The 288,358-nt window shown below is 41.9% G+C and overlaps 2 protein-coding genes, 2 long non-coding RNA genes and 1 other non-coding gene across 13 annotated transcripts; 2 read left to right on the plus strand and 3 right to left on the minus strand.

The window, feature by feature from the left end:
- Positions 1-17,072: 17,072 nt before the first annotated feature.
- On the minus strand, positions 17,073-121,562 carry MFHAS1 (multifunctional ROCO family signaling regulator 1). Of its 6 annotated transcripts, none has more exons than XM_057696734.1 (4): positions 118,024-121,562; positions 40,283-40,409; positions 22,418-22,548; positions 17,073-19,797 (listed from the first exon to the last, which is right to left on the minus strand). In XM_057696734.1, exons 1-4 carry the CDS (start codon positions 121,019-121,021, stop codon positions 19,661-19,663), a joined length of 3,393 nt encoding a protein of 1,130 aa, XP_057552717.1. In that variant the 5' UTR covers positions 121,022-121,562; the 3' UTR covers positions 17,073-19,660. The 6 variants fall into 6 exon arrangements, 4 of the variants coding, with proteins under 4 accessions (XP_057552717.1, XP_057552718.1, XP_057552721.1 ...); XR_009047687.1 differs by lacking the exon at positions 22,418-22,548 and adding an exon at positions 24,055-24,165 and having other exon boundaries at positions 19,671-19,797; XR_009047686.1 differs by lacking the exon at positions 17,073-19,797 and adding an exon at positions 24,055-24,165 and having other exon boundaries at positions 22,412-22,548.
- Positions 111,203-111,337, plus strand: LOC130830661 (small nucleolar RNA SNORA1). Its single transcript, XR_009047833.1, has one exon. It is a non-coding gene; the product is annotated as a small nucleolar RNA SNORA1 (small nucleolar RNA).
- A 9,951-nt stretch (positions 121,563-131,513) lies between the features above and the next one.
- On the minus strand, positions 131,514-164,609 carry LOC130830174 (uncharacterized). Of its 2 annotated transcripts, XR_009047744.1 has the most exons (5): positions 160,419-164,608; positions 160,055-160,111; positions 159,559-159,676; positions 138,600-140,960; positions 131,514-133,769 (listed from the first exon to the last, which is right to left on the minus strand). It is a non-coding gene; the product is annotated as an uncharacterized LOC130830174 (long non-coding RNA). The 2 variants fall into 2 exon arrangements; XR_009047743.1 differs by lacking the exon at positions 131,514-133,769 and having other exon boundaries at positions 135,273-140,960; positions 160,419-164,609.
- A 20,106-nt stretch (positions 164,610-184,715) lies between these two features.
- Positions 184,716-197,470, minus strand: LOC130830175 (uncharacterized). The gene is made up of 3 exons (XR_009047745.1): positions 197,343-197,470; positions 194,943-195,067; positions 184,716-185,076 (listed from the first exon to the last, which is right to left on the minus strand). It is a non-coding gene; the product is annotated as an uncharacterized LOC130830175 (long non-coding RNA).
- Positions 197,471-197,623: 153 nt separating this feature from the next.
- Positions 197,624-217,755, plus strand: ERI1 (exoribonuclease 1). 3 transcript variants are annotated; one of them, XM_057697413.1, is made up of 7 exons: positions 197,624-197,883; positions 201,846-202,024; positions 205,155-205,365; positions 208,891-208,974; positions 210,353-210,462; positions 212,816-212,930; positions 216,978-217,755. In XM_057697413.1, exons 1-7 carry the CDS (start codon positions 197,776-197,778, stop codon positions 217,218-217,220), a joined length of 1,050 nt encoding a protein of 349 aa, XP_057553396.1. In that variant the 5' UTR covers positions 197,624-197,775; the 3' UTR covers positions 217,221-217,755. The 3 variants fall into 3 exon arrangements, with proteins under 3 accessions (XP_057553396.1, XP_057553398.1, XP_057553399.1); XM_057697416.1 differs by lacking the exon at positions 197,624-197,883 and adding an exon at positions 198,696-198,954; XM_057697415.1 differs by lacking the exon at positions 201,846-202,024.
- Positions 217,756-288,358: the final 70,603 nt, after the last annotated feature.

Below are 288,358 nucleotides of genomic sequence, written 5' to 3' on the forward strand. Positions count from 1 at the left end.
AAATGTAAATCTGTGGTGACAGAAAGCACAGCAGTATTTACTTGGGGATGGAGATGGAAAGAGGAATAGATTATAAAGGGACACAGAAATATTTGGGGTCATTTGGTTGCGATGATAGTTTTATGGGTGTATATGTATATCAACATTTTCAAATTGTTCACTTAAAATATATGCAGTTTATGGTATATCCCCAATAAAATTGTAAAACAAAAAAGATATAAGGCCAAGGGGACCAGGAGAAAAAAAGGCAACAGGCACCTTTAAGGCACTTAGTACTTCCTGACAGTTCCCCGCAAAGTCTTATACTTTATATAGTGCGGTTGGCCCTCCGTATCCGTGGATGCAGAGCCTGCAGATACGGGGAGCAGGCTGCCCTGTGCCGTTTCACACAAGGGACTGGAGCGCTGCAGATTTTGATATGGCAGGAGTACTGGAACCAGTTCCTGAGGATGCCAAGGGACAGCTGTGTGTGTCTATCCACTTCAGCACCCTCATTAGCAGGAATTGTGCATCTTTAAAAATCTTTGCTAGTTCGGTGTGCACAGTAAGATTGTTCTAATGTGCATTTTGTAAGTCATGCAGCCCATCCGCTTCACGTGCATACTTGCTATTTGCATTTCTCCTTTTGTGAATTGTCCAGGCCATTTGATCATTTTGCTAAATTAAATTGATTTTTACAGTTTCCTTTTGTAAAAAAGAAATCGTGTGTTGCAAATATTTCTTTTAAATTTGTCTTTCACTTTCTTATTTTGTCTATGGTATTTTTAGATGGACAGAACTTTTAAAAGATATGCATATGTGGTGCTTTCCTTTATGGCTCTTGCTAGAAAAATCCAGCCCTAGACTGAAATCACGTAAATATTCCCTGTTTTCCCTGTGTTTGTTTAATTTTAGTTTTTACGTTTAATCTCCTTATTCTTCTTTGGAATTTATTTAGGTGTGTACTTAAAAAAAAAAAATCTAACTTTTTTTTTTTCTGGCAAGTAGTAACACATATTTCCCAGGACCGTTTTGGTGATATTTCTAAAAAACAAATGCCATTTTAAAACAAAGATTTTGATTTATGTTGTCCTGGTTTTCCTGTCTATAAACTGGGTATAATAATTTCCACCTCATCATTTGCTCACCAAGCTAGTTCTTACACCCAAGGTAAGCACTTTTAAAAGAGGATTGTGAAACTCTGATGCCTGAATTAATGCACCAATAAGAGTTTAAGTTAACTCTGTCTGTAACCTATCTGGAGGGAAAATGAAGCACCTTGGGGAAAATATTCTCACTGGTGGTATTCTCAGTGTTCTAAGTAATGTCCTAAGATGTAGAGGAATAGAAATCAGATTAGCTGCAAGGCAAGGAAAGGGAAAGAAACAACTAACAAGAACAAGTGGGCAGTAATATTCAGTAATAAAAACAGAAATCTACAAGTCATTTCACCTGCATGAATTTGACTCCAGATTTCCCCCTCTATATGCTATTCTCATATTTAGTCCTTAAACACACACATTTGTTCAAGAAAAAAACAATGATGTAATGACATACTAACTCTCTTACAATCAGTTTTGCAAATATAATCCCTGATACCTAATACATAAAACTTCAAATTTATATAAAATACAAATTCTTAAGTATGCTACTGCAAACTTATCTACTCTTGGATCCTTTTAAAGTGTTAGCTGTCCAGTACATTTAAACTCTGCCCCAGTTGACAAAATACAATGTTCGTGGGCACAGAAAATGAAGCTCATGACATTTCTATTTGGCTTTTAGTCTATATATAGCAAAACTTCTACCCAGGGAACACTGTAATCATCTTCTTGATCTTCATCTAGAAAGTGGCCTTACTATTTTAATGCTATAGGAGCCCTTTGTAACGTTTTACGACCACGGACTTGGATAAACCATTGGCTACATTATGCACTTACAAAACAGTCGCTACACAGGGCCACTGCATCCTCAGCAGAGGCTTCACGCAACGTGGTCAGTTTTATCAGCATTTCCAGTGTTGTGGATGGGGGTTCTTCTCTCCCTCCCATGCCCACAGACACAAGCATTTGGAAGAGTCTCTGCAGGCCCTAACTATGCTGATATTATTACCAAAACCACCTTCTTGAAGGGCTTGACTTTTAGTGATCTGTCTCACCAGTGGCGAGTTTATGCTTTCATGTGTCTAATGGCGTGCCTTAGTCTGTTCGGGCTGCTATAGGCTGGGTGGCTTATATAGAATAGAAATTTATTTCTCACAGTTCTGGAGGCTTAGCAGTCCAAGGTCAAGGTGCTGCTAGATTCCATTTCTGATGAGGGCCCACTTCCTGGTTCATAGATGTCATCTTCTCACTGTGTCCTCATGTGGCAGAAGGAGCAAAACTCTTTTATTTATTTATTTATGTATTGGCTGCATTGGGTCTTCGTTGCTGCATGTGGGCTTTCTCTAGTTGTGGTGAGCGGGGGCTATGCTTCGTTGCGGTGTGTGGGTTTATTGCTATGGCTTCTCTTGTTGCAGAGCATGGGCTCTAGGCACACTGGCTTCAGTATTTGTGGCATGTGGGCCCAGTAGTTGTGGTGCATGGGCTTAGTTGCTCCGCGACATGTGGGATCTTCCTCGACCAGGGATCGAACCCGTGTCCCCTACGTTGGCAGGTGGATTCTTAACCGCTGCACCACCAGGGAAGTCCTCTTCATAAGGGCACTAATCCCATTCATAAGGGCTCTGCCCGCATGACCTAATCACTTGCCATTGGCCCCCACCTCGCAATACCATCACATTTGGGGTTAGGTTCAACATGTGAATTTGGAGGGGGACACAAACATTCAGCCTACGTCATGGCTTCAACACAGTTTTAGTGCTTTGGGATCCTTTTTATTCTGAGGCCAGTTTTTAGCCACCTACAGGTGGAAACCTGAGTTTTTTGGAAGAGGTAGAAGGTCTGATTGCTTTGGAGCCTGGAAAACAGTGTGGGGAGAGGTAGGAGAGAAATGGAATTGGGAGAATCCTGTTCCAGAGAGTAGCAGGGAAAGAGTTAATGGCTGTTGTCAGATCCAGAAAAAGGAGGCGTGGTGTCTAGAGATCTACCTAGTTAGGCTTCAAGAATTCTGTGGACTGATCGCAAATCCCACCTTGTGGGCCTATCCTCTCCCGTTCCCCACCTTCAGAGCTTTAATAGGGACACACCATCTGACGGAGATACAACTCAGAGCTCCCAGAGCACCTTATCTACGTACCTCTCTCTTTTTTTTTTCTTCTTTTTTTGTAATGAAGTGGTCCTCCAGGGGTGAAGCCCAGGTCAGCAGCACCAATATCATCTGGGATCAGACTGACTGACTCAGAAAGTCTGAAGGGAGAGCCCAGCAGTCTGTGGTTTAAGAAGCGTGCCCGTATGCTCCCAATGAGTGCGAACGTCTAAGGGCCGCTGCTGTACTGCACGGTTGGCTCTGTTTCCTCCAGGTCTGCAGCCTCAGACTCAACCAGCTGCAGATCCAAACCTGTGGATGCAGAACCCTTGGAAACAGAGCACAAACTGTACTGCACCATTTTATTTATTTATTTATTTATTTATTTATTTATTTATATTATTATGATTATAAATTTTTTGGCTGCACTGCATGGCATGTAGGATCTTAGTTCCCCGACCAGGGATCAATCCCGTGCCCTCTGCAGTGGAAGCACGGAGTTTTAACCACTGGACCGCCAGGGAAGTCTCTGAACCATTTGAGGATGGTCAGGCACTTGAGCATCCTAAGATTTGGGTATGGCATTGGCAGGGGCGGGCGGGGCAGTCCTGGAACCAAGCCCCTGTGGATGTTGAGGGTGGACTGTAAGAGTTGGTTAACTCATCTATATTTTCAGGACAAAGATAAACATAGTTATAAAAAATATTTGTGAATGATTGAATGAAGCAAGTGAACTCTTGCACAGTCCTAACTACTTAGTAAATGCTTAGTAAACAATTTTGACAGCATTGGTCTTGAGGTGGATCTCTTACGAGCCAACAAATCCCTGAGAAAATTCCCACCCTCCCCACCCCCCCACCCCCGTCCCCAACCACACACTGTTTCATCTTAGCTGTGAAAACAAAACATTTCTCCATAATCCATTGAGGACTCATTTAAATAACTGCATTTTTTTCTGATGGAAAAGGGAATGCAATTTCATTGCAAAACAATTAGGAAATGGAAAGAAAGTATAAAAAAGAAAGCAAAGATTTTTCTCTTACTCTACCATCTTCTGAGTCTTTTCTATGGACTTTTATGCATATCCCTCGACTATCATGTCAAAAATTCTTTTCCTTACAAACACAACACATACAAAGATTGGAGAATACAGGACAGCATCACAGGGAAAGTAACATCACCAGTAACTTCATCATTCAGAGATGTTAATACTCTGGGGGATCTTCCTCCACTTTCTGTGTGTCTTTGTACGTATTTTAAAAGCCCTGTGTATGCTCTGTAACCTCCTCCTCCTCTGTGATTCCACCCCCAGCTCCAGCATTTCATATGTGATTTATTCCTGTGCTGTGTGCCTTACAAGCACACTCAGGGTTATCCCACAAGGCAAACTTCCAGGAAAATCTCCTATGTTGGACCTGGCCCAAAGTCCCAAGACTTGAATCTGCTCTCTGGTTTTCCTTAGCACTACCTCGATTTCTTTTATGATGGGTTAATTTAGGGGGCAAAACGCTGCAATCTTCCTGTAGTTCCAGGCTTTCACCAAGTAAAAAGCCTATTCCAAGAAGTGTGAAGTCACCAGGGCCTTCCTGGAGGATGGAGATGTGCTAGGGTGTAGTCCGCTCTCTTCTGGCTCTTGGGTGATGCTTAGGGTTTCAGAGTCAAACAGTGGCCCCTGGTTGCCGGTCTTGCCATGTTTCTTCCCGTTGTCTTCAAAATAATCATTTGAAAATAGATAGGACGTTGCCTCCACCCACTCATCTTGGAAATCTCCGTCAAACTTGTCGATATGGGCTGTGACGTTCGTAATTATCACCAGCAGAAGTAAATTCTGTGGCTTTGATTTTCTTGTTTCCATTGTGTCTGCAGGGAGAAAAGCATAGTGGTGATGAGCAGGGAGACAACGTAGTCACCAGTGTGGGGAGGGGGTGGCCATCTAAGGGATACTCAGCGTTTTGAAATATTATAATTTCAAGGTAAAACTTACTGTGGGTAATTTGGAAAGCAGAGTAAAGTGGAAAGGAGGTGAAAAAACATCACCTGCCCTCCCAAATCTAAAGTAATCTATTAGCAGTTTGTCTCTTATTTTTTTGTCTGTGCATTTGTCCTCACACGTGTTGAAAAATATTATATGTAAAACTTGCAACCTCCGTTTTTCACTTAAAACTGTAGCAGGAATTTTTGTATGTTATTATAAAACATTCCAAAGAAGCATCATTGTAACATTGTAACATCATATATTTCTACTTCACTGAATCATTTTCCCATTGTTGCTTTAAATTTTTGCTAGAAACATTCTTGTACATGGATCTTTAACCATCTCTCTCTGATACTGGGATAGATTGCTGAGAGTGGGTTAAGATTTGGAGATGTTGATGGCTTTTGATAGCTCTTCCGAACTGCTCTCCAGAGTGGTGCAGTTTCCACGGCCATGGCCTCAGCATATGTGCAAAAGAGGCGAATTTGAAAAGCATGCTGTATGGTAATGTTTATAGCGCCAAGTGACTCAAGGTGTCAAAAATAAGGTGTTTACTGATATGACCCCTCGTAGCAACTTGATGAACATCTGTATTTTACAATCCTAATAATGCAACACAAGGCTGTTTTGGATTCTGTCTGGCAAGTTTGGCCTTAGAAACCTCACTTTATAGTCCAGTGAGTCCATGTTTTAAAAACATGGGTTCCAAGAACAGCGTTCTAGAGGGGCCGCGGGGTGTAAACATTTCTGGTGAAGCCAGATTGACTGTTTCCCTTTCGCTGTGTTGAGTGCATGCCTCATTTTCACAAGGGATCACTCCTCCGTCCTCTCCACTTAAGAACTTGGACATGTAGTTCTTTTCACGTAAGTTTAAAAATAACATGGTGATAAAATCCTGGAAGGCCAGTGATCTCCTGCATCGGTTCATTAACTGTCTTTTAGACTCTGTAGCTAAGGAGACGGCAGTTCTAGAGGCCGTTGCCTTAGTACCATGTGTGAGTAAGAGGCAAAGTGCCGTCACCGCAGCCAAACCCCATTGCCTTAGGCCACCGTGTGAAAGATGCAGGGTTAGTCACGCAGAGAACCGGGTCAGAACGTGTGTGTGGATGGTGTGGCTGGTCAGCTCAGTAATTGTGTAGTTGTGGGACGACAGTCTGAGGACCTGGCACAGCTTCAGCTCTAACCCTGGAAGGAACCGTAAGCAGTTGTCGCATATGCAGATGAGCAGTGTGAGGCCTAAAGAAGCCCAGGGACACGCCCCGGATCCCAGGCTGGTTAGTGGCTGTTGAGGTCTTTAACCAGGCCTCCTGATTGCAAGCTCAGGGCTCTGATACTGTGTTCGCTGCGTCTCTGGCCCGTGTCCATGGAGTGTTGGCAAGGTCAGTGGGGCTTGGCAGAACTGGTTGAGAGAGAATCCTGAACACATGAAGAAACATCCTTTATTATTATTGATGCTGCCACCACCTGCACGTCGTGGAATGTGCTGGTGCGGCCCAGACGCGGACAGTCACCCCCTTGCCTTCGTATGTGTCTCTCAGGAGGAAAAACACTTCGCTGAAGGACTCCATTCCCCACCCCCGTATTTATAGCAAGCCCCTGTGCACGAAGGAATAGCTGCAAATCGAAATTCTTTTCCGATGAGATGTAAAGCAATCTGCAGTGAAACGTGTAAGCGGGGGACTGTAGTTTCCTGACCCAGCACCATTAACCCTCAGCCGTGCCATCACATTAGCTTGTTTGCGTGTAATTGTATAAACACAGTTTTACCAGTTCAGAGCACTTGGAAGTATTTCATTATGCCTTCTTCCTGGCTGGGCGATGCTGACCACATGCCAGGGCTGAAAAAATAGCTAGCTTGTCTGTGAGCTGGGGAGGATTTGGATTTGGAGGAAGGCAGCTGGACCAGAGTCTTTAGATACATGTCACCATTTTAACTGTAGGAGACAGGGTGACAGTGAGGGACTTGTGACCATATGTTTGGATGTGGAAGCCGAGAATCAGCAAAGGGTGTGTGTTCTCCTCCCTTTCTCCCTCCTTAGCTGCTTGCAGTTTGAATTCAGTTTGGTTTAACTAATATGCGTTGGAGGGAAGGCTCAGTGACAGAAATCAGGCCCAGTTCCTGTTCTCAGCGGGTTCAAGCTCCTGAAGATGAGAGAGGCGTGTAAATAGCTGTAACTCTGAGGCAGAATGCAGGAGCACCGTGATGGCCATGGAAGTGCTAAGTAGCATAGAAGAGAGGGGAGTTAATTTTACCCGAGGGGACTTCCCTGGTGGCCAGTGCGGGGGACACGGATCCGAGCCCTGGTCCGGGAACATCCCACATGCTTTGGAGCAACTAAGCCCGTGCGCCGCAACTACTGAGCCTGCGCTCTGGAGCCCGCGAGCCGCAACTACTGAGCCCGTGTGCCACAACTACTGAAGCCTGCTCACCTAGAGCCTATGCCCCGCCACAAGAGAAGTCACTGCAATGAGAAGCCCAAGCACTGCAACGAAGACCCAACGCAGCCAATTAAAGTAAATAAATAAAAATAAAAAAACATTTTCGCCCGAGAGATCCTGGGAGACTGCAAGGAGGGGGCGGCATTTAGCAGATGAAGGGATTTCTGTGGAGAGAAACCTTGCTAAACAGTGTGAGCCAAAAGCACGTCTTGGGGTGTGTGGGAGTGCAGGGCACGGGGTGGGGGAGGGTAATGCAGTGTGAGTAGCGAACATGATGGTCTCTGACCACAAGAAAATAGCTCTGTGCAAAGGCTTGGTCTGCCTTATCTGGTGCTGAATCTCCAGTGCCCTAAACAGCACTTAGCACGTAATGAGTGCCCAAGAATTTTACATTTTTAAAATTGAACTGTAGCTGATTTACAGTGTTGTGTTAGTTTCAGGTATACAGCAGAGTGATTCAGTTATATATATATATATATACACATATACACGCACACATATATATGAAAATATTCATATACATAAATTTATATATTATAAATAATATTGTTATATATTATTTATAAGATACATATATTATAGGTATACATTTATATATATAAATTCTTTTTCAGATTCTTTTCCCTTATAGGTTATTACAAAATAGTATAGTGCCCTATGCTATACTGTGGGTCTCAGTTGGTTTTCTAGTGCCCGATAATTGAGTGAAGAAATTCCTAGGAAAGGAGTACTGCTGCAGCTGGGTATTTGGGGTGCATATGCAGGGATCGATTTGAATTACCTCCAGGAATGGGCGTGTGTCACTTTAGGAATATACTTGGACTGGAACAGTGGTGGCAACTCCAGGGACCCCTGATTGTCTCCAGACCCAGTCACAGGGTGTGGTCCCTGGCGTGCTTCTCTGCATCGTTAAGCCGGCTTTCTCCGCTGCAGCCCGGTCTGTGCTCCGTCGTAACCTTGGTCTGGAAGTGTCCATGACTGCCACCCGGACCACGCTCTCCACAGCGCAGCCCTCCCTCTGCTCCTGCTGTTGGTTGGCTCGGTCTTCCCCATCTTCACCAGAACACTGGTTGGCCTGGACCGTTTCTGCATCCTAGATGCCCAGGTGCCATTCAGTCAGCGTTGCCGGCCTGGCAGAGGGGCAGCGGGTGCTGTGAGTACAGGGGTGTCCCTCAGAGCGGGGTGGGGGTTGCACTGGTTGTTTCAAGCACACCTGTAGAGGGAATAGGGTGACTTCAGATTTATGCCAGTCGACAAGGAATTGGAACTGTACTCAGTAGGCACGTGTTGTGGAAGGCTTTTGTCCGGGCACAGGCTGCTGGCTCTATATGCTTTCATGCCCTCGAACTCTACCGTGCCACTGGCCACCTGTCTGACAACCCATTGCCCCCAAATATTTCCCTTTGTTTCAGTTTTGTGTCTCACTTGAAAGGCTCATCGCTCCATTCTCAGTTTGGCCCCATCATGCTCCACCTTTGTTCTCCTGGAAGCCCAGGCCCTCAGCTTTTACACCAGCAGCTTGCCCTCCATGGTGTGGGTGGGCCTCGTCCAATCAGTTGAAGGCCCGAGTAGGACAAAAGGCTGACTCTACCCTAGATAAGAAAGAGTTCTCTTAACAGAAGGCCTTTAAAATGGGACATTGGCTGTACAGATTTTGGACTTGCCAGCTTCCATAATCACGTGACCCTCTTTCTTATAATCAGTCATTCCAGTATATGCTACTGGCTCTGCTTCTCTAGAGAACTGTGACCAGGATACTCCTCCAAAAGAAACCCTGTATCCATTCTCAGTCCTTTCCTATCCCTCCTCCCTCCAGCCCCAAGCAATCACTGCATATTTGCCTACTCTGGATATTTCATATAAATGGAATCATACAGTATGTGGTCTTCTGGGACTGGCTCCTTTTACCCAGCATTAAGGTTCCTCCAAGAGACAGCATGTATCAGTACCTGGTTTCTTTTTATTACCAGATAATATCCCATTGTATGGATATACCACATTTCAGTTTTCCATTCATCAGTAGATGCATATTTGGGTTGTTTCCACTTTCTTGGCTATCATGAATTGTGCTGCTATAAATATTTGTTAACAAGCTTTTGGATGGATGTGTGCTTTAATTTCTCTTAGGTGTAAACTTGGAGTGGAGGAGTGGAATGGTCCAGTCATAGGTAACTCTGTGTTTCACATTTTGAAGAACTGCCAAACTGTTTGCCAAAGTGTCTTTGTCATTTTACCAGCAATGTGTGAGAGTTCCAATTTCTCCACATCCTTGTCAATCCTTGTTATTGTCTATTTTTTTTAAAACCATAACCATCATCGTGGGTGTGAGGTGGTACCTCACTGAGATTTTGATTTGCATTTACCTCATAACCAGTGATGTTGAGTATCTTTTCATGCACTTACTGACTACTTGCATATATGTTCTTTGGAGAAATATCTATTCAAATCCTCTCCCTATTTTAAAAAATATATTTACTTATTGGCTGCATCGGGTCTTCGTTGCTGCATGTGGGCTTTCTCTAGTTGTGGCAAGCAGGGGCTGCTGTCCGTTACAGTGCTTGGGCTTCTTATTGCCGTGGCTTCTGTTGTTGCAGAGCACGGGCTGTAGGTGTGCGGGGCTTCAGGAGTAGCAGCTCGCGAGCTCAGTAGTTGTGGCTCACGGCTCTAGAGTGCAGGCTCAGTAGTTATGGAGCATGGGCTTAGTTGCTCCATGGCCTGTGGGATCTTCCCGGATGAGGGCTCAAACCTGTGTCCCCTGCATTGGCAGGTAGATTCTTAACCACTGCACCACCAGGGAAGTCCCTCTCCCCATTTTTAAATTGGGTTATTTATCTTATTCTTATTGAGTTTTAAGAGTTCTTTGTATATTCTGAATAGAAGTTCCCTAACAGATACATGATTTGCAAATAATTTTCTCCTGTTCTGGTTGTCTTTTCCCTTTATTGATGCTATTGTTTGCAGCACAAGAGTGCTCTTCTATTTTTTGGAAGAATTTGGAAAGGATTAGTATTAGTTCTTTTAAGATTTGGTATACTTCATTAGGGAAGCCATTTGGTCCTAGGCTTTGTGCGAAGGTTTTAAATTACTGATTCAGTCTCTTTTCTTGGATCTAGTCAGATTTCTTATTTTTTCTTGAGTTGGTTTTGATAATTTGTGCCTATAGGAATTTGTCTATTTTGTCTAAATCATAAGCATGCAATTGTTCATAGTGTTCGCTTACAGTCCTTTTTATTTCTGTGAGGTCAGTAATGACGTCTTTTCCTCAGGCTTTAGTAATTTGAGTCGTCTCTCTTATTTGAACTTTTCTTGATCAGTCTTGCCAGAGGTTTGTAAACTTTGTTTACCTTTCCGAAGAATCAACTTTTGGTTTTGATGATTTTTTTCTATTTTTCTTTTCTCTTTTTCTACTCTATTTCTTTCTCCCTTTTGCTTGTTTGGGGTTTAGTTTGCTTATCTTTTTTTTTTTTTTTTCCTAGCTTCTGAAGGTGAAGTTTAAGTTATTCATTTGAGATGTTTCTTCTTTTTAAAACAGACGTTTACAGCTCTAAATCTCTCTATGCATACTGCTTTAGCTACATCCCATAAATTTCCACGTCTTGTGTTTTCATTTTCATTTATCTTAAAGCATTTTCTAATTTCCCTAGTGCTTTCTTCTTTGACCTTTGGTTATTTAGTACTGTGTGGTTTAATCTTTACATTTTTGTGCATGTCAAATTTCCTTTCTTTCCTGATGGATTGACCAGTTTCATAATAAAACGCGCCTCTTTGTCTCTAGTAACATTTTGTTTGTTTTAACGTCCATTTTGTCTGATATTAGTAGCCATTCTAGCTCTATTGTGGTTGTTGTTATTGTTTTGGTGTTTTTGGTTTGTTTTTGGTTTTTGCCTGGCATATCTTTTCCCATCCTATTACTTTCCATTTATTTGTATCTTTAAATTAAAATCTGCCTCTATGTAGAAAGCATGATTTTTAATCCAATCAGACAGTCTTTTAGTTGAGTTGCTTAATCCATTCACATTAGTGTTATTAATGATGTAGTTAGATTTACGTCTGCCGTACTGATTTTTGCTCTCTCTCTGTCTCATACCATTTTTACTCCTCTCTTCGTCCTTTTACAGCCTCCTTTTACAGCCTGCTTTTGCAGTAAGTGGGTATATTCTAGTGTAACATTTTAATTCCTTTAATGGTTTCTTAAATATATTTTTGAATTACTTTCTTAAGGAGTGCTCTAAATCTTACACTAAACATGTCAACTTATCAGAATCTACCTCAGATTAATACTGGCTTAGTTCCATTGAAATATAGAAATTATACTCCTGTGTAACTCCATTCCTTCCACCCTCTCCTGTGCTGTTATTGTTATACATATTACATCTACATGTTATACAATACATTGTTATAATTATCACTTTAACATGCCTTTTAAAGAAGCTGAGAGAAGAAAGAAGAGGAGTGTACACGATAACTTTTGTTAGAATAGTTTTCTTTTTACCTTTTTGGCTCACTTCATTTCTTTCTTTGGATTTCAATTGCCATCTGGTATCATTTCCTTACTTCAGTGCAGCTTAGTTCCACCTGCTTCCTTTGTGCTTTTATTGATACTACTGTTATGGGACCAACAATGCCTGTGATATACTGTTTTGTTCAGTTGTTTTAAACCAGTCAAGGGAAGAAAGGAGAAGATGTATGCAATTATACAGTTTTTATCATTAGTTACATAATTTCCTTTATGGGGGGGGGGATGCTCTTTGATGTCCCAGCTCGAATTTTCCCTCTTATTTTTATCATTTGGCCTAGCTTTAGAGGGGTTGCTCTGATTCTGTATAAGTCACTTGTTGGTTAAAAGTTGTGCTGCAGCCCCTTCCTCAGTTAGATTTTTACCTTTACTGTTGGATGTGTGTCTAGCTTGTAGGCTGCTCTCACACGATAGGGAATTTACATTTTTGGCTCCACATTCAGCCAAGGACTAACAGCTTGCAGCTCCCTCTCTGATCACTCCTGAGAGGGTGCGTCTTGGGCACGCAGTCTTCCACCGGAATCTCCCAGGCATGAGTGTGATTTGAATTACAAGCCTGGCTTCCTAGGAGGAGCCCCCGGGTTGGAGTCGCTTCCTGTTTGGTCGTGCTGGCTCAGAGGTTGTGTTTGAGCCCACTGTGCCAGCGAAGCTTCTGGGCTGTATTGGCGGGTCTGTGTTGGCTTGGGGATGCTTTGAAGTCTGCCCCATGTCCTGCTCTGATTACTCCTGAGGGGTGCCGCCTCAGCACCCCCAGAATTGACTGTGATCCCAGAAGGACACTTCTGGGCTCTCTCTCTGGTTCTGTTAAACTTCCAGGCGCTCTGCTGTTTTACTTGCACCGTGGCGCTAACAGCCGCCTTTAATGCCCGCCACCAGATCGCCATTGCTTTTGACAACACCCTTAGGCATGCAGTTCTCTGGGCTCTGTTCTCTGTTCCAGAGAACGTCAGTTTCCTCAGGCAGAGCTGTGGAGACCTTCATCTTTATGGCCTGCCTTTCCCCTGGACAAAGCCCGGTGCCCTGCCTTGGAACTGAGGGTGGGGACCCTCTTTTTCTGGGAGTGACACCCTTGCTCTACAAGAGGGCACTGAGGGAGGCAGAAGCGGTGGCCCCTGGTCTTCCTGGCGTGCCTGTCCTGCGTGGAACCTCCATCCTACTTGAGAGCTGGAGCAGGAGCGTTCGAGCCCATGGTACCCTTGGCCTGTGCTGCCTGCGGTGGAGCTTTAGGCCCTGCGAGCGGAAGGAGGCCCTAGCCTCTCGGCCACTCTTGCCTGGAATAGAGCTTCTGCAGTAAAGTGCTGGGGAGGATGAGAGATGCGGGCAACCTGTCTGTCCCATAGCCCCAGACAGGGCGTTGAGGGGAGAGAGAATCTCCATCTTCTTGGCCACGTCTGCCCAGAATAGAGGACCCAGGGTAGCACTTCCAGAACATGGAGCTGTGGGCGGGGAGCGGTTAGGGAGGTCATGGCTCAGTGGTCACCGATGCTGGCTGAGCTCACATTTAGTAGATCCTCTTGAATGACTATTTTCCCATTTGCTGTTATATCCTCAGGACAAGTTCCAGAGATTTTAAAATAATTGTTTGTGGTCCTTTTTTTTTTTTTTTTTTTTTTTTACACAATTTCCCCCACTTTGTTTGGCTGGGGAGAATTTCCACTAAGCCCAGCTGCCATCTTGACCTGCTTTTTGGAGCAGGAGAGAGAAGACTGAATGTATCCCTGAGTTGCCAGGCACTGTATCTACCCCTCGACACTCACTGGGCAGGTGGCCTGTTCCCAACTTAATTTCATGCCGTGATTTCTCAAGGACTGAGTAACTATAAAATGAATCCAAGCAATTTGTTCTGTTCGATGTGTACCATACCAGTTAGCGAGATTTTGCTTTAATTCCTGATGAGCACGCCATGTGAGTTCACTTTTTCAGTCTGGCTTCAGTAAAACATTCAGCGAAAAAGTGTTATACATATAAGGGCTTCCGAAAATACATTAATATTTTCACAAATCGAATTTTCCCAAGCTCAAGAGTTGTATTTATGTGAAAAGTTCGGCTGCACTGAAACATTTAAGAATGCAGAACTTACTTGAAATTTCAAATTTAAGGAATATTCATTTTGTAATAATCATGCTTCCATAAGCTTGCAATACAGTTTTCTAGCAGAAATTTTAAAACTGGGGGAAGTATCTTTAAAAGCTTCTGTGGTAGGGGGAGGTCCTTCAGACTTATGGGGAAATTGCCTGGTCTCTGTGTAGGTGGCATTAGATTGGGTCCCAGACTGTTACTCAGAGGCTCACATACCATCTTCATAATTTTTGTCATATAGTCGCCATTTTTTTCTATATCTGTGTACCACCTGCACTTATTCACTTAATATTTTTCTTTCTCATACATTTGAAGTATTTCTTTCTAAATGCATTAATTTTTAAAGCAAATGTTTTATCACTAGTGCGAATAACCAATTAGTAAATATAATGAAAACAAATAATGTTAAAAATTCTAGTTAGATACTGTCAAGGACTCAGAGCTTGAGACCAGCTTTCCTGGTAAAAAAGAATGACATTAGCTGTATTTGATGACCAGTACTAAGCACTGTCCTAAGTCCTTGACACATAGAAGCTCATTTGATATTCATCAGAACTGTATGAGGTAGATGGTTTTCTCCATTTTACACATGGGGACACTGAGGTACAAGGTAACTAGATGGCGTGGCGAGGATTCCAGCAGAAGTCTGGAGGGTTGCTCTTAACCAGCATGCAATCCCGCCTCCTACGAACATAAAAGGCCTCCAAGGAGAAGTGATTCTCTGTTGGCTACGTCTGCCTCACCTACAAGTCCCCTGGGTCTCACTGGCAGTAGACTTCCTGTGCTTTGGAAATATTGGTCTCAGAGAGTATCCACTGACATCCTTTCACACACCAGCACCTGTGGAAATGCATTCTGTGCCCCTTTGGACACTCACAATTTATCTCGGCATCTAAACGGCTCTGAATGCTGCAGCGAAAATTTAAGCTTTATTTAATGCACCTTTCTCAAACTTACTCGTTCTCAGAACCGTTTTACAGAGGACACTTCTTAGTCACTCAGGAAACACGAATGTTTCATGGAGCAGTTTGGGAAATGCTGAGTTATTTCTTGTGTATAAAGGTGAAAACATTTCTTACTTGAGCCTGAATATTCAAATACGGTTTCTGATACCAGGGGAATTTTCTCATGCTGTCAAGCCCAGACTTTAAAGGGCCATATGCTTTCTAAACCTCTTCCGGCACCTCTGCGTCCCTCCCTCCGCCGTGCAGCAGCGCAGGTTCTGCCGGGGGAGGCTCTTCCTCCTTCCCAGGCTGCCAGGTAACAGTCACAGGCAAGTTGTGTGAATCCAGCACTTGTGGGACACTGTATTCAAAGCAAACCAGGAATCTCCCTCGGAGAGCTCACAGTTAAACAGGAGAAGTAGCCTGGGAGGGAAGGAGATGTGCATGGGATGAATAATGCATTTCTAATTGTCACCGGGAAGGTCTGCTTGTGTGTGACCTACTTAGCAAGGTTAAAGAACCCCAAGCTTCCCAGTAAAGAACACGAGGCCCACAGTGCTGATTTATGCTCCTGTGTTCTCTCAGGAGGGTTAGCAGTGGCCTTGAACCGGAGGACTTTGCTTTACCTGCACACAGCGGTAAGAGCCAGCCTGTCCAGGGGGGTACACCTCTTGTTTCCTTACTTTTAAAAAAAAAATTTTTTTATTGGAGTATAGTTGATTTACAGTGTTGTGTTAGTTTCAGGTGTACAGCAAAGTGAATCAGATATATATACACCCACATATATATATATATATATTATATAGGTTATTACAGAATATTGAGTAGAGTTCCCTATACTATACAGTAGGTCCTTATTATCTATTTTATATATAGCAGTGTGTATATGTCAGCCCCAATCTCCTAATTTATCATTTCCCCCCATGTTTCCCCTTTGGTACCCATAAGTTTGATTTTGAGATCTGTGAGTCTGTATCTGTTTTGTGAGTAAGTTCATTTGTATCATTTTTATTAGAGTCCACATATAAGTGATATCATATGATATTTGTTTTTCTCTGTCTCACTCCACTTAGTATGATGATAATCTCTAGGTCCATCCATGTTGCTGCAAATGGCATTATTTCGTTCTTTTTTATGCTAATATCCCATCATATGTATGTACCACATCTTCTTTATCCATCCCTCTGTCGATGGACATGTAGGTTGCTTCCATGTCTTGGCTGTTGTGAATAGTGCTGCTATGAACATGGGGGTGATTCCCTACTCTTAAAAATTCTGGTCAGCGTGTGGTTTCAGCTTTGCCGCTGGTAGAGGGAGACTTGGATTCAGGGCCAGTGGCTCCACCTGCCCTCTCAGGAGTCTCACAGTGAGGCCTGCCTGGTGGAGGGGCCCTTCCTTCCCTGAGTCCCCAGTGCCCCAGCACCGCAGGGCAGGGCTTGTCTGCACCAGGTCCTTCTCCAGAGGCTGTTGCTTCTGCGAGAAGCAGCCACATGCTTTTCCTTACCTTATCCTTATCTCAGCTGTCCTTTAAAGAAACAAAGCAAACAACAGAGGGAATAGAAGTCTTTGACACAGTGCCCAGAGGGTCAGCTCCTTCAGCCAGCAAATACAGACCCGGGGGCAAAAAAGGGCCAGGGAAAGGGAACTTTGCAAACCCATCATAATTTTATAAGCTTCGATAGGAACATAGCAGGTCACTGAAAAAACAGTTCTGATGTAAGAGACAGCCAGTGTTTAAGAGCTGACTATCCAGCCTGAAGATGCAGGCAGAGTATGAAACAGATTCTTTTGTTTCCTACCTGGGAACTCAGTCCCCAACCAGAGCTGCCACCAACCACCTCCCATGGCTCAAAAGTCACTTAAGAACTGAAAATACAAGGTAGTGATTCCCTAAATGATAAAACAGAAACAAAAACAGACAGAAATAACTAAACTCTGGAAATAGAACTGCTTCACCATTTCTTTGTGTTTTTATTAAACTTTTTTTATTTATTTTTTTTTTTTTGATTTCTGCCCGGTTACGACAATTAAATAGGAAACCACAATTACAATCCACAAACTGTGGCATGAAAAAGAACACACACACCCCATCAGGAAGGACAGCAAACCCTTTCCATTTTATTCATTCAGAAGAGTCCGGTGCACGAGTGTGAAGTATGAGCACTGTCGTTTTTCTCTTGGAAGGGGAAACATTTATTCTGGCAGCGCTCTTACAATTCCAGGAAGTGGTTTTGATACCACAAACGCAGGAATAGAAACCATAACAAACTTGGAGGGCGTTTGTTTGCAAGGCAGGGGCAACTTGGTTGGAAAAGATTCCCCTTGTGCTTAGTGAATTGCCTGTCAGCCTCCCGGGCTGCGTCTTCCCAGGTGTTGAAAGAGAAAGTGGAATTTCCAGCATAGATGAAGAAAATTCCTATAGAGCAGACTGTTTTCTGTATCTCCGGCCCTCCCCTCACTGTGAAGCAAGTTCTCAAGCTTTTCTGGAGCTGCTTCTGGTCACATGACCCTCTATCATGATGACCGTTTTGCTAAAATACATGTGACACCAAGATTTCTTCTTACACTGCTTCTCTAGGGTTCAGATGACAGTACAAAACATCATTTGTCCAAAAATAGCAGATATTGAGAACGTGGGCATCTGTGTTCATCATAAGAGCACACACTTTGCAGGGTATGTCACCCAAAGGAGCATTTTTTTTTTTTCCATCTATTATGGTCCCTTGGGGAGTTAGCCTGAAGTCACATCTACGAGTCTTTTTCTGGTCAAAGTCAGTTAATTTGACAGTTTAGGAACTGTCTTGTGCCAATTGAAAAAACTTTTATGCCCAACAATTCAATGGTCCATAAAGCAATTAAATTCAGTTTACACTTACACACACACACATATGCACACGCACACAACTGTGACAGAAGGATTAACAAGGTGAATCTTGTGAAGTTCCAAAAGAAAATGAAATTGCAAATTTGAGGTGTCATATTCAAGTATTAAAATGCAGCAGTAGCCTGATCCCATTTGATTTTATGATTATAAGAAGTCATGCCTGTTTAACTAGAGGTTCTGGAGTTAATAAAGTTAACTCCTGGGGCACAAAATAATCTACCAAAATTGATCCATGATTTTTCCGCAATGTTTGTTATTTCTTTCAAAAATATGTGGCGACTTTGTATACGCTGGCATTCCAAGAGTCAGTACTTTACAGGAGAAGTGAAAGAAGAATACCAGCTGACTCACTTTTCTTGCCTTAGGGCTGAGAAACAGTGTTACACATTTTCAGTCAGTGCCCAGAGGAGGCAGATGTAAAGAGTCATGCACACCCTTAACCCTTCAGAGAATGCGTTGCTATTGCAGCAGATGCTGTTTGGCCCCAGTGAGGAGGAGAAGAGAGAGCAGTTTGGTTGGTTGGCTTTCTAAGTTCTACTGTGTGGTGATTTTAAAACCAGGGTTTTACTAGTTCTTGGCAGTAGACCATCCAGTCAGAGGCTCTGGATTTATACAATAACCTGTTTGGGCTTCTGCGCTCCAATTAGGCAACTCACTATGGTATGGTCTGACACCAGATGTGGAGGGCTTTCAGAGAGCTTTGCTAAATTTCACACTCTGTTCTGGGGGAAGAAAAAGAACTTATTAGCAGAGCTCTTTACATGCTTCAGAACTGACTCCTGATTATCTGAAGCTATTGCAAGACTCTGCTTTTCCTTGGATTTGGGGATCCCTTAATCCCCCTCCCCTGAAGAATCTTAATCCCCCGGCCTCCATCAGACTATCACCCAGTGACCGCTCACAGTCATCACAAAGCCTAGAGCAAGGAAGACTCTGCCCAGCGTTAGTGATGTGTGTGGGCAAAGAAAAGGAATAATCCTCCCACCCTGTCCAGTGGTTTACAGGCAGGGACCTTTTCCTTAAAAGGAGGGGAGGGGACATGGCCTGAAATGCATGTTTAAAGGTCTTGCTGATTATTGTCAACCTCTATGAACCAACACTTAATCCATGGGCAGAGAGATAGGTATCTTTTTTTTTTTTTAAATCTGCGAAGGATTAAAGAATAAAGAATAAACAAAAGGTCCTATGCTAAAATAAGAAATCAGCCCCATCTTGGCACAGTTCTTATCAGAATATTGCACCCAGTGTTAACTAACGCTAGAAGCTTCAAACTGTATAAATTTAAATGTATTTGCATATTATAAAAATAAAGAAACATATACATATTTTACACTAGTTATGAAACAGCAATGAATGGTCAGTCGATCCCTCTTTCACATTGAACAGAACTGAAATCTGAGTGCTCTAAATACTGCCACCTGTACTGGAATTATGGCTTATATGTGCACGGAAAACAAAATCCCTGAGAAGCCATTCAACTTTTTTTTTTTTTTCTTCAAGTAGCGCTCTCCTTGGAGGATCACAGTTCTGAGGTTCAGGTTGTAAAACATTTGCTCCATATTCTCTCTCGTCCTTTCCCCCCTGCCCCTCCCCACCTCGTCTACAGTCTAGGTGTGCTTCCTCCTCTGAAAGCACCCTGAACACACATGCACTCAAATTCAGAGAACACGCCTGGGAGTGTGGAGGGTTTGCCGGGTACAAATGATGGTCCAGGTGCACTCTGATGCTCTTTTCTCCACGGAAATTCCACAGCCATAAAAGTCACTGGTTTCTGTGCTTTTCACCAACGTTTTTCCTATATGAGTAGATGAGAAGAAAGCACAGAAATGAACAAACAAAATAGAAAACGATATTCTCAAATATAAGAACAGCAAGTAATATCTTTTTTGCCACCGATTCTCATGTTTACTTCTAGAGCTCTGTATAAAGTTGTAAATGCAAGCAACTAATGTTTCTACAAAGGAAAGAGGCTTTTTACTAGAAACCTCTAGTAAAAAGCCTTTACTAGAAAGGCTTTTTACAGTCAGACATTTCTGTTTATGACATTAAGATCAGACATAAAGAGAAAACTACACAAGTTAGCTAGAACTACATATTCCACTGTAATTTCGTAGCTCAGCTAGATTTCTGATTAAGAACCCTGAACTCTAAACGCAGCACTGCTTCCTTTCAAGAAACACACATAGACACCCTAAATAACCCTCTACAAGTAGGAATATATATCAGTACTAAGAAGTGAGAATGGGTGTGTATCTGGACTAAAAAGCATGATTTTATTTAAAGGCTGTCAAACGAAAAGCTGGAATTGGATGAATATAAAATGAACTGCTGTACCATTGGCTAATTAAACAAAGTGGCATTCAATTCAGACAAAGTGGTTAGACGAAAACATGCCAGATGCTCCCATCCCTTATTTTAGCTTTCCTATAATGGCACGTGACGTGATGTTTTTAAAAGTATTTTGGCAACATTTATTAAAACACACAAAGACATTAAGGGGTTATGATCCACTTTCCCCCACCCTCCACCCTGCTTCTCTCTTAATGCTGCCTGATATTTTGGAAACTGATAATTTAGTATGTACCCAAGACATCTCTCTAGCCCACACAGGAATCAGCTAAGCATGATATTAATAACATCACCAAAAACAGGCACTTCCATTTACTAAGTACATACTACACACCAGGAATCACACCATTCACCATAGTGCATTATTTGATTAATCCTTAACTCATAGATAGAGCGTTCTCTATCAGGTGAGCTCTGCATTCACCAAGACAGAAGCTAGGTTCCAAGAGGTTAAATAACTTCCCCAAGGGCACACACCAGTGATCAGCAGGGCCAGGCCTTTAAAGATGGTTATTTGACTCTTAAGTATGCTTGATAGCTAAAAGCAAGGCTGGAATATTTGGGGCCCTAGGGGTAGTTTCACATTTCTGTGGCAGTAAACCATGTGGACTTCTGGAAGGCCTATTAATATAGTAAACTTTCCAGCAGAGAAAGTTTTGAAAACTGCCTCAAATTAAAGTGATCATAAATTTAAGCGTAAAGAGGATGGCAGTGTGAAAGCACTCATTCCAACCAAGCAGTTAAGTCTGGTGAAGCGAGTTCTGGCTTCGTGTGGGGGAGGGGCTACGTAATGTTCTTCTCACTGAATCAAACATACCAGTTGTGTCTGGCCTTCTGCTCCCCTGAGCTGCTCGTAAGACTGCGAAACGCAAGGATACGTAATCAAGGGCACCTCTAGGGGAATATTCCAGTGCTCAGGGCGAAAAAGGAAAACCGGCTTGGACATTTTTCCGCGTGGATATCACTTTTCTTGTTTGGGCGCTTAGGGAAGGAGAACAGCCATCGAATCACCAACCCTCCCACCTCTCCCTACTCCTCCACCTCAAACTCGCCCTCATCCGCCAAGATCCACCTCAAATGCTACTTCCTGGGGCTTTTCCTCATTCTCTGGCAGAGTTCTTTCTTCTCTGTGTCCACAGGCCTTTGTCAGTACACCCGTCACTGCAGGTATCACATTTTCACTGGAATTAGACACACGTTTGTCTGTTTGTGTCTTTGGTTCCCATTCTCCCCAAGGAAGCTATTAGATTCTTGAGGGTCTCCGTTATTCCTGTACCCTCAACACCTGGCACAATGCCTAGCAGAGGGCAAATACTCAACAGAGATCCGCTGAATGAATAAGGAATAAGATATGATGAAAAAGTCACAGACAGAAACAGCCAAGCTCCTCTGAGATCATTACTGTAAGGGGATGGATGAGAAGTGTGAAGGAAAGAGAGGCTGAGTACAGTTAGAAGGACGGGGGTTGGCTTCTCAGAGGAGGTGACACATGACGCGGGTCTTGGAGATGATGGTCCTTCATCAGGTAGGAGAGCAGGGGTGGCAGCTAGCCGTGGAGTGAGAGCCGGCCAGGGGTCAGGTGTGGCTGACCCTCCACAGTAAGGGAGTGTCACCCATCAGAAGGGTGGCTGGGGTCTGCTTGGGAAGCCTTGTGGGTCTTGTCCGGGATTTTGAACTTGAACCATAATCACCAGGAAGCCATTGAAGGCTTCTAAACGGAGAAGTGATGGGGTCTGACGGTGAAAAATCAGTGGGTGTCAAGGACAAAAAGACTAGCGAGGAGGAGGCCAGTTGAGACTCAACACAGGGATCTTGGCAGAGACAGGACGACCTACAGGAAAGCATGGGCTGAAGAGAAAGTTCAGTGGCCAAACTCACTCCTTCAAGATCCAGTGCCAAGCTCAGGTAACAGGTCTCAGTGGAGGGCTGACTGCTCGTGGGGCGGGGGAGTGGGAAGGGTTAAGTGGACTGACTCCCAGCCAGGCAGATGGTGCAAAGCGACGCCACGCCGGAGACAGGCGGAGGCACCGACCACGAAGAGCTCCGGGGGAGGAGGACACACGTACTCTGTGGAGCCCCCGGCACGTCCAAGGGAGCTGCCGGGTAGGACAGTGGAAACAGAGGCCCGCAGCTGGAGGGAGGGGTCCGCGTGGGTTGCTCGACCCAGAATCCTCTCAGGTTACGGAGCCGGCTCTTCCTGGGATGCAGTAAACACATTCAGGGTATTTAGAAGCTTCGGCAGACAGTGAAGCCATACCATGTTGTATTAAGTGGGTCTTTTCTGTCCCCTGATGCTTTGACCTCTGGGGCCTTGCCCCCCCCCCCCCCGGAGGGAGTAAATCAAATGCAAGTGTGCTTCTCATACACACCAGCCAATCCAGAGTCCACACCCCAACCACCCCCTTATCAGACCCTCACACTCCAGACCACTCTCCACCTGCCCTAATCACTCCAGGGCCAGGCTCCAGACAACGCGGGTCTTTATGCCCCAGCGCCCGCAGAAACTACCCAAACTGGCCCATCCTACACGTGCTCCCCCGCCTTAACACAGAGCCCTCCCACACTTCCTCCCTTGTCCGTCCTCTGCTCCTGACCCACCAGGTGCTTCCCTGGGCAGCACCTCCCCGCACCCGGGCACAGTGTACCCCTTCCTCTAAGGAACTGTAATAAACTATCTTTTCCCCAGCAGTCGTTTCCTGATCTTTTGGCCTCATTGTATCTCTAGTTTTCCATTCCCACTGTAGGGAGTTGGTCCAGGCACCTGGGCACCAGCCTCTACAACAGGAAAGGGATGACCCCACTCCTCTCCTCTTTATCCCAGGAAGAGGGGGTTAGGACACTGCTGCTCCGGGAGTAGCTGCAGGTGGCCTCATAAAACAGATCTGCGTGTACTTCACCTTGACCCCTTCGTGGCCGGGGCAGGGAAGGTGAGCCAGCCTGCTCTCCTGCCCACTCAGCGCACACATTTACCTGCCTTGTGCAGGCACCTCAGTCAATAAGCTAAACAGTCCTAGGTAAGTCAGTGAGTGGATTTTACTCTAGCATCTGTAGTTGGATTTTGGAAATTGTTTTTTATTATTACCTTTGTGTGTTATCCACGGTGTGCATACCACTATTTCTAGTAGAAATAATAGCAACTGGATTTACTGAGCGCTGCTTACTCTGTGTAAGGAATAATGCCAAATGCTTCCCCTGCAAGGTCTCTCTTAAATGCACGGAACAACCCCATGAGATAGAGCTGCTGTGACGTGCACCTGTCACAGCACTAACACATCGCAGGATTCCAACTCAGGAGGCCTAACTCCAGAGCCTGTCAGACTGCCTTGAGAAAATAAAGACCAACACTGCTTTTAAAGAGCTGTTTGCTATGTTAATCAACTTGAGCTTTTCCTGATGTTATATTCTTGCATGACATTATAATGAGTTTTTTTTTAAATGACTTCTTTTTTTCCAAAAAGGATCTAAGGTTACAGATACATATATTATAGTAAATTAGGCAAAAGATTCGAGCAGTTTTCTTATTCTTAATTCCCCAATACATCTTGATTCTGGATAAGTAAAACATTTATAATCTTAAAAGTTCCTGCTGTATGGAATCTCTTCATCCCAAACCCATCCTCTCCCCGTTTTTCCCCTAAACTCTCCAAGTCCTTAGGAAGCCCGTACCTATTTAAGAAACCCTCTCTGCTTCCCAGAGACTTACCCTTAAAACTTGGTGCTCGTAAAGTCACAGATTGGGTACAGTAAAAATGATGGCATAAGGGAAAGAAGCACTATCTTTTCCACTTAATTGTCCAAGAAAGTATGGAGATACCTAAGCAGAGAGGGAACAAATTCCAGTATCAATGTAGCTGATGGGAGACTAAATAATCAGACACTATTCCTCCCAGCCTGTGAAAGCAACAAGGCAAGGAGCTTACTCCTTACAAAGAACAAAACAAATCAATGCAAATCAATGTGATACACCCCACAGGCAGCCTCCACATTTAAGCCTGCTTTCCTTCTGAAAAACCATCCCATCCCCACCCTTCATGTTTTACACTTCTGAGATCAGTGAAAATTTCTCCATTGTGATTAAGCCAAATTCATCTGTTCCTTAAAAATTTTTTTATAAAATCAAGTCCATACTAACTGATCTGAGTGCAGTTAAACATACTTTGCCTATTTAGTTGGTGAGATAAAAGCCACAGAATCTTGATTCTACTTTTCACGAAAGGCTTATTTGAATTGGTCTTAAATACCCTTATGTGATAACAATGTAACTGCCAAAATTCCTATGCAAAGTAATCCCTATACCTTTGAGAACCTGCAAATCTTAAGTAACTGCAATCTTACTTGAATTGGAACACTACAGTATACATGCAATAATCCAAGTTTGAAATGCAGTGTGAGCCTTGTCTTTTATTATCAGTAGTACTTTCTGGAAAGGAGAAAGCTTTGCCCAGCAATTTTCAAACCGGCCCATTTTTTCTATTTCTGTAACACATGACCTGCCAAAATCAGAATCAGCTTCCTTCTTTAGTTCCACCACTCCTCAGACGGACATGGTAGCACCACAAGAGACATGGCAACCGCCAGCAAATAAAAATGGTACATTTCTGTTTCCTGCATGTTTAAGGATCAGTCCATTAAGAAACCACATGGAAGGATGGAAGTTGCGTTCCAGTATGTCTTTTTAAAAAATTTTTTATTTTATATTGGACTACAGATGATTTACAGTGTTGTGTTTCAGGGGTACAGCAAAGTGATTTAGTTATACATATATCTATTATTTTTCAAATTCTTTCCTCATTTAGGTTATCACAGAATATTGAGTAGAGTTTCCTGTGCTATACAGTAGGTCCTTGCTGGTTATCTATTTTAAATATAGTAGTGTGTATATGTCAATCCCAAACTCCCAATTTATGCCCCCCCCCCAACCTTTCCCCTTTGGTGACCATAAGTTTGTTTTCTAGGTCTGTCAGTCTGTTTCTCTTTTGTAAATAAATTCAGTTGTATCTTTTTTTTTTTTCCTTTTTTTTAGATTCCACCTATAAGTGATATCCTATGATATTTGTTTTTCTCTGACTTACTTCATTTAGTGTGATAATCTCCAGGTCCATCCATGTTGCTCCAAATGGCATTATTTCATTCTTTTTAATGGCTGAGTAATAGTCCATTGTATATATGTACCACATCTTCTTTATGCACTCATCTGTTGATGGACATTTAGTTGCTTCCATGTCTTGACTGTCGTATAATACAGCACTGCAATGAACACTGGGGTGCATGTATCCTTTCAAACCATGGTTTTCTCCAGATATATGCCGAGTGGGATTGCTGGATCATATGATAGCTCTGTTTTTTAAGGAGCCTCCATACTGTTCTCCGTAGTGGCTGCACCAGTTTACATTCCTACCAACAGTGTAGGAGGGTTCCCTTTTCTCCATACCACCTCCAGCATTTATTTGTAGACTTTTTGATGATGGCCATTCTAACTGGTGTGAGGTGATATCTCATTGTAGTTTTGATTTGCATTTCTCTAATAATTAGTGATGTTGAGCATTTTTTCCTGTGCCTCTTGGTCATCTGTATATCTTCTTTGAAGAAATGTTTATTTAGGTCTTCTGCCCATTTTTTTTATGTCACTTTATTCACGTTGTCCTACCATAATTTTTTTTTCTGGCCGCACCTTGTGGCATGTGGCATCTTAGCTCCCCAGCCAAGGATCAAACCTGTGTTCCCTGAAGTGGAAGCACAGAGTCTTAACCACTGGACTGCCAGGGAAATCCCTTCTGCCCACTTTTTGATTAGGTTCTTAGGTTTTCTTTTGTTTTGCTTTCTTGACATTGAGCTGCATGGGCTGATTGTGAATTTTGGAGATCAATCCCTTGTCAGTCGCATCATCTGTAAATATTTTCTCCTATTCTATGGGTTGTCTTTTGTTTTGTTTATGGTTTCCTTTGCTGTGTAAAAGATTTTGAGTTTAACTTGGTCCCATTTGTTTATTTTTGTTTTTCTTTCTATTACTGTAGGAGATGGATCAAAAAAGATAGTGCTGTGACTTATGTCAGAGTGTGTTCTGCCTATGTTTTCCTCTTAAGAGTTTTTTAGTATCTGGCCTTACATTTAGGACTTTAATCCATTTTGAGTTTATTTTTGTGTATGGTATTAGAGAGTGTTCTAATTTCATTCTTTTACATGTAGCTGTCCAGTTCTGCCAGCACCACTTATTGAAGAGACTGTCTTTTCTCCATTGTGTATTCTTGCCTTCTTTGTCATAGATTAGTTGACCATAGATGCATGGGTTTATTTCTGGGCTTTTTGTCCTGTGCTACTGATCTACATTTCTGTTTTTGTGCCATTACCATACTGTATCGATGACTGTAGCTTTGTAATATAATCTGAAGTCAGGGAGCCTGATTCCTCCAGGTCCGCTTTTCTTCCTCAGTATTGCTTTGGCTATTCATGGTCTTTTGTGTTTCCGTACAGATTGTAAAATTTTTTGTTCTAGTTCTGTGAAAAATGTCATTGGCAATTTGATAGGGATTGCATTGAATCTATAGATTGCCTTAGGCAGTATGTCATTTTGACAGTATTGATTCTTCCAATCCAAGAACGTGGTTTTTTGGTTTTGTTTTGTTTTGTTTTTTTGTGTGTGTGGCTGTGCCATACAGCTTGTGGGATCTTAGTTCCCCAACCAGGGACTGAACCTAGACCCTCTCCAGTTAAAGTGTGGAGTCCTAACCACTGGACGGCCAGGGAATTCCCGTTTGTGTCATCTTTGATTTCTTTCATCAGCATCTTATAGTTTTCAGAGTATAGGTCTTCTGCCTACTTAGGGAGGTTTATTCCTAGGTATTTTATTCCTTTTGATGTGATGGTAAATGGGATTGTTTCCTTAATTTTTCTTTCTGACCTTTCATTGTTAGTGTATAGGAATGCAAGAGATTTCTGAGTATTAATTTCATATCCTGCAACCTTACCAAATTCATTGAGGAGTTCTAGTAGTTTTCTGGTAGCATCTTTAGAATTTATGTATTGTATCATGTCATCTGCAAACAGTGACAGTTTTACTTCTATTCCAATTTTGATTTCTTTTATTTCTTTTTCTTCTGAATGCAGGGGCTAGGACTTCCAAAACTATGTTGAATAAAAGTGGTGAGGGTGGACATCCTTGTCTCATTCCTCATCTTAGAGGAAATGCTTTCAGCTTTTCACCATTGAGAATGATGTTAGCCATGGGTTTGTCCTATATGGCCTTTATTATGTTGAAGTAAGTTCCCTCTATGTGCACTTTCTGGAGAGTTTTTATCATAAATGGATGTTGAATTTTGTCAAAAGTTTTTTCTGCATCTATTGAAATGATACGGTTTTTATTCTTCAATTTGTTAATGTGGTTTATCACACTGATTGATTTGTAGATATTGAAAATCCTTGTATCCCTGAGATAAATCCCGCTGATTGTGCTGTGTGTGATCCTTTTAATGCATTGTTGGATTTGGATTGCTAGTATTTTGTTGAGGATTTTTTGTGTCTATGTTCTTCAGTGATATTGGCCTGTAATTTTCTTTTTTGTGTGGTATCTCTGGTTTTGGTATCAGGGTGATGGTGGCCTCAAAGAATGAGTTTGGGAGTGTTCCTTCCTCTGCAATTTTTTGGAAGAGTTTCAGAAGGATAGGTGTTAACTCTTCTCTAAATGTTTGATAGAATTTGCCCATGAAGCCATCTGGTCCTGAAGTTTTGTTTGTTGGGAGTTTTTAAGTCACAGTTTTAATTTCAGTACTTGTGATTGCTCTGTTCATATTTTCTGTTTCTTCCTGGTTCAGTATCTAATAATTTGTCCATTTCTTCTAGGTTGTCCATTTTATTGACATACAGTTGCATGTAGCAGTCTGTTATGATCCTTTGTATTTCTGTGGTGTCAGTGGTAACTTCTTTTTTATTGTTAGTTTTATTGATTTGAGCCCTCTTTCTCTTGATGTGTCTGGCTAAAATAAAGGTTTACCAATTTTCTTTATCTTTTCAAAGAAGCAGCTTTTAGTTTTTTTCTGTTGTTTTCTTCATCTCTATTTCATTTATTTCTGCTCTGATATTAATGATTTCTTGCCCTCTATTAGCTTTGGGTTTTTGTTTGCTCTTCTTTCTCTAGTTGCTTACGTCTAAAGTTAGGTTGTTTGAGATTTTTCTTGTTTCCTGAGGTAAGATTGTATTGCTATAAACTTCCCTCTTAGAATTGCTTTTGCTGTATCTCATAGGTTTTGGATCGGCATGCTTTTGTTGTCATTCGTTTCTAGGTATTTTCTGCTTTCCTCTTTGATTTCTTCAGTGAGCCACTGGTTGTTTAGTAGCATATTGTTTAGTCTCCACGTGTTTTTGTTTTTTACAGTTTTTTCTTTGTAGTTGATTTCTAATCTCATAGCACTTGGTCAGAAAAGATGCTTGATATGATTTCAGTTTTCTTTAAGTTACCGAGGCTTGATTTGTGGCCTATCATGTGATCAATCCTGGAGAATGTTCCATGTGTACTTGAAGAGAATGTGTATTCTGCTGCTTTTGGATGGAATGCTCTATAAATATCAATTAAGTATCTCATCTGTGTCATTTAAGGCCTGTGTTTCCTTATTGATTTTCTATCTGGATGATCTGTCCATAGATGAAAGTAGGGTGTTAAAGTCCATCACTATTATTGTGTTACAGTTGATTTATGGCTGTTAGTGGCACCTCAATATACAAGGCAAATACTACGTTGGGTGCATATATATTTACAATTATTATATCTTCTTGGATCGATCCCTTAATCATTATGGTGTCCTTCTTTCTCTCTTGTAACAGTTTTTATTTTTAAGTCTATTTTTGTCTGATATAAGAATTGCTACTCCAGCTTTTTTTTTTTTTTTTTTGGTGGAGGATTGAGAAAGTGGTTTTAACAAGGTCAGTGCTTCTGTCATAGTTTTTTTTTTTTTTTTTTAGTTTATTTTATTATTATGTTTTTTACAGTAAACTGCGTATATTTAGAGTGTACAATTTGGTATCCCAATCTCCCAATTCATTCCCCCCCAACCCTCCCGGCCTTCCCCACTTGATGTCCATATGTTTGTTCTCTACATTTGGGTCTCTATTTCTGCCTTGCAAACTGGTTGATTTGTACCATTTTTCTATAGTCCACATATATGTGTTAATATACGATATTTGTTTTTCTCTTTCTGACTCACTTCACTCTGTATGACAGTCTCTAGGTCCATCCATGTCTCTACAAATTAGTTTCATTGCTCTTTACAGCTAAGTAATATTCCACTGTATATATGTACCACATCTTTTTTATCCATTTCATCTGTTGATGGACATTTAGGTTGCTTCCATGTCCTGGCTATTGTAAATAGTGCTGCAATGAACATTGGAGTGCATCTGTCTTTTTGAATGATGGTGTTCTCTGGGTATATGCCCAGCAGTGGGATTGCTGGGTCATATGGTAGTTCTGTTTTTAGTTTTGCAAGGAACCTCCATACTGTTCTCCATAATGGCTGTATCAATTTACATTCCCACCAGCAGTGCAAGAGGCTTCCCTTTTCTCCACACCCTCGCCAGCATTTACTGTTTGTAGATGATGATGATGATGATGCCCATTCTAACAACCGGTGTGAGGTGATACCTCATTGTAGTTTTGATTTGCATTTCTCTAATAATGAGTGATGTTGAGCAGCTTTTCATGTGCCTCTTGGCCATCTGTATGTCTTCTTTGGAGAAATGCCTATTTAGGTCTTCTGCCCATTTTTTGATTGGGTTGTTTTTGTGATATTGAGCTGGATGAACTGTTTATATATTTTGGAGATTAATCTTTTGTCTGTTGATTCGTTTGCAAATATTTTCTCCCATTCTGAAGGTTGCCTTTTCGTCTTGCTTATAGTTTCCTTTGCTGTGCAGAAGCTTTGAAGTTTCATTAGGTCCCACTTATTTTTGTTTTTATTTCCATTATTCCAGGGAGTGGATCAAAAAAGATCTTGCTGTTATTTACGTCAAAGAGTGTTCTTCCTATGTTTTCCTCTAGGAGTTTTATAGTGTCTGGCCTTACATTTAGGTCTTTTATCCATTTTGAGTTTATTTTTGTGTATGGTGTTAGGAAGTGTTCTAATTTCATTCTTTTACACGTAGCTGTCCAATTTTCCCAGCACCACTTATTGAAGAGGCTGCCTTTTCCCCACTGTATATCCTTGCCTCCTTTGTCATAGATTAGTTGACCGTAGTTTATCTCTGGGCTTTCTGTCCTGTTCCATTGATCTATATTTCTGTTTTTGTGCCAGTACCATACTGTCTGGATCACTGTAGCCTTGTAGTATAGCCTGAAGTCAGGAAGCCTGATTCCACAAACTCCATCTTTCCTTCTCAAGATTGCTTTGGCTGTTCGGGGTCTTTTGTGTTTCCACACAAATTGTAAAATTTCTTGTTCTAGTTCTGTGAAAAATGCCGTTGGTAATTTGATAGGGATTGCATTGAATCTGTAAATTGCTTTGGGTAGTATAGTCATTTTCACAATTTGATGCTTCCAATCCAAGAACATGGTATGTCCCTCCATCTGTTTGTGTCTTCTTTGATTTCTTTCATGAGTGTCTTAAAGTTTTCTGCATACAGGTCCTTTACCTCCTTGGTTAGGTTTATTTCTAGGTATTTTATTCTTTTTGTTGCAATGGTGAATGGGATTGTTTCCTTAATTTCTCTTCCTGATCTTTCATTGTTAGTGTATAGAAATGCAAGAGATTTCTGTGTGTTAATTTTGTATCCTGCAACTTTACCAAATTCATTGATTAGCTCAAGTAGTTTTCTGGTGGCATTTTAGGATTTTCTATGTATAATATGTCATCTGCAAACAGTGACAGTTTTACTTCTTTTTTTCCCATTTGGATTCCTTTTATTTCTTTTTCTTCTCTGATTGCTGTGGCAGGGACTTCCAAAACTATGTTGAATAGTAGTGGTGAGAGTGGACATCCTTGTCTTGTTCCTGATCTTAGGGGGAATGCTTCCAGTTTTTCACCACTGAGAATGATGTTTGCTGAGGGTTTGTCATATATGGCCTTTATTACGTTGAGGTAGGTTCCCTCTATCCCCACCTTCTGGAGTGTTTTTATCATAAATAGGTGTTGAATTTTGTCAAAAGCTTTTTCTGCATCTATTGAGATGATCATGTGGTTTTTATCCTTCAGTTTGTGAATATGGTGTATCACATTGATTGATTTGTGTATATTGAAGAATCCTTGCATTCCAGGGATAAACCCCAGTTTATCATGGTGTGTGATCCTTTTAATGTGTTGTTGGATTCTGTTGGCTAGTATTTTGTTGAGGATTTTTGCATCTAAATTCATCAGTGATATTGGTCTGTAATTTTCTTTTTTTGTAGTATCTTTGGTTTTGGTATCAGGGTGATTGTGGCCTCATAAAATGAGTTTGGGAGTGTTCCTTCCTCTGCGATGTTTTGGAAGAGTTTTAGAAGGATGGGTGTTAGCTCTTCTCTAAATGTTTGATAAAATTCACCTGTGAATCCATCTGGTCCTGGACTTTTGTTGGGAGATTTTTAATCACAGTTTCAATTTCATTGTGATTGGTCTGTTCATATTTTCTGTGTCTTCCTGATTCAGTCTTGGAAGGTTATACCTTTCTAAGAATCTGTCCATTTCCTCCAGGTTGTCCATTTTATTGGCATATAGTTGCTTGTCGTAATCTCTTATGGTGCTTTTTATTTCTGTGGTGTCTGTTGTAACTTCTCCTGTTTCATTTCTAATTTTATTGATTTGAGTCCTCTCCCTCTTTTTCTTGATGAGTCTTGCTAGAGGTTTATCAATTTTATTTATCTTCTCAAAGAAGCAGCTTTTAGTTTTATTGATTTTTGCTATTGTTTTCTCTGTTTAATTTCATTTATTTCTGCTCTGATCTTTATGATTTCTCTCTGTCTACTAACTTTGGGTTTTGTTTGCTCTTCTTTCTCTAGTTTCTTTAGGTGTAAGGTTAGATTGTTTCTTTGGGATTTTTCTTGTTTCTTGAGGTAGGATTGTATTGCTATAAACTTCCCTCTTAGAACTGCCTTTGCTGCATCCCATAGGTTTTGGATCGTTGTGTTTTTTGTCACTTGTCTCGATATTTTTTTATTTCTCTTTGATTTCTTCAGTGATCTCTTGGTTATTTAGTAGCATATTGTTTAGCCTCCATGTGTTTGTGTTTTTTACAGTGTGTTTCCTGTAATTGATTTCTAATCTCATAGCACTGTGGTCAGAAAAAGATGCTTGATACAATTTCAATTTTCTTGAATTTACTAAGGCTTGATTTATGACCCAAAATGTGATCTATCCTGGAGAATGTTCCATGTGCACTTGAGAAGAATGTGTAATCTGCTGTTTTTGGATGTAATGTCCTATAGATATCTATTAAATCAAGCTGATTTATTGTGTCATTTAAAGCTTGTATTTCCTTATTAATTTTCTGTGTGGATGATCTGTCCATTGGTGTAAGTGGGGTGTTAAAGTCCCCCACTATGATTGTGTTCCTGTCAATTTCCTCTTTCCTAGTTGTTAGCATTTACCTTATGTACTGAGGTGCTCCTATATTGGGTGCATATATATTTGTAATTGTTATCTCTTCTTGGATTGATACCTTGATCTTTATGTGGTGTCCTTTCTTGCCTCTTGTAACATTTTTTATTTTAAAGTCTATTTTATCTGATATGAGTATTGCTACTCCAGCTTTCTTTTGATTTCCATTTGCATGGAATATCTTTTTCTATCCCCTCACTTTCAGTCTGTATGTGTCCCTAGATTTGAAGTGGGTCTCATGTAGACAGCATATATATGGGTCTTGTTTGTGTATCCATTCAGCCAGTCTGTGTTTTTTGGTTGGAGCATTTAATCTGTTCATCTTTTAGGTAATTATCAATATATATGTTCTTACTGCCATTTTATTAATTGTTTTGGATTTGTTTTTGTAGGTGTTTTTTCTTCCCTTCCTCTTTTGTTCTCTTCTCTTGTGATTTGATGACTAACTTTACTGTTGTGTTTGGAGTCCTTATTCTTTTTTGGTTGTGTGTCTATTGCAGATTTTTGGTTTGTGGTTACCATGAGGTTTTGATATAGCAGTCTATATAAAAACAAGATAAAGTTGCTGGTCTTTTAATTTCAAATGAATTTCCAGTGTCCTGCATTTGTACTCTCATCTTTTCACAAGTGCTGGTTTTGATAACATATTTGTGTGTCAATGACTTCCTACCTTTACTATGTTTGCCTTCACCAGTGAACTTTTCATAATTTTCTTTTTTCTAGTTGTGGCCTTTTCTTTTATGCCTAAAGAAGTTCCTTTAGCATCTGTTGCAAAGGTGGCCTGGTGGTGCTGAATTCTTTCAGCTTTTGCTTGTCTGTAAAGCTTTTATTTCCCCATCGAATCTGAATGAGAGCCTTGCTGGGTAGAGTATTCTTGGTTGTAGGTTCTTCCCATTCATCCCTTTCAGTATATCATGCCACTCCCTTCTGGCCTGCAGAACTGCTGCTGAGAAATCAGCTGATAACCTTATGGGAACTCCCTTGTATGTTTTGTTGCTTTTCCATTGTTGCTTTTAATATTTTCTCTGTCTTTAATTTTTGTCAGTTTGAGTACTATGTGTCTCTGTGTGTTCCTCCTTGGGACACACTGCTGCCTGGGACACTGTGCTTCCAGAACTTGGGTGACTGTTTCCTTTCCCATGTAAAGGAAGTTTTCAGCTGTTATCTCTTCAAATATTTTCTCAGGTCCTTTCTCTCTTCTCCTTCTGAGACCCCTAAAACGTGAACATTGGGGTGTTTAATGTTGTCCCAGAGTTCTCTTAGACTCTTATTTCTTTTCTTTCTTCTCTCATTATTCTGTTCCACAGTGATTTCCACCATTCTGTCTTCCAGCTCACTTATCCGTTCTTCTGCCCCATTTATTCTGCTATGGATTCCTTCTGCTGCATTTTTCATTTCAGTTATTATATTGTTTATCTGTTTGTTATTTAGATTTTCTGGCTCTTTGTTAAACATTTCTTGTATCTTCTCAATCTGTGCCTCCATTCTTTTTCTGAGATCTTGGATTATCTTCACTGTCATTACTCTGAACTGTTTTTTGGGTAGATTGTCTATCCCCACTTCACTTCCTTGTTCTTTTGAGGTTTTATCTTGTTCCTTCTTCTGGGCTGTATTCCTCTGTAGCCTCATTTTGTCTAACTTCCCGTGATTGCAGTTTCCATTCCATAGGCTGCAGGGTTGTAGTTCTTCTTGGCTTCTGCTGTGTGCCCCCTGGTGGATGAGGTTGGTCTAAGGGGCTTGTGCAGGCTTCCTGGTGGGAGGGACTAGTTCCTGCCCACTGGTGGGTGGAGCTGGGTCATGTCTCTCTGGTGAGGAGGGTCCTGTGTTTAGAGGGCAGCTGTGGGCTCAGGAAGACTTCAGGCAGCCTGTCTGCTGATGGGTGGGGCTTTGTTCCCACTCTGTTGGTTGTTTGGCCTCCCGGCACTGGAGCCTACAGGCTGGTGGGTGGGTAGGGTCAGGTCTTGGTGAGAAAATGGCGGCCTTTAGGAGGGCACACGCCAACAAGTACTCCCCAGAACTACCAGTACCAGTGTCTTTGTCCCTGCAGGGAGCCAAAGCTGCCCCTCACCTCCACAGGAGACCCTTCAATACCAGGAGGTAGGTTTGGCCCAGCCTCTTGTGAGGCCACTGCTTTTTCCCCTGGGTCCTGGTGCACATGAGACTTTGTGTGCACCCTCCAGGAGTGGCGTTTATGTTTCCCTCAGTCCTGTGGAATCCCTGTAGTCAAACTCCACTGTCCTTCAAAGCCAGATGCTCTGGGGGTTCCTCCTCCAGATGCCAGACCCCCAGGCTGGGGAGCCTGACGTGGGGCTCAGAACTTTCACTTCTGTGGGAGAGAACCTCTACAATATATTTTCCAGTTTGTGTTTCACCCACCTGGCAGATACGAAATTTGATTTTATCGCGATTGCACCCCTCCTTTCCATGTCATTGTGGCTTCTTCTTTGTCTTTGGATGTAGGATATCTGTTTTGGTAGGTTCCAGTGTTTTTTTGTTAATGGTTGTTCATTAGTTGTGATTTTGTTGTTTTCGTGAGAGGAGTGAGCTCTGTCTTCTACTCCGCCATCTTGTTCCCTGTGTGTATCTCCAGTATTTCTTCAGGTAAAACATTTTCATAGCTAACCTGCTGAATCCTGTCTTTTAAAATCAATACATAAGTGGCAGTTTTTCAGAATATATACTTTAATTGCTAAAGGAGGGGAATCTCTTCAGCAATAAGAGAAATAGTCTCTAAGTTATCTAAAAATCAAACAGCAATGCCAAGTTGCCCAAAAAAGTTCACACTTTCCTTTCAAACTGGAATTTTAAGTGCCTCAACTTCTAGAGCAACAGGATGGAGACAGGAATTCACAAATAAAAATTTTAAAAATTATCCTTATTTCTCCTTGCTTTTCCCACTGAAAATATATTTTTGCCCCTCCAATCCCTACTGTCCCAGGCTGAGTATCCCTGTCTGGATTGAAGGTCAGTTAGGCTCCCACGAGAAGTTCTGAAGGATAAACATGTGAGGGCTGGATGTGTGAGTTAAGTAGGTGGTGGGACTCTTTTCACGGTGCACACAGATAGCAAATCACCACCACGTACACTTCAAATATCCTACAGTTTTATCTGTCAGTTATACTCCAGTAAAGCTAAATATATATATCTATATATCAGTGGTTACCAGGTGTTAAGAGGGGCATTAGGGATACAGAGGGGGAAGCACAGAGGATTCTTTAGGGCAGTGAAAATACTGTGTGTGATGCTGTAATGGTGGATGCATGTCATCCTGCATTTGTCTAAACCCATGAAATGTACCACACCAAGAGTGAACCCCAATGTAGAGTATGAACTTTGGGTGATAAGAGGTGTCACTGTAGGTTTATCACCTGTGACAAAAGTTCTACTTTGGTAGAGGATGTTGATGGTGGGGAGGCTGTGTGTGTGGCCAGGGCAGGGGGTATATGGGATCTTTCTGTACCTTCTGCTCACTTTTATTGTGAACCTAAAACTGCTCTTAAAAAAAAAAAAAAAGTCTATGTTTTAAAAAACTGTTACCTATACTTTTTCCTTTAAGAACTTTATTGTATGTCAATTGTATCTCAATAAAACTGCATATATTTACAGTGAAAAAACTGTTACCTACACTTTTGAAAAAAGTTCTGAAGGAGGCCGATTTCCCTCCAAGAAACTCCATTTCCCTTCTGTTGTTCAGTAAGCAGGGGGCTGGCAGTGGGGGGTGTAAGTCAGTTCACTGCTTTTATTTATTTTTTCTTTTATAAATTTATTTTTATTTGTTTATTGGCTGCATTGGGTCTTTGTTGCTGCATGCTGGCTTTCTCTAGTTGTGATGAGCAGGGGCTACTCTTCATTATGGTGCCCGGGTTCCTCACTGCTGCGGCTTCTCTTGTTGCAGAGCATGGGCTCTAGCTGCGTGGGCTTCAGTAGTTGCAGCACACAGGCTCAGTAGTTGTGGCGCACGGGCTTAGTTGCTCTGCGGCATGTGGGATCTTCTTGGACCAGGGCTCAAACCCATGTCCCCTGCATTGGCACACGGATTCTTAACCACTGTGCCACCAGGGAAGTCCCAGTTCACTGCCTTTAGACTGCACTGGGCCAAGGATAACGAGTGTTCATAATGAATTTCTTTAAAACTCACAAATCTACTTAATACCAACACACCAGGGAACAAAACCATTCCTAAAAGTGGCACCAAAAACATTTTTTGCATGGAACTAGGTATTGTGTTAGGCACAGGTGACTGCAGGTGGGCATGAAATTTCTCTTTGGAATGATGAAAATGTTGTAAAATGAGATTGTGGTGACGGTTGCACACCTCTGTGAATATATGAACCATCATTGAATGGGCAAGTTTCATGTTATGAAAGGATACCAACAAAGCTTTAAAAAATGTATCAGAGAGAATCCACATCCTTAAGGAGCTCAGAATTTTTCAAATCATCCCAGCAAAACTGCTACTAGATGGATTTTCATCTCATCTCCAAGGCAAATATCCTTGAAAATCAGCTCAGGATTGCCAGAGTATGGAAATGACTCATATTTCTATCTGCTAATCAGCAAAGGGGCCAGGAAGTCACTCATCTGCTAAGTTTCTCCTTGGGGAGAGAGCTGCAGAAGGACAGGCATTTCATTCAGTTCACGTAACCTCTTCCCAATAGCATGCTGCTAGAGACGTCATCATCAGCCAAGGTGAATTATGAGAGTAAGTCACTTTAAAAAAAAAATATCACTACTTTTTATTCTCTCCCTATAGGGGAATAAGATACTTCGAAATTTTAAAAAATGAGAAATAGAAAAGCTTGGAATTCATAAGGAAGATCCAATCAAGTAACAGTCATCCATGGTTTTTCCTTATAAAGTTCATAGTAGCACCATTATTTTACACACGGTCAAAGGCAGGCCATTAATGACGAGTCTCATTTGACCTATAAAGGAGAGGAGTAAACTGATCAAAGAAGAGCTTGGGATGCCTTTCTAAAAACCACTGTAAGATCTAGGTCAATGACCTAAGAGTAGGGTGATTTTTGTCATTTTCCTGGGACAGTTCTGGTTGATGCCTATTGCCTTGGCATAATTATTAAGAATTCTCCTGAAGATGAGACCCGCTGGCCAAGGAGGCCACCTGGGAGCCATGGAGGGGATCTTAGCGAGCAGAATGTCCAGCACACACGTGACAATCATCTGAGTGGCTCTTGTTTTCTTAAAGACTAGTGCCTGGCCCTGGAAACTCTGATATACGTGCCTGATGAAGAAAGTCTGATCTTGACCATCAACCTGCATTTTAGGGGAGAAGAAAGCAGTAAAAGGTCACTCTTCAGTGACCTGCCTAAGTTAACTGGGGCTGGAGTTGCAAAACCAGGGCAATAACTCCAGTCTACTAATTCCTACTGCCCGCTGAGACCCCAAGTCTAACTCTCAGAAGCTCTCAGCTCAGACCCAAGCTCTGTGGACCTAACGACCACCTCCTGGGACATCTTTCCTCATGGGTCCCCAAATCTCCCACTTGCAACACATTGCCATCCACCTGTAAGTTAGAGCTTCCACTGGGCTGGGCAGGGTCTGGCTATTTGTTTTCATTTTGTTCTCAAGGATATTCCTTTGTTTAGAATTGAGAGTTATTGTCTAAGCCTGCCATCCATTTTATGAGACCTTTTTTTAAAAATCCATTTCAAAATAAAACTGTTCACAGAGCTAGGTCAAAAGCAGTTCAGTCCCTAAAGGTATCCCCTCCAGCATCTAGATGTCTCTAGCCATGTGGCTCTGATTACCCAAGACTTTAAAGCTGCTTGTTCATTTCAGGTATGAAACTGGGAGACAGAGGAGCTGACAGCATTTCTGCAGGCTGGTATAAATGTCCTTCTGTGACAGTACAACAGAAGCCCGTGAGAAGACACTGATAACACTGGCTCAGTGCCACTGTGGTTTCCTTGTGCAAATGGATATTTTACCTCTGACCTATCTCACCTATTAAATGCCACGTGGCTATGGCAAAACAATAGGTTACCATCTCTCCTGGGTCAGGAAAATTTACACCCATGCAAAGCCTACTGAACAATTGTTTCTCTCCGTCCAGACCCTGCTGTTTCTATAATATCCCTTTATCCTTACTTTACGTGTAAGAAAGGAACAATTGAAAGAGCGGTAACATTTCTGTTGTTTGGTATGCTCAGGACAGGGGAATGTTCTGGTTCATATTTAGTTACTATATAATCCTAAGAAGCACTTCAAGGTTTCACAGTGTCATAGGGTCATATATTAGTGATGAGTTATACTATGTGCACTTTACCTTAAAAAGCGTTCTGAATAGGAGAGCATGAGAGAAGAGTTTCCCTTGGGTGTTCGGTGATATTTTCCAGCAAAGATGGATTAGGGATGTTCTGTCTAATGAGTCACCCAGTTTGGAGAAAATGGGCAGCTGCTAATGAATGAGAAAACCCCTGCAGACAGGACACGAAGGGCAGGAAAGCTGACACTTGAAGGGTCCTATCACACAAGCTCTCAGGAATGCAGCTTGATAGCAAGTTTCTCAAGATGCCATGACAGGTCACCATTCTCAAATGTGAACTTTCCAACCTCCCTATATAAACCTTAGATACGGAAAAAAAAATTCTATGTGGTCAACTAGGAAGAAAAATGGACGTTTCCTTCATGAATACTTTGTAGATATCACCCAGAAGCAGACCAGGGACCGCTACTTTTCAAGATTTGCAATAGAAAGGTATTTATTTCATCTTAGTCTACAAGTGGCCTGTTCAGTGCTTAACACTAGGGGGGAAAAACCAAACAGATGAGTTTACCTAAGTTTATCATCTGAGTTTAATGCTAAGCTAACATTGTATCCAAGTGAGTCCACATAGGTACATTCTGTGTCTTTTTCCCCAAATGGATGAAAACCACACAGCCTCTAATTGTCTTGGACTGAGAGAATCAGAGACCCACAGGGAAAGAGGATATACTACAGATTTTCTACAGCTTTTCTTATGTTATGAGCCCTCCCTGTTTCCTGAAGTGAGAGCCACTTAATTCTACAATGACAGAATTATGACTCTTCATGAAAAAAAAAAAAAAAAAACATTGCTTTTTGGTTGCATATATTTAAGTGAGTGAACTGTATAATACGTGAATAATATTTCAAGAAAGCTGTCTTAAAATGTTCTTTTATCAGCAAAAGTTTTAAAAATCACAAATAACAAAAAATGACAGTTGCTAGTTTGCTGTATAAGTCATGGTTTTGCTGTCGCCTAGATAACTAGGTCTGCCCCTGGGGGAGCTCTCCCAGGTTTGATGAAAGGTACTTTAACTTGGCTTTTTGTTCTCACAATGACTGAGGCAGGCTCAGGAGTGAGGGACAGGGGCTACGGATTCAGAACTCACTTGGAACACGGGCTGATCACAGTCGGTGTGGGTGGGTAAACCAAGGCGACATTCACTCGCTCGCTGCCGTTCTTGGGGCAGATGATCTCTGCCACTCCTTCCGGTCTGGGCTGACTCAGCAGCTCCCCTGCAGGAGGAGAGAGAAACAGGCATGAGTGAGACCTGCCTTCAAAAATGGGGCCACCTCAGAGCGGAATCCAGCGCTCAGGGGTGGAGGACGCAGGGAGCAGGGCAGGTGTGAGGACGGGAAGGGTCTGCAGACAGTGGAGTCGGAGGACAAATGTGCTACCAGAGCAGAACTGGCTCTGCTCTCACGGGCTCATCTGCATCACCGTGGAGAACATTCTAATGGTGATGGCGGGAAGGCCACCGTTCCACACAAAGACAGCATCTGCCGCTATCCTCCTCACCCTCCTTTCCCCAGACGGGCTCCAGAGATCTTTATCTAGACATCGCGGCAAATTGAGCCAGGATCCCTAGAGCCCCGGGAAGCAGGGCTGCCAAGGAGGTGTTCATAATCAGGACCAGGCAGATGGGACTCGCAGGCGCCTTGCAACAAAACCCAGCATTAACCGTTTGGAAGTGCCGCCAATTAAAGATGTGTGTATCAAGGTAAACAGCCCAGCCTCATGCTGGCAGGAGAATTTCCTGGGAATGAAAGGACCAACACAATGCTCTCTTATGAGTAATGGGAACTAGTAAAAACAGATACTTCACTTACTGGATTTCCACACGACCCAAAGGAAATCTGCGTACGTTGCCCGCCCAGGATAAAACCTCTCCAACCAGATCCTTACATCCCTAAGAGCAGGGACGCCTTCCGTTTCTTGGTTTCCTCCCCATTGTGCACTTACCCAGTAGCACCCTGCCCTTTCTCTGTTTCTTTCTCTGTTTTCATGGCCAGGATGGTACTCTCACTCAGAGAATTCAAAAAATATCTTTTGGCAGACAATGGTGCATTATTACCTGAATTCCCCTACTTATACCTTAGAAAGTAAATAAGCCAAACCAAGGACACAAAACATATGCCAGCTGGGGAAAGAGGCTACTGAGAATAAAACATCAACTCTATGACAGCCATCACTTGTAGTACTAATTTGAAATTCTAGGGACCCCAAAGTATATGCCAACATGTGAGGTGAAAAAAAATCCTTTGCCTCAAAATACCGTATTTCTAAACGTCTCACCTGCAGCAGAACTCACATTGATAGAGCACGCCCACATGCCAGCACTAAATGGAGAGCTTTAAAAGTACATCTCTTTTCATCTCTACAATGTTACTATAAGGTTTATCCTCATTTTGCAAATGAGGAAGCTAATATTCTGGGAGGTTATGCGATATGCCCAGAGTCAAGGCTAGCAAGGGGCAGACTTGGGATGTAACCTTGGGAACCCATTTCTGGGGCCCCTTACCCTTTGCCACCAGCCTCTGATACCAACCTCCCCCCAAATTGGGGACTGCTTCTTTACTCTAGAACACATCTTTCCTAGAAAACTAATCTAAAAACACTTATTCATGAACTAAGCATTGACGTATTTGTACTTTTATGAAAGACAATTATTTCCTGGTTTGAACATTTTTATATGGCTTTGCACAATATGAACCAAATGTTATTTGAGTTCCTTAACCAAACTAGCAAATGACTGCAAAAGTTAATTTAGCATCATGGGCTTCTATTAATCAGAATTATGCTCCGACACCGGCTAGGAAAAGATCTCAAAATATAAAAAGGCAAATTAAAAACAAACATTAAATGCTCTCGAAGTCATAAAATGAACCAAAGTAAAAGCCTGTTACAGCAGACTGAGACTTGGAAGTCATCCAGTCCAAATACCACTTTACAAATCAGAAGCTCTCTGAATTTAGCAGATTTGCTCCGAGTCCCACAGAGAGCTTTAAACCAACCAACCCACCACGTACCACGGGGCTAGAACTGCACCGAGAGGATGCTGTGAACCACCCTGGCCTGTTAACACCCCGCGTCCTGGACCGCCCTGCCCTGCTTCCTCACCAGATACTTTTAGCTTCTACTTTCTGTCCTAAGATTACCCCCAAACCTTGAACCCAGACTGGGAATCTCTGGCTTCCCTGAGAACTCTCTCTTGGTTGGAATTTCACACATACCTCTGCTCCTTCTGCCTGCAGCAGCCTGAGGGCCCAGAGCAACAAATGTAGATGTCAAGCCCCTGCCCTGTCCCCACATGGCTGGCTTCTTTGCTGGGGATGTTGTAGGTTTCGGTGAGAAGACCACCAGTTTGCCAGGGAATTTGAAATAGTTTGCAGTTGACTGTTAAGCACGGGCTATCCATTTCTAGCCAGCCAAGCGCTTTCGTGCCGCCTGCCCCAGATTCCTGAATCACACTGGTCCAGGTAACTGGTTGTGTTTGGGTCCCACCCCTAGCAGTGCTGCTGGCCACTGAAACAGCATAAAAGTTGAAGACGCAGAGAAACTTCATGCATATGGAAAATTCACTTGATGCTGTAGAAGACTGAGCAAGAAACAGAACACAAGCTCCAGGACATGCATGCACTCCGACAAGCTACTGCATGGGGCCAAGATGCAGAGGATTCAAGAAATGTGCCCAGTTGCTAAATTAAGAAAGTAAGAAAGACAGATTTTACCTCTCAAAACAAACAAAAAAGAGTTATCAATAATACAAAGAGTGGTTCCTAACATGTGTTAGCTATTAAAACAGAAGCTCAAATTTTCGTAACGGAACTTGATTTTCAAGCTAAAGCAGGGCTATTGGTTGAGTACCTAATTTTAGGGAGATCCTACTGTGTGAGGAGCTGCAGGAGACGCAGGGATACAGGAGCCTAAGGCAAGGTTTTGGTATTGGAGAAAGTCAAGTGCACAAAAAAAGAACTATGATACCGTGTGGTGGGTGCCCCCACGGAAGTTATGAGATGCTAGAGCACGAATGAGAAGGACAGACTAATACTGATTTGCAGGACTGGAAAAGACCTCAAAGTGTGGGGAATTTAGATTTACGACACATCTGTCATCTCTAGCGAAAGCTAATAAAAAAGATAAATCCCAAAGTTGGTGGGAGCTGCAAAAAAAACAAACTATATTTACAGAAAGTATGTTACCTATAGAGTAAGGAGAAATGTACATGCGACCTGGTATATTTCCATTTTTAGGAACTTGCTTCAAGGAAGTGGGCCTTTCTGACAAAAATTATACTGTGATTGCTCATAGCAACACTATTTATAAAAGTGAAAACTTGGTAACCCTCTCAAATATTCCACAAAGGGGAAATGACTAAAAACTATGACAATTCAGAAGACAGAATTCTCTGTAGTCATTAAAAATTATGAGACTGATATTTCTATGTAGAAAGTAAATTTGAAAGTATGTTCTCATTAGAAAAGAGACTGATAAGGAACACAAGTAGATGTGGGCTGAGATGGGTCATTCAAGAGTAAATGGTCCTGCAGTTGTTTATTTTTATGCTCGAGTCAATTAAAAAAAAAAAAAAAGACTAAGTATGCGTCCCACTGAAGGGAGATGCTGGCTTTAAATGCTGCTGCCTTCTCTTCTGTTGGCAATTTTCTCTTCATGTGCGTTTTGCACAGTCTTCCTGAAGAAGCAGAAATATGGATGGATGAACAGACCACTGCATTTACTGAGGCTCTATTAGGCCACCTCACAGCCTCCCTGTGCCCATTAAAGTTGTGAAAAGCTATTCTTACTTAATTGCTGTCTCAAGATTTCTGGCATGAAAATGCTAGTAACTCTCATCAGCTGTTTCTCCCCCTGTGGAAGAATAGAACACCAAGTTTTATCATGATTTATTTTTAAACTACAGGAGATAAGTGAGCTCATCTTTTTCTGCTAATCATCAGAATTCACAAATATTGGGCACATTATGCAAAATACTAAAAATGTATCACTCTGACGACCCAAACCACAATATTAAAAGCCCAAAACGTCTTTTTGGTGCAAATAAAATCTACTTCCTGATCCAGGGTCAAGATCTGAGTTGTGAACATCCCTCAAAACAGCGAACGTGGTCTGGAAATTAACGCAAGCAATTATATAGGTCCTAGTAAATAAGGAATCATCTAGATTTCTGTGGGGCCTCTTCTAAAGCAAATATTCTAAAGCGCATTCCTCCACCGCCCGAAGTCCACTGCTGTCTTTATTAAAAGTTTGACTCTGGATGATGCGCAATGATACACAAACGCCTGTTTCCCACACCCCCTCAGGGCAAAGGCAACATCCTCAGAAACCTGATGAGCAGGAAGGTTCCCTCTTTGCAAGCCCAGCGAGTTATCAGAGACAACAAAGATGGGAGAACTCCACGGTCACTTTTATACAGAAGACGAAAGCCACAGACAGATAAAAGGATGTCTTGTCTTAAAACAAAATAAAGACCTGAAAGTATATACACAGGAGAAGTAAACACTGGGAATGTAAGTTAGTGCAGCCACTATGGAAAACAGTATGGAGTTTCCTCAAAAAATTAAAAATGGAACTACCATATGATCCAGCAGTTCCATTTCTGGGTATGTATCCAGGAAAAAATGAAAACACTAATTTGAAAAGATACATGTATCCCAGTGTTCACAGCAGCACTATTTACAATGGCCAAGATATGGTAGCAACCCAAGTGACCATCAACAGACGATTGGATAAAGAAGATGTGGTATAAACAGACAATGGAATATTACTCAGCCATAAAAAAAAAGAATGAAATGTTACCATTTGCAGCAACATGGATGGACCTAGAGAACACTATGCTTAGTGAAACAAGTCAGAGAGAGAAAAGCAAATATTGGATGATACCACTTATACATGGAACTCTAAAAAATAATACAAATATATAGCAATATTTGCAAAACAATATACTGTAAAGCAAAACAGAAACAGACTTACAGATATAGAAAACAAACTAGTGGTTACCAAAGGGGAGGGTGGGGAGAGGGGAGGGAGGGTGACAATTTAGAAGTAGAGGATTAACGGATACAAAGTACTATACCTAAAACAGATAAGCAACAAGGCTATGCTGTATAGCCCAGGGAATTATAGCCATTAGTGCACAATAACATAATGGAGTATAATCTGCAAAAATGAATCACTGTGCTATACACCTGAAACTAACATAATATTGTAACTCAAGTACACTTGAATAAAAAGTAATAAAAATGCGCCATGTGCACACTTTAGAGTGGGAGAAAAAAAAGGGAGAAGAGATCCCTCAGTACTTGTTGGTTCCCACAAAACTAACGTCTGCAGACCTGGCTGCCTCATCCCGTTTCAGGGGAGGGTCCCCATGGCTGAGCCTCATCACAGCACAGCACCTCCCTCAGGATCAGGGCTGGGTGGCTCCGGCTTGGCCACTGCTCCGAGGAAATAAAATAAATAGACTAGGTTGTATTGGTAGTCTTGATTTTGGGGGAAAAAAAATCCATTTTGTGACTATGAATTATGACTTTTTTTTTAGAAGACAAACAGATGTGCAGGAAGTAGCACAGCGAGTCTGTGCCAAGAGCAGAAACGGACCTGGTCCTTGCATCTTCGAGCCCAGGACTGGGCCCATCTCTGGCCGACATCTTTTTCACGGAGGTAAAAATTATGCACAACTATGGAAACATGCTCTTCCCAACTTTTAAAAGTATCTTAAAGTTCCATTTTATAATAGTCAATTGGAATAAATGAAAACAATTTTAAGTAAGTTTAAAAACCAAAGGATATAGGTCATAAAATATTGTTGAATGTGATGTTTTCTATCCTATTGAAATGAAAGGTGACGTTTAAAAGTAAAGTCAAAATAAAAGTAATTTGGCTTTGGAATTGTTTTTGGAAATTTTTACCATAACCTTTAAGTAAACAGGAGATATCAATAACTTGGAGCCAGGAATGACTTTACTGGCAAAAGACATCCTGTTATAAATTAGATGTGAAATGAAAAAGGAAAATCTTATGTCCTAGCACTGGTTCTGCCACTGCGTTCACTCATTCATTCAACAGGTACATCACCACCACCAACTAATGTGAGACAGGCAGCACCACAGACTCTGAGAGACAGCAGGGAATAAAGTACACAGGGATTCCTGATTTCGTGGAACTTAGTCTAGAAGGACGATTAGTTATGCAGTTTGCACCTTACTAATTAAAAACTTGTTACACAGATCATTAAAACAGGCTAATGAGATAGTGACTGGGTTTCCCAGGATTCTTCTCCGAGGAGGTGACATTTAAGTTGAAATCTGAACGTCAAGGAGAAGTAAGCCATGGGCAGAATATTCCAGGCAGAGGAAACTGTTAATGCAAAGTCATGAAACTAGGAAGATACTTGGCTGCCCAGAGAAGAGTCTAGATCACAGCGTGAAGCAGAAATGTGACAAGAGGAGGAAGCAAGGCACTGAGGCCCAGATCATTTTGCAGAGCAGGGGAAAATGCCTGGTTTTGAGTCTAAGTTGTAAGGAGCCGTGTGGAAGGTTTTACATGGAGTAATGATGCCAGAAGATCACTCTGGCTGCTGCATAGGATGGCCAAATGAAGGCAAGGAAACCATGAGGATGCTCACAGAGGAGCCCAGGTGAGAGGTGGTGGAGGCCTGGTCTGGAGAGGCACCCATGGAGCTGGAGAGACTGGTGTATGTTTTGGAGACAGTCAGTAGGACTTGCCAATGAATTGGATGTGGAGGTAAGAGGCAGAGAAGAACCAAGGATAATTCCAAATCTTTGGTTTGGGAAGTCTAGTTGCAAGACTAAGAGAGAAGGTGGTTTGTGGAAAGAGGAGAAATTAGGAGCTCTGTTTTGGCCAAATTAGATTTGACTGTTAGACAAACATGGTGATAGATATTAAGTGTGCAATTACACATTCAATTCTGGATTTGCAGGAAAAGGTTGAGGCTGGAGGTAGAGATCTGGGAGGAATCAGCAAACACATGACCTGCACAGGCATGAAAGTCAGTGACGTCACCCAGGAAAGTGAGTAGATAAAGAAGAAAAAGGAACCAGAGACAGAGCCTGGGGTGCTCCAAGTTTAGAGGCTGAAAAGGAGAGAGGCCAGCCAGGGCCAGGAGGCAGAAGGAGAACAAAAAGAATGTGGCTTCACAAAAGAAACCAAATTCCTTCAAGAAAAGGGAGTGACCAGTGTGCTCAGTTCTGCTGAGTGGACAAGCAAAGTAACAACAGAGACAGGACCACTGGGTTTGGAGGTTGCTGGAGGCTTTGAAAGAAGCAGAAAGGTGGGGACAGATGACTGAAGAGGGATGAGGAAAGAACTGGAGGCAGAAGTGGGGACCACAACTAGAGAGACAACTTTTCAAGAAGCTGTGAATGATGTTGTACCTGCCACTTGTACTCTGAGCTGGTTATCCCACGCCTGAAAAACACAATTAAGGAAATGGCCCTGTTCGACTCTGAATTTTCTCTAGCTCTAAGGCTCTGTGTCTGAATTACTAAAATGAACGGGTGGGTAGACGGAGAAGTGAGTGAAAGGAATGAAAGATCACAAGGCTTAAAAAAGAGAAAGAAGCCCAGTGCAAAAGGCCCTGGAGGCCAATGTGATGAACTGCTCTTTTGAAAAAAGTAAACAGGGGTGTCCAAGTCTTTTCCAGGATGGATTACATGATAAGAAAGCCATCTATGTGGTAGACATTTCTTTTAAAAAATAACAATGGTGAAATAACATGTGCTTGCTTTTGAAAATAGATTTTTATCAAAAATCAGTCTATGCAATCCCTATCAAATTACTAATGGCATTTTTCACAGAACTAGAACAACAAATTTTACAATTTGTATGGAAACACAAAAGATCCTAAATAGCCAAAGCAATCTTGAGAAAGAAAAATGGAGCTGGAAGAATCAGGCTCCCTGACTTCAGACTATACTACAAAGTTACACTCATCAAAATAGTATGGTACTGGCACAAAAACAGAAATATAGATCAATGGAACAGAATGGAAAGCCCAGAAGCAAACCCACATACCTATGGTCAACTAATTTATGAGAAAGGAGGAAGAATATATGATGGAGAAAAGACAGTCTCTTCAATAAGTGGTGCTGGGAAAACTGGACAGCTACATGTGAAAGAATAAAATTATTTTGTATATCTAATACCATATACAAAAATAAACTCAAAATGGATTCAAGACCTAAATGTAAGGCCAGATACTATAAAACTCTTAGAGGAAAACATAGGCAGAACACTCTGACATAAATCACAGCACTTATCTTTTTTGATCTATCTCCTAGAGTAATGAAAATAAAAATAAAAATAAAAATAAACAAATGGGACCTAATTAAACTTAAAAGCTTTTGCACAGCAAAGGAAACCATAAACAAAATGAAACAATCCACAGAATGGGAGAAAATATTTGCAAACCAAGCAACTGACAAGGGATTAATCTCCAAAATATACAAACAGCTCATGCAGCTCAATATCAAGAAAGCAAACCACCCAATCAAAAAATGGCAGGCAGTGGGGGTCTAAATAGACATTTTTCCAAAGAAGACATACAGATGAACAAAAAGCACATGAAGAGATGCTCAACATCACTCATCATTAGAGAAATGCAAATCAAAACTACAATGAGGTATCACCTCACACCAGTCAGAATGGCCACCACCAAAAAGTCTACAAAAAATAAATGGTAGAGAAGGTGTGGAGAAAAGGGAACCCTCCTACACTGTTGGTGGGAATGTAAATTGGTAGAACCATTATGGAGAACAGTATGGAGCTTCCTTAAAAAAACTAAAAATAGAACTACCATATGATCCAGAATCCCACTCCTAGGCATATACCCAGAGAACACCATAATTCAAAAAGATTCATGCACCCCAATGTTCACTGCAGCACTATTTACAGTAGCCAAGATGGAAGCAACCTAAATGTCCATTGACAGAGGAAAGGATAAAGAAGATGTGGTACATATATACAGTGGAATATTATTCAGCCATAAAGAAAAGAATGAAATAATGCCATTTGCAGCACCACAGATGCACCTAGAGATTGTCATACTGAGTGAAGTAAGGCAAAAACAAATATCATATGATATCACTTATATGTGTCATCTAAAAAAATGACACAAATGAACTTATTTACAAAACAGGAATAGAGTCACAGATGTAGAAAACAAACTTATGGTTACCCGGGGGGAAGAAGGGGGAGGAATAAATTCGGAGATTGGGATTGACATGTACACATTATTATATACAAAACAGATAACTAATAAGGACCTACTGTATAGCACAGGGAAATCTACTGTAATGGCCTATATGGGAAAAGAATCTAAAAATAGTGGATATGTGTATATGTATAAGTGATTCACTTTACACCTGAAACAACATTGTACATCAACTGTACTCTGATAAAAATTTTTTTTAAATGAAAAATCAGTCTAAAGCACTTTAATCACAACAGTCTACTCTATGTATATGAAACTGCTGGTCATAGAGAAACAATACAAAGTAGTCTGGTTCTGGAATCAGACAGCCTTAGTTCTAATCTGGATCACTCAGGGTCTACTCAGAAGACAGGACCACAGAGTAGGGTTTAATATAATTATTAACCTATTACAGGGAATTTACTACCAAGAGGAAAGAAAACTCTAAAGGATACACCAAGGCTGAGGGAGAATTGGCCAAGAAGAAGAACCTGGCATGGGGGGAACCCTGGGCAAGGCTGAGATTCAGACCCCTCTCGTTGGATGGGGTGTGGTGCAGCTCCTGAGTGGGGGAGCGGCCTGCTGGGCTGCCCACGCCACACTAGTCCACGGTCAGCTGGCCAAAGCCAGCAGGGAACGGTCCTCTGGGTGCTGACAGAACTCCCCAGGAAGCTCTCTTGGCGCGGAAGGTGGGGAGCACGCTGTTGAACTGAGGCTAGATGGGCGCCAACTAGAGTCTCTGAAAAGCTGCCTCTCGGGTGCTGCGGAATCAACGAGGAAGCCCGCTAGGACACCCTCGAAACTCTCTGGGGAGGTGCCCTGGGGTTTACTGCTGAACTCGCCAGGAAATTGGTTGTGGTACCCCTAGATTCAGCGGGTGTCTTCCTGCTGGGCCAGGGGAAGTGAGCTGGGGCACCCACAGATGCCACCCAGCACTTGGCCACACCATATACTCTTAAGGAGCTCTAGGACACTGAGCGCGGTTCCCCCAGACTGCAGGGATGCTGCATCCTTCCTGTGAGCAGTTTGCTTTTGGCTCAATTTGTTCCTCTTGGAAACATGTCAAACTGATTAGGACCACTTAATAATCAGATACATCCTCAGTTATGAATTCCAAAGGCAGCTGCAAAAACTTGCACCATCAGACGTTGTGAATCTCTTCCAGGACTGTGTTTTCATTTTCACCATATAGCCCTGCAGTTCTTCAAAATGTAGGAATCCACTGAGTTCTAGGCAAGTTAACAGGGTAAAGGCATGTCTGTCTCCAAGATTTGTTGAATATTCAAGTCCAGTTTTGATTCTAAATGCTGGGACTTTGTTTTTAAAAAATCACTCAAAAATGTCCTTCTATGCCTTGAAGCTTTGGGGACAATTTTAAAGTCTTATCATTAGGAGACTACAACCTACAAGCCATACAGAAGCAGGCCAGCTGGGGTTCTTGGAGAGGACCTTGAACTAAGGGTGCAAGTCAGTACCTACCTTCAGCAAGTTGTCACGGCCTGTTATTAGGCTGCTCTGAACAAATGAAATTTCAACACTTCAGCTTCTTTCCGACATCCTCCCAGGTGGTGACGATGGTGACAGGCAGATACAAAAACAAAGGCCACCACACTCTTGATTTCTTCTGTGACTCATACAGTGTTGCTAACCTCTGAAGCCCTCAGACTCTCCTGATGAGTAAGAAATTCAGTGGAAGCCAAGCCTCCTCCCCCACCCCCACCCCCTGACTCCCAGGCACAAATGACAGACACTTTGACTCTTTCCTTTTATGGCAGGTGCTCCATCTGGAGCAGACAAGCCTTGCTTTTCCTCGTTTAACCCAATTCCTGACAGCTGACTGTCCTCACAGTAATGTTTGCTTTCAGTGCCATAAAGCTTTCTGTTTGTTTGTTTGAGCGACAGAGGAGGTGAGTAAACATCTCAGGTATGCTACACTAAGAAGAGTGGCATTTGGTCCAGGGCCCCTCCGGGATGGATCATCACACAGCTCTCCTCTGGATCAAAAGAGCCAGGACCTCAGATCAAGCACTTGGCAAAAGCTCAACCAATGGGGGGGAAACTGCTGACAATACTTCTTTGCAAATCTTCCCTCACATTACAAGCTTACACTTCCTTTTCCTAATGTCTTTGTCTTTTTTGTGTTTTTATTTGCACACGTGCAACTCTGTACCGTTCTTCCCCACCCCTTCCTCATGCTCAGTGCTTTGAAATTCCCTCCCCCCCATCCCCATCACCTGCGGTGGAACAAGGGCCCCATCCTCTCCTCCTCCAGGCTGCTTTTTTGCCTGGACTCTCTCCACCTGCTGAAAGAGTCCCAGGGTCCCCGAGGAGTTTCCTTCCCCCTCACAGCACTGGGATAAGATGCCAGGGAGAAACTCTGGGAAGATTTCCCTTTGAAACGTGAGGCCCCAGCAGACACAAAATAAATATTCCCGGGACAGCAGGTGAACGTGACTGCTGTGGCACTTATTAACATGTAAGAGAATTACTCCAGGGAAGCTGCCAGAATCTGGGGTGCCTACACTGGCTTTGCTTTTGGTTTTGAAAGAGCAAAAAATAGCAAAATAAAAGATTGTTTTATATCAGTGTTCTATACACTGGCTGTCATCAGCATCTTCATCAGTCCCAGACTAGCCCAGATAATATACAAATTGTGATATCACAAAAACAAGAGAGCCTGTCTTCAGATCTGTACAAGATGCCTCCAAAATGTCTGAAGATGAAACATGCTGCATCCTAGCAATGTAGAACCATGAGGCACCACTTGAAGCTTAAACAGGGTGATTTTAGGACAGGAAGGCCTTCGTATCAATGGTAAAAGGCTTCAAGAATTCACCACCCTGAAATAAGTCAGATGGAGAGAGACAAATACTTGTCTGATGTCACTCATATGTGGACTACAAAAAACTAGTAAACGAAAACAAAACGAATGAACAAACCGAACTAAACAAAAACAAACACGTAGATGCAGAGAACAGAACCGTGGCTCCCAGAGGGGACAGGATGGAGTGTAGGGGCAGAGCGATTCCCAGAGGAGAAGGGACGAGGGGAGGCTAAAAAGGAGCAAACGGATGGTGATGAATGGAAACTGAAGTTTTGGCAGTGAGCACACTGTAGGGAGACAGAAGTAGAAACATAACGTTGTACACCTGAAACTTACATAATGTTATAAATAGATGCTACCTTGATAAAAATGTAAAAACTCACTAACCATGAGGAATGGCTTGGGCTAGGCCAAAAATGTGTAGACAAGTTCGTGCAAGTAAATCAATAACGGGACGCACTGTGAGAAGGTCAAGCTTCAGAGGACACCTGAGGCCTTCCACAACCCTGTATCATGAGTGACGGAAGAACTCGAGGGACCTAGTCAGTCACGTACACACAGCTGTCTCACTGGAGTTAACTGATCTGCTGCTGGCTCAGCTCAGGCTGTTATATAAACGGCCTTATGTATAAGCACATCCTTCAGCAAAATGCACGCGAGGACTTCGACCACCCTCTCCTGACCTTCAGTAGGTCGCACCCAAGTCAGGGCTGACCGGGTGCACAGGGACACTCCGTCCAGCCTGTTCCTGCCACTCAGTCATCCCATCCCCCGCCCCTCAGACGCGTGTGCTGGCCACTTGGCCCCATCAGCATTGCTAAGGGTTTATATAAATACAAATCCACCCAAGAAAGGGAAAATATTTCCCCTTTTCCTGCTCTGGGTAAAGTTCTAGCAGACTTGGCTGAGGATTAGACATGCTTCACAGATCAAAGTGCGGTAAGGGGAGGAGGATAGGAGCCCAAACCCAGCTCTGGCCTGCCCTAGCTTCAAGATGCAAGTCAGGATCATAAAAAGCCCCCACGCTGCTGGGCTGGAGTGCTTTCAAAAGGTGAGTCTTTATTTGGATAGCCTGTCACCTACTTCTTACTGGAAACGGTTCCAGGCTCAGAGGAGTGAATGCAGATTGTTTCATAAAAGCCTTCAGACTAAAACTGTCTCCCTCCAACCTGAGTTCTCCTTTCAGCTGGAAAACGGGAGGAACTTTTAGGACCTGAACTGAAATTTGAAACACTTGCCAGGCAGCCTTGTCAAAATTGACCCGGTTTTAAAGGACCAAGGGAGCCACCTGAAGTCCTGAAGGATGATCAGAAACTGTATCTTGGCTTCACGTCTCCGAACAAGGAAGAGGACAAGATTTCCTGCAAATTCATTTTTCTTGGAGGGAGGGAGGGGCAGGAGGAATGAATTTCTTTGGGTCGGGGGGAGCTAAGAACCTCCTACAGGGGCCTGAGAGACCCCCAGACTTAGAGTCACACCCACAGAGCCTTGAGGCTGGAAGGAACCTTGAGATGGTTCAACCTCCTTATTTTGCACAGAAGAATCTCTCTCACTTGCATAAACAAATACTACCGGGCCATGTTCCAGCCAGACCGTCTTCCAGCATCAGCTATTTATCTACTCCTCCCACCCAAGTTTCATTCCCAGAAGATCCAGCCTGGACTTGAGGCCATTTTAAACAAACAGAAAGCACCCCTGGCGTCCTGAAAAGCATTACACTGCACGGCTAATGGCAGCCGAGCCCTCCTCAACCTCTCCGGCCTCTTCAAAGTTTTAACCGTGAACAAGAAAGAATTCTTATTTGTCTATTTTTTCTTATTTTTCAGGTACACCTTCCTGCCAGCAGGTGTAGCTGGCTTTCAAATGAAGCCTCAGCACAAAGAAAAGAACGTAATCATGAAAGTGTTAATGTCCATTAGAAAGCATGGGACCCCCAAACAGGACTGGCTTCACAGGGGAAAGAGTCACTTCTGGGGGTAGCGCAGTCTGCTTCCCTGGCCGTGGTCTCAGGTCACCTCCCATCTTGACTTCCTGCCTGACTATCACACTGAGATCTGACTACCTATTAAGCACTGTCCCTTGGATACCGACGTGGACACCAAAATCAAACTCTTGATTCCCACTGGCTCCAGGCCCCGACCAGGTTACCCCTTTCCCAAGCTTCCCTATGTCTGTGAATGTTCACTTTGTTCTTCAGTTATTTTGGACAAAAAACATGGAGTCATCTTTCCTCCCTTTTTCTCTCACACCACACACTGGATCCATCTGCCCATCCCGTTGCTCTAGCTTCAAACTGCGCAGCATCTGACCACTTCCTCAGCTCCCTGGTCCGTGCCACCATCGACCTGGAAGTGTGGTGGGCTCCTAGCTGAGCTCCGGACCCCACAGTCTATTCCCCACCGAAGCCAGAGGGATTCCCTCCCAGACCGTGTTACTTACTCATCTGCTCAGACCCTCCGCCGCCTCCTCTGTCACTCACACATCTACAGGGTCCAGTGTCATCTGCTCCTTTCTCCTGCCTCTTGCTCCCTCCTCATCCTGCTCTAGCCTCCTTGCAAAGCACACTCCCACCTCAGGACCCCATTTTAACCACTTAGGTCCCCACCCCACCTCCCCATCCCCCATCCACGCTTCTTTCAGGTCTCTGCTCAGATATCACCACCACAAAAAGAGCTTCCTGACCACCCTGTATAAATAGCAGCACGCCCCCCCGCCCCCCACCTCCTGGTCACCCACATCCCATCACCTGCTTTATTTTTCTTACGGTACTTCTGTCCACCTGACATATACTGGTTGATGATGTGTCTCTTCTACTAGAACAGTGCCCGGCCCACAGCAGGCCTGAGATAGATGGTGAATATGTGAATCGACCATCTGATGAGTCTATAAATGCACAGCGTCTACAGGCGGCTTCTCAAGCTCCCTCAGACCTGTGGTTCCAAACCTGACACCAGTATGGCGCACAGTCAGGCCACCGGGGCCACAGTCTACACCCTGCTCTTCCCAAGGGCACATGAAGGCCCAGCTGGGCAGGTGTCCAGACTTCCCGGAGCATCACTGCCTCCTCCACACTCCAGGGCTGACGCAGAACCCAGAAGCACTCCGTGCAGGAACTCACTCTGCTTTTCCATCCTCCCAGGTTCTCTCATCTCTTACAAACTATAAGTCACACCAAAGTCAAGATCCATTTGGGGAAATTCTAATGCCAACATCTTGAAATGTTTTCTAAATTTTGAGAATTACAAGACTCAGAGACTCTTTAGAGAAGCCTGTAAGTGTAGCGAAAACTGCTGTCTTCTGAATTATAGTTGGAAACAGGTTATTTAGAGAGTGGGGGTGGGGAATAGGGAAGCAGAAGTGCCACAAGTTGTTCAGCTCTCTGGGTGTGGGTGGGAGGAGCTGATATAAGATCTAAGCACCTCCCCTTCTCCCCAGTCTCTGCTAGTTTGCCCACACCCATGTGCTGACCAGCACCCCGCTGGGTTCTCCAAGGAACCCTCTGGAGGTCTCTCTCCTTTCCAGTCGTGTGTCCTGCAAACTCTAGTCACCCTGGGCTCTTTAACCTAGGGGGTGTGTCTCAGCTCCCCCTCTTGCCCCGCAGCCTGGATGCTCTCGAGGCACAGGCCGGGGCAATTATGGGACCCCCTCATTCGTTTCCCACATCTCAGCATCATTGTCCTTTGTCACCTGGTGATGCTTAGGGTCCCGAAAAACTTTATATATTTTGCTGGGACTTTTCTCGAGGTACAAGAGTAAATACAGTCTCTGTTACTCTATCTTAGCTGAAAGTGGGAGTGTTTTTATAAGTTTTAAAGTACTTTTGATATTGCGAATAAAATAGTTTCTTTCTAAGTGGCAAGCCCATCAAAGTTAAAAACTTAACGTTCTTCCAAAGACACTGAATGAAAAGACAAGACACAGACGAGGTGGAAAGATCAGCAAAGCAGATAATCTGATAAAAGGGCTTGTATCCAGAATATATAAAGAACTCTCAAAACTCAATAAGAAAATAAACAACCAAATAAAAGGGGGAGGGGCAAAAGTCTGAACAAACATTTCCCCAAACAAGGTGTACCAATGGTAAATAAGCACATGAAAAGATGCTCAACATCATTATCATTAGGGAAATGCAACCAAAACCAGAATGAGGTACCCTTCACATCTATTAGGGTGTCTACACGAAAAAGGCTGACCACACCAAGCATTAGTGAGGATGTGGAGGAACTGGAACTCTCCAACACTGCTGGGGGCACTTCTTGAGAAGTTGAAAGACACACCTACCATGTGATTGTGATCCAGCTGTTCACTCTTAAATTTTTACCCAAGAAAAGAGAACGCATAAATCCAATCAAAGATCTATATATAAATGTTCACAGCAGTTTCATCTGAAGTAGCCAAAAGCCAGGAGCAACCCAACTGTCCATTGAAAGGCGGGCAGATGATAAACTGTGGTATATCCATACGATGGAATACAGATCAGCAATAAGAAGGAATAGACCGTGGATATACGACATAGATGAATCCGAAAATAACTGAGTAGACGAAGCCAGACCAAAAAAGAGTGCATACTGTATGGTTCCATTATATAGAATTCTAGAAAATGCAAACTAAGCTACAGTAACAGAAAGCAGATCAGTGGTTGCCTGGGGGTGGGGGTGGGGGACAGGAAGGGACAGGAGTGAACAAGAGGAAACTCCTGAGGGAGACAGGTTTGTTCATTATCTTGATTGTGGTGATGGTTTCCTGGGTATATACATAGCTCAAAACTTATCAAATTGTACACTTTCAAACTGTGCATTTTACTGTATGCCAGTTGTACCTCAACTATATCCCAATTAAAAACAAACCCTTAGAGTTAACTAAAAACCCACCCTATCACTAAGAAACACCAACTGGTGTTACAGCATGACCACCCTCCCCACCAAAATGAAATGCTTGACAGATTCTGGGAAGGAAGAATTTCATTAACCATATCCCATGACTTTCAAGCTGAAAAATCAGGGAATCTCAGGTCAAACCCGTAGAAGGCAGAAATGTCACATAAGTAAACATCTTTTTTGCTGAGATTCTTTTTTCAGCTTTTATTTATGATTATTTCATGTGTCTCACTGTGATAACTTGTAAAACAAGAATATCCTATTAGATGAAACTCAAACTGAAGCTATACTCAAATCACGTAGAAATTTCTAATAATAATAATAGTAGATACCTATCATTACTATTAATACCTAATAGTAACTGGCAGGTGACACTACCTACCAATGGCTATTAAATTAATAGATCAAAGTAGTTAAACATAATTGATGGTTATAAACTTTCAGAGAATAGCAATAATATGGAAACACACCAACAACTTCTGCCGAAGGACAGACATGTAAGAGCTGACATGTATGGTAGGGTAAGTCCAGGTAAACACACTCCTACCCACCTCTAACCAGCTAGAGATCTGTAAGCCTGGCTTCCTCTTCCATTTCAGAACATTGCTGTCTGCCTATTGCAGACTTAAGAGTATTATCCCTTAGAGGTGAGACGTAAGCTTCAGTTCACCCGACACTATCCCACCGAACTTCCAGGGTGCCGAGACCAGCTCGGCGACTCGAGGTGAGTGACGGGTGCCGCAAGCTTATGAAGAAGACACAGACACAGACTGAAGAGAAAAGTGGGACCGGGGGGCTCAAGACCTCTCGGATCAAGAGCCCCGCTGACTCATCCCAGGCTGCTTTTATTGAGTTCGTGGGCTAACATTCTCAGGTTACACTCATAAACAGTCAAAGGCCTCACATGATTGAGGCAATTATCTTTGTTTACTTCCTGGGTCCGAGTTGAGCAGGTGTGGATTTGAGCTGGGGGTGGAGAGCAAAACAGCCCTGGGGGCAGGAGACCTCTCTCAGATATTAGGGGTCTGTGCCCCACCCGTGTTGGCCCCTCTGCGACTGTGCCTGTCTTAGGTTGTTCCTTCCTTGAGGAATCTTACCCGTCTCTGGCTAACCAGTCATCCTCCAGGGCCAAACACGGTGATATAAGGAAGGTTCTATGCACCACCCCTGTTGGCCCCTCTGCGGCTGTGCCTGTCTTAGGTTGTTCCTCCTCTGAGGAATCTTACCCGTCTTTGGCTAACCAGCCATCCCTCAGGACCAAACAGGGTGATATTAGTCTCCATGCCCTGCACCCTCAGCTCCTCCACTGCTCAAGAATCCCATCGCTCGGCCCACATCAAAAAGGTTCCCGAATGTCTTCCCACATCTCCCCCTTTTTGTTTTCGTAGGAGAAGATAAGCCTGTAGGAGAAGATAAGCCTATTCGAGTTATTTCTTTTTCAGTCAATCCTTGGAGCGTTCTTCCTGTGCACCTGAGAACTTAAACATAGGATAATTAAAAGACAACAAAAAGTATCAAAATGCTTAGGAGACTGCTATTCATGCCTTTTATCCAATCCAATGGATGCAATGCTTTTAATCCATCAGCTATACTTTGTAAAGTAGTAAATTTGGTGTAGAGACTGCAAAAATCATATTGCATGCCAGTTATTTTAGTTTGTAATTGTTGTATGTCCAGTGTGACACCATCCGCTCCATATCCCAGCAGATGTGTCACTGGCATCATGGCCATTCCAGATTTGTAATGTTCTTAAACTTAAGGGAAGTTTCCATATTTCTGTGTGAGCTTTGCCATTCTCTAATTGAGGCCAAGGAAGTATTAATCCAATCCTAAGCCATAAAATGGGATAGGGCGAGTGCATGGCAATATTGGTATATGCCATCACAACCTTTTATAGGGATTGCAGGAGGAGTTTTTTTGGTGTAAACCATTAGAGACTGCATACCCCTTAGGGGACCAGTTTCATACTGTTCCATAGGAACCATTAAGTAGTATCACACCCTCCGTCCCACAGCAAACATCCCAAAGAATCTGATCTTGTCTGTCAGCCCATATCCGTTTTATTTCACACAAAGGTCTATCAGGGATGGCATAATTAGTAAACTTAGTATCCAAAGCTCAAACCTGAAAACAAATGTACAAAGTTCATCTCCGGAGATTCTATATCCCATTCAAGATGGCGTTTCTTTGGAACGCTCATGATATGGCTTAATTCTCCGAGATGGAATCCACACAGGTTCCAGGCCTTGTCCTGGTGACACACAAGCAAACCCTCTTCCCCATGTGATTAACCTTCCTGATGACCAGATATTAGTCAATGGGTCCTGCCACCATATCAGCGGCTGTGCATCATTAAAATGAGTCACATTCTTAGACGAGGCTCGAAAATGCCTCTCAGCTGCTGTCAAAGCACAGATAACTGCATATAATTCTGCTTGCTGAGCTGAAAAGTGAGGGACAGGGATTTGTCGTATTTTAAATCCCGTATATCCCGCTTGGCCCTTACTAGAGCCATCAGTAAAAATTATAGAAGCATCTGGTATAGGATCAGATTTTGTTATTCGAGGTAGAATCCATTGAGTTCTCTTAAGAAACTGCAAAATGGGATTTTTCGGATAGGGATTATCAATTTTTCCAATATAATCAGCAAAGGCAATTTGCCAACTTACACAATTTTGGAAACAAGCCTGAATTTCTTTAGTAGTTAAATTAATAATTATATGTGAAGGGTCAGTTCCAATTAAATGCTTACTTCGAGTTCTTCCCTTCAGAACCAACTGAGTTAATAATTCTAAATAAGGTGACAAGGATTTTACCATAGTATTTGCTAAAAACAACCATTCCACAATTCCTTCATTTTGCATTAATATCCCTGTAGGTGAATGAGGAGAAGGTAATATAATTAATTGCAATGGCTGATTAACAGTTACTCTCTGTAATTGAGAAGAATGAATTTTATTTTCTACAAGTTTTAGTTCCTCTAAAGCAGCTGATGTTAAAGTTCTTGGACTATTTAATTTTGAATCTCCTTTTAACAAAGCAAATAGGTTAGACAATGCATAGGTGGGGATCCCTATGCATGGGCGAAGCCAATTAATATCTCCTAGGAGGTTTTGCAAATCATTAAGAGTTTGGATTTGATCTGACCTCAGTTCCACCTTTTGTGGTCTAATAGTTGTTCTAGCAACTATTGTGCCCAAATATTGATATGGGCTATGCATTTGTACCTTTTCTGGAGCTATTTTAAGTCCTGCTCTATCAAGGCAAAGCTGCATGCTAATATACACAGAAGTAAGCAAATCTTGATTAGGAGCAGCACACAAGATATCATCCATGTAATGGATAAGATAACAATTAGGAAATTCTAGTCGCACTGGTTCAAGGGCTTTAGCAACAAAATTCTGGCAAATAGTAGGGCTATTCAACATGCCTTGAGGTAACACCTTCCATTGAAACCTTTTTCGAGGTTCTTTATTATTTAGTGCAGGCACAGAAAAAGCAAATTTTTCTTTATCTTTGGGATGTAATGGAATGGTGAAAAAGCAGTCTTTCAGATCAATAACTATTAAAGGCCAATTAGCAGGGATCATATTAGGTGATGGGAGGCCTGGTTGTAAGGCCCCCATTAGTTGTATAACTGCATTGACTGCTCTGAGATCTGTTAATAAACGCCATTTACCAGTTTTTTTCTTTATTGGAAATACTGGAGAGTTCCATGGGCTAAAAGATTCTTCAATATGTCCTTTTTCTAACTGTTCAGTCACTAATTCTGTTAGAGCTTCTAACTTTTCTATGGTTAAAGGCCACTGCTCAACCCATACAGGTGCATCAGTTTTCCAGGTCAATGGGATTGGTGCTGGGGGAAGCAGTAAGCTTTTACGAACAGTGGCCACTAGTGAAAAGACTGATATCCAAGACCTTCTCTATTTGCATTACCTTCAGCTGGAATGGGAAATAGTTTCCCTTGATGATATTTACCAAAACCTAACCCTGGCTGATATCCTTGATTTATCAGCATTTCTTGACTTTGCATACTATAAGTATCTAACATTGGGATGTGGATTTCAGCCTTCCATTGTTGCAATAAATCCCTTCCCCATAAATTAATGGGAAGGTCTGCTATATAGGGTTGTAAGTGGGCTGGCTGCCCATCTGGGCCAATACAAGGCAATATTTTAGCACTTTGCTGCAAGCCATGAGCTCTACCTAAACCTACCACTGTAATGTCTGCAGGACAAGTAGGCCAACGAAAAGGCCAATGATTACTGCTTATAATTGAAACATCAGCACCTGTGTCTATTAATCCTCTAAAAGCTTTTCCATTTATAGTTACTGAGCATGTCGGGCGTGTTTCTAAAATTTTTTCAGAGAGGAAAACTCCAGCCTCTCCTGTGCTTCCAAAGCCTTTCGTTCTCCTTACTTTTGTACTATTGCCAATCTTATAATATGGCAGAATAAGCAACTGTGCTATTCTATCACCTGGATGGGCTTTCCATGGAACCGAAGTTGATATCATCACTTTAATTTCTCCAGTATAATCATTATCAATCACTTCAGTATGAATTCTAATTCCTTTTGCTGTTAAACCAGACCTTCCTAGTATTAAGCCAACGGGTTTCTTTTGGCAAAGGTCCAGTAATTCCTGTCCTGACCAATGTTGGAGTTTCTGCAGGCAGTATAATAATAGATTCTGCACAAGGAAGGTCTAAGGCTGCGCTGCCTGCTGTGGCTGGTGATAATTCCATGGCACTGCGGAGTATTGGGCCATTTCTGTCTGTTTCTAGATCTGATAGGCTCCCTTTGGTTGCGGGGCTAGTACTGCACGAGCCCATCGGTCCTCTGATGGACCGGCTTCTTCATCAAAGCTATCATTTGAGCCCTCAGGAGCCCATAGAGGCTCTAATAGAGGCTCTAATACTGACTTAATCAGAGACCACATTTGACCAAACAGAACCTGGTACGGGAGTCCCTTTAGAATGCAATTTTTTAAGTTCGTTCCCAACCTTATCCCTAAGTACATAAACCCAGTGTTAGCCTAAAGAAGGAAACTATATACAATACTCTCAACTATTTACAGAATTTCTAACAATCGACCTTCACTTGCTTTTTACAAGACCTTCACTTGCTTTTTACTCCACCTGCCCTTAGGAGCTGCCGTAACAGGCATACATCTGGTCGATATTAATCTGAACTTTCTTTATTTCCCATATTTTACCCCGAACACAGACTACCCAAGAGATTTACTTACTGGCAGGATTTTTTCAGAGGCCTCTTACTCTCCTCTTGGGGGCTTCACGGCACTTCCCAATTCTTTACTTTTATCAATTTCACTTTCCGTGAACCTTCGTCACTCAAGCCTTTCGAGCCCCACGTTGGGCGCCACTTGCCGAGACCAGCTCGGCGACTCGAGGTGAGTGACGGGTGCCGCAAGCTTATGAAGAAGACACAGACACAGACTGAAGAGAAAAGTGGGACCGGGGGGCTCAAGACCTCTCGGATCAAGAGCCCCGCTGACTCATCCCAGGCTGCTTTTATTGAGTTCGTGGGCTAACATTCTCAGGTTACACTCATAAACAGTCAAAGGCCTCACATGATTGAGGCAATTATCTTTGTTTACTTCCTGGGTCCGAGTTGAGCAGGTGTGGATTTGAGCTGGGGGTGGAGAGCAAAACAGCCCTGGGGGCAGGAGACCTCTCTCAGATATTAGGGGTCTGTGCCCCACCCGTGTTGGCCCCTCTGCGACTGTGCCTGTCTTAGGTTGTTCCTTCCTTGAGGAATCTTACCCGTCTCTGGCTAACCAGTCATCCTCCAGGGCCAAACACGGTGATATAAGGAAGGTTCTATGCACCACCCCTGTTGGCCCCTCTGCGGCTGTGCCTGTCTTAGGTTGTTCCTCCTCTGAGGAATCTTACCCGTCTTTGGCTAACCAGCCATCCCTCAGGACCAAACAGGGTGATATTAGTCTCCATGCCCTGCACCCTCAGCTCCTCCACTGCTCAAGAATCCCATCGCTCGGCCCACATCAAAAAGGTTCCCGAATGTCTTCCCACACCAGGGGAAGACAAGGCTAAGGGCAAGGAGACATAAGGATGCTGGCTCCTTTCAGTCTTGAAGCACAAAGTGGTCTGGTGACTGACAACATTAGCTCAAAAGAGCACCATCTAATCTCCATCAAGTGGAAATTATACCACTTTTGATTAAATGAACAGAAAAATGAGTACGTACCATAATCTCTATCACTTAGGAGAAAATTTACCCTGGCTTTTATAGGAGGAAAAATCTCCTTATTTCTTGAGCTGAGAAACTACACCAAATTATAGCCAAGCTCTTTAACTGAAGCCCATTTGTATCAGAGGTTATTAGTTTCATAAAGCCATTTGAAGCAAAAAATATAGACAGTGGCCAACCTACAAACATTTGACTTTCAAAAATAACAAATGGCCCCTGTCCTCTTAGCAGTGACACTTTTAACAATTCCACCTAAGCAAGCTCTCTGTTGCCCTCTGTTTTGGTGCCAGCCCCCAGCCTCACTGCAGCCATGCCCCGAGCCCCATCCCAGCTCACAGATGTGGGAGCCACTGTCCTATTTTTCTCCTGGCTGTGGCTCTAGCCCTTGTGTATCCATACATCCTCACCTGTGCATTCCGCTATGGACTGCGAGTGTCAAGACGTTACGGCCACCGATACTATTTCAGCACATTGTTAGGTTTACATGGGCTTCACGCCTCGCTCAGAGCATCACTGCCCCAGGCTGTGTCTTCTGCTTCAGAATTAAAGAATTTTTGGAAGACAGCCCTTTGTACATTAAGAACCCATGTAGGGGCTTCCTAGGTGGCGCAGTGGTTAAGAATCCGCCTGCCAATGCAGAGGTCACGGGTTCGATCCCAGCTCCAGGAAGATCCCACATGCCACGGAGCAACTAAGCCCGTGTGCCAAAAAAAAAAAAAAAAAAAAAAAGAACCCATGTAATCCAACAGCAAACTTCCTCTGTATACCCGCAAATCTACTTAAAAGACGTGAGGCACAAGCAATAGCACATATTCATAGTTCAACCCTAGGTGACACCAGTCTTCTATACCTAGTTCACTGCTCACTGCATCCCTACATCTTCTGCAGTGCTATAGCTAGAGATTTCTAATTTTCTAAGAGAGAAGGAGAAAGATCAAAAAGAACAGTTCTCTGACAAAGTTGGAAAACTGGCTCTGCCACTTATTCACTGTGTGACCTCAGGGAAGTTACTTAGTCTCTCTGAGCCTCAGTTTTTTCATCTGTGAACTGTGCATAGTAAATGTCAAATACCTCATAGGAGTGCTACAAGAATTAAATGATACTTGCAGCTGACCTAACCCAGTGTCTGGCACATGATAGCAGCTCACTATATGTTTATTTCTTCTTCACAACCTTATTAATCTGAAACATAAAAACCAAGGTTTGAGCAAAAATAACTTATAGAAAGAGAAGTACTGATACCTTAGAGGAGCAGTTGAAAAGGCCCTGACTATCCTAATGTCTTCCACAAAACCCCTATTACTGCCTTTATATTATACCCACCTCCAAGGCAGCACTGTTCTCTAAAGAATATCTAGCACTTTTACACATTTCTGAAGGAAGTGTCAATTTGTACCTCCCCTCCAGAGAGAAATTTGGCAATCTACTTCAAGATATTTATTCTACGGATATACCCATAAATGTCAAAGGATATAGTCTCAGGTATTTATTCCAGCATTTCTTCCAAAGTAAGAGACTGAAAACAACTCAAATCTTCATTCAACAGAAGGCTAGTTACATAAAACCAGCTTATATAATGGACTATCATACAGCCAATGTAAAAGGAGTCAGACAGCTCTATATGTATCAATATGTCCAGTAAATATTTTTAACTAAAAAAAGACCCAGCAGTGTTTATACGAGGGTGAGTCTAAAATTATCCGCATTCTGGTTATATTAAAATTTCTGTTGGCCCCACTGTCTTATCAGCGCTTTGGGTTCAAGGCTAGTCTCCCCAGTCACTGCTGTGCAGGTGTGAATGTGTGACATCAATTCATTTGTAACTGTGGTGCAAGCAAAAATGGATGCCCCACTTGTAATCTGCATGAATGAAGAGCAGCGTGCAGTGACTTATTTTCTGTGGTCTGAGGGTGTACCTGCTGCCGTTATTGATCAAAGACTTCGTGCGCAGTATGGAGAAAGGGTTTTGTTGCGAAGAAGTGTGTATGAGTGGATAGAGAAGTTGCTCCATTGGCCTTTCACCTGTTTGGTCCCCTGAAAGCAGCCCTACAAGGACAAAGATTCACTTCTGATAAAGAAGTGAAGCCAGTGGTGCATTCGTGGCTCACGGCTCAGCCTAAAACATTTTTTAATGAGGCATTACGAAAGCTTTAATGAGGAATACGAAAGCTTGTTGACAGATGGACAAAGTGTATTGAAAAGCAAGATTATGTCAAAAAATGATGTATTTATCTTTTCTAAAAGTTAATTAAATTCTACAGCCAGAGTGTGGATAATTTTTGATGCACCCTCATATTATGCTACTATTTTCTTTTTTTTTTTGGCGGGGGCTGTGGTCAGGGTGGCTCTCTATTTTTACATGCAAATACATATCTGTAAAAACATAGAGCATCTTGAAAGGATACCTAGGAATCTGGAAAAACTGGCTGCCTCCAGGAGGAGAAATAGATGACTTTCCTTTCCCCATGGAGCCTTATGTACTTTTCAACTTTGTACCATTTACATAGACTACCTTAAGCATAAAATTTAAAATAATCTACCCCCACGTAAATTAATTATTTTCCATTTTCCTCCCTAGAATAGCTTTCTTTTTTTTAAATATTTCTTTAAATTGATTTTTTGTAATTATAAAAGTTACCATGTACTGGTTTTAATAAGCAAATTAGCATAAAATGTGTAAAGAAGAGGCTATAATCCCTTTCCCCACCTTCCAAGTATCCAGGGGTGGACTGGTGTGGACCCTTCCTTCCCTTTCTCCTGGCTCAGACGTGCAGATAAAACATATACACATACCAGGAGAGTTCTGAGTTGATTTCTTGTCCATCAGGCAGAATCAAACCATAAGCGTGAGTGCAGCATTCCACCTTTCATCTGACAGTCGTATAAGAGTGAGAACTATATTTGTTCCTAACTTCTTTATGCATCACATCTTAATGTCTTTCTCTTCCTTGCCCCTCCCCCACTCCCACAAACAATTTTACACAAATGGACTCATGTCACACATTCATTTTTTTAATGGGGTCGTTTTGTTTGGTTGGTTTTGGCTACCATCCCAACCCCCACTTCCTAAACAATCTCACGGCCCCTAGGGTGGGTCTGTGTGCCCACGAGGGACCCTGTGGTCTCCCCAGGTCCACCCCTGGGGCTGGTTCCTCCTCTGAGGGCACCTCCAACTCGGGGGTGCCCTGTGGCACACCTCAGCCTGCTGGCCAGTCAGGGAATCTGGGCCCTGGCCAAGTATCAGGTGTGATTCCAGACTCTGGCCGAGGTGCTGTTTGCATCATGGAATTAAACAATGAAAAAAGAGAAGCGACTGGACGCTTTCACACACCCGGATCACACATGTGATTAAGCAAAAGTGGCACAAGTGACAGAGGAAAGCTCTCCCGCAAGTCAGGGCCTCCCGTTTCAGCATCCTTCCCCAGCTCTCCTCCCTTGAGGAGAGGAGAAAACGCGCTGAGTCGGGACGGCACTGGATGTGGGCATCAGTCACATACGCGTTCATGCTGCCCGCCCACCGGGGCCCGAGGCCGCTGCCTGCCTGGCCTTGGGTGTGAGAGGAAGCAGCTGCCAGATGGAGCCAGGACGCACTGCTGGGGGATTAGCAGCTTCCGTGCAAAGCTTACGGGTTGCCTCCAAGGCCCCCGTGGCAGGAGGTCAAAGAAAAAGGAGGAGGGAGTGGAAATGGAAGGTCACTTACTGCTAAGCCTGTTCCCACCTGGCACCGCCTGGTTCTTAGCTTTCATCACAGCAGAGTTCACGGGATGCAGGGAAGGACTCACTGCCTTTGTTCATCGAGGAGGATCGTGGAGGGACGTTCACCTGGCTCCCAGATAGGCTTACGACTCTCATGTCCACGTGACATCTTTGCTGATGCGAAGAGACCAGTCAGTCGCCACTGATTATTCAAAATGTGATTTACGCCAGAGCGTCACACGTTCTTTAAAAGGGATGGAGGAGCTTTTCAAAATTCTGCAAACCCGCTAGTGATGTTTAAACCTTACTTGGGTGTTTCTACAAGGACTTGGCTGAGATCAAAGAGATCCTCCTGGGCCCCAAGCATGCGAAGCTGTTGGTGGACAAGGGGCGCAAGCGAGGTTTTTATAAAAGCCTGTGCTGATAGCCCGGATGCCTTAATAATAACATCCAAACTCGTGCAAAAGACAGTGAGTGGGTTTACTTAGCATCACAGCATTATTAAGGATCCACTGATTAACTTCAGAAAAGCCCAGCACGAGGAAGAGGAGGGCGCAGGGCTGATTTTGGAGGCTCCCAGCTCGGCCACCTCCCAGCTGTGGGTCCCCGTGCAATGGTTTTACTGGTGCTGGGCCAGAGTTTCCACATCCCTATGAGGGGCGATACATCACAGGGTCGCCATGAGGACTGAATGAATCACATATGCACGAGTGTTTAGCACGAGGCTGGCTCCCTTCCCCGGAGCTCTTGAGGCCCCTGGGACCCAAGCCCCAGAGCTAGACCAGGGCCGGCCACCTGGCCACAGGCAGCCAATTCCTAAGTGTGGCAGCAACACGTCCTGGTGAAAAAAGCTGAAGGAGGCAGATCAGATGGCTCCCTGGGAACTGGAAATTATGGTGAGAGACAGAATTAGTCTGTGGGGGGTGGCTGAAGCAGAGAGAGGCGGGCACAGTCACTTGGATCATGTGTGAGTTGCAGAGCAAGCTGGTGGGAGAGGAGAAGGAAAAGGGGGCCAAGTCTGTAGGGAGAAGCAGAGATGGCACTGAGGCATGACCACACCTGAGACAGAGGGCAGGTGATGGGGGGGGACCCAAGAGAGGAGACGGGGGACTTAGGTGGCGAGAGGGGACCAAGTCAGAGAGGTGGAGGTGGGAGACAGCGTGATGGACAAATAGAGTGACAGGCCGGGTTGAGGGGGGCGGACACCAACAGACTGGGAGGGGGTGGGGGGAGGAGACGGGGGATCTGGGACAAGGGACACAGAGAGAACCTGGGACAGAGGGACTTCCTCTCCTTGGATCCTGGAGGTGGCTCTACTCTTGACAAAATCCTGTTTTCCCTTAAAATAGCTTAAAAGCTCTGACTAGTACGTAATAATTAATAAATGGCTTTTATTAAGAGTATTCATTTTGTGCATTAACTATGGTGCTATTTGCCGTGAATTATGTAGCTCTAATAAATTATTATAAAAACCGCTTCTGAAACCTTAGCTTTGAGATTAATAACATATCCCTCTGCATCCAGGGAAATGCTTTTGCAAAGGCTGGGTGAGCATCCCTGCTGAAAGGGAAGGGGCGAGGAGCATGGCATCGAGCCCAGGGTTCTGACCCCGGCGCTGTGCTAAGTCCCTGCAAGTTCCTGGAAAACCCGACTCCTCTGGGCCTCAGGCCTTCAACTACAAAAGGAAGAAGCTGAGCTGGTTTATCTCCAGGGACTGTTCATCTTAAAATAGTCTGTTCCAGCTTAAAATACTGTGAAAATGTATTTTCTACTGAATTTTCGAGGCTTCTCAAGTTTAACACCTCGCAAATTTAGCATGAAGTAGAACAGTCTCTTAAGGCAAACAAACACGTCCCGGGCTCTCCACAGCCACCCTCCATCACTTCCCTAATGCATCCATCCTCCTGCTTCCACATGAGATACCGAGTCCCACCGGCACCAAGAAGGGTGTTATCTGTCAGCTCAGCCCCACACTTAGCATGGAGCAGAGTCAGCGCTGATGAAAGAAATTATATGGCCAGAAAAACCCTCCATCCAGAGATGCATCTGCCTGCCTGGGTTTCAAAGAGCTCAGCCGTGTCGGGCCTAATGTAAAGCTGAGCGCTTGCATGAAAGGCCTGTTACTCTGTTCTCATCACGGCAAATCTCCGCAGAGTGAGAAAACAATAGTAAATCATATAAAAAGCAGTGAGATTTAATTTTCCATATAAATAAAAGTGCTTTTCATTCCCCGCTTAGCAAAAATCAGTACAGTACCCTCCAGGAGCTCACAGCTACATACCGCTTAGCCGGACCTAAACATTTCCATCTGTGCAGCTCTCTGCTCCAACACCAGTGTGTCTGCAAGGTGGACACGGTGACCGTCCAGGCTGCCCCATCCCACCCCTGCTCTGTGCTTCCCGGAGAAGAAACTGGTAAACAGGCTGGCAAAGACCTCACAGGTGGGGCCTCCTCCGGAGGGGCTCGGCAAGGAGCAGAGTGCCCCGAGGTCAGCCTCTGCTCACCTTCAGTCAACCCAGCAGCTGCTAGAAATGCAGGCCTGGGTCCCTCCCAGGGCACGCCCGGGTGCCCCACAGTCACTGCCCACTCCAGCTCGGGAGGTGGGCCCTCATTTTGCCCCAGCAAAGAGTGAATCTCCCTTAAACTGGAAGATTGCAGGCCATCTCAGAGCCCTTTGGCTCTGGTCAAGGCCAAGATCCAGCTCAGAGTGCTGGGCTAGAGAAGGTGTGAGACCCCAAGGGTGTCTGTCTGTCTGTCTGTCTGTCTGTCTGTCTCACACACACACACTCCTTCCTGCTTCATCAGAAGTGGAATATAATTCCGGTCAATAGATATCATAAGGTAACTCTTATAACACAGGACTCTGCCCTCAAATCTCACCAGCTGCACAGGTGCAGATCTTCGCGAAGAGGCAAAACTATTTGTGGTCAAGATGGACTTTGCAGCCAGAGACCATGCAAAGAATCAAGAGCACAGGAGAGCATCCATCGGTTCTGAAGGTCAAGGACAGAAGATGGATGAGAGAAGAGGTGAGCAAGCTGGAGGCGGGGCTCCAAGGAACCCGGGAGCGAGGTGTGCGTGGCAGTGAGGCCCTGAGGAGAGGCTGGCGCTGACCTCACCACCACAGACACGCGTTCTTCCTGCCAGACACTCGGCTCTGCTCCCAGCCCACGTCCTGTATCGTCAGGTTTCTGGGGGACCAGCTTTCACCAGCGACAGGACTAGATGAAGTAGCCAAGTCTAGTGCAATCTCAGGCTATCCTGGAGATTCTGCAAAATACAAAACTATCCCCACAAAAGTTTAAAGGGATAGAAGACTGTATTTATTTGCCAAGGCTGCCATAACAAAGTACCACAAACTGGGCGACTTAAAGAACAGAAATGACTACCCCACGATGCTGGAGGCTAGAAGCCCGAAATCCAGGTGTCAGCAGGGTTGGTTTCTCCTTTGGCTTTGAGACAGCTGTCTTCTCCCTGTGTCTTCACATGGTCTTCCCTGTGCTGTGTGTGTGTGTATCTCTCCAAATCACCTCTTCTTATAAAGACACAGCCACGCTGGATCAGGGCCCACCCTCCTGACCTCATTTTACCTCATCACCCCTCTCCAAATACAGTCACATTCTGGGGAGCTGTGGGTTAGGACGTCAGCGTATGAGTGTGGGGATGTGGGGCAGGCGGATGCAGTTCAGCCCATAAGAACGTCTAAAGAAGAATCACTTCAAGATGCTAGGTTTCTTTTGTGACTCAAGGAGCTGATTCTTAATCCCCTTCTCCGGTTCCTGGAGACTGTGTAATTAACTGGAAGAGGCTTAGACCCAGGAGTCCAAAGACAGGATCTAATCTAACCTTTCATCTTACAGCTGAGGCTGAAGCCCCCAGGCTCTGAGGAGCTGGTTGGACTGCTGTAACCAAGGAGTTCTGCCAGCTTCCTATCAACTTCCTTCCTCTACAGTTAACACACATTGTTTTTTACCAAAAGAAAAAAAAATCTCAGCAGGAAAGAACAATATAAAGTGAAAAATAAATGTCCCTCTTCCTTCTGACTGCCAGTCTCTTCCGAAGAGGTAACCCCCTGTTACCCATTTCTCAGGCACCTTCCAGAAATACTGTAACACAAATATAAGTGTGTGTGTGTGTGTGTGTGTGTGTGAGAGAGAGAGAGAGAGAGAGAGAGAGAGAGAGAGAGAGAGAGAGAGAGAGAGAGATGTGTGGCATGTGCTTCTGGCTGCCTACCCAGTATTCCCAATCCTCCTCTTTCAGACTACAGGACCCTGGGTGACGTGTCAGGGAAGACTGTGTGCCTAATTCTTGGCTTCCCAGGTCCCCTCGAAGGGCTGGAGAGCCACGGGACAGTTAGTCTAGTCAATGAAATGTAAGCAGACGTCTGCTGAGGATTTCTGGAAATGTTTTGGCTTTCACCATATAGGAACCATCCCTTCTTTCTACTTTTCTCTGAATATCTTTTCCTACCTGGAAATACAGATGGGAAGCCTGATGGAGATCAAGAGAAAAAAGAAACGAGAAAAGTTTGATAAAAGAAATCAAACTTAAAAATACATCTTTCTCCATAACACTACCTGATTTCAAAACTTGTAAATCTACTAGAATCAAGGTATGATGAGTAGACAGAGATTAACGGGACAGAACAGAGTCGAGAAGCAGGCAAGCACATCCATGGTCAACTGATTTTTGACAAAAGGGTCTAGTTAATTCCAAAGGGAAAGATTTTTCTCAACAAATGCTAGTGAAACAACCAGAAATCTGTATGGAAAAAAAACAAATCTCAACCTTCATTTCATGGCATACACAAAAAATAGCTTGATCCTAGACCAAAATGTAAAAGTCAAAATTATAAAACTCCTAAAAGAAAACTTAGGTGAAAATCTTAACCTTGAAATAGCCAAAAAAAAATACAAACTGAAAAAAAAAAAAAAAAAAAAACACTGATAAATTGGAATTTTAAACTACTGTTCTTTAAAACATAATATTAAGAAAATGAAAAGGCGAGCCACCAACTGGGAGAAACTCTTTGTAATATATATACCTGGCAAAGGACTTGTACCCAGAATAGGTAAAAAATAAAAATAAAAATTCTTTCAACTCAGTAATAAAAGGACAAGCAACCCAATTAAATAATGGGCAAAAGATCTGAATAGACACCTCGCGTGCACGCTTGCACACGCACACAAACACATGGCAAATAAGCACACTTGCAAAGATGCTCATCGTTAGTCTTCAGGGAATTGCAAATTGAAACCATGCTAAGATATACAGCATACCCAGCAGAATGGGTAAAATTTTTAAAAACTGATGATACCACGTATTGGCAAGTATTGGAGCAGCTAGAATTTTCATGCATTGTTGGTAGGCGTACAATGGTACGTGACTTGGAAAAGTTTGGCAGTTTCTCATAAAGTTAGACATGCATTTATCATATGGCCCAACAATTCTACTCTTAGAGAAATGACAGTAGGTATCTGCCTACCCAAGGACTCACAGGAATGCTTATATGGTTTCACGCACCATAGCCAAAAAGTAGAAACAACTCAAATGCTTCCAACAAGTGAATGAATATACCGTGGTATTTTCTGAAATGAACTAGTACTCAGCAGTAAAATACGTAAAGGAACAAACTACTAACACATATAACAACATGAATGTATCTGAAAAAGTTACGCTGAGTCAAAGAAACTGGACATGTGGTTCCCAAACTCTGCACTACGTCACCCCAGGGCACCATGGTGAACTCACAGGTACCACGGGGGTATTTTCAATTTTTGAGGGAAACACAGCAACAACTGGACGCCATGCCAAGTACTTCTACTGTGTTCTCTGGACCTGATGGAACTTGTTAGGTATTGCTTTTGACTTGGGACACCATGAAAAAAATACTGATTCTCCAAAGGTCTTGTGAGCCAAGGAAATTTGGCAACCTCTGAGCCAGGCACAAGAGAGGACATATGCTATGATTCCATTTACGTGAATTCTAGAACCAGCAATCCCAGCCTACGGTGACAGAACACAGACAAATGGTTGTCTGGGGTTTGGTGGGGGGAGGCCGGGGCACGTTTTGGGTAGATGGAAACGCCCATATCTTGACTGGGTGGCGGCCGCACGTCAAAGCTCATGGAATTTATCATGTGCTTAACATAGGTGCAGTTTTTTTTAAGCTCTTTATTGGAAGCTTCCCACTAGCTATCTATTTTACATTTGGTAGTGTATATATGTCAATGCTACGTGGGAAATTGCTGCATGACATAGGGAGATCAACTCGATGATGGGTGATGACTTAGAGGGCCAAGATAGGGAGTGTGGGAGGGAGTCGCGGGAGAGAGGGGTTATGGGGATATAAGTGTAAATACAGCTGATTCACTTTGGTGTACAGCAAAAACTGGCACAACAGTGTAAAGCAATTATATTCCAATAAAGAGCTTAAAAAAAGTGCATTTTTCCTATAAGGAAATTATACCTCAAAAAGGTTTATTTAAAAATAAAATACCCCCCAAACTGTACACTTTAAATATATGCAGTTTATTGTATATCAATTATATCTCAATAAAAGTTCTTTAAAAAAGAATAAAACTAAACCCAAGTAAAAAAATAAATAAAATAGATAAATAAAATAAAATACCCCCTAAAAGTTAAAACACATTTTTTAAAATATCCTCTCTCATGGGCCTTGAGCATCTTCCCAAGATGGTAAGTGCCTTGGAGCAGGAAGTGTAGCCATCCCACAGCTGCCCTTAGGGCTCAGAAAAGCATCACAGTTCACACTCAGGAAACATTTGTTCATTAATTCCCTAATTTTCCTCACAATGAAGATGTTTCCTCAAGGAAATGAAAATTGAAAGCAAATTCCACACTCGCTATACAATTATCTTTTCATGAGAACAAAATTTTATCTCAGCAATTTAATTTTTAGCATTTATAAATATTTTAGAAGCTTTTCTCTCTTACTCCCTCAAGATTCTAGTCACTGAATAAGGTTTCAAATTAAAAAGGTAAAAGATTATTTAACTCTCTAAGAATATTTGGGACCCCAATAACACCATGGAGAAGACTCAACATTTGGAGACAGCTCTCATTAACCACGTGTTGAGATTAAACTTTCCGTGGCCCCCTGAGAGTAGTTACAACAGGGATCACCAAAATAGTGCCACTGCCTGCTCTTGTAAATAAAGTTTTATTGGAATGTAAGGATGGCCAGTCTTTTAATGAATATGCATGGTTGAACTCCAAGATGGTGCAACTCTGCTTTTCCACTTTGCTACACCACCAGGGCCGGGTAGTTGCCAGAGACTCAATGACCTACAAAGCTGAAAATAATTACTACCTAGCTCTTTGCAGAAAAAGTTTGCTGAACCTTGACCTAAGATGCACCTGATCTAAAACAACACACACCATACAGGTCAGGGAGAAAGAGGACACGGAGAAAATCAAACACCTAAATGGAGGATTTCTTTTTAAACACAACTGAACGATTCTGTGCAGGCTGTGATGCAGGAGGGAGTTTATTGTTTCAAATGCAAATTTCAGGCTACTCTGTTGTTTCCCACAAAACATGTAGCTTGAGTGGTGCCAGGTTCTGGATTATGTCGCTCAAAGAAATCTACTTCCGTGGTTGTTTCAAGTTGTAATTACCAATGGCTCTAGACGTCTCAGAAAAAAGTACCCAGCTTTCTATTTTAAACACTTCCTGGGTGTAATGATTCATCTCTGCATGAACTTGAAATTTTTATGTGCAAGATTAATTCAGGAGAGAAAAAATAAAGTGGAGCTGGCTTTCTTTGGTCACCCTTTCTCCTCACATGGGTCTGAAAAGTCTGACTGCTTTTCTCCTCTGAATTTTATCATTTTTCGGTAAGTGAACCAATCTTTCTTTGTTTTTTTTTTCCCCCAGAGCAATGGTCATCTCACTGTTTATTTAAACTGGCTCTTTACACGTGTATGAGTTTCATCCTGCCTAATGTAGAGACTAGGCATAGTTCCATGTAAAATTGTTTTAGATATTTTTCTATTGGTTGAACTGGGTTATCAGGAAGAGCAATGCGGGAACAGTGGCCTGTGACTCTGGCAAAACATAACTAAGTTCTGTGTCTATAAATATTCACTTACCATTTTGAAATAGAAACTTGTCAATATGTAATCAGCAAGTAGATATTCATAACACTGCAGTTCTTAAATGATGATTCAAATGCTCGGCTAATTTGGGCAAGCTCTTCACATATTCTTGAAGCAGATGACCAAATAGGTCAGCCTGCTCAGCATTCAGCACAAAACATTGTAAAGAGCAATGAAGCAAATATGTACCTGATTTTCTCCAAATAAGCACATGAAAAGCTGCTCAACATCACCGATCATTAAGGAAATGCAAACAATCAAAACCACAGTGAGATATCATTTCACACCCATGAGGATGGCTACTATCAAAAAAACAGAAAATAGCAAGAATTGGTGGGACTATAAAGTGGTATAGCTGCTGTGGAAAACACTATGGTGGTTCCTTAAGAAATTAAAAATAGAACTGCTGTATGATCCAGCAGTTTCACTTCTGGGTATATACTCACAAGAATGGAAAGCAAGATCTCACAACTATTTCTACACCCATGCTGAGAGCAGCATTACTCACAATAGCCAAAATGTGGAAGCAACCGGGTGTCCACTGACAGATGAACGGATAAGCAAAACGTATACAGACATACAATGGAATATTACTCAGCCTTAAAAAGGGAGGAAATTCTGACACATGCTACAACTTTGAGGATGAACTTTGAGGATATTATGCTGAGTGAAATAAGCCAGAAAAATACTGCATACCTTTCCATGTTATCTCTTAATTACCTCTCTTGTGGTTTGGCAATTTGGATTCACAACTTAGCATGGTTTTAACCAATGTGAAAACAAACAAAAACAGTTTTGCATATAAGAATGGGAGAGAGAAAAAGGGGCGGGGGGGAATCTGTGTGAAAGAATAAGAGTGAAAGACAGACGTGTACAGGGTGGACGGGGCAAGGCAGGGAAGAGGAGAGAGGAGGGAAGGTAGAGACAGGGCAGTGTCTCCCCTGGACATCGCCCTGTGCCCCTTACCCATAAACACTAGCAAACCCACTCATATCTTACAGGCTGAAAATGAGAGACTAGCATTTCTCTTAAATTCAGCTTTTACACTAAGGTTTGATGAAAACGAACCAAAAAATGGAAAAGTAGAAATTGATTTATTTCTCTGTTTTATCATTATCTGGGGCAGAATTATGCATAAAGAGGACAAACTATAAACAGCAGAGACTTATTTTATAAATGATTGTAGGATCACTTTAAAATAATAAGAATCTTCTCTTTGGGACCCTGACTGCACAGACATCTTGCTGAAAGGCATGGAGACAGGTTCTAATCAGCCCCTCCACTAACCAGCAGGGAAACCTGGGGCAGAGCTTGTCCTTTTCAGCTTTGTCATTCAAAGGAATGAGAGAGATGAGACAACATAGTCTCTAAAGGTTCCTCCATTTCAGACCTAAAAATGATCTGATTCTAAGTCATACGATCATTGTCCCAATATTACCACCTCTCTTAAAAATGGGAAAAATAACCCGCAGATGTTCTCACCAGAGACTGGCTTCCAATGTGCTATTTGTTCCCTTTGGAAAACAGTACTGCTTTCTTCAAATACAACTCTGTTCACACTTAACCAGGATTCTTTACAAAAATACACATCAAATATGCATGCGCACATACATCGCTCCTGTCATTGTTTCAAATCAGCAGCACTCTTGCACCAGCTTCTTATCTGAAAAGATCTAAAACTACACAGTTAAGATACTTTACTTCTGCAGAGGCAGGGCTGGTTTCCATCCACCCTCTCTGTCGTAAACCAGGAGGCTGGTGCAAGGTCAGATCTCAGCTTCAGGTGCCTCCTCAGATAATCCCACGCACTGCCCATCACTCTCTATGTCCTGACTTTCCTCACATTCACTCAAAGCTTAACTCGCACATTTGCATTCTGGGTTACTCATCACCTACCCACGCCCCCAACACACACACCGAGCTCGATTTTCAGCTCCTGGACAGCCGGGCTGTTGCCTGTCACTTGCTGCACTCCCAGCCCCTCAAACAGCGCCTGGCGCACAGGGGTGTTCATTAGCGCTGCTAAACAAGCAAATTTAGGTTCTCATCCCGGGCATTTAGGGTGTTGCTTTATTTTCAAAAGAAGGCCCAAGTACTATCAGCATTAACAAAGAAACTCTAGGGTGCAGTTATGAACAACAACAACAATAAAAGATGAAGGAGGAAGGGAAAAAAACGCATTTGACCTGGAATAAGAGGAAGACTACGAGGACATTCAAAATGGAGTAAGCTACAACCTCCCTTGGTATTCTGAATGAACATATGTTGGGTTTTTTTTCCTGTAAAGCTAGAGATTTAAACCGACTTGCTTTGAGCCATATGCAAAGAAAATAAAGTGGCTTAAAAAAAAAATTCTGCTTTGAAACTGCCATTCTTTCTCAGGCACGATCAGAAAAAATAAAGGAGTTTTCTAGGTTAGTTCATGTAAAAGGCAGAAACAGTTCTCTTAAAAAAAAACAAACCAACCACTTTTACAGTGCAAAGCAATATTGGAAAGATGATTAGAATTGATCTATGATGCACAGGAAAATCCATACTCCTCCTGAGTAACATTAACCCCATCACCCGGCAAGTCAGGTAACAAAGTCCAAACCTGGAAACACACCCAGTTAGAGCTAGAGGCACGAACAAAAGATCGTAAAGGGCTTCTGTGAGGCTGTCTGGAGAAAGGTTCTCAGATGCCTACAGTTTAATTAAATTGCCTTTTACAAGAGCCTCCTGCTGGGGCCGCTATGGGGCTCCTGGGGATGCTTCTCCTTACTGGCCTTTTCTGATCTTTACCCGGAATTTTTCCTTCCGTGACTTAAAGTTTCCATATCACGAGCTTCATGTTGCCTTGCGATTTATTAATAAAAGCACGCTTATCCCTGTGCAGAAGCATCGGGGAGACCAAGTGAGACAAAGCTTTGAATAAGTACCTTAGTAAATAACTACACGGGGCCCACCCTCAATTTTTCCCATCCAAATTTCCTCCTCTCTCTGCTTTTCCCAGCTCAATAAGTGGCAATTCCAGCATTCTGGTTGTTCAGGATAAAACCCTTTGTTTTTCTTTACTTCTTTTTCTCATAACCCAGAGCCTATCAACAAACCCTTCAGCTCTATCTTCCCATCAGATCTAGAATTTGACCATTAGTCACCAGCTCCACTGCTAGAATGCACTGCAACCTACCGTCATTTCCTGCCTAGACTACTGCAATAGTCCTGCCTCCTCTCCCTGCTTTCCACCTGGCATATTCACCCACACCCCTTCTGTGGTCCTTTAAAAATATTTAATTAAAAGTTTCCTTAAAATTGTTTTTTTCTCAGCTCAAAAATCCCCATTGGCTTCCCAACTATCATAGAGCTGGTGAGATTACAAGTGATTTTTATTTTCTTCTTCCTACTTTCATGCATTGACAATAACTGTATTTTGTCATCCCTGGAAGGAACAGCCACAGGGTTTTTGTTTCCAATAAACTAGTTACAAATGTCTTGAGAAAGAAAGATTCTCAGTAGTAGACAGGATTCACTTAAACTGTAGAAAGATAATATGGCATAGAATAGGAATTCATGACTGATAAGACTGTTAGTTGTTATATACTAAGAAATAAAAACAACCTATCTTTAAAACTGTCATGAATTAACTGAATGAGGACAGCTCATGGCATAAATTTTCCAATAAATTCCCTGAACATTCTAGCCCTTCCAAAAATGTGTTTTGACTGAAGTTCTTCCTGATCATGAATGGTGAAAGGAATATTTCTATTCCCGACCACTCCAAATAGCAGGCGTCTAAAGTCAAATCATTCTTCAGTCATATCCTGCTTCATATAAGCAATACTCAGGAGAGCCTGTACAGCGGAATAACCTCAATTTCCTACCACATAAATGCTTAAGAAACACATCCACAGACATTGGGGGCAGGGGTGTATGTTTGGTACGGCACACATAGGTAGGATGAAGCAGTACACAAATATCCCTCCCTATTTGGGGATATCTCCCCCCATCCTATGATAAAAGGTGCGAAAAGACAGAACACGATGTAACACTGACATAAGTGCACTGCTTGGAAATTCTCCCGGGGACGAGTGTTTTATCCCCTCGACCAGGGCTTCCACTAGCTGATCCCTTTCTTCTTGGTCTCTTTTAGCTAGACTCAGAGGGTGTCCCACCTGCCACCAAAAGGGCTGAAGCGGCCACTTGTGCCCTGCTGTACTTTTACCTTGAATCATTTCCAGCACATTTATCATAACAGCACCCTTCCTATTCTTCAAAGAACGGACTATGACCCCAGTTTACACACAGTTGAACACGTTTGCCATCTTGAGGGAGGGACTCTACTCCCCATTTTATAAAGAGCCAGTCGGGCTGAAGCATGAAAAAAAGGTCATCTAATTTCATTTCCTTCTCCATCTCAGGCAAAGGAATAAAAATGAAAGCCATTAATATAAAGAGACAGCGTAACAGCAAACAGAACTGCCAGGGAAACTCAGAATCCCCTCAGCGTCTAACGGAAAGCTGAGACACTGGAACGCGTCATGAGCTGATGGGAATCCCTCTGACTGATAACACAGCTGGATACTCATTTTCAACTAATAAGTAAAATATTCAACAGAGAACTGAGAAAGCTTTTTGTCCTAACATGGGGACTTTTAAAAAATGCAGACAACTTGAGTAGGCCACTAGCCTACGGTTTACTGAACACAAAAAAACACAACTGCTTTTCTCAAACACAGTGCAGTAGGTGTCTCCCCACACGAAACTGGTTAGGAAAAAAGTGGGTAAATCAAACAACCCCCTGTCTTTTTGAAAGTGGGAGGGAGACTTACTTCAGATTTAAAAGCACCATTATACTTTCCTCTTAAATTGAAAAGATTGAATTTCTTCCCCAAATATCATAGTAAAGATACACAGCTGAAAGCACAGCATTCTGAAACAACTCTGAAAGTTTACAGTTCACTTTTATTCCTTCATGCACCCATATATGTTCTGTGCATATCTATATATACCTACAGATGCATACATAATTATCTGTCAGTAATACTTATTACTCCAGTGATATAGCAATATAGTAACAGCATATGGTAGTACATATTACTATATCGTGTATGCGTATATATATATAATGTGGGGTTATTATGAAGATATTTACCCAGCCACACATTTTACCTTTATGGTTCCCTCAGAATTCAGCCTGAATCTGGTACCAAAAGAGCCTTCCATGGGCTGAAAAATGCATCTGTGTCTCCTGGACACAAAATGAGTAGCCTAAGTGCTGCTTTATTGTGGTCAAGGGTGCTAGGCTTTTGTATAAATAAACTATTCCTTTTTAAACATTGCAAACAGGTAGGGGTAGATAAGCTTTACTTTCTAGCAAGGGTGAAAGTTCTCTCCTTTCCCTCTCTTCAGAGGGAACCAAACCCTAGGAGATGGTTTATGGCTCAAAGCCCTGATTGCCTGGTGTGACCCAGGAAAAATTCCATTTTGAGAAAATGCACTTTCCTTAAATACTCTGAGACAGAAAGCAGCCAGGTTGCTGAAGAAGCCACTAGACTTTCTCAGGATGGTAGAGACTTTTAGAAAAGCAAAGGAAATTAAATTACTTCAACATAACAGAGTTTTAAATCTTTATCTTGAGCAACACTGAAAAGCCAATACTATATGCCTATTCTTACGAAGATGATTTTATGACTATTTATTTATTGGCTGCGTTGTGTCTTTGTTGCTGCGTGTGGCTTTCTCTATTTGTGGAGTGCAGAGGCTACTCTTTGTTGCAGTGCGCGGGCTTCTCAGTGTGGTGGCTTCTTTTGTTACGGAGCACGGGCTCTAGGTGCAAGGGCTTCAGTAGTTGTGGCACACAGGCTGAAAAGTTGTGGCTCTCGGGCTCTAGAACACAGGCTCTATAGTTGTGGCGCATGGGCTTAGTTGCTCTGCGGCATGTGGGATCTTTCCAGACCAGGGCTTGAACCCATGTCCCCTTCATTGGCAGGTAGATTCTTAACCACTGTGCCACCAGGGAAGCCCCATGAATCATCTATTCTTGGCTAGGTGTGGGGATACCAAAACTAAATATCAGATTGTAAACTTGTAAGTCCTGTGGCAACTACCAGCTAGTAAACTAGTTAACCCTCACAAACTGTTAACTCTGAGCTGCACCCCTTGGTAAAAGTTAATAGTCACTTAAAGTTCTCTTCCATTAAGTGAAATACAAATAGCTAACCCCAGGTGTGATAATATACATTTCCCACTTTATACATTTTAGAAGCATATTAGCAATAGTAATTTTTGCTGATACTCAATCCTAAAATACTTCTCATATTAGAAAAGCAGACATGCGGTGCTGCTATTTTCCTAACACTGTGTTTTCAAGTGAGAGCAGAATTTTTAACCTGGAAGAGACTTTAAAGATCAATTAATCCAGCCCCTCATTTTAAAGACTGGGAGACAGGACCAGAGAGTTGAGATGTCCAAAGTCACAGTTTATTAGTAGAAATAATATCGGAAGACCCTGAATTCCCAGGACCCCACACTACATGTCAGCCTGGCCCTTCACCACTCACATGATCGCAACAAACTCTTCTTCTCTCCTTCCCTGAGTGGCTCCCAACCACCCACTCCCTCCTCCAGCAGGTTACACACTTACACACTTACACACACACACACACACACCCATCAACGGTTTTACCACCCTTGGAACCAATTACCTCCAGCCAATCAGCTTTTCCTCACAGAGTTAGGTATGTGAGTTTCTCTCAAGGGTTTAGAGAAAATTCCAGAGCTAGGTGAATTACAGCTAATTAAAAGTACCAGGTTTGCTTTCCTTTTTCACTAAGCTTTGGTTGTTTTCAGGATGCCCAATTCTGCTGACTCTGCATTTCTCATTTGTGCTAAGATTTTGACTTGGGTGTCTGATTAACAGTAACTAGATTTATTGTCTGATGCCAAATATTGATATGTAATATTCTTCCGGCGCTTAATATCTGCCAAGTGTCTGCCGTTGAAATGAGTAGCGTGTGGCAGGTGAGGACACTGAGTCTCAGGAGACAGAATGGAGCATCAGCAAAGAAACGCCCCACGAATGCATAGGTACAGGTGAACCCTCCTAAAAGTGAGGTCTGGATCCCACTGAAGAGCCCCTGCAAACTCTCTAGGTGGAGCTGCCATCTAAAGTTTAACTGAATTCCTTAAAAAAAAACAGAGTTTTCAGGCAAGTTATGAAACAACCAGGGAATAGAAAGTGGAAAGCACTTAGCTACTGTTGCAGAGCAGAACTGGAAACAAAACTCTATTCTTGAATAGTGTACCCCCTCCCCTTGCCTTATTTTTCTCTTTCCATTCACTTAGTAACACTTTAACGGAAGAATGCCTTTAAAATAAAAACAAATGCAGGAAGTTAATCTGAGTGAAACACTAGCAGGAATGTTAAAACTAAGGTAAACGGAAAATAGGAAGTTTCGATGCCTCCCATAAAACAAACGTTCTTGAGCCTGTGAGACTTCGAAGGATCACCATGTCCTCTATTCCCAGTAAGTCCTTGGTGATGGAGAGAAAATATTTTCTCCGGGGCAAGTGGAAGCTTAAGTGTAAATTCCAGGCCATCAAGATTCCTACTAAGGGCTGAATGTTCTTCAGAAACACCTCTGCAGAGCCCAGTTCTAGAGATGCAGGCAGTGGGGGTGGGAGACCAGCTTCCTATCAAGGAAAGCCAGCTCTGGCAACCACGTGACCCTCCCCACCCCCTCCCCGCCCATATCCCTTCCTCCAGAGAGCTGAGGATGCAGGGGTGCCTGGTATGTTACACATGTCATTAGCATGACTACTTAAAACTTACCACACACAGTTTTCTATCTGGCATCTGCAGGGTTCCATGGCTTCAAAACCAATGGGAGTGTTTTGTTTCCTTGCAAATTCCACATTCTCAGGACACCATCACCCTTCATTAAGGCTGAGATTCCAACTGCCGTGGCCATTTGCCACCGATGCTTTTAATAACCATACACTGATTTGGTTCTCAAGTCTAGAGAAAAAGCTTTCTATTTTTGCTTTCCCTAATAGGATAGAGCCAACATAGCACCCCCCACCATGCAAAGCTCTAATTTGGCTGACAGCAGAACAAAGTCTGTTAAACGGTTTCTTATATTAGGCTATAATTGCTTTTAGCCCTAATGAGTCAAATTTACATTCTGGGAGAAGGGCATGAGCCCTTACTTCCAAATACTTTAGGTCAGAACTGTTTACATTTTCACAAAAACATTTATACCCAGACCTATTTCAGAGTCTTACTTTGTGGATGGGAAGACAGCCTAAAAAAACCCATTTAACCCAAAGGAGGTGGGAGGTCCTATTCTGTTCTCGGCAACAGCAACTGCCTGACAGCCTGTGTGTCTGCTCTCAAGCCCCTGACTTCAACCCTACCTGCTCCACTTTCCCCTGCTACAAAAATGGGGCTTTACTATCCACGCGTGCTTATTTACTTATACCTTGGATACACACTGACCCACACATACACACTCACACATCCCATGAAGTGATGTCCCTCTAGTTCAACAGATGAGAGACTCCTGTCTTGCCTGCCCCTTCCCATCTTCCAGGAAGGAGGGGGGCACTGGAGAGCTCTACTTAGAACAGAAACAGCAGAAAGAGAGCAGGAGGCCAGTAACTCTTAACCACAGTTCCATAAACCCAAACATTTTATTTTGCACAACCTCCCAAAGTGGCTGCTCGTTATTACCATAAAGAACTTGGGTTAGGAGTGCCTGGCTCAGAGAAGGCCAGAAGCTCTAGCAAACCCATTAATTCAGGCCCTAGCTACATTTTTCTATTACCAAGGCTATGCAATTGTAGTAGGCGAAATGGTTCATCTTCGCAAATGCTATTTGTGAAGGAAGGCAATTACTCCTGCTTGCAATTCCCATCCTACAAGCCCAGTGAACACCTTGATTTGCCTAAGTTGGGGTCATATCATAGAATTATACTTATTTGGGCTCAAAAAATAGTTTCTAAGTAAGGGACATTACATAGGGTTGCCTGATTTAGCAAATTTACAGCATGGCCAATTAACTCTGAATATTGCATGGGACATATTTATACTAAAAATTATTTGTTGCTTATCTAAAATTCAAATTTAACAATATATGTGTATATGGGACATACTTAGAATAAAATTCGGTTGTCATTGATCTGAAATTTAAATTTCCCTGAGCATCCTGCTTTTTATCTGGCGACCCTGACATTGCACTAGGGCTTGGAAAAACAAAGATGAAGAAGACACAGCATCTGACCTCAAGTCGCTCACAGCCTGGTAAGAACCAGAGCAATACAGGTTACCATAGAGGATTAGAGGCGCTTACTGAGTGCTTTCAGAAACACAGGGAAAGGGACCATTAAATCCTAATGTAGTACACAAATATTTCCGTTTTTCACAATGAAAGTAAACATTGTGGAATTTTTTATTCTAGAATTCTCTATATTCTACAGGTCTACAATCCTGATACATGAACTTGCTAAGTGTTATAAGTGTTCTTCCCTGACTGGACATCACCCACCATTCCTCCTTCAGGAGTAACATCCACAGGAAGAAGTAAACCCCGAGCTAAGCTGCAGCTTCTGGAACTTCCAGGAGTGAAGAACTTCTCTCCTTAACCCAGAGCTCTGTTGCTAACCTCACAGGAACCCACATAAAAGCACAGAGCAGCGTGACTGGCATGTGGTTGCTCACTAAGGGTCATGTGGATGAGGAAACCAAACGTTACCAAAGCCACACCATCTCCAAGTGGAAGCCCCAAAAGCTGAATGAATGTGAAGATCATTCATTCTGCCTTCCTGCCGTTATTTACACCAGAAGCAAGTCACTGTCGAGGTAATCTGGAGAGAGTTAGAGGATACCGGCCGTAAAACAGATTTGAAAAAACAGGTTGAAGAATAAACTGAGTTGTTTACATTGCCAAAAACTCTTCATCCCCGAGCTTGGGGAGCTCCCCCGTCTGGGAGTCTGTTTCGAATACAGTGTACAGGACAGCCTTCTCCATTTCTGCTGAGAGCAGGGATTCCCCACATACTACTCGTGCGCACAGCTCTGCAAGCAAGATTTGGGGCCCATATTTGGAAAACTAGCTCTCCTTTTATATCTCTCGAGCTCTCTTTGGCGCCAGCAGCCAAAGGAGCTGGGCAAGGCACAGAGTCGACTGGTCAGGTGGGGTCAGGCAAGGACAGTGCCAGGGAGACGTGCCTGGCTCATGTCATTCTCAGAGGGCGCCCGGGAGGTGTGACGTGCACCGCCTGCCACAGAAGTGGCTCTGGCCTAGAAGTCTTCTGCACCCTCTCGGGAAGAGTCACTTCAATTCCCCTTGATTTTGAGATCACAGGAGAGAAGGCAAAAGGCAGGTTGGGAGAAAAGGAAGCTAAGGAAAAGGTGGTGTGTGTGTATGTCCTGATGGAATTGCCTTAGATCACAGAAAAGAGGGCATGATCATTGCCAAGGGTGTTAGGTGAGGCTTTGGGGTCCCCCGGTGGGAAACCAAGGACATATCAATATATCACACCAAAGACAATAATTCAAAGACTTAAAATTGGGTAATTAGCTTTGTATTATTTTACTCACAAGGTCTCAGAGTTCAGTAAGGAGGGGATATGGGGATATATGTATAAATACAGCTGATTCACTTTGTTGTACAGTGGAAACTGGCACAACAGTGTAAAGCAATTATACTGCAATAAAGATCTGAAGAAAAAAAAGTAAAAAATAAAAATACTGACACTTTAAAAAATAAAATTGGCATCTTTGCATCCCTAGCACTGAGCATTGTCATGGCACTTAGTTCACACCCTCTAATGTTGATGAGTTAATGGATGGTGTCCATGAAGCTTGAACCCTGTGAGCCAGATTCCCTACCACGGGCACTCATTCATTTACTACTGCAGGCAGGGAACCCTGCAGCCACACAGTTCTGCTCATTTACCTTCCTAACAGCCAACACGATTCTCTAGATGCTAAAGAGAAACGAGTAGAACTCAAGTTCTCATCTTTCAAGGCCTAACATTAAAACTTACTCCAAACCAGATACGTTTATAAGTCAGAAAAGTAAAAACACTATTTCATACTATATCAAAAAAGAAGTCAACCTGTTTATAATTTTGTTTTGGAGGCAGTGCAGAAGGAAACACTTTGGAAAGCACTGCCAAATTAAAAAAAAAAATTATAAAAAAGCCAAAAGCAAATTCAGCCCATTAAACAAAGTGGAAAAAAACTGTATCAATTCAAAGCAATAGGGGTTGAAACAGAAAGTTCACTAAAGATCAATAAATAAATTCCAGATGTGCCCCCACTGTTTTAATATTAAACAGTCAACCCAACTTTTATTGGTTAACCAACCCAGGATAGGCTTCCTTCTAATTTAATATCCCTTTCAGATCTCTGACTCCATAATGAGATATTGTCCAAGCCAACATATGCCAACATTTTCTGCCTTAAAATAAATATGTGAATTTTCTGGGCTTAGATACTTTCTTCTTCCTCTTATTCAGCCACCAATGGTCTAGTCACCTCAACCACATTTAATAACATACATAAGTAATGTATAATTAAAAGCATAATATACATACACATGAGCAGTGTATATATAACACACGAGGGTGAGTCAAAAAATCCACACTCCAGTTAGAGTAAAACTTCTCTTAAAACTACAGCCAGAGTGTGGATGATTTTTGACTCACCCTTGTAAAGTAACTACAGACAACTGTCAAGTGAGATGAATTAAAATAATGAAATTAATTCTAAGAATAATTTTAATTAAAAATGAGTTCAAAATGAGTTTTCTGTTTTGTGAACTCCATAGATGTGTATGACTTTTAACTATCTTTAACCTAACAAAAAGTGACTGTTACAAACTAATTTTAAAAATGCCTAAAACCAGGGATTCCCTGGCAGCCCAGTGGTTAATACTCGGTGCTTTCACTGCCGTGGGCCCAGGTTCAATCCCTGGTTGGGGAACTGAAATTCCACAAGCCGCACAGTGTAGTCAAAAAAAAAAAGAGCCTAAAACCTAGGCAGGTTTTCCTCTACAGTCAGGAAAGTTCCACCTGCTGATCTGCCCCACTTGTTGACACACACTCATTGCTATCAAGAACCCACCAACACCAAGTTTTGGTAAAACATTTTCTAAACAGATTGAGAAGAACCAAGACGATTCCAATACCTGAGCTGCATCAAACGAAATGCTCTAATACAAGGACCTGGATCATTTCCCGACCCTTAAACCTGACAACCCTTGACCTAAGCTAGAGCAACAGCCATGTGAACTCAGACTAAGAGCAGGCAGGCAGTTAAAGAACCAGGAAGGGAAGGAAGGAAATGGTTTAGTAAGTGCCGACCATGTGCCAGGCGTAATTACGCACTTTTACACTTTTCAGTGTCTTATTTAATCCTGACAGTAGCTCTATGAAATAGATTCAGCTTTTGTGTAGTGAAGGAAACAAACTGATGTGTCACCATGTCATCTAAATATAAATATCTCAAAGTACTCTTTTTTACATATTTTTTATTATGCTTCACTATATAAGAAAAGTCTATTAAAATGGCCCATCCAGTTTTGGAGGCTACGAAGGGTTCCATATTGAGTTATTTACTTTACTGGGACCTAAAGCTACAGACTAGGTCAGTGCCTCTTAAAATGATTATGTGATACTATGATTACAACTGTATTAAAAATGCTCATGCCTTTCAGGGGTGGATACATTCATTATCTTGATGGTGGTGACGGTCTCATGGGAATACACATAGGTCAAAACATCAAATTGTACACTTGAAATACATGCAGTTTATGGTCTGTCAATTGCATTGTCAATTGCACTTCAAAAAAACTGTAAAAAAAAAAGTTTATGCTCCTGGATCAGATCTGAACGGGTATTAGAAAAGTAAAAATATCCATAATTGGTAAAGTACTGAGTCAAAAAAGCAATCGGATGACTGTGAGCAAGATTTTTCTATCAGCATTTGGCAAAGTATTGAATATATTCTATACAACCCCAGCTCTGGGGGATGTACACAAGTGTCTTACACACATACAGATTCTGTGGTAACGTAAGTGTGAAGAATACCTGCTTATACGAGGCTCACCATGTTTCTTAACTGTGGAATTTCATGCTAAGATGCTTGGTGTTTTTCAAAAACAACTCTACAAAGTAGTTTTTGTGACATTAATTTGACCAGAAATCCTTTTTCAGAGGATCTTCTGGAACTGATCATCTACTCGACACACTCTGGAAACCACAGATGCCACAGCTCTAATTCACAGGCTCCTGGGGTCTGTACTGACTGGGTGTTTAGAAATCAGTGAGCCTGGGGACCTCAGAACTTAGCCCAGAGAGTAACTGCAGATCTGAACTCATGACCTGACCCTCTTTCGTCAGGAGCGAAATGGGGCAGGATGCACAACTCAGAGGCACTGAAGAACAGCAGCGTATTAGTAGAGACTGCAAATCCAGCCAAGCTGCAGAAGTCCTCTGATCTCCCCTTTATTGGTGTCACAGGACTGCGAAACAAAGGACCACTAATTCAGTGTCTTAAACCACAGAAATGTACTGTCTCAGTTCTGGAAACTGGAGGTCCAAAATCAAGGTGTCAGCTGGGTTGGTTCCTTCTGAGGGCTTCAAAGGAGAATGTGAATCAGATTCTCTCTTTGGCTGGGAGATGTTGGTGTTCTCCCTGTTTGCTTGTCTGTCTCCAGATTTCTCCTTTTTAAAGTGAGATTGAAATAGTCCCATCTAAGGAATTCATTCTAACTTGATTACTTCCATCAAGACTGTCTCCAAATAAGGTCACATTCTGAGGTAGCAGGATTTAGGACTTCAACGTGAATTTGAGGAGGACACAATTCAGCCTCCAAGCATCCTCCAATAGAGTTACCTGGGCAGAGATTCATGAGACGTCCAGTTTTCAGGGTCACCCTACCTGTGGAAGCTGGAACCTGATCGATTATATTATCTATCTGAATGTCCTTCTGTTTTCTATAATTTATACTCTGCCCTGTAAGCTATTTTATGGTTATGTAAATAGACTATAAAATTTTCTCCATCTGATATCTACATATAGGTGCCTTCTTACTGTGGTTTCTATTAATGATCTGCTGAGCCTATTGATGTCAGGCACAGTATTCACCATCCTCACATGCCTTTAAAGTAGGTTTTTTCATATTTAAAGAGAGGGAGGAAGCAAGTAACCTTCTCAAGGTCACACAGTTAGCAAGGAGCAGAATATTGGGATTTGAACACATGTCTGACTCCAGAGTCCCTACCCTTCCTTTCCACCACAATCTAGGATGGCTGCATTACCCTTGTATTTTTTACTAAGGTTGAACCCACTCAGAGAAGCAGCTTTGAGAGGGGAGAAAAAAAATCAAGAGCTCTGTTTTAGACACAAGAGGCTTATTGGACACTCAAGTGGAGATATTATATAACACAAGGAGCCAAACATGTTGGTCTGAAATTCATGGGATAGTTAGAGTTGAAAGTATACATGTTTCATTTATCCACGTATGTGTGATATAGTAAGACCAAGGTTGGATGACATCACTTCATGACATAGAGCAAACTACAGCCACAGGGTATGGCCTATTTTTGTATGACCTGTGAGCTAAGAATGGTTTTTACATTTTTGAAATGGTTAAAAAAGTAATATTTCTTGATGCATAAAAACAATATGAAATTAAAATATTAGAGTCCATAAATAGTTTTATTGGAACATAGTCACATTCATTTATTTATATAATGTCTAGGGCTGTCTCTGTGCCACATCACAGTTGAATAACTAACTGACAGACTATACGGCCCACAAAGCTTAAAAGATTTGTTAAAAAATACTTTTTTCAGAAAAAAGTCTATCAATCCCTCCTAGAGAAGAGAGAGCAGAAGTCTGAGGACAGAGCCATTCCTGGTGGCCTGTGACACTTCGTGCTGGGATGAGGAAGCACACCCAGCAAAGGGGACTGAGCAGAGCACCCAGTGAGGTAAGAAGACAACTGGGCAAATGACATCCCCAAAGTAGCCAAGAAACAGGAGGCCTGGGGAAGGCAGTGTCTCCAGAAGGATAGAAGGAACAACATCAGGGTCAAGTGGAGGGGGGCTAAGAATTGACCACATGCATATCACTGGAGACCAAGGCAAGAGCGGCTCTGGGTAGCAGAGTGGTTAGGAATCTGCCTGCCAACGCAGGGGACACTGGTTCGAGTCCTGGTCCAGGAAGATCCCATATACCACGGAGCAGCTAAGCCCGAGCGCCACAACTACTGAGCCTGCACTCTAGAGCCCACAAGCCACAACTATTGAGCCCATGCGCCACAACTACTAAAGCCCGCGTGCCTAGAGCCTATGCTCTGCAACAAGAGAAGTCACTGCAATAAGAAGCCCATGCCCTGCAATGAAGACCCAAATGCAGCCAATAAGTAAAAAATAAAATTAAAAAAAAAAAAAAAGAGTGGCTCTGGATCAACGGTGGGAACAAAGTCAGACTCAACGAGATTCAGAGAAAGAATGGGAAGCAAGGACGTACATATGGAGGATGAACAATATTTTCACGGAACTTTACTGTAAACAGGGTAGAGACAACAGCTAGCATGGACCGTGAGGTGAAAACACATTTTGGTTGTTTAAGAAAGGAGATGCTACAGTCTGATGATTTGCAGACAGGGCTGATCAAGTAGAGGGGAAACTGGTGAGGCAGGAGAGAGGAGGAAGCACTGTAGGATGAAGGGCTTCCGAGTAGATGTGAGTAGAAGCGTCCTGTGAGTAAGGGGCCAGGGCAGGGATGGTTCATGTATCACAGCAGGCAAGGCAGAGAAAGCCTATGAGTGTGCATACTAGTCAGCGGGTGAATGCAGTGGCGGGAAGATGCGTAAGTTCTCTTCCTATGCCTTTTTCCTTAGTAAAAATAAACAAAGACATTAGCTGACAGGGGGACATGGAAAGGTTGCTGGATATTAGAGGAGACAGAAACTGTCACCCCAGAGAGGGAGAAAGTAAGCTGACCAGGGTGATGTGGACAGACTGTCTCAGTTCTCAGGGGACACTTGAGAGATGGGATGTCATACATTTACGGGGAAATCATTCCACGTGGTTGCTTCTCTGCAGCTCTATGCAAATACATGAACACCAAAATGACTGAGCAGCACGGAAACTGGGCTAAACGAACTCAGCTGAATAGTCAGTCATGGGCCATGCAGTTTAAACCGGGTGAGGGGGTGAGGACGTGAGTGGGTGGGAAGACAGTATAAGAGTGGAAAGGGCTGGAGGTCTCAGTGGGATCAGAGCATTTGTAAGCAGATTCTGTAACTATGCCCTATGAGTTTGGAGCTTCAACTATCACGTTTTTTTTAAATGTAAAGCAGAGTCTTGTCTAGAGTTCAAGCTGGTATTTGATGGGAGTTTTCTTGAACAAAAACATAATCACTTAAGAAGCAGTCACCCCTGACCACTCGTCAATCATTCATTTCCTTCTTTTAAGGGAGAGGACTCAGTGAAGGTACACTATCATTCGAATCACATCTTCTCTGTGCAGCCATGAGTGAAAAGGCAGCTGAGGAGGAGGAAGCAGGCGGGGGCGGGGTGCAGAAAAGGCACTCATGGGAGAGGATGAAGAGTTAGGAAGAGAAAGGGAGTGAGAGGAGGTGGAGGGAAAGAAGGAAGAGAGGTGAAGGCCACAATAATTGCAAAAACCCACTTTTAAAAAAGTCAAGAAAGTAATGAGTTTTACACATGGAGGTGTCAGCACCCAAGAAATGTCCACATCGTACACTGAGCAGTCATCCGCACCAAGACTCCAGATTTACCAAACACCAGTGTCCTTTCTTCCTATACACAAAGCAACTGCCAATTAAAATATCGTTTTTATTAAGAACAGTGTGTTAATGTCATAGGGCTGCCATACAACATACTACAAACGGGTGGCTTAAACAAAAGAAATGTGTTTTCTCACAGTTCTGGAGGCTAGAAGTTCAAGATCTAGGTGCTGGCAGGGTGGTTTCTTCCGAAAGCCATGAGGGAGAATGTGTTCCATGCCTCTCCCCAAGCTTCTGCGCTGGGCTGGCCATCTGTGGCTCTTGGGCATTTCTTGGCTTAAGATACAGCACCCCAATCTCTGCCTTTCTCGTCACATGGTACTTTCCCCTGCGTGCATGTCTCTGAGTTCACGTTTGCCCTTTTCCCCTTATAAAGACATCGAGTCATATTGGATTAGGGCCCACCCTAATGATCTCATTTTTACTTACTTCTATAATGACTCTATCTCCAAGTAAGGTCACATTCTAAGATACTGGGGTTAGGATTCCAATACATCTTTTTTTTTTGGTGGGGGGGAGGGTACAATTCAACTCGTAAGGGACAGGAAGGCTTGTCTTAGTTTTGTCTCTTAAATTAGACTACAAGTAACTTAAGGGCAGATATCATTTTTCAAAGAACTCAGATTGCCTCAAAAGATGGAAGGATTTTATGGATAAAGTGCATATTTTACAACCTTGGTTCCAGCTGATGTTAAATGTGGTATAAAACACAATTTTGTTAAATTTCATGTCAATGTATGATTTCATTAGAAAGACTCTCAAAGCGGAGGATGTGGTTTAGGAATTAGACTTTTCTGAAGTTTAACTTTTCCTAAGAAAGGGGTGAAGGGAGAAGAAAAAAAATCATGTTTCTCCCCCAACCACATACACACTCTCCTCTCACAAGCAGAAAAGTGATTCCTGACACATGCATATTTTCTTTACTCTTAAGCTAAATATTCCCCTAAGTTTAGAGTGATATGAAATATAAATTAAACACGATCTGTACCCCATGACCTTTTCAAGAGCAAGTCTTTGTGAAGGAGGAAGGGTGTGATTACAAAGGGTCAGCAGGAGGGAGTTTTTTGGGGGGGAGTAAATAGGATTTTTCTGTACCCTGACTGTGGTGGTGATTACATGAGTCTGCACACGAGTTAAAAGTCAGAGGACTATATGCTGAAAAAAGTCAATTTTACTATATGATCATTTAAAAAGTATATTTTAAAAAGAATGCTAGTACTTAGTGTCTCTTTTTCAACAATTTTAAGTGACATCAGTACAATCCCATTTTTCAGATAAGGAAAGTGGCAGCTCAACATTAAACAACTTGCCCAGGATCACACACCGGAGGTGGAGGATCTAGGATTGATCCACATTTGGCCGGCTCCAAAACATGTACTGTCTTCCACTGCCCCGCAGTGGCACCCCAAACACTACTGAACTACTTGATTTGAGTACGCCTGCTCCCTCTCAGAACTGCAAATCCTTGATCAAGAGTAAGGCCTATTGTCAGAGGGAACACACACAAACAGCCGTGAGACTCCATAAAGAGAGCACAGAACAAAACATGGAAACCCATCCCACTTACATAACATCATTTCTTGGGCACACACTCTTCTGGGGCAGAGGTCCAAAAACAACAGCCTGTGTGCTCTGTGTCCGCCATCAACAGTCTCATCTCTGATTGCTAGAATAGCTCCATTCCACCTAAGAAGAATAACCACCTGCCCTCCCAGTCCCCTGCACTTATTTAGGAAAAGAGAAGGAGGAAATACACCAGAGCTAGGAAACATAAAGCGTGCATTCTGTTGTTTTCCATTTTGTCCGGATGGGTCTCCACTCAGAAACTTAAGAAAACAGGGCATCGGGTTGACCAGCCTGGACACAGTGTTGTACTGAATGCTCTAGAATATGTCTTTAGAAGCGTCCCAGGGTTCTTCATTTGATGCCGAGTGTGTCCCCTGTTACCATCGCAGCAAACAATGAAATTTAGTCTTAGGGTGAAGTGACAGCCACTTTCCCCACATCTTCTCCACACCAAACAAAAGGCCACAAAGACACCCAGAAGCAAACCTCCTTAAACAGTGGTCACTTCACTTATGACCAACGGCTCAATACAATCAACGGATAACTAAAGGAAGAGTCAGTGTGAGGTCATCCACGAAGTAATGGCAAACAATACAGACTTTTCTTGAAAAAGGTTAAAAGATGCTTGCTCTTGGCAGACTCTAATTTTATGCAAATTGCTGATCTTGTTTCCATTTTTTCTTCAGGCTCATCTGCACATATATTTATATACACACATTCACATCCACTTATTTCTTCAGTAAGATAATCCAAATGCCTTTTTATAATTAGTACAATGGAGACAACAATGACTAAGAGTTGTATGTCACAGTTGTGATTATAGCAAAGTCTATACATGTCTTTTAATTTCATCACCTAAATTCTTCTGGGCAAGGGCAACAAACTCATCTTTATATCCATCCACTGTAATTCCAAGTATAATGCCCTGAAAACACGAAACATCTACTGAACTGAAAAGCAAAATGAGGGAAAAGAAAATGAACAACTTAGAACAAAAATTTAGGCTTTTTGGCTTACAGAAGCCTTGAAATTTGACCACTGCCACATAATCTTGAGCTGTAACCACTGCCAAAAGTCCTTCCGATGAATTAGAAAGCAAACAAAATTTCTTCTCTTAGTTGAACTACAGGAAATTGCCACTTTTACAGTTCCAAAATTACTGGACGTCAACAATTTCATATGGTTCAACCTAACAGAATATAACCAATCACACAAACATAGGTAGGAATCTGGATGTATCTTCATAACATGTGCCACTTATCAAAATTTTCATAAACAAAGGATAGAATCACAAGGCACATACCATGTTAATGTGAAAAAGCTTGTTTCAGGATATTGAAGGAATTATTTTAACCAGAATTTGTTTTTAAAATAGTTTTAATTAAGTATAATTTACATATAATAAAATTCTTTAATTTTAAGTGTAACATTTGATGTGATTCAACGAAGGTATCCAGTCTTGTCACCGCCACCATAATCATGATGTGGCATATTTCCATCACCCAAAAAAAGTTCCTTTGTAGTCCATGCCCTCCCCACACCATCAGCCCCCGATTTGTTTTCTGTCACTATAGCAGTTTTGCCTTTCTAGAATTTCCTATAATTGGATTCAAGCCCCAAAGTGTGTACAGTTTTGTGTTTGGCTTCTTTCACTTAGCACAGTGCTCTTGATATTCACCTATATTATTTTATCAGTAGGTCACTTCTTTTTAGTACTAAGTAATATACCACAATTTATCTATTTACCAGACAAGTTGTTTCCAGTATTTGGCCATTATGAAAAAGCCTATTATAAATATTTGTGTATAAATCTTTTTATAAACATAGATTTTCATTTCTCTTGGGTGAATACCAAGGAATGAAGTTGCTCAACTGTATGGTAAATGCATGTTTAAATTTATTAGAAACTACCAAACTGTTTTCCCATGGTTACACCATTTTACATTCCCAGCAACAATGCTGGAGAGCCCCAGCTGTTACAAATCCTCACCAGCACTTGGTATGGTCTTTTTAATCTTAGCCATTCTAGGGGGTGTGTAGCTATATCTCCTAGTGGTTTTCATTTGTGTTTCTCTAATGAGTAGTGATGTTACTATCTTTTAATATGTTTACTTGCCATTCCTATACCCTGTTTGGGGAAGTGTTTATTCAAATTTTTTGCCCGGTTTTTAATTTGGTTTTATAATTATTGAGTTCTAAGAGTTTTGTTTTGGTTTTAAGCAGGTATAGATTTTGCAGGTATTTTCTCCTGAACAATGGATTGCCTCTTCATTTTCTTAACAGGTCTTTTAAAGACCAAAAGTGTTTCATTTTGATTAAGTCCTGTAGAGCAAAATTTTTCTTATATAGTTTCTATGCTAAAAAAAAAAAAAATCTTTGTCTATTCAAAGGTGGCAAAGAGTTTATCCTATGCTTTCTTAGTAAGATTTTACAGTCTTAGCCCTTACATTTAGCTTTTACATTTTACAAGTCAACTTGATTCATTTCAAGTTAATTTGTGTGTGCGGTACAAGGTATAGGTTGAGGTTCATTTTTATAAATAGATATCTAATTGTTTCAGCACTACTGTTGAAAATATTATCTTTTCCTCATTGAATAACTTTTGTACCTTTGTCAAAAATCAGTTAACGACACACACACACACACACACACACACACACGGGTCTATTGTGTTCTACGGATCCATTTATCTGTCCTTACACCAGTACCACACTGTCTTGATTACTGTAGCTTCAAAGGAAGTCTTGAAATCAGGTAGTATATATCCCTCAACTTAGAATACCTATTTTTAAATAATTTAATAACTGCTGATTGATTCTCCACGGGACAATTCACTCCCTATGGATACAGCATAAGACCTCCAGTTGATGCTGTTGCTCACTCCATCCCCACATCCCTTTCTTAAGTTAACAGTGGCTCCTTCTACACACACCAGTAAGCTTCAAAGCCCTTCATCTACTTCCTATTTAGATGCCACACAAAGAATTCCTACCCACTCGACCTCACCAACAACGGGCTCTCACTCATGCTCCTGTTCGACCAGTCATGGCCCCCTCGACTCTTGGGCTCTACTCCTTAGATTTCTTCAGACCACATCACCAAAAAGTTGCTAACCTCTGTGTTGACCATCTGATTCCTACACCTATGGCCAGCCTCAGAGACTGATTTCCCTGGGGTGTTGTGACCTGGTTCATTCTGAGTTTGGACTCTACTCCTAACCAGCTATAACCACAAAGGAATAAATGAATGAACAAAGGTATTTCTACCCCCCAAGCCAACCAGGCCTGTTGCCAATGGCTAAGAGGGCTGTTCAGGGCATGCTGCCAGGGGCACAGCTCACGCTGCCTGTAGTGGAAATTGTGCAAAATGGCCCCGCCCCCATGCCTTTGCCTCTTCTCTTCCCCCCTAAACTCACACACTAGTGACACAATGATTTCATATTGAAAATGACATAGTAAAAATATGTTCAACGTTCCTTGGACCAAATTCATATCTTAAATATTCATATGTTGACTTGGATGTGTTTCAGACAGGGCCAAATGCAGAAGACCACAAATAACTGGATGAAATCGCTTTTTACATTTTTCCCCCTAAAATATTCAAACATATTTACACTGTCCTATAGAATCAGCATAAAATTAGCTATTCCTTTCCTGTAATGTATACCAGCTATCTACCAGAGGCTATTGAAATTTATTTTCTTTATCAGGTAAAGTGAATTTTCCCAGCTGCATCCCAAGATAAAACTCATCTGTAGGCTTTCTTTAAAAAAAAAAAAAAAAAAGGAAAATAAGAATAAAGGAAAGAGGGAGGAAGGGGAGAAAAACAGGAGCTGAGATGAGATATCATAAAGTTATATAACATAGCTCTGAAATTTTCTCATCCCAAAGATTACTTGAGATTTCTTTTGGCCTTATAAATTAGCTACTGAAAAGGATATCTAGTTTCCAAACAAATCAATTAAGAGTCCACCGGGCTTAAAAAAAAAAAAAAAAAAAAGGTTTCAAAAACTGGGAAGCTTAGAAATGGTTTCCTCATAAAAACCCAGCTCTCCTTGAAGAAACTAAACACAGAAGACAGAATTGGAAACTCCTGGATACGGTGATTAAAAATGGGTCGGGAGACACACAGGGTAGAAGGATTACAAGTTACAAAGGCGGGGATTACACGTTACCTTAACTCAGAAGGACTGCTAACCCAACCAGGGCCGTGGCCCAGGAAAGCCCCGCAGCCGGGGGAGTCAGGCCAAAAAGCAGCAAATGATATGATGTCGATTACTCTCTGGAAGCCTTCTCTTCATTTTAGAAAGTGGCTGTTGAGTGCAATTTAAATCACTCAAGGGTCAAATCTGAGGCTGCTCCAGGTGAGCTGCCTGTGACTTCTCTGAAATTCCTAGTAATCACGTTATAAAAATCAAGTCTGAGATAAACCATAAGAGAAAAGAATAGAAAAAAGAATGTATATATACGCATAACTGAGGCACTTGGCTGTAAAGCAGAAATTAACACAACACTGTAAATCAACTATACATCAATTAAAAACAAAAAATCTAGTTACCACTATTAAACCATACAGCTGGGCTTCCTAGGTGGTGCAGGGGTTAAGAATCCGCCTGCCAATGCAGGGGACACGGGTTCCATCCCTGCTCCAGGAAGATCCCACATGCCGCAGAGCAACTAAGCCTGTGCGCCACAACTACTGAGCCTGTGCTTTAGAGCCCATGAGCCACAACTATTGAGCCCATGCGCTGCAACTACTGAAGCCCACGTGCCTAGAGCCCATGCTCTGAAACAAGAGAAGCCATGGCAATGAGAAGCCCGTGCACCACAACGAAGAGTAGCCCCCACTCACTGCAACTGAAAGTAAGTCTGTGCACAGCAAAAAAAGACCTAACACAGCCAATTAAATAAATATATTTATAAAAAAAAAAAACAAAACTATTCAGCCCCTTAGTTCAACTATTTTTGTTCCCAAAATTGACATTCAGTATCTTAGAAAAACCAAATTTTCACAGTCCAAAAAGGCCAAAAAAGGTCAGAAGCCTGGTTACTATAGGAGAGTTGGTGTCCTCTTAGTTTACTGGGGAAGACAGGACAATGAGGACAGGGACCATTCCCACTGCAGAGCTGGTGTCCTCCAAGCCCCTGTGAGTTCCCTTTGTACAGGAAGCGCCAACCACACCAGCCTCAAAAGTTGGTGAGGACAAAGATGTGCCAGTGCTGGGTCTCCTGGGACTTGGCTGAGCAATTCTGGGAGAGCTTTACTCCCTGCTGAAGTGGTTTTATTACGCTCTCTCTCAAAGCAGGAAGACAGAAAAATAGTCCCGAGGAACCCGGGGAAGCTCTTTACCCACTTACAGGTGCTTTGCCTGCCCCAAGCGTTCTCCCACCTGATCATCATTTTTTCAGAAAACTCAGGCATTTAAATGGGGATTTAGAAGAGGGCTCTGTGATTACCCAGTAAAGATCACTGTTAGAGTTGGGAAAAAGGAACAGTGATCCTAAATGACCACTGATTGATTTTCTTTCTCCAGCCTCCGACATATTGTCACAGTGATTGCTTCATTTATTTTCTGTGGAAGATAGAACTGGCTGAACGTGATGGAAAATATTCATCGTATGACTTGGATCTCTCCAGTCTTCTGAACCACCCGAATAAGTGATAATCTCGAGGAATCCCAAAATACAATCATGATGTGAATTCATGAATCAGGAGAGTACCACTAATTTGCATGATGAGGCTTCTTTAGAGAATGGGGAGCTATATATCTGATATGAGATAATTCTAAAAATACAATCCCATCATTTGCAAATAACTAATTATAAATTTAGAAGGTGATACTGAGCAAAAAGAAAAAGATGGAGGGAGTGAGACAAATGGCTTGATATGGTCTACTTTTAGCATGCGATTCAGCTACACATAATATAGTCAATATTTCCTGTATTACTAAGATGCATTAGTATAACAGAGAAGGGGAAACAAAACAGGACTCAGATCGAAGGAAACAATAAAGCAGATGGATTGAGCTCTTCAAGTCTGTGCTAGCAGAGAATGCAATTAAACAAAGGCTACTGGCGTTATTAAAATCACAACGGTTAATAGTCTAGGTAGACCCACCAAATTCTTCACCATATAAACTGTTCCATGTTTATAGCACAAATTAAAAATGTAATATCACACTACTGGAAGAATGCCTTTAACTGTTCCTAGGCTAGCAAATAAATGTTCCAAAAATAGCGTAAAAATAAAAGGAGGTACATTATATCCCTTACATGTAAGAAAAAAATTTAATCACTGTTTCTACTCTTTTATTATTATTTCAATCCCAGGATTTGAAAAGCAATGCAAAGTATTATTACATGAGAATGGGCTAATGGTAATTCAAAAATTATGAACTACTGAACTTTTTTTTTTAGCTAACAGGTTAAAAGCCCAGGGGTTTGACTGATGATCCTTCTAGAAGAAAAAGAGACCATTTGTAACTTTCTTTGTTCACAACATGCCTTTCCCACCACCTGTAAGTGGAATTCTAGTTTCTCCACAACCCACTCAGTTGGCAAGAGTCCCTTTCTCTACCCAATTCTCCTGGCCCTGCGTCTAGACTCATTTTACAATGTATCAATATTACAGTGGTGCCCACGCCTCATCTCCCTTTCTGGACCAAGGTTCTGAGGACAGGCTCTAAGAGTGATTCCTGCTGGATGTCCCCTGGTGCCCGGCCCTTGCTGAGAGGCCTCAGTGAACATCTGCTGAATGAATACAGGAAGAAGTGAATGTGTATCCTGACAGATGTCTACCTGTGTGTAACCTCCAGGCGTCATCCCATTTCTCTACATTGCATGAGCACTGTGTTGTGTCTTTTAGTTAATAATATAGAGAAACTGAGTTAAATAATTTTTCCTGCAAAGATTTTTCTTTAATTAGTATGAGCTGAAACCGTAACTAACTATGGAGATCAGAATAGCCCCAGCATTTTCCAGCTGGCTACCCTGGAACTCTGATGGTTACATGGAACCAGCGGTCGGTAAGTGTGCACTTCCAGAGGCGGCCACGGGACTTGAAGCCTCAATCTGGAGCCACTCTCAAGTATTTTGGTGTTTGCCTCTGAGCATCCCACAGAGGATCATCTTAGGGCAGATGAGACAGCCCATCTAACCACAAGGAAATACCGTGGGTAGACCCTTTCTAAATGATTCTAGATGAGCCAGGCCTGACACCTGTGTCTGGGAGGCTCCGCCCTCATAAAGCAGGCGGCCCTTTCACTATAGAAAGAAGCTATGAATGGTTAAAATAAGCAATGCGACCGCCGGCTTCCACTTACAGTTACCGTTTCTTCACGTGTGAAATTTAAACAGTACCTTTGATAGTTTATTCAGATCCTAAAGGAATCGTGGCCCGAGGAAGAGCAAAAAAAGTGCACCAACTAATTTTCTGCTGCGTTTCATGTTTTTTAATCCTCTCTAATTGCACTGAGAGTCTAAAGAAAATTAGTGGGAGAAAAGATCACAGGCATGTTAATAATTTATTCCATTTTATTTTATTATTATTATTAGGTTAAAAAGCAGTTAAAGCCTAACCCACTTTTACACGGAGCATAAAAGCCTGTTCGTTGCCTTGAAGAATTTAAAGAGGGTACAGCTCAGAGGAAGAAGCGGGCAGGAAGAGAACTGCTTTAGAGACGCAGGGAACAACAAGGGGTGTGCCGGCCCCCTGCTCTGTCATTAGCCTGACCCGCAGCTGTTCACTCCACAGGGGGTCCTCAGCCACTGTCCCCACATCCCACCCTACTGTGGACCAATTCAATCATGAGTAAACAAAGCGCCAACCAAAGCAACTAACAGAACAGGACAGCAAAAGCCGATCATCCTGCACCAAACAGATCTCTTTAACGCATTTGCTTTGACCTCTTCTTTTACAAGCACCCCCACTGAAAATAAGCTGGAACAAAAGATGATTCGTTATGCACAGCCATGAAGAACTCCAGGGCACACTGCATCCATAATTCATGATGCAGAGCCAGCCGCCCTCAGCAGCATTTATCCCTTCAGTATTTTAAAGCGGTGAAAGGTTGCTGGCTATTTATAAAGTCGCTGATTTCTACACGATCATTCCAAAATGAGGAACAAATGGGGAACTTCCTTCTTCTGCAAGTGACATTACTTCCAAACCTAAAACTATAAATCTACTAGAATTCACTTGGTATCCGTCATAGCAGGATGGCTAAACAGCCCTAATAAACCAATTAAGCCAGCAGGCAACATATATCAGTTCTGTGGAAATTAATCTATCAAATCACTTGTTTTCTGTTTTGAAAATAAACGCCCCAGTTTTCTTCCCACTGTGGTTAAAATCCATCCCATCCCATCCACCCAAATCAAAGAGACACGCTCTCCTCCTGGCAGACAGTAAAGAGGCCCCGAGAGGTACTTAGCTTGCCCGAGATCTCCCAGCCAGGCAGAGAGGCTCACATCAACATTCTGGACCCATTCCTCCATTCCTAGGGACCTGCCTGGGGTCCCGTATCACGTAATGTCTGAATGACCTCAGAGGGATCCCCTGCCTCTATTCCCACTCCATTCAAGTCCATCTTCCACGTGGCTGCCCTGAGTGGTCTTACAAAAGGTATACTTGACACTCCCCCCATCTGATGCTTCAATATGTCCTTCCTACCCTAGGGGGAATAAATCATCGAATCAAAAATTTTAGCTTTATATCATGCTGCCAAGAATTCTGCCAAGAATTATAGCTAATCAGGTAGACAGGCTAAAAAATATCGCCATGGCATGTGCCCTGACAAGTGAAAGAACAGGCTCCTGATCATCCGTACGACCCTCTTCCCCATCCCGACTCCATCGCACGTCAGTGGACCTGGTGGTTTGCAGAAAGTCCCCGAGCATCACCTCCACTCAGCTAGAGACCTGTTCCCATCCATCCAACCCCACCCACGGGGCTCCAGAGAGCTCCCCTCCTCAGGCCTCTCTTGGCCCCTGGAGATCTTTTTTTTACCTTTTTTTACCTTTTTATGACACAGCACTGCAACTGTACGTTTACTGCATGCACCACTTCCCTAAACTGCAGCTTCCTGGGATCAGGGCCTGTTCACCCCAGACTCCCCATCACCGGCTCTATCGTCATTGTAGATTCCCAGTTAATGCTTATAGTCCGGCACTGCAGCGTTAAACATGTGTCTTTCACACACGTCATTCCATTTTTCATTCAACCAACCACCCGTTTATGGCAGATGGAAAGCTGTCATCCTCCTGAGAGGCAGAATAGGGTGGTGGCAGAGAACGTAGGTTCTGGAGGCCAGCCTGGGCCCTGCCACGTACTGCGAGGACCCGGCCAAGTTCCTCAGCCCTCCTGTGCCTCAGTGTTCCTCCCTTGAAAACAGGGATCATGAGCTAACATTTACTGAGCACTCTGGCCCCTCAGTATGCATGAACACATCTAATCCTCACAACATCTAAGGAGGCTGTGAGAGCAAGAGCACATGCGCAGGAAGTGTTAGAATTATTTCTCCTCGTTCACAGATGAAGACACTGAGGTTCAGGGTGGCTTCCCAGAGATCCAGGCTTCTTTCCTCCCTAATCCACTAGCTTGGAAAGATAAAAGATGCCATGCCTCTTGCTCTGATGCACAGTGCAAGAAAGCCGGATGGCAATATTCATCTCTAGCTATAGCTAAAGGGACATTTTTCCAATGTCACCCTCCATAGGAAACAATGTAGACTCCTTGAGATAAAAATCTGTCCCATTAGAGAAATTAGCTAAGTCAGAGGAGGAGGAAGCAGAAAGGTATTCGTACTTGAAGCAGCACACACCCAGATTCCAAGCATTATCAAACTCTCCGTGCAATGCATGCGCCTGCATCCTTAGAAGGCGAGAGAGCGTGCTTGTCGCACAGATGCAAACAAAGCCACCGACACACCACCAGATTCTTCAAAAGCAAATATTTGTCTACAACCAAAGAACCAGGATTCTTTTCTAACAAAGAACAATGAACACCATTCTAATTCCTGATTCTTCCTCCTGCTTTACAGCAGGCTCTGATTTCAATGGAAATCCCCCCACAAATAAACATGTCTTGAATCCCAGATGGCACAATAAATCAGAAGATTTATGGGCTGTAAAAAGGGATGACACGAGTGGTCCAACCTCCATGGAACACCTGGGGCCGGGTGTGCAGCGGCTTTCCGGTTCCTGGAAACAGTCACCTGTTTTTTCGGCTCAGCAAGAGAATTTTAACAGCCCTGGTAACCAGCGAGAGGCGCTCATCCCTGCTATTTGGGTGAGCTTTTAATGCTGCACCCTGTCACACAGTCAAGGCTCAGAGGCATCAACAGTTTTCAAGAAGTGACTGAGAGACTAACACTTCTGGCCTGTGTTAGCTAGAATACAGCCTAGAAGTGTTCTAGCCTGTGTGGCTCTGTGTGGGCTACAGGAAAGCCTGGCCCAATAACCCCAAAGGCAAATTCCTGAAATGACCAAACAGAAAACTAGTGAATTTTCCCTCTCCCTACACCAAGAATAAAAAGATGGAAACAAGGTACTAGCCAGTGAGAACGCACATCCCATTATACAGTAACCAGAGGGTGAGCACATATGTTTTACTTGGGGAGGGGAAAAGGCATACGTAGTCTCAGAGGCTTAATAAAAGAAAGAAATTCTAAAGAACACCTGCCCTGAACTAGAGTGGAACATAACCAGGGCCGTGCCACTCACTAAGCCATCTGGGGGTGTGCAGTGTCAGCAAAGGGGACAGATGCATCTTCTTACAGGGGCTTTGCATCTCATTTTTTGGTTTCTGTAAACTGGACACAAAATGGCCCAGCTCTCAGCAGAGCAGTGAGCTGTTTGGGGCATCACAGTGTGCCAGAAAATTCTCATCTTGCTTTTCAGTTCTTCGCCACGTGATTCACCTGTAACAAGCCCCCGAATCAAAGGCACTTCCATTTTGCCATGTGGATGTGCGGCTAAGGTGAGTCAAGGTCATCTCAGCGAACACTGGCTTTACTAACATGTTCGGAAAATGTGGCTTCCTCTTTCCCGCCATGCTGTCTGCACCGATTTGGACATTTACTATAGGAAGGATTATAAAGACCAAACACTTCATTGAACCCTGTGAACAATCTCTTTTCTCGAAGAACCTGACTGATGATGATTTTGTTCCCTTTAAACAAAATATACAACTAAGTAGCTTTTAAACCCACAAGCCACTCTACCAGGATTCAATTGTCTACTGTTCTTCCAGGTCAAACACATTTTAGTGGGCTGGGTTAGACCTGTCCAAGACACACAGAGAAGCAAACAGTTTGGATAATCTCTTAAATTGTGAACCCCTACGGGTCTCAGGATAAAATATCCAGGGCACCTCTGTGAATCACATACCAAGCTGAGGTCTAGAAAATACACTGGCGTGGAATTCTGGGGCTAGTTACAGGGCAGAAATGAAAACTGCCCTGCTGGCATAGGTGGACTGGCCTTTAGATGACAGTTGGGGTAGAAAGGCAGAAGCAACGTTTTGAGCCAATGAGATACGGTTTGTTATCAATTATTTTTCATTAATGTCTCCCATGGACACAGAACTATTCTTGCTGCCACTGTCTTATTTTGATCAGTGGTATATTTATCTGTAGACATGCACAATTTGTAATTATTGCCATGTCTAAACATTACATCACATTATAATGGATGAATGAAGCTGGGAAATGCGTAATTATGCTGCAAACAATGGTATTCCAATAGGCATCACAGAAGCCAATTAAAAAGATTACCCTTATTTTAAATCACAGAGTTAAGCTTTTATAATTCCAAGCCCCTTAAGTCCCACCATTTGACTCAGAGATGTGTCTCTTTCTAATTGCATCTCGACAGTGTCCTGAGCACAAAGGGGGATCACCAACCCTAAAGGAAGTAAAATTGAGTATTTCTCACAATTCTGGAAGGTGGAAAACTTAGTTTAAAATGTATAAAATAATCTGAAAAGAATCGAAGGTCTGTTAATATAGGACTGACTAAACAGTACATCCATTGATAGAATATTATACTATATGTGTATACACACACACACACACAACAGGTTTGTAACTGCTCATATGGAAACATCTCCAAAATATATTTTAAGTGACTGAAAGCAAGGTGCGAAACAATGAGTACAGCATGGTCTCCTTCAGGTTAAAATATATGCAAATACATGTTTTATTTTTCTTGAAAGCAATAACAAGAAACAGTTTACAGAGGAGAAAGGCGCCTGCGGGACAGGGCTGAGAGGGGCTTTTGCTTTTGAGTATACCATCCATGTACAGGTATTACTTTTGTATTGTCAGTAGAGGTTATATGGGTAGAGAATAATGGTTCACTGTGTGATCGCTTCTGTTACTTCTCTGTGTTTAGAAAAATAATAATGGTATTTCATTTAATCACAAAGGAAGCTATCAATACATTGTAGCAAATGAAATTTAGAACTTTAAAGCGTAAGTTTTTTACACATCAAAAAGGTAAACGAGCCAGAAAACAAACACCTTAAGTATGATGGGGCTCAGGGCAGGCAACCCCAAAATAAGCCACTTTGACAGATAATTTTGAATTAGTAATTTCTTGAGTTATTTAAGAAACAGCCAGTGCAAGAAGGACACTCTGACCCTCCTTTGTCCCCCCTGAAAGTAGGAAATAAATCCCCCAGGTGAAAGGTGCCCTTCCTGTACCTTAAGGTAAAGAGACTTCTTATCACCAGAGATAAGGAACTCAGGGGAAAGAAGGCTGTATTAACAAACTCTGCTTAGTTTCTTCATTAATTAGTACCCAAGCCTGTCTCATCAGTTCTTCACAAATTTATTGTTCCTATGCCTAAAAGGAATATAAACAGCCTGTTTTGGTCAGTTCGTGGGTCCCCTATCTATAAAACCTCCATCCAAACGAAATTAAATTGGGGTTTTTTTCCCTATTCATTTGCCTTGTGTCAATTTAATTAGACCAGCCAAAAGAACCAAGATGGGCAGGGGGAAATATTCCCCTCCCTGACAGTTTGAGAGAAAAAAGGTTATCTTTCCTATATAACGTATTAATGTAACCTGAACTCTATGATAAGAAATCACTGTGATTAAAAAAAAATACCAATAAGATGATCCCAAAAGGCATGATCAGACAATTCACAAAAGAAGCAACACAATTAGGCAACATTCATAGAGGAAAACATGCATGTTTCCTAATTAACGATTTGATCTATCAGTGATATATTGTCTTCCATTCATTGTTATTGCAGTTTTAAGATGATACCCAATGCTGAGGAAATGCAGTGAAATCAATCTAGCATCCTGTGTAGGTAGCAAGTGTTCCCCCAATGAAAAGCAGCATAAGCATGTACTGAACCTTAGACCTTCTTTGCCTTTGACTCAATGAGTCTGTTTCTGGGATTACTGCTCGAATAAGAGCTTTTAAAAGAAGTCGTCATCACAGAATTACTCATAACAACAAAACGTGAAACTACTCAAGTGTCTGATGGTTAAATAAACAAAGGTAAAAATCTCCTTAAAGTCCTATTATGCAAGCATTTATAATTACTGTGTAGCTACTAATAACATGAAACCATACTCATGGTAACTTAGGTGAAAAAAGTTTAAATTATTTATACAATATGATTATCCCTATACACTTTAATAAACCTAATATTAAAGGGAAAAAAATTGAAAAGAAATAGACCAAATGTGTGATTATGTTAGATACCAACTACGAGTATTTTTTCCCCTTTCCACTCCAAGTTTGGAAATGTTTTAATAATGGGAAAAATGCATTTTGAAAAAAGCATACGGTATTCACAGATAAGAATCACACTGTACTATACTCCTATGAGAAAAGACTTTTATCCATAAGTTTATCAGATTTTCAAACAGATCTTTAGATCTGTGCATACGAATCACACTGTACTATACTCCTATGAGAAAAGACTTTTATCCATAAGTTTATCAGATTTTCAAACAGATCTTTAGATCTGTGCTTTCTGGAATAATGGTAGAAACAGCAGCAGCAGCAGCTAATACCTACGGGACCCCTGCCACGTGTCAAGCATTGTTCAAAGCATTTTACTTGCATTAACTCAATCTGCAGGGCCAGCCTATGAGACAGAAACTAGTGTGACATCCAAAGTCACACAGCTAACAAGTGGTAGAACAGGGATTTGAACTTAGCAGAATCTCAAGAGCCCTTGCAAATAACCGCTATGTTATAATGTTTCCGTTTTCAAAGGCAACACAAAATTCCAAGTTTTCAAGTCAAAATATTAAGCAAATATAAACAAAATATAAAGTTTTTTTTAATACCTGGCACCTCCTAGGATTTCAGTTAAAATGTAACTAAATATTTTGATAAATTGAGAGGCACGGAAAGACAAACTCCAATGGTGATATGATGAAAGGTGCAAGAACAGGCCGTCACAGCGTGGTAAGTGGAGTTCAGACAAATGAAATGCATAAAATATGCTGTTCCATCGGTGCAAAAATAATAAAAAAAACAGTATTTTCAGTCAGTCTGTGGTGTCACAAGAAAGCCCAAAGTAAAGACAGGGAAACTTAGTCCACAATAAAATGCTAATTGTGTTACAGCCAAGTTTGCTTTATCGCAGGATCTGTTATGGTAAGATCTGGAGACAGGAAAATCGATGTTCTGGATACATTCCTAGGGATCACAGAGGCATGTGGCCATCTGGCCGTGGGAGCAGCCAACGTCCATGTTCTCTCTGGACTCGGATGCGGAGAACGGGGCCAGGGGCACGCTTAGCAGGGGATCACACAGGACAGGTGCTCTGTCAGCCCAGCAATAACTTGATTATGAGTCTGAACAGATCATCTGAAACTACTCTTCAGCTCTCCAAGCCATAAATCCCCTCCACGGTCTCAACAGAGCCCTGCCTGATGGACAAGGAATGAGCTGGGGCAGTGTCCCCCAGACTCTAGCTGACGGGCCGGCAGTGGCCACTGGCAAACCCTGACCCGTCCATAAACGGAACTTACCATCGAGAAGCCTCTTCACTGTGACAGCTGCTACCTGCTCTTGTGCACACACGCCCACCCCCAGGCACAGCCTGCTGGTCTATCTGAACACCCTCTGCCTTTTTAAGAGCCATTCTAATTTGAAATACCCTTTCCCACTTCTCCACGCAGTTGTCTGGGACTGGAAATCGCCCTTTCACACTCAGCCGCAGTGCAGTCCTTTCAGGAACCCCCTCTGAGACTCCACCTGACTGTGACCTCTGTTGACCTCTGGGTGGACAGGTCCCATGCCTTACCAGACCTGTATGTCCAACAATGAGATAGTGGGCGGCACACAGAATGGACATCTAGGGAAGAGGGGGACAGAGGTGAGTCTGCGTATCCTGGAGGGCAGTGGGCAACCTGACCTGGAGGGGCAGGTCAGGACAGTGGGTAAGAGCAGAGGGTCAGGGCTGAGATCCCAGAGCGTTCTAATTCTGGGGAACTCAACTTCCTGAACCTCAGTTTCTCCCCCATGAAAGTCAGGGAAAATGCCGACCCCCTAGGGCTGCTGGGAAGATTCAATGAGCTCGCCCATCAGAAGCACTTAGCGCCGTCTCTGAAACACGAGAGAGACTCAACAGTGTCACCGATTCCCATATTTTCTCCCATCTCCATACCCTTAGAATGGCTGATGTGATGATTAATACAAGAATAACCTTTATGGCATGAAAAATAAGAATCTCATGGAAATAATAAGGTGATAAGTCAAACCACAGTACCTAAGAGAAATATCAATTTTTATTTTATATTTTCCTTCTCTGTTATCTTTTTTTAAACTCCCTCTTAAAAGAAGGGAAGGAAGGAAGGAAGGAAGGAAGGAAGGAAGGAAGGAAAGAAAGAAAGGAAGAAAGAAAGAAAGAAAGAAAGAAAGAAAGAAAGAAAGAAAGAAAGAAAGAAAGAAAGAAAGAAAGAAAGAAAGAGAAAGAAAGAAAGAAAGAAAGAAAGAAAGAAAGAAAGGAAGAAAGAAAGAAAGAAAGAAAGAAAGAAAGAAAGAAAGAAAGAAAAAGAAAGAAAGAAAGAAAGAAAGAAAGAAAGAAAAAGAAAGAAAGAAAGAAAGAAAGAGAAAGAAAGAAAGAAAGAAAGAAAAAGAAAGAAAGAAGGAGGGGGAAGGAGGAAAGGAAAGAAGGCAGGCAGGCAGGCAGGCTTGTTCTACAACCCTCAAATTCAGTACTACTATGACACAGTACTAATACAATCTCAAGATCACATGCTTCATTTTAGGAGTGGAGAGGATCTAAGAAAATTAACTCTTTAATTCTCTCAACATTTAATATGCTAAGAGTAGCAAACCACCCTAACAAAGCATCCCTCAACAAAGACATCTCTAAGCAGCAGCCACATATGTTTAACATGACAGTATCCAATTTAATTTAGACTCTTTGGAGGCAGTGTTCATGCAGTCCTGGGAGTTCAGAAATCACTAACATCAATCCCTCTCAAAACAGAAGCAAATCCATGAATGACTCTGAGAAATGTAAAAGATTCCTGAAGAGGAGGCATTCCCCACGCCCCGCCCCCCGCCAAGGCTGATTCATTTTGGAAGTTTTGAGAGATCCTCAGATACAATGCCTTTTCCTTTTTCAGCATCCTCTCAAGATCTGCCTGAGATTTCTCACAAACAAATGATCTAAACTATAAATCAACTGAAAATGACTATGTCAAGCAAATTCAAAATTATACCCAGTTTTTCTCCATATGATCATATTTTTTTTGGAAAATTAAGTCGGTTTTTTTTCTTTTTTTTAGTCATTCCTCAAATATGCAATGAATTTCTTCATGTATGGTTAGATTCCATATGTACAAGACTCAACAATTACATCAACCGAAATCCCATCTCAGCTCCTCAGGACCAAGGCCAGGTATTTTATTTTATTCTCCTCAAAATCCCAGCTTGATAGAGACTTCTGTATACAGCAGGTACTCAGCAGTGACTGATGACAGCATCCGGCTCAACAACTTATGGTACACTTGTCTGTGTGATCTGGTAACGACCTAATTTTGAATCAGTGCAACCCCATTCCCTTAACCCTCATACCTGCCTGTGGCCTTGCCAATCATCCCAGAGCTCTACACTCAGAATCTAGGTGGGGAAAAAGCGCTGTACAGAAGATAATAATTACACAATACTTATGTGTTTCTCTCCTACATGTCCTTTGTGTGTCAGCCCCCCATTAAATCACACATACACAGAACAAACCAGAAGTTCCCATGTCCTACTCTCTGTCCTCTCATCAACAGTAAGGAGGAGGATTTTCACAGCAGCCGTGTTAAAAGATGCTCATCAACATGGCACCTCAAGGCCTAGCTTACAAATCCTTTCTTGGGCTTCCTAGGTGGCGCAGTGGTTGAGAATCCGCCTGCCAATGCAGAGGTCAAGGGTTCGATCCCAGCTCCAGGAAGATCCCACATGCCGAGGAGCAACTAAGCCCGTGTGCCAAAAAAAAAAAAAAAATCCTTTCTCAAGTCACGCCTTGGAAGTAAAGTTGCCACAAAGAGCCTACACAAGAATTCCGGAACATTCACCCCAGGAAGGAAGCCACCAACCTCACTGGTCCCTTCCCTCCAGAAGCACCTGACTTACAGTCATGGCTGCACAGCACCGTGAATGCACTAAATGCCAGGCAACTGTTCACTCAAGAAGGGTTCATTTCAAGCCTCATTCTAGATGCAGATGGGCACTGTTGTTCATGGTGTCCAGATATTATGGATGTGGCCACACTGAGACAAAGGTTTTGCTTCCATCACAGTACTTTTACTCCAGTGGTGACAAGGAGAGCTGTGACATGTTTTGCTAGGCTCGTGAGTGAAAACGGGATATCACAAAACTTTTCCATATTAGAAATAATGAAGGAACAATATATTTTAGATCATGTGCCAAAATAACAATGTACTTCCTACAATTTAACTTCCAGGGCCCTAAAATAAATTGCTGGAAGAAACTGGATCCCAAAGATTACAGGTGGGGAGTTTTTGAAGTAATTCCATATTCAAGTGGAGATCAAAGAAGCCCAACTAAAAAGAACTGTGGACTGACTAATATGACAACTGTGGTCTGAGCAAAAGTTCTCTTTAAAAGAGCTACCTTGAAGATTATGACTCAAACACTGAGGAACTAAGGTGATTAGCAGTGGAGGGAATCATAACGTGTTTCTTTAAATAAAAATTTGACTTTAATTTTGCCTAAGTTACTCACTAAAGAAAAATCCTTTACATTTAAAGAAAAATGGTTAATTTCATGTGTGTGAATTTCACCTGGATAAAAAGGAGGAAGAGGAGGAAGAAGCAAGAACAGCAGGGCTCGACTCAGTAAGCCATACCACCCGAAAAGCAGAAAGGCGGGCACACAACAGGGAACCCTCAAAGAGCAGTCTGGGTACAACTTAACACAGCTTCCCTTCCTCCTGGCCCTTCTCCCAAGCATCCTGGCGCACAGATTTGCAGAACTGAAGGAAACAGCTGGGAGAGCCTGGGTGCCTGGGCCTGCCAGTCCAAAGCAGCAAGTTCCTTCCTGAGGCCGTAAAACAGGCTCCAGGCTTGCAAAGCCCATGCAAACCCACCGCAGCATCTCACCAGGACCCAAGTGCCTCTCTCCTGCCCCCATGCTCCCCACCTTCTCCTTCTGTATTCCCTGCATTCTGTAAATGGATGGCTAAAGAGAAGTTTGCTGATGGTTTTTTTGCTAATTTACTCTTTAGAAACAAGGCATCACTATTTGCAGCTAAGAGATTAAGTTGAGGAAGGAAAAAAGGAGAAAATGTTTTCTTGCATTCCACACCAAAAATAAAAATAACTAAATATGTTTTCTCCTCCCTCTTTGCGAATAAGTCAGGCCTGCTGGCAGTGGTGTCTGGGAGCTGTTACCATAGCATATATAGCACACACGAACCATCGCTTGCCAACTCTTCCACGGTCTCCCCTGAACTCAAACCAGCAAGAACCCTGGAAGGAGCTTCTGGAAAGCAACAGCACATGAAAGAAGGCAAAACAGCCTGCACCCACCAGGAAAAACACCTTCTTTCCTGCATCACCACAATCACACTTTCACTCTCCTTACTGTTTATACTTTCCCGTTTCTTGAGGCCAATGTCAAGGAAGGGGGGAGGGGCTAGTTAGAAAGAAAGAGCTGATACAGGAGGGAAGGGCATGCCCACTGTCTCAAGGAAAGTGACTGCGAGGTCAGGTGGTGGGAGCTTTCTGTAGCCAGCTTCCATGCTTCACACCTTCACATCCTGCTAAGCTGCCCCTCGCCTACTCCTCCATCTCTGTAAGGGTCAGGAAGAGGGACACAGAGGGCAGGGACTGATGTGCCAGGAAAATCCCATGGGAAAATTATACGTAATTAAGGTACATACTCTGAGATAAAGAACATCATGAGCAACCTTAAAAAAAAAAAAAAAGCACTCTGCCAAGTAATCAATTAAGAAACAGTAAAATTTCTTGAGTTCTTAAGCAGTCCGCTTTGAGTCCCTTCTACCTGCTCAGCCCTGTGCCAGGCAGTGCCCAGGGAGCAGCGTACCATCATCTGAAACGTCAGAACGCAGAGAAGTGAGGTATAACCACAGAGCAAGCTGCCGCGCCCTACGCGGAGAGGGTCTCAGTGGTTCGACAGAGACGCATCACCACGCCTATTCGGTGGCTGTCTGAGATGCCTGTCAATCACTCCGGGTTCCAGGGGCCGTGCAGACTCGAGGCACTACACGGGGATGTGAGGGTCAGCTCCAGGAGTGCCGCAGCAGGACTGGGGAAGGCAGGCCAACATGGGGCCTCCGCAGCCCTACCCACTGAAGAGAAGGAAGGCAGCCAGCCCCCCGAAGACGGTAAACCTGACAGCAACCCGGCACCTGGTTTTGCAATCAGGGTGGCGGAACTGGGGGAACAGAGACCTGGCTGGGCCTGCCCCAAGCAGAGCCTGAAACACAAACAACTCACACCTTTCCTCTCCAGCCCCGGGCCCAGGAGGGCCAAAGGCTGTAGCAGACAAGGGAGGGCAAGAGATGAGGCCAGCACTACTGGTCCCCTGCTTTTTTTAATTAAAGAAAGAAAAAAAAAAGTTCCCTAATGGATGGATGGTCAGATCCTTAATCAAAACAGACTCCCATGGAGAGAAGCTAGTTAGTGGGTGAAGGGAGAAATCAACCAGAAATGTTCACTCCAATATCTGCCCCTGCCCGCCACGGCCCCCTCTGGTACACGGATCAGAAGCCCCTCACTTCCTCCAGACCCAGGGGGATAACTGCTTTCCCAGACACAGTCTCTCACCTAATGCTCAAACAACCCTGTGAAGTACACCCTATACCTGTTCTAGGTGTTCAGATGAAGAAAATGGGTAAGAACTAAAATAGGTGAGGTTTCAGGTGAGTAAGATGAGCTGGTGGCAAAGGATGGCACAACATGTTAACAAATTTAAAAAGACTTTCTCTAGGAAAGTCTAAACTGCTTGTGTAGGGATGGACTCGACAGTTCACTCTAGAGTTTAAAGAATAGGCACTTAATATTTAAAATAATTTGAACACGCCAAAGCCTTTCAAATCTGTTAATTCTGTTATGCAGGAAGCTGCTTTCTTCTGCTGCATGAAGGTTTTAATTTTTATATGAAACAAAGCCCAACAGAGTTCAAAGAGGGCTCTCCACGAAAAGAAAAGCCGGGCGGCATCACTTTTAATAAAGCCAAACCCAAAAGATATTTAATAACCTTTGCAAAATTAAAAACAATGACTAATTCAATCCGAGCAACTAGGTCATGTTCAAATTCCAGGAACTCTAAAACTGAGACAGAATAAGGAGAGAATTTTGCTTTGCTTCAGTGGTCAAAGTGAAGGGCCCATTCAAGGGCAAGGCCAGTAATACAGCCACGATGAGAACAACAGAGGGACAAGTGTGGGGCTGGGAAGCTGGGAGACCTCGGACAAAGCGAGATGACCACGAGAGTACCACTTGGGAATCTGACAGAGAATGTGAATATCAAAGAAAAAAAAAAGATATTTCTCACAAAGACCAATCATCCAGCAGACATCTGAGAGGCTCTTACAGAAGCCACAAAGCCTCAGGCGTGTTTCCTGCTTGGAGGAAGCAAGTGAACAAGCCAATCAAAGAGATATTATGACCTACACAAACAGCCACAGAACAAGGGAAAATTCGCTGAGGGCTTCAGAGAGGTACAGAGAGTGTAAGAAATTAGACAAGGGCAAAAGGCACTTGACTAGGGAGAGGCGGCAAGGCGCAGAGCAACCCAATGAATGAAAGGGATCAAAGACATAAAAGGTCATCTACCAATTCTCTGCCTACTGCTTCGGGTTGCTTTCTAATTATTCTTAAGAATGACCCTGAATAATTTCGAGAGCAGGATAGTTCATGAAAAATCATACATGGCCCAAGTTCAAGTCACCAAGATGCACTCTTGGAATTTAAAAACAAACAGCATCCTTTCAAACACTGAAATGGATAGTAAAGCACTAGAATCTCGCTGTGGGTTTCCGTACTCACCTCCATTTCTTAAATCCATGGACCACACATCATCCAACCTCAGGAGCAGTCAGCTCTTCTGGTTTAGATGTCATGTTGGTGGTAAAGAACGAGAGCATAGATAAATATCCTGCAAGAAAAAACTTACTCTGGGCCAAGAACATTCGACAGAGTTCCCTCATTAAGGAGGAGAAAGCCTGGCTGTCAGGTCCTGGCAGTAAAGTCATTGCAGAAAGTAGGCAACGACTCACACCTGACATGTAGGCTGCATCACAGGCCTTGGATTTCCAAAAGCCTCTCTTCTCACTCAGCCCGTTTATCTCAAGTGAAACAAACAGGTGATCTCTCTGACAAGGTGATTAGGTCTTTTTTACGAGAACTTTTCAAACCAAGTGGCCAGGTGACTAAGGATTTTCCAGAATGTTGCATTTCTTTTGTAAATCAAAATAAGAAAAGAGAAATCTAGCATTATACTTCCCTAGGCCAACTACCTTAGTGCATCTCAGGCCAGAAAATTCAATGTCCTATCAACATGGACAGAGCCAAAATGGGCTTTTCACACACACACACAAATTTATGATAATAATGCAACTTTGTTTCTTCTATATAAAATCAAAGGAGACACTCTGATTAATTTCCTATTTAATCTTAATGTCTTAGAGCTGAAACAAATTTAACAGCCAATGTTTTTTTCACCATTGTATATAAAATTGTTAGTTTACAAGAGAACTTGACACTTCAATAAAATGTAAAACTAAGTAACCAACTTTTTTTCATGTCTCTAAAAACTAAAATGACTTCTTAAAGAGACAAAAGGCTACCAAGAGATTCAAAGGTTTCTGCTGAGTTACAATATATCTTAACAATCTAGGGACTCAATGAGCGTATTTTTAAACATATGCCCTCACTAACTGAACACCCAGCATTATAATTTTGTTCCTACCTCACCTTCTAGCTTATTATTTTAGCTTTTCTCAAATCTTTCAGAATTGTGACAAATACTAATAAATGATGGCTATCACAGAAAAATATGAAAGAGGAAAATATGTTTTTTTCCTTAATGTAATAAATGTACTATAATCATCTTTTCCCACTACTCTGTACCCTCTGCTAACTTTTGGAAGAGATACAATCCTAAATGAAGCAAAAAAGATAATTTCTTTCTCTGACCATAAACAATACAGAAACATACAGTCTATGTTATAAAAACAGCTGATTTATTCCTACTCACGATATGTTCCTACTCACTAGATAAGTTGACAATTTTCAACCATTTAATTGCTTTTTATGTTGAAAAAGGCATCTTCCCTACAGCCTGGATTGCAAACCAGGTGAACCTCCTTGAAAGACAAAAAGGCAAAACAATAACAAGAGAACGGGGTCGTTTCTGCATCTGGAGAAGAGCTTGTTTGTGGAATTTATGACTTAAAAAATAAAGAGCTGAGGTTAGGAAAAAAAAAAAAAGTCAGCCTCATTGTTTACTCTTCAAAGTTCTTGGAATTCCTCTGTACAGATCCTTACTTGTTCAATAACCTATGTCTTTCCCTTTGTTGTTAATAACATCAGTGTTATTAATGTTCCATCTTTGTATTAAGAACTAGCTTTAAGGAGCTCCTTCAACAGTCTGCTCTCTGAATATGTAACTCTCAACCACTTTCTTCAATTTAGTGGCACAACAGAGAAGTATCTTTGCTTTCATGAATAAAAGACAATGGCAAATATAAAAGAAACTGAAGAGATTAACAAGTCACAAGCTGTCACGAGACACCAGATAATCATACAGAATGGACGGCTCAATTGACTGGTAACTGGATATGGTGGCTTTTTTCAAGTTGAAGAATTAAACTCAGCCTAGATCTAGGGCAACAGGGAGATGTTACCTTCGGAAATATTGGTGTCCAGTTCCCTCCCGATACTATCACAAGCAGCATTCAGACTAGGACAAAGATGAGAGTGGCGTACAGTCTTCCATTTCATCACCCCCTCATCGTACCCAGGCGTGGAGGACTGGGGGGAAAAGCTGGCAATGATGCTATCACTGGGTTTGTCCTTAGGACACTTGGAATGTTGTTATCCAAGCCTGCCCCACAAAAAATCTGTGTGAGCTGTTTAGAGAAGAGTTCCAGAGAGTGAAGAAATGGACTCGTTCCCAAATAGACACTTAGGATACCAATTAACCAGGCTCAAGAAAATCCCACTAGTCCTGGAATTCTCCCACTCACCTAAAACAGTTAAAAACAAAAACAAAAAAAGTCAGTTTCTTGTCCTTTCCATCTCTTACAAAGCTCCTCCAAAAAGCTCCACTCTCTAACACTTAGCCAGAAACCAGGCCTTAAGAATTCAGTAAAGCACAAAATTACCAGGAAATACCCAAAAAACTCCCCTTAGAAATTTCAGTAATCTCTCTTTCATGCCCTAGAGTGCGGCGGGTGCAACAGCAATCCCAGGATTGAGTCATGCCTTACAGACTGACATTTTCGTCTTTACTCATTCATCATTCACCTTGATGACAAAACATTTGTCTCTGGAATTTCTTAAGAAAAAGGAGCAATAATTTCTACATTATGGTCACGCTCTGAACTTAAAAGAATATGACAATAGACATCTCAAACTCAGAGCACCCCTTCAAGATGTATCTAATAAGCATTATAGCCCAGGGCTCAGCATCAGACACCACTCATCTGGTGTTCAACCACCTGAAATTTCCTTCCAGGAAAGGCAGACTGAATTGGGAAGAGGGAACAGGAGATCCAAAATGTTCTGACTGAACCCACTGTGGAAGTCTGAGTCTTTCCACTGGAAGAGTAGGATACATGATCCTGGGGACTGTATTCATATTACTTACATACTCACTGCCTTTTGCTTGTCCCCAAATCCCCCTGTTTACCTGAAAAGCTTTCCTGGGGAGCCAGTGAGGTTAAGCAAACAGTCTGCCAAAGCAGAAACAAACATCTTCCCCAAATGCATCTTAAAACACACTGCAAGATAGCCATGTCCCTCTCCCCTCTTACCTGGGAAAGCATGTGGATTGGGCGACCCTCTCTTAAGGCACTTAGAACAGAGGATGTGCACGGTGTAGTGCAGTCCAGGCCATTCCTGAAGCAGGACATTCAGTTCCTCTACTAAGGGGGTTATGGCTTGCCATGCCGTCCATATGTTCGGTAAGGATGCGTGGCTGGCAATGGACAGGGTGTCCGGCTGCAGGACCCCCTTGGCAGGTCTGTAACTCACCACCACAGGGACTTTCCCTCTGTATGCAAAGATCTGAAGTTTGCCATCCGACCTGTGCACCACGTGGCTGTTGATTTGGACGCTGTAGCGTGCGAACAAGCCGGGTGGAAAGGTGAAGGGAAAACTATATTCAATCTGCAACTGCTCAGCCACAAAGGACTGCCCGGCCAGATTGGTCCCGTTAATCCAGGCCTCCGCGTGGGGCACCTCGTTCTGCACATAGCACGGGAACTTGTACCACGCCGTGGACCCATTCAAAGGCTTGCCCTTGGCTTTGTTGAGGCAGTAACAGAGTCCCATCTTCTCCAGCAGCTCCAGCAGCAGCTGCAGGTCCTGCTGAGCCTGGACGTGAGGCTTCAGCAGCAACCGGATGACGTGGGCGGGCAGGAGCCCGTGCAGCAGAAAGCCCTCCACGTAATGATGGAGCTGCGTGGCCCGGAGCGCGTCCTGGCTCGGGGCGGGTGGCGCCATCAGTGAGGAGCCTTCGCCCCGGCTCTCGGCCTCGCCCTCGCCGCTGGTTCCCAGGAGCAGCTTATGCAGCAGCAAGGAAGGATCCCTCTGGAAGAAGACGTTGAGGATGTCGATGAGGCGGGAGAGGTTGTGGAAGACGTGCTCCTTGAGGGCCGGGCTGTCCTCAAAGTAGAGCAGCTTGCCGCTCTCGTGCAGGTAGGAGAGGGCGCTCTGGAGCCGGTCCTCGGTCAGCCCTGCCTGCAGGCCCAGGCGAGCCGAGTCCCACCAGCTGAGCCACAGCCGCTGCGCCTGAGGGGGCTGGAAGTGCAGCTCCTCCAGCACCTGCCAGGATCGAGGCAGCACTCTGTGGAGGTTGGGGAAGATTTCCCGGTGCTCGGCCACCGAGAGCAGTTTGTCCCGTAGGCGCTGTAACTGGCGCGGGTCCCTGCAGCTCACAGGCAGCACGGGGGAGAGGATCTGCAGCCGGTGGTTGAGCAGGTACTGAAAGTGGGCCTTGCGCCGCCGGAGGTTCTTGTCGGACACACCGTAGTAGGCTGCGTGGGGGCTGGCGGAGCGCAGCTCGAAGTCCCGGGCCAGAGCCTCGTCCACCGCCCGGGCTAGACGGCTCAGCCCCTCGGCGTCGTGCTTCTCCTGCAGGGCGATCTGGCGGTGGATGTCCAGACACTTCTCCTCCAGCTCCTGCTCCCCGCACAGGTCAGCGTGTGTGCCCACAATGCACACCACGGCGTGAGGCACCCGGGCCCCCACCCGATGCAAGAAGGAGCCCACGGTGGTGGGAAAGCAGAGTGGCTCGTAGGTGGCCAAGTTCACCACCAGCACATAAAGGGCCCCCGGGGAGAGGAAGAAGGGCTGGATCACCTCGTAACTTTCATCTCCGGCTAAGTCATACACGATGAACCGCAGGCCCCGGGAGGCATCCGCTGTCCAGCTGGTCACCTCGATGCCCTTGCTCACGGGAGGAGGTGAAGGTGGGTAGCTTTTCTCCTTGTCCCCTCCTCCTTGGTTCCCCTCCACTCTGTCCTCGGTGAGGCAGTGACGGAGCAGGGTCTTTCCTGCAGCCTTATGGCCCATCAGGAGCAGCTTGAGGCGGGGCTGGACCGCCGGCTGGGAATGAGCCAGCTCCTTCTGGTAGGCTGCGATGTAGGGGATCCCCTTCATACAGACCTCGTAGGGGGGCTGGATCAGCGGGTTGTCCTTGATCTTCCACAGGCCCACCCGGGACAGCTGGCCAAAGTTGTCTGGCAGCACAGCGATCTGGTTCCCCTGCAGGACCAGCTCCTCCAGGCCGGTCAGCTCCACGATGGAGTCCGGCAGGTAGCGGATCCGGTTATTATCCAGCCACAGGGTGAGAAGACGGCCCAGGCCCGAGATCAGGGATGGCACAGAGGTGAGCTGGTTGCGACTAAGGTAGAGCTCCTCCAGACTGGCCAGGGGCAGCAGTGCGGCAGGGAACTCCTCAAAGAGGTTGGAGGAGAGGTTGAGCATTTTGAGTCGCTGCAGACAGCTGAACTGGGCAGGCAGAGCCTGCAGCCCGTTGTTGTCCAGCATGAGGCTCTCCAGGCTGGCCAGCTCGCAGAAGCCACTGGGCAGGGTGCCAAGCTCGGCCCCGCTCAGCCACAGGATCTTGAGGGCACGCAGGGCACTGATATCCTCAGGGAGGCCCCGCAGCCGGTTGCTGGACACGTCCAGCTCCTCCAGGGCCGCCAGCTGCAGCAGCTGCAGGGGAAAAGCCGTGAGCTGGTTGTGGTCCACGTCGAGGGTGCGCAGGCGGGAGAGGCAGGAGAGGGAGTCGGGCAGGTGCGCCAGGCGGTTAAAGCTGACGTCCAGCTCCTCCAGGTGGACCAGCGCGCCCAGCTGGGTGGGCAGGGCGGGCAGCTGGTTGTGGCTGAGGTTGAGCTTCCGCAGCTCGCGCAGGGCACTCACCACCTCGGCGCTCAGGACGTGCAGCCGGTTGTGGCTCACGTCCAGCTCGGTGAGGCGGTGGCCCAGCTCGGCCACCGCCGGGGGCAGCCGGGCGAAGCGGTTCCGGCGCAGGACCAGGACGCGGAGGCTGCCCAGTGCCGAGCCCAGGCCGTCGGGCAGCTCCTCCAGGCCGTTGTTGCCCAGGTTCAGCACCTCAACGTCCCCGATGTTGGCCGGCAGCACGAGCTGGGGGACGTCGGGGGAGTCGAGCTGGTCGGCCCCCGGGCAGCCCCCGGCCGCGCTGAGGGTGAGCTGGCGCAGGCTGCTCCGCAGCTTCCTGGCGCGCAGGGCGGCGTCCCGCCACAGCCTCACCGTCTTCAGGTTCCCGCTGTCCGTCCCAGCCATGGCGGGGCCCCGGGCCGACACCCTCGCGCGGGAGCCCGCAGCTACATGCCGCGCTGCGCCCCGGCGGGCGCCAGTCTCCGGGGCCCTCCCGCTCCTCCCTTCCCACCAGCCCTCGGCGGCCGGCGGCGGCGGGTCCTAGCGCGGCCAGCGGCCGGCCGCCCGCACCCGGGTGGCGGCGGCGACGCGAGCAGCTCCGGGGGGCGCCGGGCGCGCGGCGCGGGGGGAGGCGGCGGCCGGCGGGGAGCGCAGCTCGCATTCTCCGGGCTCCCGGGCCAGGGGCGCGCCGGGGCGGCAGGGCCGCCGCCCGCCCGCCGCGCCGCGGAGGCTGCCTGCCGCTCCTCCTCCCGCTGCACCCGCCTCCGGCGCCTCGGGGCCGACGCCGGCCCCGCTACCCTCGCCGCCTCGGCCCCGCGGCCCGCAGCGTCGTCGCCTCCGCGAGCTCCACGAGGACGGCGGCGCCCGGCTCCGCGGCGGGCATCGTGCGGGCGCAGGGCCGGGCCGCCTCCGCGTCTCCGCTTCCCCGGGCTCGGGCGGGAGGGCGCGATCGGGAAGCAGCAGCGCCGCCCGGCGGAGCGGCCCCCACGTGACCGCCGGAGACGCCGCGTGTTCCCGGCACCGCCCCGGGGGCGGGGGCCGCGGACCGGCGCCGGATGCTGGCTGGGGGCGCCTCACCCCGCGGCAGGGCGGCGGCGTGGACCGCACTGGGCGGCGGGCGCGCGGGGGGCCAGTTCCGGCTGCAGATCGGGGCCCCGGGGCGCTCCTGCTTGGGTTCGCCTGCGTCTGGCTCTTTGTTGGCCCTGCTCCTCTAAGGATATCTTTCTCTTCTTCCCTCGCGTCGGATCCCTGGCCTCCCTTTCTCATTCCTCATCCCCGTCCACTCGCCCTACATCCACACCCTAGTGGAACTGGCAGCATGCAGGGCCCTGGGCTTCTTTGTAGGAGCTTAAAAGGAGAGTGTGACTAAACAAAAGGAGAAAAGCAGGCAACCATTCATTCACTTGGTAAATATTTATTGAGGCCTTAATTTGTGCCGGACAGACTGAGACAGAAGGTTCTCAGCAGGCTCCTCGCAGGCCTAATTGGGGGTTGAAGCAAAGGGGGGGTCAAGCACTGTTTTATCTGGGGTATCCCATTCACCCTCCTGACAGACCCAGAAAAATCAAACACCATATACCCAGCTGTACAGTACTTGTTATGCTGTAGGTTCAAGAAAATGGAAGCTATTTCAAGCAAAATTTGCAGCCCAACGCTCAACTTGAAGGTTTATTTGTTTGTTTATTTATTTATTTAGGTGAGGAAGTTTCTTTGAGATCACATCTATACTAAGTAAATAATTTCTTCAGAATTTACCCAAACCTTGCAATCTATCAGGCCTCGGAATATCACCTCCATCATTGCCTCCAGCTTGGCTAATAATGAAGCTAATTGTTCTCAGAGACACAAAGCCGAATTTAATTGGTTAAACGCACCAGTTAGCAGTCGTGGCTCTGCCCTGCACATGATGTTGCTGTCATTTGAGAACCCAAATTCAGTGCAGTAGTAATCCTTTGTGTCTTCAAAGAGAGCTACTGAACATCTCAAGCTGGACATCTGCCCCAGTGATGGTTATCAAGCCTGAGGTGGTACATCCTGTAACTGGAGGACACTCCCGGGGTGAGGTGGATCCCAGAGGCTCCAAGTACCTTAACAGGGTACAGGTGAGCTGTATTCACCCTGCAGTGCTTCCTGGAAGATCACATTGCTCAAGGGTTCCCCAGACCCTCCTGCCATAAGGAAAATTCTAAATCATCTATGCTGACCCTTTTATTCATGGAGGAGGCAACAGGCCCAAGAGAAGCAACCCCCCAACTGGCCAGCCAGGTAAAGGGAAGAGCCAGGTGTGCTACCTCTCCCTGTGGGGGTTATTCCCCTGAGTCCATAAGCTTCAAGGTATTCTTGAGTCAGACCCCACCTCCTCCAGGCTTTAGCTCTTGGGGAAGGAAACTGGAGAAGGCATCAGCTCCCTACCCCACGTGGGGTAAAATGAAGTGGTTTGGGTTTGATCTAAATAACCCAGGCTAAACCACTCCCTTTCAGAAGCTGTCAGAAGATTATACGTCCATCTCACATGTCTTTTTGAAAACTCTGCTTTTCCTTTGCCAGGAGATAATCTGTAATTTGCTTTATCCAATAAAAAAAAAAAAAAAAAAAAAGCTGGATAGGACCAGAAAACACCCGGTTTGGGGCCTCTCACTGGAGTACCAAAGCCTGTTGTGTTTGAATTTGCTCAGCGAGAACATTCTTTCTGGGCCTTTCAGCCTGCTTGAGCTGTTGCAGTCAATACTGAAGGAAGCCTTATTGTAAAGTCTTGTCCAAGCGTTCTTTGAAAGTCAGATCGGAAGAATGCAGTGATAAAATATAACTGGAAAAAAAGATAGTGTGTCCAGTATGGCTCTTAAACTCAGGCGAGGAAGATCCTGACCTGGGCACACAAGCTGATCCTCCTCTTGCCACACCCCACCCCTTGTGGTAAAGTTTCTGATGGGCCAGGGGTTGATAGACGTGCCCCCTCGGCCTTGCAGAACACACTTGGCATGAAGGTCCCTGCATTCTGAGTGCAAACAGCCTGAAGCCTGCTTGGAGAAGGTAGGCAGTATTTCATAGTCATTCGGGAGTTGCTGATGTGTACATCCCTGGGCCTCCGGGCTGTGGATTGAGCCTGACTGCCCCTGTGAGCCCACAGGCTCCTCACTGTGCTGGACGGAGCCCAGGTTAGGATGAGACGGGGGTGGGTGCACCACACTTGTTGGCCTGATGTCGCACATTTAAAGATTAGGTGTGTCGTAGATGGGCCTCCATCTGTACTCTTGCCCTGATGTTAAGTGGCCCTGACAGTGTTGGCGTTTTCCTGAAAGCTAAAAGCAATCTCAGTTTGGAGAACAGGGACTCTGATTATTCAAAGTTTTCTTGTCTTGGATGTTCACCCAGTGTCATGGACCTAAGCTATAAACTTTCCGAAACCTTTACATTTACCCTATTTTTCTTATTCTGACACTGTTTTCATTTTAGCTGCTGCCATACGATTGCAACTGGCTTATTCCCAGAGTCCAGACCCTCTGGGAGGGCACAGGTCATTTAATGGAGTGGGAGAGCACATGTGAAGAGGCCGGGTCTTGAGCTAGGCCTTAAAAGATGTGACTAGCTAGAAGGGAGGATCCTGGACACGTGGGCCAGAGTTTTCCATTAAGATACTTGTCAGTAACAGTCTGAAAGGTGGAAGGAGTCCCCTGCTCTTGGTAGCAACAAGCTCAGAGTAAACTCTCCATCCCTGGTTTCTTCTGTTCTGTCTTCAACACACTAGACTTTCCTTCATCTTGACAGATTTTTTTCTTGACCTTGCTAATCCCTTAGCTACGGGCTCATTGGTTTACTTCCTTTCCCTGACATCTTACAGAAGTGGTCTCAGGCCTCTGCACTGGGTCCCTCCTTAGGCCCAGTGATCTGGCTTCCACCCCCGCTGTGGCAATAGCACTACTCTCTGGAAGGTCACCTCACCCTTTTCCCTTCCTTGACCTCCCATCGTTGAAAATGTTAAGCAATTTCCTTTGGAAACTTTCTCTTTTCTTAGCTTGTAGGATATTTGGTGTCATGTTAAGGTTTGGGATTTCCAGAAGAACCCTATAAGGGCTAATTCCTTTGTAGGAAAAAAGTTTGCAATTAGAGTAAGTGCTACCAAATGAACTACTATAGCTGCGTGGACAAAATGTCCAGGATTTGCCTATATATGGATAACTTCTTAGAGTATTTAGCCATTATGCTTTTTCTGTTTTCACTTATATTATTCCATTTATATTAAAGCCGCGTAATTTGGAAAAAGCATGTAAGTACCCTTGCCCCTGAATTTTAATTTCATCAACCACAACTTAAGTCTTTGTTTCAGGGTGGCCAAATGTCCCACTGTGCATAAGAGTGAGAGGTTTCCCAGGACAGGAGACATTCTGTGCCTAAAACCAGGGCAATCCTGGGAAACGAGTACAGTTAGTTAACCTACTTGGTCTTTATCTTGCTCTCCCTTTACCTTTTAAGAGTTCAGAAAACACAGCTTCCCAGAAATGCAGGACTTTTACTTGCTTCAGCTACTTTAGACTTTCAGAATAGCTCTGATTTATTTACTGATGTACTTAGGCTGACCTCATTTTATCGCACTTCATTGTGCATCGCAGATACTACACTTTTTATAAGTTGAAGGTTTGTGGCAAACCTGCACTGAGCAATCTATTGGCACTATTTTTCCTACAGCATGTGTTCATGTTTCTGTGTCACCTTTTGGTAATTCTTGCACTATTTCAAACTTTTCATTATTAATATATTTGTTACGGTGATCTGTGATCAGTGATCTTTGACATTACTCTTTAACTGTTTGGGGGCATGAACCACGCTCCTATAAGATGGGGAACTTAATAAATGTGTGTGTTCTGACTGCTCCAATGACCAGCCCTTTCCCTGTCTCCCTCCCTCTCCTCAGGCCTCCCTGAAACACAATAATATTGAAATTAGGCTAATTGCCAACCTTCAAAATGGCCTCTAAGTGTTTCAATGAAAGGAAGAGTCAATTGATTTGGCAAACTTCATTGTTGCCTTATTTTAAGAAATTGTTACAGCCGCCCCAGCCTTCAGCAGCCACCACCCTGATCAGTCAGCAGCCATAGACATCGAGGCAAGATCCTCTGTCAGCAAAAAGATTATGACTTGCTGAAGACTCAGATGATACTTAGCATTTTTTAGCAATAAAATATTTCTTAATGAAGGCATGTACACTGTTTGTTTATACATAATGCTATTGCACACTTAATAGACTGCAGTATAGTGTAAACATAACTTTTATATGCTCTGGGAAACCAAAAAACGCGTGTGATATTCTCTTTATTTGGAACTGAACCCACAGCATCTCTGAGGTATGCCTGCAAATGCTTACTCACTAATCAGAGAGGACATTCATGGGCTTGAGGTTCTACCTAACTATGGAGTATCAAAACTACCTGTCTATTCTCGAAAGGAAATGTGGCTATTCCTTAAGCCTTTTGTGTAAATGAGACCCAAGGGTGAGCTACAACATTTTTCATGATAAAATTTACTTAATTGTCTCCTTGAAGTCTGGAGAGGCCCAGTATATGCTGCCTTTACCATGAAAAGAAGGAAAGGGCTTCTCACATTTCTCCTTTCTTATAATTTTAGATCCAGTGAATATTTTGCTTTACATAAACAATAACAAAAATGCTTCCTCCTATCTGGTTAAAGGTAAGTAAGAGAAAAGCCACCTCCATGATTTTCATCATACCACACTCCTCTTGGCTTGGTTGTCTTGGAAGAGGAAATCAAGGGGAAAACAGAAAGAGGAAATGGAACGGACATCCCTCTAAAAGGTTTTAGGTTTATGCCAAAGAAGAGGATAGAAATCAAGCCTTAAGAATTGATGTGGGACACTACTGGGCATATAACCAGAGAAAACCATAATTCAAAAGAACATATGCACCCCAGCATTCATAGCAGCACTATTTACAGTAGCCAGGACATGGAAGCAACCTAAATGCCCACTGACAGAGGAATGGATACAGAAGATGTGATACATATATACAATGGAATATTACTTAGCCACAAAAAGGAATGAAATTGTGTCATTTGCAGAGATGTAGATAGACCTAGAGACTGTCATACAGAGTGAAGTAAGTCGCAAAGAGAAAAGCAAATATTGTATAATAATGCATATATGTGGAATCTAGAAGAATGGTATAGATGATCTTATTTGCAAAGCAGAAATAGAGACACAGATGTAGAGAACAAATGTAGGGATACCAAGGGGGAAAGGGGTGGGTTGGGAGGAACTGGGAGACTGGGACTGACACATATACATTATTGATACTATGCATAAAATAGACAACTGATGGGAACATATTGTACAGCACAGGGAACTCCACCTAATGCACTGTGGTGCCCTAAATGGGAGGGACGTCCAAAAGGGAGGGGGTATCTGTATGTGCATGGCTGATCCATTTTGTTGTGCGGTGGAGGCTAACACAACATTGTAAAGCAACCATACTCCAATAAAAATTCATAATAATAAAAAAATTGATGTGCGACAGTGCAGGAAGTGGAACTTCGAGGCTGTGTCAGTTAACTCTTTGATACTGGGCATGGCTCACCAGGGTATCTAAGAATCATCACCAGTAATAATAGCTAATGTGGATTCAAGGTTTTCTATTATACGTACTCAGGCACCGTGCTGTATGCGTTTCATGCAGTATTTCATTTACCCTTCACAACAGCCTTGAACAGCAGGTCCCATCATTATCCTTATTTTACAGATGGAAAAAAACAAGGGCAGAACTACCGAGTGCTAGAATTCAGACTCAGAACAAGCCAGGGTCCGAAGATCATGTTTAATCGCTGTGCTATTTTTGGGGGGGTTGGGCAGGGGGTGGAGGGGAATGGGTCTTAGCTTAGTTCACTGTCAGCAGACTGTGTATTTTAAGCTGCAGAGAGTGGTACCAGCTGGAGAGCAGGGCTGACACTTCATCTTCAGTAGAAATTGAACTTTGCTCTTAAAATATTGAAGAATGTCATGTTGGGCAACCGAAAGTTCTCAACAAACCGTATCCCCAAACTACAAGAACTGGATTGAACATCTGTTCTTAAATGTTACAGCAGGAAACAATTTCTATGCCGTCTGTAGATAAGTGTTTGATTTGTTTGCTTTTTGTTTTAGAGAGAAAGGATTTACTACAAATGTCCATAAAATCTATACTTCAATTAGAGAACATTTCAGAGTCTGTCTTTGAGAAGAGCATTAAAAGAAAGAAAGAAAAAGATGGAAGGCTAAATTATCAAGCTAAGATTAGATACAAACGATTATGAAGCTAAGATTAGATACAAACAATCTGACTTTTTTGTTTGGGTTAAAAAAAAAATTTAAACTTTCCTCACCCCTGTTTCCCCAAGTTTAATAAATCTGCCTTGAACTCACCATCTGATTTGAATGCAAGCCAGTTCATATCAGCAATGGCGAAGAAGTCTGAGAGTGGTCATTTAACTACCAACAGGGAACATTAAAAATGTGTTCAAGGCACTGACTCCCTCAGAGAGCGAAGGCAAAATCATACCAATATGTCTGCTGTTTTTGCTTTCCCTCGCTCTCCAGAAAACAAATTTATCTTGGAATGGGCAGCATTAAATTTAACATTGGATCTCTTTGTGTTTCCAGGTCAAGCAGGAACACATATGCTCCCTACTGAGGAAAATAAACTGCAGTGTATTTTTAGCATCCGTTGGAAGTACTTTCAGCTGAAGATATTCTGCAAGATCTAGGCGATTTCACTGAAAGCCAAAGGATTTGCAGCAATGTCACCTAGAATTCCAGAACTTGCCCTGAGGGTCTGTAAATAGCATTCTCCCGGAGCCCCTCATGCCACCCCCCACGATTCTCAGTCCCAATCCTGGTGCAAACATCCTCTTTATGAGAAAATGGAGGAAAATCATTCCAGTGAAGGATAAATGAAAAACATCTGCGAAGTAGTTGAGACAGATGAAGCTAACTAGAGCTCACGTGGCGCTCTAGGGTGCGGCCCGTGTAGGAGGAGGGGGATAGGGAGAATGGGGAACAGAGAGCTTGTTCCCCCTACTTTTGTGCCTGAGGTTGAAGGTAAGCATGGACAGGGAGCCACCACATGGTGCATCTTTGTGAAAGGTGCCTATGTGTGCCTTTGTGAAAGGCGGAACAAGGCAGCCCCCTGGCAGACCTACGAGAATCGGGTTGCTTTCAGCTTCTGGTCCCTCCTTCCAAGGGTGGTGTGTGCAGTGCACAAGCTGTGTAGCCCTGGCACTGGAGTCTTAGTTACTAGTCTGAAATGTTTGGTCACGGGATTTGGTGACAGTGAGACAAATGGTTTCAGACCTTGCTTCTGCCTGCACAGTTTTGCAAAATATTTCCCATTTAAAAAAAACAAATTTAGTTAACTGCTAGCTTTTAAATAAATGACACCTGGGATATTGCCTCCTCCTTGAGAAACATTATTTTCTAAGACATAAATGAAGTCTACCATGCTATAGTATAACACATGTCATAAAGCACAGCATAGCATCACTAATGTGAACTCCTCCCAAAGAACTGTAATTTTGATGATTATTATAATAAAGCCACGTGTCTATTAAAGACAAGGAAGCCAAAGTTACCATTTATGTTCTTCCTGATATTTTATTACTCTTGTATTTTAAAAAAAGTTTGTTTACTTTTCTGTAGAAGAGAACCTGCTCGTCCTCCTCCCATGAAGTGGTGAGATGCCTTGGAATAATGATGGGGCGCAAATATAAGGGATGATGGTGTGTCATAACACAAGCATCACAGTTGGTCATAACTTCACTATTAATTCAACATATATATATGTAATACTACTGTGCAGGGTGCCAGGATATAAGATAATTTTAGAAGGCTTCTTGTCTCTGTTGTCTTTGTCAATGTATAAAAATAAAGCATTGTCTACTGTTGATTAAGGTAGTCTTCAAAAGCTGTGGACCTCTCATCAAGTAAAAAGATACTGTCTATTGCAACATTCTCAGAGCAGATTTGATGGAAGTCTAGCAGACACCTCACTTTTGTTCCTTTGTTCCCACATCACAATGGCTCTTCAGATGCAAAAGAATTTAAGAAAGCCTTTCCCTTCCTCTGTAAGATGATATTGTTCCATGGTCTTGGGGTTCTTGAATACAGTTATATTAACATTTAATTTACATTTTCAAAACGAAGAGTATTAAGTTTACGTATTAGGAGTTTGGGTAGTGTTCTAGTGCAGAATATTAAACTTATTGTTCTTTTTTTCTTACTTTGGCTTTTTAAAAATAAGTTTTTGTTTAAAACTTATTAACATGATGCACAAATTAAATGACACTGTGCCCCAAAGTAAACTGAAAAGATTACTGGAGCTTTATCCTAGCAGTTTAGCTTTGTAGGGGAGGAAAAATAATTTCCCCTCTAGCTCTGAGTTCTTAGCTGAAACCCCTGTAATAAAAGACAGATTAACAAGAGAAAACCAAACAGAAGTTTATTAACATGTATACCTTGTGTATGCATGAGAGATACCCAGGGGAAAATGAGTCATTCAAAATAGTGGCTTAGAACTCTGGTTTTTATAGCATCTCCAGCTGAAGACATAAGAGAGGTGTAGGGAAGACCAGTCTTGGGGGTGATGACTGGGGCAGGTTATGAACATTTAGGTCAGTGCCTCCTCCACTGATGAGGGTCTCAAGTTGTCTCCAAGGATTAACCTTTGTCCTTCCTGGTAGAGAGGGGAAGAGGGACACTTTGTCAATATACGTTCTCCTTTTAGGCAAATAGGGGGAAGACAGAGCTTTTCTTGTAACTGCTTCTTCTCAATTGCCTTCAGCTCAAAATAACTGTTATGCCAAAGTGGCATATTCTGGGGTGATATATTCTGCTACCTTTCAGGACTGAAAGTAGAAAAGTCAGTCTGTGGATCCAGGTGTTAAATTGGAAATCATGAGCTGCTATCTTAGACTATCAGAGGGACTTGGGAGCAGAGGAAATCCATTCATCAAGAAAGAAAAAGGCAGATGTGAAATGATCGTAGATATTAGTGAGATAGCATATTTTTTGGTTTTCCAACATTTTGGTTTCTTGCCTGGTATTCTTGAGTCTTAGCTACATTCCTTGCCCTAAGGACTTATAACAAATCTCCTGCTTTTGCTATAGTGCCCTTGAATTGGTTTCTCTTCCTTAAAACCAAAATACTCTTAGCATAGAAATTTTCTGCAAGTGAGTTTGCAAGTTACAGACTAAGAAAATGGTTGTCAAAGTAGGTGGGGTGAGAAGTGGGTAGTCCTGGAAACAAAAGAGAAGATGATAAAGTGTGTTCCCGTTCTTGCAGCCTTTCAGGAAAGTACAATGAGAGCAAGAAGGAGAGAGGCTTGAGGCCAAGGCCACCCAGCCAAAAGCAGACAGAAAAGCAGATTCAGAATCCAAGTGTGAACCAGGATCCTTTCTGACTGAAGCCAGCCATCTAACTGCTCTAAGTTCGTCTATAAAAAGCATCTAAAAAGACATGGAAGAATACAACCAGATTATTGTGATCATTTTTAAAACTAAAATTGGTGTGTTCATTGAGAAAATGTATAATCTCAGCAATTAGAGTGGGAATATCTGGGAAAAACTGGAAGTGCTACGGACTTCAATCCCCAAACTCCAGCTTTAACTCCCCAAACCCTCTATGTGCCCCACCCCTACTATTCATTTCAACAGATAAATGTGGCAAGGCCTGTCCCCATTGTAAAGCAGTTCAGCTCAAATCAATTTGGGCGCACAGGTGACATTTCATGATATATTTGAGGAAAAGATACCAACAGAAGCTAAAGAAAATGACAAATGTGAAATATTTTCAATATATACAACATAAGGTTTATATTCAAGATATATAAAGAATGCCTACAAATCAGTTTGCAAATGATGAATAGCATAATTTTTAAAAAGACAAAGAAAATAGTTTACATCAGAAGAAATACAAATAGGTGATGAATATATTTTAAAAACAGTTTAACCTCCAAAGTGATCAAAGTAATGCAAATTAAAATAGAATACGATATTTAGTCTATAAAATTGGCAAAGTATATATATATATTTTGTTTTGTTTTGTTGAGATATAATTTACACATATCACTGTGTGAGTTTAAGGTGTACAGAATAACAGTTTGACTTTTGTATATTCTGAGTGATTACCACAGTAAGTTTAGTCAGCATCCATTATTTCATATAGATATAAAAAAAGTAAAAGCAAAAAAAGAAAAAATGTTTTTACATACAATAGAAAAAATGGGGTACTCTCAGGTATTACTGCTAAGAGTGTATTAGTACAACTTTGTGCAGGGCATTTAATAATACGCAGCAAAATCCTAAGAAATGTTCTCCTCCTAGGAGTTGTTTTAAAGATAGACATGTCCCCAAAGATCCACATCCAAGGATATTCAGTGGAAAAACATCCTGATTTCCAGCAGTGGAATAATGGTTCAGTAAATGTTGGCATGCTTGTATGATAGAATCTATGTAGCCACTAGAAACTGTTTTCCAAGAAAATTTAAGAACTTAAAAAAAAAAAAAAAAAGCTATGTCATAATGTTTGTTGAAAATATGCAGTTCTTCAATATAAAGCATAATCTCATATTGATATAAATACATACACATATACTATTACCAAACCAACCTTGAGTCCCCTCCCAAGTAAAGCCAGTCTACTGACACTGGGTTGTAGTGAAGGAAAGTACAGTGTTTACTGCAGGGCCAAGCAAGGAGTCCAGGCAGCTAGTGCTCAAAAGGCCTGAACTTTCCCTTACAGGAAAAGGTTTTTAAAGACAGGGTAAGGGAGAGGGTTGTGGGGTATGTGATCAGCTCCTAGACATTCTTCTGATAGGTTGGTGGTGAGGTAATCAGGAGTCAACATTGTCAACTTTCTGGTTTCAACGGGTCTGGGGTCTACGTGTTGCAGTTAACAAGTGGTTAACTTCTTCCACCTGGTGGGGGTTTCAGTATCTGTAAAACAGCTCAAAGGATTTGGCTCAGAATATTATCTATAGTCCTTGAGGAGGAACTAAAGGTCCTTGACTTTGATGGCTAAATATTATTACTTTGTCTTGCTTGACTGTTTTCCTTTGTTTCTGCATTTTCTCACTTCTGTGATTAACTTTATTCTCTGGAACTCAGGGAAGGCCTAGGAGGCTAAAGTTCTTCTATAAACAAGAGGCAGGCAAAGGAGGACAAGGCGGGGGCGGTGGGGGGGGGGGCACTGGCCAAGAAGGCCCCATAGGGCTCTGCTCGATATTGGTATGAATGGACCATCACAGAAAAAGGCCTGAAAATATCACAAAAAAACACATCAAATTGTAAGTAGTTGTTATCTGTAGTAGCTGGAATTGCAATTTTTCTTTATTTTTTGTTTTCCAAATTTTCTATAATAGGTATTATCTTTGTCATCAGAATAAGTTATATTTCAAAAGACAGTCATGCAAAAAATACATATATTTTATTCAAGCAATGACAAAAAGTGCTTGTTATATTTAAGTTATAGTTAAGGTTATATTTCTATATTTCAATTTGTGATTTGTTTGAGAGCAAATATGTTCACAAGGAAATCCCCCTCTTTCCTGGAATATGAATCTCAGCTTCCTTCTTGCCCTTAAAGCAACCCTTATTCAGCATGTGCAATTTCTTCAAGTTAATTGCATGAGACTCATAAAACTGGGGATTTTTAAATACATTTCAACAATGTTGAGAATACGTTGCCTAGTAATTTAACACAAAACATTTCCAGAACACTCACTTCTAGCTACAAAACAAATTTTGAATCAGTTGAATTTCTGAAAATGCTGCTTTTGCTTAACTTCAATTCTGGTAAAGAGAGTTTCCTGTCCCACCCTTTTTTTTTTTTTTTTCTTTGACACCAGATTTCTCTAGCCCCTCCCTTCTGCAGAGCTGGTCAGTTGGAAAAGTAGACAAATGCATAAAGGCTTCAAGGTCAACAGCAGATAAGGAGACCAAGAGTCCCAAAGGAGAATTCAGCATGAGAGAAAGAGACTCTGGGCCAGGGAGCCGTCATCCTCTGGGTGCTTCATCTGGCACTTGAATGCAGGGCAATGCTTAACATCTTGTCCACGTTAGTACAAGTGCAGTCAGACTTTCCATATCCTCAGGTTCCACATCTGAGGAGTCAACCAACTGCGTATCAACAATATTCAGGAAAAAAAATTCCAGAAAGTTCCAAAAAGCAAAACTTGAATTTGTCACGTGCAGGCAATTATTTACATAGCATATACATTATATTCAGTATCATAAGTAAACAAGAAATGATTTAAAGTATAAGGCAGAATGTGTGTATGTTATGTGCAAATACTACACCATTTAATATTGATATAAGGGACTTGAGCATCTACGGATGATGTTATGCACAGGGGTCCTAGAACCAATTCCCCCTTGGATACCAAGGGCCGACTGTATGTTACCTGAAACCCCCACACTCGAGAATTTAAGGCAGTGTCAGAAGCTGGGTGGGAGATACTTTGGGGCCAGTGGGGCCTCTAACATCGATTGCTTGCTTAGGAATTTTATAACTGAGATAGTAAAAATCGCTTGTAACTGGAGTGAACACTCTACCCTACCTCACCTATAGCTATGGGCCAGTCACACAGTCACCATGACTCTCAATTCCATTAAGTATAAAAGGAAGGAGTTGAATTACATCAGATATTTAATTGAGGCATCAGAAGGTCCAAGAACATGTGAAATTATAAGTGAAATTATATGCATTTTTGAGAAGGAAGATCCATAGCTTTCACTGGATTCTCAATTCATGTATCCAAAGAGATTATAGCCTCCTGAGTTATATGATCTTTAAATTCCAATAACATTAATATTTCATGATTCCCCATTTATGCATATTTTAGATACTGCTTTTACCTAGTTAGAGAATTTTATTTTATACCATGCTTTCTTTACTTAGACTTCAAATTGGTAAATATTATTATTTCCCCCAAAATAATATTGGAATATGAAGTGAATATTATTATTTCCTCTCTCAACTATAAGGCACTTTGGGACAGGAGGGGTCTCTATATATATATGTATCCACAAGGGAACAGACAGGAGGGGTCTCTCTCTCTCTATATGTATCCACAAGGGAACAAAGTGCAGAAAACTTATTAAAACAAAAAAATGATACAAATGAACTTATACACAAAACAGAAATAGACCTACAGACGTAGAAAACAAACTTACCATTACCAAGGAGAAAGTGGGGGTAGGGATAAATTAGGAGTTTGTGATTAACAGATACATCCTACTGTATATAAAATAGATAACCAACAAGGGCCTACTGTATAGCACAGGGAACTATACCCAATATTTTATAATAACCTATAAGGTAAAAGAATCTGAACAAGAATATACACACACACAAATATGTGTATATATATGTATGTATATATATGACTGAATCACTTTGCTGTACACCTGAAACTAATACAGCATTGTAAATCAACTATACTTCAGTTTTTTTTTCTTTTGTTTTTTTTTTTTATTATTTTTAACTTATTTATTTATTTATTATTATTGGGGGGGTACACCAAGTTCAATCATCTGTTTTTATACACATATCCCCATATTCCCTCCCTCCCTCGACTCCCCCCCACCCTCCCTCGAGTCCCCCCCACCCTCCCCGTCGCAGTCCTCTAAGGCATCTTCCATCCTCAAATTGAACTCCCTTTGTTATACAACAACTTCCCACTGGCTATTTTACAGTTGGTAGTATATATATGTCTGTGCTACTCTCTCACTTCGTCTCAGCTTCCCCTTCACCCCCCGCCCCCTCCCAAACCTCGAGTTCTCCAGTCCATTATTCTCTGTACCTGTGTCCTTGTTCTTGTCACTGAGTTCATCAGTACCATTTTTAGATTCCGTATATGTGAGTTAGCATACAATATTTGTCTTTCTCTTTCTGACTTACTTCACTCTGTATGACAGACTGTAGGTCTATCCACCTCATTACACATAGCTCCATCTCATCCCTTTTAACTATCAATTAAATTTCACATCAATGGTGGAAATTTTGCAATTACACAATTTGCTGGAATTTTTTACACCAGTGTTATCTCTATGTGACCCTTATGCTGACCTGAGTATAATATTTTGAAAGAGTAGGTTGGAAAGAAGTTGGGAAGTCCTAGAACTGTAATTCCAAGATCCCAACTTCATCAACATATGATTAACTACAGTGAATTCAGAATCTTCAGATTTTCATTCCCTGCTTCACATCAATAATGCAAAACATCTATTCCCATTTGACTCTCTGACATTTACACAGTCTTTCAAGAGACCGCATTAGAAGTGACTTAATGACGATGCAGGCTCATAGCATCTTGTTGCTCTACATGGTGATTTCAGATGTATTAGGAAGTTCTGTCTGGGGACAAATGCTGCAATGTCTCTGCCAGAGACACTGAATCAACTTGCCAGAGCACAGTCCTCTCCCGACCAGCCAAGCTGGGCACACAGAGCCAGGCTCACTGGTTCAGAGCACTCTGCAATGATGTCTTACCATGGGGCAGATACCATATCTGCTAAAGAAGAGAACAGTCTGGCCCCGTGGAAAGCAGGGTTTTTTTGTTTTGGTTTTTTGTTTGTTTTTTTTCCCACACCATGAGACTTGTGGGATCTTAGTTCCCTGACCAGGGATTGAACCCTCGCTCACAGCAGTGAAAGCGCCGGTCCTAACCACTGGACTTTGGATTGCTGGAGCTCCTAAAAAGGTCTTACAAAGCCTTTAAATTCTGTCATTTGATTCTTAGATTCCTCATCTCTTTGGGTTTTGAAAAATATCACTACCACATATTCTATGTGCCTTTTTGCCCCCAAATAATTCAGTGAATTTGTAAATAAAGATGGAAATAAGACAGTTAAAAAGAATTATGAGACAATCAGATAAACAAAATGTGGTCTATACATGGAATGAAATATTATTCAGCCTTAAAAAGGAAGGAAATCCTGACATATGCTACAACATAGTTGAACCTTGAAGACAATTATGCTCAGTGAGATAAGCCAGTCACAAAAGGACAAATACTGTATAATTCCAATTCTATGAGGTACCTAGAGTATTCAGACTCATAGAGACAGAAGGTAGAATGATGGTTGTCATACTTCTGGGGGAGGAGGCAGGGAGGAATTGGGGGTTATTGTTTAATGGGTTTGTAATTTCAGTTTGGGAAAATGAAAAAGTTCTGGAGATGGATGGCGGTGATGATTGTGCAGCAATGTAAATGGACTGATACCACTGAACAGTACACTTAAAAATGATTAAAATGATAAATTTTGTTATGCATATTTTACCACAGATTTTAAAAATCCATTGAATTTTTAAAAATTATGAGACAATAAGGGAAATTTGAACACTGACTGGATATGCAATGATATAAAGGAAGTATTGTTCAGTGTTCCTTTTTAAGATTATCTTTTCAAGGTACATAATGAAATATTTATAGATAAAATGATATGATATCTGTCATTTGGGTATAGAGGATATAGTTTTGGCCATGAGTTGATTAAATTTAAAAAGAAAGAGAAAGAGAAAAAAAGACCAAGGCTATTTAAGCATTCATTGCTGTTAACCTTACATAAATGAAATCAAATATAGATTATAGATTATTTTTAACCAAAATGTGTTATCCATTGTATTATTATCTATACCTTTTGGTTTGCCTAAAATATTCAATATTTTACAAATGTTTTCTTATTCTGATCATAAACATGTTAGTATGTTTTCCTTTGTCAGTATTATATTCTACAAGATATAAACTTCTAGAAAGCATTCACTGTGTTCCTATGAATAATCTTTCAGCCTAATCAAAAAATACAGTGACTTGTTTGAGATCATAGAGAAAATAAAAATTAGTCCTTTGGAGTCTAATTCCAGTGTCATTATTTTTTAGGAGTCACTTTTTTCTTATTATTCAACTTGGCTAGAACTAAAAAGAAAAAAAAAGCGTAGCATCACCATAGAATCTGCCTAAACACTAACACAAACTTCATACTGAGTTAATTGTTTCATCTGAGAGCAAACTTAGGTATATAATTCTCTAAAGTTTATACTTCTCGAAAACAAAAATTTTTTAATCTAGAAAATAATGGGTACTAATAAATATTTGACTAAGAAAAGAATGTTCAGTTACAAGATAAAGTAATAGGGATATAATGTACAATGTGATAAATATAATAAACACTGCTGTACAGTATGTATGAAAGTTGTTAAAGGGAGTAATTCCTAAGAGTTCTCATCATAAGAAAAAATGTTTTTATTTTTCTGTTATTTTGTATCTATATGAGATGATGGATGTTCACTAAACCTATTGTGATAATCATTTCATGATGTATCTACGTCGTCATTATGCTGTACACCTTAAGCTTATACAGTGCTGTATGTCAGTTATATCTCAATAAAACTGTAAGAAGAAGGAAGGAAGGAAGGAGAGAGAGAGAGATGGAGGGAGGAAGGAGGGGGGGTAGGGAGGAAGCGAAAGAGAAAGAAAAAGAAAAAGAAAGAAAAAGAAAAAGAAAGAGGGAGGGAAAGAAAGAAAGGAAGGAAGGAAGAAAGAAAAAGAAAGAAAAGAAAAGAATATTTAGGACTGTGTTTTTGGAGTTCCTATGCTGATCTGTAAGCCATCATCACATACTTGGAAAAGAAGTGCAGTATTACTTTGACTCTGATGATGCATGGATCGATACTAATTTAAAATAAATCTCCTCACTCCATCTCAGTTGTGATGGCCTTTGTATTACTCTTGAAGATCCAGAACACTGTCCACTTATGAATCCCTCTAGTTGGAAATCTCTCTCCTAAGATGTCTACGTGAAATTCCTTCCTGCACTTTTTCTTGTTACCTTCCCTAGAGACCTTCTCTAACCACCCCAACTAAATTGGCTCCACACTCCTACCCTGTTTAACTATTTCTTTACCCATCTCCTCCTACCCCTTCCTAAAGCACTACTTACTATTACCTGGATATGACTGGTTGCTTGTTGTCTGTTTCCCCACACAGGACTATAACTTCATGAGCACAGGGGATGTTTTTCACCACTGAGTAACCGAAGCTTCAGCACATGGTGGGTCACAATTGAATATTTGTTGAATCAATGAATCGACAAAGAGTTGAAAAAGCACACATTTAAGAGAGTCGAACTTCCAGCTTGAACAATGAGCTTCAGTCATATCTTCAGCAACTCCCATGGGAACTCTCATGGAATGTAATTATATGTATTTTTCATCTTCAAAGTGCATTATAAATAATTATTTTAATACCTCCATGAAACAGATGCTAATACTCTATTTTATAGATGGGAAAATGAAAGCATAAAAAACTAAATCCCAAAAGATCAATGAGTGAGTCAATGTCAGAGCTAGATTTAAGGAAGAATTTTGGACATTTAGTCTTGAGCAACTGACTCCCCAGTCATTTATCTATATCTTGTGCTTGTTACAATTCATTTAAAAGCATTTACTATTCCTGAATTTGAAAGCTTCTCAGGTAAAAAATTGGTTTGTTGTGACAGCAGGTGACTCAGTTACTGTAAATGTTCTTTCAAGATCCTCTTCCTTAATCTGCAGCCAGTAATTCCAACAAAGCAAGTTGCTGCCTTAGCAGAAATAAATGGTCTGTAAGTAATTACCAATTAGTTTCATTATGCCCATCCCTCATTTAATTTTAAAATGCTTCCACCACTCCAAATCTATTGCAAACATGGGGAAAACTCTTTATGCAGTGTCTGTAAAAGATCTTCTCAAAGAATAAGCGTGCTTTTGATTCTTCAAACATTATTAGAAATGATGGGATGCCAAAATTCTGTATGCCAGAAGGATCACACAACCTCATTTTCCATCAGGAGGTTCCTTTTTATATAGGGACAATGGTTCTCAAATCCAGCTGCATTTTAGAATCACCTGGAAATTTTACAAATACTGATACCTGGATCCCACCCTCAGAGATACTGATTTATTTGATCCGAGGTGTGGCCTGGGCTCTGTGATTTCTTATAGAAGCTTCTGGAGTGCACCCAAGATGGAGACTTTTGTAGATGAGCCTCAGTTCATGGATCTCCTGACATGACCTGGGAATGGACTCCAGGAAGGAGGCAAGCCAGAGGACCATGATGTAATGGTTTCTAGATTCCTCTGTAATTCTAGATATTTCAAATTATTACACTATTATTAATACCTTATAGTATTTTTCATCCAGGGTTATTTCTTAGAAGGATCTAGTTTTATGTATCTAAGATTTAAGTTACATTGAGCTAAGATGAAACAGACGTCAAGGTGACAACGACTGGGCTGAAGTGTATGAAAAACACTTCTTAAAATTGTAACAAGCAAATGTGAGACACAATTAGTAGTAATCAAAATTTTGACATGCTACATGAGCCACAACAGGACCAAAGTGGCCATCTGTATGATATAAACTGTCTCCAAAATCATTGTTGGTAATAAACAAAATTCACTAAAAATGTGTCTACTTTTATTTTGGACACGCTGTGCCTTCATCATCAGTCAGTTTCACTGGCAGAAAAATGAATTTTGTTTTTCATGTCTGAATGTTCTACCCATTCCCATACCTACAGCTTCAAGTGAAACAGCACCCTATTGTAACACACTCATTGTTACACTGAATAATGAAGATCCCTCCATCACAAAAGCATTATGAAGGGTCACACCCATATATGGTTTTCATTTATCTTCTATCAACTTCTCATACTTGGTACTTACGTGGTTTGCTGGATTGCTTAATTTTAAATGGCAACAAAGGCAACATCGAAAAATAGATGCAAATGAGGAAAGAATTACTGAAAAAGAAATGGTTGGTGAAAAATCAGCAAGAAAATGTACACGAGCTTCTTTCTCTAAGAGCTAGGACAAGAAACCCTGTCTCTAGTAGTGGCTCATCTTGCTGGGTGCTTCCAGAACCCTGTGCTCCTGAGTCTCTCTCTCCTGTCACTGGCTGTGGATCTTGGGTTTCTTGTTACTTGAGTACTTAAGCTCTTTGAAAGAGTTGTTTTCACCTACTTTGCTCCAGGCTGCTGGGCTTGCATTTGGTATAAGTTCTCTGAGGCAACGACGCTGGTGTCATCATTCAGCACTCCAGTTTAAATACTCCCTTAATTCCTCCTGTTTAGTCTGGCTCATTGGGTGTCGCCGGTAAAAACAGTTTGGCTTTTGTAATCTCCATTAGAGCAGGGGGTGTGACTAATCAGCCAGTTTACTGCAACTCTGTTATCTTCTGTGGAGTTAGTTTCAACATAAGCTTTGTGCTCATATGTCACTCCCCACTCTCTGCTGTTCAAGTCCATATTTGTTCCAGACTTCAGATGCTTAAAAAAAAAAAAAGAGAGACTGTTTGTTTTCTTTATTAAAAAAACATGTTCTATACACCCTCTCAAGAGAAGAACTAACTCCACAGGAATCTGGAGAAATTCCCATAATGCTAGCTCACTATAGAGAATTCCCAGGACAGGCAAGATATCTGTTCCCTCAGTTTGGGGAATTGTACTAATAATACAGTTGTAGCAATAACACAAGCTCAGATCAACACACACACATACTGAATGTTTACAATGTGCCAAGTACTTTTCATATATCATTATCTTAAAAATAAAGTTTATTTTATTTTTTTAGTAATTAATTAATTTATTGGCTGTGTTGGGTCTTCGTTGCTGCACACGGGCTTTCTCTAGTTGCGGCGAGCGGGGGCTACTCTTTGTTGGGGTGTGCGGGCTCCTCATTGCCATGGCTTCTCTTGTTGCAGAGCATGGGCTCTAGACGCGTGAGCTTCAGTAGTTGTGGCACATAGGCTCAATAGTTGTGGCCCACGGGCTCTAAAGCGCAGGCTCAATAGTTGTGGCACATGGGCTTAGCTGACCCATGGTGTGTGGGATCTTCCTACATCAGGGATCGAACCCGTGTTCCCTTCACTGGCAGGCAGTTTCTTAACCACTGCACCACCTAGGAAGAAGCCCTAAACAGTTTATTTTAGAGCAGTTTTAGAGTTACAGAAAAATTACAAAGAGTACAGAGAGTTTCCCTATATCCCCCACCCAGTCTTCCCTATTATTATTATCTTACATTAGTATGATACCTTTGTTACAATAATGTAATGCTACATCATTACAATATTGCTACATTAACATCCATATTTTCTTTCATATTTCCTTAGTTTTTAATCTACTGTCTTTTTTTCAGTTCCAAGATCCTATCCCAGATACAACATTCCATTTAGTCATCATATCTTCTTAGGCTTCTGCTGACTGTGACAGATTTCTAGACTTCCTTTTTGATGAACTTGATACTTGTGAAGAATACTGGTATTTTGTAGAATGTCCCTCTATTGAGATTTGTCTAATTTTTTTCCTCATTAGACTGGGGTTAAGTATTCTTAAGAGGAAGACCACAGAGGTAGAATGCCATTTTCATCACATCATGTCAAGGCCATATACTATCAACATGAGTTGACCCTGTGTGTTTTTTTTTTTTTTTTTAATATTTACTTGGTTGCATCTTGTCTTGGTTGTGGCTCACCAGCTCCTTAGTTGAAGCACGTGGGCTCAGTTATGGCAGGCAGTCTCCTTAGTTGCAGCCCCAGGGCTCCTTAGCTGTGGCTCGCCAGCTCTTTAGTTGCAGCAAGTGGGCTCCATAGTTGCGGCAGGTGGGTTCCCTAGTTGTGGCATGTGAACTCGTAGTTGTGGCATGCATGTGGGATTTAGTTCCTTGATCAGGTATTGAACCTGGGCCCCCAGATTTCCCTACAGTAACTTTACAGTCACTTTGCCCTCTTTCCCCCCTTTTCCACTCTGTGCTCTTCCACAGCTCACACTTAAAGAGTAGGGAGTTATGGTCTACCTCCTTAAGGGCAGACTATCTACATTCATTACTTGAAGATTCTATCTATTCAGTCATTTTCTACATCAGTATGGACTCAAGGTTTTTTTTTTTTTAAATATACTTTGGGTTATAATCCAACACCTTTTAATTTCTTTCCTTGCTCACGTTTTTCCAGCTTTGACCACTGGGAACTCTTTTTGTTGGGTCCTTGCTCCTTTGACATAGTCCTTCATTATGGGTTCTTTTTTAAACTACTTCTTTAATTTCTGGCTCTATACAATGCTCCAGGCTCATCTTGCATTTTTCCTGCCGCAGTCCTAGGATTAGCCATTTCTTGAGAATCCCAGGTTCCTTTTATTGGAGGATGGCATTAGAAATGAAGATCTGGATGATAAATGTGCTGATTGTTACTGGGGTGTTTTTGCTTCTCAGCTAAAAGAGTATATGTACATATACTAACCCACATATTTACACATATCCATAAGTATTTCTATATAGAATCATTTGCATCTATATTAATCTAAACATGAATTCATATAGATATCTTCAACTCAAATCCATTATCACATTGATCATTATGGCTGACTTCTCTTGCTTCAACAGTGAGAAAACTGGTTCCTACCATCCGCATCCATTTACTTAACTGTTCAATCCCAGTAATACATGCATAGCAGTTTCAGAATTGTTGTTAACCTGCACCATGGGAGGCAACTTTATCAACTACAGTGGTTTTCCTGAGAGTCTGGAAAATATTATTCTGGATGGCCATAAGCCTGGTATCATTCAACAATTCTCTATCGAGGAAGAAGGCAGAGTTAATAAGGGAGGAGGATTAATGGCCCCCACCACAGAACATACTGGAGTGGCAGGTCAGGGAAGAGAAAAATACAGTGGGTTCATTTTGAATTTTAGCTGAGTTTCTATGAAAAGGGCAGTTGTTTTGACTGCAAACTTTTGACACAATGTTCATGTCCTTCCTTTGCCACTGAACCAGTTCTACCTTCTTTCAGCCTCTACAGCCATCAGCCATGATTAACAGAAGGGGAGCAGCTTTACTGAGTACATTACAAAGTGCGAGGTGAGAGGGCATGGCAGGGATGGATGAATGGAAGTATCAGCTAGTTGCTGGGCAGCTGGAGGTACAGAGATTGCAAATAGGTACTGACAGGTCCAAAATATTAATACCACAAGGGGGAAAATGTGGGTGATGGAATGGAATTTTATAGTTGACTGTTAATGATGCCCCATCCACAAGTTTGACTGGTCTGTGCCCTTTCATTGATCTAGTATCAAATCAGTTGTCAATGTACTACTTTCACCCAGTGGCACTTGGCAATTCTAAAAACAAACTCCTTCATAGCCACTCTCCAGACCTGACCTGATACCTAGAAAGTATTATGCCAATATATGGGAAAGAGCAAGCAACTCTATACAGGCAAAGTTCTCCCTATCACATGAGAAGATTCAGAGCTAAGATTCTCCTGAAGAAGAAAATGGCACGGCAGGAGGAATGGGGGCTTTGGAGATTCAGGCATCTGGGTTTGAATTCAAGCTCTGCCACTTAACAGCTGTGCAACCCTAGGCAAACTATTTGCTGTTGTTTATATTACAATATTAAAATACTCAATTATTATATTAAAATAACATAACAATATATTTTATTAATATTTAAAATTATACCTAACAAAACCCATAGGATTTTATAGCACAAAGAGTGAATCTTAATGTATGCAAATTTATAAATCATTTAGGAGGGTGAGGAATCCTGAGATGGAGTGCAGAATGTGACAAAACAATGCATGTGTATGTATAAATGTAGGAAGCAGCCTCCCTCGGGGGTGGGAGGATCAAGTGTTAACCTAAACAACGTGAGAGAATGAGTGGAGTCTGTGAGACTGCAAGCAAAAGAAACTGTCCATGAACACTGTGGTCTAGTTGGAAGTGGGATGTGAAACTTCCAGGAGTGTCCTTAAAGGGAGGGGATGCCCTTCTCACTTTTCTTCTTTCCTACTGGGTAGAACAGGACACGATGTCCAGCGGGAACACCGATTTTGGACCACAAGGTGGAAGATGAGGGCTGACGATGATGGAAACAAAAAGAAGAAACCCATCTTCTTCTCATGACTGTGGAGCCACCATACCAGCTGAATTTACATGGAATGAAAAAGAAAATTCTGCCCTGCCTAACCTACTCTTATCTTGAATTTCCCGTCACAAAGGAATCTAATCCCAACCCACACAGGTTTTACTTGTATCTTTTCCTCCCTGGCTTTTACTCTTCCACCAACACCTGAATCCCTCACAAAGTGAGGGTATGTAACCTTTCAATATATAACTCGCCTTCTAAGACCCTCTGATGTCTTCTTAAGCACCTGATTCTAGCCAGTGAAAGGGGGGCCTAAAGCGGACTCTTGCTCACAAAGAGATTATGCCCTTAAATGGAACAATAATTGATCAGGAGTGTAACTCACAGGAACTCATCATCGTCACAAAAGAAGTTTTTAAAATGAGCTGAATGAAAGTATAAATTTAGCTTTATATGAAAATTACACATTTACTGGATTTTAGGAGAAATGTTAAGAAGTATCACCTTTAAAAATTAAAGCAACATGGTGGGAATGTAAATTTGCTGCAGCCACTATGGAAAAGTATGGAGGTTCCTCAAAAAACTGAAAACAGAACTACAATATGATCCAGCAATTCCACTTCTAGGTATTTTTCAAAGGAAAACAGAAAGAGTAATTCAAAAAGATATACGTATGCCTGTATTCATTGCAGCATTATTTACAATAGCCAAGATATGCAAGTAACCTAAAGGCCCATCGGTAGACGAATAGATAAAGAAGATATGGCATATATATATATAATGGAAAATTACTCAGCCACAAAAAAGAATGAAATCTTGCCATTTGCTACAACATGGATGGACCTAGAGGATATTACACAAAGTAAAATAAGTCACACAGAGAAAGACTAATACCCCATGATGTTGCTTATAAGTGTAATCTAAAAAACAAAACAAATGAACAAACATAACTAAACAGAAACAGACTCAGATACAGAGAACAAAAAGGTGATTGCCAGAGTGGGGAGTGGGGAGGAGAGAAGAAATGCAAAAAAGAAGGTAATTATGTGAGGTAATGAATGCTAATTAACTAGACTGTGGTGATCATTTCACAACATACATTTATATGAAACCATCACATCGTACACCTTAAATATACAATTTTTGTCAATTATAGCTCAATAAAACTGAAAAAAGATTTTTAAAAAGTAATAAAAATAAAAGGCAAAAATAAAAATAAATTAATAAGCAAAGCAACACAAAATGAAAACGTTAATGTGTTGGTTGGAAGGTGGTAAGCATGTGGTCTAAAACAGTAGAAAATTTAAGGAAATAGTCATTCATGACTGGCACGTTGTTTTTCTTCTTGGTATTTCCATAAATAGGCACTACTAGTCTAAAATCTCTTTCCATCCCCCTCCCCCTGACTTTTGATGTTACACTGGATTTAAGAATTACAAGTCTGTTCATGGAAAAATGAAGCAGAAAAGGAGGATGGCAATTAATAGTTGCTAGGTGTCCATTTCAAAATGGTTACTTAGCAACAGTCTGAGCTTGTAGCTACAAGGACTAATGCCAGCGGCTTAAGTTAAAAAGTTTACTTGAGCTACATACTTGCTCCACTAAACATCTCCTCTTTATGGTTTTCAAAATAAGAATCACCTTCTGGGGTCATGTGGGCTGATGTGCAATGGACCATCTGTTTTGTTTGTCTTATCTTGCCCTCTGACAGTGGGAATGTGCTTGCTATGTTTATAGCAAACCACTCAGGTTGTGAAAAAAAAATCTGATGGTATTTGAAGGCAAAACAAAATCTCCCTCAAAGTTGCTAGATGCCCAGGGATAGCAGCTATGGGAGTAAGTAGATTTTTTTTTTAATCCATTTTTCAGTAAGAAAATTAACATTTTCCTGAAACCCACAGAAGTAACTTCAAAGAGTTTAAATCAGTGATAGGTAATTTTCACTACCATTAAGTATCATTGTAAGAGCACTCTAACCAACTCAGCCCCCCTACGTTTTCATCTGTTTATGTTCGGTTCCAGGAAACTAAGACAAATATCTATAAAAGGAGAAATGCAGGATGTATTACAGAGGTTGTGGTACTTGATATTTACATCCTGTCATTAAGCTGCACTTTTATTTCCTTTGTGTTAAGCCTCTCTCCTTGTTTACACCTATTTTCCATCCATATTTCAAAATTAGAAAAATATTTCATCTGTATGCTTTCGTTGTAAAGTCTTTGGAATGGTATAATCTTTCAGAAGGGAAGCCTCTTGATAAGGTTTAATTACACATCATACATGCTGTATGGATTAGGCATCTATTAAAAATCAAATGTGCAGGAACTTGGTTATTTATATACAAAGATACTTGTACCCAATAATGTTCACAGCATCATTCAACAAGTGGAAAAGTAGAAAACTTGTGTCCATCAACAGATGAATGGATAAACAAAATGTGGCATACATTAAAAAACAGAATATTATTCTGCCCTAAAAAGGAAGGAAATTCTGACACAAGCTCCAACAGGAATGAACCTTGAAGACGTGATGCTAAGTGAAATAAGCCAGACACAAAAGGATAAATATTGTATGATTTTGCTTATATGAGGTGTGTAGAATCGTTAAATTCATAGAGACAGAAAGTAGAGTTGTGGTTTCTGGGGGCTGGGATGGGAGTGAGGGCAGCAAAGAGGGAGTAACTGTTTGATGGGTACAGAATTTCAGTTGCAGGAGAGGAAAATGTTCTGGAGATGGATAGTGGTGATGGTTGCACAGCATTGTAAATGTAGTTAATGATAATCAACTGTACAGCTACATTTAAAATGGTAAATCTCACTTATATATATTTTACTACAATTTTAAAAAAGGCAAAAGCACTTATTTTGTCCAGACCAAATGTTAACAATACTCTGATTTTTCCTTGCGCTCCAGTATCCTAATGGGAGATAATTACAGAGAGAGAAAAATCTACTGTGGGGACTGTGTAATGAAGAGAGGAGCAAACCTTGTCATCGAAAGAACAAAATCCTGCCTGATTCTTGCTGGCAATTCTGACATCGGTTGAACAAATATATATATATATAAAAGTTAGTTAAAGAATGACTCTTTTGAGGGGAGAAAGGGCTGACAATACGTATTCTAACAAATATCCTTTGTGCTGTTTTCTCCTTGGTCTTTCTCATTCCATGACCAGACATTTAAATATGTCTATCTTGAAGAACTATGCAAAATATATTTAAAAGTGAACTAGACCTGAAATTATATTTTGCTATTGCTTTGTCTAAGCAGAACTTTTGTAAATTCTACATGTCTTTTGTAACTGATCCTGTTCAGCAATGTAATAACAGTATTACTAGATTTGCTTGTTTTCTTATCTGGGCCCTAAGTGGAAACACTGAGATAATGACTACATAGAGATACTGCCATCCTAATTATAATGCCCTGGGTTAATCACAATGGACCCCAAATGAAGACCAGATTAGACTTTTAGACTCTTCTGAGTCACATGTTTATGATGTACACATTTTTTTCATAATTTTATTTATTTATTGGCTATGTTGGGTCTTCGTTGCTGTGAGGTCTTTCTCAAGTTGCGTCAAGCGGGGCCTATGCATTGTTGCAGCACGCGGGCTTCTCATTGTGGTGGCTTCTCTTGTTGTGGAGCACGGGGTTTAGGCGTGCAGGCTTCAGTAGTTGCAATGCACCACCAGGGAAGTCCCCAATGTGTACTTTTATAAAGAAGAATCACTTCATTTAACAGCATGATCTTTATCTTTTGATAGACATTGTCTTTAATTTTTATCCCTCTTGCAAAAGTAAAGTGTACCTATCACAGAAAAATCAGGAAATACATGTAGGCCTAGTAAGTCCTAGGGCCCCACATAATCCAATGGCCACACAGAATTCCATCAAAGAAGCATGGTAGGCTAGCCTGTCTGCCTCTAACGGTGCTGTGTTGATTATGCTCTATTTGCTGCACCCCGTTTCCTCCAGAAGCATTCCATCAACCTCCTCTGTACTGCTCTATCCTCTTAGAGGCTGACCCTCTTACACTGTGTCACCCAGGTTTCCTGCCTTCTGCTTGGGTTCAGCCAATGGGAGGACTGGTAGCCCCACATCTCTGCATCCCAAAGAAGTAACTACTTCCCAGAAGAAATACTGCATTTAATTTGGAGTTTGTCCAAAGGCAGATCTTGAAACGAGGACTTGAATGCAAGCCATTTATTTTCAGGATGATCCCAAGAAAAAGTGGTAGGGAAAAGAGGAAGAAAAGCAGGGAAGAGAAGAAAACAAACAAGATGGTATATTGTCCAGCAAATCATCCAATGGGCAATTGAAGTTTAATCTCTTGGGAGGAGGCAGGGAGGAATCTTGGAAATAGTGAAGAATATGCACATCAGAGCTGTCCCATGTGAAGGGTGGGAGTTGGTTTATTTACCATCTGTCATTATAAGTGGATGACCCAGGGACAGTGTATGTGACAAAGTAAGAGCTGTGCCCATCGATTTCTCCAAAGGAGTAGCTGGAAGGACAGAGTCAATGGTATGACAGGGGTTGAAGCCAGAATGCTTCAGGGAAACAAGTGGAGATGATGTGGGACTTCCCTGTTGGTGCAGTGGTTAGGACTCTGAGCTCCCGATGCAGGGGGCCTGGATTCGATCCCTAGTCGGGGAACTACATCCCACATACATGCTGCAACTAAGAGTTCCAATGCCACAACTAAGAAGCCTGAGAGCTGCAACTAAGGAGCCTGTGAGCCACAACTAAGACCCAGTGCAACTAAACAAACAAACAAATAAGAAGTGGAGATGATGTATGTGGATAATTCTTCCAGAAAGCTTGATTCTGAAAGGGAGGAGAGAGAGAGGGCTGTGGCCCACGGGGTGAGAGCAATGGTTTTCAAACTTGGATCTCTGAAAGTATTCTCATTCCATAAGATCTGAGAATTTAAACATACACACACACACACACACACACACATTTGTGTGCACTATACACACTGTATCCCCTGGATGCCCACTGATAACTGAAAACTATTCGGGGATTTCAGTTCCTTTGGTCATATTTGTGTTTACAATCAAGTTGCAGCCGGGCAGAAATCCTTTAAAGATGACTTTTCAACAGAAATTGTTCCTGCTGTACCAGAGCAAGGATGGTCTCCATGGGAGTGAATGTCCGTTTCTGTGTTGACAAGGAGAATCCTGATCCTGTCTTATGTGCTACTGGTTCCAGCTTTGGAGATGTTTGAATTAGAATGAACATTCCCAATGGAGAATGCTTATGTCCTAGAAAAGATACGAAGACTCAAAGAAAATGAAGAGAAATGGAACAAAATATTGGGGATGACAGATTTGTCATATTAAACAGGAAAACAAGCTGAAAGCTTGATTGTATGCATCTACCAAACCACTCTGGCTACTACAGGTCACCTTTCCAGAAAGCAGCTCTAGAAACTTCCAACCCTGAAGGACTCAAGGACTTGATTTTCAGAGAGGAACTACTTTAGTGGGTAGACAAGTGAATGTCTCAAGCAAGATTCAGTGGGGAGGGGCTCCTCTGTAGCCACGGCAGCATTGGAGTCGGGGACATAGTAGGTGGGTGAGATGTCAAGGCCATTTGCTTGGCCATCCCAGAGAGTCTTCCTGTCTGTATGAGAATGCAGGCCACAAATATGTTTTAGTGTGTCCCTGCAAAAAGTAAAGAGAACCTGTCACATGTAATCTCAAGATTTTGATGTCTAACAAGGAAGCTGAAGAATTTAGCATCAATGATTAGAATAAATAATCTTAGAAGTATTCAGTGTTTAAAGTTTTGCCAAAACAAACAAAAGCCCCCCAAACAAACCCACGAAAAACACCCCCGCCACACATACACATATACCCATAAAGGAAAAACACTTTGTTTTAACAGAACGACTATTTGCAACTTGTTATCTGGTCTTTCCAATCTTGATCTATAAGCCTGTGGTTTTAAATCGTGTGGTCAATGTGCTGAATATTTCATGAGTGATCCCAGACAAATAATGTGAGCTCCATGAGTCTGTTTTTCCATCAGCAAATGGAGAGAACTGCTTCTATGTCACAAGGCTTTTATGAAGCATAAGTGAGATAATATAAACACAATTTGTAAACTCCAAAGTATAAAACTATAAGGTGTAATACTCACATGATTGCTTCTTACATACTATTCTATGTATCATTTTCAATGGTTACAAAATATTCAAACTGAATTGCTATCATTGTTTATTTAACCACTGTCTAATTGTTGCTCATGCCTGCTTTTTGCTCTCATAAAGTTGATTACAATCATCTCTGCATGACTAGCATTTTTCCCTTCTGAAATATTTCCTTAGAACAAATTCCTGGGTGTAGAATGGCTGGATCCAAATAGTAGCTGAGACATTCGTCTTTAGGTGATGTACATCTTCTTAGTACAAACCCCCACTCCCCCAAAATCCAAAACCTAGTTAACTATAATGCACCACAATTCAGATACATTAAAAAACTAAATCTAATCCTGGTGGTGGCAGAAAATCAGGATACATAAAACCATATCATCATAATTTTCAAAAGGCAAATAGTTTAATTTTCTCTGAGCCTGGAACATGTCACCAGTGGCTAAAAATCCTCTTTTCGAAACATGGCAAGACAGAGAATGAAATGCAAAGACCCTGACCTGGTATCCTTCTTTTCCAATTTTAGCATCCTCTATTTACAAGAGACCTCATTTTCAAAGGATAAATGTCTTCCCATCTGAGGCTTCAGACACCTTCTTCTCAGTTGGATTAGACTCAGAGCAAAGTAATTTTGGTAAAAGGATGGTTTGCTACACAGATTTTAGGTTAAAGTCAGGGACATGAATTTTGTGCTGCATGTATATAAACTATGACAATATAGTCCTCATGATCTGGTTTTAGTTTTCTGGAAATATTATCTTAATATTTATAAAGTATATGCAGATTCCTAGGCCCCTGAGCTGTCCATGCTTGTAACATCAATTATCTGAATCTATTTTTGGAAGATTAAATGCTCAGAGTGGCAGGAGTTCTCTCTGCCTAAAAGATTCCTTTTTTTTTTGACTGAAATTTTGCTTTCCTTCAGGCCATTTCTTTAGGGATGGCAGCAGAATCAAAGAAGATATATCTAACCAAACAAATACGGTTCAGGAGAAACTTTCCCTGTAAGATGTTTCAGGGGAAATTTACCTGCATCACTAATCAAGGGACCATTGTGATTGATTATTGAATGATTAGCTCTACATGGATCATTTTGCTTCTCCAGATATTTCTTTTTTATTTTATTTATTTATTTATTTTATTTTTTGGCCACGCCACATAGCATGCTGGATCCCTGACCAGGTATTGAACCCGCACGCACTGCAGTGGAAGTGCAGAGTCTTAACCACTGGACCGTCATGGAAGTCCCCAGATATTTCTTTTTTAAATGGCTTGAGAGGGAGTTAGGAGGAGGTGTAATGGAGAAGTGCTGACTAAGAGTTAGATGCGTCCGGTTTCAGCTTTGCCACTAACTAGTACGACCAGATCCAAGTTACCTAACCTACTTGGGCTTTGTAGTTTCTTCAGCTACAAAGTTGAATCTAACAAACACTGTCGTTCCATATGCAGCAAAGGCTACTTAGAAAGCCAAATAACACAGAAAAGTCTTTTTCTAAATGTGCTATTGTTGTTCAGTGTGTGTGTGTGTGTGTGTGTGTGTGTTGGTGGAGTGCTGGGTGGGAGAAGAGCTTCCTACTTCTTTACGTATCAGTAGTTGAAAAAGGTGTTGGAAAAAAACACTGCGTTCTCCTATGTTTGGCCAAACAGGGATCAGGCCACCCCGACCTCATGGTCGTACAGAGATTGCCAGGAAGCCTGCAAAGCTCATCCAGTGCTGCCCAGACAGTGTGTTTGGCTGAGGGGAAGCTGGAAGGAGCAGTGGAGACAGTTCATGCCTGCAGAGGTGAGCAGGTGCTGGCAAGGTGCTGAATGTGCTAAGTGCTGCAGTAACACCTGCCTGATGGTCATTATTATTAGCTCCTGTGGAAACAGCCGGTAGAGTTACCTAGCGAGGGGGAAAACCTATAACTTACTGCAGCCTCGCTTCAGGAGCATTAATACTTTACTACTTCTACTACTTGTTAAGATTATTATTCATTTCAGATCCAAATTCTTGCAGTTCTGTATTTATCTCTCTCTCTTTTGTTTTTTGGTATTTCTCCGGCATCGCTGTTGAAGCCAAGATCTCAGCTGAGAGAATCAAGTCCTACAAAGCTCTATTATCAGTGCTCAGAGAAAGTGAGTCCTGGCGCCCCCGAGTCTGCCTTCCCCTCCTCTGGGGCCCCGGGAGTCCCAGGCCTGCGGTGCTGTGTGGCCATCGCAGCGGCATCTGGCTCACCCAGTCTGCACACCTCTGCTAATGCCTCCTACCGTCACACTTTCATTTCTCCCGAACACCTCTCTGGCCCTGCTGCCCGGCTGAACACTACATCCTGCTGCTTCTTCACACGCCCCTTAGCTCCAGGGAGAACCATCCGCTGTGGGCTTTCAGGTGCCCTTCCCTGGCTCTTGGCCTAGAAGGTTCTTGCCCCTGCTTGCTGGCCTGGTAAACACGTGAGGCCGCCATTCTTCAGGATTCAGCTGAAGTGTCTTCTCCAGTTGTGTTGCTTCCTCCTCCGAGCTGCCTCACCAGCCAAGACAATTACATATATGCAGGACAGTGTGGGTTTCTTGCAGCCATGCATTTTACTTTGTTTTGTAATTCCAGCACAGAATCTGGCAAATAGGTGCTCAATAAGTGCTCAGTTCAATTATCTCCTCTGCAATTCCTGTTTAGAACAGGGGGAGGGGATGGGCTTAGATAAAAAAAAGTTGTGTAAACTCACATGGGAGAATTTATATTAAACCATGTTCGAACTGCAATTTGCTTAATTGGAAACTCATCTTTAAACAATGAAAAATGGGACTAGATGACCTAGGGTCCCTTTTAGTTTCAAAGATTTTATCTAAGAGGAAAGTCCCTCCACATTCAACCCCCGAAACACTCCCCCATGAAGTTCTCTTATACTTTCTAGCAACCATGGACCCATTTATGTTAACAAGTTACTCTTTCCAAAACATCATTACTTGCTAGGAAGGCTAAGCCTTATTCACCCCTTAGTGAGAATTACGCTGAATAGAAATTCTGCTGTGGAGAGCCATATGCTAGGGACAGTGAGTGTACTTTGTTTTTGTTTTTTTATTGAAGTATAATTGACTCACAATATATTAGTTTCACTTTTTTAGTTTCTTAAAGTATAATTGACTTACAATATTATATTAGTTTCAGGTGTACAACAGAATGACTTGATATTTTTGTACAATACAAAATGATCACCACGTGGAGAAGCATACTTTGAACAGAGGGCTCTTTCTAGGCGTACAGGTTACAGCTCTAATGCTAATTAGTGCTCCTGAGCTGCAATCCACTCTTGGCCCAAATTCCTGGCCCATGGAAAGCCATTCTCCACAGTGTAAAGAGCCAGGGTAAGCTTGCCAGACAAAGCCAGTTCCAAATCCTGGCTCTGTCACGTACTGGCTCTATGACTTTGGATAAGTTACTCTACTTAGTAGAGTCTCTATTTTCTCTTCCATAAAATGGTGATAATAACTGTAAATACCTCACAGGTTGCTCAGAGGATTAAATAAAATGATGGCGCTAAGGTCCTGCCATAGAGCAAGTACACGTAAACAGTCACTACAGTAAGTGCCCTACATACAAATGAGTTCCAGTCTGAGAGCACGTTCGTAAGTTCAACAACGTTAGCCTAGGTACCCAACTAACACAATCAGCTATGTAGCACTATAATGTAATAGGTTTATAATACTTTTCACACAAATTATACATAAAAAACACAAAAAATAAAACTTTTAAATGTTACAGTACAGGACCTTGAAAAGCCCAGTAGTACGGGACGACAGCTGGCATGGTAGAGCTGAAGGTTGTCAGCAATACGAGACGGAGGGCGAGCTGCAATTTCTCTCACGCCTGAATGCACGTTCACATCTTTGAATGTTCACAACTTGAAGGTTCATATGTAGGGGACTTACTGTATTACAGCTTTGCATGATTCTGGGGTTCCCTAGACTTGCCAGGAGGAGGTTTGGGTTGGTTGGCTTTTGGGTCTTGCTCTGAACTGGAGATGGGTGGGGTGGGGGGTGGTTTGGTGATAGGACAGGAGGCCTAGTGAATACCGGGTCAGATATGGCACATTGTGGGGTCCTGAGGTTTGATCAGCTGGGACACGCTTTTCCAGGAGCGCCAGGACAACCATCAACCCACAGCCGCCAACGACCCTAGATTCTGGGCGCTAGTCCCTCCTGAAGCCGAAGGGCTTTTCCACTCCTAGCCTGCCGAACTAGGGAAGCCACTGCACTTCATAAAGCTGTGAAACACTCAGAAACTTTATTTCAGACATGGAATAAAATGCCAGGATCAGTCTTGCATCTGTAAATAATATTTCACCTTTGGAAGTGAAGCCCAAGGAAGATTATTTCTTAAAGTGGAGTATTCAGAGCAGCTACAGCTGAGCCCCATCTCAGACACATTGAATCCAGCTCCCTGAGATGGGGATGAAGAGCCTGCATTAAATCAAGTCGCCCAGGTAATTCTGATGCACCCTGAACCCTTGCTTCTGCAAGTGCCTTCCCATCGGCATCACTTGGGAGTTTATAAGAAATGCGGACACTCAGTCCCTGCCCCAGACCTATTGAATCTGCACTTCTAAATAATTGAGCTAAAATACACATAACACAGAATTTACCATCTCAACTGTTTCTAAGTGTACGGTTCAGTAGTGTTAAGTATATTCACGTTGCTGTGCAACCAATCTCCAGAAGTCTTCCCATTTTGCAAAACTGAAACTCTTACCCACTAAAACAACTCCCCATTTCCCTCTCCCCCTGCCGCAGCCACTGGCAAACACTCAGAACTGCATTTTAACAAGCTCCCCAGCTGATTCGTATGCCCATTAAAGGTTGAGAGGCACTGCCCTAAGTATGAGAACCACACATAATAAATTAGGAGCTACTGAGCGTTTCTTGAGGCACTCAGGCCATGACCCCGGGCCAGGCAATGGAAACCAGGCAGCAGAGCAATGACTGGTCTCTCCAGACAATTCTGATGTATGCTCAAGTGGTTTGAGAACCACTGCTTTAGACCAGTGATTTGCACTCTTGTCTACATACTAGACTCACCTTGGAACTTTAAAATTCATGCCCATCCCACACCAACTAATTCTAGTCTCTAAAGGCAGAGCCCAGGTATCTGTATTTCTGAAAGATCTCCCAGTGATGCTGATAACTTCGCCAAGTTTCAGAACCACTGATCTGGAGGGGTGAAAGAGGCTGGTGGGATTCTGCACTGTGCGTGGGATTTTAGAGCAGAACGATGGCTCCAGAGAAGGCATCATAACTGCTGCTCCATTTTACATTGGCCCAGCTACTCTAATATGAATGATTGCTCCAAGGAGTTAAAAGAAAAAGCTGTCTTTGTGAGAAGAAATGGCTGTCTTCTTAGAAGCCCTAACATCCTCCCATTGCCTGTCATTATTTCCTATCACAGTGCTCTGTTTATTTTCTTAATAGCATTTACCACAATTAGCAATTATCAGGCTTACTGTCTGCCTCCTCTCACTAAACCAGCACCTGCTCTGTGTCAGAGCCAGGTTCAGAGATCTGGCTCACCTCTCCCTCTCACAGAGCCCCTGCTAAATATTCGAGTGAATCAATCAGCCCTGCTATGTCACTGATTTTCCCTGCCTTGTGGCTTCTGACAGTGAAAGTGACTGCTAAACTGTCAGGACTGAGAGAAGCATGGTGTGTGTGTGTTGGGAGTGGGGGGCGGGGGTTCCTGCATGGAGCAGTCAAGGTCAGTGAGGGCGAATTTTCCCAGGGGGAAGAGGCCAGTGCAGGTAGCAGTGCAGACGGATTCACTGGGTGAAAATCAGAATTCTTAAATGAGTGGTAGGGACTTTGAACTAGTGAAATCTGAACATATAAATGTGACCTCATCCAGAACCTCCCAGCTAGTAAGGCTTGAATGACAACACATGTATACAACACTCTCCCACCCCGACTCCCATCCCAAGTGGAATTCTGTAAAGGAAAGAGCATAGATTTTGGAACAAATCTGCAGTCAAACTGTGCTCTCTCTCCTAGCTGGCTGTTCAACCACAAGAAATTACTTACGTGAGTCTCAGACTCCTCATCTGAAAAATGGAATAATAATTATCCCACAGATTACATAAAACACCTGGTAAAGTGCCCGACACAGAGCAGAGCTCAACAGACGTTAATTCCCCCATCTGCAATCTGGATTTCCTTACTCACTCCTTTTCAAACCTCTTCTTCCTTTAGTTACGCTCTTACTGCCTCATCAGCAGAACACACGTAATCACTTATAGTACAGATCATCTATACAATTGATTGGCAAAAAAAAAAAAAAAATCACACACTGACTTGTGGATTATCTTCTATCACTGTATTAAGAGCTCTTGTATACTGAATACGTGAAAAGTTGAAGGATTTATTGAACTTATTTTCCAGTCTAAATGGAAATGCCTTATGGGACAGGAACCTTACCTTCTGCTTCTTTCTGTCCTCCAGCACTGAATTGCACGGTCAGGCATGCAGATCTGATATGCACATTCCACATCTTCATGAGCACTACTGTTCAGATGGGAACCGTGATTGCTCCCGGAATATTCTGCATCCCTCCAAGCAACCTCTGCTCAAATGCAGCCCATCTGTGCATTGCTGACACTATAAATCTATTTAATTTCTGATGACATACTATACTGATGGAACATTTTATTCTTTTTCTTTTTAATTAAAGTTTTTATGTGCTTTACCTTTTAACAGAATTCAAAGTATTATGAAGAGATATAACATATTTAAATCGTCATGATATTATTTATGTTAAGACAGTGGCAGGGAATGCAAATTTCTGCACCCAATCTAATCTCCCCTTTTCCTTTAGTGACAGATCCCAAATTTTTGGTTGGTGTGTTGCAGTCCAGTTAAAAGATGACATTTCCTATTCTCACGAGCAGTTGGCTGAGTCAGATGTTGGGGTATCTGCCATAGAGATGTGTAGCACTTCTGGGTGAGGTCTCCTTATTGTGTTTATGTGTTTATTCTTCATCTATTGCCAGCCTGGAACATAGATGAGATGGCTGGAGCACCAGTTACCTTCCTAGACCATGAATACCAGCCCCACACTTTAGAAATTATAAAGCTGACAGCCAGAAGGAGATTGAGTTTTTAAAGAATTTGGGACACCTGGCCATGTCAACCCCAAACTGTCTAGGACTTGTAAAATCCCTTTGCAAAAGAAAGAGGCCAACTGTCATATGCAACTGAACTTAATTTGAACTAATATAAGGTACAGTTAAATTATGCTTCTTGCATATTCAATTCACATAAATGAAGTTTAATCACAGATAATTACTGCACTGATTTCATGATGATCAAATAGTTTACAGTCTACTAATTGCACTGAGCTGCTGAATGAATGTAGCATTTTGACTTATAATGCAAAATAAAAAATGTTAAAAAGTTTAAGGAAGTGTAGCTGATCCAAAAAGGCAATTTCAGACAGCAATAAATAGCCCTAAGCCTCTCTGGGCACCAAACATTACCCTTAAGGAAAACATATGCAAAAATCACCATAATCTAGTTAAAGTAAAAGCATTGCTGTTGATTCTATGGATTTTACTAGCTATTTTTATTTAAGTTTTAAATAGATTTTAGGCACGTTTATTGAACTAGAAAATTTTCATCACTACTAAGAAATAAAGTCTCTGTCCTAGAAACACATACATGTAATTTTTGGGAGAGAAACAGAGACAATAGGAGGTTAAGGGAATATAGGTTAAAGAGAATGAAGTGGAAGGTCATTATACTGGTCACTGGGAAACAGGGAAAAGCAGACCTTGGAGGAAGATGATGAGAGAGGGTGTCCTATAGGCTGGCTGGGACATAGGGTAGAGATAATATCTACTATTTGAATAACGGGTTTCTGATTACAAAGTCCATGAACTACCTCACTCAGACATAGGTGTAGAAACACAGGGAGGGTTGCCAGGGGTTACAGGTAAGAGAAGGAATGGCTATAAAGGAATGGCAGGAGGAATTCTTTGAGATGATAGAAAAGATAAAGTCTCTACATTCCAACTGCCTGAGACAACCAAAGTTGGTCAAGGTTGGGCATGTATATAGATATCAGGGAATGATCCTGATTTTGACCTCACACTTATGCTTTTTTGGAGACCCTGTTTATGAGAAATATAAGATTAAGTTCAGAGTCTTGAACAAGATCTCTGCAAGTGAGAGCTTCTGAGCCTTAGCCTTGCTGTAAATCCAACTCTGATCATTTATCTATACTTTAAAAACAAAACAGGGACCATACTATACAGACTGTTAGTAAATTTTCTCTCCTCAACTATACATCTTGACTACCCTTCCCTGTCAATACATATGATTCTAGCTCATTTTTTAAAATAATTCTGTGGTTTTTCTAATATTCAGTATATAATATATATGTGTGTATATATACACACATGCATAATATATATTACTTAAATTATTTCCACTTTTAATTATTTCCATTATTTTCCAATGTTGCTCCTCTCACTGGGGGATGCTTTCCATAACAACAAAGTCTGGAATATGATAAGCCCTAAATAAAACATTTGTTGAATTCGTGCCTTGTTCTGAGCTGTGCAGTTTCCAAGTTTGACAGGGTTAAAAGACGGTGCTCTCTACTCTGAAGCGCCCCCTGGCTGGAGTGGTGAGACAGAGACCAGAGCACCAGTGCTCTGTCTCTGAATACCTGTCCTTCTCCTGTACATCCCTCCCCTCTCTCTCTTCCCCCTGGCTGTCAGCACTCAGGGCTCTTGTGAAGAGTGGGAAACCTCACTGAACAGGTTTGGTAAGGAAGCAAGATGCTGTTTCAGGAATATGGTCTAGATTTCAAAGCACTTCTAACCTTTTAGGGAAAGTTTACTGAACATCTTTCCCTGGATCGATGGTAGCAAAGTCCCAAATGTACAACTGGAAACACAGCAGTAATTGGAGAGTCCTGAGTACCTTTAGTTGCTGTGAATCTGAAAAACAAAGAATATTAAAAATGAATAAAAATTTTAGAAGATCAGGGAGTGTGGGACTCTAGAAATAAAGTTTTCTTTATTTTCTTATATGATAAAATGGACGGTGAATATATCAACTTTAGCTGGGCCAAAAGACATAGTCAATTCACTTGTGATTAGAGATGTTCTCTAGAAATAATAAGATTGAAAGTACCAGCTGAAGAAACAATAGGTTCAAAACCTATCATCCCAGAATAATGCATAGAGTTTTGGTGCTTTTTAATGAGAAGATGTATATATTCACTTCCTCAAATAAATCTCTACATTGTTCATGAAAGACAGTGAAATAGTAAGCCTAGCAATTTCTCTTAATTCCAGCCTCTGTAGCCTTCTTACCAAAACTGGGACCTCTCTTCTTCATGGCCTTAGTGATGTCCCCAGGTTCAGCAGAATCTAAGGGACCCAAAGGCAGGTGCTCAGTATGAAAGACAGAGTTATTGTTCCTTGCTACTTTCTCAGCTCTACACAGGTTTGCCAAGAACAGGGGCTGCTTCATTCCCAGTGCCTGAGGACGTGGCAGGCACAAGTTTCAGTAACCAGGTCACATGTCTTTCCCATAGTTTTCTCCAGATCCTTGAGCCATCTTGGCATCTCTTTTTGAAATTCCATTTTTCTAGGACGATGACCTTAGGTGGGCATTGCTAGTTCACCATCTGTTCCTACTTCCTAAGAATACTTACGTTATCTTTCTGCTATTTACCTCTTGTCCATGTAGTCCAGACACTTCAGGGAAAGCTGACCCCGCCTCCAGATCAGGAGGTGGGCTCTGGTGGGCTTGAGGCCACCAGCCCATTGCCGTCCCCTGGTCAGGTCATCTCTTCAGGGATGTGCCTGCAACTCAGGGTGAATCTCAGTGTCTTTCTTAGAATACAGGGACTGACGCACTCTATTCTCATTGGAAAGAAGCCAGACAACATTTAGCTCCCACTGCAGCTAGCAAAAGCTAGCTAAGTATTCACCAGTGTTTCCTTTTTCCCCTGGGCACACAGCTCACTCTATTTCCCAGCCTCCTTGGCCATATAACTGAGTTCTAGCCAATGGAATGTGGACCAAATCGATGTCTCCCCTTTCAAGCCTGCCCCCTCTGCAGTGATCTTCCCTTTTCTCTCCCCACCTGCTGGTTGAGTGGAGAAAGACAATGGAGAGAGCCTGGGTAACCGTGTGGAGGACAGAGTCCCAGGACTGTTGCTTGACCAGGAACACTGGACTGAAGTGCATGGAGAAAGGTATTTAGATTGTGTAAAGTCACCAGAATTTTGAGGTTATCCATTACAGTGTTAATCTCTCCTGATTAGTTCACTTCCTTACTTCGGAATCTTCCTTTTCCTGGTCCCATAAATCCTTTTTACTGATTAAACATGCTTGCATTGGGTTTTCCTGTTACTACTTAGAAACAGGGTAGCCGATACAGATCCTGCCTTGCGCCCCATTTTAGGATTGCATTGTGGCTTTTTGCTTGTGCTGTTGATGCTTATTTGATTCAATGTCACCTTGCCTAGGGAGAGTGATCTTGTTTGGTTAATGGCTTAACTAGTGATTGTGGTTAGATGCTCTGCCTACTTTCACCATTCACTAAAATTACTCTTTTTTTTTTTCACTGCAATTTACTCTCCTTTTAGGGATTGAAGATAATCACTACTGGCTCCATGCTGCTCCTGGTTAATTACTTAATGCTTCCTAATTACTTACTAAGGGGCCTGTAGCCAAATAGTTTAACTAACTGCACAATGTAAGAAAAATATAAACTGGGACAGGAGTGTCTCATCCTTACTTTCATGGGGGTTATATTTCTCCATAACCAGATCACAGTATCCACATTCTTTGTTCCCGTGACCTGGGAGGCAAAGGACAAGGGTCAGAGGAATAATAAAGTGGTCTGATTTAGTCCTTTGCAGAGAACTGTCTATTTACAAGCAGCCTTCTGTGTTAATAGCAAAGGCCACACCCAAGTCATATCCACATTCATAAACAAACCAATGTTGAGGAAGCGCCAAATATGACCATGAGCAAGATCTTTTCTTTTTGCCCCAGCCTTTCTTTCTCACAACATTTTACTGTCCCACCCAAGGAAGCCTTCCTGTGCCACTTGCTCCATCAGACTAGATACGTTAAAACCAATATCACTTGACCCAGCAATCCCACTGCTGGGCATATACCCAGAGAACACCATTATTCAAAAAGACACATGCACTCCCATGTTCATTGCAGCACTATTTACAATAGCCAGGACATGGAAGCAACCTAAATGTCCATCAACAGATGAATGGATAAAGAAGATGTGGTACATACATACAATGGAATATTACTCAGCTGTAAAAAGCAATGAAACTGGGACATTTTTAGAGACATGGATGGACCTAGAGACTGTCACACAGAGTGAAGTGAGTCAGAAAGAGAAAAACAAATATTGTATATTAACACATATATGTGGACTATAGAAAAATGGTACAAATCAACCAGTTTGCAAGGCAGAAATAGAGACACAGATGTAGCGAACAAACATATGGACACCAAGTGGGGAAAGCAGGGAGGGTTGGGGGGTGGGAACGGATTGGGAGATTGGGATACCAAACTGTACGCTCCAAATATATGCAGTTTATTGTAAAAAAAATAAAAATAAAAAGTTTAAAAAACAAAAACAATATCACTCCAGCTTTTTCTAACCTATTAATCCTGCTTCCCTTTTCTACTTTCATGTGCACTGACCACTGGAATTACAAAAATGATTAAGTCATAATTTCCTTCCTCAAAGTGCTTACAACCTCATGAAGGAGACACACATATTTTAGTGAAATGTGGGAGGTGCTGTGATAAAGTTATACACACAGTGCTATGAGGCACTGAAAAGGACCACTTAGCCCAAGTATGAAGCTCATAAAGGTTTTCAGGGGGGAAGTGATGCCTAAGCTGAAACACTAAAAGCTGAATACTATCGGAACATAAACCATGAGGCAGAAATGCCAGCATCTGATGGGTGAAGGGACATATCTGGTAGGATGCAGGAAGGCAGGAGAGGTCAGCATGTCTTTGAATTATTTATTCTTATTAGAATTTAAGTTCCTTAAGTGCAGGAACTTGATCCATCTTGTTCACTGATGTGTCTTCAGTGCCTAGAACAGTGCTTGGTAACTAAATGGTGCTAAAAAAATATTTGTGGAATTGAATAAAGCCTGGAAGGAATGCCATCAGATATTATCTCATAGGAATCACTCCAGCAGCTGTGTGAAGCCAGCAGGGAGACCCGTCATGAGGCTAAGGCCATAGCCCAGGTAGAGAATGGGAACTCTCTTCTAGAGAAGACAATTTATCTAATAGCCAGATGAGATAAACTTTTTCTTCTATTAAGATTATTATTGGGCTTCTCTGGTGGCACAGTGGTTAAGAATCTGCCTGCCAATGCAGGGGACACGGGTTCGAGCCCTGGCCTGGGAAGATCCCACATGCTGTGGAGCTACTAAGCTCGTGTGCCACAACTGCTGAGCTCGTGTGCCACAACTGCTGAGCCCACGTGCCACAACTACTGAAGCCCACGTGCCTGGAGCCCATGCTCCACAACGAGAGAAGCCACTGCAATGAGAAGACCGTGCACGGCAACAAAGAGTAGCCCCTGCTCTCCATGACTAGAGAAAGCCCACACACAGCAACGAAGACCCAACACAGCCAATAAACAAATAAATAAACAATTTAAAAAAAAGATTATTATTGGTTGTTAGGATATAGTAAAAGATTATTTTTATTTAAACAGACAATCTCAACATACCCTTAATATGACATGTAAACAAATTTTGGGTTATTAAATTAATATTTGGTTCATAAATAACACATTTCTTTATCCCCCATTTTACTTTCTGTGATGTTTACTATCAGTGAATTATAGTCTCTGTGAATGCCCAAACAAGAGACACAACACCTTTTGATTCCTGACTTTTCAGTAACACTATATATGGTTATATCCTATCTCTATAAGGCATCTATTTATATTTTGCTTTGTTAACTGTTATATTATGTAAGTATGATTGACGTATGTAGGAATAAAAATAAATGACAAAATGAATACCTGAGTCTCCTCACCCAGCTTAAGAAATACCAGTTAGATTTTTAAATAATTTTCTGATTATTAAAATAATACATATTTGTTGTATTTTAGAAAGTACAGGAAAGATAGGAAGAGGAAGAAAAATCATCTATGATTTTATCACCCAAGAGGAACCAAAACAGCATTTGTACAGGTGTCTCTCAAATCTTTTAATGTAGAAAATCATACTGTAGAAACAACTTTGTATCTTGCTTTTTCCTCTTAATATTGTATCATAAGTATTTTCTTCTATTACTATATTAGACATCATTTTTAAAAAGCTACAAAATATTCCACTGTATGACTAAATCATAATTTTTATACTGTCTCCTAAGCTGGTCCCTAAATTGCTGGACTTGTAAGTTACTTCCAAGTTTTCCTTATTACAAATATATTTTGATGTGTATCTTTTGCAAAATGACTTTTCTATACTGTGATACTGTGTGTACTGGGTGTGTTTTGTGTATTCCATCTTCTCTTGGGTAGATCTCTCACTCGTGGAATCACCAAGCCAAAGGAAGTGAACAATTTGAGGTTCTCAAAACATAGTGCCAAACTGCTTCCCCCAAAAGCTCTTCCAATTAGTATATTTGAGAGCACATTTTCTGCGATACTCTTGTAAACACAAGATCTAGTTATTTTCTGTTTTCACAAAGCACATGGATGAGAAAGTATGAATGGGGCTATACTCTCCGAAGTATCCTTTTATCTTGATTCCACACCCTGTTGATGATATATATAAACAAAACTAAGTTTATAAATCATAGAGGAAAATTGTGTCAGTGGAGAGATTAATATTAGATAATTGATAGTGGTGACAATTTGATGGGAAAAAAGGCAGAAATGAGAGAGTACAAGGATGTGAAGACTTGAGAAATGAGAGAGTACAAGGATGTGATTCAAGTCACATGCTTTTGTCCATAATTGTGTGGGTCACTGCACTTAAAATTTTACAAAATACAAGACTTTAGGATTACAAAATACACATGAAGACTTTGCATCTCGAAAGTTGCTGTCCTTTCTTCAAAGCTAATCTCACTCTTCTCTGGGTATTCTTCCCTTTCTCCTTCATCCCTTTATCTTTAGTTTTCTTCAGTTTTAGAATGATTCTTCTTGGTATTAACTTGCCAGTGAGTCAGGGAATAGTATTTTTCATTAGCACTGGAAAAGTCCATCATTATTTCTTTAAACATTGCATCTTCCCTATTATCTCTTTCCTTGTCTTCTGGGATTTTGATCAAATGTATGTTAGATGGATTAGATATTTGAAAGTATTAAGCAATTATTACAAATATTTAGGTGTGAAGATATTGTAGTTTTGTTTTCTTTTAAGAATTCTTATTGTTAAAGAATGTCTGTTTTTAAAAATGTGTTAGACCTTTGCTCTGTCTCTTCCAGGTTTCTTTCCTCTGCTGTTCATACTTTTGACTCCCTGTTCTAAATTCTTTAAAAAAAAAAAAAAAATTAATTAATTTATTTATTTATTTATTTATTTAGGCTGCATTGGGTCTTTGTTGCTGTGAGCGGGCTTTCTCTAGTTGCGGTGGGCAGGGGCTGCTCTTTGTTGCGGTGCATGGGCTTCTCACTGTGGTGGTTTCTCTTGTGGAGCACGGGCTCTAGGCACTCAGGCTTCAGTAGTTGCAGCACGTGTGCTCAGTAGTTGTGGTGCTCGAGCTTAGTTGCTTTCTGGCATGTGGGATCTTCCCAGACCAGGGATCGAACCAGTGTCCCTGAAGGTGGATTCTTAACCACTGAGCCACCAGGGAAGTCCCCTAAATTCTTGATAATATATTCTGAGCTATTTTTAGTTCACTAATCTTCTTCTGCTGCATTGTAGTATCCAATCTGCTGCCAAAGGTGTCCATATATATATATATGTGTGTGTGTGTGTGTGTGTATACATATATATATACACACAAATACATACAGACTTTATAATAAATATATATAAATTTTGTTTGGTTCCTTAACCAATCTATGTTATTTTTATAGCTTTTTGTTTCCTACAGATATTTTCAACATTGTCATTTATTTTTTTAAACCCAGTAAGCAAAGTGGCTTTAGAATCTGAGCCTGAGAATTCTGATACCAGAAGTCTACACATCCTTTTCCTGCTGTCCTGTTTTGGCTGATTCTCCCTCCTACTGTCTTGCTTTCTTGTGAGCTTGGTTACCTATAATTGTGCATTTGCCATTGACCTTGAAAACTGCCTGTAAGGTTTCCCTGTGGCCTGAGATGAATATGCTTCCTCCTTGGGGTTTTGCACTTGCCCCTGTCAGATTCTTAGAAACTCCACCAACAGGAACCAAGTCAAACCAAATATAAGGCGTGACTTTCTCTGGCTCCCTCAGATTGTATATGTACCCAAAATGCAAATGCATGTGAGAACTGGTCTGTGGCCAATTTTCTATGGGATTTTTTTTTCTTTTCCTTCTTCTTCCTGTTCTGCTCAGCTCCAACTAGTATTTCCTAGTCTCTTGCTGTTATGATGCAGAAGAGCATGTTTAGTTCTGCTTAACTCACACTGATGTTGTTGCACTTTGGGGCTAAAGGCTATAGGGACGGTCTTCCAGAACTGCCCTCCCTGCTGGACTTGGCCTCTGTCCCTCCTACCCCACAAGACTAACAACCTTGGTCACCTGGGTGTTGTCTTCAACTCCCTCGGGGCATATGCAGTTTTGATTCCCCACTCCCACCACCACCCCTTCCAAATATTATTCTGAAAACACTCTCATCCAAAAAGCTAGCCAGAGAGTCCCACTTGCCAAGTCTTTTCAACTTTTCAATTTTTTTAAGGTGATCCAAATAACCTAACCCTCCATTTTGAGAAACAAGAAGTCTTCTGCTAAAAAATTTTAACTTTGTAATTAGCAAGAAGTAGAATAACTCAGAGTTTTTTGCTTTGGGAATCTGACAGTAAAAATGTAGATGACTGGCAGCTTGACTTTACTAAAGGATAAAATGTTTGTGATATGATGCAATGTTTATTATTAATAATTAACAACATCATTTCAACTGGCATTGTTAGTGTGTAACACTGTATGAAATTCTACCTATAGCTGCTTCCCTTTCTAGACACCTGATACCCAATTGGCAAAAGTGTTTTGAATAATCAACACAGATGGTGTCATCAACTAGTATCTAATCACGTAACCTTCGGCTTCCATTTTCTCAGGGCTGAAATGAGAAGGCTGAACTCTGACCTCTGAAATAAGAAGGGCACTTCAGTTCAAAGAGTAATCTGACTCTTTCAGAGCTAATAATTTGGGCTAACATTATTTCAGTCCTTTTCTCTGGGGAAGAAAGGGAAAGACAGGTTTATTCAATTACTACATTTTTCCTCTCCTCAGTCCAAAATACAACAAAAAAAGAGGAATTTGTCGCAGCAAACAAAAATAAATCAATTTAATAATACAGAAAAATATATTGAGATTTTAAAATGAGAGGAATAAAAAAGAGATGAAAGCACACAAGTTTATTCCATAATGTCCAACAGTTGGGTCACAAAGTCTATGCAGGACTTCCTAACATTCGGTAACTTAGGGAAAACATACACTATATATCATATATATTTAGTAGTTCATAGGCTAAACAATAAGCTCTCACATAAATGAGATTTCTAGTACAGAAAAGACTGCAAGTATATATAGGCATTACTATGTTTTTATTCTGCAGTCACAGTTTTAGCAGATATCCACTGGGTTTACTACTAACTGAGGGACTTCCCTGGTGGCGCAGTGGATGGGACTCTGCACTCCCAGTGTGGGAGGTCTGGGTTTGATCCCTGGTCGGGGAACTAGATTCCACATGCAGGCCACAACTAAGAGTTTGCATGCCACAGCTAAGAAGCCCACATGCTGCAACCAAGACCCGGTGCAACCAAATAAATAAACATTTAAAAAAATACTAATTGAAGTTATACTAAATATTGTCTATTTCAAATCGCATAGAAAGGACAGCACATCTTGCCAGATCCATTGACTGTGCTTGATTTTGGACTTATCATCAACCTCTACAAGAACACCTCACTCAAAGTAAGGATTTGTAACTCCAACCCCCTTAATTTTGATAACATGCTTCCCTCAAGAGAGAAACCATAAAATTTTAGAACATCCTAAAAAGAATTAAAGTTCTGTAATCTGTGTTTCCCATCTACACTCAATCAGGAGAAAGGCAGAGTTAAAGGCGACTCTATCATCACATGTTGGAAGGTCAGTTCTAACGTGTTATAGGATGGTCTTAACCATCTGACATTTTAAGTGCATTTAAAATTTTCTGTCTTGATATTTTATGACTCCACTGGACTAGCTACTGTTGCCAAGGCAATATGGGTTACTGCAGAGATCCAAAAGGCTTTTTGTCTGTTGTTTTTTAAATATTAACATGACAATCATGGAGGAAGTAAATACAGAGAACAAATTCAGCCCCTTTTCTCTTGAAAATGCATGCAATACAGATCTTCTGGTCATATATCTGATTAAAAAATACCAAGACTCATGAAGTGACTTTCACAACTGGTATAGAGACTTTCTCCTAATCAGTGGGGCTGGTACCATCAGAGTCCTCTTCTCATTCTTTGTTCTGGATTGAGGCCCCTCTGAAAATGTGGGGCATTGATTATATACAATATTAACTGCTCACCTCCAACATGTTTACCTCCAAATGGAAAATTCCTTTTTTTATGTAAATAAAGGTGGCCATAAAGATCCAGAGTGTTATATTTCAGGGAACTCGTGAAGAGAAGACAGAAATGTATGGTGCAAACCATATAAATACATTCAGTTGGGCTGCAAAAGGCTCAAATGCAGATGAAAATAAAGATTCCACCATTAACCCATTTTTTCCTCTGTGATGATTCCTTCTAATCAGTATAATCTAAAGGTGTTCAGACACGATGATGGACTGCAATCATCTGAGGATGGGAAGAATCAAAGCCTCTATCTTCTGGAATACTACATGAAACCTTTCTGGAAACAGATAACATCTTTGCTTCCTAGTAACTGAAATTCAGTATTTTAAAATCAGAAGTCTACATGCAGATCAAGAAACCCAGTAGTACAAGGCACTTTTTAAATCAAAACCTCCCAAAGCAGGGTCTCCTTAAGACAAACCAATGATTCAAGCAAAATGCCATGTTGCTACCAGAGACCTGGAGATAAATAGAAGGTCTTTCAAGCACAATTAAAAAACAACTCAAAAACATCAGAGCAACTATTTTAAAATAAATATTAGAAGCTCTAGGAAAGTGCTTGCCTGATGCTTAGAAGTTCACTGGACCCATCGGCTCCTGCTCCCAATAAACGATTCTGGCAGTGTGTCTGGAAGAATAAACATGACACTGAGCACTCACAGGAACAGTATAGGTTTGACGTCTGTAAGCACGTTTACACTCTAACACATGAGCAGACCTTTGGTTCCACTGCAGGCAAGCTTTTCTCATCTGACCATTAAAAACTGCCCAGGGGACTTCCCTGGTGGTGCAGTGGTTAAGAATCTCCCTGCCAATGCAGGGGATATGGGTTCAATCTCTGGTCTGGGAAGATTCCCACGTGCCGTGGAGCAACTAAGCCATGTGCCACAACTACTGAGCCCACATGCCACAACTATTGAAGCCTGCAAGCCTAGAGCCTGTGCTCTGCAACAAGAGGAGCCACTACAATGAGAAGCCTGTGCACCACAATGAAGAGTAGCCCCCACTCACCGCAACTAGAGAAAGCCTTTGCACAGCAACAAAGACCCAATGCAGCCAAAAAAATAATAAATAAAATAAAGTTCTCTTTAAAAAAAAAACAAACTGCTCAAGACTGCACTCTAGAGCCCGCAACCCACAACTACTAAGCCCACATGCCTCAACTACTGAAGCCCACGCGCCTAGAGCCCATGCCCCACAACAAGAGAAGCCACAGCAATGAAAAGCCTGAGCACTGCAACGAAGAGTAGCCCCCACTCGCAGCAACTAGAGAAAGACCCAACACAGCAACGAAGACCCAATGCGGCCATAGATAAATAAACCATAAAAAGTTATTCAAAAAAATAAATTATATATCACAACTGAAACTTTGAAAAAATATATATATATGTGGTATAGCTTACCAAAAAAAAAAAAAAGTGGGGGGGGGGGCTTCCCTGGTGGCACAGTGGTTAAGAATCCACCTATCAATTCAGGGGACATGGGTTCGAGCCCTGGTCCGGGAAGATCCCACATGCCACGGAGCAAATAAGTCCACGCACCACAACTACTGAGCCTACGCTCTACAGCCTGCTAGCCACAACTACTGAAGCCCACGTGCCTAGAGCCTCTGCTCTGCAACAAGAGAAGCCACTGCAATGAGAAGCCTGAGAACCGCAATGAAGAGTAGCCCCCACTCGTCACAACTAGAGAAAGCCCGCACATAGCAACGAAGACCCAATGCAGCCAAAAATTAATTAAAAAAATAAAAAATAAAAACTGTCCAAGATACAGCAGCCATTCCTGCTATGGATGGATACTTCCACCTAGGTTTTTTTGTTTGTTTTTTAACGTACAATAAACTGCATATATTTAGAGTGTACAATTTGGTTTTTTTTTTCTTATTAGTAATGTATGTATGGCAATCTCAATCTCCCAATTCATTTCCACCTAGTTTTGATGCAGTTTCAATTTGATCCTGTGAAACCATCAGAACTTCCCACCAGAGATAAATGAGGAGATTCTGGCCTTTATTAGTGTGCGCGATTAGCACAGGTGTCCTGGCTGTACTTGCCAACCCTCCTACTATTTTTATCCATCTCCCTACATGTGAGTACCTGTGACCTACTCTGAGCTCAGACCCCTGATCTATTAGAGTGACTCTGTCAGTCTTTCTTTAAAAATGGGCAGGCAATAAAATGAATTTAACCTAGAAGCAGCAGCTCACTAAGAGAAATGAAATAATCAGAAGTTATCTAATCACAGCAACAGCCATCCAGGGCTCTGTCTTATCTGCTGGGTAATAAAAATGGGACCTTCTTAAACTTGAAGGGCATCAAATAAAATAAGTAGTAAAGTTGTTGCTTACCTCTGGCTCTTGCGGGGACTGCTATGCAGTTTCACCAGTGTACACTAACTACAAAATACTGTCATGGGCTTGAAACACCTACGTTCTAGGAAAGTTTTTGGTGGGGTGCAGGGGGAAGGTTGTTTCCACATAAAACAGAAAAATGAAACACAAACATCTTTGAGAACAAGGATTGTTAAGAAGGGCAGTAGAAGGAAGGAATGGGCCGAAAAGAATATCTCCTCTGAAGTTAGGGTAGTTTTTCCAAAAGAGTTAGGTTTAGTCTCAGTTTAAGGAGAACACTTCTAAATACCTTGGACAGCTCAAATCTGCTATTCAGGGAACTAAAAACCAAGTGAGCCAAGAACAACCAGAGCTTTAAAAATCCTGGCAAAGCAGTAAGAGGATGAAGAGTTGGTCTTGCATAGTTTTGAACACAAGAGTAAAGAAGCAGAGGCATCGCCTCCACAAGGCACTGAAATCCTACGGCATCAAAGCATCAGTTGCAGGGAGCAGGGGGTGGGGTGGTGGGTATTTCCCAAAGTCTTCCAGGGCACTCATCGCTCCCTCTCCCACTCCACTACTCCGTTCACCCTTCCTCCCTCCACCTCCAGTACCTTAATCTCGAGCCCCCAGGGACCACCTCTGCAGCCTGAATTCTACCCCCGGAGTTTGGCAAGTTCCAGGACTGGAAGCCAGGCTTACAAGCCTGCCAGGGGCGCAGTCGGACCTGGAGGGCAGGGCGGGTAGGGGGGCGGCTGGAGGCTTAAAGCCCACCCACGTCCTCCAAGGGGATGGAGGCACGCCTCTTAAGTCACAGGACTTCTCAGGGGTCAGCCTGCTCCACACTGACAGTGACCAATACTCACTGGACGTCGCACGGACCACCCTCTAACTGTGCCCCTGGTTTGCGCCCGAAGGGTCCTCCGGCGCCTATGACAGCCCGGGTCCCGATCTCTTCAGTCGGCTGAGGCCAGCGCTGCAGGGGTCCCTCCAGCCCCCCGCCCCCAACCCGTACTTCATCTAATAGAGGAAGCAGCGCCGAGGAACGTGGCTGAATCCAGGGACCTGCGAGCCCATGGATAAGGTTTAAGCCCGAGAGCCAGTTAAATATTATCGGCACCTACCGTAGGGGGTGGGCTGGGCGGTTAGGCGGCGGAGAGGCCGGGTCCCACGGCGGCGGGTCCAGCCCCGGGCCCCCGCCCCCGCCCGTCCCCCGCCGTCAGGACGAGGGGCGCCGCGACCCCAGCCGGGCCTCTGCGTCTCCCCCTCCTCGACTCCCCTCGGGACCCGCAGAGGGCCGGGGAGCCGGGCGCAGGGCAGGGGCGGGGCGAGGGACCAGCGTTCCCGGGACGAAGACGCCGCGCGTTGCTCTTCCTGAACCCCCGCGCCTCAGAGGTTGGTCCCGCGCCGCAGCCCCGGACGCGCGCGGGGTCCGCACCCTCCTACCTGACGCGCGGCCGCGAGGCTGACGGGCTTCGGCCGGCGGGGCCCGTCCCGAGCGCTGCGGTGCGGTCGGGGGCGGGGGCCGCGCCGCCCTCTCCTCGCGCTCCGGGGCAGCTCGGCGGGGGGAAGAGACGCCCCAGCGGGGAGTTCGGCATCCATGGGCGCCCACGGGTCCTTTCCGGGCGGGGCTGCTCGGCCCCCAGTCACTCGGGGCGGGAGGTGTGGGCACCGGGGAGTGGAGGCAGAGGGATGGGAGAGCGGGGGGCCGCCCGACGGCCCAGCTGAGAGCTTTCACCTTCCGCGGAATCCCGCGCGCCCCCCGCCCGCGTGCCGCCGGCTCCGCGGCCTGTGCGCGAGCGCCCCCTGGAGGCCCGGGCGGAGGGCGCCACCCCGCCCCGCCCAGAGAGGGGCCCGGAAAGGGGGCGGGGGGCGAGGGAGTGGTCCCCGGACAGCCGGGATCCGGCCGCCGCGGCTGCAGCTGCGGCTCCACGCCTGGCCCCGTCGCTCACCCCGGGCTCCTAGGGGACACGTCACCCTGGGGACCTTCTCTCCACTTCGGGGTAAAGGGGGAATATCTGGAAGGGGGTGGGAGCTATGCTTCTTTTCGCATACATCCAAGGAAACTTCTTGGATGGATGCTTAACTGCCACCAAAACCGGTGACGATATCGCTCACCTCTGCATCCTCGGTTATCTACAAGAGCGCCTGGCTTATGGCAGGAGCGTGGTAATTATTTTTTATTAAATAAGTGCATAAGTAAATGAATGGACGATGCGGCTTTTTTTTTTTTTTCCATCCCACAGTGTCTTCCTGAATACATCCACTTCACAAAAAATATGATAGAAATGCTTAGGGAGCACCAGTGTTTAAAAATAGATATAAACACGCTGTCTTATCTAAAGGGTAACCACTGCCACATGTTATGAAGCACTTTAGAAAGTGTGGCTTTCCTGTTCCAAACTTATTAAGTCTAATTCAGACAAATGAGTGCTGGAGGTGTATAGTGTGCATTGCGTCTGTGTGTTTCTGCAAGAGTAGATAAACTAGGCAGTTACATTCTCTCAGCGTAGAGGTATTGTCAGAGCCACAAACTGAACTTCAGAATCCATAAGAAAAGGTTGTCTCTGTCTGGCATTGGGATAACATGGAGGATATTACATACAACGTGAACATAGATACAAGGACATATGAGGATCTTCCTCCCCATCCTTTTAAGGCACATCTAACAAGACCTCTCTGACAATCTAGAGGGTGGATGGCAAGAAATAAACTCTTTGTTTGAATTCTCACTTCCTTTTGTGAAAATAGAGTCTATTCTGGATAGAACCCTTTAAGATTTCAGATTTACTTGTTCATATTCTATTAATAATTATACAGAATTCCTACATATATTACTGCCATTTGGCCCATTTGACTAATGGAATATTGACAAGATGTGATTTACCTACTCAGAAAGACACAGCCAGAGGGCTATTTGACTATAATTACTTAGGGTTTTATTACCTTCCCTCCAAAGGCAAAGTGTGCAAATGTGAAAGCACTTGTTGTTCCCAATTACTTGAGATATTTTCTGTAAATATATAACCCCCTCCTGTATTTTTATTAGCCAAATTGAAAGGAAAATGATCAGATAATTGTATAGAATTTTAAAGTGAACAAATGTGCCTTTAAAATTGCTTAATGAATATGTGGTTAAAATATGATGATCAGAAATGTTATCAGAATTCAGTTAGGATGGTATGTGTCACATCCGATGGACAATGGGATGGTTACTTCTTTTTTTTTTTTGGCACACGGGCTTAGTTGCTCCGCGGCATGTGGGATCTTCCTGGAGCTGGGATCGAACCCATGACCTCTGCATTGGCAGGCGGATTCTTAACCACTGCGCCACCTAGGAAGCCCCCGGACAATGGGATGGTAAATAACAAATCAAATAAATAAATGCTCACATAGAAAATATAACATAGCATTTTACGAATAATAGCTTATTGCCATAATAAGATATATAAAGTTGACTTCACAGATATAAATAGCAAAAGAAAAACCCCAAAGCAAAACTCTTTTTTAATAAGTTTTCTCTCCAGACCAAAAGAAAAAAAAAGCCTAAAAAGTAAAATAAAATAAAGTTAGGAATTTTCTCTACCTACTAGTCTGTATCCTTCCAATGGACACAAAAAATTTAACATACACTTGGTTATAGCAGGCTGTTGACCTGTTTAACTAAGGGGAGGTGTTTGATTTTGATTTTGTAACCTGGTGTGAATACAGAAGTGCTAGAATTCTTGAACCTGAAGATATTTCAAAATGAGAAGTAGCAACAAGTCTTCAGGTTAGACTGAATTGCTGTGGTACTTGGAGATCATTGGCAGAGCAGTTGGCTAGTTGTCCCCTTCAGACAGTCTGTACCAAGTGGGTGGACATCCTGGGAAAATTCAGAAATATCCTAGAACTTCTGGGTCAGAGAGTACCATCTACACCAATGAGTAGCCTGCATGTATTTATAAATGAGCTATTCAGTGACCAAGTTGTTTGTTTAATTATTGTATGAAAGTATAATCTAAACAGTGATAACAGCATTTGGCCAAGTAATTTATGGTGTTCAGTAATTTATCTGTGGGAGACTCGGCCCTAGGAAAAAGTACCCTCCAACCTACTTGATTTTAGGAATTTAGGAACACGTGATTATGCACTGGGTTGGCTTTACGGTTCTGCCACCCCGCTACTTCCATATGCCCTAATTTTTGCTGCACATCTGGGCTTAGGGATTTTAAAGAGAAGAGCCATTGTAGTATTTTCTTCCACTTTAGTTCCTTACATTACATGTGTAGTGGTTAGAAATAGAACAAATGTGACCATTTGCTGGTAATAGTGGCTAGATGACAAAAAAAAAAAAAAATGACCCCTAATCTCTTCTAACTCTACACATTTATCTATACAACTTAGATAAATGAAATACGGTATTAATATTCCATATGCATCATATGAAACCCATCTTTCTTTCCTTACTGTTAACTCCCTAGTTTATATTTCCTAATGCCCACTGTTTGGCTTCTTTCCACTCTAATTTCCACTTTTTTGTTTAGCTGATGCTTAAGAGCTTACTGGAACAGATGCGCAAGAACTGAATGGAATTTCTCAGGCAGGACTTTCTTATGTAAAGTGGCCTCTCACTGAACTGCGGTTTGCTCATCCACCGGACTAGCAGAGTGCAGCTGACTCTGTGAAAAGGCTCTGTCAACAGAACCAACCCAAGTGCCAATGCAGAGGCTCATTCATTTACTGAGAGCACCCACTGAGAGGAGATTCTTTTCCCAACACAGTTTAATAACACAGTGATGTTCAAACCTGAGTATTCAAGATAGCTTTTAAAAGAATAAAACATCCTCTGAGAGGTCCAAAGACCCAATGTAAAAACACTCATAAAAAGATGTTTCAATTGTAAATGATCACTGCAAAAGCAACAGTTTATAAGAGGGAGTAGTTTCTGCAGCTGGGCCTTCTAAATGATGAATATCTGGTCACCCTTTGAGCCCCTCCTATGGTTATTATTTCCCCTCTTGGAGTTTAGGAACTTGTATTATTTTCTATTCCCATTTTCCAAAGAATTGCAGATGTGTTTGGTAGGATAGATATCTGAGGGAAGTGCCTAGGCTTAAACAACAACAATAACAGCCTTTATGCTATTAGTACATGGGGAAATTGAGGGGTACTCCCCCCCAAAATGAGTTTACTGTGCTAAAACTATATGAGAAACTCTGAGTGGAACTCTGGTTACCAGGGAAGAGACAAGTTGCTTCCTGGGGAAGGGGTGACACCACCATGAATGTAATGAGAATAAGAAAAGCCAAATGATGGCTAAGAATCTGCAGTTGAGGTGAGATGAATAAGCTGCCTTCCAAACTCCCTCCTGCTCAGAAGTGATATCAGTGTATTGCTCACTTAGTGTAGCTCTAGGGACCATGGAACAGGGTAACATTTTGGAGAAAGGGAATCAAAAGGCTCTCTCCCATTGAAGATGCCAAAAGGAAGATTTAAAATAAGTGTTCAATTTGACTATATTTTCAAACACACTTTCTTAAAAACAAAAGCAGGGCACCTTCTTTAGAAATCATTTATACATATACACTGCAAAAGGCATATATATTTTGTTACCAAAAAAGATAACATACATGAATGCCTGTATATGAAGAGGAAGTAGTTAGAAAAATATATACAAAAATGTTGAGTGGTTACCTTTGGGGAGTGGGAATGGGGCTGGGGACTGGTGTGTGAGTGAGTTTTTACTTCTCACTTTATATATTCTGTATTTGAAAAAAAAAATGTTCATCTTAAGTGGGTATCATTTTGTTTTAATTTGGGTTTTTTTTGTTTGCTTTTTTTTCTTGTGCATGACACTCAAAAATTGAAGTATAGTTGATGTGCAAAAGGTATCATTTTTATAATAATTAAATTTCTAAAAATATTTCTTTGTGTACCTGATCTGTGCAAGGAGAGAATGCAGAAGAGGGGTTAGAACAATATAAGAGTGACATTACAGTGCCCAAATGTGTTTGGATGCAGAATGTCATTGATAATCATGTTTGGCTAATAAATACTGGTACTAAGATTACTTCTGATTTGTAATTTCTTAATTACAGATACTAAAAAGTGCTGGTAACTAACTGTCAAAAATCGGAAGCAACCAAGATGCCCCTCACTAGGTGAATGGATAAACAAATTGTAGAATATGCATACAATGGAGTATTATTCAGTGACTAAAAAAAAAGACCTATCAAGCCATGAAAGACATGGAGGAACTCTACATGCACAATACTAAGTGAAAGAAGCCAATCTGAAAAGGCTACATACCATATAATTCCAACTATATGACATTCTGGGAAAGGCCAGACTATGGTGACACTTAAGATCCGTGGTTGCCAGCGGTTGGGAGAGGGTGAAGGAGGCAGAGCACAGGCGATGTTTAGGACTGTGGAACTATTCTGTATGCTACTGTAATGACTCATACATGACATTCATCTGTCAAGACCCACAGAACAATGCAATACAAAGAGTGAATCCTAATGTCAACTACAGACTCAGTTAATAATAATGTAGCTATATTGATTGATCAATTAATTGTAACAAACATACTAAACTAATGCAAGATGTTAAGAGGGAAACTGTGGGGAGGGGAAAAGGGGCACATGGAAGTCTCTGGACTTTCTGCTCAATTTTTCTGTAAAACTGAAGCTGCCCTTTTAAAAAGTCTATTAATTTTTAAATAACTTAATATTGACTTTTAATATTTATATGTAATAATAAATGGCCAATAATAACATAACTGAAAACTAGCATTTCAAAACCAAACCAGGACCATGATGCTCTAATCATGTTTTATAAGGTAAGGCACCGAATGTCTTTCTTCCCTATCTAGTTTGTACAGCCATCTGGGGACTGGTCCAGGCCCTGCCTGGAGCGGAGCTGGCGTGGACCTGGTGCCCCCTCGTTCACTGGGATGGCCTTGGCCAGAGCTCGCCTTGGGCACCTCCCATCGCCAGGATCCCTCCGGTTCCCACCAGGGTGCTGGGCACCAAGGGCCACTCCCACACGCTGGCAGGTGCCTCTTCTATCAGGTTGGTGGTCACTGCGGCCACACCTCCCAGCCCACACATCCCACAGTGCCAGCTCCACCCGCCAGCCCAGCCCCACGTAACTCCACCCGGCCACGCGCGCCACACCCCGGCACCAGGAATGGCGAAGATGCTGAGCGAGCAGGTTTGCTCAGAGCCCGCCTCTGCAAACGGCGGCCATGGCTAACAGGGTGCAGGAGCAGGCGGCTGGGAAGGAAGCCCTGCCCTGGTTTATTTCCACATTACCCTGCTCAGCTCAGGGCGTCAGACCTGCAATGCAGCAGATGCACTTCCACGAGGCTCAGGACTTTCAGTCTGTCATTCCTAAAGCCTGGGTGGCAGTGCTTGTAGCCTAAAAATAAACTCCCACTTCCCTTGGGAGCACTGGGATTTATTCTATTTAAATTGCACAGATTGTTTTCATTCCTTGGGGTTTGAAGCACTGAAGGCTGAAATCTGCTTCTCAGCTCTTCGCCTGTATTTGTTTTAGTTATGGAGTCACCCTTGCAACACGGGCTGCTCCTATGGCAACTGCCACGAAACAAGATCAGGCTTCCATGGGGTGGGGAAAGGATGCCTCCCAAGAAAGCCAAGAGCTGCTTTACTGCCATGGGTGTGACTCTCCCTTCTAGGGCCTGGTCAGGAAGGGAGGGCCTGGTGAGCAGGCGTTGAAGAAAGGCCAGCATGACAAAGATGTTTTCATGATGAAGTCCTGCATGGTGCTAACTCAACTGAAAAAAATGTCAAAGTGTGCCTTTCCCTTTGAGTTAGAAGGAAATGTTGGAATTAAGAATTAATGCTTATTTCAAACAGTTACATGAAGGGAAAGTATCGCACCTTAGCTCATATTCATACAATTGCATGCAAATGTGTGTATATGTATATAAACACACACGCACACAATGCATACAATAAAATGAACATATAATTATATATAATTGTTGCACATAATTATATAATAATATCCCATTTATTTTGAAACTTTGTACTTCTGAGCAGATATTGTTTGGAAAACACAGCACTTACTATAACACTTTCTTATATTAAATACATAGTTGAGGTTCAAGATGCCTCTGGATCCAGCCTGAAAAGCAAGGCTTCATTTCCTTCTGACAGAAGAGTTCTCAACCCTACTAGACCCCGCGCTCACTTTTTTCCACGAATATTTCGTAATGCCTCCTTAACTATCCTAAAATGCAATCCAGTTAATATCATTTACCTACAACATAACTTTTAAAAAATCAATACAATGCTCTAACTAAAGTATAAAAGGGACGTCATTAATAATAATGATACAAGGACACGATGTAGAGTCCCTTACATGCAAAGTCACAAATGAAAGTGACAGCCACAAATGAAGGCGGATACAGGTTTCTCATATTGGCAAGTAAAATATCCCAAACTGGTGACAGGATTTTCTGAAATGACAAAGAACTCAGTAAAGCAAGCAAAACAGTGTGATCTTCCTCTTTTTACATTGTAGTTGCATTAACGAAATTCGGTGTATGTTAAAACCATGCAAAAATATTTTGTATTTATAGGTAAAATGAGTTGGGTTCTAGCCTCAAATAATCCTAAATAGGGTGTTCGGTTTATTTGATTTTCTTACACAAATATCTGGTGGGGTATTCAAAAGTTGACAGAACTGTCCCATGACAACGGCACTACCCAAATATTGTGACAACTAATCCTCTCTCCCACACAGATTTCCAAAACATCCCCTGCGGGTAATTCCAAACCACCCTACCTTTTAAACCACTGTTCTAAAGACAGAACTCTGACTCCAACAGGAACATAATGTTAATATACTTTATGCGTCGACTTGAAATTTGAATCAAAGAATGGTGAAATTGCTGAAAACATTAAAATCAAAGGGTAGTAAACTAATCACAATGAAAGGAGTAACTTCCTAGAACTTGCCACTTCAAGAGCGGGCTGAAATGACCTGTTTATTCACAAACAAAAAAGGACTAGGTTTCCAAAAGCTTTTCTAAGCATTTTATACATGCAGCTGGCCCCAAGGCCCGGTGATGCCTTAGGAGCTCAGTCATAGGGAATAACATGGTAGCAAAACACAAGGCCAGTGATGAGCTGAGTGAAATGGGGGTAGGAGATGCAGAATTCTCAGCTTCTCCATCTCCAAACAGCTGCCTGTCTAGAAACCACGTCAAGCCAGCTCAAGCACAGCATCCCTTCTGCAGGGCTGAGTGCCATTTGCTTGTCTGGAAGAAACATAAATCCCAAGCAGATTCTATATGCTATCTACCAAATAGTGACACGATGCTGTGTAAAGAAGGAAGGCTGGCTTAAGAGGAGGGAGATGAGGCAAGAATTCTCAACCCTGGCTGCACACTGATATTGGAAAACCTTTAAAAAAATATGGAAGGCTGGGCCCACCCTTTTGGAATTCATTTTTTCCAGTATGTGAGCTAAAATATTGCCTGCCATATCAGTAAACAAAGGATGTTGCAGCCATCAAGCCAACACATTATAGCTGTCCGGACGGTGAGCCCTGAGGGAACTCAGGACGGAGGCAAATGGGCTGCCACTGCCAAGCCCGTCTAGCGGTCAGCTGCTGCAGCCACCTCCGATGGTGCACCTGAAGACACTCAGGATGAAATAACATAGCATACCGTCCCCAGAGAGCTGAGGTGCAAGCCAAAGGAATGATTTCAGTGAGTCCAGACTCTTGCATCTTCCCATACACAGAAAAGCACTAAACTCCTTACCTTGAGATAACTGGTTTTCTTTTATTAACAGTAATCTTTTGATGTTCTGAATACCTCCTCTTTTGTTGTAAAAACTCCTATATATGCTGGCTCCCCCAATCTCCGCCCCCACCCTTGCCTCTTGGGAACAGTTTCTCAGTGTTATCTGAGATGCTGTGTCCCCAGCTTGAAGTCCTCAGAATGTCCACCGAATAAAACATAACTCTCAACTTTTAGGTTGTGCATTTTTTTTTTAGTAAACAAGTAAATGTTAGCTAATTTTATTTAGTTTTATGTCCTCATTTTTGTATACTATCTGTCCCCAGTAAGATTATTTTTGAGAATTACTTGTACGTTTCATTAGTTTTCTCCTTCCAAATTCCAGGCTCAGGATACTTATAACCCATCTTGTTATGAAATAGAAAACCAGTGACCCTACATTTATTTCATTATCCAATATTCCCTCCATTCAGCCTCCCACTCATCGAAGCCAAAAGCTGCCTGTGTAGTCCTATCCCTTTCTCCCTCTAATTCACATTCTCCTAACCATGAACTTACCATCACATTTTTAGTGCAATCTGTGGGGAAAAAAATGCTGCCTGCCATTTCAGTAAACAAAGAATGTTGCCTGCCATTCTGGTAAATGCTGAATTCTGCCCACCATCAAGCCGTTCGCCACAGCAGCTGCCTCCCCACCACCCCACCGTGTGCCCTGAGGGCATTCAGGAGGGAAAAAAACAGAATACGGGCCCTAGGCCCTAGGTAGTTAAGATGCATATCAAAGGAATATTTTCAGTGAGCCCAGGCTCTTGCATCTTCCCATACATAGAAAAACACTAATATAATAAACTGGACATGTCTGTTTGTATGATTAGGAGTAATTTTTTTAAAATAAATTTATTTATTTATTTATTTATTTATTTATTGGTTGGTTGTGTTGGGCTTTAGTTGCTGCGAGCGGGGACTATTCTTCATTGTGGTGCACAGGCTCCTCATTTTGGTGGCTTCTTTTGTTGTGCAGCACGGGCTCCAGGCGTGTGAAGTGTGGGCTTCAGTAGTTGCAGCACACGGGCTCAACAGTTGTGGCTCATGGGCTCTAGAGTGCAGGCTCAATAGTTGTGGCACATGGGCTAAGTTGCTCCACGGCATGTGGGATCCTCCTGGAGCAGGGATCGAACCCATATCCCCTGCACTGGCAGGTGGATTCTTAACCACTGCACCACCTAAGAAGTCCCAGGAGTAATCTTTTGATGTTCAAGTATTTGTGTGTGTGTGTTTTTTTCCCCAGCAAAATGCCTATACATATCCTGGCTCCTCCCTTACCCCTTCGGAACAGTTCCTCAGGGCTACCTAAGAGGCTGTTTCTCAGGCTATAGTCCTTAGTAAGGTCACAGAATAAAACATAACTTCCAAACTTTAGGTTGTGTTTTGTTTTGTTTTTTAGTTGACAAATCTTTTCCCATCTCAATCCATATAGTTGACTTAGCTTCTTCCATACTGATATCTATCTATCCACATCATTCTGACTTCATTGGCGGGAGCAGAGAGAGTGGGGAGAGACAGAGAGAGACGGAAAGAAAGAGGCTTTAGCTCTAAGCCTCTAAAGTGGTGAGCTGGGCTAAATGATGTGAAAGATTCACTTGGCTGAGGCTAGAGGCAGATCCAAGGGGCCGCCCCCCTAACAGTGGGATGAACGACGAGCAGCCTCTAGGGACCGCCGTTCCCTAAACCCAGTCCAAGTCGCAGCCTCCAGAGCAGCCCAACGTGATGACACAAATCTAAGGAAGAAGAGGGGAATGCACTCCCTCCCGAGAGCTAGATCAGAGTGCCTCTAACCCCTCAAACTGTACCTGGCAAGGATCTTATTTGCAAATGACAGGATCCAACTCCAACAACTTGGAAAGGAAGAACATTATTCAAAGGCTACTCGGGAGCTCCTACTCATGTGAAGAGGCTGGAGGAACAGGCTTAGAGACTGAGTCGAAAGAGGCTGGGCGGCTGCCAGAACCACCTCATTGGCTTAATCCAACGAGGACACCACTGCTGCTGTTGCCTTCACAAGACCCCCACAGCCTGCCCACCACTGATGCTGGCATGAGATACTGGGTGCTGCTGCAAGCATTACTGCCACTGCCTTTGGGAATCTGATATTGCTCCCCAGCTGCACCCCGCTCCCCCCCCCCCAACCTGTAGGTGGTTTCTCCACCACCCTGCTTCTTGAAGTGGTGCAGCCTGCAAGCAGAAGCAGCTTCAAACTAACCAAGCTAGGCCGGCCTGGTGGAAGAGAAAGCAATTCCACAACTGACTGAAAAGCAAAACAGAGACCCTGCCCCTGAGAGAATTAAAGTAAATACCCCTGCCTATGACAGGGACGCATCAGCATTCCAACCCCTGAAAGATGCAGTGGAGAGGGCTGTGAGGAGGGCTGCTATCCACACTCTTGGAAGGATTCCTCCATGGATTACTTTTCTAGGGAAAAAGGCTTACTGTTTTTTAAAAACAAATATTTTCACAGATTGGGAAAGGCATGATTTTTTTGTTGTGGTTGTTGTTGTTATATAACTGCAGTCTCCTTCTATGCTTTCTTTCCCAAAGAAAAATAAAACCTTCATTTGATTTGGAGAAGATGTTGTTCTGATTGGACCAGTCAAGTTGCAGCTATGAGAGCCTGGGATGAACGCTCTCTGAAGCTCTTGGCAGCAACTTTCCTGCTCCATTAAGTGGGGAGCACAGAAGTGCTCTGAGTAACTCCCAGAGCTGTTCTCAGGATTCGATTAGCAAATATGTGTAAACATAGCAATGATATTATTTCATTACTAATTAAAGTAGTTGATAAGTACATCAAAGGAACCAGTTTTTGGTTGGGCTTGGATTTGTCTGCTAAAGATACACTCTATATAGAGCAGAATGAAACAGAAAACAAAGACCCAGAGCCTGGAGGTTTCTAATAGAAGTGCCTACATAATAATATAAGAAGTCAATTAACACAAGCCAAGTGAGTTCATTTACTTCGGTAAGTAAATTCCAATTTCTTCAATCAGCATAGTCTATAGAACAAAAAATTAACTCAATGTTTTTATAATAGTGTGGTCACCTTCTTCTGTGACTTATTCTATGACTGAAAGTCACATTTCCTGGTGACTGAATGAGAGCTAAGTTTTTCACAGGTAAGTATCCTGTGAATTATTTTGAGAAGCCTGTTTCTACTCAATAAATATAACAATAGTTGATTAGGTACAGAATTCTAAATTACAAGTAATTTTCTTTCAGATTTTGGAGGATATTGCTCCAGTGTTTTTTTGCTTCCAAGGTTACTATTGAGAAGTCAGAAGCCTTTTTGTTTCCTGATATTGGGTATACTTCTTCCTGTCTGGAAATGAATATCTTCTTTTTACCCCTGGATTTCTAATATTTCACAAGAATATGCCTCAGAGTGGATATACTAGGGTAAGTATCCAGGGCTCTTTCATTCTTGTAATTTGCATCATTCAATTCCAGGAAATTTTCTTTCTTTTTTTAAAATTTATTTATTTATTTATTGGCTGAATTGGGTCTTCGTTGCTGCACATGGACTTTCTCTAGTTGCTGTGAGCAGGGGCTACCCTTCATTGTGGTGCACGGGCTCCTCATTGTAGTGGCTTCTCTTGTTGCAGAGCATGGGCTCTAGGCATGTGGGCTTCAATAGTTGCGGAACATGGGCTCAACAGTTGTGGCTCATGGGCTCTAGAGTACAGGCTCAACAGTTGTGGCACACGGGCTTAGTTGCTTCATGGCATGTGGAATCTTCCCAGAGCAGGGCTCGAACCCGTGTCCCCTGCATTGGCAGGCGGATTCTTAACCACTGCGCCACCTAGGAAGTCCAATTCCAGGAAATTTTCTTGAATTTTTTCTTTGAATATTTTCTTCCATCTTCTTTCTTCTTTCTTTCTGAAACTGCTATTATTCAACTGTTTGATCTCCTGGATGGTCCTACGGTTTTTTCATCTTTCCTCTTTGTCTTCTACTTCATGAGAGGAGTCCTCAAATGTACTTTCTCAGGTGCTATTAGCAGAGCTTTCTGCAATGATGGAAATGTTCTATATCTGAGCAGTCCAACCCCTTACCCACTTGGCACACATGGCTTTTGAGCATCTGAAATGTAACTAGCGCAAACGAGGAGTTAAATTTTTAATTTTGTTAATTTTAAGTAATTTGCTTCTCAGTAGAGTGGTTAGTGGTTAGCACACTGGACAGCACAAGTATTTGTTTTCTGCTACCATGTTTTTAATTTCCAAGAGCAGTTGGGTTTCCTCCCGCTAAATCTTCCATTTCCATAGCTTTAGTTCTTATTTAATGGATGCAACATCCCCTCTTCTCTCTCTGAGGATATGACTTTGGCTGTCGCTTTTAAGTCTTGACTAATTTCTGTTTTTTCCAAGATGCTTCTTCTGTTTGTGCTTGTTTGTTTTGGTCTCTATCTTCTATATAACAGGCTTTCATCAGATATCTGGTAGTCCTTGGTGGCCTGCTCAAAATTAAGAGTGGGAAATTTAAAAACCAATTAAAAAGTCTAAGCTTGTGACTTTCACTATAGGGTGATGTTGGTAGAGCAGCTGTTGGCAAAATCTGGACTGATGTCAAAACCTTAAGCATTTTCTTTTTGGATGGCCAGATGCCCCCAGGGAAGAGTCTTCCAATCTCCCACCTAAAGAGTAAAGATCAAGCTGTTGCATTCTGGGGACCAAAGAGGGGAAGAGGTTGGGGAAGGGGGTGATCTCTTAATTCCCCTCAATGAGAATAAACATCCAGACTTCTACAGGGTGAGGGAGAGTCTAGGGCTCTAATTTCTTCTCAAACCGCTTTCACCCTGGCCTTCTTTATATTAGCTCCCTTCTCCCTTTTACCTCCAGTCCTGGACTTTCAGTCCTTACATAAAGAACCTATAAATCATACCCTTTGAAGACTTTGCTGTGTAATTATTGTTGGTTTCTCAGCTTTCCCATTGACAGTTTGAGGTTTTGTTTTCTCAGGTCTGTTAAATCACTTACCACTGATCCACTGAAGTTTTTTAGCTTCCAGAATTTTGTTGCGGTTGTCTCCTCTCCTATCCTCCTAATCTGTGTGGGTTTAGGTCCTAAAACACGTCTTGTGTTTGTTTGTTCAAGAGGGAGGAAAATGAAATGCACGTGTTCAATCCACCGCTTTAACCTTAAAGTTCAAAAGAGTCTACTCATTCTGCAAGGTTCAATTCTTCTGTGGAGCATTCTTCTGACCTATTTGCCTTGAGCAAAATTAATCCTGTCCTTCACAGCATTCGAAGATTTTTAGTGTGGTACACAAAAAACTGGATCCTAATCCATTTGTTTATGTACACCTCTTTTACCAGAGAAAATATTAATCCTAAAATGTCAGGACCAAGTTTTATCAACAATACCTATTACAATTAACAGTAAGTTAGCGCTCCATAAATGTTGGCTATGTTCAGGAATGTATAATAATTAGGTTCCCAAAAGGGTACTGATGAACCTTTCAAAAAAATTGAACACTTATTTGGATGTATTTTCTACTAGCTAAAAGGTTTTAATTCTTTTTTTGCTGTCTTCCCAAATTAAAACTGAAACCCACAGAAGCCTGTTTATACATCAGATGGATCCGTTTTTGAATTGATCGCCCTCTGGTGGCATTTCAAGAAACTAACTTCTTGTATAGCTTGTGAGTGGTCTTTAAAGAGAGAATACCTGGTATTATTGCTATTAAATTCTCAATGGAATATATCTCTCTGTTTTTAAATTCTTCCTAATTGAATATGCATGACTTTTTGCAGTCACAGAAAAGCTATAACTTTCAAAATCCTTTGATGAGTTTCTGATATATTGGACATGAATATAAAGACATTAGGAAGCTGAACAAAAGTACAAATACAAATTATATGTGTCTTAAAAATACAACCTATTTGAAATGTTTATTTTTTTTATTTCTCAATATGACTCAGTTGAAGTACAATAACCTTCAAATCAATCTACTATAATTCAAATGGTAAGTAAATATCTGAAGTTCTTTATAACAGAAAATCCATTTTATTTTATATACCAAAAACCAAAATTGAGTTTCTTCTGCTCAAATTCAAAATAAATTTGTAATCTTTAATATGTAGGTTTAATCATGTTTATTTAAATGAATATTTTTATATAGAAACATAAAATATAAAAATGTGCAAAATAAACTTTCTTGGATGATATATTTAAGGACAGGGTCAAAATTTGTACACACCTTCCCCATCACTGGGTTGTCATGCTGGTCTGTGCTTGTCAGCAAGGCTATACATATACGTGGGGATGCCAAGGGCAGAGCGGAGGACCCTGTTTGCTTGTTTTCAAGATGAGATAGGACATGATCGGCACCAGCTCTCACAAATGTTTTGAGCAATTGCATAACACCATACAAGAAGAGAAACTACTAGAGCAAGGCGTTATTTAACTCACAAATCATATATACATGTACACATACATATTTATGCATTTATATATATAGTGCACATACATATTCATATCTAAACTGAATAAAATTACTTAAACTTTCAAATGTTTTACATAGCAGAGATGTTCGTACCAAGCAAATATAAGAGAAACAGGTATTGTCATGAGATCCACAGAAGATAAAGATAGGAGAGACTCCCCCTCCCTTCCCCACCCCTCTAAGAGCAGAAACAGTGCTGGCCTCAGGCGTTTAACCAGTGTGAGCTCAGTCTTTCCAGTTCCTGCTCAGCGGAATCAGTCATTTCTGTGGTCCAGTGACTGCCTTTGTTTTCCCTTCCTTTCTCCTCCTCCTCTTTCTCTTCCCCCTTCCTCTTCTTTTCCAAATAAGCACTCTTATTCCAGTTACCCTGCTCCTACTATTTCACAGTGGGTGTGGTCAGAGCAGATAACTTGTCACTTGGTTTATAAGTGGCTGGACCAAGAGAAGCCCCCTCTGAGCCTGATGAGGAGGACGGCACATCCCTCAGAGATTGCAGACACTGAGCTTGATGCACTGGCTGGAAAGGATCCGGGAGTGGTCTCCACTGAGGAAGGGATGAGTGTGCTTTCTGGGCAGGAAGAGTGTGTGCATGGATATATGTGTTTCACCAGCATTGTGGCAGAAACTGTTAGGTGTCTGACTAATCAATCTCCCCTTTTTCAACCATAATAGACTTTCAATTGTTCATAGTCAACTGTCCACAGACCCAAACCAACACTTTTCTCAGCTTCTTCTGCAACTAGTGTGTGGTTATGTGACTAAGTTCCAACAGATGGGATATAAGCATAAATAATGGGCATGACTTCTGGGTGTGACCTTAAAAGGAAAGGCACGTTCTCCCTTTCAATCTTCCTCCTTCCACTGGCTGAAAGGCACACAGAGTGCTGAGCTGTCTGACACATGGGGATAAGGACGGCATGCTAGGAATAGTGGAGCAACAAGATAGAAGGACCCTGGGCCCTGGACATCTTCGCGTTACAGGGTCAAGGTTTAACTTCCTAGACAAACTTCTATATCATTGAATCCACTGCTATTTTAGGTCTTTTTCTTACACAGTCCAATCTTTATTCTAAAAAAAACCAAACATGCCAAGGAAGGAAGCAGATCTCACAAAGAGCAGAATCCAACCAAATCTGGGGATTTGAGGGAAACATTCTGGAGAAATTTAATCTCTGATCTAAAGAATGAGGAGAACTAGCCTGGGAAAACTTTCAGATAAGAACAAGCATGAGGTGCCGAGGTACCCAAAGACGTTAAGTTTAGAAGGAGATAGAAGGTATTTCCTGCTAAGCCTGCAGAGGTCAGCACAACCCACATCATTCTAAGCTTTGTAGCCTTTTGATTAAGGAAGGTGAAGAAGATGAAAAGTCAAAAGTGACTCCCCAAAGTGAATCCAACTATGTGGTTTTTAGAACGATCTACTGAGAAAATAAATGAGTGGGTCTTGGGGGGAGATGCTGAGTTCATTTTCGGATGTGGGGACTTGAGGTGTTCGTGAGCAGGCAATTGGTCATGTGGATCTGGTGCTGAGAATTAAGATCTTGGATGGAAATATACATTTAGGAGTCATTGGCAAGTGGGTGGTAAACAAAACTAGAGGAATGGATAAGAACACCTGGGAATGGATAGGAACATCTAAGAAAGTCTAAATTGAGAAAACAATAAAAGAGAAGAGAAGAAGGTCTAAAATCCAGCCCTGAAAGAATTCCCGCATTCAATGATTGAATGTAAGAGCGGGGACTGACCAGGGAGACTGAGAAAGAATGGCCAGAGAGAAAGGAAGGAAGCCAGGCAAGTTTGTCGTCATGGAGACCAAAGTAAGAGAGTGTTTCAGTAAATAAAGTATGGCCAACAATGTTGGATGCTGGTGCAGGGCCATGTAGGATAAGCTCCGATAAGAACCTACAGGGCTTAACCACATTGAGATAGTTGATGACCTCAACGGAGAAGGAAAGGCCCTGGGTGGTGGGGGTGGACTCTAAGTTAGGGTGGGCTATATCTTGAGTGGATGGTGTGGGAATAGAGACACTTCTTTCTAGAGTTTTAACTGAAGGGGAAGAGAAAGAGTGAGCAGCAGCTGTAGGGGTTCTGAGGTTGGAGGAGGTGTTTGGTTTGGTTTGGCTTTTTAAGTTGGAATATTTTGAGTTGAGCTCGTTTAAATATAGAAGGGAAAGGTCCACTTGCAAAGACAAGATTGAAAATACAGAAGAGAGAGTGGAGAGCACAAAATTCAAGGTTCCTAAGAAGGTGGGAGGTTGCAGAATTCAGAGTACATGGTGACAGTTCAGCAGAAAATGAAAGAGGGAACAAGGGGTGGAGGGATGGAACAGGGCCAGGACTAGAGTGAGGCAAATAAGGCACAAAATTTAGGAGGTACCCCCAATAAAAACCCCTCAGTAATTAAGATAAGCACTATTTTAGTGCAATCTCTAAGCAGATTAAAAGTAATGCAAAGAATGTATGATGACTAAAATAATAAAATAGTAAACAAGGACAGGATCAGATATGGGTGGGTGAAGATTGGTTGCTTGAAAGCTAAAATAGCTTTCTTCAGAAAGTTTCTATTTTCTTTATGAAGCAGAAGGTGAGGTCAGTTGTCTGGTGAGAGGAAGTGGGGAAGTGGATGGGAGTTTGGAGGGGCGAGCAAAAGTTTGCAGAAGTTGTGAAGAGGGAAGGCAAGGTGGGGGAAGAAGCATGACAGGGCTGCCAGGGAGGCTGCTGACTGTTCATCTGTCATGATCGGCCTGTTCTGTGAACTCCAAGGCATTTCTCAGAATTCAGGGCAAGTATCGGGAAGGCAGACAGACTTATCATCGTGGGGATTTAGTCAAGGAAAAAAAGTTAGGATATCGGCAAGAGATTTAGTTATGATAATGGAGTAGAACCTTAGCTGCTGAGGGATGAAGTCAAAATAAGAGAAATAAGCTATGGTTTCCTTTGCTGTGCAAAGTTTTTAAGAACCTACTGAATGGGAGACAATATTTGCAAATGATGTGACCGATAAGGAGTCCAACATACATAAACAGTAACATCCAACATACATAAATAGCTCATATAACTCAATATTAAAAAAACAAACAATCTGATGAAAAAATGGGCAGAAAACCTGAATAGACATTTCTCTAAAGAGGACATGCAGGTTGCCAATAGGCACATGAAAAAGATGTTCAACATCACTAATCATTAGGGAAATGCACATCAAAACCACGAGATATCACAGATGTGACCTGTCAGAATGGTCCTCATCAAAAAGAACACAAATAACAAAAAGAACCCTTGTACACTGTTGGTGGGAATGTAAACTGGTGCAGCCACTGTGGAAAACAGTATGGAGGTTTCTTAAAAAACTAAAAATAGAACTACTATGTAACCTAGCAATTCCAATTCTGGGTATATATACAAAAGAAACAAAAATACTAATTCCAAAAGATACATGCACCCCAATGTTCATAGCAGCATTATTTATAATTGCCAAGATATGGAAACAACCTAAAGTATCCATCAACAGATGAATGAATAAAGAAAATGTATGTGTACACACACACACACACACACACACACACACACACACACAGTGGAATACTACTCAGCCATAAAAAAGAATAAAATCTTGCCATTTGCAACAACATGGATGGACTTGGAGAGTATTATGGTAAGTGAAATAGGTCAAACACAGAAAGACAAATACTGTATATAACTTATATGTGAAATCTAAAAAATACAAAAAATTAGTGAACATAATTAAAAAAGTAACAGACTCATAGAGAGAACAAACTAGTTGTTATCAGTGGGTAGAGGGAAGGGGGGGCAATATAGGGGTTGGGGTTTAAGAGGTACAAACTATTATGCATAAAATAAGCTACAAGGGGGACTTCCCTGGCGGTGCAGTGGTTAAGAACCCATCTGCCAATGCAGGGGACGCAGGTTCGATCCCTGGTCCAAGAAGATCCCACATGCCATGGAGCAACTAAGCCCGTGCACCACAACTACTGAAGCCGGCATGCCTAGAGACTGCACTCCGCTACAAGAGAAGCCACTGCAATGAGAAGTCCACGCACCACAACGAGGAGTAGCCCCCACTCTCCGCAACTAGAGAAAGCCTGCGTGCAGCAATGAAGACCCGATGCAGCCAAAAATAAATAAATTAATTTTAAAAAGAAAGCTACAAAGATATATTGTACAACACAGGGAATATAGCCAATATTTTATAACTATAAATAGAGTATAACCTTTAAAAATTGTGAATCACTATTGTACCTGTAACATAAAATATTGTACATTAACAATACTTCAATAAAAAAAATTTTTTAGAGGCTTAAGAGTCTCTAACGTCAGTCTCTAATGTCAAGTATGAATGTGATTTTGATACCAATTTCAAAAATAAATTTTAAAACTACGAAACAATTGAAAAAAGTAAAGGAGAAATAAGCTAAATCAAACGTAAAATTATAGCTCCATAAGAGAATGTAAATGTCATACCCTATGGGCTGTATACTCCCCACATTCATGTGTTGAAGTCCTAATCCCTAGTACTTCAAAGTGTGATTATATTTGGAGACAGGGTCTTTAAAGAGGTAATTAAGTTAAATGAGGTCATTAGGGTGGGCCCTAATCCAGCATGACTGCTGTTCTTATAAGAACAGGAAATCTGGATGGACACTGATAGTTACAGAGGGACGAAAATGTGAAAACACAGGAGAAGATGGCCATGTACAAACCAAGGAGAAAGGCCTCCAAACAAACCAGCCTTGCAGACACCTTGATCTTGGTCTACTAGCCTTCAGGATTGTGGGAAAATAAATTTCTGTTGTTTAAGCCACCCACTCTGGGGTAATTTGTTATGGCAGCCTTAGTAAACTAATATATCATATATCTTAATATTATAGAAATAATAATGTAGCTTTAAAACTTATTAACCCCTCTCTCACATGAACTCTTGAAAAATCCTAGAATTAAGAAAAAACATGGATTTGATAAATGAATAATAAAAACAACAACAAAACAAGAAACTCCTTGGGAGTTTGAAGGCAGTTTTGAAGTAGTGGGGGAGGTAGATGCGTTTATTTGGGGGCCAGGGCTCTGCTTGGGGTAGTGGGCAACCAGAAGCAGCCATGAGATGACCTGGAGGAAAGCAGAAACCAGCAGCAACATCCCCAGCCTGCCCATGACTTCCACCAGGGTAGAAGCATTAGTGCACCTGGCTGGGGAGACGGGGTGATGAAAACAAGAACAGGCTGACCAGTTCCCCTCTGACAATGACTTCTTTGCCCATCTCCCTCCAAGTCCCAGGGTGGATGGCTTCTGAACTGGGGAGCGGGTCTTTCAAAGCTACTTCTTCCTTAGAGATCAAAGGTGTAACTCTGAACAGAGTTGCCTTTGTTGAATGGAGTGACAACAAATGAGAGTGATTAACACTAATTCTGTGGTGATAGGGGCTCACTGTATTCCTTCTCAAATTCATCTGGAGGGTCACACATGCCTCCTCCCCAATCCACATTACCAGACACTCCCAGGGGCACATTAGCCCACAGGCCAAAATAACCTGGCACCTGTGGAGGAGCAAAGACATCATGAAATGCGGACAACAAATTGAATCACACATACCAACCGAATCAGAATCATTAGAACAGACAAACCAAGAATTTCAAAGATGCATGATGAATATACTTAAGGAGATAAATAAAGATATTAGCAATCTGAACCAAAAAATCATTAAAAAGTGGAAATGTGAAGATCCCTCGTTAAATGTTCATGGTTTTCCAAAAATCTACAAGCTACTGAAATTGTTTTCTTTGATCAGCTTATTCAAGCTGCTGGCTAACCAGTATACCCCAAATATATGCACACCAATCACCATTTCCAGACTGTGGCCTTTTTTCTCTCTTTTGTGTTTTAAATCCTGTTTTTGCCTTTGTTTCTAAACAATAGTGTAATCACTGCCTTCCTCATGTGACTAAACTGCTGAAGCAAATTAAAGGTCCCTGAGTTATTCTTTGACTAAATTAAACAGTTGGAGGGAAAATGCAATAAAAAGGAAAAACGGCATGGAGGATGCAGCCAAAGAGTAAGTTAGAGATGTGTAAATGGATTGAGGAACTTCTCCAGGCAGCTGCAGGAAAAAATAAAGATATGAAAAACATAAGAGGAAAGATAAGTGATATGGAGGGTAAGGAAAGTAGAAGCATAATACCAATGTCTAGATTTCATGGGTTCAAAATAGAGAGGGGGAAAAGTTGGAGAAGATACATTTAAAGAGATAATGAAGGTAAATTTCTCTAAATTAAAGAAAAATGAAGGATCTCGGATTGAAAGAAATCAAAGAAAACCAGACTACAAAGAAGATCCCTACCTAGATCCATTATATTGAAATTTAAGAACATCAATGACAAAAATAAAATATGCACAGTTCTCAGAGAAATGGAACAGATATCTAAAAAGATCAGAATCATGTTGATATCAGACTTTCAAAACAACATTAGATACAAGAAGAAAATGAAGTAATATTTTTAAAATACTAAAGGAAAAGCCCTTGGAACCTGCAGAAAATATTATATTAACAAATTATCAAGGCTTCTGGCAATGCAGTAAGAAAAGAACAAGATAGAGGGGTATAAAGGTAGGAAAAGCAAAGCTAAAACATTTACAGAAATATGATCATAAACCAAGAGAATAAAAAAACTATTAAAATTCATAAGGGAGCTTAGGCATTATAAAAATCAATAGTATTTTCTCTCACTGCAAATAACCAACATAAATTTTAAATACAATATAAAATAATACACCATTCATAATGACAACAAAAACCATAATCTATCTAGGAATTAACTTAATGGACAGGACCTCTATGGAGAAAATTATAAAATTTAAAAAACATAGAGCATGATCTGAATAAACAGTTATATTTTTCAACAGGAAGACATAATATTAGTACGTCAGTTCTCCTCAAATTGTTCTAGTGCGTTCAATTTTAATGAGAATTTTTGTTGGATTTTCAAGGACCAATAAATTTGTCCTCAATTGTATGTGACAGAGCAAGAATCCATAATTAGCTAAGCCAGTACTGAAAAAGAAGACTCAAGAGGGGCAACTTGTTTTACAAGATATTAAGACATATTGCAGAGCTAAGCAATAAAAACAGCTTGGGAAGGATATAAAAACAGATGCCACGAACCAATAGAACAGAGCAGGGCGCTCAGATACAAACCTAAACATACAGAACTAAATATACATTGGCACCAGGCAGCCATGGGTAAATGACTCAGAAACAAATGGCATCCTGCTCTGCAAAGATCACACATTTAGTTCAGCCTAGAACAATTTACAAAACCTGGTATTCAATACACAGATCTATCACTGACAGTGGATTAATCCAGGGACATTAATGCTAAATAAAAGGCAGGTATGTTTTTCACTGAGGTTAATAAGAGAATAACTGATTCTAGAGCCTCCGTTTTAGGCTTGGGCCATACCTGAAACTTTTAGGGAGGCTCTCCCTTTGAGCTGCCCAGTTGGTGCACTTATTTTCTTAGGCAGAAGGCGTTGGCATCGTTCGGGCTTCTCCCTCAGTGTTCGCGGACAGTAACAGCAGAGTCACCCTTTACAAAATATGGGTCTCCTGCATGCTGATACCATATAATCAAAGGAAAGTATGGCACATGGTGGCATCTCTTGAACATGGCATGTCCTTAGCTCAGAGTCTTTTCACTTGTTGCTTGCACTGCCTGAAATTCTCTTCCCCCAGATAGCCTCACAGTTCGCTCCCTTACCTCCTTCAGGTCTTAGCTCAAACAGCACACCATCAGAGACATCCCACAACCACTCTATTTACAACTGCAACCCCCCTGCCCCAAAAATCATCCCCCCCATTCCCCTTACCTGCTTAATTTTCCTCCATACTGTAAACGTTTTCCTTCTTCTGTTTATTGTCTTTATGCCACTTCTTGAATGTAAACTCATGCAACAGGGCAAAGAGTTTTTGTCATTTTGTTCAGTGCTCATTCCTGGCACAGAGAAGGTGCTCCATAAATATTTGTTGAATGAATGAATGGTTATTGTGTCTTAGCACTCCCATAGTTACTGGCAACAGTACTAAGGTATGAGCCCATCATTTGAAGTATAGAAAAATGATCAATCAATCCTTGATAGTGAATCTACTTAACAGTTGAGACATGTAACAAATCAAAAAGCTCAAGCAGAACAATTTGAAGTTAGTGCTTATTAATGTTCATATAATATGAATCCTGATAGTGTTTACTGGGTCATTTTTTTCTTCTTCGAAAGAGATGCGATTAGTAATTCTTGTTAATTTCTCTGCAGTTCCATGTCAGGACTCAAAATCATTATCTGAAGAGAAAATGAATAAATCCTGGCAAAAAGAGATGATCAGAGTTATGCCTTAGAAATCTTTGTATTGTATTGTATTGTATTGTAATTTCTGAGCCCATAAACTTTCATTTATAAACACAAAGGTAAGTCTGTAGTTGCGAGAGAAAAACATACAGTCCACTTAGAAAGAAGCAGGTGATTTCAAAGGTAAAACATCTGTGGTAAGTTTCCAGTTGTGTCCCTTTTGCTATTAGGGAATTATATGTCTTCACCCATTGCCATGTGACTTGAAGAGATTCTATACTCGTTAATTATTTTTATAATGCAGAATAACAAACCATCCCAGTGGCTTAAAATAAGCATTTATTTTTCTTCCTTCCAGGTCTGCAAGTCAGCTGGGATGGCTCTGCTTCAGGATGTGGCTTTCCTGGACTTGACCTGAAAAGGTCTTTGTTTCATCCTGCTGACTATAGAATTCCAAGTTGACAGTTGTGTTCTGCACTTTAAAGTTGTCATTTTATTTTCTTTTGGCTTGCATAGCTTCTAATGAGAAGTCCATGAAAACTCATTATTATTTCTCTGTGTATAACGTGCCTTTTTTCACTAGCTGCTTTTAAGATTTTCTCTTTAGCACTGTTTTTCACCAGTGTGATTATGATGTGTCCTGGTGTAGTTTTCTTTATATTTACCATGCTTGGGCTTCTTTGACCTTCTTGGATCAAACAGCAAATATTACACTTGGAACATTTTTCTCCGTTATTTCTTCAAATATTTTTTCTTCACCCCCATCCCCTTTCTGGGTCTGTAATTACATACATGTATATATGTATATGTATATTAGACCTCTTTATATGGTCCCACAGGTTACTGAAGCTCTGTTCTTTTTTGCTTTTTTTTTTTTAAAGTCCATTTTCTATGTGTCATTTTGGATTATTTCTATTGCTATGTCTTTAGCTTTATTACTTTTTTCCCCTGCAGCACCTAAAGTGTTATCCATCCCATGTAGAGATTTAAACATTTCAGATATATTTTGCATCTCTAGAAATTCTACTTGCTTCTTCTTCTGCTTTAAAAAAACTCTTCAGTTTCTTTCCTGTCATATTTTCCATTAAATCCTTGAGCATATTCAGCACATTTATATAAAGTCGTTTTCTGTTAATGCCATCATTTTTGTCATTTCTGGATGTGTTTCTATTGACTATATATTTTCCTACTTACTTGGCATGGCTATTCATTTTTGACTGAATGCCTGACACTTTGAACATAGTGTCATTGAATCCTGGATTTTGTCCTAATGTTTTAGAGAGTATCAGACTTCGCTTTGGCAGGCAGTTGGGTTACCTACTGAGCAGTATGACTCTATCAGGGCTTGTCTTCAAGCTTTTGAAGGGTCTAAACTAGCCCAGAATCTAGGGCTAGTTTACCTCACTACTAAGACATGACACTTCGGGGATCTCTACGGCATATTCCATTCAACAACTGTGTTCAACAGTCTCTCCAGTCTGGCTCCAGGGAACTCAAATGATTCCTAGTCCTGTGTGAGCTCTGAAATTTGTTCGGCTTACTGCTCCCCAATAATTGTTCTTTCCTGGTCTTGTGGAGTTTCACAGGACATATTCACTGATTTTTATTCAGCTGAAGATGCGAGGGTGCGCCTATGCAGATTTCTGAAGCTCTTACTCCATGAACTCCGCCTCACAAATTCCAACCAACTTAGACTCCCCAAGCTCCCTAAAAATCCCCCATCTCATTTGTTTCTTTTCTCTCAGGTGCAAAGGTCCGGAACTACCTGTCCTCCAGTGTCTGAAAACAGTTGTTGCACATACTGTGTTTCAGTTTCTTGAGAACTCCAGACCTATTTCTTCTTCTTGTCCAGCAGTGGGCGTCTTAAACGCCTTACGGAAAATGTAGATTATTTTACAAATGTTATTTTCTATGGTTAAAACTCACCTCTCTCTAAGGTACCCCTCGTTTTCTTCTCAGGAGATGGCGATGGATCATCTCCTCTGTTGGCCTCCTCTAGGGAGGAACTAGAAACCGAACTCTGGCGTCGCTTCGACTGCGCGCACGCAGCGCTCAGTTTCTCCCGCGCGCGCCTCCCTCCCGCTTCGCTCCTCCCACCTCTCCTCGTTCCCCCCTCCCCCCCGCCGCCATCTCGGCGGAGGCATTCGCGTTCCGCGCGTCGGCTCACTGCGCCTGCGCGGCGTGTGGACGCTTCACGCTCCCGGAAGTGGGAGGTGTCCGTTCGAGTTTGTGTGGCCGCCGCCGCGGGAACGCGAGCCCGGTAATTTTTCAACGGAGAAAGGCGAGGCTTTCGAGCTTGGCGGAGTGAGAGGGAGCGAGTGGTGGCCTCCAGCGGCTCTCTTCTTCCGTGGCACGCGGCATGGAGGATGAGCAGAGTCACCAGCCCGGCGGCGAGGCCGTGGCTCCAGCGCGGCGCGAGTCGCCGGGGTCGGAGTGCGGGGAGGAGGAGCAGCGCCCGAATCCCGAGGTGAGAGTCCAGCCCTCGCGCCCCCGGCTGCGAGGGGTTCCCGCAGCAGATGCAGCCTGTGCGCCCGAGGACCCCAGCCCCGGCCGCTTTCCCTGGCCCCAGCTCCGGGAGCCTTCACTCGGGGGTGGCTGTCATGGAGCCCCCTCTGGTCCCAGTTACGGTCTGGAAGTGAGTGAATAGTCCAGACGAGAAGTCTGCGAACTGCGGTTTTAGAAGCTCTGAGTGGGAATTTTGCTTCTAGACATTCTGGGCGCACGGGGACTGTTGTCATTCTGTGTAGCCCTAACCTGTGATTGGTAGTTTATGTTTTTGGAAGTCTCACGACGCTCTAGGTATGTCACTTCTTAAGACCTTGGAGCCCATCTCCCAGCCTTGGCAGATGGCGATTGTGCTTGTTAGCTGGAGCTTCGTCTCTGTTTTTTGCCCATTTACTCCTACCCCGTAGAAACATATGACTGATATTCTTCGTGATTTTGACAGCTCACGGATAGATCCTAGTTACAGTGGTAAAGTTGTAAAAGCGGTCTTAAAACTTCTTTATTCACCTTCTTTGACAGATGTAATTGTTGTTGACTAGCACTACATAATATAAGTAACCTAATACCAAAATTGGTCATTTTCTGTTCATAACATGCAAATGCTAGCACCTCATAGTGTGAGTATTTGCAGGAGGCGTCCTAGCACGTGCTCTTTTCGTCTACAGCCAACTCTCCATATAGCAGCTAGAATGATCTTTTAGTCTCCTGAACCTGACCGGGTTTCTCCTCTCCTGAGCGTTCAGTTTGCTGCCTACAGGACTTGGCTTTCTCCATTGTTAACTGCACCTCATACAACTCTTCTTTTGCTCTCAGCGCCCAGCATCCTTGGTTTTATGATGTATGGTCTTTCTTGTTAGGGGTCTTTGTGTGCTTCCTTTGCCCTGAATGCTCTTCCCCTGGGTCTTTGCATAGTTATCTGCTTTGCCTTACAATATTACTTTCAAAGAGGCCTTCACGTCCCTTCTCTCTAAAGAACCACTCTTCTGCCCTGCCATCCCTCTTCAGTTTGAGATACTGTCAATAACATCATCAGGTGAGTTGATTTAAAAATAATTTCTAAAAGTTTATTTTTAATGAGAGAAGTGATTGAATATACTTCAGTATGTTTGAAAGTCTTAAAACTTTGAGCTGTAGTGACTTAAGGCCTGGGTCTGTCTTCCTAGTTGGTTTTAGTGACTGTCATATTTGTTAAAAACCTGTTGTTGGATGCTTTTAATAAACAGTGATACAGTCTTCTTTTTTTTTTCAGGCTCAAGTAAGCAAAATATTTTGTTGTATTTCAGCTAAGTAAATTTTCATTATCCCTAGTGTCAACCAAATTGTTTTTGTAAACTAATAGGTGTTGCATTTTTAACCAAGTAGGTTCAAATTTCATCAGAACTCTTCTTTTGGAAGGATTTTAATGAAGTTTAATTCTGCTTCTAAGTTGTTTTTTTTTAATGTATAGATGCAAAGCCTTTTTTTTTTTTTTTTTTTAATAGGTAATGAGCAGGGTTTTTTGTCGTTGGGGTTTTTGTTTGTTTTTTTGGCAATAAAATAATGGAAACATTTCCAAAACGTCTATTTTCTAAATGTTCTTGTCACAGAAAAGGTTTCTTTTGATAAGCAGTTAGTTGCTAAGTTACTGTTAAAACATATTTTCTTTCATCTTGAAACAGCAAATTGTGTTTAGTTAAAAAAAACAACTTTTAAGGATCAAGCTGTTAATCCCTTTCTCATCACAGAAAATGATAGCAATTTTGGAATACCTTTTTGTAAAGTGAAATGTGTAATTCATTTGTAAGTTCAATAGCACTTTTAAGTAGTTTGCCACAAGATAGTCAGCCTCTGTTTGGTATAAAAGATTTTCATGGTCACTTCCATATTGTAAAGATTCTTTCATTTGGGATAATATAAACCATGCAACCATTTACTGGGATGTGTGAAAATTGCAAAATGTCATAGTATCATGAAAGTGAATATTCCTCCCTGTACTGTGGAGCCTGTCCCTACTTTCCTCATTATGTGGCAGATACTTTATGACATATAACAGATGGACACAGACACTGGGGAGGGCACCATTCTCAATCCGTGTATTACTTAGTAAGCTAATTTTGTGTTTTTGTAGATTAATAGTAATAAATATAGGGTTTAAAATATTTTCTTTCTGCTCCTTAGTGGATTGTCTTAGTGGATTTTCTTTGGAAACCATCAGTGTAGACTGAAATTTCTAAGAATTGAACCTTGACTGTGTCCTGAACTTCACCGAAGGAAGAGGGCTAGAGTTGGAGCTAGGAGAAGAGGCAGAACTTCCTTTATAGAAATCATGATTTATAGGATATCTAGAAGAGGTCTAAGTGTTATTTGTGGGTAATTTTCATAGCTACAGTTCTAGATAAGAATTAAGCAAGTGAGTCAGAGAGAGAACTTAGCCCAACAAAAAATTCGCTTAAATTGACTGAGACATCTGTTTTGGTAGACAGACTGTTACTCAGTGTTGACCTAAATTTTAACCTGATTGAAGATGAAGTTTAAAATTCACTGTAAGTGTAAAGACAAAGGATAAGTCAGGAATCCTGATTAAATTCTAATGATAAAGTAGCCAGGCATTGTAAATTTAATATATTATTGAAAGCTAATTATTTTTATCTTAATCAAAGATCTGTGTAATAAAGTTTTTTAAACATTTGTCAACAAGGAACTTCAATATAATTATTCTTCAGTTTATGGACAATCATGCATTGGAGTTCCTGTCCTCTTCCTCAGAGGAAATGGGAGAGAATAATTCTTGAATATTCTAGCACAGTGTCTACTAAATGTGTGCTGCCTTAAATTGAGAGCTAAGAGTGAGAGATAGTCCCTGAACCATCAGGATCAGTTCTAACTCAGGGACTGTGGCCTGTCCATGGTTATCCCTCCTTAGTCTGTCACTAAAGTTCATATGGGGACGGTGTGGTAAATTATAACTAAGTTAACAAGCTTTAGTATGGATTGCTAGTAAATTCCAAAGTATTTTTGAAAATTCTGAAACATACATAATATTTGTAACATTGTGTGTGGAAAATAACTTGTAAATGAATCTTTGGAACTTAACATATTAGTAATTTAGGACTACCTGTGGCGTGATTAGAATTGAATTATGTCTTTCTTAACATGAATTTTGATTTAAGAAAGGAGGAAAGGTCTATAATATAGTAACTATAGTTCTCCTGAATAACTGATATATGTGTAACTTTTGGAAATTGTGTATTTTGAAGCTGAATGTATTTCCTTCTTTGCCTGGGGTACCAGGAAGTTTTGAATTAGATTTCTGGTCCATTTTATTTTTATATTGGCCAATTTCTGTTAGTTTTGTGAAACGAAGTCAGGTTAAAAAATTCTTAGGAAGGCACTAATGTATACATGTGTAATGTTGTAAAAGTTTACTTAAAAAATTGGTTCATTTGTAAATTTTAGAATACTGTTTGTGCAAAGGTCTGGCCTACAGTTATTAATAGCCATGGTGGGTGTGGTATCAGGAGCCTGATATACTTGATCTCATTTAATCCTTATAATAATCTCTCCCAAATACTATTTATCATTACCAGTACCAAATACCATTAGAGACATTTATTATTATACCTTATATTATAGATAAGGAGACTGAAGATCAGAGGCTAATAAGTATTTACCCAAGGTTATGCTGCTAGTAAACTATCAGCTGAGGCTCCACACTGAGGTTGCTCTGACTCCCAAGACCAGTACTCTGTTTACTTAGCTTCATTTCCTGTAGGGAACTGCATGACTCAGAAGAGAGCAGGGTAAATTGTATTGGAAACACACCTTTCTTCTTCCTATGCGCTTTTTATTGAACATATGGCATGGAGAGGCCTTAGGAGTTTGAATCTTTAAGATGTTTGTACTAATTATAAACTTTATATATATATATGTATTTTTTTTTGGTAGAAAAAGCAACGATGTAGACTTGATGGCCAAGAAACTAAAGGATCTAAGTTCATTACCTCCAGTGCAAGTGATTTCAGTGACCCAGTTTACAAAGAGATTGCTATTACGAATGGTTGCATTAATAGAATGAGTAAGGAAGAGCTCAGAGCCAAACTTTCAGAATTCAAACTTGAAACCAGGTAATTAAAAATAACTTTTTAAAATTATAACTTAGTACCTGTTCATCCTAGAAAATCTTGAAAACACTGAAAAATTAAAAATCATCTGTAATCCTACCATAAAGAGTTAACCGTTACTGACAGTTCAAATAACCACTATAAGTTATATTCTTATACATGAATCTGTGTGTGACTGATTGTTTCTGTCAGCTTTTAAATGATAGACTAGGATTGCTGAGTTAAAGTTGTTGAATATTTTGATCATCTACAGGAAATGTATAGGAGTATCTTTTTATACCAAGTATGTTTTAAAAAATTTTTTTTAGTTCATCATTTGGTTGATGGATATTTATAACTTAACAGGATTGAGTATTTTTTCCTATTTCTTTTCTTTTGTTCATTTGTATTTTATAAAGAAGATTTCTTTGAAACCAGGCAATTAAAAAAAAAAACAACTTTCACCTACTAGGAAATATTTTTTTCTTCTGTTTTAGTTTCTAAAAGTATGCAGTGTGTTAGTAAGCATTAAGTTATGTTTAACTGTATATTGAATGAGAAAATAATGCAGCTTAGCCAACTCAGTGTATGTATGTGTGCATGTGTGTGTATCTTCAATGAGATGTATACCTATTTAAGTTTTAATAGCTTTTTGCAAAACAAATCACTTTATTTTGACTTGGTGCATGGGGTAGGAATGACCTTTGGGATCCAGAAAAACATATAGCTTCTTGATATACAAGAGAATTGCCAGGCATCAAGAAAAAATTAACTACAGGTAATAGAGGAAATCTTATTTTTTGGGGGGTGCCCCTGAATCCTTACTCTTGTAAATAGTATTCCTCCTCTTTGCTTTAAAATCGGGCTTCACTGCTTTTCAAAAGAGCATACATGTTATTTTTCCCCCCTTCTCAATTGTCTGCTCTGTAATTTGTGAAGAAGATTTTTACCTCTTTTCCCCTTGACTCTTTCTATTCTGAAAATACAACGTGTAGCCTAGTTAAGATTTTCTGGGGAAAATTTTTGTCCTTCCTAGGTGTAAAGATCAGTTGCTAACTCCCTACTTATATGTATTGATATGTTTATACATTTAGTCAACAAATGCTTACTAAATTATAAGCACTTTGCTAGGTAATGTTATAAAGGTAAAACAGATCTGTTCCCTGTTTTGGAAAGCTCAGTCTTTTGGGAAAATACACAAACCAATAATCACAGTACAGAGTGACCAGAGCTATATTGAGGGTCTGGCCAAGTACATCATGAGACTACAGAAGAGAGTCTGTCTCAGAGATTCAGAAGTGACATTTGAATTAATTTAAAACAGAATAGGGAGAGGGACGGTATTTTGGGCAAAAAGAAATCAAAACTCCTAATTTCAGTTTATATGTTTTCTGCTAGGTAATCTGGCTTTTTCTTTGTACAGTCAAAGTTATGGAACGTGAAAGCGTGCCCCATTTTTGGAAAGTGGCTTGTATTGTGTTTTGTCTGTAGTATGCAGCGTATGGGAAGGGGACGCATCTGAAGATGGTGCTGAAGTGATAGGTTGTAGTCAAGAGGTGAAGGAGCTCTATGCTAAAGTCTGCGTTTTACCTCGAGAGTAGAAGGGAGTCCCTGAAGGTATTTCAGCAGGAAGGTGGTGCTAGTGCTTATTAATTCGCAAGCAAGGTGAAGAAGGAAGAGGAGGGCTGTGGTAGTGGAGACCTTTGTCAGAGTCCAGGAAGCTAATTGGGAGCCCCACCATAGAGAATTCAGGAGAACCAGATTCAGAAAAACCAGATGTTTTTCTGAGTTGGAATTGGCAAAAATGGTGATTGCTTGGATGTGGAGGGGCAAGGAAGATATTAAAGACAACAGGTTTCTCTCTGGAGTAACTGGTTATGTGTTTATGTTGCCATTAGGTTTGCAGACAGCCTTTTAGTAAATAAAGTTTTACCTTTAGTAAAATACAATTTCTTCAAAAAATAAAAGAAATTAAGACAAAGTAATCCAAAGCTGTCACATGACACAGAGGTCAAGCACAATACCTTAATATGAAAGGAGTTGGGTTTTTTTTCCCCTAGGTTTTGGTAGTTTGGAAAATCTCAAGCAAATAAACATATTAAGACATTTTGTCTTAAATAACTGATTAATTATCAGGATTTTTCATGGATAAGATTCCTTTTTTAATGGTTTTGGAAGGAAAACAAAAGGTTGGAAACATTTTTCTAACAGTCACTAATTGGTGATGTGACAAAAATGCCTTCCTTGTCACTTCCCATTAGTTACAGTTTTTAGATGATCTTATTTTTACTACCATTTTGTATTTGCAAGCCCGTTAGGACTCAGCCAAGTAACAGTGAAGAAAGACTAAATAACGGTTGTGACTTGATTTTTTGAAGATATACATATTGTTTGACAAACGAATGTGACTGCCATTACCCACCATTGTTTATTCAGTTAGAACAACTTTGCCCCACCTCCTGTTTGTGGAACATTTATTTTTAAAATATTTGTAAAACTGAAACCTCCTAGATCATATTCTACCCATGGTAAATTAAGAAATCTAATTCCAGTTAAGAATCTACTGATAGTGACTGTTCTTCTGGACATGGTTTATTCTAGGGCGTCTCCTAAATTAGATTTCCTAGTTAAATAGCTAAGAGACATTCAACTTTATATACTAGGCTCATAATGCTTTCAAATTCATGTGGATTTTTTTGGTTGTCTAACTTGCAAAAGCCAAAAGGAAAGAGAGAGCATGATATGTTTAATTTACCTGAATTTCCGTTCTCTGAAATTTGTGTTTGGTCAGTAGAATAATTCAGTATTTCAGTTTTTGTATCATGTGTGTCGTCTTATTATATAAGGCAACAGGGCTGTGTAGGTGGTGTATGCCAACAAAGCTTATGGTCTGAAAGACCACTATATATTTTATATACTGTGCTATACAAATGAAGTTACATGTGAAGGAAATATTGATGCTGTATTAAAATTCTATTTTAATCAGTTATTTGCTAACTTAGCTTTGCGTCTTGCTTTCTTTACATTTAGTTTGGCTAACATTTGCTAAATTATGCTGTAACTGTCCATGTTCAACCCAGTGCCAGCAGGTAAGAGTTCAGATTCTTGCCTGTCAAATTCACCTAAGAGTTAATTTTATTCTTATTTTCCTTAGAGGTGTAAAGGATGTACTGAGGAAGAGACTGAAAAACTATTATAAGAAGCAGAAGCTGATGTTGAAAGAGGGCAGTTGTGCTGACAGTTACTACGACTACATTTGTATCATTGACTTCGAAGCCACTTGTGAGGAGGGTAACCCACCTGAGTTCATACATGAAATAATTGAATTTCCTGTTGTTTTACTGAATACTCATACCTTAGAAATAGTAAGTGGATTGTTGTATTTTAATTTTATTTTTAGCAGCAGCTTTTCTGGGGTTGGCTAGTAAGGTGGAGGGTCTCACTTGCTGTTTTAGCTAGAATTAGAATTCTAAGGAGAGGCTGTTTGCTCTTGCTGCATGCTTAATGAAGTAATTTCAGAATCTGCTGCTCTCCTTTTCCAGTAGCTAACAAAAACAGAAAACAATAAAGAACCTCACAAAAAAACAAAAAAACTGTTGCCTGGCTCTCATCCCAGAGATTCTGATTTAGTTGTTCTGTGGGTCCCCTAACATCAGCATGTTTTTTAAAGCTTCCCAGTTGGTATGCAGTCAGGGTTGAGAACCACCGTGGCAGAGTAATGTATACTCTGATCTTATAAAAATGATAAGATGTAGAAATTACCTTTCAGCTTAAAACTAGTTAGCTTTCTGGTGAAAAGTTTATGGGAAACAACTCTTGTAACCTTGGCTTCTAAGCCCGGTATATGCTTCAGGTACTCCTCAGTGCATTGTTAGGTCAGAAACTCAGCAGAACCCCTCCAAATTAACACCATTTGCCTTGTAAACTATGAACAAGGCTTGTAACAGCCCATCTATCCAGAAGTACCACTTCTGTGGTATCCCTGGTTGCCACCAACACACTGAGGGTAAGTAAGAAAAGGCTTTGTGCATTAAAATGCATAGAATTTTTTCTTTGTGTTGTTCGAAGCCTCTTTTAGTTATAGTCTTAATCAGCCCATTTATATAATTCCCTTGTCCAAAGCAGATTAAAGGTCAGTAAATTAAAAGAAAAAAATGACAGCTATGAAGGCAAATCATCTTGCATAACTCACTAGATCTTACTTCCTCTCTCTCACTCCAGGATGCTGCTCTAGCCATTCTCCTCCTTTATTTAGACGTGAATGAGTCATTGCTTTCTACTCTAATGTTCCCATCACATACAAACTTGTTATTTTTCACACCATAAAAAGTCTTCACTTGATCCCACTTCCCTGTCAGCTACCCCATGTATCTTGTTCCTCTACAGCAGATTTCTTCGTGAAAATTATATACGCGTCTGCCTCTGTTTTCTCCCATTCTCTCTTAAATCCATACCACTTGTAGGTTTAAGTTATGTATTCCAGCTCATCACTCCACTAAAATCACTCCTCATTGTCATCTTTGACCTTTACCTAAGTCCTGGTGGAATTGACCACCGTCTCCTTGAAACACTTCCTTCAAGTGACTGCCAGAACCCCTCATTCTCCTGCGTTTTAAGCAGCCTCACTGGGTTCCCCTTCACAGTTTCCTTGGCTGGTTCCTCCTTCTTTTCTCAACTTCCTAATGTAGGATGCCATAGGTTCAATCCCAGGTCCTCTTTTCTATATAGATCCTCTCCCTTAACGATCTCATTTATCATCTAGTTTCATAACTTTTGGAAACTACGTGCTGATGTCTTCCAAATATGTGTCTCCAATCTCATCCTCTGTCCCAGATCCAGGCTGTTACTTAACATCTCTGCTTGGATATCTAAACAGACATCTTAACATGTCCCAAATACACCCGCAGCTTGTTTTATCTTCAGCCTCCCTAGCTTGAGGGCTGTCAGCTCTGTCTTTCTGATTGCTCAGTGCAGAAACCTTGGAGTCATCCTTAATTCCTGTTTCTCTCACATCACACATCCAGGCCATCAGCGACTCTTGCTTGCTGTGCCTTCAGAATATATCCAGAACCCAGCCACTTAACCTCACCGCTATTACTGTAGCCTGAGCCCCACTGATTTCTCGTCTGGATTTGCTGTGTTTGTTCATCATTTAACCAGTCTCTGTTTTGGTCCTTATTCCCTGCAGCCAATTCTCAACCTCGTGACCAGTGTGATCCTTATAAAATATGTCAGAGCATTTCACTCCTCTGCTCACAACTCTTTTACGGCTACCCATTTAACTCAGAGTAAAAGTCACATTTCTAATATGATGTGGCCTATTGTTACCTCTGGTTGCACCATATTGACCTGCTTGTTGTTTCTCAGAAATGCCAGGCATGCTCAACTCCCTCACCTTCCAGAGCTTTAGCTCAAATTCCTTTCCTCCAGAGCTCTTGCTGCTAATTCCCTTCCTCCCTCCTACCCTCCCTTCCTTCCTTTCTTCCAGGTCCTCCTTAACTCTTGCCTTCTAAATAAAGCCTAACTGGTTCTCTATTCAATAGTAGCTTAAATACTCCCACAGACCCCATGTTTCTGATTCCTCTTATCTACTCTATTTTTTAAGAACCCTCATCACCTTTTAACTTACTATGTAATTTATTTAAGTGATTATTAGATATTTGGTCAATGAATGCATCGTTCTCTGGCATTGTTCTGTTAGAAGTATTAAATAGCAAATACAGTTTTATTAATGTCATACTTAGTAGTACCTGCTTATAATAATAAGGGAAGTTGCAGCTTATTTTTTAAAGATTCTCATTTAAAATTGTGAAATAGAATACTTAAAAGGATAGACTTCATTTATCTATGCAATTCAGTTAAGTAGAATTTTTCCTTTCACAGTATCTATAACTTTTGAAGTTTTCCTTTCGCAGCATCTATAACTTTTGAAGTTCGGATGTTCTTTGCTGTTCTTTTACTCTTTTACAGTTGTTTGTAAATATTGATAATTCATCTACTTAATACACTAGTGTGTGAAAAGAATTTTATAAACACTATTTTTCTTAATTTTTTAATCTTCTACTATAAGGAATATTTTTTGTCTTTCTCCATAGCTACCTAGTATTAATAATTGCTGCCAATAAATCTTTAGGCTTTGAAATTGTCCTTAATTTTTAACAAGTGACTTAGTGTGACCTGGTTTAGGGAGGCAGCATTGGGCTAGAGGAAAAAGCACTTAGAGACCTGAGCCTGATGATAACAGTACTGTCATTACTGAGTTCACAGAGTTGTTGTGAGCATAAAATAAGAAGGCAAGCATGAAAGCTTCTTGAAGAGGCTAAACATTGCTAAAATAATTACTAGTATTATTGTGCTTTAAATTGCTACATACCATATAGTTAAATTTTGATTATTCAGAATTCAGTTTAGTGGAATATTAATATAAAAATAAGGACTAATTAGGAGTAAATGAGAGAACAGGAATCTGAATTAATTTAGTTATAACTGAAGACTGGCATTTCTTCAGCATAATTTATTATTTAAAAAGCTCTTCATATCTGGAACTAGAGGTTGTGTTAATAGGCTTTACAGTTTCAAAATATTATAAACAAAATCATCAAAATTTTGCTCCTTGATTTGAAGACTTGCTTTGGTTAAACTTTCGTTTGAAGACTGCTTTCAGATACTTGTTCTATCTGAAACTTTTTTAAACAATGAGGCATAATTTTTTAATTCAAAAAGTAGAGTACTTAAGGAATAAGGCATTATCCTTAAATTGTTAACTAGACCGGTCTTTGCCTTGAGCCACCTATAAGATTACAACCTTGTGTGGCTGACATTGTCATATATTATATTTCATGTATCTTAAGTTATAGTAAATACTTTAATTTGCTGTCCTTCCTTTGTAGGAAGATACATTTCAACAGTATGTGAGACCAGAGATTAACACACAGCTTTCTGACTTCTGCATCAATCTAACTGGAATTACTCAGGTTATAATTCTATGTTCCTTTTTCTAAAAACTGAAGTGGTTTGGGATGGTTCAGGTGTATTATGGGCTAGTTTGAAAGAAGTTTTGAAATTAGGGATTTATTTTATAGCTAAAAAAATTATTGTTGTGAATAATCAAATGTGATACTTTGCTTGCTTGATAAAGATCTTTTGTATTGTAATATTTTAAAAATAGAAAGGTATAGTTTTCACCTCATAAGATTTTTTTCAGCCTTTCCTTTTAAGGAGTTATAATGATGAATCTAAACATTTCATTTGTTTGGAGCTTTAGTGAAGGAAGTGTTAGTTACCATGTTGAACTTGGAGATGAAGTTTTAAAATATATCTGTTTACAACCTGATTTTATGTATAGCTTAATTTTTTTTAGGTCTCTGATTTTTGGTTGTATTCTAATGTGGTAGGCCCTTTGTTCATTTATTTAGTTCCTTTATTCATTCATTCGACAAATATTTGAGGACTTGCTGTAATATTCAGTATTTGCCAAGCTATGATGGATACAAAGATAGTCAAGGCAGTCTCTCTCCTCAGCTCACTTAACGATCTGTAAGTCATGGGGACAGACAAATAAATGGTGGTCACAGTGCAAGTAGGAAGACTGACAGTCAGTGTTTCATCAAGGTGTCATGGGCATCTGTAGAAAGACCTCCCTCTGACAGAGGGAATGAAGGGCTGTCCTGGGCAAGACTCAAGTTGGTGAACTTGGACTGAGTCATTATGGGTAAATAGATGGAAAAGAATGACTGGGCCCTTCACTTGTGAAGAGCAAAACTGAAGTGGTTTGGGATGGTTCAGGTGTATTATGGGCTAGTGAGAAAATGGTCGCACATAAAGCTAAAGTGATAGACAGAGATGAGCTAGATCATGAAGGGTCTCGTGTGTCTTTTTGTCTAGAAGACCTTGGGGGGTGCTTGGAGGATTTTAAGTATGAAAGTGATATGATGGATCATTTACATTTTAGGAAGATATTTTGGAAAGATGTGAGCTTCAAGATAGGGAGACAGCTGTAGAAGGCTGTAGCTTTCAGCTGAGAAGAGATATCCCTTTTCTCCCCTCTGGAGACAGAGGGGAGAAAGCCACTGTTGAGGCCTGAAAAAAGAGAACCCTTGGGGATGATCTTAAATCTTAATTTGGGGAAGATTATATACTTCAGTTGAAAGCAGTCCCTAATACTGCTGTAAAAATTTTTTAATTGTCTTAAAACTGGAATTTTAGGTGAAGCTTGGCCTAGGAAACCATGAAAAATTTAAAACATCATAGATAAGACTTTCTCCTACTGTTCCTTTCCCTGCAGTGTTTATGTCTGGGTAGGACTACATATAGCTACCCAAATTTTTATATATTTTACTTTCATATCCTCAGGATCAGGTAGACAAAGCTGATACCTTCCCTCAGGTACTGAAAAAAGTCATTGACTGGATGAAATTGAAGGAATTAGGAACAAAGTATAAATATTCCATATTAACAGATGGGTAAGTACTTAGGAAATTTATGTTTTTTAATCTACTTTTTAAGATTAAAGATGTCTTTATTCATCTAACATTTATTTATTTTTAAAAATTTATTTATTTATTTATTGGCTGCGTTGGGTCTTCATTGCTGCACATGGGCCTTTTCTAGTTTCAGCAAGCGGGGGCTATTCTTTGTTGCTGTGCATGGGCTTCTCATTGCGATGGCTTCTCTTGTTGTGGAGCAAGGGCTCTAGGTGCCCAGGCTTCAGTAGTTGCAGCATGCGGGCTCAATAGTTGTGGCTTGCGGGCTCTGGAACACAGGCTCAGTAGTTGTGGCGTACGGGCTTAGTTGCCCCACAGCATGTAGGATTTTCCTGGCCCAGGGATCGAACTCGTGTCCCTCGCATTGGCAGGCGGATTCCCAACCACTGTGCCACCAGGGAGATCCCTCATCTAACTTTTAGAATAACCACCCAAAATACTACTTACTGAAGAAGTCCCCCACAACAGACTGTAGTTTTCCCTTTACATTCTTATTCCCAGTTAAATTTTAAGTCCTAGGTGTCAAAGAGAGGAGGGAAAGTGGAGATAATCGTCTGATCTAGGACTAGAAGGAGATTAAATATTAATGTGTAAAACTAAAATGACTTTACTGAGACTCGGTTTTTATCAGGACACTTCTTTGCTCAAAAAGTCCAAACTCTTCAGTCTGGCTTTCAAGGCTCTCTCATCTAATCCCACCCTACCCGTGTAGCCTAATCCTCCTGCTGTTTTTCTTTTTCACTGCAGTCAGGCTGGCCTATTTGCCACATGGTTTATCTTTCCTCTGTATACTCATGTAGCTTTCCTCTCTGCTGGAAGGCTGTCTTCCTTGACTACTTCTTTGTTATTACTCAAAGCCCACCTCATGTTTTACTCTGGACACTACAGTTTACATTGATCTTTTTCTTGGCACCTTACAGCCTCTATGATATGTACCGTTCATGTTGGCATCTGACTAAATATTCTGATATCTAAACTTTATGTGTGTAAGACTTAGGTTTGCAAGGAGATTAAAAATCCATTCAGAGCAAGGACTTTTGCTACTTGGTAGTCTTTCACATTGCTTACTATAGTGCTGAGTTCAAAACCATGCTCCAGAAGCATCAGTGAAATGAAAAGTCAAGTGGGGAGATGAGAGGGCTTAAAACAGGGATTACAGACATCGTGCTGAGGCACCTCCTATACCATATGCTGTTAAAGTTGAAGAAGAAAGTCCTAATCAACTTCTGTTTCACATTGTGGACAATTGTACAGCAAAGCTCTAAGCCCAACGTGAAGGGTTGAGAGACCCTCAAGTGCAATAGGAGAAGAGCATTGAATTTAGGCACATCATAATTGTGCTCAAAAATGGAAGTTTGGGGAAATGTTGATGGACCTCTTTAGAAATCTATTCCTGATTTTCAACACGAATGAGCAGTGTTTCTGTCATAACATGATGTGTACAATTCTATAAAAACCTCACCTTGTAGGACAGATCATTCAAAATCTGTGCAGTTTTGTAACCAGAGGACCAACAAAAACAATAAATGATACCTCCAGAATTAATCTGGACGGTCCAGGCAAGCAGCCGACAGTCTGTGGAAGTCACCTCAGAGGATGTTACAAATGCACAGAAGCCAGAGGGTCGTGGGGGCAGGCACTTGTTTTTAATTTTTTTAAAAGTACTCTTGTTGCCGGTACAGCAGCTGAGTTGAGCACTTTTTCTTTCCTGCTGAAAATTATCATTTCTACTGCTGCAATTCTGACTCCCTTTGCCGAGGAAAAAACATGTGAGAAGCAACACAATTTCCACATGATACAGTCAGGATTTTCCTACTTAACTACGTAGGTTGATTTGTGTTGTAGAAACATGCTGTGGCAGAACAAACTGTGTTCTAACTACTTGATAGCAACTTGTTTCTCTCAAGTGTTTTGTTCATTTGTTTGTGTTTTTTGTTTTATTTCAAAGCACACCCTCAAAGAACTTCCTAAAGTGATAAACCTGGCATTAAAAGTAAGCTGAGTAGTTATTTTCGAGTTATGAAAAAAAACTCAAGAAGGTAGAGATGTCCCTCGGTAATCAGAACCATAAAAATGGTCAAGATGAGCCCAATAAGAATTAGACAGTTTGTGAAAAAAAAAATTTAATATATCCGATTTCTACTGTGCGTTTTAAAGTTTGTTTTTGAATTATTATTTTGGAGGAAGAAAGGTTAATTTTTTAAGCTTGATGTTATGTGTGACTATAAGAAAGGTGATGTGTAAATAAAAACAAATAGAATGACTTAAAATCCTCATTTTTAAGAATGGTATAGCGTTTATTTAACCCAGTTTTTTTTCCTTTTGGTTTAAGTTCGTGGGATATGAGTAAGTTCCTGAACATTCAGTGCCAGCTAAGCAGGCTCAAATATCCACCTTTTGCCAAAAAGTGGATCAATATTCGAAAGTCATATGGAAACTTTTACAAGGTAAGATTTCTGTATCAATTATAGTGCTCTTGGTGGTAAATTTATTATATTTGCATGTATATAGAGTTGTGATTTACTAGGTGCTTTTCACAGAAAAGGTCATATAATTAGTTGTTATTCTTCAGATTCCAAATAGTTATGTTCATGTGAGTTTAGAAAAATAAGCTATATTCCTCATGAACCTGTTCCTTAAATAGGGTAACTGTATGATCTTCAGTAACAGAGGTTTGAAACTGTGGGGGTATTCAATATATGGATTGCATGTGGAACAAAGGCTCCCCACTGATTTATTTTATTTTATTTTTTAAGCACTTTATTAGAATGTAATTGCTTTATACTGTTGTGCCAGTTTTTGCTGTACACCAAAGTGAATCAGCTGTATTTATACATATATCCCCATAGCCCCTCCCTCCCGCGGCTCCCTCCCACCCTCCCCATCCCAGCCCTCTAAGTCATCACCCATCATCAAGTTGATCTCCCTGTGTTATGCAGCAGCTTCCCACTAGCTATCTACATTTGGTAGTGTATATATTGCCAATGCTGTTCTCTCACTTCTTCCCAGTTTAACTTTAATTTTATCAAAGTTAATATGTGTACGTAAGTGTCAGTTTTTAAAACTAATATTGCAAGTCTCATAACAAATGGCAGTCTTCTCACCAGTACTGGTTCCTATTCTCCCAAACACTTTCAACTTTTTAAAGGCATTTCTTCTCATATTAACCTTCCTACTTCTGAATTATATATTTATGCTATTTCTTGAATTTTCAGTCTGAGGTGTCTGTTGAGTTCCTGCAATGGAAAGTGAGGATTCAGCTCCGTTAAACAGCTGCCATCCCTGCTTGTCCCTCCCCTCCCCGCATCTGTCTTACTTACATTAGCCTTATAATCAACTCATTATTCGATGTTTACATTTCTGATGACTGTGGGGAGTGTTCACAAGTTTTCCCAAGACTTAATAATTGACTTCTTTCATTGTTTTCTTACCTTGTTCATCTCCATTCAAACTGTAAATCACTTCTCAGTACTCATAACACTGAGGTGGTCTGTCAGTTTTTCTTTTCCTTTTTTTTCCCCTTTTTACCTCGAAGACTGTCTTTCTGGAGCCTTTAATCCTGTTCTAAGCTGAACTGTTCTTTAGGCTCCTTCTAAAAGCATCCTAGAAGATTTCCTCTGCTTCTTTATCGTGTGTTAGATCTTGGGCCATCTTCTTTTTCCCTTTACAACCTCATTTTGGTGAAGCACATCCTAAAGTAGGTTCCTGAGAAAAGGTGCCTTCCTTTAAAAACATTTTTTTTTGCAGTTTTAGTGTTTTTGCAAATTGAGAACTGTGCATACAGAAAAGTGGAATTTGGCAGATTGTTTTTAAAGTGAAATCCCTTGTAAATTCCATCCACTTAACCCCCTTCCTTCCTCCTAGGGCTCTTGTAATCCATACTTTCTTGGGAATTATTTTCTTGTTTTTCCTTATAGTTTTAATATTTATATGTTGATCCTTATAGCATATGGCTTAGTTTTGCCTGCTTTTGAATATAATTAGCATCATACTGGCTATATTGTTTATTTTGCTTTTTTCCTCAACATTATGTTTGAGATTCATCCTTGTATATATAGCTGTGGTTCATTTATTTTTATTGCTGTGTGGAATTCCATTGTGTTGGTTTATCTGTTCTGCTGGCCATTTGGGTGGTTTTTGGTTTGGGGCTTTTGTGAATAGTGGTTCTATGAACATTCCTATGCATATCTTCTCGTGCCTTGTGCACTCATTTCTCCAGAGTGTAAACCTAGGAGTTGAATTGCTGGGGTATAGGATATGTACCACATTGACATTACTTGATAAAGCAAAAATTGTTTTCCAAAGTAATTGTACCATTCTCACAAGAGGAGTGTGTGATTTGCCAGACATTTAGAATGTTTGTAAGTGTGGTGGATGTGTGATGACGTCTCATTGAGGCTCTGATTTGCATTTGCCTAATTACTCATGCAGTTGAACTCCTTTTCCTGTGTTACCTGTCATTTGGATTTCTTTTGTAAAGTCCCTGTTTAAATCTTCTACCGATTTTTAAAAAATTGGTTTGTCTGCCCTTTTGTTACTGGTTTGTAGATCTTTATTGTGGATACTAGTCCTTTGATTATATTTGGTAAATATTTTTTCCTTTTTTGTGGATTTTTCACTCATTTTGTGATTTCTTTTTTAAAAAGCTGGTTATTAAAAATTACAAACATATACAAAAGTAGACAAATACAATGAACTCTCATGACCCAGTTTTATTAACTCATGACTAACCGTGTTTCATCCACTTTCCTTTCCTTGTTCTTTTGAAGATCTTGAATATCATTTCATTTGCTTTGTAAACATTCCATTATGTAACCCCCAAAAGATAAGGACTGTTTTTAGAAAACATAACCACCACACCATGATCACACTTTAAAAAATTAACAATAATTCCTTAATGTTATCAAATCATCATAAATACCATAAATATTTTGTATTCTTTTACCCTTTGTGTGTTGAATGAGGATCAGAATAAGCTTCAACATCTTGCATCTGGGTAACATGTCTCATTAAGTTTTTTAATTTATAAATTCCTTTCCCACCTCCTTTTTCCCTCTAGCAGTTTGTGATTTGTTTTGTTTGTTTGTTTTTGTTTGTTTGTTTTTTTTAAAGAACCTGAGCCATTTGTCCCGCAGCATTTCCCATAGTCTAGATTTGCTTATTGTATCCTGTGATGTAGTTTCAGATGTGCTCTGTCCTCTGAATTCCATGAAATTTGTAGGGGACTTGATCAGCTTTAGATTCTGTCTTTGCTACAACTCCCAGGTGGTAATGCATCCTTATATAAGGGGTCTTTCTCCAACCTTTAACTTAGAAGAATACTTTACTTATTCTAAGGATAATTATTAACAATTACTAGAACCATAAAGTCATTTTCAGATCTGTGTAAAAACATCTACAGCTCACAGTATGTTAGAGTGATCATAAAGTTGTAGATACATGAAAGCAGTAAAATTGCCAGTGCTCTTTTGAGTCGAGAATACATTTTTCTGTGGATCTGTTTATATTGGCCGGTTTCTTGGGCTGCCGTTTTCTGCGTGGTTTGACCTTCTTCATGATACATACCAATTATAATGCTAATTAATAGTGTAAGTTTATATTTTATATATTCTTTGGAGAAATGTCTATTCAATTTCTTTAAAGCACGTTGTTGCTTTCTTTATTGTTGAGTTTTAGGAATTCTTTATATTTTCTATAAATTAGTCCCTTTTCATATATGTGATTTGCAAATATTTTCTTCCATTCTGTGGGCTGCCTTTTCACTCTGTTGGTAGTGTCATTTGAAATATAAAAGTTATAAACTTTGTCAGTCAAGTTAAATAATAATTACAGAAAAATACCATGCTGAAAAATTAGTTTAGGTTAAAGCAGTAGAACTTCAACTTAGGTGTTCAGAACAATGCATTTCCTTTCATAAATGATTTGTTGAATTACAAAATGGCAAACTTTTTAGATGTCTTAAGGATTCCATATGTTTATATGTATTTTTAAAATTAACTAATTAACTAATTGGCTTTGTTGGGTCTTCATTACTGTGCATAGGCTTTTCTCTAGTTGTGGCGAGTGGGAGCTACTCTTCATTGTAGTGCACGGACTTCTCATTGCGGTGGCTTCTCTTGTTGCGGAACACGGGCTCTAGGCATTCGGGCTTAAGTAGTTGCAGCACGTGGGCTCAGTAGTTCTGGTGCATGGGCTTAGTTGCTCTGTGGTATGTGGGATCTTCCCGGATCAGGGCTCAAACCCGTGACCCCTGTGTTGGCAGGTGGATTCTTAACCACTGCGCCACCAGGGAAGTCCTATATGTGTTTTTATCTAAAATTCTAAGATCATTTTTTTTTAAGCTCCAGAGATTTGTTATTTACTTTGACCTGGGAGCATTTGACCTTTGCCTAACTTTATTTAGCTATTACTGTTCATTTTCAACTTCTTATTTTCCACTTCACAGTGACTTAAAGAATGCTGAAGAATTATTTACTGAGCTGTTTATTTTTTAGGTTCCTAGAAGCCAAACCAAGCTGACAATAATGCTTGAAAAACTCGGAATGGATTATGATGGGCGGCCTCACAGTGGTCTTGATGACTCTAAGAACATTGCCCGAATAGCAGTTCGAATGCTACAGGATGGGTGTGAACTCCGGGTTAACGAGAAGATGCATGCAGGGCAATTTATGAGCGTGTCCTCTTCACTACCAATAGAGGGCGCTCCAGCGCCACAAATGCCACATTACAGAAAATAACACCATTTTTGCCCTTTTGCCCGTGGATCATTCAGTCTAACTGGAGCTGCTACAAAGGTAGCAGATGAATACTTACTGAATTAGTCTTGCAGTGCAAAATTTAAGCACCTTAAACATTTAAAATCTTATTACAGTTATAGATATATGCATATGCAGGTGAACAGCTTCTATGGGGAGGGCATATTGAATTCTTTGTCACCAGCACTTTTGAGATGAGCAGTATTTGTTACACAGTAACAGTTCCTGCTTAGAACCGAATTTTATAATTTAAGGCATCCAAGATGTGTTCCTTTTGGTTTTAAAATGCAAAGGTTTATTGGCCTTCCCGTTGAATGTCATATGTTATTGATGTTAAAATGTGTAATGTATTTCTACATTAACATCATTAGATCAGATCATTTATTAAAATGCAGAAAAGATTGGACAGGTGGGCCTTATCTAGCCTTTGGGTTTTAATGTTATATAGCCCTTTTGATTTTTAAAGTTTATATGTGAACGTCAGCTGTGAGTGGTGATTTTCATGAAATACTTGGTACGCATATCTTCCTGTGTTGTTTTTCAGTTTATAAATGGAAGACTCGTGATAGATTATAGGGTCTGGTCAAAAAATCAGTTACTGTTGAGGTTAATGGAAACTCAAAGGAAAATACCACTTAAAGGAAAATAAGTGCTGCAGCTTGAACTTTATAATACATAGATAAATCATTGGAGTTTTTTGGATTTGGTTTTTTGGTTTCCCTCTCTCTGTGACACATATTTGCCGTATTTCTTAAATCTAAGAGACCATACTTTGAATTAGACCTAAAATTAAAGGTCACCACTTAATTTTGCATTTGTGTTCAACATTATGAGTGAGGTTAATAAAGTTGAATAATGCTTTCTACCGTAGCTTACTTTTTATTATTAAAAACTGATTTTACATAGTGAGTGACCACTAAATGTTGAATAGTTAATTCTTAACTAATTCTAAAAACAAAAATGTGTTTATGGAGTTGAGAAAGTAAAACTCCCCTTATCTGAAAGCTAAAAATACATATTTCCAGAATTGGGTTTCCCCGTATATCTTGCCTGGAGCAATTTCATTAACATTGTTTGTTTCTTTTCATTTACTTCCTAATTGTAATTATGATGCTACTTTATTTTAATGATCTATACATTATAATCAAATGTATTTTGTAGGAGTCTTCCAACCCTGGAATCCTCTCTCAGCAGCTTCCAGAGTTGCTCACAAGAGCTAAAAATTGCCACTGGGAAATCTGAATATGGCAAAGAGACACGGCATTGCCCTCCTTCTTTGTTTTATATTTAAGTCAAGCTGCTAATCTCTTCCTATTTTTCTTTTTGCCAAATACCCAAATACCAACAAGCTCCTTTTAAATTTCTTTTTAAGACCTTCAACATTATAAGCTCTCAATATCCTTTTGGCTCAACCAAATATTTTATCTGGTGATGCTTTACTGTCCTAACTCATTTTAAAACTTCACTGAGGAATAATTGACAAATATAATGTATATATTTAAGTATAAATGTGGTGATTTGATACACATCGTGCAGTGGTACCAAGATCAAGATAATTGACACATACATGACCTCATATAGTTAGGTTTTTTATTTTTTTGATGGTGAGAATGCTTGAGGTCTTCTCTCAGCAGCTTTCAGGTATACAGTACCTTATTATTAACCATAGTCAAAATGCTGTACATTACATCTTTAGAAATTATTCTTTGTATAACCGAAAGTGTGTATCCTTTGACCTACGTTGCCCCATTTCTGCCATCCCCAGCCCTTGGCAACCATCATTCTATTGTCTGTTTCTATGAAATTGGCTTTTTTTTTTCTTTTTCTAGATTCCACATATAAGTGATACCATACAGTATTTGTTTTCTCTGTCTGGCTTATTTCACTTAAACCTCCAGGTTCATCCACATTGTCACAAATGGTAGGATTTCCTTCTTTTTTTATAGTTGAATAATACTCCCGTGTGTGTGTGTGTGTACACCATTTTTGTTTGTTGCAGGGTATTTTTTGAGTTCCCTTTTGACTCCTCCTTTGAGCCATTAGTTACTGAGAAGTGTGTTGTATAATTTCCAGATATTTGTGAACTTCCAGGCTTTCCTCCTTTTATTGATTTCTAGTTTCATACCATTTCGGTCAGAAAAGATACTTGATATGATTTCAGTCGTCTTAAATTTGTTGAGACTTATTTTGTGACCTAACATATGATCTACCCTGAGAATGTTCCTTGTGTGCTTGAGAAGAGTATGTACAGATATACCTCACAGATAGTGTGGGTTCTGTTCCAGACCACTACAATAAAGTGATTATCACAATAAAGTGAGTCACATGAATTTTTGGGTATGTTTACACTGTACTGTAGTCTATTAAGTGTGCAGTAACATTATGTCTAAAAAAATGTATATATCGTAATCAAAAATACATTATTGCTAAAAAATGCTAACCATCGTCTGAGCCTTCAGTAAGTCTTAATCATTTTGCTGGTGGAGGATCTTGCCTTGATGTTGGTGGCTGCTGACTGATCAGGGTGGTAGTTGCTGAAGGTTGGGTTGGCTGTGACAATTTCCTAAGACAACAGTGAAAGTTTGCCACATCGATTGACTCTTTCACAAACAATTTCTCTGTAGCATGCAGTGCTGTTTGATAGCATTTTACCCACCTTTCAAAACTGGAGTCAGTCCTCTCAAACACTGACACTGCTTTATCAACTAATTTTATGTAATATTCTATATCCTTTGTTATCATTTTAACAGTCTAAACAGCATCTTCACTAGGAGTAGATACCATCTCAAGAAACCACTTTCTTTGCTCCTCCATAAGAAAGCAACTTCTCATCCATTGGTTTTATCATGAGGTTTCAGCAGTTCATTCACATCTTCAGACTCCACTTCTAGTTCTCTTGCAGTTACTTCTTTCACTGAAGTCTTGAACCTTTCAAAGTCATCCATGAGGGTTGGAATCAGCTTCCTACAAACTCATGTGAATATTGATATTTTGATCTTTACCCATGAATTACAGATGTTCTTAATGGCATCTAGAATGGTGAATCCTTTCCAGAAGGTTTTCAGTTGACTTTGCCCAGATCCATCAGAGGAATCCCTATATATTGCAGCTGTGCCTTAGTAAATGTATTTCTTAAAGAATAAGACTTGAAAGTCAAAATATTCCTTGATTCTTGAGCTGCAGAATGGATGGTGTGTCAGTAAGCATGAAGACAACGTTGATCTCTTTGTACACCTCCATCAGAGGTCTTGGGTGACCAGGTAGGTATATTGTCAGTGACCAGTGATATTTTGAAAGAAATCTTTTTTCCTGAACAGTAGGTCTTGACAGTGGGTTTAAAATATTCAGGAAGTCATGTTATAAATGTGCTGTCATCTAGGCTTTGTTGTTCCATTTATAGAGCACAGGCAGAGTAGATTATCATCATTTTTGAGAACCCTAGGATTTTCGGGATAGTAAATGAGCTTTGGTTTCAGCTTTAAGTGACCAGCTGCATGAGCACCTAATAGAGTCAGCCTGCCTTTTGAAGCCAGGTGTTGACTTTTCCTCTCTAGCTAATTCTAGATGGCATCTTCTTCCAATAGAAGGTGGTTTTGTCTACACTGAAAAGTCTGTTGTTCAGTGTAGCCACCTTCATTAATTACCTTAGCTAGAGCCTCTGGATAACTCTGCAGCTTCTATTTCTGCACGTGTTGCTTCACCTTATACTTTTATGTGAATAGAAATGGCTTCTTTCCTTAAGCCTTGTGAGCCAGCCTCTGCTGACTTCACACTTTTCCTCTGCATCTTCCTCATCTCTCTCAGCCTTCATAGAATTGAAAAGAGTTAAGGCCTTACTTTGGATTATGCTTTGGCTTAAGGGAATGTTGTGGCTAATTTGATCTATTGGACTGCTAAAACTTTAGCAACAGTAAAACTTTCACTTATAATTTGTGTGTTCACTGGAGTAGCACTTTTAATTTCCTTCAAGAACTTTTCCTTTGCATTCACAACTTGGCTAACTGGTGCAAGAGGACTAGCTTTTGATTTAAAGTGAGAGATGTGAGACTCTTCCTTTCACTTGTACACTTAGAAGCCATTATAGGGTTATTAATTGGCCTGATTTCAGTATTGTTATGTTTGGGGAATAGAGAGGCCTGAAGAGAGGAAGAGAGATGGGAACAGCTGGTTGGTAGAGCAGTCAGAACACACACAACATTTATTGATAAGTTCTCTGTCTTATATGGGTACAGTTTGTGTGCTCCAAAACAATTACTATAGTAACATCAAAGATCACTGATCACAGATCACCGTAGCAAATATAATAACAATGAAAAAGTTTGAAATATTGCAAGAATTACCAAAACATGACACAGAGACACAAGGCAAGCAAATGCTTTTGGAAAAATAGCACCGATGGATTTGCTTAACAGAGATTGCTGCAGACCTTCAATTTGTAAGCAATGCAGTATCTGTGAGACAATAAAGCAAAATGCAACAAAATGAGGTATGCCTGTATTCTGCTGCTAGTGGATGGAATGTTTTGTATATGTATGCTAGGTCCATTTGATCTAAAATGTCATTCAAGTCCATTATTTTCTTATTGATTTTCTGTCTGAATGATCTATCCATTGTTGAAAGTGGGATATTGAAGTTCTCTGCTATTGTTGCATTGCTGTGTATTTTTGCCTTCAGATCTGTTAATAATTGTTTATTATATTTAGGTGCTCCAGTATTGGGTATGTACATATTTACAATTGTAATATCCTGTTGAAATTAATTCAGACCTTTTTATCATTGTATAGTGACCTTCTGTGTCTTTTGCTACAGCTTTTGAGTGAGTCTGCTTTGTTTGATATAATTATAGCTACTTCTGCTCTCTTTTGTTTTTCCATCCCTTTACTTTCAACCTGTGTGTCCTTATAGCTTAAGCAAGTCTCTTGTAGTGAGCATATAGTTAGGTCTTGTTTTTATATCTGTTCAGCCACTCTATGTCTTTTAATTGTAAAAACCATTTACATTTAGAGTAATTGTGATAGTAAGAACCTACCTCCATTTTGTTCATTGCTTTCTGATTGTTTTGTAATGTCTTTGGGAGTTGATGACTTTTTGTAGTGATATGCTTTGGTTCTTTTTGCTTTATCATTTGTGTATCTATTCCAGGTTTTTGTTTTGTAATTACCCTGAGGCTTTCATTATATAGTTGTCCCTTGAACAAACAAGTTTGAGCTGTGTGGGTCCGCTTATATGCGATTTTTTTTTTCAATAGTAAGTATCACAGTACTTCATGATCTGCATTTGGTTGAATCCACAGATGTGAAACAGTGGATACAGAGGAACCAAATATACAGAGGAGCAACTATAAGTTACACACAGATTTTCAATTACTCAGAGGGTCAGCAATCCTAATTCCCGTGTTATTCAAGGGTCAACTGTACATCTTATAGTCGTAATAGTCTATTTCAGGCAAGCTGATAACAATTGCACTTAATTGCATAAAAAAGTTCTACACATTTACTTGCCCCACTTCCACATTTTATGTTGTTGATGTTCCGTTTTACATCTTTTTGTATTGTATATCCATTAACAAAGTATTGTAGCTATAGTTATTTTTAACACTTTTGTATCTTAATCTGTGTGCTGCAGTTCAAACTTATCTACGCACTACCACTGCAGTATTAGAGTGTTTTGAATTTGAGTGTATGTTTACCTTTACCAGTGAACTTTATATTTTTTTATGTTTTCATGTTCCCAGTTAGCGCCTTTCATTTCAGCTTGAAGAATTCCCTTTAGCATTGCTTGTAAGGCTGGTGTTGTGATAAAGTCCCTGTTTTTGTTTGTCTGGGAAAGTCTGTATCTCTCCTTAGTTTCTGAAGAACAACTTTGGTGGGTAAAGTGTTCTTGGTTGGCAGTTTTTTCTTAGAGCACTTTGAATTTGTCACCCCACTCTCTTCTAACCTATGAGATGTCTGCTGAGAAGTCTGATGATACCTTATTAGGATTCCCTTGTATATATAATGAGGCCTTTTTTTTTTTTCGCTTGCTTGCTTGCTTGCTTTCAGAGTTTTCTCTTTTTCTTTAATTTTTGAGATCTTGATTATAACGTGTCTTGGTGGAGGGTTCTTTGGGTTGAATCTCTTTAGGGATCTCTGAGCTTTATGTATCTGGATGGCCATAGCTCTCCAGACTTGGGAACGTTTTAGTAATTATTTCTTTAAATAAGTCATTTGTCCCTTTCTTCTTTTTGTGGACTCCTTCATGCAAATGTTGTTTCACTTGATGGTGTACCATAATTCCCACAAACTTTCTTCAGTCTTTTTCATTCTAATTTCTTTTTTATTCTCTGACTGGATAATACTGAGAGATCTATCGTAAGTGTGCAGATTCTTTCTCCTGCCAGACTGAGCCTACTGTCGAAGCTCTGTTGATTTTTCATTTCAGTTCATTGTCTTCTTCAGCTTCATAATTTCTGTTTGGTTCTCTTTTATGACTTCTCTTTAAACTTCTCATCTTGTTCATGCATTGTTTTACTAAGTTCATTGAGTTGTCGATCTGTGTTCTCTTGAATCTTGCTAAACTTCCTTAAAATGATTATTTTGAGGTTTTTTGTTTTTTTTTTTTCCGGTGACTCACAGATCTTCATTTTTGGGGGGGGGGGGGGTGTCAGTTACCGGAAAATTATTGTATTCTTTAGTGGTGTCATGTTTCCTTGTTTTTTCATGTTTCTGATGGTTTTGCTTTGGTGTCTGTGCATTGAGGGAGCAGGCACCTCTTCTAGTTTTTTTGGCCTGGCTTCTGTGGGAAAGAGTTTCACCTGAAGTTGGTTGTGCAGGCACCAGCTGGGTGGGATGCAGTGTCTTGGGTTCCTGGGATAGCACAGTGGCATAGTCTCTGTGAGTGCTGTTAGCTGAGGTCAACTTTGGTGCAGACTGATGCGGTCTTCTGTGGCCAAGATTGCAGAGGTCCTGTGGTGGCTAGAGCTGTTGGGATCCTCAGAGGTGAAGATTGCCAGGGTCATCCTGGTATTTTTTTTGCCCATGGGAGAAAGTTTTAGCCAAGGGGATACCTCTTGCCATGTGGTCTGGTGTGCTGGCACTCAGATTGGTAGTGGAGTGGAGTCCTGGGATCAGGTGCACATGGAACTATCACAGTGCCTGGGTCCTCAGGCACAGGTGCACCCGCCGTGTCTGTGGTGCTGGTATCTAAGGTGCAGGTGTGTGCAGATATCCTGTGGAACCAGGGTCTGGGTCTCTGGGGCTCATCTCTGTGACTCAGATGGGGTGGGGGGAGAGATACAGCAGCAGCACAGGCCCTGGGACGATGGGGTGGAGTGGTGACTTGGGTCCAGGGGACAGAGTGCAGTAGCAGTTGGGGCCAGTGGGTCAGAGTCCCCCAGCTCTGGCCCCAGGGGGCTGTCTCAGAATAGCAGCAGCATGTCCCTGGTGGAGGCCTCTTAGAGCCACAGGTCAGGACCCAGGCAAAGGTTGCAGAGCAGCAGGAGCTGGACCTCTATGGTGATGCGTCAGAGCTGTGATGTGGGGCGGGAAGAACAGCAACAGACGTTCCAGAAATGGTGGGACACAGTTGTGACCGGAAGCTGAGAGCCGGGTGCAGAGCAGTGGCAGCCCTGGTTCTGGATGTGGCAAGGCCCTGTGGCATCCGATCTTGGAGAGTGGGGCACAGCAGCAGCTGGGGCCTTGGGGGCCGCTCTCACCGCAGCGCCAGCCCCAGGAGCAGATGCAGTGGTGGGCGCTCCAGACAGCGCTGGTGAAGACGCTGCCGTCCTCGGTAGCGAGGGCTGCAAAGGTCCCCAGCAGGGAGGCTCATGGAGTTCTCCTGCTCTCCTTTTCCCCATGGGGTGAAATTCTCTGAGGGCGTCCTTCCTGGAGCCAGGCTGCTCTGGACTGGGAGATGAGAGGACACAGCTGAAATGACTCCTTCACTTTTCTGTGAGGCCACCTTTGATTATTGATCTCTACAGGGTTTTGCTGCTGCTTTGTTGTAGTCCAGAGCTTTCTCTGTTTTAGGGGAGCGTAGCTTTCCCTATTTTTGTCGATTTGTAGTCATCATCGATATCTTGGTTTTGTGGGGGAGGTGAGTGTCAGCCCCGCCCAGCCCTCCATTTGCTGACGCCCCCTCCTCCTCACTCACTTTCAGTTGCTCTGTTGAGTCTGTCCTGTCCTCTCCAATGTGATATTCCTTGTATCAGATGGACTTTTTCGGGGGGATTTTGTTGTGGCTGCTCATGCCTGTTCTGATGAGATGATCTTAAACATCAGGAGTACTGCTTTTGGATTTTTGTTATGGTCTGTTGTTTTTAAAGCATTCAGTACTGCTCATTCTTGCAAAGAAAATGCTTACTCCTATGCTGTTTAGTATTCCAGAAAATCAACATTATTAGTAATATTTTATTATTGTCAGCATTTGTTTTCTACTAATGATATTGTAATATATACTATATACTAGAATGTTAGTATTTATTAATAATTATTTATTATTTACAAACAACCATTTGTCGTTGTTTTCCCTAATCATTAGCCATGTTGATTTCTTTGCTCTCTATTTTTCATTTATTGTGACATATTGACATACTGGGTTTCTGTACATTATTTCAAATCCACAATCTTTAGAACCAACTGAGGTGCATATGGGAGCACTGTATTTTGTCTGTGTTTGTTCTGTGGTCTTTTAGATAAAACACTTCAAAGCAGTTGCGAAAAAAATCAGTTTTCCAAAGTCTTTTTTGCCCAAAGATTGACCTGTTTAACCTGCTTCCTAGGCACAGGTTTTTACCTGGATTGGAGTGAAAAACTATGGGAGTCACTAACACGGTACCTATTAGAAGGGAGATAGTACCTTTGAAGATTAGTTTAAATGGTCATTTTTTAAAAATAGGACCAAATATTGACTTGTGCTCTTTAGTACATCATGAATATTACCCTCAAAATGGACATGCAAAACAGAATAATTTGAAGGCAAAGGGGAGAGCTGGTGGTAAAATTACTGAGAGGAGGAAGCAGGGTGGTCACGATCAGTGCACGCTTAGCGTGGGCTGTGGGTGGTGTCACCAGAGAAGCTCCCAGCCACTTGTATGAGCATGCCTGTGCGGGAAAAGCCTGATGTGTTGTATTTTGAAGGAAGGCTTTCCATTTCTAAGCTACTGTGGAGGAGTATAAGCTCCTTGAAAGCAGGGACTATGACGTCTACATCTTTGATTGAACTGTGACATCTACCACAGTGTGTGAGTCCAAAAATGTTCTGCACGTAACTGAGTCTGGTGTTAATAAGTGAATGGCAGCATTAAATATCCTTTTTTCTATTATACTTAGAAGTTTCCTCTTCTGCACCGCAAACTGAACCTGTATCTCAGAACTCCCTGCCCCCACAAACTTCCAAAGCCCATAAACTTATTAAGTTTATTATGGAGCAGGGGCAGCAAATTTCCAATCCCTGGGCCACATGTGGCCCACTGCCTATTTTTGTATGGCCTTCGAACTAAGTATAGTTTTTACATTTTTAAATGGTTGAAAAAGATCAAAAGAATAAGTGTATTTGGTAGCGTGAGAATTACGTGGAATTCAGTTTCAGTTTCTTTCAGTAAAAAGTTTCATTGGAATATAGCTGCCATGCTCGTTTGTTTGCATCTTATCTCTGGCTGCTTTTGTGCTGTAATAGTGGAATTGAGTAGTTGCAACAGAGACCACCTGGCCAGCAAGGATATTACTGTCTAGCCCTTTGCAGAAAAAGTTTACTTACTCTTATCCCTATCCCTTGATCTAGAGCAATATATAAGTTCCATCAATAAATGAGAAGTCAGCTGTGATAAATGAGAGCCTAGAGCTGGATGTTCAGGTATAATAAGAATTGTACGTGATTGTGAACACAGTGAAAACACTTTCATCCATGTTTAGCAAGGAGCCTGCAGGCTGTGTGTTATCACCTCCGTTTTACAGATGGAAAAATTGGAGTACAGAGAGGTTGACTTGCCAGAGTTTATATAGTGGGAGTTTCAGACTTAGGAGTCTGCCCTGCGCCTTTGCTCTCTATCCCTTTGCTATGCCACCTCCCCTTATAGACTTCAGCTCTGATATTCTAATAACAGATTAGGTTGTCCTACATTGTAGGAATATCTTCCTGCTGCTTCCCCCGCCCAACCTCACTGTGCAACATGCAGGATCTTAGTTCCCAGACCAGGGATCGAACCTTTGCCCCAGCCAGTGGAAGCACAGAGTCTTAATCACTGGACCACCAGTGGTGAGTCCCCCAGCTGCAGTTTACATTAGACATTTCCAGTGTCTGATTGTACTAAATATTACACACCAGGAAGGAATTTGATGTTCATGCTTTAGATGGAAGAAACATACAAAAGACTGTTAACGTCACAGATGACACGCTTTCAAGGCTTGTTGGGGACGGGGGTCAGTGAGGAAGGGCAAGCATCTGTGTTTATAATTTTTCCTAATATTCTCAAGGCAAAGACTACAGTGAGTCTGTGATGAGACATAGTGGTCGGAGGACTTAAGCTTGGCTCATGAGGGGGCTGAAGGTGGAGGTGGTGGTTTTATGGATTCTGTCTCAAGACTTGCATAAGAGGCAGATTCCGAGGTTTTAAGCTAGATCTGCTTTTGGACTTCTAAATGAATATTCTCAAGGAAGATTTCCGTAGATTTCTTTAGAGTGAATACTAGTAAATCATTACCTCATAAAGTATGATTCTTTAGGGTCATTAAGTCATGCAGTATGATTCTTTAGGGTGAATACCAGTAAATCAGGGACGTCCCTGGTGGTGCAGTGGTTAAGAATCCGCCTGCCAATGCAGGGGACATGGGTTCAATCCTTGGTCCAGGAAGATCCCACATGCCACAGAACAACTAAGCCTGTGTGCCACAACTGCTGTGCCACAACTGCTGAGCCCACGTCTGCAACTCTTGAAGCCCACGCTCCTAAGAGCCTGTGCTCTGCAACAAGAGAAGCCACCGCATTGAGAAGCCCATGCACCACAACGAAGACTAGCCCCCACTCATTGCAACTAGAGAAAAGCCCCGCACCCAACAATGAAGACCTAAAGCAGCCAATAAATAAATAAATAAATTTGTTTAAAAAAAATCTACAAATCAGTAAGTCATGTAGTATGATCAGTAACAAGTTTAGAATACGAATCCTTTTTTCCCGTATTGAACCAGTGAACGTAGGAGAAAGCATACGATTTTCCACACAGCCGGTGATGGCAGATGAGTTGGAGGTTGGACCTTCCCCTCCACGTGTCCATTCTTGCTTGCTGACCCTGCTCCTTTGAAAATCAGCCTGCTTTCCCCTTGGATTTTTTTTCCGTCAGTGGAACCATGATTATCACAGTCACATAGGCTTAAAATCTAGGAATTACTTGTGGTCCCTCCTCCCCTTTTAGCAGATTGTCCTTGGATAATTTTCCAGCCACAATATCCTTGCTCCAGTCTCTGCTTCCGTCGTCGCTCCCTAGACTGTTGCTGAAATGTAACCGACTCTTCTCTCTTCCTACATTCTACTGTCATAAAAAAGCTCCCTAAAATGTCTCACACTGATCTCAGAAACCTTCACATTTCTCGTGGGATAAGAGCCAGCTCTTCGTTGGCATTTAAGACCCTCCACAGTCTGTATTCTAGCTACCTTCCAAGTTTTATAGCAGCCATCTGCTCTGGGCTAATCACTATTCCCCTCACCGTCATACCTGCATCACACTTACACCATCTTATTTCTGTCCCCAGCAAATTAGCCCATCAATCTTGTTCTCTTGAGTCTGTTTTTATGGATTTTTTTTGTTTTTTTTTTTTAGACTTAATTTGATTCCAGTCCTCTCCTTCCCAGACCACCCTGACCTTTGGCAATATTCGTTCATTTCATTTTCGTCGTAGTCATCGGACCCTTAATTTGTGCTACACAGATTCATATTCATCTCAGTGTTTTTTCTGTTTCATAAGGGATGCTCAGTTAAAAATAATTAGTGGTGGTAAAATATATTCCATGAAATCAGTACCTTTTCCTGAAACTGCAAAGAGTAGAGAGCTTAAGTCTTGACTAGTCTCTGGTCAAGAAGGAGTTATTGCTTGGGCAGAGTTATGGATAAGAGCTGTTCCCTTTCCTCTTATGGTGTGCCATAAGTCAGTTTTTAGAACCTCTGATACAGTAACAAATGTTTAATCCCTGTCTATGCTTGACTTTCCCTCTAGGTGCCAGGAAAAGCAAACAAATGCGAAGCTCTCTGCCTTAGTTGTTCAGTCTAGGCACTGCTGATAAAAAATTTACTCCAACTATCCTTGGCCTTGAAAAGGTCATTGCTAACCTTTCTTCTGTCTAGAACAGTGATTTGCAAACTTTTTTTGCACAAGTACTCCCTAATAGTTTTTTAGAAACCGTCTTAAAAGGAAATTGTTGCTTTGTACATTTAAAGCTGCTCCTAAGTTTATATACTGGCAAAGGATAGAATTTCCAGCATAGTATAAATATTGACATTTTAAAACAAAACATTGCTCTTTCAAATATACCCAGTGGAGGCAAAATATCGTAGAAATTTAATACCATCAACCATAAAAAAATACATAAAGATATTGAAAATTTTACATCTTTCCTTTTTCTCCTTGAACTTGTATCTCATTGCAATTTCACCACAAGATTTTATCCTGATATAGTACAACATAATGCCTAGATAGGATCCAAAAAATCGAATTGTGAAAATGCAGGATCATGTTATTGCAATTATAGTGAAAGAGAAAAGTATGTTTTAGTCTGTACTGTCACACAAAGGACAAAAGTAGTGAAATTTATTGTACAGACTGACCATTCGCTGAACTAAGTCGAAGTCCCCAGTGATCACAAGGCAGTCACTTTCGTTTTTTTCGTGCCCTCCTCCCACCCCTGCACTTCACAGCATGTGGGATCTTAATTCCCAGACCAACAATCAAACCCAGGCCCTTGGCCTAGAATAGGTGGAGTCCTAACCACTGGGCCGCCAGGGAATTCCTGGCAGTCACTTTCTAACCACCGCTACCACCACATGCCTTCCCTGGAGAAGCTTAAATGTTTAGAAATAGGGGGCTGGACTGGAGTGTGGGGCCAATTCCATTAGATCAGATTCTCATATTCTTGGAGTTTGTTGACATACATAAGATTTTACTATATATTTTTATGCCCCAAATGTACTGATATAATGTATTGATCACATTATCATACATCTTTGACCAAAAAAAAGTATACAAATTAACATTTTAAAATTTGTTTACCATGACCTTAAGGCTGTGCTAAATTTCCTCTATATTGAGTTGTTAAAATTATTGTACACAATTAATCAAAATATATTTAAATTTTGATACTTGTTAAATGAAATGTGAAATTGTTGAAAGTCCTCTTTTAATGAGAGTAATTTTCTGATTAGTTTATCCCTGGATAAATGTGGCGTTGCCAGAATGAAAGAGGGCTCAATGTCAGTTCTGTTTCTGTCTTTCATTTCTGTCTATATAAATGCTGAAAAACAGCCCCTAAATAAAGAGTTGGGTATGGAAGTAGCTTTATAAAAACAATTTTACTCAGTTCTTTAAATTCCATGCCAAAGATCACATTTGTATTTTTAATCATCCTTCAACTATATGATTAGTTTATTTTTCTTATGTTGTTGAAAACAGAGAATTGGTAGCTCTAACTTTTAAGAAATGTTTGTTACTTAGAGTTATTCATTCTCAATTTTGGGGGCATAAACCCAAACAGCTTTACCAAGATATCAAATGATGATTAATCTTACCTGTTACTCTTTCACTTAGAAAAACTTCATTTATCCAGCTGGAAAATCCAACCTGTTGCTTTCAAAACCCTTTTCAGATATATTTTTTGATACAATTAGTGCTTTAAATATATTTTTACCATAATGTATTTCGTTAAACATATAATCATTCAAAACCTTTGAGCTGCAGGTTTAATCATTCAGTTTATGGTAAATGTCTACCATATAATGAAATCAAGTCAAATACCCACCGTCTCATCATTATATCAGGTAACCAAATCATATTTCCTTTGTGTCAAAAGAAGTCTGACTTGACAACTCAAATGTTTGTGTTAACGAATTTTGAAGAATATTATAAAACTTATTAAAAACATCACAGAACACCTTTTGTAAGAGATTGCTAAAAGCACTCAAGGTGTAAAATCCATAGACTTAATATATATTTTTTAAAAACAATGTAAGTCAACGTATAATTTCTCATTTAACTTTTGAGTCACAGCCCTCTATAAGCTAAAAGTATAAGTTATTAGGAAGCAAGTAGGTTGACAAGGCAAGATAATCTTTCACTAAAAGTGTGTGCACATATTGAACTAGTGTGTTTGGCTTGGCTTTTAGTAGAATTAGGAATCAAAAAATAGCATTGATTTTATTAGGATCAGATTTTGCTGTAGAATATTCTGTAGGGTGCTATAAGCTAACTGGTGTGGCAGCTAGAATCTAATTTATTTTCTGTTACTAGGTGGGAAATAATCATTTCATAAAATTCAATAAATTGAGATTTGACTGTATTTGGAATAAATATTTCATGATATGATCATGAAAAGTTTTGTTTGTAGGTTTTATTCAACGCATCATGGAAATTCTGGTAGTCCTGAAAAATATCCCAAGTTACAATTAAAATAATCAGTATTACTAAACTATTCTTGTTTTGATTGTTCAGAGGTACTTTTCTTTCGAGTCAGTGATTGTTCTAAGGAGAAATATTTTAAATATGGAAAAAGTTCTCCTGAGGAAAGCTGTTTATAGCATTTCGATGTCTCCCACAGGTACTTCCTGCTTTGTGGGTAGGGTTTCCATCAAGAGTGATCTGTTTCTTCCTTGGCATGAATCTGAAGATGGAAGTAGCCAATTTGTTAAATAAAAATCAGCATTATTTCTATGGTACCCCACTTTACCACATATCCAAATTTTAAACATCTTAATTCCCCAAAAACCTTGTCTCTACGTCTCCCTTAATGGATATAGAACAGGGAACGTCAGGCAGTCCCAAAGACTAACACCCATGGATCCTAGAGACTTGAATGCCTCAGGGCAGCACAGCCTAGCGTGAGCTGGGAAGGTGAGTGTGTGCCTTTAGTGTACAGAATGGGAGAATTATTGCAGATACACTATTTTGTTGTTTTTTAGATTGCTCAGTTTGAGGGAAGGATTTGTATGAAAGGTGAGGATGTGGAGGAAGTTTCCTTTAAAATTGACTTTGCTCAGGAACCCCTTGAAAGGTTTTAGGTCCCCATCATAGGGTTAGACATACCCCACATAAACAGTCTGGCCCAGAGTGTTAAAGATTTTTCTCCTTATTTCCATATGTTCGTAAAATGTTTTCATCAGTGACATTGTGCCTTTTTTTTTTTTTTTTTTGAGTTCCCATTTGATAAAAGTTCTTATTTAGGACTTCCTTAGTGCTCACTGAGAAAACTAGGTCAGTCTTTTGTAGGGGAGTGTAAAACAAACTAACCGGCCCCTGCCTCGTTAATGTCATAAAGCTTATCCGTCAACCCGGCAACACCAAGCCTTTTGAGTTGCCTTTATCAGATAATGTCAGAAACACCTGGGTCATAGCATTCTTTCCCCCTCAGTCTAATGCTTATTCAGTCCTGAGCCGTGTGGAAACTGCATACATACCAGGTATAATGTTAAGAAACAGTTTTCAGTGCAGACAGCTGAAACCCAATCACTCACTCTGCTGAGTGTTTTGGTGATTACACTGCACTTCTGCTCGCTTGCTTAAAATGTGTAAAGAGCACCGCAGGGAACAATGACCGTGGCTTTTGTTCATTCTGTGTGTAGAGTGAGAAAAATGTGGGAACTCCAAATACTAACTTAATGATGATTCAGGAAAGACAGGTAAAATAACCATAAGTCATAAAACTTGTATTAAATCCTACATTGCTTATGCAGGCAACTTCCTTGTTTTCTACCAAGAGTGTTCGGGGAGGAGAGAAGGAAGGGGAGCTTTTAAAAAGTGGATCTAGTAAAGATCCAACTTATCATTTCAGACATTCTTATAAGGGATTTTTTTGCACAAATATTTGGATTTAGTGGTGCATGATAAGAATCTTATGCTGTTTTAGATATGAAAGGTTATTAATCCATTCAAAGACTGCACTCTACAACAAGATTTTTTATGGGCTTAGTAAAGTCATTCATTCCAAGGCTCTATTTGATTGTCAGGTTTGGGATGAAAATGTACTACTTCTGTCTATGGTAGAAGGAAATAGGATAAGGTAAGCATTAGGAATTTCTCAAGGCTTAGAGGAATCTCTGCACAAAGAAGAGGAAGGACTTAGGAACCGGTAACCAGAGTGCCTCATCCAGCGTATGTCTCCCTAAGCGTGTGTCCTTGGTCCTCACTTTGCTTTATTTTCTGCTTGGGGTGCACAAGATTTTATCACCTTCCTGCAGAACTTTCCTAAAATCTAGTGCCCTGACCTGTCTTGAATTCTAGAAATTCTCTACCATGAATTACTGGCTATTTCATGAGTGTCACCAGCATCTTAAATTTAGTACATTAAAAAACAAACAGAGGGTTATTCCCCAGCCCCCACCCCAGTCTATGCTGCTGCCACCTGCCCATCACTCATTCAGAGTCTGGGGCAACGCTGTCAGTTTCCTGTTCTTTGGGCTTAGGGGGGTGCTTCATTTGTCCCTGTGCAGGCACTCTGTGGCTTTCTGCTCTTGGAGGAAGCCTAAATGTGATCACCCTTTGCATCTAGAATGGAAAGTGTGCTCACGAAGCTGGAGGGAGGCTCCGTGCCTTCAGGAGGCAATGCCTGAGCCTGCTCCAACCAGCCCCCACCCCTTGCTCCCAGGTGTGGTGTCGCATGTCTACCTGGTGCCTGTGTCCTCTCTGCAAGGCTCTGCAGGCCCTGGAGAGAAACGGCTCGGCTCCTGCCTCCTTGCAGTCTGCCTTTCATCTCTTCTGTTGGAATGGGTGGGGTTTGACTCTGCTTTTACTCTAAGTGCATCTCTAGGTTTCTAGCCTTTGAACCATACTTGGGTGTGGAGGGGGTGCATAATTCTGATTTCTTTTTAAAATCATCTTTGTACTTCTCTGCTTACAATTGATGCCAGTCATTATATGATATCCCCTAGAGCATCTTAAAAAGCCCTCTTTAAGGCAAGTGGTCAGTGCCTTCTTGTGTGAGCTGTCAGGTAGGTAGATGGTATATTTGGGGAACCTGTAAATGCCCTCCCCCAGTGCCCAGTTCCAGGTCAGGCATGTGTGACTCTTGTGACTCAGTGATGAATCCTCTGAGATTCATTCCTGGCCCCATCACCTTGTCTTGATACAGTACGTGGACATATTCAGACTCTAGTGTGTAGGGCCCCACCTAAAACAAAGAGCACCGTGCAGGTAGGGCTTCCTTGGAGCTCAGGAATGCTTTATGAAAAATGAAGACAGCTGTGGAAAATTCTTTCTCTCAGCCTTGGTAAGTAGCTGGGGTACAAACAGGCCTAGGCTGACATTCTATTGGAAACTTTTAAAAGGATACTTCTTGGGAGTTCCCTGGTGGTCCAGTGGTTAAGACTCCGTGCTTCCACTGCAGGGCGTGCGGGTTCGATGCCTGGTGGGGGAACTAAGATTTTGCATGCTGCACGGTGTGGCTTAGCGTGGCGGGGCCAAAAAAAAGAAAAAAAGGACACTTCTAGAAGGTCATTCTGTGCTTGTTAACTGATAAGAGAAGGGAGGTTACTCCCCCCTTTTTTTAAGTTCAGATCACTGACATCCCATCCATAATTATACTGTTTATATTCATCTAACAGATACTTATTGAATATTTCATTCTAATTGGGAAAATATGGCAAGCACAGGGAAGGATAGCTGATTGTAAGGCAGGTTTCTCAAGGGGCCTCAAGTGCAGCCTGGTGTTTGAGAGCGTAAGGACCTGGGGTCAGATCTGGGTTTCAGTATTTGTTCTGACACTGACTGGTGGTGTGGCCAAGACAGGTTACTGAACCTTTCTGACTCCCAGTTTTCCCTATAAAGCTTTCTTTGTAGGCCTGCTATAGGAGTTAAATGAGGTAATATCTGAATCATGCCTAGTGAATTATGGCCAATTGAACTAAAGTATTGTAGAGTAAAACACAAAACAGCTGCAAATTTCATCATGGTGTTAAAGGGTGTCCTAATTGGCCTGGCATAATGGATGCAGGCCTCCAGGTTGCCTTATTTTCCATGATTCAGGGAAGAGTGATCCCAGAGTCTGGAATAGTATTGAGCTTGTTGGCAAAAGCAAAAATGGCTCTGACTGTGGGAATAAGGGGGAGTGTGAGGGATGGAAGGGAAGCCAGCCGCCAGGTTAGCAGACACATCACTACATCAATTCAGTAGAAGGACAGTTCCCACCAACCCCCATACGAGTAGATTTATTTACCAAAGTGTCAGCTACCCGTCATCAAGTAAAGGTGATGGAGACATAAAATGATTACAATCCATGTGGTCAAGATACACAGAGGAGAGTATAAGCAGAAGAGAAGATTAACAGACTAGGGAGGCACAGAACGCTTCCTCTAAGGGGAAACACAAGTGAAGTCTTAAAGAACAAACCAATAGACATGAGAAGCGGTAGTGTTACCAAACAGCAGAAACAGCATGTGTTAGAAAGAACAGCACAACAATGTAAAACACAACTTGATTCTTTAAGGTGGTATTTTCCTAGTGGAGTTCCATTTTTCTTTAGTATGAAGACCTAGATTCTAAACCTGTTTTTGGACTCTTTCACTGAGCTGCATCATCTGCTTGGCTAACATTAAGGCAGATTTTGCCTGGTAAGAAGTGTTCTTGAAATCTTGTCTAAAAGCCCTGACCACGAAGCCTTTAAGAAGAGTGACGTTAGATCCAGCTCCGAGCCGGCGTCTCAGATTTCCACTAGACTGGTTCTACAGCAAGTGCTCTGTGGCTCAGGGAGCTCCCCACCCCACTCACGTATGTTTGCACTGAAATGAATTGCTCACTCAAGCCCTCTGGTAATAGCCTCCGCAAATAGTAGACAGCTTAAAAGGCAGTCTCTCGTTAGACCTTAGTGGGAAGATTAATGGATACCAAACTCTCGCGTTTCAGTGGCTCTCAAATCTAATTTATCATCAGAATTGCTTGAGGAATTTTTAATGCAGAATTTCAGCTCCTACTCGGAGATTCTAGGATGGAGACTGGGTTTGCATTACAAAAAAAAAAAAAAAATCTCCCACAATTAACTCAGATCATCAGCCAGATCTGGGAACCTTGGTTGAGAAGCCGGCCACTGGACTATCTGTCCGATGACTACTGCTGATGGAATCTGATCGATCAGGTTCTTCCTGAGAATGGATACCCAAAGACACTAGTCATGCTCCTGAGCGGAAGTGGTGGTGCTGCCCTCTGAGTGGTAGCAACATTTCTCGTCATAGGCGGGGGCAAGAACAGCCAGTGAGCACAGACACATAAAAGCAGCTCATGCAAAGCTCCCCAGATGAGACGTGGCAGGCATGTCCTGGCAGCTTTCCACTCCCCCGTCCCTTCCTGAAGCCTGGCCACACCCCTTTCTTTGGTTCCCTGAGATGTTCCTTTATCCTTGTAATAAATTCTCCTCCATGGCTAAAGCCCACACAGGTTGTTGTTACTTGCAATTGAAGAGCCAAACAACTAGGAGTCTACCTAAAATAGTTGCTCTAAAGAACAGTCGAGGAACCTTTCTTTCCTTCTCTTTCAATTTTTCTTTCTTTCTTTTCTTTCTTTCTTTCTTTTTCTTTCTTTCTTTCTCTCTCTCTCTCTCTTTTTTTTTATAGTTGATTTACAGTGTCATATTAGTTTCAGATGTACAGCAGAGTGATTCAGTTATATATATGTACTTTTTCAGATTCTTTTCCTTTATATGTTATTACAAGGTATTGAATATAGTTCCCTATGCTCTACAGTAGGTCCTTGTTGTTTGTCTGTTTTATATATAGTAGTGAGTATCTGTTAATCCCAAACTCCTACTTTGCCTCTCCCCTAGGCATACATACCCTTTAAACATGCACTGGTCCAAAATATCAACTTTCTTCGCAGACAAGTCTGGAAATGGGCTCAGGGGAGATAAAAAAACCAAACCACTCTTACTATTGTGTAGTTTATTTAGCTATTAACTTGGGACAGGGAGTACTCCTTTATGAATAAAAGAAAGAAAAAGAGGCTATATTGATGGGAGAAAATGACGGAAGGTAATGGAAGCCACGCATGAACCAGCGGGGTCCAGAAGGGAAAAGAGACTCCAGCCAGTTTGTGGACCATTTCTGAGGCAGAGCCAACCTCCCTTACGCTGATCCCAATCTGTACCTTCTGCCTCACCCTCTCTGAGTCAGCCCAGGGTTGGCAGAGTTCCCTGAACCGGGCTGGGTTGTTTGACCCGTCTGGTTGAAAACAATCCACACTGTCCAGGAGACAAATAGAGCACAGCTGTTCTCAGATGGGAAAACAGGCAAGCTACTCTTTCCCAAGGGGAGCATCCTTGCCAAGCCAGGATGCCCTCAGGGTCTTCCTGCACAGGGCACTTAAATACTCTTGTACTCTTGAACAGGAAACGGTTCAAGACTCCTAGCCTCCACCACACACCTAAAAACCAACCAGAGACATCCAGCTGGCCAAGGAATCACGGGTTTAGAACAGCATCTCTTGGGTGGGTCAGTGGCCTAAGTTAGTGGCTGCTTATTCCACTAATGAGCCTGAGGTTACAGAGGCCACTTGGGCCAAGCCCTACTCTACTGGCTTCTGTGGCCACAGAGCAGTCCCTGAATCCAGCCAGCCGGGTCCTGCCAGCAGAAGAGAGATTGCAAGTGGACCACAGCAGTTCTAAGGCAGGAAAAGCCACCCCAAACAGTAAATTGGGTCTGTAATGTCATTATGTCCTATACTAGTGGTTTTCAAATTATTTCCCAGAACCCTTAAGAGTTTGCAGACCCCTGGAAGAGGAGAATGGGGTCTGAGTCTCTCCCAACCCCTGGCTTCCAAAAGCAGTTTTGCCTGTATCTGTTTATTCATTGGGCTTCCCATCATTTGATTGGAAGAATGGACTCTTGGGTGTGTGGGTGCATGAGGGCCTGCAGGCATACGTACACCAGACACCGTGCTCAGTGTTTTAGATGCCTTAGCTTGTTCCTTCAAACAGTTCTATTATTATCTCCATAGCGCAACTGAGAAAACAGAAGTCAAGTATCTTGTCCAAGGTCACAAAGCTAGTATATGGGAAAGCCAGGAATTGAATCCTGCTCCCTCTGTCCCTGGAGCCTGACTGTTACTGGCCTCTGGAAAGGACCACAGGGAAAACCAATTGAGAGAGGAAAATAGAAAGTCAGCCTTTCACAAAAACCGTCATTCTCAGCCTTGCCTGCACATCGGAACCATCTGGGAAGCTTTAAAGATGACGGACTCCAGGCTTATGTCTCTGGAGATACTGATTTCCTGGATCTGGGGAGCAGCCCGGGCTTAGGGATTTATTTGTTAAAGATTGAGTGCTGTGGCATTAGAGAAACAGTGATAGGAATTCAGTAATTAAAATTACATGTCCACACTGATTTGAGAGTGTCAAAGATAGGAATTTCCCTTATGGCAAATTACTCAACTGATGGTGTAAAAAATGTCCTTTCAGAAAGAGAAAGAAACACAGCAGACTCCTGTAGCTCTGCTGCAAAGTGGTGAAGACTTTTTCCCCCTCCTTCTTCCCAACAGCTCTGCTGTGAACTTGAGAGCACATGGCAGTCACTAATTTGGTGGGGCTGCACGGAGAACAGCTCACATGCAGAGGAGACGGGAAGGACGTAGGAAAAACTATAAATGGAATCAAAGCCCACTGTCTGTAATTCCAAATGCTGTGTACCCAATCCAGGACTGCGATTGGTGAGTGAGGTACTCATCCCGGGCGCGAATTTAAGGGGACTCAAAAAAAAAAAAAAAAAAGAAAAACCCCTCAGTCATCAAGGTAAATACTATTTTAGTGCCATATTAAAAAAATTAAAACTGGGACTTCCCTGGTGGTCCAGTGGTTAATACTCCGTGCTCCCAATGCAGGGGGCTTGGGTTCAATCCCTGGTCAGGGTACGAGATCCCTCATGCATGCTGCAGCTAAAAAGATCCCGCGTGTCACAACTAAGACCCAGTGCAGCCAAAGTAAGTTCATAAATTTTATAAATAAATACTTTTTTAAAAAACTAATGCAAAAAACACCCACAATGAACAAAATGTCAAGAATTTAAATATAGACCAGATCCGACAGGGCTGGGGTGAGGGGAGTGGGTTGAGTGGTGCAAGTGTAGGCTTGGATCTCCCGTCTTTATTTAAAATGGATTTGGGGGGATTAATTTTGATTTTTAAAAATATTGCATGAAAATATTATTTTTCTTAAATTTCGTGCCCTGTCGTTTACTCAAGGGGCATAAATACCTTTTTTGGCTTGTTCCGATCCTTCTGAATTGAGGGAGGGGAATATCACAAAAGCATCAGAACAGATGCGATTTCCTGCATCAAAGTGAAGACTTCAACAGAAAAATGACCAGCAGGTGAGAGAGGTTAAGGAGAGGGTGAGCAGAGTGCAGGATCAGCCCTTGTCACTAGGGGGAGCCGTAGAGTCCCTATCTCTAGATTCTTGAGTCTGGGATGCATTCTGAACCTGAACACAATGTCATACAGGCTCCTTACTGTTCCTTTGGTAAGTTAAGCCATTTAACCTTCAGTTCCCCTTATCTGTAAAGCAGAGCCAATATTCTTCATGGATATGTTTTAAGGAGAGATGACATCACATATATAAATCGCTTCGCACACTGCCTGGTACATTCTAAGTGCTAAAAACATGGCATTTATTATTGTATGGCGATTCCATTTCTACGTCTGTTCTAGAAGCTCTACCTTCTTTTCTCAGTCCACTTTTGGAACATTTCACTGCTCGCTGATAACTCACCAGAGGGTTGGGCAAACCAGTCAGTTTTGTTGCTTACAAGTAAATCTGGGAATTTGTTACTAAAATGGGTGAGGATTAGAGAAGGGATAGAGAAGCCTGGATTCCAGTCTCAGGTTTAGGACTTGTTAGGTGTGTAATCTTAGCTATATCCCTTCACATCTCTGAGCCTCTTTATTTCTTCTTTATGAAACGAGGATAAAAACAGTATCTTTCCTGTTGTCCTCCTGTGTGGGGATCAAAGAGAAAATGGTGCAGAAGTGACTCACGATTGCCCACTCAGATGGAAATACACTTTGTTTAGGTGTAGTTCTTGAAGTGGGCTCCTTTCTTTGGACTGGCTCACCTGATTCTGATACTGAACTTCAGTAATCCTTAGAAGCAGATTCTTTATTCAGGGTATTCAGGACTTTAAAATGAGAGCAGAAAGGATTAATTAAGAGTAACACAATTTGGACTCTGGAATGAACTACACATTATTTACCAAATTCTTAATCTAAGTAGAGAGAATAGACATTAGTTCTGGCCTTGATTCCATTACGTTCCCATAGGGAACTGAGGAGATGTCTTCCTCCTCGTCCTGAGGACAGCGACTTCTTTTGTTGTCCTGACTTTATGTATTTTGATCTTCTTAAATGCCCTGCCTAGTTACGTATTCTTTGAGTATGTGTTTGAAGGATCACTTCTTTTCCTCAAAGCTCATGCACGAATTCATGAGAATTTTCATGTGGTTTTGACTGTAAGTGCTCATAGTTCAAACTTTAACTTGAATAGCAGAGTCATGTTCCAGCCATCGTTAGTGAGTGCAGGGTAGTGTTTGAAAGCATGGGCTCTGATGCCATGAGTGCCACCGAGTAAGTGGCCTTCCTCTGTTAAGTGGGGCACGATGGCCTTGATCTCATAGGGTAATAGTGAGAAATATAAGAATGGGTATTTATAAAGTGTCCAGGAAATAGTAACCACTTATTATATGTTAACAGTTATTATATTGACCCTATTAATGTTAGCTATTACAGTGGTCTGTGCAGTTCTGAAGCTTGAAATTTGTTCTGTGGGGCAATTTCTATGAATTCCAACTACTGCTCCCTATCACACTTCCTGGCAATGTTTTTGTCTCTATTTCTTTGCTTTCTTCCTCTCTTCGCTGTGGCAATGGGAAGGCTTATATAGAAGGGCTGATTCCAGGAGGTCTTTCTCCCTCCTATTGCTGCTGTAACAAATTACTATTCAATACAACTTAGTGGCTAAAAACAGCATAAATTCGCAGTTCTGGAGGTCAGAAGTCCAAAATGGGTCTCACGGGCTAAATTCAAGGTGTTGGCAGGGTTGTCTTTCTTCTCGAGGCTCTATAGGAGAATCTCTTTGCTTGGTTCAAAAAGAGAATTTCCAAATGACTGATAAACATATGAAAAAGGTGCTCAGCTATATTAGTAATCAAGGAACATGAAATTTAAAAATGCAGTGTCTATCAACAATAAAATAGATGATAAAATTGTGATCTAATCATTAATGGCTTACTATACAGATATGAAAATGAACTGCAAATATAAACAATACCATGGACTGTATATATGTGCTCAAATGTAACATTGAGTGGAATTAACTAGAAAAGACTACATAGTGCGTGATTTTATTTAGGTGAAGTTAAAAGGAGAAATGCCACACTAAACCATAGTGTTGAGGGGTGAGCTCTTAGGTAGTAGGAATAGAAAGAAACAAAGCAGTCAGAATATAAGGGAGGGGTAGTGGGGAGAGGGGATGATGCTGAAACGGCCTCTGTACACCGGTACCGAATTGAATCTCGGAGACAGCTTTGGGTGAAGTAGAAAAGAATAACTTTATTGCTTTGCCAGGCAAAGGGGGCCACAGAGGGCTCCTGCCCTCAGAACCCTGTGTCCTGACCTGGAGGGGTAGTGAGGACTTTGATCATAATGGTTCAGAGAGGCGGGCGTGATCAGTTCTTGGACAACTTCTGATGGGTTGGTGGTGAGGTAATCGGGAGTCAGTGTCATCAACCTTCTGGTTCCAGCCGGTCTGGGGTCTGTGTGCTTGTGGGCAGCTTACTGTTAACTTCTCCCACCTGGTGGGGGTTTCAGTATCTGCAAAACAGCTCAAAGATATTGTTGTGTATATCCCTGGAGGGAGAACCAGGACCTGCCCCAAGGCTGCACTATTGTTTCTTGACTGCTCCTCCCTTGTCTCCGAATCCCCTCCCTTCCCTGATTAGCAGCTGTTTGAACCTGCCTGGAACTCAGGGAAGGTCATGGAGGCTGAATGAAGCCTATTTTCCTACAAACAAAAAACGGGACGCAGAAAGGCTTTTGTGCCCAGGAGCCCCACAGGGTCCTGCTAGGTTTTAGGGATGTGTGGTGTTTGGGAGGAGAACGAAAGGGCTTTGGGGTGCTGACAATTCCTGTGTATTGATCTGGGTGGCGGTTGTGTGGGTATTTATCTTGAGATAACCATTGTGCTCTCTGTTTTTGTTCTGTATACTCCTTTGGATGCATGTTCTACTTTACAATTAAAAAGTTAAAAAGGAAACTAAAACACACCAAATTGGTTCAAGACAAAAAAGGGAAATCAGAACTCATTAGGAGGCATCCAAGAGCCTAGGATGATATGGGAACAATTCAGCACTAAATTTAACTTATGGGTCACAGGGGCCAGTGCAGAGAGGAAAACATGTTGTACCACGCAGTTCATGTTGTCTAATAAAAATAAGCATGCATGTTTTCTGGGAGAGACAAATATTTCTCTGGCTCTAAACTGTGGGCAGGATATCGGAATCGTGTAAGTAAGAATGATGAATTCAGTGGCAGGTTTTCTGAAGGACGCAAGATGTTCCTTAAATGGTCATTTCCTATCTGAACTCTTGATAAAAGCTGAGAGCACGACATTCAGTTATAACTCAGGGAAGGCATTTCTCAGGGACGCTAAGTTGACACAGTCCTGTGGCTTTCTAGGGCAAGGACAGACCCGTGCGGTAGGAGCTCGGAAGGAATTCCAACTGTTTCTTGACTGCAGCCTTTGGGACTCTTGCATGTATGCTCACAGAGAGGTGGCTATACACGTCAGCGTCCCAGGCCGATCACTCTTTGTGGAGGGTTTCCTCTGACCCTTATCCTAGCCCTGGTTTTTCTCCCAAGGCTCCGTTGGCTCTCTCTTCCTTGACCTTGACTTGGCCTTGACCACAGCTCTCTACTGATGAGCATGCCTGACTCCCCAGCTTAGGGTTGGGGCTGCTAAGAGTTCCTGAGACTGGCTGGCTCTGCACTCTGTCCTACATGCGAAGGATTCGGTGTCTGCTTGTGTCTCCCTGTTCAAGGCACGGTGCCCCTCGGCCGCCAACTCTGCAGCACAGCAGAATCTGTGAAAGCATGGGCTTTGGATTCAGACTGTGTGGGTTTAAATCCTGACCCTACCACCTTAGGAATGTAGTTCGTTCCTCGTTTTTTCCTCTGTAAAATGGAAACAGACTCTTTACCTCACGTGCAGTTTAAAACATGAAGAATGGGTGGCACGGTGGTTGAAAGCATAAACTCAAGAACCAGACTGCCTGGTTCACATTCCAGCTCTAGCATTTACTAGCCACGTGGTCTTGAACGAGTCTCTTAGCTCTTCATGCCTTAGTGGGCTCACCTATAAAATGGAAATAATATAGCATCTGCCTAAGGGTTGTTGTGAGGATTTAATGGTTAATATTTACAATGCATCTAAAATAGGGCACATACCAAGCGCTGTATAAGTGTTTGCTAACTAAAGATTAGAATGATGCCTGGCATATGGTAAATTTCAATAAATGTTAGGTATTTTAATTATTTTCTCTTTATGTGACCCCCTCCCTCCATCTCCCAACTATAGTGATTGATCAAGGAGTAAGAACCTGTAGTCCAAGACTTGGGTATTTCTAAATGAATTCTTAAGATGGGCTGGCGGGAAGACCCTTTTGCCCTCTAGTCCCAAAGCTGCTGCTATTTTGTCAGGGAAGAAGCTAAGCAGCAGAAGAAGACAAGAAAGTTAACAAAAATAAAAATTAAATTTTAAAAAGGCACACTAAAATTCACAATATTTGAAAGGAGGGGAGCAGAGAGAGGGAATAAGACAGATCGAGAGAAACAGACTGTGAGAGTCAGAGACAGAGACCAAATGCTACTGGAGACATGGTTCCCATTTCAGGAGTCCCGGGAGTTTCTTGGTTTTCTGTCCAAGAAACTAATTTGTTCTGTGAGCTACCCTTATACATACATTCATGTATATATATGTGTGTATATATAGAGAGAGAGAGAAAGAGAGAGAGAATTTATTTTTTTGCAATAAATCTCCGTTAAGCAAATTTGAGTTCAGTTTCTGTCTCTTCCTACCAAAAGAATCTGGACGAACACCACTAGGTTGGGAACAGTCACCTCCTATTCTTAATTTAATGGGTCTAACTATGTCTGAGCCCTTGGTCTTCTGGGATCCTGTCAATACTTTCTCACTGACACCAGCAGTGTTGTGGTGTGAGTGGCACATACCAGCACTTGGAGTTAATTAATTGAGAACCACACTAAACGCACCCAGGTTGAGGTGCATTCTTTGCACAAAGAGCTGTGTCAAGCATTGCGGTAGATCCAGAGTGGCAGAAACCTGGGTCATAGTTGCCAGTGAAGTTAAGTATGTTAACTTCAGGTTACATTTTAGAAAGCGCAAGTAAAGAGATTTCATCAGAAAACACATTTCAGAACTGTGGTATAATAAAAAATACATTTGGTCTTTGTCTCAGGTTCTTGAAACAGAGCTTCAAAACTCCTTGGGATTTTTCTGAGTGATAGGAGCATCTTTCATCATTCATAACAAGCTCCTTTCCGACCATCTGAGTTGATGCTAATGAGATGACTCGTGGTGGGACCCTCAGATAGATTCAAGGGAGGGTTGACCACACCAGAAAGACCCAGCATGAGGTTAGAGGGTTAGAACTTTCAGCCTCACCCCCACACCTCCGGGGAGAGGAGAGGGGCTGGAGATTGAGTTCAGTCACTAATGGACAATGGTTTAATCGATCGTGCCTAAATAATGAAACCTCGATAAAAACTCTTGAACAGTGAGTTTCTGAGATGCTTCCAGGTTGGTGAACTCATCCCGGTTCTGAGACCGTGGAGCATCCGGGACGGGGGTGCGGCTGCGAGCTCTGAGCCCTGACCCCCCACGCCTTGCCCTCTGCATCTCTTTCATTTGGTTGTTTTTGCGTCCTATCTTTTATAATAAAACTATAATTGTAAATATAGCTCTTTGCTGGGTTCTGTGAGTTCCTGTAGCAGATTATCAAACCTGAGGGGGGTCTTGGAAACCTCTCCAATTTTTTGGACTGTTTTTTAAAAATTGAGGTATAATTGACATGTAACATATTAGTTTCAGATGTACGATGTGATGATTTGATATTTGTATAGAAACCTCTGAATTTGTAGTCAGCCAAGAAGAAGTGGTGGTGGCCTGGGGACCTGTTAGCTGAAAAACTGGGTTCACCTCTTGGTAGGTGTCAAGCCAAAAGACACAACCAAGGAAGGATTAATTACTTGCAGCAAGTAAGGAGAACATGATTTGGAATCTTTCCCAAAGCAGTGTCTCCCCAAACAGCAAATTTGAAGTTTTAAGCTAAGGGTACATGCAGATTCATGAAGGGACTTGAGCAGAGAATTCAGCATAGAACTGGGGCAAAGGTCAACAGAGTCAAGCTTTGGTTGACTGAAGTCACGAGGGTCATAAAAGGTCAACATCACCATCCCTTATGTTCTGACCAGTCTGAGGTCTCAGCAGGTAGTTACCACCCTCCACCTGGGTGGGGGCCTTAGTTCCTACAGAAAAGCTCAAAGACATGTATCAGCTCGTTATGTATATCCCATGAGGAGGAACTAGGAGTCTGTTTTATTGGCTGAACTGTTGTTTCTTGACTACTTCTCTGTTCCTGACTTCCTTTGTTCCTTTAAGATCATTAATTACGGAGACCTGTTCAAGGGCAAGCGTTGCAGCTAGGCTTAGATCACGAAATGGCACAGGACAGGACTTCCCTGGTGGTCCAGTGGGTAAGGCTCCTTGCTCCCAGATCGGGGTTCGATCCCTGGCTGGGGAACTAGATCCCGCGTGCATGCCACAACTAAGAAGTCCACATGCCGCAGCTGTGAGCCTGCATGCCGCAACTAAGACCTGGAGCAGCCAAAATAAGTAAATAAATATTTTAAAAGAAAAACAAAAACAAAAAAGACAAACAAAAAAGCCCAAAATGGCTTAGGCCAAAAATGACTTCTCTTATGTTAAGAAGATTATACCTGGTTCTCTTTCTCTGGGGACCCTCTACCTTATCTGCTTAACAGCCCCACTTGCACTGGCATCTGAAGTTGGGGAGCAATCTCATGAGACTGAATCCTTCACTTTTAGGGTCTAATGCTTACCCCAGATGGTTAATGTCAGAATTGGATTGAATTGTAGGACACCCTGTTGGTGTCAGTGACTCGCTGTTGGAACCAGGTAAGAACTTTGGAGGAACTGGCTATGGGAACTCTCTTCTGAAAAGTGGCCAAGTACTCAGTCCCCTATTACCTCCAGGAAAGCACTTCAAAACACTTAAAGGCAGAGCAAAACGTTCAACAGATCCTTCTGAAGTGAAAGAAAATAGGTTGGTGATAGGTGAGTAAACAATATTGTACCAGGTTCTAAGACCTCATATACTACAGGTATGATAATAAGTCTGGGGCCACGTTCACATGTGAAATTTATGCAATTTGTGATTTTTTTCCTGCTGAAGCTCTTCAGAGTGGATCCAATTATCTCACTGTGTAAAAACACCACCATGAAATTGGATGTATCAAAGGTAATATAGATTGTAGTGGTAATGGCATTTTAGAAGTACCTGTGACTGAACTTATCTGCCTGCAGACTCTCATGATAAAATAGTTCTGAGGGCCAAATTATGCCCATCAAAGTATACCGTTAGGTGCCCATTTAGTCCTGGTTCTGATTCACTCTTTTACAGGATTCAGCATTATGTTTCTACAGATACAGTTGTTGTCTATTTAACACCTCTGTTCTTACAGTTTTCTTTGTACTTATTTTTTCTGTATTTGGAATGAGGCCACCTTAATTCATACCTGTCCCTCAGCAACAATGAGGTCCCAGAGCAGATCACAGGATGCCCATGTGCTTAGGGTTCCTGGAGTGCCGAGGAGAGGTAGTGCCTAAGAGTTTGGAAACAGTGAGGTTTCTGGGCATTGGAACTACTGTTCTCAGGCACAGGAGAGCAGAAGATGCTGTCCGAGGATCTGGGATAAGATGGGTGGAGTCAAACAGCCCGGAATCCAGGAACACTGTGCTGTCCTGGGCCCACCTCTGTTTATATCCAGCCTACCTCCTTCCCACCTTTTCTCCCTAATCTGTTGGGATGGAGGTTCTATAGCATCACATTAGGACTTTCCCACATTGTTAAACTATTAACGAATCATTAAAAGCGGAATGGAGTTGATGAGCCACGTGGAGTTTGCTTAATCATTTTCTTACAGTGGGCCATCCACGTGGCTTCCAAATTTGGCTTTCATAAATACAGCTGTAATAAAATCTTTGCCCAGTAAAGCTTTTCCCACAATTAGGATAAAATTGTACAAATTAATTTCTGAATATTTTAAGGCTTTAGACACATTTGTCAAATAATTTTCCAAAACAGCTCTTTTCTAAGTGTCTAAAAGTACATCTTTTTCTGTTCTTTTAGCAGTATGAATATCATAATTTTTTAAAACCTTTGCTAACATGATAGTCAAAAATTCATCTTATTGCTTTGGTATAGATTTCTTTGATTAGTTTTGAAGTTAAACACTCTTTCCTCATGTGGTATTTTATACCCCACTTATTTCTTCTTCTCATATACTTTGCCCAGCTCTGGACCATTCCTCCCTCCATAACTTCTGATGAGAGTTGAATGAGGCCAATGAGAGTTGAATCAGGGATTGGCAAACACTTAAGGGTCACATAGGAGACCCAGCATGCAGCTCAGAAATCCAATAATGTGGGCGTCCATGCTCAGAAATCGTACTTCTTAACTAATTTGTGTTAATCTTTGTACAAAATAAGGATTAGGCATCTATATTCATTCATTTATATTCAACCAGTAATTCTTAAGGGCCTTCTATGTACCGAATACTGTGTCAGACAAATATCAGACAAAATCCCCCCCACCCACCCACCCCGGCCTTTATAGGGTGTACATTCTAGTGAGGAGAGGAAGAAAGTAAACATACCAGGTCTTATTTTGTACATTGGAAGGTGTAAGTGCTGGGGGAAAAGAAGAGCTGAGTGAGGGGGATTGAGAGCACTGGGGAGGAGGGTGCCTGCAGCAATTTTGAACAGGGAGGTGGGGGTAGACCTCATTGAGAAGGTGGCTTCGGAGCAGAGACTTGAAAGAGGTGAGACAGTGTGGTGAGGCCGGTCTACTCCAGGCAGAGGCTGCAGATGGCTTCAAACAAGGTGAAGGTCCGAAAGCAAGGATACGCCTGGTGTGTCTCAGCAACAGCAGGGACGTTGAGTGGAGTGGAGGCACGGAGGGAGTGGCAGGTAGAGGAATAGAACCCGTGGCCAGAGAGGTCAAAGGGGTGGGTCTTGTAGGGCCTTTGGGACCATGGTCAGGACTGGGGCCTTCCTCGGAGCGAGATGGGAGGCCCCGAAAGGCTTTGAACCAGTGAGGTGAACTGTCCATGTTGCGTTAGAAACATACTGCAGGGTCCAGGGCAGAAGCTGGGAGACCAGTTAGGAGACTGCTGCAAAGATGCAGAGACCTCACTTGGCCATGGAGATGGGGCAAGGTCCTCGGTTTCTGGTGGAGCCAACAGGTTTCCTGATGGAGTAAATAAGGAGTCTGAAAAAGGGTGGACTCAAGGACTGTTTCTCTTTAGGTCCTCTTAGGTTACTCTGCAGACAATGGACACACTGTTTCTGAATATTTTCAGATTTAAAATTAGAAACAAATTTGCTCTGGGAGAGCGCCAGGTATTAAGGCCATGAGAATTAATTCCTGCCATGAGAACTCAGAAGGAGTGATGGTTTTATCCACTTTAATGAGAGGACAGATAAAAATGATAACTTGATTGTGGCATTTGGCCCATCCTTTTAGGATCTTCATATATTCCTGTTTAACTTTACTTCATTGGGTTAAAATAAATATTTACTATCTTGGTAACCAGTTGTGGTTCTTATACAGGACGTACACCTGATGTCTTTTGAACTCACCCACACTTGCAGTGATTTGATTGTGTGTTCATGTTGTGCTTGGTTTGTTAGGCAAACGGAAGGTGGACGACACATTACAGGCAGAAAGAAATCAGGTGGAGTATTTTGTGTTGATGTAGGCCATGTTGTTGAAGATGTGTGCCGATGGATATATAACACTAGACGTTATTTTTAAATGAAGGGGTTTAACATTTTATGTAGTCTATTTTCCTATCCAGAATTTAAAAGAGAGAGAGAGAAAAAACGTTTTCACAGACCCCCACAGTAGAGACAAAAGGTGACCTGTCTGTGAGTTGATAATGAAGATGGTGGGTGAATATCTCTATGATCGCTTTGATTTTATGAAAGGTTGGAAATTTCATTGCATCACTGTCCGGTTGTCCTCAGAGACGTCAGCTGAGCTATTGAGAATGCGAAACAGAAAGACGAAATGAGAGGCAAGGGAAGCACTAGGCTTCCAGCATCCGAGCCGCCGGGCAGCATGGAGCAGGAATCAATGCTGGTGAATTGGGAGAAGGCCCAAGGTCAGCCCCTTGCGGTGCAAACTTTGGCAAATCATTTAACACTTGCACAGCTTAGTCTATTTGTAAAAAGGAAATCATTTGGATTCCCTACCTATTTCTTAAATTAGTTCTGAGGTTCAAAAGTGAAAGTGACAGGACATAAAATTGCTTTGTAAATACTAATTGTACAAATAAATATAAGCTCTATTATTGATCTAGCAACAGGTGCATTACTCGTACATGCAAGACGTGTTCAACCCAATGATCATGGACGTGTTTTTTCATCATCCTAAAATCTGTATTAAGTTTTCTGGACATAATCATCATTTCATGATTGTAATTTTTTTTTTTTTTTGGCTGTGCCGCACAGCTTGTAGTGTCTTAGCTCCCCGGCCAGAGGTTGAACCCAGATCCATGGCAGTGAGAGCACAGAGTCTTAACCACTGGACCGCCAGAGAATTACCTCATGATTGTAATTTTTCCTCTCTGTTGACCCATTCATGATAAAGATCCTAGTGAGGTTTGATCTTTAACCTGTATGTTTATGTGTGTATGGGTGTGTGGGTGGGTGTGACAGGTACTAGTAAAGGGAGGGAAGAAGAAATGTGGACGGGGCCTTACAGAGGGCAGATGAGACGTTACAGATGAGCGAGTCCAGGTTCCGCATTTTAAGTTGAGGAAGCTGCCTGTGGTTGATTGCCAAGATTACACAGCTCATTAGAGCAGAACCAGAGCTGGAAGCCAGGTCCATGGACTCCCAGTTCAGTGTTCTTTCTACCTTAGTTTACTTCTCTCTTGTATTATGCAATGTTTCTACACATGTTAGCACAGAGTGTTACACCACGTATACATAATACATTCCTCCTCCAGCAGTCCCCTCCCCCAAGCAAGAATTTTCTACCAAACCTTGAACTATTTCACTTAAAGCTTTACAGCTAAATAAGTAGAGGAAGCAGAGGGCATGTATTTGCAGAGCCGGAGCTAAGCCAGAATTGCTTTTCTCTTTACCATCCATGTACTTCTTTCAAAATCCAAATTATTTTCCCTGATATCTCTGAAATCTTTTCGTATGTGATTGACCCGACACTGTAGATGCTTTTCTAGAAGTTCCACTGAACAACTTCCATTACCTTTCACATGCCATCCTATTCCTCACGATGGCCGGGAAAGATGGGTTTAGTTTTGTGTTTTCTTTTTGAGTTGGGGCTCTCTTCTTAAGGGCGAGAGGGAGGCTGCATATTGTGAAGGCACCAGCCTTTATGCCACGGGGGTCTTTCTTAACACCAACAGAAGCAAGCTCCTCCTTCGCCTGTAGGCGCCGTCACATCTGTGGCTTACTTCTCTTGCCAGGATTACCACCATCTGAATTAATTTTCTCTACTTAGCTGTGTTGCTTGTTCATTGTCTTGCTCTCTCTTCGTGAGGATGTGAGCTTCCTGAGAGCAACAAGATCACCTGTGTTGGTCATCAGTGTACCTCCAGTGTGTAGCATTTGATAGACACTCAAATATTATGAAAAGAATAAAAGAATTGTGGGATCAGTGAGTCGGAACTTTCATAAGATTTGGATCCATATTGTCAAATCGCCTCCCCCCAGATGTCAAAGTTCACATTCTTATCAGTGATGTCCGAGAGGGTCCTTTTCCTTGTATCCTGTCTGAACCTGGGATTATTACTCAGTGAAAAGCCCTTGTTGATATCCTAGACAAAACACTAAAAAAGAATTCTTATTATTCTTATTTTAACTTATATTTGTTGCAATGTATTTTAGAAAGATTTTTGTTCAAACTAGTTAAGATTTTTTTTTTTTTTTTTTGATTATGGTACCATAAAGGGGTAAACTTTAGTGGTCAAGAAAATTCAGTTAATCTGCCCTGGGAATGCTGAGTAAATTAAAGATTACTGTACAGCTTCTCTCCGTTATGAAGATCAAACATGTTTGACAGCATTTTAAGAAGTATAAACAAGTTATGCAATTATAATGATTTGTTATACTCAAGATGGGAGTGCAGAGGACACTGATGGTTTTACTCAGCATATTTAAAGTACTGTAGAGATACTTAGACAGTCAGGCCCTCTGTATTTGCCAGTTTCACATTCTCCGATTCAGCCAACCTCAGAATGAAAAAAAAAAGAAAAAAAAATATATAGAAAGTTCCAAAAAGCAAAACTTGAATTTGCCACGTGTCAGCCACTATTTAGATAGCATTTACATTGTATTTACAACTTTTTACATACATTTACATTGTATTAAGTATTATAAGTAATCTAGAGATGATTTAAAGTATCCAAGAGGATGTACATAGGTTATATGCAAATACTATGCCATTTTATATAGGGGACTTGAGCACCCCTGGATTTTGGTATCCTTAGTGGGAAGGGGGGTTGTCCAGGAACCAATCCCTCGTGGATACCAAGGGATGACTGTAGTTGGTGAGACCTTGGTGGTGTTCAGAACAATCAATATGAACAGAAAGGAAGAAATTGATTGGTCTCTTCCCAACCACTTACCCACAGAGCGTTCATAATGAATACCCACAAGAACTCATCGCTTACAAGCACCAGTGAATCCACTTAACCAGTGCATTTCATCCTTGCAGGTGCACAGAAAGAGAACACTTGCTATCTAAAAGGATCTGGCTCCAGTCTCAAGGGTATAGGTCGAAGTTAATTTTTTTTTTTTTAAACTGTGGTTCTCTGAACTATTGGGGCTGGCTTTCTTTTAAATACCTGTTTTCCTCAGCATGTTGGCAGACCATGCATGTGTGAAGGGCCCAGTGGTGATGATGTGGTGGTGGTCTGGGAGTGAGGGGAGAAGCTTTCAAGGGCATCGCAGTCTGCTGTCATCCTGAACTCTCCAGAGACTGCAGGGTGACCTGAGTCAGACTTCTGTCTACTTGGTTCTTCTGGGTGTTTCGGTCTGTTTATTTTCCAGTGTCCGTAACCCAAAGCAACATATCTTTCTTGGCATGTTTGGAAAGGGAGCTGTTGCTAAGATTATTGGGCTCACAAGGGAAAGTTCTTGTAGTTACACAGTATATATATAATACATTATTCTAAGCTGAAGATTGCATAGTTATAGATATCTGCTAGGTCAGTTTTTCTTAACCATTTTAATAAAACTAATGCTGACTGGTAAATTTGACACAATCATTTCTCAAAGGAGCTTTGGTATTTAATAAACATGTTCCTTTTTCTAGGGTTTATGTTCTAGCTATTACATTTGGAAGTAGAATGTACACCTATTATAAAATGCCTAACCTTTAAGCTCCTTTTTTGGAATTCAATATAATTAAATGTATTTATTAAGTTTCTAGGAATGCCCGCCCTATGCGAGGAGCTTTGGGGGACACCCAAGAAGTCCAAGTCCTGTAAACGATGTCCTAATTATGTGAAGTATAAAAACTTTTACCTGATTTCAGTTCTCAACTCATTCATCTGAGAAACGCTTTCTCCAGATAGGACAGGTTAATGACTCCTTTACTTGGACCCCCATTCTGCAGGGAGATGTGGAAACTGCTCGCATCGAGCCATTCTCTCTGGCTGGTACCTTCCTTTCGAGTGTTTGAACTGTTACATGTTCACCACACCCACCGTTTGCGGGCTCCAACAGGGCAAGGTAATTCACCTTTGGCAATAGTGGTATCTAGACAATGACAGAGAGGCACAATTCCCTTAAAAGGCATGAAATGTGGAATGTAATGATTTTGAGTTTCCCTGTGGTTCTTTCCTTAGCATTTGATAATACCTTTCCTTTTCAGGGTCGGTTATACCCAAGTTTTTACCTTCTAGCCCGGGAAGGTTGCTGTGTTAAGGCTGATTCTCGTGCCACATTGATCCTTCTCTCACATTTCTTATAGGCTTTAAAACAGGGCTTTATTGATATGTAATTCATGTACCATACAGTGCACTCATTTAAAGTGTACATTCAGGGACCTACCTCGTGTTCCAGTGGTTAGCACTCCATGCTTCCTCTGCAGGGAGCACAGGTTCAATACCTGGTCCGGGAACTAAGATCCTGCATGCCATGCAGCATGGCCAAAAAAAAAAAAATTAAAAAAAATAAAGTGTGCATTCAGATATGTGCAACCGTTACCACAGTCGATTTTAGAACATTTCATCACCTCGAGAAGAAATCCAACATCCCTTAGCTGTCCCCTTCCTAGCCTCCTTACCCCCTCCAGATCTAAACAACTACTGATCTACTTTCTTTCTTTCTTTCTTTCTTTCTTCCTTTTTTAATCTCCGAAGCCCTCTGAAGCCCTCATGAATCAGCACTTTGATATAAATCTCCACTTTTTTTTTCTAATTTTTATTTATTGGCTACGTTGGGTCTTCGTTGCTGCACACAGGCTTTCTCTAGTTGCGAAGAGTGGGGGCTACCCTGTGCAGGCTTCTTATTGCAGTGGCTTCTCTTGTTGTGGAGCACAGGCTCTAGGCATGCAGGTTTCAGTAGTTGTGGCATATGGGCTCAGTAGTTGTGGCTCACAGGCTCTAGAGTGCAGGCTCAGGAGTTGTGGCGCACGGGCTTAGTTGCTCTGCGGCATGTGGGATCTTCCTGGACCAGGGATCGAACCTGTGTCCCCTGCATTGGCAGGCAGATTCTTAACCACTGCGCCACCAGGGTAGCCCTCCACTGTTTTTTGATCAGTTCTTCACCAGACCTTGACGTATGCTCTCCCCTTCAGTTGGAACCTGCACACTAGGGAACACGATGACATAAAGGTAGCGCCACCGAGAGGTTAAGGGTGAGGGTTAAGCACAGGTGTTCTTAGGGGAACTGAAAATCCTGACCCAGCATTTGGAGAACCTCCCCAGCCTGAAGTTTTTTCATGGAGATCAAATTGCAGGATTCCTCTTTTGCCTCTTGGGAGGTACAAAAACATGTTGCGGTCTAGCTTTTCGCTGTGCCTTCCCTCTCTGGTTTTCTTTCATTTACACCCACCTTCTACTCTGCTCGCCTTTAGGGTGTTTCATCTGTATCCACCACGTCCATCAGCAAACGCGTGCATCATCCTTCTGCCTTCTGCTGTCAGCCTGTCAGCCTATTTGACTATTGGTTGTCTTCTCAGCCATGAAGTTTATCACAGCTTTGTCCTTGGTTTTGGAAGAAGAGTGAATCAACATTATTTATCTTCCCTGCAGGCTGTGTCTTAACCACCTTCTAGTAGCATTAATCTGCCATATCATCCCAAAGATGTAAGGCACTGTATACTGTCTAAACTGAGACTTCTTGTCTATCCAAGGTTATTATGCACTCTCTTATTAAAATATCTCCACTTGTGGCCCTGAATACTTCCAAGAAGGGTGAGCATGAGAGAAGTATACATGCGGACGTTTAGATGGGGAGGAGGGCACATTAGAAAACAGAGTATCGTAAAGATCAGTGTAATCAGTCGTTTATCATTTCAGTGTAGAAGAATCTTGGTGATTTTCTTTTGGTTTTCCAGTTCATTTTTTATTGTAACAATTACAAGTCTTCTAACCATTCTATATTCAATTTTGTCTTGAAGATACATGATGTTAGGCTTTTTAATTTTTATTTTATTTTTTAATTTTTTTAAAATATAAATTTATTTATTTATTTATTGGCTACATTGGGTTTTCGTTGCTGCACACGGGCTTTCTCTAGTTGCGGCGAGCAGGGACTACTCTTCATTGTGGTGCGCGGGCTCCTCATTGCGGTGGCCTCTCTTGTTATGCAGCCCTTCCGTGGCATGTGGGATCTTCCTGGACCAGGGCTTGAACCCACGTGACCTGCATTGGCAGGCGGATTCTTAACCACTGAGCCACCTAGGAAGTCCCTAGGCTTTTTTAAATGTCACTGAATAATTATATTCTTCTGGTGTGAAAAATTTGTGGTATTAGAAAGCCTGTTTCTTAAATAGGCTTAAACATACTTCAACTGTTCTCCTCTCCCTGATGCAATCAGCACTGTAGAGACTGGAATGAAACTATATCTAGTCCAGTAAAACTTTTTTTAAAAATTTATTTTATTTTTGGCTGCGTTGAGGGCTTTCTGCCTCATTGCTGCATGTGGGCTTTCTCTAGTTGCAGAGAGCAGGGCCTCCTCTTCCTTGTGGTGCGTGGGCTTCCCAATGCAGTGGCTTCTCTTGTGGCAGAGCATGGGCTCTATGCGCTCGGGCTTCAGTAACTGTGGCTCGCAGGCTCTAGAGCACAGGCTCAGTAGTTGTGGCACACGGGCTTAGTTGCTGCAAGGCATGTGGGATCCTCCTGGACCAGGGCTCAAACCCATGTCCCCTGCATTGGCAGGCAGATTCTTAACCACTGCGCCACCAAGGAAGCCCCTAGTCCAGTAAAACTTTTATTTTGGGGTTTTTCACTTGCTAATAATTCATTTCATGAAAGATTCAAACCCTATAGTACCTTATAAAATCCCATGATTCAGTCAATACTGTGCTTAATTTTTAAAGTGCCCACATACATATGGATGGATATCTGTATATCCTGTAATATCCACCTCCCTTAAAAAAAATTTCCTGCAGCTTTAATTGATAGAGGGCATAGTCCTCTTGGCTTATTTCAGTCCTTCTAAGGGAAAATCAGCATTTGCTCGTGTTTTTAATTTTCAGAGCCGTAAGAACAACATTTTCTCCTCCAACACCTCGGGAGGTAGCATAAAAGAGTGGCAGGGGGTGCCATACTTTAACTTGCATTCATCTGGTCCTGGCTGAGTTAGTAGGTTTCCCACAGAAGCCCGTTTTTCCTTTCCTGAATCATATCTGAGCCAAAGGCCCTATAAGGGAAAGATTCCCTGCTTCGTGATGAAATGCCAGCACATGACATTCTTTCTAATGAGTCACAGTCAATAAAAATTGTTCTCCAAATGAACCTGAGTATGCCTCCACACCAAGCTACATGAAAGAAACATCTTTATCAAATCATAACATCTCGTTTCATCCGCTGAGCTCAGACAGACCTTTCACTTCTGTAAGCAAAGGAAATGAGTTTCCATACAAAGTGAAAATGCAATCTGTCCTTATTTTTCCTGAGTTACACATGTTATATAGTTTGAAGAAATGAGGAAGACACATTGGGAAATGTTTTCGGGGTTTGGGAACTGAGGAGAATCTACTGGGGAATTTTGTGTATAGTAATAATAAAATGATTATTCATTAGTCTAAAGGTATTTTGAACTCCTGAGAACTTTCATATAAACATTAGGTGATAGGATTTGTTTATATAGCATGATCAAACATGGTCTTCACTTGAAATCTCATTGGCCCTGTAATTGGGGGAAGTGAGAATTTATTAGCAGTGCATTTCTTATAGGGGGCTTGGTGAAGCCACAAAGGATCCTCAAAGATGTCCACACATCAGCTATAGACAGGCTGACCCTTCAGGCTTGGGAAAATGGAAATGGAAAAGCAATGTAACGATCCTCTAGAGGTTAACTATCATTATGTGAAAAGCATAAAGAAAATTTTGAGGAAATACAAGCAAGTCAGGTGACACATTTAAGGGACAACAGAGAAGGTGTGAATTTCAGGGCTGACATCCATAAAAGTGAAGAATGTGCAACACATAGGGTTCAACTGTAAATCTGAGCAAACCCAAGTCAGAATGAGATGAAGGATTTAATTAACTACAGTCAAGGCTCCAAGGGATCAGTGACACCATAGATAAGTGAGAACCCACTTGAACCTTGAACTTGACCTTCTCTCAAGTACTCCCAGTAAAGTTACCCCGTAAAGAAAAGAGGTGGGGCAGGGAATTAAATTCTTATCCAAACATCAAGAATTTGTTTGCTTAAATTATCCAAATGCCTTTGATAATGCTGTGTGCTTCTCTTTCTATGGGAGAAACAAAGCTATATCCAGAGATGGGTAACCAAACTGGCAGAGAAAGCCTCTCAAATGAGAAATGGCTGAAAAATTTGGGTGTGCTTGGCAATAAGAAGAGAAACTGAATAAGGACAAGAGACTTGCCAGGGAAGTTAGGAGGAAGAGGGAGAGTGTGTTCTCCTGCAGTGCTCCAGAAGGCAGGGCTGGGACCTCAGCAGAGCTGCCTGGCATTTTGAAGGGCTCTCTGGAGGAGATGTCAATGATTCAGAGGACTGGGATTTACTCTAAGGCGACAGCAGTGGAGTATGGAGAGGGGGATAAGGAACCAGGGGTGGGAAGGGAGAGCTGTTAAGGAAAATTGACTCTTAACAGATCTCTCTGCCTCCATGGCCTCCCCCTTCCCACCCATCTTCCCCGTTCATAGACCAGTGTTCATTATCTTATGAGCACGTTGAACTGCTGATCAGAACCGTTCATTGGCTGCCCATTACCTACGGAATCATGTTCAGACTCCTTTTTTCGGTCCTCAAAGCTTCTGATAATGTGACTTCAGACTTCTTCTCCATCTGTATCGTTGGATTAATCATCTTCCCATACCCTTCATCTCCTCGTGTGTCATGCATTTTCCTGCCTTGCCCTTCACCTCTCTTCCCCACTCAATTCCCTTCCTGTTTTTCCTGAAGCTCCCCTGCATCCAACCCTTTCTCATGCCATCTTCTTCCTCCGTGGTCTCATCACACTCCGGCGGTCTCTCTGACACCAACCGCAGGCTGCCCTCTTTTCCACTATTATGCATTTGTACAGCACTTTGCGGCCACAAAGAATTTTCACAAACACGGGTATTATCTACCCGGGAGGTTTTTAATTCGTATTTTGCAGACAACTCAGGCTTTGAGAACCTAAGTAACTTGTTCAAAGTCACAGAGCTAATATTTGGTAGAACTGGAATTCAAATGCAGGTTTTCTGACCCTCAATCCAGAATCTACTTCCCTCCTAGGACTGTGGGGAGGGCTAGTCAAAAAAAAAAAAAAATCTCTTAAGGATGAGAGCAATTTTCAGATGTAAAGTGCTGTTCAGATGAAAGGAGGGATTTATCCATCAGACTGCAATCTTCTCGAAGCCAGAGACTAAGTCATTTTCATCTTTGCCTATAAAGGCAGATTCTCAGGCCCACCCCAGACCTGCTGAATCAGTGACTCCAGTGTCTTTGTGCTGACAAGCCCTCCAGGTATTCTGATGCACGCACAGCTCTCAGAACCGGGGCTGTGAGAGAGGATTATCCTTTCTTTGTGGACCCCTTGTCCTCCAGAGATGGGGCATTATCGGATCTTTAGCAAGTACACAAACCTCGATTGTCAGAGGAGAGGATGAGTGAGCAAAGTATATACATAGTGCTGAGCGAGCAAAGATTTTATTAGGGATAAAAAGAAAAAGAAAAAAGACTAAACTGGCAAGATTTTGAGCTACAAAGGGTGTTGTCTTCCCTGGAAGGCAGGTGTCAAGTGGAGCTTTAAGTGATGGAGGTAAGAAGACAGCACTTTGAAAGGGAAATTCTTCATCGGTGTCAGAAAAACTCAAGGGGAGGGGAGAAAAAGAGTTATTATGGAATTTTAATTGGGAAAAGAAATGACATTAAAGATTTTTTTTTTTTCTTTGAAAACCGCTGACAATAGGCTTTTGGTAAAAGGGTGGAATGATCCAGGTGTAGAGAACAGGTAATAAAGTACTGAAGGCTGAGGGTAACGTCTTAGTCTGGAGAATGGACTCAGGCATTTCAGTTCCCATGACCATTTTCTTTTAGAAACGACAGTGTGAGTTCAGCTATGGACTGTTTTTGTTTTTCCTAAACAATGCATTGTTCTAAAGAGAAAAAAACAACAACAACTCTGAAAGGTTCCTGGTTTCTTTAAGCTACTTTGAATAATGCAAAATATTGCTTGGTACCCTCATTTGAAACGTATACAAAAGCAAAATTAGGTAGTGAAAAAGAGGAACTTGCTAAAGTTCGTGGAGCCCGTATAGTCTGTCGCCAGAGTGGATGTGCCCTGTGAGTCTCCACGAACCCTCTGGTATGAACTTTCCCCTAGTGTCCTGAGAGCACAGCGTGGGTCATCCATCAGTACGCAGATTGTGGGAAGTCCTACCCCGTCCTGACTTTGGAGATTTCCATGGGTTCCTGTTCCCCTAGTCAACCTTGCTGTCACCTCATTTCAGAGTCTGAGAGCACATCCCCAGTATGGAACTTGGCCCCTTTTTCATTTCTCCTCCTCCCTAAAGCACCACTAACTAGGCTTCTGTAGGTGACAAGCTATGATACTGTGATTTATAATAAGAAATACATATTTGGTCTTCGTCCCTGTTTCTCGCACAGAACTCCTAAAACCTTTGGGATTTTCTAAGTGGTAAGAGTGATAAAGGTGTCTTTCGTTACTCATAACAGCCCCTTTCAACCCTGTAGACAAAAAAAAAAAAAAAATTAATCAGTCGATCTAAAAAGAAATAGAAAATTTTATTCACACCAAATAGAGAATTATAACCTGGGAAGCAGTCTTTCAGAAAGCTCTGAGGTCTGTTCTGCCCATTAGTAGGTCAAAATACAGTTACTGAGTTTTTGAGACAGAGGGCTGTACATTAAATGACATGTATGGACAGTTTACACATCCAAATCCAAGTATAAAAAGTGAATTAGCGGGTCATGGGTCATCATGGCCCCTTACGAGATTAAGAAGGAATGTTATCTTTTAAGGAGTTGACTTGGTGCCAGGAGAATGTCGCTCTTTATGGTTGACCAGGTATTTCTGCCGATGGGGAGGTTTGGTGGCTGCATAATGAAGATACACAGTGCACAGTAGAGGGGAGAGAGGAGGCCAAAGGGCAGAGAAAAATTATCTTTAAATTTTCCTTGACTTGCCTTACAATATGAATTTTTATTTCATCAACCCCATCTGAGTTCATGTTGATGAAGTGACTTTTGGAAACACCCTAAGGATGGGGCTGATGGCCAGGAGAGCCAAGCGTGTGATTAGAGGGTTGGAACTTTCAGTCCCATCCCCTGACCTCCAGGGAGGGGAGAGGGATTGGAGATTCAGTTCAATCACCAGTGGCCACTGACTTAATCATGCCTCCATAATGAAGCCTCCATAAACCCCAAAGGACAGGGTCCGACGGCTTCCAGGTGGGTGAACTCGTGGAGGTGCTAGGAAGGCGACGCATCTGCTGGGGGCACAGAAGCTCTGTGCCCTTTCCCACATATCTGGCCCCGTGCATCCCTTCCATCTGGCTGTTCTTGAGTTATATCCTTTTATAATAACCTAGCAATCTAGTAAGTAAACTGTTTTCCTGAGTTATGTGAGCCGCTATAGCAAATTAATTGAACCTACAGAGAGGGGGTTGTGGGAACCTCTGGTTTATAGCCGGCAGGTCAGAAGCACAGGTGGCAACCTGGACCTGCGATTGGCATTTGCATGGGGTGGGGACTGGGGCAGTCTCATGGGACTGAGTCCTTAACCTGTGAAGTCCGACACTCTCCCCAGGTAAGTGGTGTTAGACTTGAGTTAAATTGGTAGGACACCCAGCTGGTGTTGCAGAATTGCATCGTGTGGGAAAACCACCACACCTCTGGCCTCCGAAGTGCAGTGGTGCTGTGCAAGAGTAAAGGGCACACATAGGGATATGTCTTTCTTTCACACAGGCTTTTAGGGAGGATATCGGCTAACTTAGGGAGACAGCATCACATCCCAGAAGAAGCTACTACTTAAAACTGAATGCTGTACTAAAATGTTTACCAAGGAAATATGATGTCTGGAATTTCCTTCAAAATAACTTATGGGGGAGGGGTGAGCCGGTGAAGCGCTTTAGATGGAACAGGATTGACTGTGAGTTAATTGTGAAAGTTGGGTATGGTCCGTGGAGCCTCATCATACTTGTTTGTCTACTTTTGTACATGCTTGAAAGTTTTCACAGTGTATAGTTTGTTAACCGGCGGCTAGATATCCCTGAGCTGTCCTGGAATCCTCAGCCACCGCTGGCAGGGGCAGTTTCTCTCATCCTCTCTGTGGCCCTGCCGACTGATGGGTTTGCTTGGGTGCCCCTTCCTCTCCGCCACCCATTTCTTCACCTCCCTCTTCCCTTCTGTGATCCACTAAAACCCCACCTTCCCCACCTAAGGCGAATTCTAAAATAGTAATAACAATTATCCTGTTCTGTGCACAGCAAGCAGCTTCATTCTCCATTGTTGAGACTTCCCATCAGGCCTCCACTGGAAGCACCTATTCTTTTGTAACGAAACATACCCAGTATAACGAAAGCAGTGCTAACCTCGTGAAGAATTCTGCCTTCCTCCCAGTCCATCTGGATCCTGCCGCCAGCTTTTAAAATCACTGTATTTCTCCCATCAGAGCTCTCAAATTTGGTTAACCTCAGAGTAGAAGTCATGAATGGTAGATATTTCCTGTGACTCCAGGAAATGGAATTTAGTCTCAGTCTAGAAACTTCCGTCAGGAAAGGTTCGGCTGTGAGACTTGACTCTTGGTTTGTCTCTGATTGAGAGGGGCAGAAGGGAAACCCCTACAATCTCCTAAAACTCTTGTTTTCTACATACTCATCTTCCTTGAAATTCTTGTTACTCCTTTTACCAGAACTTCTGGCAAGTAACGTATTGACTCATGCTATTTTGTCACTTCCTTCCTCTGTCTCACCTCCAGTGCAGATGCAAAAGAGTTGTCAAGTGACCAATAGGCGAGACAGGACGAAAGGAACATCTCGCTACAAAAACTCCCTCATCTGGGCATTAACAATCTGGAACTGGCGGTGAAAACCTGAGATAGAGTTAGGTTGGAAGAAGAGATCCCTCCAGCTTCCCAGCATGCAATCACTCTTTCCTTGTTTCCTGTGGAGCTCAGATTCTTCAGAGCCCATCTGTGTATATGAAGGACGCAGCATCAGGAATGACCTGGACTTCTTGGGGGTGTTCATTTCAGCCATGGAGGGAGGAAATGGAAGGGCACTTGCGGGGGGCAGCTGGCTTTTAGGTGAATGGCTCCTCTCCTTCCCAACTTTTCTTCAAGGGCCAGAGGTCAGGCTGACAGTCTGAACCTGTCTAGGGTTGGGAAGAATGCCTTTCTAAGAACATAAGGAAAGTTGATGGTGAAATATCGAGAGTCATAATTATAGGAGTCCTATCTAATCAGTCTTGGGGGGAGGTGAGGTGTGGCATGGGTGGGAGAAGGGTGCAGAGGATGGACTCTCCTAAATTTTATAAGCCATAGAAATGGAGTTGCTAGATAAAATATGGAATACCCACTTAAATTTGAATTTCAGATAAACAAAAAATACATTTTTAGTATAAGCGTGGCCCAAGTATTTCATGGGATACACGTATACTAAAAAAAAATATTTGCCATTTGTCGGAAATCCAAAAACGTAACTGGGTCCTGCATTTTTACTGCTGGAGACCCTGTAGAGTAGCCCAGTGGTTTTGATCTTTTCTTGCTCCACTGGTGTAGCAAGTCGTCACAGTGTATTTGTCTAGTGAAGCAAGCACAATGATTATGCCTTATCTTAATCGTGCCTTATCTTGGCCTACTTTCAGTGAAAAAGTCACCTATTTTTTTTCCCTCTGGGAATGTTGTTAAAATAATGATTGTGCTATGAAAATACCTCCCATCCAAAGGTCTTTCATCATGTCGTGTATGCTTCTTGGAGAGAGCATGTCGTTGAGGGTTCAGAAATCATTACTTAACTCTGTGCTTTCTGGCTTTTGATGGCTATTTCAATTTTGTTTTTTTATTACAAAAAATTTTAAACACACACTAAAGAAGAAAGAACAGTGAACGTCCATGTTCACCCAGCCTCAATAATCATTGACTCATAGTGAACACTGCCCCGTCGGTTGTGTCCATCTCAACCCCACTACTTTGAAACAAATTCCAGAAAGCTGGAGCTTCATTGCTGTATAACGTCCTGTTCCTCCCTGTGCCTTTTCTTTCCCAGTGATGGAATTGTGTGGATAGTGGTTCCCCCAAATCTTCTAACCATTTCTCCATAGTTTTGTTGTTTTTGTTTTTGTTTTAATTTTTGCCTGCACTGTGTGACATACAGGATCTTAGTTCCCCAACCAGGGATCAAACCCGCACCTCCTGAATTGGAAGCACAGAGTTTTAACCACTGGACAACCAGGGAAGTCCCCTATTTCTCCATGTTTTTATAGTTCTCTAGTTGTTAGCCTTCCCAATATCAAATCTTCAAATCTACCTTTCCCAGCCTCCCTTGCCCCATGGCCCATATGTAGGACTTGAAAATTAGACCCACCTGGCATAAGACTGGCCGGGACTCAGGCTACAGGAGGAAACAGGAGGGGCGGTGGGAACGTGCCATCAGGCTCACTCTGCAGTATCACTCTGGGAGCTGTTCTGGAAGCTGATCCGGGAACATATTCTTTTTGCACAAAGTCTGAGCGCTGTAACATATCTTAACACATCCTTCCCTCATGCACTGGCTAGAGGGGATTCTGCTGACTTTAACTTGCGACCGTGAGCAAGACAAAAGCTAATAGTGCTTACCTTCTAAAGAGGCGAGAGAGGCACACACAGCCTTTAAGTCACTCCTAAGAAAAATGTGATGGTTCCTGCGGGTTGAACAATGCACTTCAGGCCTGTGGGACTGCCCTGGAGCAGAGGTGCTCAGAGCTTGGCCTCCTGCCGGCAGCATCAGCATCCCTTAAAGACTCAAATGCTTGGGGCACTCCCAAGACCTAGGGAAACCTTGGGGTGGGGGGGCAGGTTGGGGGAATCTAGAAATCTGTGTTTTCACAAGTGCTAGATGACTTAAATCTGGGGTCAGCTACGGCAGCCTGAGGAGCAAATCCTGCCCACCACGTGTTTTTGTAGATAAAGTTTTATTGGAACACAACCACAATCACTTAGGTATTGTCTCGGCTTTTGTGCCACAATGGCACAGTTGAGTGGTGGTGACCGAGGCCATATGGCCCATAAAGCCTAAAATATTTGCTACCTGGCCCTTTACAGAAAAATTTGCTGACCTGTGATTTCGATTCATGCTAAATGAGGAGTCAATAAAAGTTAGAGGGCATCCTGCCTGTCCTGGAAGGACCAGGCGTTCACCTTACTTCCCTACACCCTTCAAAGTTCTTACAAGCCACACATTTTTAAATGCTTGTTACTGTATTTTATAATTTGGTTTAATATGCATAGAGTGCTTGCTATGTGCCAGATACTGTTCTGGGCTCTTTAAAACTAGAATCTCAATATCTTGGAAGGCAGCTGTGCTCACCACCATACCACTAATGCGAATCTCAGTATTTTGTATGCAGTATTTTATGTGTACACTGGATAAGACAACATGCCTTTTAAGATGTTAATAACATCTTTTTAAAAAAGTTAAAGTCTTTTATCGTGGAAAAAAAAGTTAGAGGATGAGTCAGTAAGAGTTGAACAGGAACGCCTAACACTAATTGATTAAATATAGCTGTTGGGATTGGTTTCCATGAAAGAGCAGTCTCCTACCATTTAGCTGAGGTCTGTGGAATACAGAATTTCTAACTTCTATCAATGACAGTCTTTGCTGCTAAGGACTTAAATTTAACAGAATCTTATTTATTTAATCAAACTACTTTAAAAAAAAAGGGTGTGTGTGTGTGTGTGTGTCTGTCTGTCTGTCTGTCTGTCCAAAAGACAAATAATCACTAAAAGAACCAGGAGTAATCACAGGAAAAGCAGAACAAGACCTAATTCCATCCCTAACCTCAGGGAAATAACTCTAGTCTGCTTCCAAATCCAGATTTGTATACCTGTGTTGTTGGGGCATTTTTCACAAATGTTAAGAAGTGGGGATGCTGGATTTACAAAGTGAGTTCAGAGAGTGCAGACGCTGGCTAGGGTAGATTATTTGAGATTGATGTGAGATAACAGAATTCTTCAGAAGCAAGTGTAGATGCCTGCTACTTGGTCACGCCTCATTACTCTGATCCTTCTACTTGAGGAAGAGACAGCCACAAGTGAGCACTCTACCCACTTTCTGGTTCCTCACTAAGTCAGCCCCAGGGCAATGCCCAGGAGACTGTTTGCTGGGTACCATAGATCCAGGCAAGGTGTCTTCTTCCCTGGTCATCAGTCTTCTCACCATGGAAAATGATGGGCTGGGACTGGATGATCTCTGAGATTCTTTCTAGTCCTAAAACTGCAACATTTGCTTTGCAAATGGTCCAGTGCTTCTTCTGGCACTGATTATAGTTTCTAAGATACCTCTTAGAAACCATGCAGCACTCAAACCTAGGGTTTTTAAGGAGGAGGGAAAAAGCTACACATACACTGCTAGTGTGATAACTTTTCTGGAAGACGTTTTTCTAATACATATGAGTTAAAATCAAAGCAATCTCTTTGACCCACCAATTCCACTTTTAAGAATTTATTCTGAGAAAATAAGAAAGAATGTGTTCAAGATATAGCAACAAGCATGTTGGATTCAGCACTGTTTATAACAATGAAAAGTTGAAAGCAGCCTAGACGTCCCACCTAGTGAATGCAATTGAGTAATCTGTGGTAGATACATATTGTAGAATATTATGTGGTCATGTAAAATGATGTTGTAAAAGTATCCTTGTTGACATGGATACATAGTCATACTGTTGAGAGAACAATAGCTTCAAAGCATCCTTTTTTTGTTACCATCTTTTTCTGGAATGGACTTACTGTTATTTATACCTATCTATATACCTACAATATAATTTATAAGGGTACATATAAAAATTCTGAAAATGGTTACTGCTGCATGGTAGGATTATGAATACTTTTGATCCCTTTCTTGTCTTTATTTAAAATTTTTCTACGGTGGCAATGTATTACTTGTGTGTGTATGTTAATGCACACAGAGGCACATGGGCGTACGTACACACATCTGAGCTCAGAGAAGTAACACAAAATTTAAATGGATCAATTTGGACACCCTGCCCTCTATCCCAGTTGACATAAATGCCCTCCCCATGTGACTAGATGGGGGACTGCAGTTCCCATAAGCGTTGTAGGCTGCTCTACTTTTGTAGAGAAGGAAAGAGGCAGGGATGAACTGGAGGACCTGTTGTTCCGCCCTCATTTCCTGGCCAAGGTGACCAACCATCCCAGTTTGCCTGGGGCTGAGAGACTCTCCAGGATGTGAGACTTTCAGCGCTAACCTGGGGAAGTTCCAGACAAACTGGGGCAAGTTGGCCACCCTATTCCTGGCTGACTGGAGAAGAATGACTGGCACGCACTCAGGTACTCAGAGCCGCGTCTTCTGACTCACTCTGTGGCATGCGATCTCTTGAAAGATTATTTACAAAACTGCTGCTGACTCCTGGCTCTCCTGGCCAGGGGAGGCTGTGAGTGCAGGAGGGTGGGGTCAGGACTCAGAAGAGGCTTTCTGACCCCCAAGGAAGCAGAACTCATTTCAGGAGACCGCGTCTCTTCTCTGCCTGTATCAGTCCATGCCTTTGTTGTGTGCCTGAGCCTCTGTAAGTAAAATGAAATGAAGTGTCATCTGAATAATTCAGGCCAAATCAGCTATTCAATGACTTGAATGACTTTGAATTTCCCACTTCAATTATTATTAAACATTGAACTAATTAATGTTGCTGAAGTTGCATTAACTGCATCCCATTAGCTCAACTGTGCCCATTCCACTAAAGCGCTTGACATCCTTTTCATGAAAGTGGAAAGGGATCAGGAATGGGGACTGGCAAACCACAGCTGGCGTGGAAAGGAAATCTGACATGTGATGAAAGCAGAAGTCTGTGTAAACTGCTGGGCGATCAGCCTTGACTCTCTCTCTCTCTCTGTGTGTTGCACATGCACACATTTGAAGGTGGTGGGCGAGATGGTGCAGAGTGGGACCAGTGCCAGTTCTACAGGTGGACGTTGTGGGCTCATCTTGCTGCCCGCCATCCTTTACTTGAAAATAGCACACTTTTCGCACCAGCTGAATCAGGGGATGGCCTCCTGGGTAATTTCAGGGACTCTGAAATTACATCACATTCACATCATTCCCTTTGAATCTTAGGGCGCTAGGGTGCTCTGTCGGGGATGTGGAAGGGTAAGCATCTGCACAAAACAGACTGAGCCCATTCCCTGACGAGTCATGAGGTCAGTTAACGGTGTTCCTGGGGACTTCCCTGATGGCGTGGTGGTGAAGAATCCGCCTGCCAATGCAGGGGACACGGGTTCGATCCCTGGTCCGGGAAGATCCCACACACCGCGGAGCAACTAAGCCCGTGTGCCACAACTGCTGAGCCTGCATGCCACAACTACTGAAGCCCTTGTGCCTAGAGCCTGTGCTCCACCACGAGAGAGGCCACTGCAATGAGAAGCCTGCACACCGCAGTGAAGAGTAGCCCCTACTCACCACAACTAGAGAAAGCCCACGCACAGCAACAAAGACCCAATGCAGCCAAAAAAAAAAAAAAAGACTTCTGAACAGTGTTCCTTCTGTCTTCCACACTAAGTGCAAAATTACATTGTTTCCTGGCCCGCAGCGTCAGTAGCTGGAGTGGAGTTGAGTGGCCCAGACTTGAGAATCAACCATATTTAAGATCGAACCCCTTCCTAACCGTGTGACATTTGGCAAGTTACTTAACATCACTAAGTCTCAGTTTCCTCCAGTGTGCAATGGGAATATTATCATTCCCACCCCATTCTCATTTTTCTCCTTTTCTGCGAGTTTCTCTGACCAGTGCTCCTTTGTTGCCTAAGAAACGTAGGAAAGAGAGTAAGATTGATCTGCGGCAATTCCAAGTGACTCTCATCTTTGGGCACACAGTGGCCTCAAGCCTGGAGGCTGGATCTTACTCTTCAGGGGAACTTTCTTTTCCAACAAAGAGTGATGCAGGGGAGTATAGAACCTGTTCCGTGGACTGTTGGTGCTGCACTGGTCCTCCAGGTGTTGTAAAATTCAACATGAGAACGTGCTTATGTTTCCCTGTAAGGAGGAAACACAGAAGTCCCATTGGCTGTGGGTGAGGACTCTTGGTTCTACTTTAGAGCCCAGGGAGGATCCGAATATTTTCTTCTACGAGTACGTGTCTCGGTCTCACGAAGAGCCCACATCTAATCCTTTGCTGTTCTCCCCACCTCGTCTTCACTGGCAGCACAGAATGACAAGGTTCGGTCATTTGGGTTTTCGTTGGATTTTTGTTGTTTATTTTACACCACTATGAATTATAGGAGGATGAGGTAGGAGAGGCCACTTAGCTTTTGGGTGAAGAAATAAGAGGTGCAGTGAGATGGGCTCAGGGTCTTTTGCTGGTGGGAATGCAGATAACATCAGAGGAGGAGGATGTGAATGTGAGCAATAAGACAGATTTCCCTGAAACTACCCAGGAGAATGCTCTAGACGAGACTGACGGGCGGGAAAGAGGGTGTGTTGCTTTCAAATGAAGGATGACTGGCAGCAAAATGAGATCATAGCTTGCATTTTTTTTTTTTTGAATTGGCATTAGTCTCACTCTGCATCACCTTTGCGATCTGCACGTGTACATGTGCAACACAGACGTCTGCATCCACGAAAGAGAGGGTAACGAAAGTCCCACCTCTTAGTGAGCAAACGTAATCCAAGGACCCAAGACACTTGCTTGACCCAATTATCCAGAAACCCAGGTGCTTCATCCACCTTATATTTAGAGAGAAAAGGTGGATGGAATAATGAGAGGACAGGTGAGGTGATCTCAGGTGTATTTTGCTGATGGGAGGGCACATCAGTACCACATATCAGAAAGCAATTTGCATGAATATAAAGGTCTTTAAAAGTTCTCATTCATTGATCCAGTAATTCTTGTTCTAGGCATCCAGCCAGAGGAACTAATCAGTGATGCAGAGGAGCATGTAGTATGTTAAGGGTACTTAACTGTAGCTTTATATATTGTAGTAAAATATTGAGAAAAAACGTCCACGATCAAGGATGGGAAATACTGAAACGTTTAAGTACATCTGTACGATGGCATTACACAGCCAGTGAAGGTGATGCTTTAGATGTATTCATTTTCTTAATTAAAAAGTCACACATGCATATTGTTTAAAGGTTTAAATAGTGAAAAAGAGCAGAAATAAGGAGGAGGTCTCTCTCTCTCATCTCAGTCCATCTCTACAGATAACGACTACTGTCATCAGTTATAGATAGAGCTTTAGAAAAGAAAGCAGTGAAATAAGAAAATGATTGCAAAGCAATGGTAAGTGGAAGAAAGACACAGATAAGAAAACTAATTTTTCAGTATAATTGCAATTTGAGAGGAGTGAAGTGAGGGTAATATAGGAAGGAAATATTCCAAACTGTTTCTGGGTGGTGAAATTAAGAAGAATTTTTATTTTCTGTGCTAATTCTTTTTATAACGTGTAATGTTGCTATCTAATATTCAGCATTTAGAGAGCTGAAGACTGAATTCAAACTCGAATTCAGCAAAGAGCACAAATAATCTTAAGTAATAATTTTTTTGAAAAAGCAACAGTTTTTGCATTTACATATATGTTCCCCTATTCTTGTCATGTGTAAGTTTAAAATAACACTGCAGGCCAATATGCTTTTGTTCTAGAAAACACAGAAAATCAAAATTTCCCCCACCAGCCTTCTCCATCGTTCCACTAAATCAACTCACACTGGAGAGTTAGAGTTCCTGCTATTATTTGCTAGTCTCGTACTCAAATAAAAAACTTCCTCTTATTTGGCATGTGAGTACCAAATGCTGGAGTTTGAACTTTGCCTTTCTATAAGTGAATCCATCAGGGAGAATAAATTTGACACCAGTTCTTAGGTCAAGGTCTAATGTTATGAGATTTTTCAGAAGAACCCCGGGGGACGTATTTGTCTGGTTTGCATATGACAGCACTTAGGAACATACTCTCCAAGTTCCCCAAAATGATAAATTTACATTTGACAGTCTAGTGCAACGGTATTTCAGAATCCACACACTCGTTTTAAAGAGACAGACGTTTCTGGATATCCCTAAAAAGACCCAGTAGCAAAAGTGTTCATTTCTGATGCTGAAAAAAGCTTTCTGCGCTTATCTTGGAGCGTGTGGATCTGTTTTCATGATGAGAGTCCCATGGTGCTGTGAGAATCCTTAAGGGGAGTTGGAGGGGTATCGACTTTTCATTCTGTTTAGAACTTTCTTGTCTACACCATTGTCTATGCTTCTTGTGTACACCAGTGGTCAGGTTCACCTGAGTCTGGGCGGAAACAAACAAATATCCTATTTATATCCACAGACTGGTGAATTTGGCCCAGTAGACGTGGGTGTTAGTAAGTGCAGTCTGCTCTTGCCGTGGATGAAGGGATGGGGACGTAACTGAAGATCCTGTGGCACCAGATGAGCGAAGCTTTTCCCTTCAGTCCTTCCCACACTTGTCAGCTTATTAGGATAAACGTGAAGGCTGTGAGCGGGTAGTGCTAGCTCAATGAGGAGCCAGGGCTGGGGGCCGTGGTCTGCTACCGGAACGAGTTCAAATTTTTACTTCCTCATGTTTTGAATTCTTGATTCCTGGTGATTTATGTATTTACAGATGTATTTTGTCTTTCTTTGCTACGGCTCCTGTAACAAAATAACACCAGAAATGTATTTTCTCACAGTTGTGAAGATTGGAAGTCCAAGTTCAAGGTATCAGAAGGGTTGTTTCCTTCTGCGTGCTGTGACGGGGGCAGGCTCTTCCGTGCTCCTCTCCAGGTCCTGGTGGTCTGCCGGCACTTTTTGACATTCTTTGGCTTGTAGATTCTTTCCCCCAATCTCCTCGTTCGTGTTCACATGGTATTTTCTCTCTGTGTGTGTCTGTCTCTAAATTTCTCCTTTTTATGAGAACACCAGTCATACTGGATTAAGGGCTCACTCTACTCCAGTATGACCTCATCGTAACTAATGCCATCTGCAACAACCCTATTCTGTTCACATTCTGAGGTACTGGAAGCTAGGACTTTCAACATATGAATTTTTAGGGGACACAGTTCAACCCATAACATATAAACAGATGTGTGCTCACCTGTGTGTGTGTGTGTGTGTGTGTGTGTGTATAATATTTTTTGAGGGTACATAAGCACAGTGAAGGCCACTTTGGCCTGCTCTGGACCCTGATTGCATGATGCAGTCTTCCTTGAATCCCACAGCATTGCTGTGAAAAATGTGTGTATGTTGTCAATTATAGCAATTACACGTTACATACATTTGTGGCATTGCCTTTGAATTTGATGTGTCGTGTATCGCCGTGTTTTTGGCAATAATGAAAGCTGCATATGCATGCGACTAGCATAGGGGCCAATTGAAAAGCTTATGAGGTGTGGCTTATGATTTTACAGAATTTCTTCCACTTTTCACAGTTAATAGCATCATTTACTTCTTCATTTTGGTTTAGGAATGTATTTATCCCACACTAGCTTAGTTTCCACTTGGGCAGCTGTGCGTTGTCAGAGCAGACGCTCATGATCTGGGTCAGGTACATGATAGGGTTGGATTATCTAGAACTTAAAAATTTCTATAGTCTTGTGGTGACTGAGAAAACAACATTTTATGCCATTTCCAGTCGGCGTGATCTCAGCAATGAGCCCAACTTCTGTATAACCACGGAAGTCCTATGATATTATCTTGTCAGTTCTGATGATCCCTGATCTCATCTGTTCTTTGAGGTCCTTCATAGAGAAGCCAGTGGCTACTGAGCAGCTATCACAAGTTTCCTGGTACCAATCCTTCCGAGAACAGAACTGGGTTAACCTCTCATCAGGGGTCAGGAGAGCATCACATCTGTCCAAGAAAGCAAAGCACACATGTAAGGAGACAGAACATAAGTCCTTGAGTGTTCTAGAAAGCCTTATCCACCAGAAAATAGTGGGTGCGTGCAGGGCACAGGTAGGCGGACACCAGATGGTAAGGCACAGCACCCACGTAAGTGAGAGACTTTAAAAATAATTATTTTTTCAGAGAGAGGTAGTTGTTAATGTGCTTTAAATGTTACTTATTATGCAAATACAGGAAAAACCTTTAGGGAGGGAGGGGATATGGGAATATATGTGTAAATACAGCTGATTCACTTTGTTGTGCAACAGAAACTGGCACAACAGTGTAAAACAATTATATTCCAATACAGAGTTAAAAAAAAAAAATTATGGTACCCCACATACGTATCTGCTAGCTTCAGCAATTATTAATAATTGTTATAAATTGTTTAATAATCACAATCACAATAGCAGTTATTATCAGTTTAAAAGTTTTGCTGAAGAATATTATACACAGCAAACAAGGCATTGAGGAAAATGGAAAAAATTAGCTGGGATAATAAGCTCCAATTCCTATAATAACAGCCTATTACGTTATGGACGCTGAAGGTCATTGTGGATGCTTTCATAATGAATCCAGGCAGCCTCCCTCAGCGCAGGACCTCACCCTGCCCTGGGCAGCAGCCCAGAGGCCTCTCTACAGGACTTTAGGCTTGATATTTTGCCTAGCAATCCCTCCCTCCACAGTTGCTGTGTGTATCCAGTCTCTCAAACTTTTGCCTGTGAACCTCTTTGATGAGGCAGAGCCCCTCCAACTATCTGCCCTACCTGTTGGCTCTGAGCACGAGAGGAGCGTCCTTCGCTCACTCTTTCTGTCCAGCGTTTTGACGGACGATGCATTTCCAGCAACCCAACCGCTCCGAACAAAGACCGTAGCTCCTTTTCTCTTTTCTCTTTGTGCTGGTCGAGGAACAGAAATGTGTTTCTCATTATTTGGTCTGTTTTGCAATGTGAGTTCCTGCTGGGGTTCATGGCTTTGGGGATTACTAGGTATTTCATCTCATACAGGACTGGCCCTTCCTTAATGTTTAACAGTGGCAGTCGTCCCAAGACAGGAAACCCTGAAGTGCTTTGCTAAATTTGAAGACTCAGTCAGACATTAAGGTTCAGAAGAATTTTCCTGTTTAAAAAAAAACGGATAATTTCCTTCTGGCTGGTGTGTATATGCATTATGAGGGTGTTGGGGTGGGGTACTTGGAATGGGGTGATGTGTTGTAGGACAGAGCCAGAGAAAATTCCTAGGTTAAAAGCCATTAGGGCACAATGGGAAGAAAACAGGCCCTAGAGCTCGAAGGTTGGGTTAGAATCCCGAGTCTTTCTTACTGGCTCTTGGAACAGCCAGTGACTTTGAGAAAATGAATTGAACTTTCTCTTACTTTATCATCTGTGAAGAAGATAATATAACCTACTCCTGAGGACTGTTGTGAAGAATAAGATGCTAAGTGAGAGCACCTGGCATATTCTAGCTATTCAGTAATTGGTACCTCTTATTATTATCATCTTCCTGTGTGATGGCCAGGGGTGTCAGCATTGCTAATATGGGGCCTGTGGCCAAGGGTTCCCCGAATCTATGGGACAGACGTTTACTGAGGAGCTTTGCTCTGTGTTTAAGGATCATCTCTAGGGGGCAGGGGGAAGGCATTGCTTAACCTAGCTCTGTGACCCAGGGCAAGTCACTTCACCTTAGTAACCTCATTAAAGAAACACCTACTGAGGCTCCAGGGCGCTGGGTCCTCTCTGATATGGCAATCATAATAATCCCCATAGGGTTGACCTGGGGATCAGATGAGATAATGTCTGTGAAAGCACTTGGTAAACTTGGAGCACAATCTAAATGCGCTGCGGTGGACGTGAGGCACAGGGAACATTTACTCTGTCCCATTCATGAGGTTCAAATATAAACTCTCCATTCCTCGGCGTTTCAGCAGAGAGCAAACACACTCTATTTGGCTTTGGCATTGAATGAAAAGTAAACAGTACCTTTTCAGTTGCTTTGCTTCCTCTCTTTACCCTTCAAAACAAAGCCAGGCCCTTTAAGTGCTTCCTGCCAGGTTGAGAAAGAGATGCTGGATTACAAATCTAGCCCCAGCTCACAGGGCCTTAGAGGAGGGGAAGAGTGGGGCTTCAGAACAAGGGCGTCTAAAGACACCTACACCTGGTTCTTAGTTAAGGGATTAGCCTTTTCTCAAGCCCCAAACCAGGCCCAAGTACCCCCGAGACAATTGCCTTCTTCTTCCATGGTGGTAATGCCAGGAGAAGACGTATGAAAGCACTTGGACAGTAGCACAGCTGGGTTGTGTCAAGTGTGTCATCCTATGAGGATGAGGATGCGGTGGCCTGGGGCTGGCCTGGGAAGCTTGGTCCAGCAGCTTGACTTTGGATCGTGCCTTTCAGGATTACTGTGAGAAGATTCCTAAGTGAATCCAAAGCCCTGTGAGTCTTGTCCTTGAAAAGTCTGTCACTTCCCTTGTGTTGCCATCCTCCACCTGAGGTCCTTCAGTCTCTTTCCTCCGATCTCACCAGTCCATCCTGCACGTCCTGAATACTGCCTTTGTGATGGGAATTAGGATCTTCACAATCTAGACAAGCCTACTTTTCCTACCTAAGTCCCATCACATCGGTGCCTTAGCTCTAACTGTCCCTCCCTCTGGAGGCGCCCTTTTTTCTCTCTTACTATTTACACCCTCACATCCTTCAGGACACTTTGTGCTTTCCCTCCTCATGAAGGCTTTTGTGACAATTTAATTCCACTGCATTTCCTCCCTCCACTGGTATGATATAGTATCGTATTGTATCGTATCATACAGTGTGTATTGTCCTTTTTACTCTTTGGCCTTTAACGATTCTCATCCTTATTCACTTATTAACAACTTGCCTTTCTACCAGGCACTGTACTGGGGACTGAGGAATCCAATGGTAAACCAAACAAATGTGGCCTCTCCCCAGAAGAAATCTGCCATTCAGTGAGTAAGAAGGGGAGATTTCAAAAAAAAAAAAAAAAAAGAGAGAGAGAGAAGAAAGAATTAAGCAATACATAATACATAGTAAACAGCATGGACTTTATTCTGAAAGCAATGAAAGCTATTGTAGAGGGTTTTAAGACATTTTTAAACTGCCTAATTGAGGTATGATTGACAAATAATAAACTGTACATCTTGAAAATGTATAACTTGATGAGTTTTGACATATGTATATACCCATAAAACCATCATCACAACATAGTGACCATATTTATTATCCCTGAAAGTTTTCTTGTGCCCCCTCCCTCCCTTACCCCGCCTCAAATGCCGATTAGCTTGAGTTTTCTAGAATTTTCTATAAATAATCCTGCAGTATATATTCTTGTACATGGTTTCTTTCATCATGTTTATTTTGAGAGTCATCCATATTGTGCTGTGCATCCACAGTTTATCCTCTTTACTGGTGAATAGCATCCCATTGTCTGATGTACCAGTTTGTTTATCCATTGACCTGTTGATGGCCCTTTGGGTTGTTCCTACTTTTTGGCTCCTGTAAATAATGTGATGAACCTTCGTATACATGTATTTATGTAGACATATGTTTTCACTTCCTTTGAGTAGGTAACTAGGAGCGGAATTTCTCAGTCATGTGGTAAATTTATGTTTAATTTTCTAAGGAGCTGCCAGGTCTGTTTGACCTCAGGGCCATCATTCTGTCCACGTCAGATTATCGTAGAGTAATATAGATATAGACAAAGATGGTGACGAGGAAAATAATCACTAACATTTATCGTGTGTTTCCTGTATTCTAGGCATTGTGCTAAGAATTTTTAAATGCATTATACCTTACTTCCTTCAACAAACCCTCTGAGGTAAGCCCTGTGATTAGCCTCATGTGTAGAAGAGGCACCTGAGACTTTTTGAAATTGAATAACTCGCCCAAGGTCTCTGACCTACTAGCAAAATGGCCAGAACCTAAACCTAGGCTTTTGTGACCCCACAGTGTGAGTAAGACTAAGCCAGTGGACACTGAAGTCAAGACACTTGCCTTGTGCTTTGCTTTCTTCTCGGAGTGGCGGGGGGGAGGTGCAGGAGGAGGAGGGGAGTGGGGATCAGAACATTCTGTGCCTACAAGGCGGGGGTTCTGTTGAGCAGAGATGCTGGAAGAATCTGAACAAGATATAATGTATAAGATACACTGAGAATTCATTTTATGCATTACTTCAGAACTCTATAGAAATCATTTATCATGTCGAATCCAAATATACGACTATATTTCAACATGTATTTCTTTTTTTACTCATTTTAGAGCATAGCTTTTTAGAGGTGCATCAAAACACAATAAATGGGAATTGACTATATAAGGAATCCTGAGAATCTGTGATATTTGGAGGCAGAGTGATAGAGCCGGGAGAACACAAGTTTGGGAATGAAGGAGACTTGGGTTGAATACTGGGTCTCATATTTTCTAGTGGAGAAGCCACTTAAGCCTCGTTTTCCTCACCTGGAGAGTAGAGATGGTAATGTCTATTTTAAAGGGTTGTTTTGAGGATTAAAGAAGATTACAAGTCAAAGCCTCAGGTTCTCAATGAATGCCAGATTCCAGTTCCTTTTTCCACTTCACGTTTTAAAAAAGGACTCACACATCCTGGCTTAAAATCTAAAGCCCTTTCTGCTCGAGAGTGGTGATACTCCCAAACCCTACATGAAATCGTGCTATGTTTGTACGTGTGCATTTTGGTGGCAAAATGTCCCTAGCTTCCATCAGATTTCAAAGAACTCCATGATTCAAAAACAATTCAGAACCACCGTGAGACTGTTTTTTATTCATTTAGTCATTCATTTATTCATTGAACAATATTTACTGAATACCCACTATGTATGGGTCAAGAATTTTATACAGATAAACTCTGTTCCTCCCTGCCTTTAAGGAGTTTAGTTTTGAGTAGTGAATAAGAAACTGCAGTGTGTTGTGAATTACATATTGAGTTGGCCAAAAAAGTTCATTCGGATTTTTCCTTAGGATGTAAACAGAAAAACCCGAACGAATTTTTCGGCCAACCCAATACATCAGAGAAGAAGAAACAGAAGATTCCTAGAAGAGTCCTAAGGTGGAGGTGAACACAATACAATGATTGCAGGAAAAAAAGAGTCAGAAATCCAGGATGTAAACTTCCTCACTTTCACGTGTTACTGGAAGCCAGCTAGCTGCTCCATTGCTGGAGGAGACAGTGTGGGTTCTGCCCTGGACAGAAGTGCCAGCGGGTGTGTGTGTGTGTGTGTGTGTGTGTGTGTGTGCGCGCGTGCGCGCACGTGCGTGTGTGTGTGTGTGTGTGTGTGTGTCTGTGTGTGTGTGTGTGTGGTGTGTGTGTGTCTGTGTGTGTGTCTGTGTGGTGTGTGTGGTGTGTGTGTGTGTGTGTGTGTGTGTGTGTGTGTGTGTGGTGTGTGTGTGTGTATGTGTGTGTGGGGTGTGTGTGTGTGTCTGTGTGTTTGTGTGTGTGTGTGTGGTGTGTGTGTGGTGTGTGTGTGTCTGTGTGGTGTGTGTGGTGTGTGTGGTGTGTGTGTGTGTATGTGTGTGTGTGTGTGGTGTGTGTGTGTGGTGTGTGTGTGTGTGGTGTGTGTGTGTATGTGTGTGTCTGTGTGGGGTGTGGGTGTGTGTGGTGTGTGTGTGTATATGTGTGTCTGTGTGGTGTGTGTGTGCATGTGTGTGTCTGTGTGGTGTGTGTGTGTATGTGTGTGTATGTGTGTGTGGGGGGTGTGTGTGTGTGTGTGTCTGTGTGGTGTGTGTGTGTGTGGTGTGTGTGTGTGGTGTGTGTGTGTGTATATGTGTGTCTGTGTGGTGTGTGTGTATGTGTGTGTGTGGGGTGTGTGTGTGTGTATGTGTGTGTGTGTGTCTGTGTGGTGTGTGTGTGTGTGGGGTGTGTATGTGTGTATGTGTGTGTGTGTGTGTCTGTGGTGTGTGTGTGTGTGTGTCTGTGTGGTGTGTGTGTGTCTGTGTGTCTGTGTGGTATGTGTCTGTGTGTCTGTGTGGTGTTTGTGTATGTGTGTGTGTGGTGTGTGTGTATGTGTGTGTGTGTGTGTGGGGGGGTGTCTGTGTGTATGTGTGTGTGGGGTGTGTGTGTGTGTGGTGTCTGTGTGTCTGTGTGTGTGTGTGTGTGTGTCTGTGTGTCTGTGTGGTGTGTGTGTATGTGTGTGTGTGTGGGGGTGTGTGTATGTGTGTGTGGGGGGTGTGTGTGTATGTGTGTGTATGTGTGGTGTGTGTGTGTGTGTGATGTGTGTGTATATGTGTGTATGTGTGTGTGGGGGGGGTGTGTGTGTGTGTCTGTGTGGTGTGTGTGTGTGTGTGTGTGTGGTGTGCAAGGGATGAGATGGGGAGCGAGGAAATGCCCCTGGCGCTCCCCTCACCAGGCAGGAGGCCCTCCGAGCTCTGCCTACCTGGAGGTGCTCTTTTTTTCTGATTTGCTCAAATGTTCTATGTGCTGCCAGCCGCTTGTAGTGCTGCTACACAGAGTCAGATTTTCCTTCAGCAGCTTTGCTGTTAAACTTTAAAGTGGAGCAGCCCAAGTCCTGAAAAAAAAGTGTGCTCTTTGCTCCATTGATCTCTTAGCGGACCTGATCAAGGATGTCTGTGTTGGATTTCTGTGTCAACAGTGTTTTGAGAATGAAGAAGGTGTCTCCCAGGCAGTTAGCAAGGCGAGTTGGAGGAATCCTGAAGCTGGAGGGGAGTAGGGGTATGGTGTGGCTCCATCCTCTCACTTTATAGATGAAGATACTGGGGCCCAGTGATGTGACTTCTCTGAGGTTTTGCGGCTGTTCCTTAAGCACGGCTGCCGTTGATAAATACAGCAGCTGCAGAGCCGGTGGTTAATGAAGGCACGTTCTGGGTGATTCACTCTCTTGGCTGTGAGCGCTGAACAGTGGGAAAGGGCCTCTCTGCAGTCAACCCCATTTCTGCCGGCCCGGCCCACAGTAACTGGTTCCACCTGCCCCATCGTATCTCGGGGCCAGAGCCTGTGCATGTGTATTCTTTCCAGTCCTGCACTTTGCTCTTTTATTTTTACTGGCCCTGCAGTTGTGTTTGTTCTTGGAGCTCTCTTCATACATATTGCAGGCGGCCCTGTGTTTACTTGAGCTCAGGACTAAATATAACCTCTGCTATCACCAGAGGCATCCTTACATGTCAGCCCTTTCCCAGCGTGTGTGCGAACTCCACTGCAGCCTGCAGACCCGGGGCGGGTACCAACGCTGCTTTCATTTCGCGGGAGTTCACTTTTTATTGGAAACTGTCACCAAAAACATGGATGGTTGGGTTTAGGAAGAAATCAGTTCTTATCACTGGTGGCTCTCATGCGTTGCCTCTTGTGTGCAGAAAGCCCAGGTCTCCAAATCATAGGTGGGGTGGGTCCCTCTTCTCCATGTAACAGCATGGCAGGTGCCCCTTCCCCATACTGTGGGCCCTTCAAAGGGAACTAGAAAGTGTCTGTAGCATCTGTCACATCCTTCCCTCCCTTAGGACCTTCTAGAGTATCCCTGGAAGATTCTGGTTGGTGGCTTTCCATAGTGCCAGAGACCTGAGACCCAAGTTCTCAGGAAATTGCCACCACAATTGCACAAGAAATTGTGCTCCACAGAGCACAAGGACAAGTTTCCAACCCCACCCCCTCCACGAAGCTCTCCGTAACTCTCCTATCAACCCTGCTCTCTACTGTCTACAGCATTGTGATGCTGGTTAAAAGTTGTCTGTATGGTTCGTAAATGATTTTATGGTTTTAATCTTGCAAAATGAGAGTGAAAGCTCATCAGAATAGGAATCTGTCTCCTTACCTTTACCCACTCACTCTAGTTAGTGCTGAGAAAACATCAGGTGCTTGCCAACTTCCCATCTTCTTGAGAACATGGAAGAAAATTCAAGCTGGCATTTCCCCTCTTCTCTGAATCTGTAGAATCTGCTGTGACCGCCATTACAGGGCTGTTGAGCTGTGGGCAAGAAGAGGTGGCCTCAAGTGACAGTGGGACCTCCTCCACAAATACACTTAATGAGAAAGAAAAGAGGACCCTGCTCAGCCAGCTGATCGACCTAGGGACTATGAGATAATAGAACTTGAAACCACATTGCCTTCACATTCTCCCAGTGGGTCTGAAATCAGATCCTTTAAAATTTCTCCAAGGTTCATAAGGTCAGAGACTCACTCCTTTGGAAGAATACTCTATGCAGTGATATCATTTCCCAAACCCAGCCTCCCTTCCTTCTAGCAATTATTGAGCATCTACTATGTACAATGCTCCGGGTCAGCAAAGCAAGCCAACATGTACCCCTTCTACTCATGGAGTTTACTATCTAGGAGAAAAGACTTATCCACCGACACTTTAGAAGGACTAAGAAAGGACTGTTACGTAAGATGTCTGGCTGCTTTGGAGGTTGTCAGGAGAGCAATTTGGATGTTTAGAAGCAAAAGACACTTTGGCAGGGGCTCGGAGAGAATAAGGAAACAGAAAGATGGTGAGGAGGTGGTTTTGTTTGTTTGACTTTTGAGCTTGTTTCTACTCCAGGAAGGAAGCAAGTGGAGGAGGTAAGATTGTAGGTCCTGGAGAAGGCGTGGGAGGGGCAGCAAATGTGATCCCATCGGACAAGGAGAGAACACGCTGGGGGGGCAGGGGGCAGCACAGACATGCTCCGTGTACTTCTCAGTCAGGATTATTCCTCATCGTCTTGTCTATAGATGGCTAACTAGCAAATTTTCTGTGTGTGGCTGGCCAGCCAGCCACTAAGCCTATTCTTCAAAAGTTCTTCTCCATTTTTGTGTTCGCTGTGGGCGAGGAAGGGAAATCATTCCTGCTCTTTGCCCTCAGTTGTGTTTACAGGGTCACCCCCCTGCTGTCAGGACTTGAGTGAGGACACAGTGTCCGACACCATTCATCAGGACAACCGTCTGGTCAGTGTGTGTCTGACACTGGCTGCAGGGCTTTGGTGGGGGTGGGGTGAGTGCCGATGGTCAGAACTGGAGAGTCTCTCTGGCTGTGACATCCAACCGCAGACAGTGGGCCTGGGGGGACCTAAGGAGGGTGTCCTTAGGTGCAGCTGAGAACACAGAGCACGGGGAGACTGTTGACAAGGCGGTGGGGCTGTCTGTGAGCTCAAGATGGGGCCTCTTGATTTTCAGTGATTCATTGTTAGAACCGGAATTTCAGGGTTCCTGTGGCCTGGGGTCTACATAAGCAGGCGTTTGGAAACTAGAATTACTGGGTCATTGGGTGGCATTGACTGCAGTTATGTCTAGAGTGTGAAAGCTTTCCCCCAGAATACAAAGCAGGATATTACCTCTACTGTCTCAGTCAGACAAGATATTACATTGGATGTAAGATCACAGTCTGCGTCTCCCTTGGAAACAGGCAGACGTGTCTATAAACAATAAATGCAGATGAAAAATGCTCAGCTTGTGTTTTAAATCAGGTTGAAGACCCGTTCATTTTGCTCACCAGCATATGGTCTTCGTTTTCCCACAGCCCACCTACAGTGAGAAAACAGGAGTCGTGTCTAGCCCAGCCCCTGGCAGATGCTTAGAAATGCTAGTTACATCTCGACACACACACACCCCTCTGCCCTCCTTGCCCCCCACCCACCCGCCATTCCACCTGTTCCTGAGAGAAGAAAGTCTCAGCCCCACACACTTGCAGGCTCTTTTCACGACTTGGTTTCTTTTCTTGTGTTCAGTAAAACATGAGCACCAATTGTGTGGTAGGGGGTGAGGTGAAGTCCCCACCCTTGTGGAATTTAGATTCTAGTAGGAGAGAAAGTCAAGAAACAGAGTGTATAACGTCAGATAGTAAAAAGAACAATGGAGAAAAAAAAAAAAAGAACAGGGAAAGGGGAGATAGCAAATCCTTTTATATCTTTATTGGGTGCATGTCACAATTTCTTTCCCAAGAAATGCTTTCCGACTCCCCTTACCCTTATTTCACCCACCTTTGTTAGGTTGTCATTGATTCAGATCTAAGTGCTGTTTGGACTTTTCCGTTTGGGTTCAATTTTCCTTTGTAAAGTTCACCCTTTTCCTTGAGGGGCTGTGGGTAGTTATATTCTTCCAATCTTTGTCTGACTATCTTTATTTCATCTCTACTTTTGTTTAGTAGCTTAGCCCTGTATAGATTCTAGATTAAAAGGATTTTCCCGCAGCACTTGGAAATATCATTCCACTGTCTTCCAGTGTCCCCTGCAGCTGGTTAGCAGCTTTTTATCAGGCTAATTTTTGTCCTCTTTATAATTTGTCTTTTTCCTCTCATTGTTTCTCTTCTCTTCCCTCTGTTTTTGTGTGTGTGTGTGTGTCTTTCTCACTTTTTCCTTTAGCTACTTTTAAGTTTTTAAAAATTGTGTGTGTGTGTGTTCTGTAGCTTCACCATGGGTCATGTTGTTATAGGTTTATTTTTCTCTGTTCTGTTTGAGACTAATGCCTTCATATCTTCAAATATGAATTCTTATTAATTCTCTCAAAACTCAAACTCCAATGAAATGTTGGTCCTTCTTCTCTATCTTTTATTTCTTTTAATACTCTAATATTTTCTACATCTTTATCTCTCTAATTTCATAGTGTATAATCTGTGCATATCTATTTCCCAATTACAAATTACAGCAACCTATTTTACAATTCACAGTCTCTCTTCAGTTTTGCTAATCTGCAGTTAAACTGAACATTGCATTTTAAACTTTTTTTTAAATAAATTTTTATTTATTTATTTACTTATTTATTGGCTGCATTGGGTCTTCGTTGCTGCACATGGGCTTTCTCTGGTTGTGGTGAGCAGGGGCTACTCTTCATTGTGGTGCGCAGGCTCCTCATTGTGGTGGCTTCTCTTCTTGTGCAGTGCTCTAGGCACCTGGGCTTCAGTAGTTGCAGCACACGGGCTCAATAGTTGTGGCTCACAGGCTTAGTTGCTCCGCAGCATGTGGTATCTTACTGGGGCAGGGCTCAGACCCGTGTCCCCTGCATTAGCAGGTGGATTCTTAACCACTGTGCCACCTAGGAAGTCCCACATTTTAATATTAATGATGACATTTGTTCATTTTTAGAAAAAAAAAAAATTTCAAATCTTTTCCCTTTTTTCATAATGCCTAATATTTTCCTGGAGTTTTGGCGTTTTTTGGAGGGGTCTATGTTTAGTCATTTCAAGTATTTCTTTTAGATTCTCTTTCAGATTGCTGTTCTATTCTCCATTTCATTTTGTTTTCTCATTCTCAAAAATCGTGGGTTGTTTCCTTATGTATTTTATATATATATATATATAAAATCTCTAATAGAGATTGCACGTGTGTGAAAAGCTCCTGTGACATGGATTTTGAGAACATCTTTCTCATGGTTGCCTCTGTTTCTGCCAAGGACTCTGGGTATCACTGACCCAGGACCAGATCTTTACATTAATTCCTGGACTTGGGGTTTTCTAGATCACACAGGTAAATGTGAATCCCTCATCCATGCAAGACACAGGCTAGAGTTCCTGTTTTTTAGGGGAGACTTTACTTCCCCACCCAGAGTCCAGCCAGAAACAGAAAAACTGTCTTATAAAATCTTGGTACTGAGGGGTAGATTTTTCTAGTCTGTCTCTTACCTGAGAAAGGAAGCCTGTTAGGGTCCCATCTTAATACCAGAATTTCAGTTCCCAGCTCCACATCTCTACCAGGCTCAAAGCCTGCTGAGGTCTAAATGTTTCCTGTAAAACCCAGTGCTGCTTCAGGGACCTCCAGCAGCATCAGCAGCATCTTGGACGTCATCAGAAACAGAGACTCTCAGTCTCACCCAGAGCTATAGAATCAGAATTTTCATTTTAACAAGAACCCAGGTGATTCATGTGCACAGTGTAGTTTGAGAAGCATGGCCCTGGATCACCATGTTATATAATGCTGCTTCTTCCAGCCTCTCCCCTAGAGAAGGGACAATGTCAGCTCATGTGTTTCCTGGTTTTGTTTTGTTTTTATTTTTCCTCTGCATTTGTGGGAAATGAGAATTTCACTGTCTTTCTTGGGAGCTCACCTATGCATTTAAAAACACTTTTGTTAAAACTTTCTTACCCTGCCATATCACCAGGCCTGGAAGGCCATCCTACCCTGTCTTCACAGTCCAGCCCTGAGTATTTAGCGGCCTCCTATACCGGCCCCTTGCTTACTGCTTTTGTATGCAGACAATAACTGTAGCTGCCCTGTTCCAGTGATAGATTAGAAATGATCTTTTGAAAGTTGCATCGTTAAATGCATAGTTTTTGCTTAGTTTTCTTCCCTTGCATGGTGGTCTCTTTTTTGTACACTAATGCTTTTGAGACAGGCTGGGGCCTGGGACCCTTTACTGCAGTATTTGCACCTGGATAAACATCTCCTTGAGCAACAGAATACAAAGAAACTATAAGGGACTAAAAATAACTGTGTGCCTGTGCATTTGGGGCAAATGATGAACAATAAGATATAAAAAGGCCAAAACCCACTGTCATTTCTGAGGTGGTGGGAACAAAAGCAGGGTCCTGCACACTGTCCCTGCACACAGCACCAGCAGTGGGGTGGGCAGACCACCTAAGCCACCCCTCGGTGGATCCACCTATCTGTGCCCCCCCCCCCCCCCCATTTAGGGAACCAGCTCACCCCCTGCCTGGGGGAGTGAACAAGGGAAACTGTTACTTGTTTTCTCTCCCTCCAGTCCCAATAAAGCCTTGCCTGAGTTTCCTCATCTGGCCTCTTAACAATTTCTATTGGTTGAAGAGTTCAGGAACCCAGGTCGGTAAAGCTTTGACCCATTGCATCCCCTGGTCCTGCTATATACTTTGTATAGAGCTGGGTCTGTCTCAAAGCTAGGCCCCCTCTCTTGCACCTTGGAATTTCTGTAGTGAGATAGGAGGAATCTGTTGTGCTCTCAGAGTCGCAGACACTGAACAACACAGCAGGGGCCACTTTATCAGCAGACACCTCTTTCATTGGCCTGGTTGAATAGTGGGTATTCTCAGCCTAGGTCCAGGTAGCCTACATGTGTAGCCTGGGGTAGTAAAAACTGCAGTGGAAGCAGCTCTCTCCAAATTCATTAATAGGTATTAACTATGCACTCGTCCATGGCATGGCAGCGCCTCACACCTTAAGGACACCTGAAAGGGAAGAGGAAGCAGCCCCTGACTTTGGGCAGCCTATCATCATGCGGTAGTAAGGCATCCATACCCAAAAGAATGAGAAGAAAAATCCTGAGATGTTAGGTAAGCAGGTGCCTCCTGGAGAGGTAGGGGCTGTACAAAAATGCCGAGGGAACCTCCATAAAGAGAAGGAACTCCATGGGATGGCACAGGGTGACATCATCTCTTCACGTCCTTAAATCGCCACTAAATCCTTATCCCCTGCCTGCTGCTTCTTGGAGGCAAATCATTCTCCTTTGTTTCAAAGAGAAGTCAAGAGCACCTCTGTCCTCCCCTGCCTGGGTAATCCATCACATCAACCACAGAGACCTTGGCTTTCTAACACCATCTGGGGGGCTCTGCTTGGCATAAAAAAACATATCTTCCCCGCATGAGATGAGGAGGGATTTCTGCTTTCTTCCCACCTCCTGTAGGGTACATCTGGCCCACAGTCCCTGATCATTGTTTGCAGAGCTTTAATCCAAACGTGTACATTGTTTTTTGAATGGCAAAAGACTGGGCCAACAATAACCGTAGGTCTTGATCTGCTCCGTTCATCTGGAGGGCAGGATTATTATATGAAGCTCCCTTCCAGCCAGTCTGATATGCTCTTTGTTTCCTGGGGAGCCAGGATCATTGCCTTTGAAACTTTGCTTACAGTGCACTCTCCCCTGCAATCCCTTACCCCATTCCTCTCCAAATCCTACGTGTTCTTGAATGCCCTTTTACAAGGGTGACTGTATCTGCACTGATTTTTTGAAACTTCACTCATATTGAAGTTCATTAGGAATTGCTTTTTTTGTATTCTTAGGAATTGCTTTTTTGTTTTTCTAACTTATCTCCTGAAATATATTTTAAGCTTTTTGAAGTCAGAGAACTTGTAGCATGAAGCACAATTGACAGGCATAGAGTAAGTTCTCAAAGATCTCAAGAAAATCTCTTGATTTCAAATTCTTAAAATGACTAGTTTTCAATATATACAATTATTCCCATACTCCAATGAAACATTTCTATGTGATGCCCAGGTTGTTGTGGAAATCATAACAAACAGTGGCTGAGAACATAGGACTGTCTTGTTCATAACGGTTACAGGAAATGAGCCAGGTTTTCCTGTGTAGAGGAGGTGGATTGCCTCACTAGTGCTTACCTGAACACAGTGCCCCCCTCCACTCGCCGTCAACACTTCCTGCCACCTTCTTTGTCATAATAAAATGAGCGAAAATAAAATGTCACATCTTCTTCATTTTATATATTTGGAAGCTCTGTTATTAGGTGCATACACATGTATAATTGTTATGTCTTCCCAGTAAATTGGTACTTTTATCGTTATGAAGTCAACGTCACCTGATGTTACAGCCACTTGGCCTTATTATGCCTACTCTTTGCTCGGTGTGTCTTTTTCCATTCTTTTACTTTACTTTTGCTTGCAACCTATCAATCTTTATATTTACAGTTCATCTGTTGTAGACAGTGTGTATTTATTTAGGTTTTGGTTGGTTTTTTTTAATCCATTATGATAATCCCTGCCTTTTCATTGGGAGGTTTAGTCCATTAATATTTAATATAATTTTTCTTATGGTTGGATTTAGGCCTACTACTTTCTATAGGCATACCTCAGAGATATTGTGGGTTGGGTTCAAGACCACTGTCACAAAGCAAATATCATAATAAAGGGAGTCACACTAATATTTTGGCTTGTGGAGATAAAGACTATGTTTACACTGCACTGTAGTCCATTAAATGCACACTAGCATTATGTCTAAAAAAACAATATATGTACATTAATTTCAAAAAATACTTTATTGCTAAAAAATGCTAGCCATCATCTGAGTTTTCAGTGAGTCATAGTAGTAACATCAAAGATCACTGATATAAAAAGGGATGAGATGGAGCTATATGTAATGAGGTGGATAGAACTACAATCTGTCATACAGAGTGAAGTAAGTCAGAAAGAGAAGGACAAATATTGTATGCTAACTCACATATACGGAATCTAAAAATGGTACTGATGAACTCAGTGACAAGAACAAGGACGCAGATGCAGAGAATGGACTGGAGAACTCGAGGTATGGGAGGAAGCGGGGGGTGAAGGGGAAACTGAGACGAAGCGAGAGAGTAGCACAGACACATATATACTACCAACTGTAAAATAGATAGTCAGTAGGAAGTTGTTGTATAACAAAGGGAGTCCAACTCGAGGATGGAAGATGCCTTGGGGGACTGGGGCGGGGAGGGTGGGGAGGACTGGGGGGGGAGTCGGGGAGGGGAGGGAGTGCGGGGATATGTGTATAAGAACAGATGATTGAACTTGGTGTACCCCCCCCCCCAAAAAAAAAAAGATCACTGATAACAGGTCACTATAAGAAATGTAATAATGAAAAAGTTTGAAATATTGCAAGAATTACCAAAATGTGACACAGAAATACAAAATGAACAAATGCTGTTTGAAAAATGGCACCTATAGACTTGCTCGATGCAGAGTTGCCACAAACCTTCGATTTGTAAAAAGTGCAATATTTGCAAAGTACAATGAAGTGAAGCACAAGAAAATGAGGTCTGTCTCTAATAATGACAGTTCATATATTCTTTGCTAGGCACAGTGCTAAATGTTCCATAGGCATGATCTCATTAAGCCCTTTCTAAAACCTTTAAATTCAGAATAATTATTATTCTCATTATGCAAGTGAATTAGTGAGACCTAAAATGATCAAGTGGTTTGCCTCTCAGTCACAGAGCTGAAAGTGTATGGAAGAAGGAA

Source organism: Hippopotamus amphibius, chromosome 10 (genome assembly GCF_030028045.1).
Source record: "Hippopotamus amphibius kiboko isolate mHipAmp2 chromosome 10, mHipAmp2.hap2, whole genome shotgun sequence".
NCBI lineage: Eukaryota > Metazoa > Chordata > Mammalia > Artiodactyla > Hippopotamidae > Hippopotamus > Hippopotamus amphibius.

What these genes read in the sequence shown, in the direction of transcription:
- MFHAS1 (XM_057696734.1), bottom strand. Translation starts at nt 121,021, where the DNA reads ATGGCTGGGACGGACAGCGGGAACCTGAAGACGGTGAGGCTGTGGCGG. An exon ending in CAATCCACATGCTTTCCCAG is followed by an intron (nt 40,410 to 118,023) that starts GTAAGAGGGGAG and finishes CTCCTCCTGCAG; the next exon opens with GGGAGCTGCTGAGTCAGCCC. An exon ending in CGTGCCGGGGGCTCCACAGA is followed by an intron (nt 19,798 to 22,417) that starts GTACGTGTGTCC and finishes CTACTCATATAG; the next exon opens with GAAAAACGTTGGTGAAAAGC.
- ERI1 (XM_057697413.1), top strand. Translation starts at nt 197,776, where the DNA reads ATGGAGGATGAGCAGAGTCACCAGCCCGGCGGCGAGGCCGTGGCTCCA. An exon ending in TATTCCATATTAACAGATGG is followed by an intron (nt 210,463 to 212,815) that starts GTAAGTACTTAG and finishes TTTTGGTTTAAG; the next exon opens with TTCGTGGGATATGAGTAAGT. An exon ending in CATATGGAAACTTTTACAAG is followed by an intron (nt 212,931 to 216,977) that starts GTAAGATTTCTG and finishes TTTATTTTTTAG; the next exon opens with GTTCCTAGAAGCCAAACCAA.